General features: G+C 38.6%; 1 protein-coding gene across 1 annotated transcript; it reads left to right on the forward strand.

The window, feature by feature from the left end:
* Nucleotides 1-19,485: 19,485 nt before the first annotated feature.
* DCHS2 (dachsous cadherin-related 2) lies at nt 19,486-242,765 on the forward strand. Its single transcript, XM_055336271.1, has 20 exons — nt 19,486-21,417; nt 130,033-130,224; nt 146,750-146,981; nt 159,757-159,993; nt 161,111-162,127; nt 164,874-165,061; nt 166,385-166,484; nt 170,087-170,244; nt 171,348-172,191; nt 174,327-174,566; nt 184,865-184,999; nt 185,206-185,415; nt 191,069-191,926; nt 211,877-211,990; nt 221,888-222,099; nt 225,403-225,554; nt 234,213-234,343; nt 236,176-236,462; nt 237,334-237,466; nt 239,819-242,765. Exons 1-20 carry the CDS (start codon nt 19,486-19,488, stop codon nt 242,437-242,439), a joined length of 9,993 nt encoding a protein of 3,330 aa, XP_055192246.1. The 3' UTR covers nt 242,440-242,765.
* The last annotated feature ends 45,593 nt before the right edge of the window (nt 242,766-288,358 follow it).

Consider the following 288,358-nt stretch of genomic DNA (forward strand, 5'->3'; position numbering starts at 1 on the left):
AATGTGAATTGGTGCATCCATTATGGAAAACAGCATGGGGGTTTCGCAAAATATTAAAAATAGAGCTACATGATGATCCAGCAATCCCACTTCTGGATATATTTCCAAAGGAAATATAATCAGCATCTTCAAGATGCACTTCTATGTTCAGCGCAGCATTATTCAGTCATAAAGATTTTGAAACAACCTGAATGTTTGTCAATGGATGAATGGATAAAGAAATATATATATGTTATATCCATTATTCTAAGTGAAATAAGACATAGGAAGGCGAACAATGAATGATCTTATTTATATATGGAATCTAAAATAGAGTCATAAAAGCAGAGGGTAAAATGGTGGTTGCCAGGGGCTCGGGATAGGGAGGAATGGGGAGGTGTCCATCAAAGGGTACACATTTTTCAATTTTACAATATAAATAAGTTCAGACAATCTAATGTACAATATGATCGCTATAGTTAACAATACTGTGTTGTATACTGAAATTAGTTAAGAGGGAGGATGTTAGGTATTCTCACCACAAACACACAAAAGAAAGAAAATGGTACCTTTGGAAGGTATGGATATGTTAATTGGCTTGATTGTGGTGATTATTTCACAATGTATATCAAAATATCCCGTCGTACACCTTGAATATATACCATTTTTATTTATCAAGTATACCTCAATAAGGGTGGAGACAAAATTTTATGATGAGAATGGCAAACCCGTTAGTGAACATGGGCTTCACTAGCTCTACCTGCTGGTCCTCTTGGCCACGAGGCCCCATATCTGGACAGCACATCACTGAATTCCTGGAGCGAGGACATCTTCATATTTTTGGCTTTATGATCTACTTGTTTCCTGTGATAGTTTCTTTAGGCCCCCAGTTCTACAGGTAACAAATATTTGCGTTTTGTCTAGGGCTCAGCAGTCATGAAGATCTTGGTTTTACTGCACCCAGAATGGAGGTGTTTTAGCAAGAAACAGACCATCCTAGAATCCCTAGCCCAGCCAGAACTTCACTGTGTGTACAGGCAAGTCAAAAACAGCACAGAGAGCTTATCTAAATGGAATGGACACAGGTGGGGCATGGGGATACTGAGAGCAAAGGAGGACTGGATTTCCTCCGGCATTTGCCATTAGCCTGGTCATAGTCCTCACTGTGGCCAAAGCAAGTCCCTTTGTCTTGAAAACTTAATTTAAAAAGAAAAAAATGGTAAAGATCCTTGAAGAAGAGTGAGAAGAAAAGTTGAGTATAGAGACAATGCTTAATTGCCTCAAGCACTTAAACTAGTGGAGTTCTTGAAGGATCAGTGCCATGATTTCATTCTGCAAATATTTGTCTTTCTTTGACTTATTGCCTTGAGTGTGAATTCTGTTGTGTCATAGAACCTGCTTTGTCTGAATAACTCAAAACACAAAAACGTTTTCTACGATCAATGGTTTCTAAATTCACATCTTTGACCAGCCTTGCCTCACCTTTTCCATTTTTTATATTTTGTCATAATAATGGAGGGAGGGGTCGGTGGTTTGCAAAAGAAACATAAAGAAAGCAACTAAGTCAAGTAGTAATCCTGGAGCTTGCTGTCTGGTCAGTCAGCCAATCGTTTCCATGATGAATCCACTTAGACTTACTTTTCAATATTGATTTATTTATAGGGCATGAACTGGTAATTAGTTATTGACTCTGTGAAAAATGAATTATTTATAAAGCATTTATTCTATGATGTCACATGATATAAATGAGCTTTAGAATGACCAATGACTTTTCAGAACAGTTAATTCCTAAGTACAAAAGTCTCCAATGCCTACCATGCTACATATGAGAAATCCAGTTCTAAGTGATTTGAAAACAATAATTCTGAGAACAGCTTTTAAAAAAAATAACCTAGTATATGAGGTGAAATGACTGAGAAATAGACTTAAAGAAGGAAAGGAAAGAGCTCGACAAAGCTATTTTGTTCAAAGACATATCATAATATTTGTGAATTTCTAAGGTCTCCATTTGCCCACTCACACGGACTCCCTCTTTGCAATGCCCCTTGAACAATTGCTCTGAACCTATTATTGGTATATTATTGGACAGGTCACTTTACCTCTCTGCACCTCTATAATTTTTTTCTCAACCTTTTCTTAAAAGTAGCATGCTTCCAGGTGTCCTTGGTTCTTGGGTAATCAAGATGACAGAACATGTCAACATTTCAAGATGGACTTGAAATTTCAAAATGAAACAAGTGCCTTAAAAAATACTAGAAGACATTTGCCTCCACTTTTGAAGTTGTCACCATATCTGTTATCCACTTAGCTATTCATTTATTTTTTTCAATAAGTAGTTCTCCAGGACTTGTACATCCCTTGCTCTGCATTTATATTGGCAAATAGAGTTAATTACATTCCTGTCTTCTGAGAGCTGACAGCTATAGTCTGGAGCTCATATTAGCTTCTCAAAAGACTTTAAAAAGTTCTCTGAACCAATAGGAGATTTAACCTGCGAAAGGCACCTAAATAAATGTGTCTTTCAATATCCTTAAATAATCTGGTTAAGGGAAATCAATAGAACCCTCCAAAGGGAGTCACTTAGAATTATGGAAAGCAAAGTTTTTAATTTAGAGTTCCTAGTGGTAATTGAGTGGCTGTTAATTTTAAGGCTTGGAAAAAGAAATACTAGGAGAATTTCTCCAATCCTTAGCTCCTCTTGTATATACATATATATATGTATATGTTAAATTATATATAAATTATAAAGGGAGGATCACTTTGCTTTCCACCCTCTCCTATGATCACAAGATGGCAGTGTTTCTGAGCTTTGCTGCTATAGTAATTTGACTTAAAATGGAATTGGACACAATTGCTATAGGAAAATCAGAGTACATAATATGAAAGAACCTTGGCATATAAAATAAAACCAACTGGCAAAGAAAAACAAATGGATTGTTCAGGAATTTGCATTGCTGGAGGGATGAGCCTGTGCCTAGGTCTTGAATATATCTGGATATTTACAATTTAGTGACCTTTTCTAGAACTCTCAAAAGACTCCAGCTGGTTGAGGTCTTGAGAGGAAATAAAGGTGATGAAGTTGGGAAATAAGCTACGATTTGATCATGAAAGGCTCTGCATCCCAGACTAAGGAAGTTTGATTCTGATGCTCACTGGGCAGCCACTGAAGGGTTTTTAAACAAGAGGAGGGACACGAATCATCAGGCTGTGCTTTGGAAAGGTAACTCTGTTGGTATTTTAGAGGTTGATATGAAAGGAGGGAGAACAATTACATACTACAGGCAGTCTAGCTAGTCAAGAAGCAGTCTCATGGTTTAAATAAGACTTAATTATCTAGATTAAAACAATGTCAGAGAGATGGAAGAGAGATCTGAATCATATTTACAAGTGTAGTCAGTAGGCCTCAGTGATTATTTTGGGCTTTAAAAGAGAGAGGATTCCCGAATTAGGTACCTCGTCAGACAGTCCTATGATTATAACTAAATGAATTGTATAAGAGAGAAAATGGCACATGGGAGTTGAGGTGCCTTGCCTGTAAAATATCATTTGGAGGAGACTAGTCACCAGGTAAGAAAGGAATTAGGGTTTGAGGAAGAAAGGAGTGTGATTCTTTTTTTCTAAGAGGTGAAGGAGTAAGCCAAGTAGATCTCTGGGGGAGGGCATTCCAAGACCAGGATGGTGCTTCATGTGTTCAAGAAACAGAAAGAAGGCTAGTTCAATCTTCTCACTGTTGATTCATCAAATACTTATTGAGTACCTATAATATGCTAAGCACCAAGCTAGGCGTTGCAGAGGAAAAAGAATATTCCCTGAACCTCAAGGAGCTCCGGAGGAAATACAGCATTAAAAACCATATGTGGCGCTCCTGAGTGACTCAGTTGGTTAAGCGTTGCCTTCAGCTCAGGTCATGATCCTGGGGTCCTGGGATCAGAGCCCTGCATAAGGCTCTCTGCTCAGTGGGGAGTCTGCTTCTCCCTCTCCTTCTGCCCACCTCCCCACCACTCCTGCTTGCTCTCTCTCTTAAATAAATAAACAAAATCTTTACAGAAAATATCATATGGTTTGACTTTGTCACTGTGCCTTCTTGTCCTAGGACATTTTAAATTCCCTCACGCCAGTCTTCCTTTTCCCGACCTCTTTATTTGAGCTCTCCTTTCTGTTGCCATCTCTCTTCTAGGGCATGACATCTCCCCATTTCTTTTTCTCATCTCTCCTATCATCTCCCCTCCCCATTCTAGCCTCCTATCTCTCCTTTCTCTCTCTAGTTCTTTCAGTCTCTCTTTCTCTCAGGAGTTTTTCCTTATCTTGATTTTCTGTAGCCAGAAAATGATAGGCCTAGATGTAGGGTTTTTTGTTTGTTTGTTTGTTTTGGTTTTTTTTTTTGTTTTGTTTTGTTTTGCATTTATCTGGCTGGGTGTCCTCTGAGCTTCCTGTATCTGAGGTTTGGGGTCTGAAATTAATTTGAGGGAAATTCTCAGTCATATTTCTTCTGTTCCTTTCTTTTTTTCTTCTCCTTTTGGCAATTCCATTGTGCATCTGCTACACCTTTAGAAGTTACCCTCAAGTCCTTGGGAGAGTGTGTGATCTTAAAGTTATAGTTTGGGGCACGACAGGGTCTAGGTAGAAAGCTGACACCACAGGAGTGTGCAAGTGCAGGGAATGTCAAGAATGAGGGACAGTTTATCCCCCAAATAATAATCACCATGGTAATAACAGTGTTCTCTACATGACAACTAATATTTTCTGAATCATAAATACCTGTGTCTTACAGCAATTGCCTTTGTGTAAATTGGGCACAAGGGCATCTGGAGCACAATTTCGTATTTGTAGCATTCTGAAAATGTGTAACGCAAGTAAAAAAGATGTGTTTGCCATACAAAGGTAGGTTGTCTAACCTCCTCCCACTCTTCCATCCTGACAGTCACCTTGATGTCCTCCCTAGTTAAGTTTTAAAGCCTTCCCTGGACAAGAAAATGGGATGATGAGAAGAAAGCCAGGGGAAGTGGTTGTCCATCCCACCTGCACACCAGAATTACCTATCTTCTTTAAAAAAGAATTCGCAATGCGGGACGCCTGGGTTCTCAGGGATTAAACATCTGCCTTTGGCTCAGGGCCTGATCCTGGAGTCCTGGGATTGAGTCCCACATCAGCATCCCCGCAGGGAGTCTGCTTCTCCCTCTGCCTGTGTCTCTGCCTCTCTCTGTTTCTCTCATGAATAAATAATGATAACAACCAATAACAGAAAAAAATTCACAGTGTATGGGTCCTGTGCATGGAGATTTGACTCGGCAGGTTTGGGGAAAGAAAACCACGACACAAAGTTTTTGTATAAACTACAGGAGACATTTAAAGGAGGGAGCGGTCAACCCTGTCTAATGCAACAGAAAGGCCTAAATGTGGCTTCTGGAAATGCCTTGAAGCCCTCCTAGATGCATCGCCCCTGGGGTGTGGGAGGACACCACTTCAGCTAATGGAGGGAGGAGGCTGATCCTCTGGACTCAAGGAATGGGATTTGCTGATGAAAAGGTTGATTGAAGAGCTGGGAGGCCTCAGTGGAGGTTGGAACCCATAGATTTGAAATGGTGTCAATCTGTATTAACTCAAACTTTATTCAATACTGTTGTTGTTGGCAGTGGGGGTAGAAAAGTAAACAAAATGCACAAGAATCTTACTACAAGAAAAGCAGATAGTAAACATGTAGCCAAATAAATAAACAAATAAATAAAGCTGTTATTTTCACAAAGTGATAAGAAGTGATGAGATCCAGAGTGAGGGAAGGATTACCTGCCCGGCAGTACCTGCCCGGCAGGCAACGTCTCAAGGAAGACCAAAACAAAGCAAAAAGGCACTTGGATGAATCCAGAATGGAAGGCTGTGGAAGGAGCTGGAGCCTCAGAAGGGTCAAGGGTCAAGGATGTTTAAGTCGTTGCTAGGAGCTGGTTATAGCAATGGGCTCTCTTAGGGAGACTGGATCTGAGTGAAGGTGAAGCTGTCCTCTGAGTTCCACAACTTCCTGTAGCTGTATCCATCTTGTCATGTAATAAATGTTTTACTTGGCTGCTTCCCTGACTACATTGTGGGTTCTTCTAGGTAAGGGATTTTGTCCTACCAGATTCTTCCCTGGATTCCTGATACCTTCTACTTAATAGGTCTCTATGGTTTCTGGAATGGCAGCTGGAAAAATCTGGCTGTATCCACACCTTGCAGGAGCACCGCATGCCCCATATAGTCTGCCTGTGTAGGGTGTAGACGACTGACTCCCCAAGGCAGGCAACTTGTCTATACAGCCAAAGAGTCAAGTTAGATAAATCCTCAACAACACCAAGACAGAATTCAGTGGTTTTTGTTCATCTTTTTATTTTTTTAAGCTATTCATCTTTATGTTGGTTTAAAGATTACTGGAAGAAACCAGAAGGCAATTAGGAATGGATTTAGGATATGTAGAAGCTTTCTGCAAGACCCGAGGAAAACAATTTTTGTCCAAATCTGAAGAGAAAGAGGTTAAGAGAAAGAGGTTAATTTACTCGGCAGTAATTTATTCATTCAATAATATAGAAGATAATTATGTATTTTTCTACCCTGAGACATTATTCTTATTGTTTTACTCCTCTGTCTGCAAGCTCAGTCCACAAGAGGAAGCTTATATTCATTTGGATCCTTTGCCTAGGGAACAGCTTTGTAGTCTGATAGTCAGGCTTTCTGGAATTAATAAAGAGATTTCAGACTTTCTTTTTTTTTTCAATTATTCTTTTAAATGTCTTTCGATTTCAAAAATCAGTCATCATAAATTAAAAAATAAAAAGTTACCTCTAAAGAGAAAGCTATACCGTTTAACAAGAATTTAACTACCTTTTGTATTTATCTTTAACTGCTCTGTTCTATCAGTCAAAGAGTCCAAGGGTTGGGTGTAACACCTCCGTTTTAAAATTGACTAGATAGAGACTTCTAAGATCTTCTGAGTCCAGATCACAGCTCTGGAAGGTTCTGAAACTTCAGTCCAAAATAGAGATGAAAGCCCCCCTCTGACAATGTGTCCTTAATGTTCCAGCTGCTCATAATTTCTTTCAGCTTCATAAATCAACACCCTATTTCCCTTCAGGGCTGCTAAATCTAAATATAGATATTAAAATTTCCCTTCAAAATCCTTATTTAGAATTCTGAATGCATTTCTCTCTATAAACCACATTTCTAATGGAACATTTGAACCAGCTTAAATTCTGGTTCTGGACAGAATGGGCAGGTGAGCTTTTTCTGGGCTCACGACTGGTAGTTTCCTTCGGTATTGTTGGCTTCAAGGAAATAGGTGACATAGGCCAATGTTTTCTTGGTACCTTCCCAGCTGCCTTCTTATGTCCAGCATTTATTTTCCAGCCTCCTTTTTGTCCTTCTACCTTTCTACCACTTTCCGTAAAAGAGACCCCGTCTTTTCCCATAAAACAAAAAACTCTCAAGTTTGATGGGATTTAAAGGCCAAGCTACAAAGTAGTTTTGCTATACCGTATAGTCAAAAGGCTTCCAAAATAGTATGCATTATACATATCAGGATACTATTTTAAGCCTTGAATTATGAGGATCCTTCTTCAATTCTAAATGAAGCCATGTGGATTCTGTTTCTACTTTTTTTTTTATCTTTAATTTTTAAAAATCAAAGTAGCTGGAGTCACTCATTTACATCACAGTTTATTGACTTGCTGTATTTTGGAGCAAGTGCAAAGTCATTTTGATATATGGCGATTTAAAATAATTGCTCTTCTCAAAATAGAGGGAAAATTAGCTGGTCTGGTGCATCAGCCTATTTAGGCAATATGTCTCCATATGTCAGCTCGCTGCTCTCTGCACCACCTGCTTGAATCCCCATCAGGGACACAGACCGATGAGATCACTACAGCAAAGCTATAGATCTTGGGCAAGTTAACTGGTCCGATTTTGCCTGGTAATAAGGAGAGTGTCTCTGGAAAATGGGAAATTGGAATCTGTCACCGCTTAGCAAACTGATGAGTGATTGCTATTGTTTTGCATCTCTGTAGGGTTAGCACAGTTTATTAACTATTCCACGGCCCTGAGAGTTCAGTGTTACTGCCATTCTGCAGGCAAGAATCTGAGAAGTGTGTTACGAAGCATAATTGTTGAAAGCAAAGTGAAGGTGAGCAGTTTTCTGAGTCTTAGGATTCAAGTAATACCTGCCTTGAACACTTTTAACCATGGGGAATGGGGGGTGTGTGTGTGGGGGGCATTTTTGTAGCTAGGATCACAAATCAAAATCCTCTCAGGGAATGACTCATGGCTCTCCAGCCCTTAGCAGTGACTCTGCCTCCCTAATTCCTGAAATCAAAATTCACAAATACCAATGCCCATATGGCCAAAACTGTGACAATATTTTCAACAGTTCTTGATTTCGATTAGGGATTAATCACTGAAGAATAAGAAGTATCAGAACTATTTTAGAAAAAAAAAACCATTTATTTATTAAACAAACTTACTAAAGGGAAGTCTCCAAGCTGTGAATCTTAGCTTCATTTATTGAAAAAGAAACCGTGGATATAATAATGCTCCTTTTGAGGAGAAACTATGAAATCATAAAGTTGGAAGAGACCTTCAAAGTAGTCAGTTTGAAACTAGCGTTTCATTTTAAAGTTACTTGGTGATAATGAGAATACCTCTTAGTACTAATTGGGAAGGAAATGCCTATTTTAGTGCTAAATGTTACATACCTCAGAATATGTGTTTTTAAACTGCAGATCATAACCACTCAGTGGGTGCTGGCCAGCATTTTAAAAAATAACAATGAAAAATGACAATAAAAAATTAGGAAATATCAGAGTCTGTTTCACATTGTAAGGGTAAGTAGGGTGTCATAAAACCATTGTTTTATTGTTGTAGTGAGTGTGTGTGTGTGTGTGTGTGTGTGTGTGTCTGTAGTGGCATATGATACTGAAATATGTTTTAGTAGAGTGGGTCAGAAAAGTTTGAAAACCACTGCATTTACATCTGAGTATGAGGAGATGAAAAGAAATATTCCTTGCCTTTGCATTAGCAGGTTTCCTACCTCTTGGGCCTCTGACCCCCAACTGAGTAGATTTCATGGCCCATTATACAACATTTACATTGTTTCCGCAGCCAGGATTTATTTCTCTCCCCATTTTCTAGCTTTGGGGCCATGCATTTTGCTTTCAAAGTCACCTTTGTGTTCCCATCTCCTTTCCCAGAGACCCTTACTTTCTTCCCATAAGTTGTGGCTACTTCTCAACTGTACCCCAAATGCACATGGAGTTAAGGTCCTAGTCATCGTGACTGTGTTTTATTTGCACAGCGTTCCTTTAAGTTCCAGCAGGAGTCCTTTTCTGTTGCAGATGTATATTTTCAAACATTTTATACAAAGATAAAACTTTGGATAATGCATTTAAATCAAAGAAAAAAAAATTCATCTGGACATCATAAGAAATGTTCCCTGACATGAATCTGCCCAAATTTCTAGCTGGAACTAATCCCTGGAGATGCTGTTGGCTGGAAGCAAAACCAATGTTGTGATAACCTCCCCCTTCTTTGCAACTGAGGATCAGGTGTCTGAGAGACAGCAGAAGCCCTGGAGACATAGGTATTCGCTATGGAGAATGCCAGAAGGAAGACACATTGACCTTGGTACTGTCGAAGGAAGTATTAGTTTCTTATTGCTGCTGCAACAAATTTCCACAAAATTAGGGTCCTACAGTAATACAAATGTGCTATTTTACAGTTCTGGGGGTGAAAAGCCTGACACAGGTCTTACTGGGCTAAAATCAACATCTTGACAGGGCTGCCTTCCTTCTGGGTGCTCTCTGAGAATACATTCCTTGCCTTCTCCACCTTGTAGAAGCTGATTGAATTCTTTCCCCCATGACCTCGTTGCACTGACCTTTGCTTGCCTTGTCCCATCTCTGTCTCTGACTCTGACTCTCCTCCAATTGCTTATAAGGGCCCATTAGACAGCCTCTCCATCTCAAGATCCATAATTTGATCACATCTGCAAAGTCATTTTTGTCATGTAAGGTAACACCTTCACAAGCTCTGGGGATTCGGATGTGGACATCTTTGAGGGGCAGCATTATCTGGCCTCCCACAGGGGCCTGCAAGGATGCCTGTCAAGGAGCAAGGGAAAACGAGGTCACGAATAGTCCTTCAGACATATCTTGATTTGTGAAAATGGCTTCAATGCTGGTGACACGCTTGCAGAAGAAGGGCCTCTATCCTGGAAACATTCACTCTGGCACCTGCAGAGTCCAAGGGTTGGGAGCTGCGGCTATTCTGCAGCCTTGTACAAGCCCACCTTTCCCCTCATGGGCAGCATGACCCACTTGCTTGAAAACAAGCAATTAGGGGGCGCCTGGGTGGCTCAGTCGGTTAAGCATCTGCCTTCACCTTGGGTCATGATCCCTGCTCCATGAGGAGTCTGCTGCTCCCTCTCCCTCTGCTGCTCCCCCTGCTTGTGTTCTCTCTCCCTCTCTCTCTGTCACATAAATACATAAAATCTTAAAAAAAAAAAAAAGAAAGAAGAAAGAAAGAAAGAAAAAAAGAAAGAAAAAAGAAAAGAAAGAAAAGAAAGAAAGAAAGAAAGAAAGAAAGAAAGAAAGAAAGAAAGAAAGAAAGAAAAAGAAAATGAGCAATTGCCTCTCTGTTTGCTGGTGGTTGCTTGCGGGACCAATATTCATCTGTGCCTCATGAAGGTCTTCATCATTTGGGTCCTTAAGGCATCTCCTCTGGTGAATTTTTTATAACTGTTATTTTTAAGCCTCTTGTTCTGCCTGGATTGGAGAGACCAGGGCTTAAAAGAAAGAAGGAACATTGTATAATGCGCACAGGTGAAGCAGGTGAGCTGGGGATAAAAATGCATGAGAAGCTGAGAGCCTTCAAAAGAGATCTTGAATATAAAGCACAGAGCAAAAACTCAAAAGCTGGATTTATAAATAGAGGGTCAGAGACGAAAGGGAAAAAATATATATATACATTTGCAGACACAGGAAGCTGTATTGGAGGAGACGCTCCTGCAAATTCAGTAAAGTTGCTCACGGCAGATACCCTGGAGCTCAGTTTGATGGTGAAAACACTCAGTGTACAGTGGTCAGAAGGCGGATCACTGACCATGGGATTTAGGCCTGCTTTCCTGCAAGACTGTGGTTTATTCATTGACTGCATCTTGCCAGTCGAAGAACCTCCTTCGGGGATCCCATTCCTCTGTTTTTCTCTTTTCTTATAATGGATACAAATAGTTATGGGAAACAAGAAATTGGCAGTCATCGGAGGACATTGGAAGGGCACTTGAATTCATAAAGCAGTTCCTACCGTTGCCTGTCCAGGTATGGCAACCTTGTTTTCCGGGGGAAATCATTGGGTGGAGGAGACTCTCCCAAGACCTCAGGATCTCAGGGCCCTCAGACTCCAAATCTATGACTTTTCAACGCATAGTTTCTCTCTTCAGGATTAGTTCAACTATAATAGAAAAACATCTATAGAAGTATTAAGCACTGTTGGGGCACCTGAGTGGCTCAGTCAGTTAAATATCTGACTCTTGATTTTGGCTCAGGGTTGGTGAGATCGAGCCCCTTGTCTACTCCCAGGGTGGAACCTACTTAAAATTCTCTCTTTTTTTTCTCCTTTTGTTCCTCTGCTTGCTCTCTCTCTCTCTAGAAAAAAAAAAAGGTATTAAGCACCGCTATAATCCTTATAAATTAAAATAGCTGTAGGAAACCTCTGTATGACTTAAAGTAGGTAAGTACAATAATTATTTAATTGTTGTAAATATCTACCTAATTTTTTGGTTAGTTTCAGAGTCAGTAGTAGTATTTTTACCATGAGTTGCTGAAAAGTTATTTCGAAAGTGTAGTGAAAATGTTTCATTGGGTTCAAAGAAGTTTGTATAAAAAAGGGGGGGTATGTAGAAAATGTAAACTGTGTTGATAGAGATACAGGTTTTTGTTTTGTTTTGTTTTGTTTTTTTTCTCAATTTACATGGTTTTGAAAGGCCTGGAACATTCCTATTAGGATTATGCTGCTGCTTCGATACTAAGGAAAACCAAAGGGGCTTTGTTCACTTTTGCATTTCTCTTTATGGATACACACTGCTAAATCTAAAGAACCAGGGCAAGACACTCAGATCCTGTGTTTTCCAGGCAAACTGGATCAAGGAACAGCACCCCCAGACTCACATATGTTCCCTGAGAAAAATAACCGAGATATTGATATGGCCAAAAATCTGTGGCATAAGCTCTTACCAAATGTCTGTATATTGCAGGGGTTTCTTGTAGATAGTATCTGTACCCAGTCCATCCCCATCTGTGTGCGCTAATCGTGAACTGTGCTTGAATCCAGCAGGATCTATTTATTTCCAAAATAACTGTGTCTTGATCAAATAGGATTCATGTGTGCCTGTCGTACTGAGGAGACACACTGGGCCGGATGTGGCTCTTTTCCCTGACTGCCTTGATTCAATGGGATCCAGGCATTTTCCAACTGAACAGCTGTGGCTTGGGGAGAATCCAGGTGTTTTTCTCACTGAATATTTGTGGGATTGGCAGGGTCCTGGGTATTTCCTTTGCTTTCTCTTGCTTGGAATTATCATAACATATATTATGTATATGTATTTCAGTGAACTTTGCTTTGTCCCAGGAAACGGATCAGTTTCCTTTACTTCACACAAAGAGCAATTACACCTAGAAAAATATGAGCAGAATTAACCACTATTTATCTTTTTCTGCACTAACTACAGCCTTCATGCTACTCGATACAAATATATGAATATTCTAAAACTCCCTTTCAGTGAAAGCAAGTAAATTACCTTTCCACACCGAATAATTATCTACTCAGAAGGTGTTGCTTTTTTGAATGGGGGTGTCACACCTGTTCCAACATCCACTTGTTAAGAACCTGTTGGACTTGGCTTTGATTTCTGATTGAAGAAGTAAGTCAGCCTCCCTAAATTTGGCAATACGTAGGCCCTGTTAGAAAATGGTGTGTGGTTTTGGTTTCCACATCTTATACAATATATAGGGAAATTGGAAGGAGTTCAGAGAAAAGAAACAAAATGATTAAAGGGTTGGGGAAATAAGGAGCTGGGATTATTTTATCCAAAGAAAAGCGTTCAGGGAAAGCAAGATGGTGTGTGTATGAATGTGTGTGTGTGTGTGTGTGTGTGTGTGCGCGCGCATGTGCGCGCCAAAGACAGAGTCAAAGAAGCCAAATCTTAAAAGGCTATGTTTGAGCAGGTTTGATTGGCCTTTGTAGGCCATCTGGAGCCTGGTAGGGGGAGTGGGGAGAAGTTGGTCTGCCCTCCCAGTTATTGGGAAGGAGAGTAAGCAATTTAAGGGAGAGAGGAGACTTGGCAAAAATCAAGCAGAAAGTGCTCTAAGCTAGAGGGTCTGTCTTATAAACTTCAAATGTAGGGAGAACTTTGGTGTATGCAGCCCTTGCATTCTAGCTCATACTAGATTTGAAAAATAGGATTTGGTATAGTGGATCTGAATCCCCTTAATGATAAGCCATGTTATACCTCTCTCCAACCATATGATGAAATCTTGAGATAAAATTTTTTTCATCTTCCCAAAGAATCAGACAAAACAACTATATGCTGTTACAAAAAAACAGAGACAAGTGCCCTATAAAATTTGATCATATTCTGTTGGGCTCAGAAAGTAGAATGGCTGTGTATACAACCTGTGATCAAATTTTAAAAAGAGGGAAAAGACTGTCATCTCTTTTGGATACTTAGGTTCTAAGATAGGGAAGTAGACTTAATTACCTATCATATGTAGGTATGTCATATTACCTATCATATGTCACAGGGTGACATCATGTCCAGGATTCTGATTTTAAATCTTTAAGGACATGAAATATGTGCATGTCAAAGACAAACTATGATAATAGACATTAAATCATCTCCTCTTAGAAAGCTCTGCCTCAGTCAGGGTTCTTTAGAGAAGCAGAACCAATATATACTTTGTAATTGGTTCCCATGATTGTGTGGGCTGGTGAGTCTAAAACGTGGAGGGTAGGCTAGTGGGCTGGAAACTCAGGCAGGATTTCTCTATTACGGTCTTGAGGCACACAGTTCCTTCTCTGGGAAACAGTTTCGTCTTGAGGCCTTCAACTGATTGTGTGAGGCCCACCACATTATGAAGCGCAACTTCCCCTTAAAGTTGAGTCATCGTAGATGTTAATCGCATTTCCAAATTATCTTCACAACGACATTTAGACTAGTGCTCGATTACCTACTATGCTTGGCACCATAGTCTAGCCAAGTATGTTATATGTAAACATCACGAGCTCCATTCTTTAGCTCATCCTTTTAGAAAGAAAATAACATGTGAGCCAAAAAGAGCAGGGGTTTCCTGCTGTCAAGGTGTCCCTCCTAGCCTCGGAGGGCCTTCCTTCTGGGGGGAGAGGTGAGAAGAAACCCTTTTTCTTCCACAGGATACTTCTCACTTGGCCTTAAGGCTGCCCACTTCTTTTTTTTTTTTAATTTTTTTTTTTTATGATAGTCACAGAGAGAGAGAGAGAGAGAGAGAGAGGCAGAGACACAGGCAGAGGGAGAAGCAGGCTCCATGCACCGGGAGCCCGACGTGGGATCCGATCCCGGGTCTCCAGGATCGCGCCCTGGGCCAAAGGCAGGCGCTAAACCGCTGCGCCACCCAGGGATCCCTAGGCTGCCCACTGCTAAATAGTGTCTTCCCGTTGCACTCTCAAATAATCACTTCCTCGTGGCTATTCTCCTGTGCCATCCCACCATTCACACAAGCATGCTGTCCAGGGTTCTTCCTGCTGCAGTTGAGGAAAAGAGTTTGCCTTAAGCAGAAAATCATAGAGATGATAAATGATGGGTGAAAAGCTCCAAAGACCATGGGCACTGAAACGAAACTGTCTGGGCTCTGGGTCTGGGTTCAGATCGCAATTCCACCACTTTACACTTAAGTGACTTTGGCCAAGTTACTTGCAATGCCTTGAACCTCAGTTTCTTCATCTATAATACGGGGTAGTAATTATAATTCCTTCCCTAAAGGGTTGATGTGAGATGCTTTGGACATTTTGAGCACCTAGTAAGCATTTAGACTATTTATGTTAATGATTTCAAAGCTAGGGGCTATCTATAGTCTGAGAGAAAATGTTTTTTGATGATGGACTTCCTATACTGCTTAAACCATGTAAGACTGGGTGAAGGTCTGCTCTGGGTGTTTCTGCCCAAGATTGCTGCTGTCTGTGATACTGGGAAGTTTTCATCTCCCTCTCCACACACTCAGGAGGGCTAAGAAGTCAGAGTTTGACATGACCGAGAATCCCAAAACACTTCACCCCTAAAATACTTCATCGCACAAACAACAGGGGCAAGAGAAGTAACACTCGCTGATGTCTTCTACGTGACACACATTGTTTCCATAGGACGTCTCCATACATTGTCTCACTTAAGACTCAAAATGTCCTATAAATTAGATAGTGTAACCCCCAATTTAGGGAACAGGAAACTGAGGCTTAACAAGACTGTGAAATAATTTGCCTACAATTAAGGTGTCTGGGTGGCTCAGTCGGTTAGGCGTCTGCCTTTGGCTCAGGTCATGATCCTAGGATCCTGGCTGGGGTTGAGGCCAGTGTTGGGCTCCCTGCTCAGCAGGGAATCTACTTCTTCCCCAGCTCAGGCTCTCCTCTCTCTCTCTAATAAATAAATACAATTTTTTAAAAAATAATTTGCCTATAATTATAGAGCAGAACCAGAGTTGCCCAGCCTCAGTGCCCAAACTCTTGCCAGTTACACCATGATACCTCTCCCAAGTGGGTCAGACCTTGACTATTTCTTGTAAGCTGTTGGCTTCTGTGCTAGAATCTAAAATTATTTTTTGCATATTTGAGAACTGTTCTTTTTTTTTTTTTTAACCCCACCAAATTGAATTCTCAAACTAAAATGCTGATCAAGGCATTCGGTGAAGGGTATGAAGTAGGCAGGAGACCTTGGATGGAACGTGCTTAAATTATAAAGCCTAAGAACTAATGTGGAAATAGATGTTTGAAGTTTCTGATTTTTCATTTGTTTCTAAACCAAACCACTGTTTACAAAGAACGTCAGTGAAAGATGCAGAATAACTAGCTGCTTTTCCTTTATTTTTAGACTCAAGTAAATATTTGGTAACAATACACTTTGCAAAATAAGCTGAAGTTCAAAAATTAGTTCAAGAAGCCTTGTAGGATGATTAGAATGAATAAATTGTGAAGGTACAGTCCATCACAATAAAGGATTTCATGGTCAATTAATTCTGAATTATGGCTTAAAATCCCTCCTTTAAAAGACTTATCCTTCCATCTACCCATCAGCTAAACCAACCATCCTTCCAGTCATCCAACATATGTTTAGAGAATGGGGATCCATTTATGCGACAGGAACTGATCTGGGTTCTGGGATAAAGCCATGTTTCAAGAGCACGAAGAGGGTTGAGATCACAACATTCTAATAAACAAATGAATTAAGCAAACTGATATCAGGCATCCATAGGTGTTCTCAATGAAATATAATGGGAGGAGAAGGGTTTATGGTGGAGAAGTTTACTTGAGTAGAGTGGTCAAGGGAGGATTCCAAACAGTTGGCATTTGAATTAATGAGAATGGGCCAAATCTTCACAAAGCAGAGGAAATAACTCCCAGGGACAGAAAGGTTTTAACAATTCAAATGCACTGTCTGTGTCTGTTCAGGCTTCTATAACAACGTACCATAGTCTAGGTGGTTTATAAACAACAGAAATTTATTTCTTACAGTTCTTGAGGCTGGAAGTCTGAGATTAGAGCTTTGGCATGGTCAAGGAGATGGTCTGGGGAGAGCCCTCTTCCTGGTTGTGGACTGTTCACCTCTTGTGTCCTCACATGGTAGAGAACAGAGAGCAGCAAGCTCTCTCATGACTCTTATGACACTAATCCCATGACCTCATCTAATCCCAAAACCCCACCTCCTAATACCATCACCTTGGGGAGAGGGGTGTGTAGGACGACAACACGTAGATTTTTTTTTTATTGGAGTTCAATTTGCCAACATATAGCATAACACCCAGTGCTCATCCCATCAAGTGCCCCCCTCAGTGCCCGTCACCCAAGTCACCCCCACCCCCCGCCCACCTCCCTTTCACCACCCCTTGTTCGTTTCCCAGAGTTAGGAGTCTCATGTTCTGTCTCCCTCTCTGATATTTCCCACTCATTTTTTCTCCTTTCCCCTTTATTCCCTTTCACTATTTTTTTTTATATTCCCCAAATGAATGAGACCATATAATGTTTGTCCTTCTCCGATTGACTTACTTCACTCAGCATAATACCCTCCAGTGTGGATTTTGCGGGAGACACAAACATTCAGTCCGTAGCAAATACCAAGATCAGAAAAAAGGCACTATAACTGGATCCAGAGCGGTGGTATGAAATGAGGCTGGAAAGGTGGGTAGGGCCGTGTTAGTTGTACAACTGCAAGGAGTCTCAATTATAACCCGAGTGTAATGGAAATATATTGGCAGGTTCTAAGCAGGGGGAGACATGATTTGAATTAGCTTTAAAAACAATAATCCAGATGCTTGGCTGAGAATTACTTCTAGGGGGGCAGGCCTAGAGACCCGGGACTAGTTCAAGTGAGATTTTAAAGAGGTTAAAGTGAAAGAAGATTCTAAAGACTTACAACTAGTCTCTCCTAAATGGTGAGGAGACTTCACTGGTGAAAGGCAGCTGGCTGTATTTTAACAATATCTCCATTCAGTTGCAACGTATCTGCTATCAAACAAATTGTCTTATTATCATTTTGTCAGAGGTAGAGAGAATGGTGTAGAGGAGCCGTTATATATAAAAACCCCCTTCCCCAAATATTAAAAGGCATTTTATGGTTGCTGCCAGGAACCGTCATGCAGAGCTGTTGGTCCTCCTTAAAGGACGGCAACACTATCTAGGAAATTAATGCTTCCCTTTGGCCTAAATGCAAAATTTGCAGAAACCATTGGCTACATAGGACCAGCCATTCTCAAGAAGGCAGAGTGTCCTTCCTCAGGCATTTTTTTTTTTTTTTATTCGAGGCCACTTATCAGTTTCTACCTATCGTTACAGATAAGGGAAGAGGAAACCTGCGACTGGCAATTCATTGGCATTTTTCTCGGACTCCGACAGAAGCTAGTTTCAGTGTCGTCCGTAGCGGCCCTGGCCGCAAACTCCCTTGCTCAGAGGCGGTGGCGAAGTGCTGCAAGGTGGTCTGGCCTGAGCTGCCCCATTTTTCTGCCCATAAATCAGCATCGTAAAACACCCTGGAAGTGTTGGGATGGCGCTGAATGCATCGCAAAAAAAAAAAAAAAAAAAAAAAAAAGTGTTCACAAGCCAAATCTTTTGTCGTCATCGTCGGTGGCAGGGGGGAGTGACAAGCGGCTCACACGTCGCTGAGTAGTAGCGCGGCATAATAAAACAGGGTCTGCAGCATGTGTGTCACAGACTTCCCCGGGGGTTCGCGAAGGGTTTTTTCCAAGTTCCGCCTCCCCCCCCCCCCCGCCCCTTTGCAGCCATCCCGGCCCCAGCTGCGCGTCGGCCTTTGACTCCATCTGTCCTTCCGCTGGGGACGAGCCTCTCTCGCCAAATGCAGAACACAAGTTTGGCTCCCCGAAGTGATCGTAACCCCCGCCCTGTGCTCGGCCCGAGCCAAGCGTCAGGCCCGCCGAAGGCACCGTCCAGGGGACGGGGAGGCGGCGCCGAGGGGCTGCTGCTGTCGCCCCCCCCCCCCCCGCCCCACCGCCGCTCCGCCCGCGGGTCCCACTGCGCGCCCCGCCTCCTGCGCTCCCCGCCCTGGGTCCCCAGCCCGCGCGCAGGTTGGAGTCGCCCCCGCGTGCGCCGCGTCACCCGCGGGGAGGGGAGGGGAGGGGAGGGGAGGGGAGGGGAGGGAGAGGAGGGCGGGGCTGGGTGGGGGCTGGAGCCCCGCGGTCCTCGGCGCCCCGCCACGCGGCGGGGACAGGCCGCCCCCGGAGCCGCAGACCCCGCCGCCCCCGCCCCCGCCCCCGCCCGGCGCCCGCACTCCCTCCCCGCCCTCACTCCACCCCCTTCCCCGGCCCGACCCCCATCCTCTCCCTGTGTGTGCGCTTTAAATAATTTCATCCTTTTTGGCAAAAGAAATAATGCACCTGACTTTACCAGGGGGAAACAACGAGCCGAGCAGAACAAGGAACAGATGTAAAAGGAATAAAAGGAGAGAGAAAAGGAGATGAGAGTCCTTGAGAGGGCGCCCGGGGCCGGAGGGGTGGCGGCAGCGGCCGACGCAGCCGGAGCCTCCGGGGCTGCGTGAGCGGCGGCCGGAGCCGTGGTCCCGGCTGCGGACCGATCCTCGGCCCCTCGCGGCGGTGCCGGGCGCCGGGCACAGTCTTCTCTTGCGTGGCCCAGACGCCGAGGAGGCTCCCGGATTTCCCGCCCCCCCCCGCCCCCCTCCGCGGGCCGGCAGTTACCCGGGAGCCCGCCCGATTTGCCGGCGGAGAGATGAGCCCGCCTGGGCGGAGGATGGGCGACGGGCAGCCGCGGCCGGGGGGGCCCGCCGGGAAGCGCCCCGGGTTCCGCGGGCCGAGAGGGTCGCCCGGAGGGCTGCCGGGCGGCGGCGGCGCCCCCGGGGCTCAGCGCTTCCTGCTCGGGCTCTGCCTGCAAGCGGGGCTGTGGGCGGCCTCGGGGTCACCTGCCCAGGTGTTCAACCTCAGCCTCTCGGTGGACGAGGGGCTCCCTCCGGACACGCTGGTGGGCGACATCCGCGCGGGGCTGCCGGCCGCGCAGCAGCAGGAGGGGGGCGGCTTCTTTCTCTCGGAGGATTCGGATGACTCCCCGCTGCTGGACGACTTCCACGTGCACGCGGACACCGGCATCATCCGCACGGCGCGGCGGCTGGACCGCGAGCGGCGGGACCGCTACGGCTTCGCGGCCGCCACGCTGCTGGGCGCCGTGGTGCAGGTGGACATCCGCGTCAACGACGTCAACGACCACTCGCCCCGCTTCCCCCGAGACTCGCTGCGGCTCGACGTGTCGGAGCTCAGCCCCCCGGGCACGGCCGTCCGCCTGCCGGGCGCCCACGACCCGGACGCCGGGCTGTTCGGCACGCAGGGCTACACCCTGCTGCAGCCGCCCGCCCCCCCCGGGGACCCCGCGGGGCCGTTCTTCCAGTTGCGCTACGGGACCCCCGGGTCGTCGGCGCCGCAGCCGCTGGACCTGGTGCTGCTGCGGCGCTTGGACCGCGAGGCGGCGGCGGCGCACGAGCTGCACATCGAGGCCTGGGACGGCGGCCGGCCGCCGCGCACGGGCCGCCTGCGCGTGGAGCTGCGCGTGCTGGACGAGAACGACAACCCGCCGGTGTTCGAGCGCGGCGAGTACCGCGCGGCCGTGCGGGAGGACGCCCCGCCGGGCGCCGAGGTCTGCCGCGTGCGCGCCACCGACCGCGACCTGGGGCCCTACGGCCTGGTGCGCTACCGCCTCCGCGCGCGCCAGGCGTCCTTCGCGGTGGAGGAGCTGAGCGGCGTGGTGCGGGTGCGCAGGCCGCTGGACCGCGAGGCGCAGGCCTGGCACCAGCTGCTGGTGGAGGCCCGCGACGGCGGCGCCCCGCCCGAGGTGGCCACCGTGCGCCTGTCGGTCGCCGTGCTCGACGTGAACGACAACCCGCCGGCCATTCACCTGCTCCTGCTCACCGACGGGGGCGCCGCGCGCGTCTCCGAGGGCGCCGCCCCGGGCGCCTACGTGGCCCGCGTCTCGGTGTCGGACGCGGACGGCGACCCCGAGCCGCGCGAGGTGGCCCCGCGGGAGCCGGGCGCGGGCCCCGGAGGCGCGGGCGTCTCGCTGTCCTTGGAGGGCGGGGAGGGAGCCTTCGCGCTGCGCGCCGGGGGCGCCCCCGGGGTCTTCTTCCTCTGCGTCGAGGGGCCCCTGGACAGGGAGGCGCGCGACCTCTACGGCTTGCGGCTGGTGGCCACGGACGCGGGCTCCCCGCCGCTGAGCGCGGAGGAGACGCTGCTGCTCCGGGTCGCCGACCTCAACGACCGGCCGCCTGTCTTCGGCAGGGAGCGCTACGTGGGCTCGGTGTCCGAGGCTGCAGCCCCGGGCACCGCCGTCCTGCGGGTCAGCGCCACCGACGCGGACGAGCCTGGCACAGACCACGCCCGGCTGCGCTACGCGCTGGTGCACCTGCCGGGTCGCTGCACCCCGCGGGAGTGCGCGCCCGCCTTCGCTATAGATCCCGAAAGCGGCGTGATCAGCACCAGCCGGAGTCTGGACCGAGAGGTGCAGGAGGCGGTGGACTTGAGAGTGGTAGCCCAAGACCTCGGAGAACCCCCGCTCTCTGCCACCTGCCTGGTGAGCATCACCGTGGACGACGTGAACGACAACGAGCCCGTCTTCCGGAGGCAGGTGTACAACGCCACCCTTGCGGAACATGCCCCAGTAGGACACTGCTTTTTGCAGGTGAGTGCGTCAGGGCCTCTGGACCGACCAACCTCTGGGTTCCGGGAAGGCCTGGGAAAGGGGGTGGGGGTGGGGGGCAAGATCAGGCCTATCCAGGGAAGGAACGTTGTGATGCGGGTGGTCCTGTACCCTGGCTCCAAAAGCAAGGGGGCACGGGCTCCAGTTACCCCTCCACAGTGGGGTCAATGGGTGCCCTCTGGGCGCCGAGCTGTTCTCCCAGGGCTGGGCTCCTGATTCTGCTTAAGGACTCCCGGTTTCCTTCATGCTGGATATGTGCACCCACATGGGCTTGGAAGGAACCTCTCACTCTCAAGCAGTGTGCAGACGGCAGTGCCTCTTATTTTTGGGCCTCGTTGTGTGGGGAAATAAGGTGGTCCTCAAAAATTATTTTTTTTTCCAGATAATAGTAACATACTTTAAATACTGAAACTGAGTTACCATTTCCAGAGATTTCTTACACATTTTGTACATTCCTTAGAGGCTTACAAATGCTAGTTGAGGATATTAGGTCATTTTTTTCTTTTTTTTTTCTTTTTCTTTTTTTCTATATATATATATATATATATATATATATATATATATATATATATATCAATGGTGGGTTGAGTTCCTCCAATGATGCTTTCAGGACTCTGAGAAGTAGCAGGCTCCATGATAAAATGGAGCTCTTTACCTTGCTTTTTGCAAATTCTGCCTTTAGAATTCTGATCTCTCCTTCACTCTCAGAATGTGATTTGGCCTCTTCTAGCACCAGCCCTCATTGCTCCATCTTTTCTCTTTTCTCTTCCTTTCTTCCTTTCTTTCATCTCAAAGGAAGAGTTGACACACAAGGTCGTATTAGTTTCATGTGTACAATAAGGTGATTTGACAACTCCATACATTATACCACGCTCACAAGTGGAGCTACCATCTGTCACCATACAACACTATTACAAAGTCATTGACTGTATTTCCCTATGTGATACCTTTTATCCCTGGGACTTCTATAGTCAGTAACTGGAAGCCTGTACTTCCACTCCCTTTTACCTATTTTGCCCATCTCTCCACCCACCTCCCCTCTGGGTAGAAATTTAAATTGGTGCAGCCAATGTGGAAAACTGTATAGCGGTTCATTAAAAAACTACAAATAGAAATACCATATGATCCAGTAATTCCACTACTGGTAAAACAAAACAAAACAAAAACAAAAACACTAAATAGAAAAGATATGTGTACCCGTCTGTTAATTGCAGCATTGTTTATAATAGCCAACGTACAGAAGAACCTGAGGATCCATCAATAGCTAAATGGATAAAGAGGATGTGATACACACACACACACACACACACATGCACACATATACACACGTTGGAATATTATTCAGCCATAAAAAGAATGAGAGCTTGACTTTGGTGACAGCATGGATGAACCTAGAGGGTATTACGCTAAGTGAAAAAGTCAGACAGAGAAAGACAGATGCCATATGATTTCACTTATATGTGGAATCTAAAAAAAAAAAATAAATGAACAAAGCAGAAACAGACCCATTTTCAGTTTCTTACCTGAGATAAGCCAGATTTTTAAGATTGATTTATTTACTCCAAGATAATTTGAATAAATACATACAGCCTGAGAGACTAACTCGTAAGTGAACCTCTAACGCTTTATTTGGCTCTTAGGCTGGATTCTTTTAAGACCCCAACTGCTTTTTTACTGGTTCTTGGGGAAGGCCTTAACTTTTGTAGGCTATGTCTTCAAATAATAACCTTTAGATGACTAAGATGCTACTATACTATAAAAAATGAGTTTCATGACTGCTTCTATCCTTTTAATCCGTTGGATCTGTGGGCAATAATAATCTCCATCTCTTTCTCTAGCATGACTGGCAGTTCTTTGAGTTGCTAAGTTATTCAGAGAAGTCTTGGGAATCAGTTAATGCTTGCTGCTGAGACAGACAATTCCACAAATGTCAGTGAGCAGCACAATGGAAGTTTATCTGTCTCTCAAGCAAAGTTTGACATGATGCAGATTGATCGGTCTTCCTCCAGCCAAGGTAGGGCCAGGCCGGGGAGTGACTTAGATCATGCCCACCAACGTCTCATTGGCCAGAGTTCAGCCCTGCGGCCTCAGGTGTACCCCAAAGGAGGCTGACGAATGTAAAGGAGCACATGGGATGCCAGTGTGCACCGATAGTTTCTGCCATGGATTTCTAAAAATGAAGTCATAATAAGTGAGAAGTTAGACTAGATGATTTCTAAGATGTCTTCCATCTGGAAGACCTTGACCATCTTGGTATGAAACAGTGCAGCTTGGCTCCGTCTGAAGGAAAATAAGCAGGGTGGATTAATTGTGATTCCTTTGATTAGAACCTGTCTTTAGAGTTGTTTCTAAAATTATGAGATGATTCTGCTGTGAGGTGTGTTTATCCTGGTTTTATGGCTCAGTATGCAGCGGATCCATTAGGTGAGCTGAACTTGGCTCAAGCGTAGGACTGCATCTCTAACTGCAAAAAAAAAAAAAAACAAAAAAAAAAAAAAAAAACCTTTTCTGTTTGCCAAATATGCTGTACATAGCACTAAATCGTGCTAATTAGAATTTCTGGGAATTGCAGTGATCTAGCCCCTCAAGATTGCAGAGACCCTCTTTATTCACTGGGTTCTCTGGTGACCTTTCCCCAGTGGCTATGTGAACTTTCTGTGTTCTCTAAGTCCCCTAGCTGGCTCTGTTCCCTAACTTCCAGGGAAGCCTCACCAGGCATCTATTTATATATCTTCATTCCCTATCTTTCTTTATACCACTTTGTAAAAAAGGAAGCTTCCCAGGTAGCCTTTGGGTCTCATGGCCTCCCCTTTATTCCAGGGTTTTGTTTAATTACATTATATCAGTCCTTACAACCTTACCTTTTTTTTTTTTCAATTTTTTCCGTTGCTCTCCACCAGTTTTCTCCCTCTAGACTGTGTATGTGCTCAATTCTCCTTTGTCTGAATCAAACAAAATCAAAATGAGAAGCAACAGGAGAAATAAAAAGTTCTTTACTATATTCCCTGTAAGGGAATACCGTGTCACCTAATGAAACAAATCCTCGAACCTTCGAGATGTCTTGGCGGTCATCTCACATCACTGATCCTTGGGGTTCTCCCACTCTTGATACTGCTTCTGCTGCCACCGCAGTGCTGTCCCCTAGTGCTGCCCGAACCCCTTTATAGTCTCATCCCCAGATCAGAACTTTACAAAGACTTTAAATGTGGGGCAGAGTGATGTAGGAGAGCCAGTAGCAGCCTGAGATAGGTAACCGACGGGACCAGCGGGTTTTCACAACCTCAAAGGCACTCACCTGGATTCTTTTTTTTTTTTTCAATTTTTTTTTATTTATTTATTTTTTAATTAATTTTTATTGGTGTTCAATTTACCAACATACAGAATAACACCCAGTGCTCATCCCGTCAAGTCTCACCTGGATTCTTAATCTCTTGCTCCCCACTGTCCCCCATGTGGAGAGCCCCTTCCTCACCACCTACCCCTCAGGAGCTCCTTTCAGTATCTCTTTATGGTTAAGGCAGAGAGGGATTTCCACTCTGTAGAGAGTCGAGGGTTGCCTCTCCCAATTCAGCATCTGGCCTGGAGGATTCTCTTTTTCCTTGGATTACTGTCAAGAAGACTGACTTCAGCGAAGTACAGTGATGTGAACTGTGCTTACAGGCTTTATCTCCAGCGTTTATAGCTGAATCACAGAAGTGCCATAACAAGAATATTATCTCAGGCTTCCTCAAATACCATTACTGTGTTCATTCACTAATTCGCTTATTTAATCAAACAGTGACTCATTGAATAAACACACCATTCCATGAGCAAATATTTACTGAGTACCTCCTTCATGCCAGGAACTGGTCTCAGTGCTGAGCATGCAGCGGTGCGCAGAGGGGCAAGGTCCCTGTGCTAGCAGAGCATGCGGTGGTGGTGGTGGGGGCAGTGGTGGCGGTGGTGGTGGTGGCAGGCTCTCTAACTGGCACTTGCACCATCAGTTCTCCTGGTTCTCAGGCCTTCAGACCTATTCTATTGGCTCTCTCTCTCTTTCCCTCCCAGGCCAGTCCTCAGGAAGGAAGGACACCCGCCCCGCCTCCAAGAGCTCATCACTCCACAGCCCCCTGTCCTCACTTTCCCTCATCATTGTACTAAATCCTATCTCTCAAAAGGCAGCTGTGTTTTAAAATTTCAATCCAATCAGCTTTTCTGAATCATAAAGCACGTTGGACTGTGGCCCACTGCCTCATTCTTGAATGCTGCTCTTCTTTTGTCTACTGCCTTCTCTCTCTGCCTCTGTCTTGCCGGCCCCTCCTTTTCCTCTTGTGCCACCCCACTCAGTGTGCTGGAGGGGGGGGGGCATGGGGGTCTCTCCTCCCCTCGCTTCTCCTTTCCTATACCTTTTTCTATATATTCCTGGAACTGCTTCCCAACCCTTCCCCCATCTACAGGGTCAACCTCTCTTATAAACTCACATTAGCATTTCTCTACCTTGCATGCATCTCTACCTGGATATATTTTTTGGCTCCTTAAAACTGACATTTCTCAAAGCAAAGTCATTTCCCTTCCAGGACTAGCTTCTATCTTCTTATCTTTCAATCATTAGCTCCTTTTTGAAACTTGCCCGTTTTTGTTCATGTGTCCTTTCCATGGGCATTTTTTATGCATGTGGTATGTGTCTGTGTGTGTGGATTTGCTGTTTGTTGGGGTGGTTGTGCTTTGTATTGTGGGAAAGTAAAGTTCGAGGGTAAAGAGCATGATCATGTCTCAAACCAAACAGTTGGGTAAAGAGCATGATCATGTCTCAAACCAAACAGTTGGGTCAAAAGCAGGTCTGGAGATTCCAGCCTGGGGAGGTGGGAGGGGGCACCTGGCTGTGCTTATTTGTTCGCTCTCTCTGTGGTCTGACTTTGAGGAACCTGTCTAGGAAGGTGCCCCGGCCATGGACGTTAAAGGTGGCATCTACCTCTGGGAAGACCCTGAAGAATGGGAGAGCCTGACTGCAACTGGGGTTCCATGGACCAGAAAGGACTAAACCGTATCTTGTTTCTGATTCATTTTATCTTTTAGGGTTATTTCATTTTATTAACTATCTCCTGGCTGTTAGTAAAATGTTGTTAAATGTGCTGGCTTTGTCTCAGCTGTACTATCGAGGTAAAAATGGAGAACCCCAAATGCCCCCTGGAGGTGGTGTGATTTAATGAAGGGTGATTAATTGGCTTTAGTCAAAGTGTCCTGGGCTAGTGGTCACTTTCCCCGAAGGCAGAAATCCACAAGGGATGCTGAGATAAAGTGGTTCTTACTATGGTGTGAGGCCCTTTCTCTCTGGGGCCTCTTCTAGTGCCTTTGGAAGTAATAGACTTTATTAAGAAAGATGTTTCCTGAATTCTTAGTGTCATCTCTGATTCCCCTGCACATTTGACCATAGGAGTTGCCATGGGCTTCAGTGTTTCTTACATCTGTCCCTTCATTTACACCCAGTGCCATCGCCCTAGTTCTGTCCATCATCACTTCAGGTCTCATATTGCCTATTCTTCAAACTGGAGAGACTTGTAGACATATTCTAAATGCCACTTCCTCCCACTAAATGCCTTGTCATTCATTCTGCTGTTCTTTCTTTCTTTCTTTCTTTCTTTCTTTCTTTCTTTCTTCTTTCTTTCTTTCTTTCTTCTCTTTCTTTCTTCTTTCTCTTTCCTCTTTCTTTCTTTCTTTCTTTCTTTCTTTCTTTCTTTCTTTCTTTCTCTTTCCTCTTTCTTTCTTTTTCTTTCTTTCTCTTTTTCAAAGATTTGTTTATTTGAGAGAGAGAGAATGAGAGAGAGAGAGAGAGAGAGAGAGAGAGAGCGCACATGTGTATACAGGGTGGGGAGGGGCAGGGGGGAAGGAGAGAGGGAATGTCAAGCAGACTCCCCACTGAGCGAGGAGCCTGATGTGGAGCTGGATCTCATGACCCTGAGATCACAACCTGAGCTGAAATCAAGTGTCATTTAACTGACTGAGACACCCAGGACCCCCAGCCCGCTCTTTTCTCAATGTTCTTCAAAGTGCTGCAGTTGTTTACTTGTATTAGTATAAGAGTGGATTGTAAGTATCCTCTGAGGCTGCAGTTTAATGGTATTTGAGTCCCCTATAATTCTTGGTGTCCTCTATCTAATGTATTAGAAGATCAATAACCTTGTTGAACTGTATTGAAGAGTTACACAGAGAAAACAAATGCTAAGAGTTACTAGTCAGAGTTACTTTTTAATTTTTCACATTGCATCTGAGTGTGTATTAATTTTATTTTAAAACACATTTCCTCAACATAACTTATCATTGATCCTTTGGAATTTTACAGTCTGAATTGCATCGCTTATCCCTCACCTTACCACTACCATGCCCTTATTGTTGACCTTACACGCCTGCTTACATACTTGCGTAGCATAGACCTGCTTTGATGGTATATACTTTGATCATATCACTGTATTACCCTTATATGCACAATTGTATGATTGTCCTCTTCTGGCTATTTTACTTATTTTCTTTTTTTCTTTTCTGGTTCTTTTAAATGGACCTGTCCTCTCTGCACACATGCATTGAAGCATGTTAGATTTCAACAGCAGTCATTTGCTCCTGACTCCAGGATATGTCTAGATAACCTGCCAACTGTAATCTTCCCTGATTATCCAAGTCTTGCTGGCCTTATACCTTAGCTCCCAGCATGTGCCGTGTATGCCTCTGGCTCTGCTTTGATGACCTGTTTTAAGCACTGGACATCAACTGTAGAATTTTCTCTTGGACTTCATTTTGATATCCCTCCTCTTCCTTTCCCCACACAGCTGCTACCCAAGACCCATCAGCTGGCTTACTTCCTTTCTCCTTTTCCTGCTTGGGAAAGGTGATCAGATATAATATGTTTGGATGTGTTACAGGAAGGATATTGCCTAGAACCTGTGGGATGTGTCTCTAGTTATAGTCAACATTTAACTTGCCATGAATTTATCTAGTTCTTGGTTCTATAATTAAAGATAACTGACGTTACATGGTAGAGCGTTCATAGCTTTGAAGATTAAAATTAGGTTGCATGCAGTGATGAAAAACATAGGCAGACTATGGAGCTAGAGTGCCTGGATTTGAATCTCAGTTCCACTATTTCCTAGCACTGTGCCTCAGTTTCCTCCCCTGGAAAATACGGATAACACTAGTGTCAGCTTGATAGAGTTTTCATGTGGGAAATGAATTAATACATGTTTGCTTAGAATAATGCTTGACTCCTGGTAAGTACTTACTATGTATTATATATTATTAAATGTTAGTAAGACTTCTAGAAATGTTGCCTAATTTAGTTAGCAATCAGTAATTAAAAATGACATTTCAAATAAAGATTCTCTTGCTCTAAAAGTTGGAAGAGGAGCAGAAATAAATTTGAATTGTGTATCAGGTTTTAGCTAGATGGATGTTTCTGGCAAGGAAAGTAAAAATCTGTTGTACTTAATCTGAACACTGGTAATGTCTTATGGGCCTATGAATCCCACCTGTCTTAAGGAAGTTTCAGATGACCTCTTAATAGCAATCCTCCCCATTCCACCTCCCAGAAAGGCTATGAGGGTCTTTATCAGTTACTACTCTCTAGAGTCTTTTATTGGGAAAGCATGGAATGAGAGAGCACTGGATTTAGAGTCAGAATACCTGGGTTCCAACTCTGACTGTACCTCTATCTCTACTAACTCTTCTGGCCAGTTTCTCATCTGTGAAACGTGTATTAGTCAAAAATAAAAGTGTGCTTATACATTATGAGGAGTTGATTGACACACAATTACAGAGACTGAAAAATCCCGCAATCCCACAATCTGCCGTCTGCAAACTGAGGACACAGGAAAACCAGTGGTGTCATTCAGTCCAGGTCTGAAGGCCCGAGAACCAGGAGAACTGATGGTGCAAGTGCCAGTTAGAGGGCAGAGGACTCCGGTCCCAGCTAATCCATTCAGGTCGAGAGACAACTCATCCCTCTTCCTCCTTTTCATTCTCTTCAGGCCTGGTTGATGCCCACACACCCTGGGGGGAGCATTCTGTTTTACTCATTCCCTCAATTCAAATATTGATGTCATCTGGAAGCCCCTCACAGACACACCCAGAAATCATGTTTAGCTTGACACCTGGACATCTCGCGGCCCAGTCAAGTTGACACATTAACCATTACATGCGAATTCATTCTAACAGCACATTTTTGTAAGGATTTAAGATAATATGTACTATGTGGTAGAAAGTTTTTGGTATAGGAAGAGTTAAGGGGTTTTGCAGGTGAAAGGTTCTTTATGCAGTATCTGGATGAAGGTTTCACTAGATATGCACCTTCTAGGGAGTCCTCTGCCCACCTTTATGCCATATGTTTTTATTTGCAGTCCTGTTTTGGAAGCATTCTACTGTAACTCTGCATTTTTTTTTTTTTGCATAAAAAAGTATAATGCATTCCTAGCCATGATCACTTCCAAAAGAGCATCATTTAGGAAGGATTTCTGAAAGTTGTGATCAGTAAAATTTCCTTTCTCTGAGGATTGAAATTGACAATAAATTAATTTTATTAACACCTTGACACCAGACTTACACTAACAAGCCCCTTGCCTTCTAAATTATGAATTAAAAGTGAGCAACTATAGAAGTAATTTATACTTTCATAGCCCGTTAGGGAAATTATGCTAGATCATTTTTAGAAATGCAAGGTTACTTCTTGGAATCTCACTGAATTAAAATGTCTATTTAAAAGGATTTTGTGCTTTATGACACAGGTAGATCAGATGAATATTATGACAACTGTCAATTTTAATTAGAACACTATTTAGGATTGCACAGTCCATGTGAACTGGGATGACCACCGTGTGTCTTGTTCCTGTAGTAAAGACATAGGAAGGGACGGCCCATAAAGGACTTGCAGTGTTTACCTAGAGTTTGGCCTTTGTTATGGAAGCAAACAAGAGAGATGGGAGGTTTTCAAGGAGTGATTGACCTGTGTCAAGTAAGGTTTTAGGAAACTTTGTCTTGGGTTAGTAACAAGAAGAAGACAAGGAAACCAGGGAGGAGAGTCCCAACACAGTCTTGTAATAATCTCTATTCAGCCATGAGGGCCTGACCTGGGGGGGCGGGGGGCAGTGTTGGTGGTGGTGGTAGTGTAACGTAATGGAAAGGGAGGCCTTAGAGGTGTCATAAAAGAAGAATTGGTACAACCTGAATAAGATATGAGGGGAGACGTGGTGGAGGAAATTAAAGATGGTGCCACATTTTCAGTCTGGTTAGTGGGAGAAGTAGGAAAACCTGGAGGTGAGAGTTTTGGGGAAGGATGCTCACCCGGTTGAGTGTTTGGCATGTTGAGTATGGATTAAGGCCAGTAGTCCAGGAAAAGATGTCTTGATGGTTATGCAGATATTCAGAACCAAGGGCAGGAGAGAGCCTGAGTTTGGAGAGAGAAACTTGGAAGTCATTCGAGGGGAGGTGATAATCAAAACTGTGGAAGTGGAAGTGAAGATACTGAGAAGAGTCAATGGCTTAGGACTCTGGCTGGGACAAGGGTCTTGCCACTCATATGTGGTGGGAGGGCAGGTCTCTGTGCTGCTCCTGCTGTTTCGTTTGCTTGGTCTCCTCAGCCTAGTGGACCAGACCCCAGACAGCGCAGCTCACCCTTAACCTGTCTTCTGAGCTGCTCCGCGCTGCCTCTCAAATACTCAGCGTCTCTCACACTGCCAGGCACTAAGTGAGGCACATGCTCTGGCTCTACTGTTCTCTCTACCCCGCTATCTTTCCTTCCCACAGACCTCCCTGTCAGCCTCCCATATGCGTCTTAGCCATTTTTGTCTCCATTGTAACTCTTGCCACTCAGCCGAACTGGTCTTATATTTTCCCATTTGGCCTGATATTGAGGTCTTTTGTTGTTACTTCTACTCCAGGAACCCTCTCCCATAGCCAGACTCTATTAGCCTGGAATCATCTAGAACCACTCCTCTCAGCTGTGTGTATTCCAGTCTCTGATCATAACCTCCTAGCATTTCAGCTCTCTCAGTCTTTGATTTAATTTACATTTATTTTTTGAACCCAGATCTTTTTCTTAGGCCCCTTACTCTTCCTTTCTTTTCTTTAGATATCAGCCCCCTCCTTGCTTTAGTTCTTTCTCTGTCCAACTAGGATTCCTGGATGCGCCCTACTAACCCTTGTTCTTCTATACCTGTGCTCATACTATTGATGGTGGATCAGTAGTATATCCAGTGATAGGCTTTCCCCCACACTTGCCCCATGGAGCGCTGCTGGAGTAATTCTTAATGATGGTTGGTTCCATTGTAAGTGTGTGGTATGAGCTGGGTCCTCAGGACTGCTGGGCAATCTTGTCTTCATCTTGGCATCTCTCCCACAGCTTCACTCTCTGTGAGTATCATATCTTCTCCCTTTTCTCTTACAGGTAATCATACCTCCTACTCAGTAGATTCCAGAGGGTGAAAACTTGCTTGTGTTTTGCCTCCCACAATCAGACTTTCCTGTCACTGTACCATCCAGTCCCCAAGGACTAGGTGGCTCTCCTCTGTCCAAATCAAACCCATTCATGGCTTCTCCATACTTCACCTCTTCCATCTTTTCTGACATTGCTTCTCAATTATACCTTTTTATCCCTGCCTCTCTACTCTTCCCTTCTCTTTAGCATATACTGTGCCTCTCCTCTTATTGGCAGTGTGTACAAACCAAGTCTGTGGACGTGTTGCCCCAGTTTGCTCAACTTCCTACCTCAGCGCCCTATAATGATCAAGTTTGCCACCTGTTGGCACATCTCTTTTTGGACCTAGCCATATGTTAAGAACCTTTTCCACTTGGAGAAATGTTCTGGAAATTTCTGCTGTGTCTTATTTAGTATCTCATGTCCCTTGATGATGGATTGAACACCTCTAGAGCTAAAGTGGTCTTCTTCAGCATCTACTAGGATAATGAAGTTGTGAAGAAAATGTAGTCCCAAGTGTGTGGAGGTGTTCTAGTTCTCATTATTTCCAGGTGTTCTTGAGGTGAACAGAAGAAGAGTGGTCTAGTGGATAAAAATGTGTACTTAGAGCCAGGCAGAACTGTTTTTTTTTTTTAAGATTTTATTTACTTATTCATGAGAGATACACAGGGAGAGAGGGGGGAGAGACACAGGCAGAAGGAGAAGCAGGCTCCACACAGGGAGCCCGATGTGGGACTCGATCCCGGTACCCCAGGATCATGCCCTGGGCTGAAGGCAGGTGCTAAACTGCTGAGCCACCCAGGGGTCCCCCAGAACTGGGTTTAAATTTTGGCTCTGTCCCTTAGTAGCTTGACTTGGAGCAAGTTGCCATACCTTTGGAAGCCTCAGTTTCTCATTCATAAAATAGGGATGATTAGAGGATCTACCTCACAAGGTAATTGTGGGGATTGAAGGAGATGATGAATATCCAATGCATAGAGCAGTGCTTGGCACGTAGTAAACTCCCTAGAAAGTTTATTATTTGTACCTTCACTTGTATTTGATTAGACTGAGAGGCTAAGTGAGAGTGGAAGAAATAAATGTACGTCTTTTGTTTTAAATATCTCAATGACTAGTGTTAAATGGCTAGAGAAATATGATCCTGAACCTCAAATGACATTCTGGGAAAGTGCACTGGCTTATTTATTACATAGCGTTTCAGTCCCAAATTTAGTCTGGTTCTTACCATGGAGAATCAGAAGGGCCATGTGAGCCATGAGGATACCTTCACCTTCTTGATATAAAGTAAAGATTAGCCTGAGTATCTTGTTCCTGACAGTCTTCCATGGTTCACCTCTGGTCATACTTGTCAGTTCTCCTGCTTTTACTCTGGACACTTCTCTGGCCTTCCAAGGTCAGGGGCATTTTTAAAGAAAAAGGCACCACTCGGTTTTGTTTTGCTGCACCTGTCTCCGGAGAGGTAAGTTATCCCAGTGAGGGAGAAAAACATTGACTTCCTGGAACGTGGCTGACTGTTGTCTTCATTTTTTAATTGGTTGAACTTCTCCTTCTCATTCAGAAGTGGGGCAAAGGGAAGAAAGGGATGCCTTGTATTCACTTTCAGTTAAAGAGGAACACTATCATTTTTAATAACTTTTATTTTTTATTTTTTTTAAAGATTCATACCTTTATTGTATTTTTTTTCAAGATTTATTTATTCATGATAGACAGAAAGAGAGAGAGAGAGAGAGAGAGAGGCAGAGACACAGGCAGAGAGAGAAACAGGCTCCATGCTGGGATCCTGATGTGGGACTCGATCCCGGGACTCCAGGATTGCGCCCTGGGCCAAAGGCAGGCGCCAAACCGCCGAGCCACCCAGGAATCCCCTTTTAGTAACCTTTAACTAGCACACTACTTCAGCATGGGCTAAGAGTAAAATAAAGTCACTGGGTGATTTTGAATAATTTTATTTATTGTAGGAAATTTACCAACAGAATAAAAAGACATCGATTAAAATTTATTTGGCTATCTTCTTTAAGAAAGCTGAACAACATAAATCATTCCTTAAAAGTTCTTTTGCACACAAAATAGGAGACTAAGTGTTAAAATATTGTTAGAATATTCAAGTAAATTTTTCAGTTGTATTTTATTTTATTTTTATTTTTTAAAAAGATTTTATTTATTTATTTGAGAGACACAGAGAGAGTGTGCACGAGCAGAGGGAAGGGACAAAGAGAAAGGGAGAAGCAGACTCCCCCATCATGACCTGAGCCAAAGTCAGACGCTTAACTGACTGAGCCCCTGATTGTATTTTAATATGCTGTGTGTACATTTGTAATATCAAGATCAAGGAAGTTAATTTTTATGCTCACTTTTAGAAATTGAAACTTATGTTTTCCATTTTAAATCATGGTAGTAATTTTTAATTGTTGCATTTTTTTCTATGCTATTGTTGGCTTACTTCATACTAAATCCTCAGACCAGAAAATACCATCTACTTGGTATGCTTTTGGAAAATGTATTGTGGCAAAAAACAAGGAGGATCTATAGCATAGCTTTGTGTTCACAAGGATAGCAAAGAGAAGAGAACAAAAGAGAACTTGAGGCAATTTCTGATCAGTTTGGATACTGACGGTTGATCCCAAAATTCTGTTCAAGAGACTGTTCTCCACCTTTAAAAGTTCTTCTGGTCTGATTATCCTTTTGTTCTTCATTTCGATTACCTCTGTAGGCATAGCCATCGTTCTGATTATATTTTAAAGAGATTAAATATCATTTCCAGCCTCACCATAAATGGACTTAAACACTATTTGATTTTTAACGGTTGTCTCCAAAGAAACTTCCTGGGTTGTATACTCCCCTTGATGTCTGCATTTGGAAGCACAGAGGACATTACTGTTTACATAGAGCTTGACTTGTCTAGTTCTTCAGAGTGTCTGCTGTAAAAGAAACAAGTCATGAGGTAAAGAGCAATCTAAGCACATGCCTGTTTACTTTCCTTTGAAGTATAGATTGTTTTAAGTACTGAACTGTTAAAAAAAAATACAAAGGCTGTCCTGTTGCATTGCATATAAACAAGAACACAATATTTCAGTGCTGGCAGCTACTCTGTTTCCTGGACTCATCTCACAAGAATTTTTATATGATGTTCTTCTTGTGTAGAATCTGATTGGCATGCTTATGTCTACTCCATTTTCATTGCCTTTGTCAGTGACCAGCACAAAGAAGAGAGTGACGGGAAGTGCAATTTATAATGTTTGACAGTACTCTAGGTAAATTTGCTTACTTGCATTAAAAATATAGATTCTGTGTCTATGACAGCATACTCCTCATATCACAAGATGCATTTGATAAGCTTATCTTGAGTCTTGAATCTTAGTACATTTTATTTTATTTATTTTTTATTTTTTTAATTTTTATTTATTTATGATAGTCACAGAGAGAGAGAGAGAGAGAGAGAGAGAGAGGCAGAGACATAGGCAGAGGGAGAAGCAGGCTCCATGCACCGGGAGCCCGATGTGGGATTCGATCCCGGGTCTCCAGGATCACGCCCTGGGCCAAAGGCAGGCGCTAAACTGCTGCGCCACCCAGGGATCCCCTCTTAGTACATTTTAAAGGATGGACAATTCTTTTTTGGAACCTGATAATAGTTTTGCTACATACACAGAGGGGCATGATTGTGCTCTTACTCTGATTCATAATATCTTAACAATAATGCTATTATTTCTCTAAATGCATTTTAACCTATGAAGTGCAGTTAGTGTTTTCATCTGTAATTTGTGAAGACAGCTGATCTATTTTTTTTAATGAAAAAGTTAAGCTTATTCCACATATGTAGAAGAATCTTTCTAGAGGTTGCTTTTCCTTTAAGGTGTTTTTTCCCCTCCTACTTCATTCTTTCTATTCTGTGTTCTTGAGATTTCATATACACATATGTTAAACTTTTTGATCTGAGGCCTTGAGGTGCTGTTCATTCTCCTTTTCAATAACTCTCCTTCTGTTCTTCAGACCAGGTGGTTTCTGTTGCTTTATTTCATTCTGTTTTTAAGAATTTTTTTTTAACATTTCAGATGTTTTTTTTTCATTTGTAGAATTTCATTTTATTCTATTTTATAGTTTGTGGTTTTTTTTTATTTTTTTACATTTCGGATTTTTTTTCATTTGTAGAATTTCATTTTATTCTGTTTTATAGTTTGTGTTTCCTCTGCTGATATTTGCTATCTTCTCGTTCATTACAAGAGTGTCTTTCCCTAGAATAGCTGCCTTAGAGCCATTGTCTGTGAGTTCCAACATCTGAATAATCCTGGATTGGTTTGTTTTTTTTTTCCCTTGGAAATAGATCACATTTTCCTAACTATTCATATGCTGAATAATTTCGCAGTATTTTCTGGACATTGTGTATGTTATTGTGAATATTCTGGATTCTGTTATGTTTTTCAGAATAGTGTTGATATTTTTGTTTCAGCAGGCAATTAACTCAGTTGGACTCATACTGCAAATTCCTGGTGCCAGTACAGATCTCATTTCAGTTCTGCTTTTTCTTAACTGGGTTATTTGCAATCTGCCCCACTCATGTGTAGTTTAGGGTCAGTGAGAGATTTGGGCAGAGTATATATACAGAATTTGGGGCTTGCCTGGAAGGCTTTCTCTCATCTGGGATTTCCCTTCCACTTTCTTTATAAATAAATATATATATTATATATATTTATATATATTTTATATATTTATATATATATAATTTATTTATATATATATTTATATATATATTTTATTTATTTATTCATGAGAGATACAGAGAGAGAGGGGCAGAGACACAGGGAGAGGGCTCCATGCAGGGAGCCCGACGTGGACTCGATCCCGGGTCTCCAGGATCATGCCCTGCGCTGAAGGCAGTGCTCAACCACTGAGCCACCTGGGCTGCCCTCCCTTCCACTTTCTTAATGGCTGTGGTTGCCTGAATTCTGTGTTAAAGTTCTTCAGTTCAGAAATGCATGTCTTTGTTGGTGATTTAGTCACCTTGATTGATGCCTTGACTGATACCTATCGTTAGGTAGCAGGCCAAAATAATGATGATGATGATGATGATTATATGTAAAAATGAGAAACTCATTTTAGATCAGTCCATTCTTCCAGTTTTGACCACTTGTGAAAATCTACTTTTTTCAGTCCTTAGAATGTTCAGGTATTTTTTATTCCATTTTACTCAGTTTATAGTTGTTACATACAAAAGAATAGGTTTTTTTGGAGCATACTGGGTCATACCAGAAGCATAACCCATGTTCTTTCCCTAAACTCAAATCTCTATTAATTTCAATGAGATTCAGATGATTAAGACTTAATGGTAAAAGCCTTTTGAAAATAAAGCCTGTAGAATTTTGTTCTCAGATTATGAATGAGTGGCAGCTAATGTGTTCAACTACAAAGGTTTACTGATTCAGCGTTTCACAGATTAATGTTAGTGATAGTAAATGTTAACAGTTTAAAATCACTTAAATGTACTTTAGTTTTACCCAGACTCAACAAATAATTTCATGTATTTATAATTCTATAATTATAATTGAACAAATAATAATCCTTCATGAAAATGTGGTGATGGAAATCAACTCCGTGAGTTATCTGATATTTCCCATCATTGAATTTGGCTAAGATCTGTGTGGAATAGAATTTACAGTGACCCATTTGAGGAAAATCAGTTCTTCACAAGCCCTGTCCAAATGCAAACAACTAGGATCATTAAGACCAGGTTTTTACATTTCATGCCAGAGAATTTTTAAAAATCTATTTTATCTATATCCCCTCCCACTACCCCACTTTGGCAAACACCAATTTATTCTTTGTATCTAATAGTCTGTTTTCTCATTGGTCTCTGTTTTCTTTGTTTTGTTTGAGAAACTTTAGTCTAAGTAGAAATTCATTTCCTATGTTTCTCTTTTTTAAATCAAGGCTTTGAGCCCAAATACCTCACAGTTATCTTTTACCAAGTACTTATCATGTATCTGATAGAAACACATTTCCTTTGATAAGTGATTTCTTTCAAAATCTGTAACACAGATCTGATTATATTACTCATGCTTTAAAGACTTCAATGACTTTGCACTCGTTGTAAGATCAAGTTCAAAATCCTTGCTTAATCCATTCTGCCTGCCTTTCTATCCTTGTTCCAAGGACCTCTCCTCAATTCATTCATATTTCATGAAGGCACCCTGCTCTATCTCACCTCAGGCCTTTTTTCTGTGTTATATACTGAATGCTTGTCTTGTGTTGAAACTCTTATGTTGAAGCCCTAACCCCCACAGTGTGATGGTACTGGAAGGTGGGGCCTTTGGGAATAACTTAATTTAGATGTAGTTGTGAGGGTAGCCCCACCCAGTGGGATTAATGTCCTTGTGAGAAGAAGGAAGAGCAAAAGAAACCAGCAACAAAATGAAAAGGCAGCCTACTGAATGGGAGAAAATATTTGCAAACCATCTATCTGATAAGGGGATAATATTCAAAATATATAAAAAAACTTATGTTGCTCAATAGCAGAGCAACTTGATTAAAAAATATGCAGAAGACCTGAACAGACATTTTTCCAAAGAAGATATGTGGATGGGCAACAGGTACATGAAGAGATGCTCAACATCATTAATTATCAGGGAAATGCCAATCAAAACCACAGTGAGATATCTATCACTTCATACATGTTAGAATGGCTAAAATAAAAAAAGATAAGAAATAACAAGTGTTGGCAGGGATGTGGAGAAAAGGGTATCCTTGTGCTCTGTTAGTAGGAATGAAAATTGGTGCAGCCACTATGGAATACATTATGGAGATTACTAAAAAAATTAAAAATAGAACTACCTTATGATCCAGCAATTCTCTTTCTGGGTATTTATCTGAAGAAAACAAAAGCATTAATTTGAAAAGATATCTTCATCCTGTGTTCATTGCCTGTTATTTACAATAGCCAAGATATGCAAAGAGCCTAAGTGTCCATCAACATGTGAATGGTTAAAGAAATTGTAGTGTATATATACCCAATGGAATATTATTCAGCCATTAAAAAAGAATGAAATATTGTCACTTGCAGCAGTAAGGATGGGCCTCAAAGACATTATGCTAAGTGAAATAAATTGAAAAAAATAAACAAATACCACATGGTCTCTCTTATATGTGGAATCTAAAAAGCGTACAAAAAAAAAAAAAAAAAAAAAAAACAAAAAGCAGACAAAACCAAACCGAGCTCTTACAGAGAACAGATTGATGCCACAGGCAAGGGGGAGGATAGGAGAAATGAGTGAACTTTTTGTTGTTGTTGTTGTTTAAATAAATTGAATAATTTATAATTAAAAAAGAAAAACGAAAGACCAGAGCTTGTTCTCAGCATCATGGGAGGAAAGAGTGGGAAGAGGGCTCTCACTGGGACTGGACTATGCTGGCACTCTGATCTCAGGCTCCCACCCCCAGAATTGGAAGAAATGAATTTCTCTTTTTAAAGTCAGCCAGTCCATGGCATTTTATTATAGCGGCCTGAACTAAGACCCTAGTTTCTTCTCTTTGCTTGAAATGTCCTGTCTTAGTCCCCTCTGCTATGGGTCTCCCTTCTCCCACTACTCTTTTCGGCTCCTTGAAAATATCATGTCCTCAGGAAGTCTTCCTTGACCATCTAAGTCCCACCACTGTTAATTAAGTCCTGTCTTGTAAACACCCATAGATTATATGCATTATGCAATAAACCTCTTTCCTAGCACGCCTCATATAGGTAACCCATGTGGTAGCTCTCTTGCTCATTATAAGCTTCGTGAGATCACCGTAGAAGCTTAGCTTATCTATCTTGCTTACTGCTAAGTGTTTACTAAAATGCTCAGCACATAATAACAGTAAGATTTGTCCCATGATAAAATGAAACAACCTGCATGGTACCCACGTAGATGAGTGTTGACTGCTTCAGGAATTGAGCATATCCTATAGCATTCTTATGACTTTCTGAAAACCATGTCATTGAAACATCTACCACAAACATTGTAATACAGTTAGACAGTTAATATCCTGTTTATGTTGTAATTTAGTACCAGACAATTCTCATTTCATGTAAAAAACATGATCTTTGTCAGTGCCTCTTTTCACTCTTAGAATATGAAGCTATGAATTTTGCATATTTGCAGAAATACTACTAGAGTCTTTTTGATTCCTAAATGTCTCCAAGTTAACAATCTACAGGTTAGTCCTTTAATCTGTCTTTAAAGATACTCATGTATACACACACACACACACACACACACACAGTTATCCAAAGAAATAAGGAATTAATTTAGGAATGTAGCAATATTTTAATTTTTTAGTTTATTCTATTATCTAACTTGAAAAACAAACTAGTTTGAAATTTAAAAAAAAAAGAGCGATTACAGAAGATATATTTCCTCTTCTTTTTTTGGAGGAATGCCAATACTGTAAAGCACTTTTCCAAATCCTTTCAAGCAGAATATGAGCTGGTTTATTAATAGTTATATGCTCAGTGGGAGACAGCAAGAGGAAAGAATACAGATAGATTTGGGTCCGTCTGGCTCTGCATATTATAAGGTGTTTTTTTGAACTGCATTGTATTCATCTGGTAAATGGGATAATAATATGTACTTTTAAGGGTTATTATTTCAAACACTATCACACACTAAGCACTTAAGAAGTCAAAACTACTTCTTACAAGTGGAAGCATGTGAACTCAATCACCCATTATTCTTAGGACTGTTCTTCACTGACTGGGTGATTTCTGCACAAAGCAATGCAGAAAATATTTACTATATAACAACAAATGGAATACAAGTCCCCCCTCTGCAGGAATAGTTTTTCTTATAACTGTTCATTTTGTGCTAACAAATGGTAGACTGGACATGGCCACAAATGATACATCCTAATCCTGAGAAAAATGAATTCAAGTCATAGCTGCATTATAAGCAGGAAAGTTTGGCCAATTTACTCCTTTATGATTTCAGCTTATTAACCAAATGAACCTACCCTTAATTTTATATTGCTGTCCAAGGGCGACTTTATGGCTTTGATGGGCCGAGTTCTACAGTATGGATATGTAAGATCCAGAGCTACTCTGATAGCAAGGGTTGAGTTTATTATTTTTTAAATCTATTTTCATTCCAGTTTGGTTAAAGTACAGTGTTCTGTTAGTTTCAGGTGTACAATAGAGTGATTCAACAATTCTTTACATTACGCGGTGCTCATCATGGTAAGTGTAGTCTTAATCACCATCACCGATTTTATCTATCCCCTCACCCACCTCCCTTGTGGTAACCACCAGTTTGTTGCCTATCACTGAAGGCTCTGGTTAAAATTGTACATTTTTTTCTCCTTTTTTATTTTGTTGGGTTTGATATACTAAGTGTAGAATAAATATGTGAGTTGATAGAAGGAGTTAAGTACATTCACTCCTTTGATATTTACAAGGAAAGAACCAACTTCATCCCCATGTTGAAAAATAATTATACCTGGAAATTTGATAATGTAATAGTGATTTTTTAAATTATTAGCATATTAATTTCATTATAATTGGAATATCAGAATGTAACATAAACTATGACTTTTTGCTTTTGGTTTCATTGTTCAACTGATTTACAACTTGAGGAAAACTGAAAAAAAAACGCTAATCTAAAAACCGATTCATTTTTTAATATTTTCCCTACAGAAAAAAACAGGCCCATAAAAAAAGCTCATAATAAACATATATTGAATGCTTACTCCGTGCCAGGTAGCGCCTTAAGCAATGTGCGTGGGTAACTTGTTCATCCTCACAACACCCCACGTGGGAGGCACTATTATCATCTCTATCCTGCGGATAAGAAAACTCAAGAGCTGAGAACTTAGTATTTTGTCTAAGGTTCTGGAGCTAGTGAGGGGCAGAGTGTCTCAGGTCAAGCTCTCTGGAAACAGATGCTAAGGAGACTTGCATGGAGGGGGTCCCCGGGAACAACACCCCAAGGCAGGAGGGAGCAGAGGGGGGAGGTGGAGCATGAGGTAGAGACAGCAGACCTCAGCCTGTCCTCTAGGGAGCCTTGGGCTGGAGGAGCCCTTCAGCTCTGTCCTGAGTTGGGCCTTGGGAAGGAGCAGAGCCATGAATGAGGCAGCTCTCTCTGGCTGAGGGCAGGTCCTGGGTAGACACTGTGTCACCAGCTCTCCAGCAGCTGGGGGAATGAGTGTCTGGGGCCTGCACGGGACTCTTAGGGGTCCATCCCACCACCCACTCAGCCCTCCTGTGTGTCCATCCCACACCAATACCTTGTTTGGAAACAGGGACTTTGCAGACAGAAGAGAAGGCCTCCAGATGAGATCATACTGGATGGGTGGCTCCTAGATCCAATACCCGGTGTCATAAGAGAAAAGAGAAGGAGGTTTGACAAACCGGGGGGGGGGGGGGCAAGGCGGTGGGAAGGAGGCAGAGACCGAGTCATGCTGCCGCACACTGAGAAACGCTGGAGCTGCCAGGACCCAGAAAAGGCAAGGAGGGATGGCTCTTCAGAGGGAGCATGGCCCTGCTGATACCTTGATGTCAGACTCCTGGCACCCTTCCAGAACTGTGGGAGAGTGAGGTCCTGTTTGAAGCTCCTCAGTTGGAGGGACTTGATTATGGCAGTTCCAGGAAATATAGAAACCTTTGTGCTCTTGGGCCCATTGGCTTCCTGTAATAAGTTCATCCCATCCGGGAAGGGCTCCTCCAGGCTTCTGGTTGGTTCCTTTCACTGAGGAGACTTAACATAGGAAGACCAGTGGGAGAAGCCCTAACCCTGCTTGTGCTGCCGTTGGTGTTCTTACTGTAACTGATCCCCAGCACCTGGCCTCTTCTACCGCCTATTCTAGAATCACCTCACACTCGCCTGTTGCCTCCCTTGGTCCAGGTGCTGTGACCCAGCTCTCCAACCCTGAAGGGTCTCGCGTCTCTGATTGCCATAACCCTTCTCAGGCTGCATCTGCTGCTTCTGTCCAGCTGGTAGCAGAGTTGGGCAAGGCGGTACCAAAAATTATTTCAGTTTATGTCCCGAGTGGCAAGGGTTTTCTCTCCTATCCTCACTGGGTACTATCAGCTCTGGCCCAGAATGATCCGTGTCAGTTCCTGCTGTCAGGGTAGCAGCTTCTTTCCTTGCTGCTGCTCCCTTGGCACCGGGAGGCTGAAGTGACCCAACATCAACCTAAACTTAGTGCCATGGGGTTATCACCGTATCCTGTGAGGAAGTGCTCCTTCGCCTAGGGGAGCCTGGGTCTCTACACATATGGAGCCCAGGGTCAGGGGCATGGTTGGTGGTGTGTTTCTTTTACTTGGAGGTGGACTGGTCAGTAGAACCAGCAGCACTGAAGGACTGCTTTGAAGTAACTACAGACTTAGAATTTCTGGAGCAGTGGCTGAAGAAGTGATGGAGTCCATCTCGTCAACCTTCCTCATGTTGAAGCTTATTTATTTACTTATTTGAGAGAGAGAGAGAAAGGAGAGAGAGAGAGAGAGAGAGAGAGAATGCATGTGTGCACAAGCAGGAGGGGCAGAGGGAGAAGCAGACTCCCCACTGAGCAGGGAGCCCCACTTTGGCCTTGATCCCAGGACCCTGAGGTCATGACCTGAGCAGAAGGCAGACGCTTGCCTACTGAGTCCCCCAGGTGTGCCCTCTAGGCTTGGGGAGGTGCCACAGCTTATCCAGGATAACCCAGCAGAGAGGGAACTGAACTGGGACTAGATAACACCGGTTCTAGTCAGGCATCATGCTGCTTCCCATTACTCTATATGGATTAGCTTTACTTAATTATCCAGATAAGTTAGCTGGTATTTAAAATATTGAAAGATTTTCACATTTGGTTTCTAACTGAAATGTCATTAGTATAAAGCAGCTTCTATTAGTAGTGAGAGATTCCCATTGTGTGTGTGTGAGAGACGTGGATGTGTGAGATGTGTGTGTGTGTGTGCTTGTGTGTGTGTGTGTCTTTCTAACAGAATTGGCTCATCTCTGAAACGTGTATTGAATATCGCTGTTGAGAGCCAAGGCAGGTGCACAGCGTCTTCACGTTTCCATCGATGTTAGCTGCCCATTTAAAAAATTACACTAGAAAATGCATTACACTTTATTTTTAAGAAGAGTAAACTCTTTCCTTTGCAGCCAGTCAATAAAAAACTTCTAAGTGCTACTATGCCAAACTTTAGGGGGAAAAATGGGAACTTTCTCATATGTTGATAAAGAAGGTAATGTTCACAAATATACCAAGAGCATGAGAATATATGTGTACGCTCCCTGTTGTCCTGTGTAACTTTAGTGTTACCTGCTTGGTTAAGACCACAGTGGGTCCACATCGAATAGTCTGATTCGTCTTTCAGAACACGACAGAGCTCACTTCTGGGATGATTTTATTTTGTGAGGTTTAGAAGAAAGTAATTGGAACCAAGGTTACTTTTCAGACTGTCCTGTGATCGCAAATGTTAGACTTGGAAGAGATCTCAGTACAGAGTGTTAGTGTCAAGGGGATAAAGCAGAGAAGAGAAGAGGAAAGGGCCTTTTAAAGCTGTGGATTATTCACATATGTGTGACACCGTTGACAAGCGGCCAGAGAGCTGCTTTGTGGTTTCACATCCCGAAGGTTTGCTGTCATGTTAATTAATAACTTCGTGCAATCCAAACCACCTTCTTTGCCCAGAGCTGTGCTTTAAATAGCAAGTTGTTTTTGCTAGAGGCTCACGGAACATTAGGATATACAGTATTTTCCGTGGCATCCTTAATGGCATCACTGTTAAAGTAAGACCGTGAAGACGGTTTTCAGTCTGAAATCTCCAGCAGTGTTCACATCACCTACTGAAATGTGCATCAGCTTCAAGACCTGGACTGTGAGCTAATCTGTTTTCTGCTTCGGCTAGTATTTTCTCCCCTACACCTTTTGTGAAGATCTAAGCATCGATTTGCAATAATAAGGATTACTCTTCCAGGGAAAAGTTCAGTCTCAGACTCTAAAGCATTCTCTAATGTTTAGAGAATGGAAAAGACGGAACTGATGCTGTGCATGTGACCACGATGAGGCTTCAGTTCTGGCGATGGCAGAGATGTCTGCTCCCGAGGACCGTTGTCCTCTTAGGTTTGTGCATATGTATCTCAGAAAGGTCAGTGCATCTCAGGATTTATTAATTGAAAAGTGAAAATCATCGATGATGGGGACAGCCAGCAAGGTACTAAGATAAATCATTTCTAACTCAATAAGAAACATAGCTCTTTTTACAGCTGACCTTGAAAACAAAGGAAAGCATAGTTTGATCAAAAGTGAGAAGGCTTTCACACCAGTTACCCTCATGCTGTGATATGAAAAGAGCATTATCAGGAACACATTTTTTTTTTAACCATAATTTATTTCAGACCTGTGCTGGAATAAATAAAGCACATGAGCCTTAACAGATGCAAATAATAAGGAGTAATCTTTGTATGAGTAATTTAACACATTGTGTAGATGGTGGAATCATTCTGATACAAAACTGGGCTGTCAGAGGTACTGTGAGTTGAGACATTTTTAGTGTGTAACCTTAAGTAAGTCAGTGTGTCCTGAAGCCACATGGTAATGGTTATAAAATCCAGCCTAAATAAATAAATAAATAAATAAATAAATAAATAAATGTTAAATTCTGGCCAATAAATAGAAACCATTTGTAGGCTTCTTCTGTTCAACCACTGTGAATGGCTGGACTACAGTTAAGGTTCTTTTTTTTTTTTTAAGATTTTATTTATTTGACAGAGAGAGAGCACAAGCAGGGGAAGGGGCAGAGAAAGAAGGAGAAGCAGACCTTTGCTGAGCAGAGAGACTGATGTGGGGCTCCATCCCAGAACCCTGGGATCATGACCTGAGTCAAAGGCAGATGCTTAACCAACTGAGACACCCAGCAGCTTGGAAAGTTAAGTTTTGATGGTAGATTCTTCTGTAGCCCAGCTGCAGAAACCCACCAGTCTAGAAGATGCTTTTCCAAGTTACTTCTCTTGATTTCTAGGTGCGGTGGCCCAAATCTACATGTGGATGAAACTCCCATTTATCCCAGAGTGATCTTTAGTTAACTTTGACTATTATCAAATTTACAATGGAAAAGTTTCATAAAAATCTCATTTTTGAATCTTTAGTCTTTATTAATTTGGGGGGGGAGAGAACGCTTTGAAAAACAAATTCATTATGAATCAAACTGAAATTCAGGTGGTAATGACACTTTTAGGATGTTACTAGTATGGGTTTTCTTAAGATATATAGCTTGTGAGGTGAGTGGCTATATACAATGGCATCAAAATTTTGGGCCCTAACTACTATACAGAGCTGAACACATGGAGTTTAGACACACCAGCCCCGTGCGTGTGGAAATCTGTGTAAACTTTTGACTCCATGAAAACTTAACTAATAGCCTACTGTTGAGTGGCTATTAGTAGTTAGTTATCAGAGCCTTATTGATGGCATTAATAGTCAATTTGCACAGATTTTGTATGTGTACTGTATACTGCATTCTTACACTAAAGGGATCTAGGGAAAAGAAAATGTTATTAAAATCATAAGGATGAGAAAATGCACTTACAGTGCTGTATTAATTGTAAAATATCTGTGTCTAAGTGGGCTTGTGAAGTTCAAAACCGTGTTGCTCAAGGGTCAACTGTATAATACTGTAGGTCAACTGTACTCTAATTAGAAAAATTACAAAACTAGAAATGAAAAAAAAAAAGAGTGACTTAGAGAAACAAAACCCCCCTAAAAACCCACTGCTGCCACCAACAAAAAACTCTGAGCCCATCCTTGCAATGGTTGAAAATTGTGGATAAGCCACTGATGCCTAAAAATATCACATGAGGTAATGTCAGAGTTAGCTGACAGATATTACTTAATATTAGCTGAAGAAGTTTGGTTGGTTATGAGTTTTAAAAAATCCCTTCCTTCCTCTTTCTTCCCTCCCTCCATTCTTTCTCTTACTTGCTCATTCTTTGTCATCTACTCATTCAACTTGGCTAATATTTATTGGCTATCTGCCATGTGCCAAGCCCTGGTCTTGGCACTGGAGATACAAAATACAGAATGAACAACTTTCAGGGGTGTTTTCTTGTGGGAGAAGTAAAAAAATGAAAATAAAAAAATAAACTGTATTAAACATTACAGAGACTATAAAACATAGTGAGGGGCTATAGAGTGGTTGGGTACAAGATGGTGTTCCTTTAGCATTTCTCTAGGAGGGTGGGATTCCATCTAAGGCCTGAATGATGAGTAGGTGGTACCCGTGCTGCTACCTGAATGAATAGTTCTGACGGCAGAAAAGAGCAGGAAGTGCAAAGGCACTGAGACAGGTAGGTACTTGTTAGGGTAGGGGTTCAGAAGGTAGACCAGTGTGATTGGAGCTCATGACGCAAAGGAACATGGGAGGAGAGATAGGTAGGGTCATATTATGTAGGGTGTCAGAGATCATGGGGAGAGGTGTGGATTCGTTCTGATTCAATAGAAGGGCATTGAAGAGCCTTAAGTAGGGGCAAGATTGGATACCTCATGACTGTGTGTTTAAAAATGTTACTGAGATTGTCATTCACTCAATCACTCAATGTCCAATCAGTGAGTATATGGCAGAGAAACTCCTGTCAAATCTCAAATTGGGGAAACAGTTTAACTTTTTTTCAACCTTGTCTCTGATTCTTGAAACAGTTTCTCCATTTGGTTTGACTTGTAGGAAATTCAGAGCTAATTTGCGGTTTTCCTGGAGCAAATTAAATGCTATTGTATAGTATATGTTCTTTTTTTCAAAATTTTATTAGAATAAGTAATATATTTATGATATCCAAGAGTAAAAACAATATAGAAATTTATATACTGAGGTTTTCTCCCACTCCTATCGCTGCCCAACTCACCAATCACCCACCCAATAGACAACCTCCTACGTTAGTTTCTTATGAGTCTCTAGTGTTTCTCTATGCAGATACAAGCAAGTATAAACATATATTCTTATTTCCCTTCCTTTCTTTCTTCACCAAGGGGTGTGTGTGTGTGTGTGTGTGTGTGTGTGTGTGTGTGTATTGTTGGTATACATCTTGCTTTCTTTACCCAAAGTTGAGTCTGGAGATTTTTCATTTCGGCACACACGGATTTTTCTATTTGGGAGTAGGAAGGTTTTCCATTGAGTAGAAGTGCTATATGCTATTTAATCAGACTTCATTGATAGACCTGGGTTATTTTTTGTCTTTTGGTATTAAAAACAGTGCTGCCGCAAATAACTTTTTCATATATCACGCTGTATTTATAAGATAAAATTCTCAGAATTGGGATTGCTAGATAACAGTGTATGTTTCATAATATATAATTTTGGTAGATGTGTTTATTTTGCTAAATATTGCCAAATTTTCATCGGTAGAAGTTGTGCTTCCTTATACCTGCATTGGCAATGTATGGTAAGTTATCATGCTCTTATGGGTGGCTTTACTGTTTCCTTATCATTTACCCACATTTTTTTCTTAGTTCTAGCTCCCTAATTTATGTGTTTCTATTTTTCTAGGTTGTATATATTTTTATAGACCATTTTTAGGCTGATTTCAATTATTGGTTGAAGGAGAAATTGAATAAATACATAAATTTGACATGTTTTAGTTTTTGCACTTAACATTTTGTGCTGTTCATTTGCATTTCCACCCCTTTGCCTCCTAGACTCCACGTGGCTTCATAATAACATGGTTCATATTTTATTAGTTTTAGGAGACCAATGCCTGGCAGATTACTATCTGCAATAAATATTTGTTATATAAATGAATGGTTTAAAGTATAGTAGTATTACTCCTAAGCCTACTAGAGCTAGGTAATACCTGGTATTCAGAAAGGGATCAGTGAATAATTCAATAAATGAGTTAATGAATATAGGATTTTTCTCTTAAGAGACTATTGTATCAAAAGCAATGAGGAAATATTGTTATGGAATAGACTGATCTTGTTTTATTAACTGGATGCCATTATAACATAGATTAAAATGATATTGCATCAATACATGACTTTAGAGCAAATGTAATCCTATACTTTATGGCAGATGAGAACATTAATGAACACATTCATATGGAAAATTGTCCACTGAATAAACTGGAAACTCAACTTAGAGAATGGGCCAGGCAAAATAATGATTCTGAGGGAGAAAATTCTACATTAGGGAGCTTAAATGACATAGTGCTCTATGAAAGTTCTGGAAAACTTTTAAAATAAAATGCTTGAACTTTTCTAAGTGTAATAGTGTATGATTATAATTTACACATTCGGCAATCTTGCTGCATATTATAATCTTGGTTGTTTTATGATTTGTATCTAGATGAGCTGAAGAAACATTTTAAAATTTGATATTACTGCTCATGAAACATGTATGTGCAATAAAAATCTCTTGTCATTGGGTAAGAATGTCCGGCTGGAGTACTGTTCACATTTAATAATCCTTTATATATGAAACAACTAATCATGGAAGACTGTGGACACCAAATAAGATCGCAGGCAGATGAGGTTTTACTTTTAAGATAATGATGGTCAGGCATTAAAAAGCTCTACCTCGTCAAACTAATTTAAATGTGTACCTGCCAGATATTACACATCACAATGACTAAATGTGCATATATCTTCAAAATATTTTCATGCTTATTCCATAATCTTGGCATGAACACATGACAGAATGATTTCATCAGACTTCAGGGATTATGATATTGAATATCATTCTGTAAGTATTCATAAAACATGTATAAAGACATGACCTTTCTTTAAACAAGTCCAATTTATAAAAGTTCACATATTTTACAAAAAAGATTATTTTCTTTATAAATAATTTCTTAAAAATTACCTTTAAGTATCATTTTCATTAACATTTGAATTATTATTAAATATCTATTTTCATTAAACATTTTTCCAGAAACCTGTACATATTTTAGGTATTATTCTTGGAAATAGTTATACCTCTTAGCTTATGATAACTTACAAATATTTTTTAAACTTTCAACATTTCTCCTTCTGAAAAGTTGACTAATACTTCTCTTGAATATTTTTATTATTTTAGCAATTTTAAAAGATGGGGCTTCCCTGTTCAAATGACTATAATAGCTACCGAGTATATATATATTTAGAATGAAAACCACTTACAATATAATTTTAATAAAAATAAAGTATTGAGATATGCCTTACTTTGTTAGTAAGTATTATCACATAGTATCCTTTTATGCCTGGCAATACTTCCTTACTTGTATAAGACTCAAGTTAAATATAGAACCTAAGAGTATGAACTCTTTCTGGAGTATCAAACAACTCAACATCCAGCACACTTACGGTGTATTAAATCTATAAGTTACTTTTTATTCTGTATTAATGTACTTCAAAACATGAATACATTTTATACTCATGAACAACTTTCAATCTTATCTTTTAAAAAAATGTATACCAGATTAGCTAGAATGACCTCTGGATGAAATTAGAACTTTCTCTTGTGTGAATTTTCTTTAAATTTTTTAAAATCGGCAATATTGAGTAACCTTCATAGATGTTACAGGAACTGCTTGGAAAACAACTTTTCCTTTCGGTATCAGACACTGACAAAGTGTCGGTGTACATTTAATATCTGTGAATATGGGAAAGAAAGGTAGTTAAACTCTCAACAAAGTGAAGAATTTTGTTATTACTTGTATGCTAGCAAAGGAAGCTATAGTAAAAAAAAGGAATTATGGAAATAGCTAAGTTTTAAATTCCCTTTTGCATAAAAATATGTATCTACTACCTATATTTCTTGAGCTAAAACAGTAAAATGTTGAATCAATTGCATAAGCTCTAGTAGTAAACTCTTATTTGATTAAGAAACATTTTGAATATAAACAGTCTGGCTTCCTAAGTTGGCAAAGAATAATAGTTCAGTTTTTAGAGCTATAATTCTGACCCAGTTGACATGCTTCACTTTGATGAAAGGTACTTAGATGTAGACTAGGTCAGTTTCCCATAGGTCCTACACGTCTTGCTGGGTAAGCCAAAAATGCAGGGTCCTTACTCTTTACGTAGGTTATTTATCAGGCTATGTTTGCAGCAAGCAGCCTTGAAGGATGAGGTAATGTCTCCACTCAGAACAAAGAGCAGGCTTGCTTACTGCTTGCTCTAAAACAATGGGTTCTTCAAGCTCAGTGTCCGTCTCCTGTAAAGAAGCCCACTGCCTCCTGTGCAGGCATCATCTGTCCTTCTGCTCCACCCTTAATCATTGGGCATGGGAAACCGACATGAACTTGTTGACATCATGCTGCTTTTGCTGTGAGTAAAAGAGTCATTTCTGTCTGAGAGGCTTGGATTTTCTGTCTTCTTTCAACCTCTACACTGGGTGATTGTAAAAATCACATTGCTTCTCTCTGCTTCAGAGTCACAATTTGAGAAGAGTTCCTTCCTGTATTTTGTCCAGTTTTTTAGTTGCTCATGACAAATTGGTTAAGTCCAGTCCTGGTTGCATCAGGGAAGTACATCATGCCTGGAAGTAGAAATCTAGGGCTTTATTTTTTGATTTAGAGTTATATGTGAAAATTCATCATCTTTTTTGTTTTGTTTTCCATAAACAAAATAGAGAGCTTTTGAATCCTTTGAAAACTCACTTCAATATCTGAGACATTGTGGATCTGTTGTTGTCTATTGTTTTTTTTTTTAAATTTCGATCCTGTATTTCTTGGTATCTGTGTTTGCATGTGGCTATTGAATTTGCAGAACCCTTCGTAAAAATAATTTGAGTCTTAGGGTGTGATGAGGCATCCAGGCTCAAGATGGTCCCTCCCTGTGACCCTATCTTTGTGTAGTCTCCTTTGTTGAGTGTGGATTGGGCTTAGTAAATTAATTCTGACTAATAGAAAATACCAGAAATAATGGTATGTCACTTTTAAGATTAAGTTACAGACTCATTTTATGCTTTGTGATTTCAAACTGTACTACAGAATTATAGCAATCAAAACAATATGGTATTGGCATGAAAACAGACACATAGATCAATGAAATAAAACCGAGAACACAGAAATTACCTCACGCATATACAGCCAATTAATCTATGACAAAGGAGTCTAGAATATACCATGGGGAATAGATAGTCTTTTCAGTAAATGATGTTGGGAAAACTGGATAGATACACACAGAAGAATAATATTAGACACTGCTTTGTACCATATAAAAAACTAAATTCAAATGGATCAAAGATTTGAACATGAGACTTGAAACCTAGAATAAAACTCCTAGAAGAAAACATAGACGGTAAGCTCTTTGACATTTGTCTTAGCAACATTTTTTTCTTTTTTGGATCAATGTCCTTAGACAAGTGCAACAAAAGGTAAAATATGCAAACAGGACTATATCAAGCTAACAAACTTGCTCAGTGAAGGAAATCATCAACAAAATGCAAAGGCAACCTCATGAAAATATTTGTTAATCATACATTTGATAGCCAGTTAATAGCCAAAATATATAAAGAACTTACACAATGTAATTAAAAAAGAAAACCAAACAACTTGATTTAAAGATGGTCAGAGGACTTGAACAGATATTTTTCCAAAAAAGGTATGCAGGTGGCCAACAGGCACATGAAAAGATGCCCAGTATCATTAATCACCAGGGAAGTATGGTTCAAAACCTCAATGAGGTACTGCCTCACACCAGTCAGACTGGCTATTATCAAAAAGACAAAAACATAACAAGTATTGGTGAGGATGTGGACAAAGAGAGCACTTGTAAACTGTTGGTGGGAATGTAAATTGGTACAGCCACTATGGAAAACAAAATGGAGGTTTTTCAGAAAGTTAAAAATAGAACTACAATATGATCCAGCAATTCCACTTCTGGGTATTTATCTAAAGAAAATGAAAATACCAATCAGAAGGGATGTATGCATTCCCATTGCAACTTTATTTACAGTAGCCAAGGTATGGAATATCTAACACGAATAGATTAATAGATGACTGGGTAAATAGGTAAAGAAATTGTGATATATATATATATATATATATATTCACACATACTAATGTACATATATGTATACTCAAATATACTGATTATATATATATATATATATATTATTAGCCATAAAGAAGAATGAACTTTTGCCACTTGTGACAGCATAGATGGATTTTGAGGGTATTATGCTAAGTGAAATAAAATCAGAGAAAGACAAATGCCGTATGATTTTTCTTATATGTAAGTGTCTAAAAAGCAAAACAAATGAACAAACAAAACAATATGGAAACAGACTCATAGCTACAGGAAAGGCTGTTGGTTCCCAGAGGGAGCAGGGATTTAAGGGGGTTGAACAAAATAGGTGAACGAGGTTAAGAGGTACAAACTTCCAGTTACGGTATTAATAAATCATGGGGATATGTGTATAGCATAGACAATATCGTCAATAATATTGTAATGAATTTGTATAGTGACAGGTGGTAACCAGACTTATCTTGGGGATCATTTTGTAATGTGCAAAAATATTGAAACACTGTGATGTACATCTGAAACTGATAGGATATTTTTAAAAGATTTTATTTATTCATGAGAGATCAACAAAGAGAGGCGGAGACATAGGCAGAGGAAGAAGCAGACTCCCTGCAGGGAGCTCGATGTGGGACTCGATCCTAGGACCCCAGGATCACGTCCTGAGCCAAAGGCAGATGCTCAACCACTGAGCCACCCAGGTGCCCCACTAATAGGATATTATATGTCAGTTATACCTCAATTTAAAAGAATGGAGTCAGGACAACAAAAAGACTGGCTCCCATGTTCCTAGAGAGGGTATCCTCTCTTGCTCTTGGATGCCTTGCTTCAGTAGAAGCCATCCTGTAAGCTGCTCTTTGGAGAGCTCTCATGGTGAGGAACCGAAGCCTTCTGCCAACAACCATGTTGTGAACTTGGAAGTGGCTCCTCCACTCCTAGCCAAAGCTTAGCCGACTGCGACTCCATCTGACCCTTTGAATTAAGCCTGTTGGAAAGCCTGAGCCAGAATCACTAAACTAAGATGCTCCTAGATCTCTGATGCCCCATAGAAACTATGAGATGGTACATATTTACTGTCTTAAGCCATTAAGTGTGGAATAATTTTTCATGCAGCAATTGATAACTAATACAGACGATGATCTATTTAAACAGTTATGATTTCTGTTTGTTCTGCTGATTACCTGGGGGTGCTAGAACTCTAGGACACCTAGGGAGCCTGGTGAGCCCAGAATCACCTGTTAGCAGTCTCAGAAACTGAGATGATTCAAAGCTGAATTGCAGCCTCCTCGAGGGCCTACCTGTAGTTCACCCTGGCTCCTAAGAGATAGTCCGGAGGGGTCCCAGCCCATGGTAAGGGAGTTTGGCAGGGCTTCCCCACCCTTTATAGGCCTGGATAGCAGTCTCCATGAGCTAAGCTCTAGGAAGCTGTTGCAAATCCTGCTTGGCATCTCAGGCTTCCAGCTCTCTCTCCTGGAGTTGGTAGGGTTTCCAGGGGAAGAAGTTGCTCCAAACTTGAGGTGTATTAAGCTGTATTCCTTTCCCAGCAAATGTTTACTACATTGAGCTCTTTGATGCCATTGCTTGGCTATTTCTTTACATATTTTGTCCAGTTTTTCTAGTTGTCCAATGAGGAGACTGAATGGAACTACCTAGTCCAACATTATTGGAAGACGTCAAACTCCACCCTCATTCCTCTGTCAGAGGAGTTACAAAGCAATGAAGGAAAAGTTTCTTCTTCCTTATACTTCTTAAGACACAAAACAAATCCAGTGATAAGTTTCAGTATGGTGGTTTAACGAATTCCCTAAAAATTCTGCGTGTATCCTCCATCTGACACTCTGAAGGGTATTCTTCTGGTAACCAGTCTGATTTGCTCGGCTCACAAATTTCACATGGTGACTTGGTTACTTTTCCAGTCCATGTGAATGGGATACTCTGACATTAATTCATTTTCCGAGTTTTACTCTGCTACGCAAGTGGTATATTTTGACTTCACTTGGATAATGGGAAGCTAAATAGCATATTTTATAATATATTCTACCTCTTTGAATATTTGTTATTCTTTGCATGATCTTTTTATGCATAGTTAATCTTGATGGGTTTTATTTTTATATGGGATTTCTAGGAAAGAAGTAAATAAGCTTGTGTGGCTTAATTACCAACTCCAAACCACATGGAATATAAATGACTCTGAAAAATAGCATGATAGAGGAATTAGTAGTTGGGAATTGTAAGACCTTATGTGGGGAATAAGCCTGTGTAATTTTTGTTAGATCTATATATGTTAATTTAGAAAAAAGTCAAAATACATTCTTTTTTTTTTTTTTTTGTCAAAATACATTCTTACTGAAGAAAAAAAGGTAGCTGTATATCCAAAGCTCAGGATATGTGTGTGTGTGTGTGTGTGTGTGTGTGTGTGTGTACTTGTAAATGTCTACAAAATGTTTAAAAAGCTGAAGACACTGGGGAAGGGATTAAGGATTTGGTAAGGGAAGAAGTCTTACTTTTTCCTTTTACATCTTTGAATTATTTGACTTTATGGCATTTCACATGTCATTTTCCCAATTATCTAGTGGCTTTAAACATTACGTGGATACATATTAATAGTATTATCTTACATTACTTAAAAAGAATGATATGCAATTATTTCCTTGTATCATCCTCTTTTATAATCTTTCTCTCTCATGGTCTCTACTAGATATCGGATTTACACACTTATTTGTTTTAGGTTCTGGACAGTATGCATACTAAACCTCTTAGATGATCTTTTTCTTCATCCAAATGTTTAATGCCTTTTGGTTGTATGTATTAGAGTTGCTAAATCTCCCAAAGTCACATTTCAGACTTGAATAGTTGTCATTTGTATGTACAGAATCCAGAGTGAGAAATTCTGGAAGGAATTTAAATTCTATCACTTAGTAGTTGTAAAACCTTGTAACAGAAGTTTAAACAACTATTTCCCTCTTGTGTATCCCTCCATCCATCCAAGAACATAGAGTCAATATTAAAAACTATTTTCCAGACACTTAGTTTTCTGAGAACATGAATAATAAGATTTTTTTCTCACTTGCCTTATAGGTTTGTGAAGAGGAGCAAGAAAGATATAGTATGCATGAGAGCCTTTGTAAGCTGTACAACCTGCAAACATAAAGTATGATTAGGTGCAGTCCTTTCCTCCATTGTAAAGTGTTAAGTAGAGAGCAGTGAGTTGAGATGTTCAATTTTCCATATTTTGAAGTAAGAAAAGATGTTGAAGGAATCAGTATTTATGAAGCCAAAAGTCTAAGGAAAAATGTCAGGTATATTATTTGTAACTTGGGGGAGAGGGGAAGCAGCAAAAGATACTGTATGTCAAGGGGATAAATATTCCTCATGATAAAATGCGATTGTTAGACTAAAGAGAAGTAGTGGAAACATCTCATTTTTTGAGAGTGGGGTTGGGAGGGGTGAAGACAGGGTGGGGTAGGAGTGTTCCTGCCAGATGGCTTCTGTCCTTTTCCTTCCTCTGAATTTTAAAAGTGTGACCTTACCTCTTGTGCTCTTGATTAGTTTAGCATCAAGTGCAGGACTTTGAATATCAGTTCCTGACCTCAGGGAAAACTTTCTGGGAAACTGGAAGTTGAGCAAGTATGGTTAGGTCTTCCTTTGGAAAACTTCGCTTCCTTACCATCCCTTGGACACTTCTAAGTTCTTGGTCTGTGTTTCTGTAAATGATATAATACAGTTACTGAAGGATCCATCTGATGCAACCATATGGTAATAATCTTAGGAGCACAAAGAAAAAAGGCAACATTTTTAGACCTCCTTTCTATATATAGATTTAAAGGTGAATATTTATATTTATATCATTTATAATGATAATTTCTTTTTTTGGAACACTTATTTATTTGAGAGAGAGCGTGTGCATGCAAGTGGGAGGAGGTGCAGCAGGAGAGACTCTTCAAGCAGACTCCCCACTGAGCTGGGGCTACCCCCACACCACAGAGCCTGATCCTGAGACCCATGAGATCATGACCTGAGCCAAAACCAAGAGTCAGATGCTTAACCAGCTGAGCCACTCAGGCGCCCCTATAATGATAATTTGTATTTAATTATCTATATATGTTATTCTGAGGTATAATGTACCATTACACCATGTCACAATCTATTTAGTCATATATATATTTATATATTTTCTCTCTCTACTGAAAAATGTTTCTAGTAGCATAGAAAAATAAATGTTAACTTTTAAAAGATGGGTAAATATAAATTTCCTGCTGAGATACACTAAATACTGATATATCCTGAGATAGAAGATAGAATTATTTGTTTTCCTGATTCTAGAGTGATATTGTTTTCTTAAAACTATATCCATCAGCTTTACTTAGCTAAGCCCTGGGCAGCTATATGTTGGACATATAACAAAAGGATGCTGAAAGAGAACAGAAAAGGATATTTCATAGAAGAAAAGGATCAATATGTTTTTAATGAAAAACTCTAGATTCTTAGATAAGACCTAAAATTCTACTTGAATTTTGATTTTGCTCGGACTGCCATAACAGGTACCCTACACTGTGTGGCTTAAGCAACAGAAATTTAGTTCTCACAGTGTTGCAGGTTGGAAGTTCAACTCCAGGATGCCAGCATGGCTGAGTTCTGGTTAGAGCTCTCTTCTTGGTCTACAAACAGCTGCCTTCTTGCTATGTGCTCACATGGTGGAGAAAGAGAAAGACGTTGTGTCCCCTTTTCTTTTTTTTTTTTTTTTTTAAATTTTTTTCATTTTTATTTATTTATGATAGTCACAGAGAGAGAGAGAGAGGCAGAGACACAGGCAGAGGGAGAAGCAGGCTCCATGCACTGGGAACCCGATGTGGGATTCGATCCCGGATCTCCAGGATCGCGCCCTGGGCCAAAGGCAGGCGCCAAACCGCTGCGCCACCCAGGGATCCCCCCCTTTTCTTTTTATAAGAGCACTAATCCCATCATGAGGTCCCTATTCACATGATCTAATCTAACCTAATACTTTCCAAGTTCCCCACCTTCACCTCCCATCACGTTGGGTCTTAGGGCTTCAAACAAATGGGTTTGGGTGGGACATAGTTAGACCACAGGAAATTTTAGCGATGCTATTCCTTAGCCGGGGACTGGTATAGGAAAAGCACCCACTTGTATCCCCCTCAGGGCTTAATAGGGCCAGTGGAAATAGTTTTCTGGGGAATCTGATGTTTTTCAGAACCTCATGCTTCGTATCTTAATCCTTTGCTCACTGACTTACTTGTCCTTTTCCCCTTTTAACTAATTTTAGTTTTTCTTGGTCTAACATCAATTAGGTAACCAGGGACACAGTAATTCAATTATACCTTTTAGTTGAAATCCAAGGGTAAAAACAGGGATTGTACATGTTATATGGATATTTTAGGCTGATGGTTTATTATTGTTGTTATTTTAATCAAATACTGTGTAGGTCAGTGGCTTTTCCTCATTGTATTCCTTCCCTGTTACTGGCATAAAGTGGTAACTGGCAATAAATAGCTAACATTTATAGCATCCTTACCATGTGCTAGGCAGTGCCATACACTTTATATGAAATAATCTGATTTAATCTTAACAACTCCATGAGGTAGGTTCTGTTATTTAGCCATTTTATAAACATGGAAACTGAGTCTTATAGCAGTAAAATAATATGTATCAAACAGATCATAAATGGCGTTGTTAGTAGGATGCCTTTCTTGGGGATATTACGGAGGTTTACAACTCTCTGGTGACAAAGGGAGGTCCACTGCCCACGCATGGAAAATTTTTATATCGGCATTGAGTAAATCACTCAATAAAATATGCGCTTAAGAAGGAAAGTTGCAGGTCATCAGAATAACACTCAGCATTTACATAGCAGCACTTTTGTTTTTGTTTTTGTTTTTATTTCCTGCAAGCATCTCTTTAACCATTGGAAACTATTCAGTATAATTAATTCAGATAAGCTGGGGAAACTGAAGATCAGATTTTGAGATAAGACTTGACTTTTTCTGTGACAGTGGAATGGTCCCAGAGAACTTACTTTTACATCTGGATTGGCTTTTGTAACTTGGAAACAGTGAGAGAGAGAGAAAGAGAGAGAGAGAGAGAGAGAGAATGGGAGCTTAGACCACAGCAAAGATGCAGCCATTGCTAGAGACGCCATTGGAGGCAGTGAAACATTTTGGGGTTTCCAGCCTTGGGCTCTCCAGTCTCCTGTCACATCCCATTATGGGAATCTCTTGAAGCCTGTAGGCAAGGGAGCCTGTGAAAGGCAGCTTGCAGGGTCATTTTGTGAGACCTAGCAGAGCCAGGGAAGAGGAAGCGATGGGTGGCGGTACAGGTACAGCATTTGTGGGAAGAGTGGTAGGTGCTCTCTGCCTTTGTTCTCCCTTTGGTGACAAGAAAAGAGAACGCACTTCTGCCTTTGGAATTTTTCATGGTCTTTTGAATGTCATTTGTCTCCTTTTTAATGAAACATGAATTCCTCTTAGGAATGGTGACACCTACGGAGGCAAGAGTCTTATCATTTGGCTGTCTGCTTCAGTCTAACCTTCCTTTTCAGGATTTTTAAAAGAGGATTTCCCAAATGGACCCTTTGCTAGTGAGAATTCTATTTTGGATGACAAAATGCCACAGGAAGCATAACCTCCCCTGACACAACCAGTTGTGAAATATATCATTGATAGGAGCTACTACTCCTGATCCAGCTTCTCTTTACATGTGATGAACGGGAATTCTCCATAATTCTTCAGGGTTCTAGCCTCCACTGGTAACTGCAGAGATATTTTCTTAGAAATATATATATATATAATACTATATTTGTCCTATATACTATATATTTATATATAGTGGGGGGTTGCACTTTTGGAAGTGGTTTATCACTATAGTATTTTCTGTTGTAACTCAAGGTAATGTAATAATGTTTATTAAAACATTTTATAGGATTGGATTTGCTTTGCACACACATGCAGAGTGTCTGTGCATCTGGAAACTATACCGAGGGCAGTATTTGGAATCAATACAATCAGTCCAATGAACTTTAAAATCAGTGAGCATTGTAATTTAGGTTTTTTATTTTCCTGAGACTTTCAAGCATATATATATATATATATATATATATATATATATATATATATATATATATACATACATATTTCATGTATTATGTGCATGAATTGCATGCAGATATTTTGATCGTAACACAGATGATCATTTAATAACTATCTAAATTCAAATTCTAGATGTAGTATGGTGTGTGCAAGAGATGACATATATCTTAGTTGAGCTCACCAACTTCTAGAACTTGATGAGCCCTGACCTGAACAGTTAATCATCACCTTTTGAGCTTCAAAACAAACAAAAACAAAACAAAAACCAAAGTGAATTTCATAATGAAAAACACCATGCAGTGCTTATAATTTGAATAATAAAAATTAGCTTTTCTTGGAGCTCAGTTGGTTAAGTGTCTCCCTTTGGCTCTGGTCATGATAGTAGGGTCCTGGGGTAGAGCCCTGTGTTGGACTCCCTGCTCAGGGGGGACCCTGCTTCTCCCTAATCTCTGTCTCTACAACCCCTACCTCTTCATACTCTCTCAAATACTCTCAAATAAGTAAATAAACAAATCTTTAAAAAAAAAATTAGCTCTTCTCCGGGAAGGACTTAGAGGAAGGAAGAGATGTATGAAGCACTGGTTTCTAGTTTGGCCTTTGGAAGCATGAAGCTCTTACGTACTAAGTTTATGAACCAAGTAACTTGATTCTATGATGAAAATTCCATTCTTCTGGAAATAGGGTCTGATTTTCTACTTAAATAGGAATTTTTACTTAAAATTTTAGCAAATTACTGTTTAGTTTGACCAAAAGAAACCTGTTCTAATTTGAAATATATAATTTTTGAAAATAATTTGTCTTGCCTTAATTCTCTATGGTTACCCACTCCCTTTTGAGTTGTGTAATTTTTCTTCTTTTAACTCATTTTTATTAGCAAGAAGATGAACGAAACTGTAGTTTTCATAAAATAATTCATCTGGACATTAATTTCTGTATTTGAGGATTGACATGGGGCAAACATGTTTACTGAAGACAGATAAACACGAAAGCACAGATCATACTGGTGTAACTGCCATAAATGGAATGTTGCTGGTGTGATATTTTTGCATCTGGCATCAATAGACTGAGTTTCCAGATCTCTGGTTGTCAGAGTGTGGTCCCCGGACCAGCAGCATCAGCATCAACGAACTGTTTGGAAATATAGATTCTCGGGTCCCATCTCAGACGTCCTGAAACAGAAACCCTCAGTAGGAGGTAGGGGTGAGCAATATGTGTTTTAACACACTCTTCCAGGGCTTCTGGGGACCTGGAGTAGTTCCTGTAATGTGGTATCACTTTTTAAATCAGACCTCTCTGTTACAAACCAGGTGCAGCAGATGGCATAGATATTCGAAAGAACAAAATCACTAGGACTAATGATGTCGGTTATTTAATTTGTAAAAGTCCTTTCTTGTGGAGAAGACTTTGCATGACTGTTTTTGGTTTAAGGCAGCGTTCCTAACCCCAGGCAGGGGCGTATACCCTCTTTGTAAGTTTGCCATCACAGCAGTTAGGCCCCAGTGATGGCGGTGGGGGAGTGCTTCCGGATTAAAAGTGGGGCTTGCTTTCATTCGTCTTGGGCTAGTGAGATGAAAGAGGATATGAAAGTGATATCCTCTTTGTTGTAGAGTGCTGTATAAATGAGACGTGTGCATTTGTTCAATCAACAAACCGAACAAATTGAAGTGCTCTAGGTTCTGAGGAATCAGCAGTGAAGAAAACCCAAGCCCATACCTTCAGAGAACTCAATTGCAGTTGTATTTAAGTAAGTGGATGTTATCGATGAAGCCACAGATGGTAAGCTGAGGTCAGGTAGTAGAAAAAAAATTACAATTCACAATAGGTCCATGCAGCAGAGACAGTTTACCTACTCAGAGCTCAGTCATATGACAGTTTCAAACAGATTTTACCAGGGAGTAGGAAAATAGGCCTCTGCAAACCCAAAATACATGCCAGCAGGTCCATTTACTAATCCCTGTGCTTTTTACTTGTAGCTCTGACACAGAGTTTATTTTACAGTGTCTTAGCTGCCTCAGAATTTTTATATTGTCTACATTTTCTGAGCCCATCAGATCTTTTCATTACTTCGTGCTTTTACTCCTGTTCTTTTTCTTTGGTACCCATAATGCCCTTACTTTCTCTTTGGGGATTAACAAAATTGCATGTATTCTTCAGCTCAAAACTCTCTCCGGGGACCCATTCCCAGTCTCCTAGTCTGAGCCAGTTGCCTGTTCTGCATTCAAGTGTGGAATCCTGTTACTGAATTTCTCCCCCTCTCCACTCCTCTCCTCGGTGAGGCTGCGGAGTCCTGGAGGCCAAGGGTCACATCTCATGCAACTGTGTCATCGACACCTGCCAGCTGTAGGTGACAAATACAAGGAGTTACAGAAATATTTGTTGCATTAATGAATTCAACTGGGTAGACTGATTTCTAATCCTATAGCCTGTTAGACATAATAGTAAATCACAAGAGAGTTTCCTGGTGGAGACATAGGCTAACAGTGAGGAAGGACCCTTGACAATTTTATAGCAAAGGACAAAACAGAAAATCTGTTTTTAAAAAAAGATCATAGAAGCACAACAATCTGGAGAACAAAGGTTAATCACCTGATAACATAGGGAATTCTTGCCCATCTTTATTTTTATTTTATTTTTTTAAAATTTTTATTTATTTATGATAGTCACATAGAATGAGAGAGAGAGAGGCAGAGACACAGGCAGAGGGAGAAGCAGGCTCCATGCACCAGGAGCCTGACGTGGGATTCGATCCCGGGTCTCCAGGATCGTGCCCTGGGCCAAAGGCAGGCGCCAAACCGCTGAGCCACCCAGGGAGATCCCTCGTGCCCATCTTTAAAGAACTAAAATATATTCAAGTATTTGAGCTTTACAGAACTGATCACCTAAAGATATAAACCATCAACTCTCCAGAACATTTGGCTCTCTGGAGTTTCCAGATATTCAGAGCTTTAGTGTTTTTTTTTTGTTGTTGTTCATTTTCTAATTAGAACACTGTTTGACTCACTATAGATTTGAAATATATTCTAAGTAATAACATTTATTATAGTGGCCCATCTAGTATTATCATTTTCATTAGTTTTAGTTTGATTCTCTTTCAAAAGAAAATATTGCACTTTATAGTTTAGCTAGAGAAAATGCTTTCTTAAGTTTTTGAGAGACACGGGTATTTTTTTTCTCATTTATGTTACATTTAACCTTTTAAATCATGTAATGTGGTCATCTTTCATGGCAAAGAAATGCTTTTTTGAACAGCCTTTAAACTGTGGCTTGGATAATGAAGAGCTGTGTCATAGAGTTCATATGGGGGGTCTAGTCCCCAGTCTGCCATATAGTAAATTGGGGTCTCATCAAATCACTAAAATTCCAACAACAACCTTTTCCTTATCTGCAAAGCAGAGCCACTGCAAACCAATAGCACAGGATTGCTCTGTCAATTAAATAGAATAGCGTGTGTGAAAAATATTCAAAAAACAAGGATCGCTTGCAGAAATGGTGGGAACTTATATCGCAAAATATCTTATATGTTAAAAGACAGGATCCTAGTCATTGCCAAGAGTATTTACATTTTCCATTCCCAATCTCTTCCTTCCTATGATATTTCCCATGACAATTTATAAAGTCAGATGATTCTTTGTTTATTTAAAATGGCCCACGTCCAGTTGTTCTCATGAGCTGGCCTGGAGCTTTCTCAAGTAGGTTTGTTCTTGAGCTTAAATGGTTGGTAAATTAATTATAAATTCTAAGAAGGAAACCAGACTTTATTAGATGAGGATCAACAGCAAAATGTAGGTGTAGACCTGGGAAATTGAACAGTGGCTGGGATTTTTAAGAATCGTGGAAGACTGTTTACTGAACTGGGCTTCTAACATACAGACAAAATGAATGTTTATCTGTATATCTCGCTTACTTGAAATTTTTGTCTTTACCCAATTCTCTAGCATCTGCCTGAAATTAACATCTTTGGAGACAAAACCCACAGTAACACATTTTGACAATGAATTGTTAGAAAGCTGTGGTGCAGCCTAAAAGTGGAAGTCAACTGTGTCTCACCAAATCAATGAGGCTTTGCCTTTAATCCCTTGGGATTCAGGTCCCAGGGGCATCTTGGGAGGATAGTTTTCTGAGTGGCCCAGATTGTTATCTTCCTGAAAAGCAACTGTATTATGAGCTCATATCCCTCGTCAATACCTTAGAAGACACAAGTTATCCTTGAGTTTATCAAGAAAAAAAATATCAAGAAGAAAATAAGACACCTGGATTTGGAAGCTGCTGGAAGGTAAAATCCTGAAGCCTGAAAGTGCTTTTTGGGCTGGTAAAGCCTGAAGGGAGCACTGGTGTACCTGAAGGGGGAGAGGGGCCTGGTTACAGCCCCAAAGGAACAGTGAGATGAAGAGAGAAACTTGGGAAGAATCCTGAAGGAATAAAAATGAGTGGGATTGTGTCATAGGCCACTTTACCTGCTTTGCAGCTTTGCCTTGTTGTAGTGTCCTGGGTGCAAGCTGAAGAAATAAATTGTCTGATGATAGTTCACATAATTCAGATTAGTGATGTAGTGATTACTCAGTTCCTATGTAGAACGCATACTTTCAAGCCTAGATTTGTGATTAGTAGGTCATCGCTGACTTATTTCTCTGATTACAATCATTTCCTTTGGAAGACCTGCACATGTGCCAACTGCATTGAGATCCCGGAAGCTAGGTGTAAGTATGTGTACCAGGGCCATTCAGACTATGAAGATGGATACAATCCCTGCACTATGCAAAAACAATTGTAGTTTCCACTTAGCATTTTGTTCTTATCAATTACATTTGTCAAATCACTTAGGAGTCTTAGTGTATGACAGCTAAGAACTATATTAGTATTTGTCAAATGAATACTTTTAAAAATAAGCAATTGCTTAGCATTCATGAAGTTTATTTATTTATTTATTTATTTATTTATTTATTTTTAAAGATTTTATTTATTTATTCATGAGACACACACAGAGAGAGGCAGAGACATAGGCAGAGGGAGAAGCAGGCTCTCGATGTGGGACTTGATCCCATGGCCCTGGGATCACAACCTGAGCCAAAGGCAGACGCTCAACCACTGAGCCACCCAGATGCCCCACATTCATGAAATTTAATGTGCTGTGTACCTACACTAACAGTAGTCTCTCCTTCCAAAACCATATAAAAAACCAATACAAAATAGCACTGAGGATTAGTACGTCAATGAAGGTGCTCTGAGAAGCAGGTTCCATGACAGAATGAGGCCTGCAGAAGATTCACTGGGAGACAAACCTGTAAAGAACAAAGGGCAGGGGAGCAGGATTAAGTGGGAAGGGACTCAGGTTGTGGTTGAGGTAAGACCCCTGTGAAAGGAGAGGGGGAAAGCAGGGAGGATTGGATGGGAAGATGCTCAAACTGAATACAGCCCTGAAAAACTCTTGGCTCGGCCAGTAAGGTGCCTGGGTGAAGACTGCCCATTAGAAGGGCCCCTCATTGGGCTCAGTCATTGGCTGACAGCAGGTGGGAATGGCTTGGCCTTGGCCCAGGTGCCCTGGCAGCTCCTGAGGGGCGGCAGCTGGAGGCTACCTCGTTCCTCCCAGCAGCTTCTCCCTGGAAGGGAGGGCCGAGCCATCCAGGACCCTGGCTGCCACAACCACGCGGGATGGTAGGCTATTCAACCTATCAGCAAGCTTCAGCGTTGACATTTGAAATATTCCTGCATGTAAACATTATCACTGGTAATTAGGGATTGTTACAAACACACTGGAGTTATGCAAAACATAGAATAGCCAACATGAGATTGTATTTTCTCTGCTAACATAGAGGCTAATCTTATTTTATTTGAAGATTTATAACCATTATTACATTGTAGTATTTATTTCCACGGACATCTAGGATCTAGAAATCAATTCTTGTTTTCTTTAAGAGTAGTATTAATTGCTTTCTCTGATTTTAAATATGGTACCTATTTATTTTAGACATACTGGAACTTTTTTAAAAAAAATTTTAAAAAGGTGGGGCACCTGGCTGGCTCGGTCAGTTGGGCATCTCCAGGGCTTGATCCCTGGACTTCAGGATCATGACCTCAGCTAAACGGAGATGCCTTTAACAATTGTGATCCCGGGGCCATGGGATCAAGTCCCACATTGGGCTCCCGGCAGAGAGCCTGCTTCTCCTTCTGCTTATGTCTCTGCCTCTCTGTGTGTTCCTCATGAATAAATAAATAAAATATTTAAAAATAAATAAATAAATTCCATAAATGTTGAAGAATTGCTTATTTTTAAAAGTATTCATTGGTATTATATTAATATAGTTCTTAGCTGTCATACACTAAAACTCCGAAGTGATTTGACAAATATAAATGATTAAGAACAAAACGCTAAGTGGAAACTACAGTTGTTTCTGGCTCTGCTCAGCAGGGAGCCTACTTCTCCCTCTTCCTGTGCCCCTCCCCACTCATGTGCTTGTTCTCTCCTTATCTTTCTCAAATAAATAAAATCTTAAAAAAATTTTTTTAAAAGCATTAAAAAATCACCCTTATTTCCACCACTAGAAAATGAGTACACAGTTAACTCTTCATAATGGCTCTTTTGTAATCTTTTAAAATATGTGCATCTAACAGGGATTGTTAGTAGTGTCTGTAAATACCCATTGAATTAGGGGATGTGCGGTTTCCTGTGAGAAAACCCCAGCCCCACCCCAGGTGCATCTCCGCTATGAGCTGGTGGCAGTGGCCTGACAAGCCTGCCAGTGCCTGGCTAAGAGGGAGCTCATGCTAAGAGAAGAGAGACCCAACCAAGGTGTATTTATCCAATTAAAAAAGCCCCAGATTCCCCCAGGAGGGTGGGACTCTGTTGGTGACTGCCAATTATAGGTGTTTTTCAGTCTTCCGGGAGCTATGGAACTCATGTCTGGTGACCATCAAGAGCTTTGGCTCAGAGTATGGCTTTGGAATCATATCAAGTGTACCTCAAGAGAGAGAATGGCCAACCTTTGTTGTGTCAGCATAGATCACCTTGAAGATGGCACTTGTGCTGAGCATGTCGGTGGAGCAGGTGCATGTATTTGTTAATGAGACACGATGGTACTTGGAGGGTGTTCAACGGATGCCCAGAAAATCATTGAAAGTGTTTGGCTGGAGCAGGAGTATTAGGAAACACATAGGCAAGCTGATGATGCCCAGAAGTCATGCGAGGTTAGCACTTCTGCATGGGTAGCTGGGCTGGCCATTGAAGATGGGCTGTTACTAGTCTAACCCCATCTGGAACCTGAGAGGTCTACATAGGAAGAAATATACTCTGTGTGTGTGTGTGTGTGTGTGTGTGTGTGTGTGTGTGTGTGAGAGAGAGAGAGAGAGATTGTGTAGTTAATGGAGATCATTTACAATTTCTCATTGTCCACTTTTTAGCTAACATTACAGTGAATTGGTATTTGCCCAAATCATTAAATTTTCCTTGAAAACATGGTTTTTAAATGGATGCAGGTTGCTTTCATGATTTATGTGTGCTAGCATGTATTTAATTATGATATCAGCATGCTTAGGTGTTTTTTTAATTTTAAAGAATGATGAATATATTTTCACTTACATCTTTTATCATATCATTGATTATTTAAGAGGAATCACTACAATGAGATTGCTGAGTCAAAGTTTATTCTCATTGTAAGATATTTAACACATATCACTTAATTGCTTTTAAGATATTTGTTGTTTTTTCTCTGATTAGCTATATGAGATTATCTATTTCAATAAATCCACCTCATCATTGTATGTATTTTTTAAAAATGCCTTTCCAATTTGTTATGTAAAAAAGTTAGCTTATTTATACTTTTTAAAAGCAGTTAGATTGGACATTTTTCCCCTGTGTTTTTCTATTTAGTTTTCTGTGAGTTTCTGTTCTTGTCCTCCACTTACTTTTCTTGTAGGACGTGAACAATTGATTGGAAAGAGTTGTTTTTAAGAATATCAACCTTTTTGTATTTGTTCTTTTTTTTTTCCTCTTAATATGCCTTTGCCTTTTCATTTTATTTGCGATTTTTTTTAATGTATACAAGTTTCAAGCTTTTTTTTGCAGTCAGATCGTTCCCTCTTTTCCTTTGTGACTTTTGGATTCCCCATCCCTGAATGAAAAAATCATTTAAGTACTTGGAATAAAATCAAGTTGGAGTCTCAAATTAAACCACATGCCAAAATTAATTCCAGCTGGAATAAGAAATTAAATATAAAAGGAGCCATAAAATTCTGTTTGCCATAGCAGGGATTTGTCAGTCCCCCTCACTGTCTGGATTGCTGCTGTTAAAGTAATCCTTACAGCTCAGAGGGAGGACTAGTTGAAGCATGCACGTCCTTCTCTGACTAGCCTTGAACTCCGGCCCTGAGGCATGCCAGCCTTTAGAAGAGCATCTACAGCTTCTGTTATGTGATCCTGAGCTAGTGCTGGAGGAAATGGTTTCTGGAAACTTTGAAGCAGTCTCTAACTTTTCTTTTGCTAGACAAGGTGAACAAATCTTTATGATTTCTCAAATATCATCCTCACGAGGTCACCTTTGACCCAACCCCACCACCACCTTTTGCACATCTAGGGTGCAGCACGGCCTCTGTATCTGTTGCCTTACTGGGCAGGGCCCTAAAGCCTCTAGTCTCAGTCCCCTAGCAAATACACAAGACAGTTCTTCCAAGAGTTCTTTTTTTTTTCGTTTTTTTTTTATAATTTATTTTTTATTGGTGTTCAATTTACCAACATACAGAATAACACCCAGTGCTCATCCCGTCAAGTGCCCCCCTCAGTGCACGTCACCCATTCACCCCCACTCCCCGCCCTCCTCCCCTTCCACCACCCCTAGTTCATTTCCCAGAGTTAGGAGTCTTTATGTTCTGTGTCCCTTTCTGATATTTCCCACACATTTCTTCTCCCTTCCCTTATATTCCCTTTCACTATTATTCATATTCCCCAAATGAATGAGAACATACACTGTTTGTCCTTCTCTGATTGACTAACTTCACTCAGCATCATACTCTCCAGTTCCATCCACGTTGAAGCAAACGGTGGGTATTTGTCGTTTCTAATGGCTGAGGAATATTCCATTGTATACATAAACCGCATCTTCTTTATCCATTCATCTTTCGATGGACACCACAAGAGTTCTTGAATGCAGTCCTGACCCCGACCTTTGTCTGAGGTTTGGTCAGGAGCAGTCTCAGGTTTGGCTGCCTTCAAAGAGCAGTCTCCTGTCTCCTTGCTTTTACTGCCCTCTAGCACCAGGCCTGGACTTCAGCTTACAGCTCGCTGTGAGACCTGCAGTGAATTAGGGCTTGTTGTTCTCAGCCCAGTTTCTGTTTGAACTATTGCCCAAGGCAGTTTTAGAATACCTAGTCTTCCATACTGCTTGAAGTGGAAGTGCTTACCCATGATCCTTCAGATGTTTATAAAGCTAGTATCCTCAAGATGATGCTTTTATAATCAGCAAATAAAAGAACCTCCAGTTGCCTGGATCCATTACATTATTTATTTGTAATAAGTAACATATACTGCTTTTTTCCTCAAGAATTTTTTTCCTGAGACTCATGGAGATATTGTTTAGTTTCAGTTGTTTAGATCAATTGAGATTTTTCACTTTTGAAAAAAGGGTCACTTTTGAAATATGTGAAATGAAACCCAACTTCTGATTCTTGAAGCTTCTTTAGTAGAGATCATTTAAGTTCTTGAGAAGCTAATATCTTTAAAGATGTGGTTCTGCCTTTATTAAATATGTAAACAAATGTTAGTATTCTTTTCCTCCTAGGTAGTTATTATGCTAAGTTATAGTATCAAGTTATATGATAAGCAGTATGTATCACCATGGACACAGAACCTATGATGACAATTGACACTGGATTTTGAGTGGTATGTCGCAAGAACCAGATTAAGGCAGTAGTATTATGGCCACTTCATTCATGAGCTCTTTGGTGATGACAGGTATATCTTAGAAAGGCACTGGTTGGTATCAACATAACAGGTCATTATTCTATCTACTTGATTAAAATTCTCCTCTGCTGAAATAACCCTTTGCTGAACATTCACATGGACAAAATATCTTTTAGGTTTGTTTTCTCATTTGGAGAGGTCTGTCTACATACCTCTTCCCTCCAGATCTCCCCTTTGTCAGTTTTTTGATCATATTCCAAGTTCCTGACCATCCAATCAAACCACTGGCCACAGCCCATGAAGCAGTATAGACTACATACCATGCAGAACCACCTGTAAACCAGGCCTGAGCCCTCTCTTCCTCAGTCATATGATTAAATAGAACCCCCCATGAGATCACAGGTATGAATGAGCTGGAAGAAAAGGGGGACCGTGAACATTTGGCACACTTCTTCATATAACTTGTGCCCTCAGGACATTTTGGTCCTGTATAACACTTCCACTTGATAATGGAGTGCTACTGTGCAAACTCAAACTTTAAAGCTTGGAAGGTCCAATAAAACCCAGTTCATGATGGGCAGCTTGGGTCACATGATAACTTGGTGGCCCACGGTTAATTTTCTAATCTCTATTAAGGCCCAGTGGCAATCTAAAAGCCATTTCTCAAAAGGAGGGTATTTATCGGCAGAGCTTTGCTCCAAAAAATCCTAAGGGTCTCTGCCATGAGTCACCTTTGGAGACCCATTTTTAGACCTAAAGACCAAAACACAGTTTGAAATTCAGCATGGAAAATCCAGATCTGTTCAAAAGTAGTTTTTCAAAATACCAAAACCCCCTTAATGTACGTAGTTTTAATAATTTGTAGCTGAGGGACGCCTGAATGGCTCAGCAGTTAAGCTCTGCTTTTGGCTCAGGGCATGATACTGGAGTTCAGGAATCAAGTCCCACCCACATCGGGCTCCCTGAGGGGAGCCTGCTTCTCCCTCTGCCTGTGTCTCTGCCTATCTCTCTCTCTCTCTCTCTCTCTCTCTCTCTCTCTGTGTGTGTCTCATGAATAACTAAATTAAAAAATCTTAAAAAACTAATTTGTAGCTGAAATTTTTACTGGGATGTACCTAGATGGGTACTGTACTGGGTACTGTAGATGTACCTAGAATTGTGAGGAGTAGTACACAGAGATCTTGCATACCATTTACTTAGGTTCCCCCAGCGGTAACATTTTGCAAAACTGTAATAACAAAATGAAGATATTGACATTAAATATAACCCATTTATTTAGGTATTCCTCATTTTACTTGTATATGTATATTAAATTTAATATGATTTTTGTCACATGGGTAGGCTTGTATAACCACCAGCACAGTCAACATTTTTTGCCAAGAAAAAAAAGTTAACCATCTAATTTGGAATAGTTCATAACAAATTATATGTGAAGTGGTCAAAGAGGAAATATAACCAATTTTTTTTGCCTTCTTTGTACTAGTCAGTGATTTCCTTTTACTTTTGAAATCTGGTCATTTCAGAATGTGTTTGAGAGGCAGCCCTTTGCCTTTTTGTCTGTGTGGTCTCGGGCAGGTTACTTCACCTCTCTCTGACTCAGTTTTCTTATCTGTAAAATGGAGACGGTAACAGGGCCTACCTCTCAGTATTGTTCTGAAAATAAGGTAGTACATTGTATAAGCAAGAACTATGCTCCTTATTACTTTAGAGTTAATTCCTTCAAGACTATAATCTATATGTCAGTGAAAATTCCAGAAACAAGTTCTGAGACTAAGCTGCTTCACTCTGTGGAAACCATGACATTGTCTTGATGGAAGATCTGTGATAACTTTAGGGTATGTTTATGTTTTTGGTATGAATATAAATGTGTTGCTGTACATTTGCCTCCCAGAGATATATCGACTATGATAAAGTATTTCAATTTCAGAACTATGATGAAACTTTTAAAGATAACCCCTTTAACTTTCACATTTTTAGTGTAAGCTGTTACGGATTACACTTTTAAATCTTTTCTACTTCCTGAGAAATCTTATTGATTTATTAAGAGCTGATACCACATAGGAGACTACTAATATAGGAGAGTGAGGCTGGTTACTGGAAGCAAAGACAAAATGTTCTGACAGGAAAATGGTGATGAAATTAGCAATTCTTTAAGGAATTTTCTCAGCCTCTGTAAATTCAGTTTTGAATCTCTTTTCTGTATTGTACCCAGAGAGATTTTGGAGTCATTGTTCAGGGATAGATGAAAACATTCATACATTTAGGATTCTATAATCAGTTTTTGTTCTACTCAGGGGACATGGACAGGTTCAAACAGGAGGGCAGGTGACCTATGCTTTCATAGTAGGAGGAAGTGTACTTATAAGACAACCAGTTATTTGAGGTTATTCTAGGGTGTCCAGGGAGGAAGACGAACATATATATACCTGTTTTCCTTCAGTTACTTGCAAAAGTGAGACGGAAAATTGCCTCCTATCCCAAATACCCTGGAGAAATGGAGTTCCTGTTCACATGAAGTAGTGCACAAAGACAAGAAAGTTTCACACATTTATTCATTCAGAAAATATTTATTTATTGAAGAATTATTAGGTTCCAGATTCTGTTCTAGGCCCTGGAGACATAAGTGAGCCAAATCCCCTCATTCAGGGAGCCATTCTAGGAGGGGGGAAAGATAATAAAGTAATAAATAATGAATAACATGTAGTGGCAAATGCTGCAGATAGAATTTAAGCAGAAGGAGAAGCGAGAGTGACAGGTAATACTCTCTGAGGAGGGGACATTGATCAGAGACCAGAATGAGTGGGAGCCAGCTACCAAACCCATCTGTGTGGGACCAGTCATCTAGGCAGAAGAGACATCAAGTGCAAGCACTCTGAGAAACGATACTGCTTGTTGCCTGTGGGACCACAGAGAGACCACTGAGACTGGAGCTGAATGAGGATTGAATGGTAAACGTGGGAGAGATGAGTTTGGAGAGATGGTCAAAGACCAGCTGGTGAAAGGCTTCTTATTTTATTCTGTGTGTGATTGGAAGTGAGCAGAGGCTTTCAAGACCAGCAAAGTACTATGATCTGACTTATCTTATCAGATATATATACTTATGTATTTTGCACTTTGTGTGCTTTAAAAATGGACTTCACATGTATTAAGTAAACTGGGAAAAACACCGACCATTTATTTAGTTAATTCATGAACTATTGTAATCTCTTTGCTTCCAAGACTGCTAATCCAGTATCTTATCTTTCTGGCTCTCAGGGCATCAATAGATTGCTACACTCAATGTGGAAATCGTTTGAACATACTATATTATCATATTGAAGAAATTTTGGCCAAAGTTTAAAATGTGATCACACCAATTTCCATGTAGCTTTTAAGTCAATGAGGTTTTCCATTCTATTTTAGTACATGATTCCAACAAAGAGTTAGCATCCTTTCTTTTAAAAGTACGCTAATATCAAAGGACTGTCAAAGTTGCAGTGCCTCTTTATTTTTGCCCTTGCCAGCAAAAGTCTGAGTCATTTTTCTAAAATGCTGGCAAAGTTCAAAGAGACTTCATAGTAACTCTCAACTTACTGGTGATATATATGTGTGTGTGTGTGTGCCGTTTGCACATTATAACTCCAGGCATCCCATGCTTTTTTTCTAATGATATATGGTATAATAAACATGTGAAAAAAATTATTTGGTGAAACAGAGAAAGCCTGAATTATGTGGCAAGAATGGGGTTCAATTGTGATTTTTAAAACTTTCTTTCTTCATAACCTCTTTATATTGTATTTGGTTTTACACATTCATAGCCTGTAGGGATAAAGAGGGTAAGACCTAATTGTTTCTAGAATGATCTGGATTTATATGTCTTAGAATACAAATACATCCAGTAATTCATAGAATTTGATCTAGCCTATGAATCTTTAATGGAGGCAATAATCGGTTTTGCCCAAGAAGGCAAAATTGTTTGTTTGCTTTTTTGGAGGTGGGGGTGGGGGAGGAGTAAAAAAACCAAAATCTGACACCAAAGTTTTTTTGGCCCTCCAAAAAGTCACTGTACATAAGTATGTATGTAGTATATCTCTAAATTTCATGGGAAGGGAGGAAGGAAAAATGCCTAAAATGGCTCCTTAGAAGGACAGTAATTTAAAAAAAGGCTGAGAAACACAGATTTAGTCTTTGAAGATAGAAGGCCCAGCTCTATAATATAGCGAGGACCACCGGCATACTGATAGAGATAGATTTAGAAAATAAGTTCCAGTTGCATATTCCTTAAGTACATTTTAATTTGCTTGCTAACCATCAGTCTTACACTGAGTCTTCAGTGCATCAGCCTATTTATAGCTGGCTCCTTACATGCCAGGGTTCTGAGGCAGAGTACTGGCTGGCTCAGCTTTGCTTCACCCTGTCCTCTCCTCTAGGAGCTGACTGTCTTTTGGGATAAACGAGATAAGGAAAGTAAAGCACTTGGCATGAAACACTCTGTAAGTGCAAGTGTAGACAGCTGTGGGATCACAAAGGAAGAAATAGTTAACTTTGTTAGAAGGTGATTGGAAAAGATTCAATAGAAAGATGACTTTAGACCAAGGAGTTTACAAACTTGGATGGGAAAACAATTACATCTTTGTTTTCAATTAAATCCATCTGAAATTTACTGTTTCCTTCAATTATGACGTGGCAAACTACAGAATTATAGCAGTATCTGGACTTTGTCACAAATGGAAATCATAAATATTTCATAGCACATGATAGTAGTTGCCGATATCTTAAAATATAGTTTATAGTGATCAGTACTTTGAAACTGCAGTACACTGTTACTAGACCTACCTCTAGATCTTGTTTAATGTGTTAATAAAGCACATTTCTTATAAATCTCACATTTGCCTATATAAATGGCTAAATGTCACATTTGTTGGATAAGAGGCACCACAAAGTTGAAAGGAAAATGACACGTTATGCATATATAAGAGATATATATTTATAATAAAAATAAAGATCCTATGGCAAATTTATCAAATTAAGGAGAAAATTCATGGCCAATCAAAGAAGGGTTATGACAAGGCAGGTTATAGGGGAAGATACTGATATGGCCAATGTGAGTATGAAAATGCCTTTTAGGTCCTCAGGGAATTACGAATTTTAAAAAATTACTTAACATTTTAGCAAATTACCAAAAACTAAGAGTGAAATGTAAAATATAAAGGGTATGGGAAAATGAATGCTTTTATAATGTTGGTACAAAGTGGTAAATCCTTTTCTAGGGTCATTGGACAGTAGCTTTCAGTTTTTGTAAATGCTTATTACCAGAATCCCAGAATCCTATCTTCAGAAATGTCTCCTACAAAAATGTGCCCATAGATGTCATGTACAAGAATGTTTGGCAAAGTAATTTTTTCATTGTGAAGAGTCAGAAGTGATTTAAATTTCCATTAGTGGAGAAATTTATTAAATACATTATTAAATTCTGATAATGGTATAATATGCAGCTATAGGTATAGCTATAGCTACGGACACGGGAAGTCTTCTAAGACGTACTGCTGTATGAAAAATCATAGGGAAAATATGCAGCATGATCTTGTTTATGTAAAACATAGCAAAGCCAAAAGCTCAACAATATCCAGAGAGCGTGGAAAATTGTCCTTATGGATACAAGCCCAACTTTTCATAGATGTTCCTGCTGGTGAGAGGGCTGGGGGTTGGCAGGATGAGTGACGAGAGATTTTGTTTTTACTTTTCTGTAATGTTTGGACTTTTTATTCATGTATTACTGCATGATTAAGTAAAAGGAAAAGAATTCTAGAAAATGATTGCATTTACAATGAAAACAAAAGTATAAACTACTTGGAAATAAACCCACCAAGAAATGTGCAGGACTTGTAGAAAGAGAACTATTAAATTTTATTGAGATATATAAAAGAAAGCCCCAATAAATGGAGAAATGCACTGTGTTCTTGAATTGAATGATTCAATATAACTTTATAGATTTTAGTGCAAATCTAGTCAAAGCCCATGGGAAATTAAACTTGATAAAATGATCTTAAAGTTCTTTTGCAAGATAAAAAAAAACCACATAGGCAGGGTTAGCTAAGAAAATCTTGAAAAAGAATAATGAGAGTGTGCCTGCACAGCCAGATATTCAAGAGTATTCTAAAATTAAAATAATGGAAATAGTGAGCACTTGGCCCATGATTAGGCAAGAAGATCCATTTAACGGAATGGAAAGTCAGAAATTAGTTGGCTATCCGCTACAACCTCTTTGGCATTGATTGGCATTTGTCTATTGGAAACTTGCAGTTAACCCTCCTAGCTCTTTATTATCACTCAAAACAAGCCAAAATCATCCTTGACTCCTTTGTTGCCTTCACAACACCTTGTGCCAACTCAGTGTTTGGTACTCTATTAGGCACGTATGACAGGCAGAGGGCGACCATTTGATGAGGTTTACCTGGCAAAGTGATTTTAGGGACAAAGTCTTGTAACTGTAGTGCCCTTGGAGAGAGGGATGTAGGGGTCTGCCTGAGGTAGTGAGCATTTACAGAGGGAGGGTCAATTTGAAATAAAATTTTACCGTAGAAGAAAAAAGGAGTTTTGAAACAATGTGTTTCTAAGTAGGAGACCGAGAGGCACTTTTTGGAAGTTTTCTCATATATGGTGATAAATATTTTAGTGAAGAGTCACTAAAGGTCTATAAATTATCAAGGAAAAACAAAATAAGCCAGGTTCAAAAACTGCTACTGAAAATCAAGGTTTATTAACAGGAACAGTAATAAAGGTAGAGGCTGTAGCACAAACTGGTTATGTAGATTCTGAAATTTTACTCCTCAAATGAAACCTGTAAATAGTAGGAGAAAAACTCCAATGGTATTTGCATGGCCTGATTATAAACGTAAGGCTGTGCCTTAGTCTGTTCAGGCTGCCCTAACAGAATACCACACACTGGGTGTCTTATAAACAACAAATTTAGTTCTCATGGTTCTAGAGGAGGCTGGAAGCCTGAGATGGTCAAGTTCTGGTGAGAATCTTCTTTTGGGGGATCCCTGGGTGGTGCAGCAGTTTAGCGCCTGCCTTTAGCCCAGGGCGTGATCCTGGAGTCCTGGGATCAAGTCCCACGTCGGGCTCCCTGCATGGAGCTTGCTTCTCCCTCTGCCTGTGTCTCTGCCTCTGTGTGTGTGTGTGTCTCTCATGAATAAATAAATACAATCTTTAAAAAAGAAAAAAAAGAGAGAATCTTCTTTTGTGTTGCAGACTGTCAACTTTTCTTTGTATTCTTGCATGGTTGAAAGAGCAGAGAGAGTATTTTAGGAGTTTCTTTTATAAGGACATTAACCCCATTCATAACCACATCCATCTTCATGACCTAATAGCCTCTCAGAGGTCTCACTTCCAAATACCATCATATTGTCGGTTAGGTTTCAATATAAGAATGTTGGAGGGAGACAACTATTCAGTCCATAATGGACTAATAGGCAATATCTTTGTTTTTGTGAATTGATTCTGTACCATTGCTTTAGGGAGTTCCCAACGATCCACTTGGGTGGAAGTGCCTCCATCTCTACCCAAGGAAAGCCTGGATTAAGCTTGTTTTGTTTTAGGTTTTCAATAGATTGCTATCCCCCTCCCATGTCACTGAATTTATTTTTCCTAGACTTTTTTCCTCATGAGGGTGATCACTGGCAAGATCTACATGGCAAAGTTTTGAATATTAATCTAAAGCAGTCATTCTTACTTTATTGTATGTATAGGCATCTCCTAGAGAAGTCTCTTAAAATGCAGATCCTGATTTAGTAGCTCAGGAAATGGCCCTAAAACTTACATGTTTAAAAGTTCCTACTAAACTCTCAGATTGGTCTAGGGGCCACACTTTGAGTAGCAGGGACCTCAAGCGATAAAACAGCCGAGGAGGGTTAATTTGGCCTTAGAATCTAGATCAGCATTATCCAGTAGAAATGTAGTGTGAGCCACATATATAATTTAAAAATTTCTAGTAGTCACATCAAAAGAAAGAAAAGGGAACAGGTGAAATTTTAACAATTTATTTAAATCAGTAAATCCAGAACTTTATGATTTTAACATATAGTCAATATAAGAAGTTATTGAGATATTTTACATGCTTTGTTTTGGGATTAAATATTTGAAATCTCCTGTATATTTTACACTTAAACCACAGCTTGATTTCTGCTGTAATATAGATATATTTCAAGAATCAATAGCTACTGGCTACCATATTGGACTATAACAGGATAAAAAGGGCCTTTCTGGCTTATACAAATTTTAGCCTAGATGAAGATTTGGACTTACTAGTTTCTACTTTATGTATAAGAACTGAATGCATGTTTAAAGTGTATATTTAAATATATGTATGTTACCTCACATATTCCAAAATAAATTCCTAATGGACTAAAGACTTTAAATGAGACCATATGATATGTGTATAAAATACAGTTGACAATATTTCCTGATCTTGAGAGTGCCACAGGCTTTTATTAACATGAAAATATATGGGAGAAGTCATGAAAGAAAAAAATAGCTTGATTTGGCTACATGCAAAGCTAAATTTTAACTAATCAGAAACACTGCATCCTGAATTAGAAATCAAGCAACAAAGTTGGGAAAAATATTTATAACATATATTGTAGCATAGATTATTTCTTTAACCTTTTATCAAGGGCTACTTCTTATTTGTTAGAAAAATGAGAAGGGTAATGGTACATAAAGACAAAGAACCAATAAATTATTTTTTTAAGATTCTATTTATTTATTCATGAGAGACACACAGAGAGAGGCAGAGACACAGGTAGAGGGAGAAGCAGGCTCCAAGCAGGAAGCCTGATGTGGGACTCGATCCCGGGACTCCAGGATCACGTCCTGGGCCAAAGGCAGGCGCCAAACCACTGAGCCACCCAGGGATCCCAGAACCAATAAATTAAAAAAGAAATACAACTTCACTATTAGCAAAAAAATTAAAACTATCAGTGAGGTTCAAATTCTTCCCATCAGTTGGGCATGGGAGGGTTTGATAATACAGCGGTAGAGGGAAGATTGTCTCAGTCTTTGAGGAACCCTCTGGAAGAATGCTCTATCAAACACCATGAAGATGGCTACCCCTTGACCCAACATTTGTTCCAGTTTTGGGAATTTAGCTGAATGAAGCAGAGAGGTTCACAAAGTTTGGATAAAATGACGTTTATCACAATGTTATGTATGAAATTGGAAGTTACCTAAATGTCTAGTAATAAGGAATTAATAAAATGTATTGTGGTTCATTATTAGTTAGGTCAATATTTATTGATATAGAAGGATATTAAACTGTCAGGCAAAGTATAAAAGCTAGCTTATAAAACTGTAGGGATAATATGAGATAATTTTTTGCTTATATATAAACATATAAAAATAAAAGATGCATTGAAATGTTAATACTCTGAGTATTTATGGAATTTTTGATGATTTATATTTTTCTCTGCTTAACTGTATATATAGCCTTTTCGACAATGAATATGTATTATGAAATAAAATAAATCTTGGAAAATATTGAAGGCCACAGGAAACGATCATCATATAGTAAATGGAAAATAACATGTTATAAATGCAGTGGCATGATCCTAGTTTGTATTTATAAAGGTATATAATAATAAGAGTCTAAGAGATATGAATCAGTTTATCAGTGGTGCACATGTTGATTTTTTTTGTATTTTTTCATTATTACTAAATGTTCTATAATGGAACTGATTATACCTATAAGCAGGCAAAATGGTATTTCATCATTTTCAGGAGAAGTACTCTCTAGAGAACATGTGCTTGTGATTCTGACAAAATAGTTCACATATAAAGAACTTTAGTTATTAATAATTGGTTTATATTTTCTAAAACTAATATTATAATAGACTCTTTGTATGAAGCTTTTACATAATCATGAAATTTAGATTGACAGGATTTAGCCAATAGTAGTTTGAAGGATAGTTTTGCCAGACGTAGAATTCTTGGTTGACTTTTTTTTCTTTCAGCATTTGAGGTATGTAATGTCACCTCACTGTCTTCTGGAGTCCTTGGTTTCTAGTGAGAAGTCTTCTGTTAATCTAATTGAAGATCCCTTATATGTGGCAAGTTGCTTTTCTCTTGCTGCTTTCAAGATTCTCTTGTTAGGTTTTGAAAATTTGATTATAGCTTGTTTCAGTATGGATTTCTTTGAATTTATCCTACTTGGATTTTATTGGTCTTCTTGAATATGTATATCCATGTATTCCACCAAACTTGGGAGTTGTGCCATTATTTTTTCAAATATTTTTTCTGCCCCTTTAGCTTTCTTTTCTCCTTCATGGATTTCCATAATGTGTATATTGGTCCATTTAATGGTATCCCATAGATCCTTTAAGTTCTATTCACTTTTCTTCTCTTTTCTTCTACTTCTTAGAGTGGATAATTTCAGTTTGTCTTATCTCTAATTTTGCTGATTCTTTCTTCTACCTTCACAAATCTGCTGTTCAATCCATCTGATAATTTTTTGATTTCAGCTTTTCAGCTCCAAAATTCCTTTTTGATTCCTTTTTATAATTTCAAACTCTGTCGATATTGTTACGTTGTTCATACATCATTTTCCTGGTTTCCTTTAGCTTTTTGAGCATATTTAAGTCATTGGAAAGTCTAATGTCTGGGCTTCCTCAGGAACTATTTTGTTGTTTTTTTTTTTTCCTTTGGACTGTATTTTCATGTTTCTTTGTATGCTTTGTAATTTTTTTGTTGAAACTTTGGCATTTTAAATATTATAGTATGGTGACTATAGAAATCAGATTTCACCTTTCCCTCAGAGTTTACTGGTGTTGATTTTTTAAAGCTTCAGGTGGCCATTTGTTCCATGACATTTCAAAAAAACTATTTTTGTTTTTCCTCGACTGTGTTCCTTCTTCTGTGTAGTCACTGAAGTCTCTGATCCTTGAATTTCTGTTCAGCTGTTGTTTTGACCAAGAGTTTCTTAAATTCCAAAAGCCTAATGATGTTTGGGGCGGGGTGGGGGGGAAGAGTAGAGACAAAGATAGAGATGGAGGTAAAGATAGAGACAGATAAATAGATAGAGAAAATTCTTTTCTCAGAGTGTACATATTGGGGTTTTAGAGGTTTTTTATGTCTAGAAGCAAACACTAATGTCACTAACAATAAGAACAATTTTGGCAGCTCACATTTAACATTTGTGTAACAAGCCCAAAATAAAATCTTTGATATTCTAACCTCATTTATCAGTTTTAATTTTTGGTAGTTAGTGTTTATGATTTGGATTATTTTGCGAGGAGGATAACAGGGAGGATGTAAATTCTGTGCTATTTGTCTTTTGTTTGTCTTTTATTGGTTTTACTTCTAAAGTAGTATTGTTTTTATGATTCCTGTAATTTTTAAGTGTTACCTGGGATGGTACCTGTGATGACCAAGAATTTGCTTTAGAACCTTAGTTTTGTTTTTGCTTTTAATAACTTCCAAATCACTTTTTAAGTTTAGGATAGTTTTAGATTCACAGAAAAGCTGCAAGGATAGTGTATATTTCCCTTATTCAATTTTTCCTATTGTTAGCATCTTGTATTACCATGGTACATCTGTTAAAACCAAGAAACCAACATTGGTACATTATTATTAACTGAACTCCATATTTAATTCCCTGATGTCTTTTTTCCAATCCAAGATCCCATTCAGGATACTTCATTACCTTTAGTTGTCATGTTTCCTTAGATTTCTCTGGTCTGTGGCAGTCTCTCAGGCGTTCCTTGTTTTTGTCGACTTTGATGGTTTTAATGAGTACTGGACAGGTATTTTATAGACAGTTCCTTAAATTGAGTTTCTCATAGGCTATTCTCATGATTAAACTGGAGTTATACGTTTTCTGGGAAAAACGTCATTTTCATCATATTATATCAGGGGTACATGCTATTAACATGACTGACCACCAAGAATGTTATAATTAACTTTGTAATATTATGATTTTTGTTGTGACATACATCACCATCCTTAGCCAGAGTTTATAAAATATACATGTACAGTTAAATGAATGCTAATAAAGAGAACACTTAGTATACCTTACCCAGCTTAAGAAACAACTTGGAAATTTTCTGTTGTCTTCGTTTCTATAACTACAATCCTGGATTTTGTCTAATCACTCTTATAAATCTTACAACTTAAATGTGTATTTCTAAACAATATATTTTATTTTTGTGCCAGTTTTTTGGATTTTATATAAATATGTAATTTTACATGTATTCTTCTATGATTTGATTTTTTCACCCAACTTTATGATATTTATCTACCTGATGACTGATATTTGGGTTTACTATCTTAGTCTATCATCTTGTTGTGTACCTTCTCTTTATCAAGCTTTTTTTTTTCTATTTCTTTTTCCCCTTCTTCTCTTCCTTTCTGTCTTAGTCAAGGTCCTGGCATGAAACTGGTGAACTCTAAAATTGGGTAATTTGAAGAGAGTTGTTAAAGCTCTTATTTACAAAAGCAAAGTAGGTTTACAGGGTGTAGGAAAACCACAAAAATAGTGTGAGGACCTGGAGCTAGTAAGAGCAGCAAAGCCATTGCATGAATCTAGAGGAACAAGGGGACTGTATTTATTTCCTAGGGTTATTGTAACAAATTACTGGCTTAAAGCAACAGATGGTAATTGTCTTACAGTTTTAGAGACAAGTCCAAAATCAAGGTATTGGAAAGCTATTCTCTTTTTGATTTAGAATAGATTCTTTCTCTGCTTCTAGCACAAGGACACTCTTTGGTATTCCTTGGCTTGCAGCTGGCTCACTCAAAATGCTGCCTGCACCTTTATATGGTCTTTCCTGTGTCTCGTTTGTATCTCTGCACCCAAAACTCCTTCTCTTTTCTCTTACAAAGATGCCAGCCATTGGAGTTAGGGCCCACCTAATTCAGTCTGACCTTATCTTAACTTGGTTACACCTGCAAAGACCCTACTTCTTATAAGCTCTTATTCACAGGTACTAGAGGTTAGGAATTGAACATACCCTTTTGAAGGACATAATTCAAACAACTATGGGGAGGGAGAAGTTACAGGAATCGTGATGGGGGAAGGGAGAGAGACAGGAGAATGAATTTGTAGAGATCCTCCTTCAGAAGCTGTAGCTCCTGTGAGGATAGTGCTGGGGAATAGATACTCTGTTACACTCTTTCTCCCCACTCCCTGCCCCCAATCATCTACTCTGCCTTTTATTGGCCAAGCTCTCTGGGAACCAAGAGAGTAAGAGAGCTTCAGGGTGTGGTCCAAACAAGTCAGCTTTGAAGGGCACAGACCATGCTAGACAGGGCAGAGACAGGATTGGGGGTTGGGGGTACGGCTGTTGGATTGATTGAGGCTTTTTTCTCTATCTCTTTTTTTCTCATTTTATCATTCCCTCTATTATCCTGAAAACTTTATTCTCCACATCTATTATTCTAGTTGTCACGCTGCCTATTTTAACATGCATATTTGACTTCAAGTCTAAAATCAGTAGCTTTACTCTTCTACTGAGCAATGTAAGAACTTTACCTCCCATCATTCTTTTCCAGCTTATACACAATTATGGTTTCTTTGAAATAGTTGTTATTATAATGCAACTTGATGAGGAAAATGAGGCTCTGGAGGTTATGTGGCCTGCCTTAAGTCAAGCAGTACTCCACTAAAGAGTCTTTAGCATTATTATGTGCTTGACTTTGAGAATTGGAAGGTAAAATATGTTCCATGCTGTAACATCTAGTAGAAAATGTGAGAAGATTATACTCACTATTAAGATTGTCTTTTAGACAAAGTAGCTAAAAGTATCTTGCTTTTTATTTTTTAATTTTTAAAAAGGTTTTATTTATTCATGAGAGAGAGAGAGAGAGGTATAGACATAGGCAGAGAGAGAGAAGCAGGCTCCATGCAGGGAGCCCGATGCGGAACCAGATCCTGGGACTCCAGGATCATGCCCTGGGCTGAAGATAGACGCTCAACTGCTGAGCCACCCAAGTGTCCCTGAGAGTATCTTGCTCTTTAAATATTTGCCAATGATCTCTTAGAATTTCACATTTACTTTTTAGTTTTTATACACTGTGCTTTATCCAAAAAATTTTCCATAGTTAAGACATTATGAAGACGATTGTATTATATTCTGAGAAAGTGTCATGGGTAGTTTATATCTTAATAAATTTCTTTCTTTACAAACATGAATAATGGCAGAAGAAATATTAAAATAGGAAACTAAAATACATATCCAAGCTCTAAAAGAGCACCTTCCTCTCTGTGGAACAGAAATGAAGCAAAAATGAAAAATGGTGAGTGGAGCCAAAGCCTTCAGCTTATTGGGCATTGGTCCCAGGATGGTCTGGCAGCAGGAAGTATGGCTAAGAGTTCAGTTTTTGCAGGTGAAGAGGATTGAGAGTCCATGCAGCCTCGGGACTCGGAGCCAGGTGACCTAGGCTTCCTGTGGACTTTGAGGCCAGAAATCTGACATCCCAGTGTCCTCATGGAATGGGAGCCCTGAAATGCCATCACAAGTTCTAAAAGAGATTCAGCCAACCAGTGTTATTGTCTACATAGAAAAATCCAAGAAAGTGTATCAACTAATTATGGAATGACTTCTTCGAGGTGTGTAAGATTTAACACAAAAACTCAGAAACGTTTCCGTGTAGTAGTAATGCACAATGAGAAAAATAGAAGAGAAGGTAACTAACTTTTTAATAAAATACATCTAAGAAAAGATGTGCAAGACACTTTCTGAGAAAAGCACAAACTGGTATGGAGTGATACCCGTTGAGCAAGCACTGCTTACAATATAATCAAAATGCAACTTGAGTTTTGTCTCTTATCTTCCCTTTAAAATGTATCCAGCAGAGGAATCTTCCCAGCCCCAGGATTGCAACTTGAGCAGCCCCTCTTTTCTGGTTACTGGTAATAAGTCTTAGGTTCTCTTTAAAGAGTTACACACATGGTCTTATTTCAGTAAATCGAATCCTCAGTACCCAGTCATAGCCAAAAGTCAGAATTTAACTTAGTGTTAAATCTCTCCCAGCTGAGGTCTGTTTGCTCTTTCTCTCTTTCAATATTGTAAAGATGTTAATCTTCCCCTAGATTGACCTGTAGATTCAATGTAATCTCAATACAAATCCCGATGGGTTGAAGGTTTTTGCGTGTGTTTTTTTGTTTTGATGGAATTTGATGAGCTGATTCTAAAGTGTGTATAAACTGGGAGAGGGCCAAGAATAACGGAGGCACTTTTGAAGAAGAATGAGGTCAGGGGACCTGAGCTACCAGGAAAGAAGACTTAGAATTAAAGCATAGTAATTAAGATAGTGCATCACTGGCATAGGAATGGGGAGATCAATCAGTGGAAAAGAAGAGAACACAGAAACAGGCTCGTGCATGTGGACACTTGATTTATTTTAGAAGTGACACTGCAGGGCAAGATGTTTTTTTTTTCAATAAATGGGGCTGGAACAACTGGAAACTTATAAGGAAAAAATGAAACTGGATTTCTAAAGGCAGGTATACTAGATGTTGTTAAAATTGAATCCTGAAAAGTAGTTGTCTTAGGTGATGCAGAGATGTATAAAATTTCAAGACTATTGATAGATGCTACACCACACAACTCATGCTTAGATTTAAAAAGATGTGTGATTCAGGGACGCTTGGGTGGCTCAGCAGTTTAGCACCTGCCTTCAGCCCAGGGCGTGATCCTGGGGTCCTGGGATCGAGTCCCACATCGGGCTCCCTGCAGGGAGCCTACTTCTCCCTCTGCCTACGTCTCTGCCTCTCTCTGTGTCTCTCATGAATAAATAAATAAAATCTTAAAAAAAAAAAAAGATGCGCGATTCAGACTTTGGCAATGAGAACAGGTCCAAGAATTCTACAGCATCTTCTGCTTTGCAGAAGAGACTTTATTTGGATTATGGTTAACTCCTCATCAGGGGGATTTAGTCTCACATTCCCTCAGGAAGGATCTTATGAGGTCATGTCTTAATTTTATTCTGCCTACGATCCCCATGTGTCTGGCCAGAATCCTTAGGGAACACTGAAATAGACTTTCCTGAAGTACTTTGGAATTTTTGACACCACTCAGGCTTGAAACGAATGTCCTATGCTCATTCTTCTTTAATCTTTAGCCTGTCATCAATTCTTAGGTGAACCGTGGAAACTTTTCATGGCCTTAAGGCATGGCCTAATTTTTCAGTGGCATAAATGTGGCTAGTTTAAAAATGAACATCCATAAGTTGACATGCTAACAGGGTGTAGACTCATATTTGTGTCCTATGTATTCATGCTATACCATCCTTTCCTACTTCCAGAATATTGAATAGGGACACCTCTTGCCTCTTCAATTGGATTCCAATGTGCTAAAGACAGCGATCTTATTTGAGGGACACCTACACTATTATTGTCATAGTGTTATCAATAATCACAGATGACATTTATGTTCACTGTGTGCCAAGCCCTCCCATGGGCACTTTATATTATCAAATTTATTCCCAAGTCATCACCATGAGGCGTGTCACTGCTGGGACCCCTATTTTGCCAGATGTAGAAACCGAGGCATAGGGTGTGAAGTGATTCGTGAGGATCACACAGCTAGTAAGGAACAGAGCTGGGGACAGACACAGGGGAGTCATATACTAAGGTCCTGGCTACCCACTACTGTATAATACTTTTTTATTATGCAGACAAGAAGTTGATTACTGAAGAGAAGTTTTCAAGTTTTCAAGTTCTGTGGCCATAGTAACTGACCCTGGCTAACTTAAGTAGAAAAAACAAATCTTGTAAGGATATTGGATAGTTTTAAAAATTGATCCAAAGTCCAGGAAAGTAGGACTAGAATATGGACAGAAACCCAGAGAGGGTGGGGCATGTTGAGAAGTGGCTGATAAGTCTACTGCTGCTAGGTGCCACTGGTAACTCTGAGCTCCAAACTGTCTCCTGGGCCTTGCTTCACTTGCTCAAAAATTTAAGTTTTCTTTTTTTTTTTTTTAAGATTTTATTTATTTATTCATGAGACACACACGCACACACACACACACACAGAGGCAGAGACATAGGCAGAGGGAGAAGCAGGATGCAGGACTTGATCTCAGGCCCCAGGGATAACACCCTAAGCCAAAGGCAGACACTCAACTGCTGAGCCACCCAGGTGCCCCCAAAATTTCAGTTTTCTTATAGGAACTTCTGTTTGGCCAAGCCTCGGACACCTGTGCATGCTCCATCTGCCAAGGGTGAGGAGAGGGAGTATGTGGCCTTCTCCCTTGGCTTTTGCGGTAAGAAGTAGGACTTGGCTTCCCATCAAAACCCACACATTGAAGGCTTCCCCACAGGAGGAAAGGGGGTTAGACATTGAGCAGCCAAAAAAATGATAGTCATGACAGCGCTCCTATTTGCTGTCTTGTGTCCATCCCATCAGCCAGTTCTGCTCACCAAACGCGGCACTTGCATCCAAGCCAACAAATGGGAGCGTCGTCTGCAAGAGCCAGACTTAGGATATGCAACAATAGCCCTGTGCTCCCACACAGGAAATAAATAATATTTATACCGCTGCCAGATGACGCTCTAATTTTTGAAGGTTTTCCCAAGTGTTTAGAACTGTTATAATCAAATGCTCTGCTAGAACCTCAAACATAATTAGGTTCATTTTTTATCTTTTTAAGCTTACTCCTTCTTTTGGGTTCTCTAAATCTATCAGCACTGCCTTTTTACCCAACTCCCTTTCTTCTGTTCCCTTTGACTTCGACATCCATATAGTTACCAAACCTGAACGGTTATTTTTTTTTTTAATGTCTAGAATTGACTCTTTCTTCTTATTTTCACCCCCTTCTCTCTCTCTCTCTCTCTCTTTGCATGAATTCCTTTATATCTAATTGGATTGTATATCTCCAGTCTACCCTCTTCCAATCTGCCCTCCCATGTGGCTACCAAATTAAGTTACTCTGAAGCACAGCTATGTCTGCATGACGCTCTTACTTTATACTGTTCTATGGCTGTAGCTTCCCTGAGTTTGAGCTCAGAGTGCAGCATGATGTGGCCCCGGCCTGCACCCCCAACCTACTTCTTCCCTCACCACCTTCAAATATTCTTCCCTCCAGCCGAGCTATGAGTGAATATTTGTGTGTTGACTACATATAATGTGTAGGGCAACTGACTGTCTTTGGATATATATGTCTTTGGATATATACATAATATCACAAAAGTCATATGCGAAGTTATTTTATTCTTTCTATTTTACAGTTGAAGAGGAAGAGAGTTGACATTTGGGGCTTTTTCCCTAGGCCACTGTGGTAGGAAATGGTAGGGCTGAACTTCAAAGCCCGCCTTTGTAGTTCAGAGGTCTTTGTTCCTTCTAGTACATTCTGTCATCTCTTTGCATTTACTTTTTTGTTCTCACTGAAATCCTCTTCCCTTTTTTTCTACATGACCCAAATCTCCCCATCTTTCAAGACAACTCAGATCCCACCTTCTCAGTGAAGTATTCTTGAATCATTTTAGCTCTGAGAAATTTCCACCACCTCTGATTCCCCATGGTATTTCATCTCTTTCATAGAGCAACACTTTGTGTTATGGCCTTTCACATACAGGTCTTATGAGGGGCCATATGGGACTTCCTGCTTATTCTCTTACATTAGGTACTATCACTAAGAGATGGAATACATCCTGATATAAAGAATGCAAAATGGGAAAACAGTGATTTTGAAGGCTGTGATCATCACTGTTACTAAGCAAGGGCAGCTTTTCTCTGTTAGCCTGTCACTTCTTTCACTGTCCGCTACTATGAAATAAAGTCCAGTGAGATATACCATGATACTAAGATGAGATGAAATAAAATGGATTTTTCTCTTGCCTGTTTGTCACATGACAACTTGGATGACAGCAGGACAACCAAGGGGAGCTGGAGTTGGGCAACAGGGCTGAGGCCCCTGGAAGAGTCTGGCATGTAATTCAGGTCTAGGAGGGGGATACTTTCATCGTGAGGAAAAAGAGAGGCCAAGAGGTCGGCCAACCAAGGGAACTGAGAGTGCAGGGGCAGAGGATCAAGGAAAAATGTGGCAGTTCCGTGCAGGCTGGGCCCCAGGGTGTCTCGGTCCTAGGGAGAAGGCTGGGGAATAGCTACAGAACATTTTAGTAATGAACGGAGTGCGACACTGGACCCGTCCTTATTTTTTTGCCCAGGGACAGAATGGCTCCCAGAGTGCGGGTGGGCCCAGCAGAGAAGCAATTAGACACACTTGGCTGGGGTGAGGGTCTGTGGTGTGTGGATTGAGAAGCTGATGACAGTATTACTTTTTTAAAAAGCCCTGTTTAAAAATTGGTCATGGTTCATTTAAGCACTGCGGCTTTGAGAGTTACCTCACAGCTATGTGTTTTGCCTTCGTTAAGTGGAGCCTGATGAACCAGAAATGCACTTTCTAATATATAATGCAGAGATCTGATGGAATGGAAATTCAGTTCCTGCTAAGTGTTAAAGTGCTAAATTCTCCAAATTAACTAACCACCACGTCAGTTTGAGAGCTCAGTCTTAATGATGAAGGGGACCTGCTAATTGGTGTTTGGCTTCTAAATAGAGCAGCGATCTTGTATTCTTACTAGATGTTTTTTGGGCAACATTTGGACATAAAAGTGATCTCGGTCAATTAAATTATTCTATCTGGGAGAAATGTAGCTTTTACTTAGTTTAGGATTGAACAGAGAAGAATCTTCTAAACTCCACTTGAGGGACCAGGGATAACTGGGGTTGCTGTTTCCAAGCATTTGCATGACACAGTCCACAAAGCTGCTTTTTCCTCTGAAGGTGCTAGAGCTTTTGAAAAGTAGTTCGTCCTTTCATTCGGCTGCGACTTTGGGATGACTTTGATGGTAAATCTCTTCACTAAGGGGATAGACCCCACCAGGCCTTGTTGCACAGCCCTGGTGAATAATTTCTGTCACGTTACTTGGCTGTGATCCCTCAGCCTGCAGATCCTGTTTATCTGCAGCTGTCAAGGTGTGCTTATCAGGAATCTGCTTTCTGCAGCGCGGACTTCTCACTTGTTTGGAAAAGATGTTAATTAAAAAAGAAATAGAGCTGCCAAAAGTGAATTATTGAGTTTCGTGGTTATCTTTATCTTTGGACTCTGTATCTGTTGTCAATGTCATTATCATGGGGAGAGGAGGAAGTCCTAGAGCTGAGCCCTCCAGCTCCCATTCATTACCTGGTGGAAGAGGAGACAGTATTTGCAGATAATGCAATCCTGAATCTTAAATAAAAATAAGACAGACTCAAACGAAGATTACCTTCCAGTTTAGTGTCCGGCGTCTGATTTGTGGTAAAGGCTTAGTGAGGTACCTAAGCCTAATGCATTTCCTGAGAGCCTATGAGCTTTCTGTCAAGTTGTAGTTTTTAAAATTCCTGGTATCGGTGTTCATACACTTCTTCACAGTGTGCTTTTGTGCTGTTTATCCTGAAATCCAAGAGATTGTAGTTTGACTTAGTAATTCAGTTTCATGTCTGCATGATTCATTTTCTCAAAAGAAAATTCATTTTTGTTGTTTAGATCTGTAGCTGGCTTTCATCTTCATTTTCTTGTTCTTGCATGTTTTTTTTTCTTCTATCCACTATAAATTTTCATTTTTCCAAGGCTGTAGTTTCTCATTTGCCTAAGCTCCTTATAATCATTGTATAAAGACAACTGAAGCTTTTTATTTTCTTTTTTAGAGAGTGTAAACATTTGGTTGGTATGTTCACAAGTTCTTTCCTGGCTTCATTTTTATTATCATTTATACTCAGCTCAATGACTCACCTCTCCTTATACCCTGAATTATAGTTGTTTAGGATCTGATTTACTTCTTTTTTGGATTCCTTGATTCTTGAGGCTTCTTATTTTTATCTGCTATTTCAGAAACAACCCCAACTACTATCACTTGTAAGGGAGCCTTTTTATATTTGAATGTTGTTTACTCATTTGCTAAGTAGTATTTCAACAAATATTTGATAAGTTCCTACTGTATGAATCTCAAGTACAATAATATATCAAAAACTATTTGAACACATTTTTAAGTGCCAGCAAGCTTGAAGAGCATAAAGTATGATGGCCTAAGGCCCTACTTCTCAAAGTGTGGTTCCTGGAACACCAGCATTGGCATCACCTGGGTGCTTGTTAGAAATGCCAGTTCTCAGGCCCCACCCAAGATTTACTGAATCAGATTCTGCGTTAAAGCATGCAGAGGTATGTAAAATGTTAAAGACACATTTGTAGATTTTTTATCATTTGCAAACTATTGCTAAAATGTACAAAAATAGATTGCAGAGTGACTTTTATTCCAGTGATAAAAAGAAGCTTAATTGTATTCTCCACCTTCAAATTTGGAGTGATATGTTGCAGGGGCTTTGGGGAATCTAGAGACAAAAAGTACTTTAGTGTTAGTTTAGGGCTGGGGCAGAGATGCTGGGGATAGGGCAGTGATAGTAAAGGGTATAGGTTTCTTTTGGAGGTGATTAAAATGTTCTAAAATTGTAGCGGTGGTTGCACATATCTATGAATATACTAAAAATCATTGAACAATATATTTTGGGTGAATTTTATGGTGTGTAAATTGTATCTCAATAAGGCTCTTAAAAATTATTTTGGACAGGATTATGGAGAAGGAGCATTGGATGCTGTGAGCAGATATAGTGGGGACTTCAGGCCCAGGCACAAGAGGCTTCTTTGATTGAGTGTCCCTTCAGCTGAGCTTTGAAGAATGAGTGGGAATCACCTGGACAAGGTTCAGTGTTGGACATAGTGAGTTTGTGGGATCTGTGGTCACCCATATGGAGATGCTAAAGAGTTAGATTTGAAGGACTAGAACTCAAATGAGCATTACAGGCAGGTAATAAAATTGAAAGGCTCTCAGCATATGGGTGGCAATTGAGGTCACAGAAATTATGTGCAGTTTAATTATAAATCACTTTATTTTTACTTTTTCTTTATATTATAGCTAGGAAATGATACTGATTTTATAAAGGATAGAGAAAGTTAGATAATACGGACACTTGACGGGATGAGCACTGGGTGTTATTCTGTATGTTGGTAAATTGAACACCAATAAAAATTAATTTATAAAAAAAAATACGGACATTTAGCACACAAAGGGGTATGGATTTGAAAGGGGAGAACAACTGGTATTTAGTGTCAACTTTTTATAGCAAACACATAGCTTGTATTTTGTTACATTGATTTTTAAAAAATAAGTAGGTTTTTAAAAGTTTTAAGTAACTGCCAGTTTGTTAACATAGGGTGTAATATTAGTTTCAGTTGTACACTTAGTGATTCAGTATTTATGTATAACAGCTGGTGATCATATTTTTAATAAATGCTTATTAAGCCACTTGGATACATTTTCTTGTTTTCTCTGCAGGGGTATGACATTCTCCCTTTTGTAAATGGGGAAAGAGGGAAAGAGAAGCTCAGTGACTAGATTAAAGGCACTCATCGGCCAGGGAAGACCTGGCTGGGGGCTTCGGCCGATGGAAAAGTGGCGTCCTCTCTTTCATCAGGCATTGGTCTGGGCCCTGAGACACCAAGTTTAGTTATTGACACCTCAGGGCCATCTACCTAACTCTAAGCACGTTCTTAGAGTTTTCTGAGCCTCATTTTCTGCTTATGTGAAATAAAAGGAATAGATTTGATTAATTTGATGTTTTTCACATTTGTTCCAATAACTGTCCCTGCAAAAACACAATGAGAGACAGATGTATTTAAAGCCATCCTATTAACTGGGAAGAACTTTACTATCAGAAAATTTGACCATACAATATAAATGGAACAAAATAAGAATACTTGTCCATGAAAAAGGCAAACTTCCAAACCAAGGATGGTTAAGTGCTTTTTCCTATTGACAGCTGTTCCCTTTTTCTGACATAGCTGATATTAGCTGGCAGGTAAGCAGCGCTAAAATGGTTAGGGAAGCTATTGCTAAAGAAAAGATTAAAATTGAGAAAATTCTTTCTATTGTTTTGCTTTCTGAATGTTGGGAGAACAGCATGAGGTTCTGTTTTGGTGGTGGGACATAGGAAGAAAATTGGAAGTCTAGTTGATTATTAAGATAGTTTTTACTATTAAGAGGTATTTTGTATTTTTTATTATTAAGAGGTATTTTGCCCCAAGTCCTGGACATTTTTTTTTCCCCAGGGCGTGGTAGAGTTGTTAGATTTAACAAATAAGAATACAGGACACCCAGTTAAGTTTGAATTTTAGGTAAACAACCGATAGTTATTTTAGTAAACTATGTTCCAAATGTTGTGTGAAACAAGCTGACTTCTAGGACAGTTAATGTTATCAGTCCACTAGTGCCTGAGGGCTTGAAGTCCAAAAATATCACAAGATTTTTGCCTTGAAGCAGCTTATAGGGGTCACAGGTGCTTTAAGGGAGTTAATTCAAACAACTATTGAGTAAGAACAAAGTGCTTTGGCTTGAATATAAGTAGCTATTGAATTTGGTCAAGCAATTCTGGTAAGGGTTACCAATCCTGAACATTAAACTGTCAAAAATCTGCTCGCAGTGACACCTGGAAGTCCACAGGATAGACTGGAAAGAGTGACTGAGGCCTCCAGCCCCCCTGACTAGCCTCCCACTCAGGACTGCCCTAAGGTGGTGAGAGTGATCTCCGTGTGGTTTTCACCCTGCGAACCCCATTTGTACGGCCTCTCACAGAGGATGACCCCATGGCAAGGGTGTTCATGTAAATATTGCAATAAAAAGGTGCTTCTCTGCCTCCGGGATCCTGGCAGCTGGGGTGCCAGTAATGGGGTGGGGAGAAGTGACGGGGACAGATGGTGTCGGCATTTGACAGGGAAGGAGCAGTTGGAGTTTAGCTTTGGTCGTGGAGCATAAAAACATCTGGGAAATAAAATGAGTGAAGCTGACTTGGAAATGTGAACCTTTGCCAAGCCTGTGTAAAAAAGGTGTGTGAGGAACTAGAGCAGACACTACTTCCCTCTTCTCGGCCCCCAGCCTTGAGAATTAGAAAAGGAAAAAAAGAAAAACAACTACCATGGAGAAATCATATTGTTACACATGGGAAGACCGGCCATCTTTAGAAACATTAATTTTGGCTTTCCCCAGCTCCCCTTCTGTGGTAATAAGTGGGGTGCTTAGGAGAGGCGGTGGAGTTACCGTGGGACCTGGGAGGATGTGAACCAGCAGAGCCTTAACCCCTTCTCGAATCTTCAGCTGTCTGAGCGGCCCTCTCCCAAGGCAGGAACAAGAGGAATTTCAAGGACCAGATGGCAGAAACAGGGAAACAATAGTGAGAAGAGTCAGAGAGTGTGAAGACTTAGAAACAGAGGAAGACTCATTCCTCAGTGGATGGAGACTAGCCCCGGAGGCCTGGAGGCAAGGAAAGGATGTTGGGTGAACATAGCGTCCCTGGCGCAGTCAGCTAATGACCAGCTGCTGGGGAGACTGTGAGGTCAGCCATGTCCGTCTGGCTCCTCATAGGCCTCTTCTCCTGGCAGGAAATAGAGACCGGCAGTGTGTGCTTCGTCTTCCTAGTGGCCACAGTCCTCCTGTGCCTTTGATCTGGACCCTCCTTCCAGGCAGTTCTCTGAGTTCATGCTGCTCTTTTTCTCTGGTATCTCATCATTCTGTGCCCTGTGGGTGCTCCCCAAACTCTTAGCTCGCTCTTCCAACTCGCTCTTCTATGTCCATCTCATTTCTACTAGTCTTCGAAAATTCTTGAATTTCCTGTTCATATACCTATTAATAACAATTTTTGAGGAGTCATTTCCAAAAATGTTTATTTCCTTATAGACCATATAAAGGAATTATGTATGGATGTGTATAAATGGAAGTATATACAATGTATGGAGTTTTATAAATAAATATATACAATAGTAAAATATGCATTGAAGTATATCTATAAGATAGAAATATTAAAATACAGAAATAAGAAAATGGAAGAGGTCAGGAAATGATTAAAATAAATTTGTGTTCTTCCCACCTCTCTGTCTGTGCCCTTGACCAAACCTTGGAGTGCTCCTCTTCCTTTTGGAGACCCCTGCTGGGCAGGAGCTTCACCTTGGTCTGAATCCTGTCTCCTAAGACATCGCCCTCGCCAGCGTCCCTCACCTCCTGACTGGCTCCACCTAACTTACATGCAGGGCCTGGAAAGACCACAGTTCTAGCTCCCGCTACTTAAGATCAGACCTATTTGAGAATCTTTAGCTGAGAGTATTGACTTTCTAGCTTTCCCTCAGTATCGGGAGTCAGTGATAAATATCTAACTGATCTCATCGTGTCTCTCTGGTTGCTTCTCTGAGCAAGGAGAAATTCTGTCAAATGGCAGCTCATTCAAGAGTAGATCTGGGGGTCGGTATGCTTCTAAGTGATAATGTGGTAACATCCCCAGAGGCGGCAAATTTCTGGGAACTGGGAGAGGCTGTATCTCTGAGAAACCTGAGAATACTGAAAATGAGGTGAAAGTTTTAGGAAATCCTATTGCAAATGAGTCATGGGCTCCAATCAAATGTATACACAAATTTATGTAAAAGTCAAAACAAATCATGAAACATTTCATCAGTATTTGAGAAAGAATATTGGAAATTAATCCTACTAGTAAGTAATGGAAAATACCACTCAAATTTCTATCAAATCCCCGAAAATCCTGTTTACTATATTACATTATTATTTTTATATGGTATTTTATATAGTAAATATTATTTGCTATATTACTGTTCAGTATATTTTATATACTATATGCTGAGTTTCCTCATCTGTTGATTTGTAGATAATATCAGCTTCCTTAGGTGCATTGTGGTTCTGACTAGGATAATTCAGTGATAATAGCCAAAGAAAATAGCCATTTGTTAGTAGTTGAACAGCTGTTAGAGCTTCTTGGAGGACATATTATAGGGGACAAGATTTTTGCTACACCCACATGAGCTCATTTTGGAACTGTAGATCCAACTTCATTTTTTAACAGCTGTCAAGAAAGGAAAGTACTTCTACCACTGAAGTGCTGCATTCCCCAGTGGCATGACTGCCATAGAAGATTCAGGTATTCTAAACAAATTTCTTTTGTGCATCTCACTCTTGGTTTTCCTCACAGTTCACAATATCTCATTCAAGAAAGAGGTTGGTAGGGTCTCACTTCCCATCTTTCCTTCACTTCTCTGTCTTGAACACCTAAAGTAATTTTTAGATATTCATGTAAGAAAAAGAGGGGCACCTGGGTGGCTAAGTGGTTGAGTGTCTGCCTTCAGCTAAGGTTGTGATCCCCAGGTCCTGGGATCAAGTCCCATATTGGGCTCCCCAAAGGGAGCCTGCTTCTTCCACTGCCTCTGTCTCTGTGTCTCTCATAAATAAATAAATAAAATCTTAAAAAAAAAAAAAACCCTCTAAAACACATGTGAGAAAAAGACCTATGCCTTATCTTGGTAGATATTAATGTACTTTAGAAGCATAATTTTAGGCAGGAAATAAGGAGATTATAGTTGAGGGCAACTCAACAACAGTGATAAATTTTTGTTTTGAGTTGGGAAACGATTTACAGTGATATCTGAGATGCTTCTTGAATTACAGCCTAATTTCTTGGCAAGTATCAATTTCCCTTGGGGGAAAAGAAAGGTTGTTTGGAGGTTGTCTTCCTTCTACATTATACCCCAGGATTTTTCTGCTTTGTTTCCCTTTGTTAGAAGTTCAACTTTAGGAAAATAATGTGGAGAGCTAAGCATTTTGTGTTTTGACTGGGCTTAAAGAAATGCTACATTCAGACTCTAAATTAGTGTGTTGTTGTAAACCTTGAAAATATGAGTCAATAACTGACTTAGTGCTTTGGAATCATCTTTTAAATCTATAGACTTTAGTGATATTACTTTGAATTAGAATATACATGTACTTATTGAACAAATTTTTATTTGTTCAATAGACTGCCTCTTCTCTGTCTGGCACTATTCTAGAAGCTGAGGGTAATAGTGGTGAACAAGACAAGATGCCTGCCAAATGGACCTAGAGTTCCTTTATTAAGGGATGAGGAAGGAAAGAGTATAAAACAGTAAATACATAAATTAATAGGATCGTTTCAGATATTAAGTGCAAACAGGAAAATGGAGCAGATGTATTTATCAGGGTCCCAGCAAGAAAGAGAGAGTGTACTTAAATTATGATAATTTGACAAAAGTTTGATAAAAGCTCTATTTGCAAGGATATGAACAGGGGCAAGGTAAGGAAACCTCAGAAATTAATGTAGTATTTTGAGGCTAGTAATAAGCAAACCCTGAAGAGGAAGACCCACCCAGTTGGATGAGTGGAGATGGGGGTCTCCATCTCCAAAGAATGGAGAGAGCCAGGTGGAGAGAGCTGCCATAAAGGGCTCTGACCTTCAGTGGGGCCTCAGCCAGTCTTTGGATCTCTGCAGGGAGGGAACTGGGGAAGTTTGTTGCCAGTGTTAGAAGTTCCCCATTGGCCTAGCTCACTGTAAGTCACAGAGTGAGGGATGTGGATGATGCAGTCTATGCAGGGCAATATTCTAGGGCCCAGAGCAAGAGGGAAAAACATGAACAGTGTAGACTGAGAGGGCCTGGTAGACTATTCAGCACCAGAGAGAAATGGAACATCATTTGAAACATACAGTGGGTGGTGATCTAAAACATCATAGAATTTCTACCACAGAAGCACGCAGAGTTTATTTGAAGTGATAAAAATAAGTTGATGAAAAGATAACTAACAATATAAAATTGGTTATAGGTAATAGAAGTGTTATACGCTATAACTTATGTTTGAGAACAGTAGAGGTCGCTTCTACTTTGGAAGGTGAGGACACATCTCATGGAGCTGGTGTAATTGAAATTGAGCTTAAGAAATGGATAGACTATTAATAGTTGAGAAGGAAGGAAATATTCCAGGACTATAAAATGTCATGTGTCAAAGTGCACAGATGGGACACATTTTAGGAACAATTTGACTAAAGTGGTTGAATGATTCTAGTCCTTTTGGAATCAGAGACCTCTAATTAAAATAAACCTACTCTCTTCTAAACTCCCACTCAGTGTAGAAATCACATCTGTAGGCACTAGCGAGCCTTCTTTCTTCCTCCCTCTCTTCTTTTCTGTTTCTCTTTCCCCTCCCTTCTGACCTCTGTGCCTTCCGGCAAGCCTTTATTGAATATCCATAATTTGCATAGTTGCAGTAAGTAAGCAGTAAGACAGTGTATTGAACAAGACCATGTTCCAACTCAACTGGGGAGTTTAGTTTCAATTCCACCATTCCAGAGTGTCTCTCAGTAATTCAACAAGAGCATGATATAATGGCTAACACTTACTGAGCACTTTTTATATATCAGACACTCTTCTTATTCAAGAAGACTTGGTTTTCTTGTGAAGAATGCATTAAAGACTAAGGAGAAGGGATTACTGAAATGATTACACATTTTGGCCCTACAAAGGTGGGTTTGTTGTTGTTTTTTTTCAAGAGATAAAGTTTATTTTAACTTCTTCTTCTTCTTCTTCTTCTTCTTCTTCTTATTATTATTATTATTATTTCACCATAAGTGCACTCCTTAATCTCCATCCCCTATTTAACCCATCGCCCCCCCACCTACCTCCCTCTGGTACCCATCAGTTTGTTTTCTATGGTTAAGGATCGTTTCTTGGTTTGCCTCTCTTATTTTTTCCCCTTTGCACATTTGTTTTGTTTCTCAATTTCCACATGAGTGAGATCATATAGTCTTGTCTTTCTCTGACTTATTTCTCTTAGTATTATACTCTTTAGCTCCATCTAGTTGGTTGCAAATGGCAAGATTTCATTCCTTTTTATGGCTGAATAACATTCCATTGCATATATATTTCACATCTTTATCCATTCATCTATCAATGGACATTTGGGCTGTTTCCATAGTTTAGCTATTGTAAATAATGCTGCAATAACCATAGTAGTGCATATATCAGTTTGAATTAGTGTTTTTGAATTTGGGAGATAAGTACCCAGTAGTGCAATTACTGGATTGTAGGATAGTTCTATTTTTAATTTTTTTCAGGAACCTCCATACTGTTTTCTGCAGTGGCTGCAATACTTTACATTCCCTGAAAGTGGGTGAATTCTCAATTCCAAACCATTTTCAGAGAAGCACTCCTTTGCTCAAATATTAAATTGACTGGATAACCTACTGCACATCAAGTGTCCATAAGACTTTACTTTTGCATAAGCCATAGAAGAGGAAGACTTTCTCAGTGAGAGACCCATAGTAATTGAATTTGGGTCCAAAGTGATTTCTTTCCACTCCATGGGAGCATTTCCTTCTCTTCCTTCTTTTGAGTATTCTAGGCCTCAATTCAGCAATAAGCTAGGCAGGTTAAAAGCTCACACAGGAATGGCAGGGAATTGAGAGAGAGTCAGCCAGACTGAGGAGGGGAGAACCAGGGAGCTCACCTCCAGGAGAGGCTGAAGTCTGTGATGGTGGAGCATTGGTAAATCTCCAGAAGAGGTAAGAAATCTGACTTGGCATTGCCCATTCACAGAGATCTTTCTTTAGGGACTTGATGTGGTTTTTCTTTATTTCTGATGTTGACAAGACAAGATTCATTTAGAAAAAAGAGCTTCATGATTCACAAGTAGATAGTGTGTGTGTGTGTGTGTGTGTGTGTGTGTGTGTGTTTTAATTTTTAGGAACTGAATTTGCCTTATAACTCAAACCTTTTCTTTTTAACTTTTGGCTAGTTTTAAAAAATAAATTATGTACAAAAATAATGATCTATTTTAGGAAAGACCAATATATTTAATTCTCCCCATTCAACATATATGAATTATAGATTGATCTCCTATGGAAGTTCCTCTAGAACTGTTAACCTTCTTGGATAGACTTTCAGTGCTAGTCTTGTTAAATTTGTTCATTAATCGTAACTCAGGTGCGATCATAATTTGTCAATTGGAGTAATCACTGGATATCAAATGAGATATTATTAATGTGATTTTAAAATGACACAGCTGAATATATTTCACACATGAAAGAAATGTTTTAAATTTGCATTTTTACCGCTAAATCCTGGAACCTAGGTATTTGAGAAATTACTCGTAAGATTATACTTGTGTTAACCTTCTCATTTTCTAACTTGCTTTTGAAGATGAATTCCATATCAGACACACTTGGAGATGAAAGGTACTGTTGAGAGAACCAACCAGAAGGACCACCAATGAAACGAGTGGTCTGAGGGTGAAAGGCAGACTGTGCTTGGGCTGGGTCAGAGCAGAAGCAGGCAGGTCCAGCTTCAGAAATTCTAGGTTTTAGAAGGAAATCAGAGAAGAAGATGGTCAGGAAAGAGGGGAAAATGTGGGATGTCATTTTGGGAATGCATGGAGATAGGCTTTTGCCCTATCCCACCAACAGAAAGTGGTTCTCCTGGCACTGCCGTGGTGCTTGCAGTTAAGCAGGCTGTATAAGCATTGGCACAGCTGGCCTTCTTCCAGACCCTCGAGGTAAGAAGCACTGGACAAAAGACCAGGGAATAAGAGACTCAAGGTTGTGTGGAGGAGGATCTCACTGACCCAGCCAGGGATTGTACATGCGTATGCTCACCGTGTTTGAGGGAAAGTGAACAGGACCTCTTTGCCTTGGTAGACTATGTGAATGCTCTAATGCATGTGGGAGGGAAGAGCGTTCTGGGACAGTTGAAGTCCTAAGTGATTGTTAATAAGCAGGAGAGAAAAGTTTTCTGTGTATATTCAGTTTGAATGTCTGCTTGGCCAGGGTCTATGCTAGAGTCATTGGTAGTTCAGTTACCACATAATCTCGGCTGCACCACACACTTGGGAAGGCTCTGAAATTTGCTCTTGGGGAAACAGATTGAGGTTGACATAAAAAAGAGGAAAATAAGTAGCTTTCTTACAGGAAGCCAGGTATGAGATATTTTTTGAACAAAAATTAAGGTAGATATGAATCCTCCTCCTACAGTGAGATCTGTAATAAGTGAGAAAGTTCTCATGATGCGCAAGGAGGTAAAGAGCTCTCAATTCCAAGCAAAAGGCCCTTAAGCCAAGAATTTAGACATTTTAGTGTGTATCCTGTCCTCCCCAACATTGTCATAAAGGAAATTTCTGCAACCACTTATTTTCTAGCTCATTGCACACCTCCAAGATATGTGGAACAGTCTCAGGACTGCATAGAACTTTGGGAGTGTGGACATCTCCATATTTCTGGCAGTATTTGGTTTCTGGCTACAGCCAGGAGGGAAAGGACTAGGCGACTTAGCATTTTTCTTCTTCTCTGGTGAGAGGTGTAGACTCCAGAGGAGGAGAGGATTGGAGCCTGATGCTGACTGCTCTTTTTCCAAGACAGACACATATCCTAGTTTCAAAATTTGTTAGAAGAAATTTTGGCGTATATGGTCATATGCAGTAGGGAAATTGGTAATGTTGCCCAACAATATAGCAGCAGAAGGAAGAAAAGTGTGATCTATGCTGCAAGTCAAGAGATTCAGTAGCCAAGAGTCAATATTTTTTTAAGATTTTATTTATTTATTTATTTATTTATTTATTTATTTATTTATTTATGAGAGCGAGCATGAGTGGGGGAAGGAGCAGAGGGGGAGGGAGAAGCAGACTCCCCACTGAACAGGGAGCCCGTCATTGCAAAGCCATTCCCAGGACCCTGGGTTCATGACCTGAACCAAAGGCAGACATTTAACAGACTGAGCTACCCAGAAGCCCTCCCTCAAGTGAACGTAACACACCATCCCTCTAAGAGAAAAGTATGTAATCGATTTGTCAGGATTCCAAAAGGTTTTATTGGTGTAAGGTGTAATGAAGTGAAGGAATCTACTCATCAACATTCTTGGAGGGGGTGGGGTGGTTCTCACAAAGAAACACAGTAAGAGCTATCACTTGCGCTCCTGGCCACAACAGAGTAATCCTCCCACCATAAACAGCTATGAAAACAGGATATTCAAGACCACTGTTCTCAGGTGTTCAAGAATAGGCAGAGCAGGACTTTTCTAAAAGTGGAGAAGTAAACAGGAGCCCAAGAGAGGTAGTGGTCTGCTGACTTGAGAGGCAGTGACTGGGAATTGGGGCTGCTCACTCTTGTGGGTAGAGCACTAGAGAAGAGGAAGTTGCCCACGGGGGACCCACAAACCTGATGGATGTTTATCCCAGGTCTGTGGTCTAGGACTGAGCCAAGACTGTTTGAAATACAGCAGAGAGCAGTTGCTGTGAGAAAGAGAGGCAACATAGAGAAACCTCAGCTCACCCAGTGCTATGAGATATTGGGGTTCCATCACAGAGTGGGGAGACCTCACTGAACGACTTGGGCATTCTCTTGAGAACACAGAAAGGCCATGCCCTGAAGTAATGCCATACCCTAAGAACAAAATGCCAAGTCTTTAAAGGAAGACAAATGCTTTAGCTTCTTTACTGTGTGTCACACACAATACCCAGTGAACAATTAAAAAAACCCAAGCATATGAAGAACTAGGAAAATGTGACCTAGAGAAATAGACCTGAGATTTAACCAGAGGTTAAATTTAGCTGACAAGGACTTTAATTTTTTTTTTTTTTATGATAGTCACAGAGAGAGAGAGAAAGAGAGAGGCAGAGACACAGGCAGAGGGAGAAGCAGGCTCCATGCACCGGGAGCCCGATGTGGGATTTGATCCCAGCTCTCCAGGATCGCACCCCGGGCCAAAGGCAGGCGCCAAACTGCTGCACCACCCAGGGATCCCTGACAAGGACTCTAAAGCAGCTTCTATAAATATGGTTAAGGACTTAAAAGAGAAGACAGTCCTAGTGAGGGAATCAATGAGGATATCAGAAAAAAAAAGCTATAAAAATAATCTAAATGGGAACTCTAGAAATGAAAAAGTGAATATCTGAAATAAATGGTCCAATCTGAAGAATAGAAAAAAAAGATTTTTTTAAAAATGAAGAGAGCCTTAGTGATACTTGGGACAATATAATCTGTTATACACATAATTAGAGTCCCTGAGGGAAAATAGAGTAATTTGGAGCAATATAAAAAATACATATATGACCAAATTCCCCAGATTCGGAGAAAAACACAAATGCACATATCTAAGAACACCACAAATTAGCAAAGCAGGGTAAGTAAAAAGAGAAATGTACATAGACATATCATCATTAAAAACTGCCAAAGACTAAAGATAAAGAGACAATTGTGAAAGTGGTTAGGATTAGAGTTGGGGGCACATATTATATACTAAGGGACAACAGGTTAAAAGATAAGCCAAATGGACAACAAGCATAAGAGAGCTGATGTGGCTTTGTCTTTTCAGATGAGGTAGGCAAAAACTATTACCACAGGTAAAGGAGGACATTTCTTTTTTTTATATATATAAGGATGTAATCATCTTAATGTGTAAGCATCTAATAATGGAGTTTCACAATACCTGAGGCAAAAATCTGATAGAACTAAAAGGAGAAACAATAAAATACGTAGGTTGGAATTTTTCATAGCCCTACTCAGTAATTGATGCATCAAGTAGACAAAACAAAACAAAAACAAAAAAAAACATATAAATAACTCTTTCCTCCATTTGACATAGTATTTATAGAATCCTCTATCTGACAATTGGAGAACACACATTGTTTCAAATACACATGGAAGGTTCTATATCATAGATCATATTATGGACCATAAAAACCTCTCAATACATTTAAGAGACTGAAATCACAGAGACTATGTCTTCTGACCACAATGAAATTTAGGTATCAATAACTATAGGATTTCTAGGACAAAAAAAGCCCCACATATTTAAAAATGAAGAAATAATCTTCTAAATAATCCATGGGTCAATAAAGAAATTGAAAAGGAAATTAGAAAATATTTTGAACTGAATGATGAATATCCAACAATAAAATTTGTGGGATGCGGTTAAAGCAGTTAGTAGAGGGAAGCATATTGTTTTACATACTTATAAAAGAAGAAAGATATAAGATAGAGTGAAGTAGTAAATAGGAGGGAATTATAAAGAGAAAGGAGAATTCTATAAACTAGAACATGAATATTAAAGATAGTGACCATATGGAAACTTATTGAAAAGATTAATAAAACTGATTAGTTCTTAGAATCATAAGAAAAAAAGAAAAAGAATGAATTATCAATAGCAGGAATGAAAGTAAAGATATTATTACAGATCCTACATATGTTAAAAAGATATCATGTAGAGCTCCATGTCAATACATTTGATAACTTATATGAAATAGACAAATAACTGGCATTACAAAACGGACACAAAAAGAAAAAAATCTCAGTAGCTCAATATCTACTTAAGAAATAAGAATTTATAGGGGTGCCTGGGTGGCTCAGTGGGCAAGCATCTGACTCTTGGTCAGCTCAGGTCATGATCTCAGAGTCGTGAGATTGAGCCCCATGTTGGCCTCTGCACGCAGCCCAAGTCTACTTGAGATTCCCTCTCCCTTTGCTCTTCCCCTCGCACATGCTTGCACATGCTCTCTCTCCCTCTCTCTCAAATAAATAAATAAAATATTTTAAAAAAAGAAATAGAATTTATAATAACTACCCACTACCTTCCCTCAAAATAATATATCTTCAGGCTCAAATGGTATTATGGGTGAATTGTGTCAGACATTCAAAAGGATTAATACTAATCTCACATAAACCCAGAAAATAGAAAGTGAGAGACTGTTTTCCAAACTGTAGTGTGAGTCCAGGATAATCCTGACATCAGAACCAAGACATTGGACCAAAATCAAGATATAAGTAAACAAAATTATAACCAGAATCTTTTAGAACATAGATACAACACTCTTCAACAGAATACTAGAAAATCAAATCCAATGATGTATGAATAGGATAATAAAACCAAGTGGGGCTTATCCTAAGAATGCAAGTTGTTCAGCATTTGAAAACCAGTGTAAATTAACCACATTAGTAGAAAAAAAAAGTGAGATATTTGTATGGCTATCTCAATAAGTGCGGAAAACATATTGACAAAATTCAACACTTATTGAAAATTTTAGAAAATTGCTATCAACAAACTGCAAATAGGATCTAATAAAGGACATCTACAAAAAACTTACAGCTAACTTTATACTTAGTAGTGAAAAACTGAATGCTTTCCTGCTAAGTTCAGCAAAAAGGCAAGAATGTTTATTTTTAGCACTCTACAATATTGTAGTATGAAAGTGCTTACTAGAAATAATGAGAAAGAAATTAAAGGACAAAAATGTAGGAAGAAATGAAGTGGAAAAGTCTTTATTCAGAGGTGATATGATTTTTTTATGTAGAAAACTCTAATAAATCTTCAACTTACTAATAAGTGAATTTAGTAAGATCCCAAGATATAAGATGGATATACAAAACTACCTGGTTTTCTATATACTTGCAGTAAAAAATAGCAAATGAAATTTTAAAAATTCAATTATTAAGTAGCATTGAAAATTGTATAAAAGGTATGTGGGATTTGAACACTGAAAACTGCAAATCTTTGCTGAAAGAAAATGAAGATGTCACTAAATAGAGAAACATATACTCTTCATGATTAGTACACTTAATACATTTAGGATGTCACTTCTTTCCAAATTGAATAGCTTTCTCACAGTCCCAAGGAACATTCTAAAAAGCTTATTTGATAAAAGTTCATGGTGAGTCTAACTCTGTATAGTAATACAGGGGCCCAGGGTGGCTCAGTCAGTTAAGCAACCGACTCTTGATTTCAGCTCAGGTCCTGAACTTAGGGTTGTGGGATCAGCCCTGAGTTGAGCGCTGCCTTGGACTCAGTTCAGCAGGGAGTCTGCTTGATATCTTCTCCCTCTACCCCTCCTCCCGCACATGCTCGCTCTCGCGCTCTCTCTCTCTCTCTCTCTAAAATAAATAAATAAAATAAATCTTATAAAAAAAACCTATGGACAATCGTAGAAAGGATCTAAAATAGCCAAACACTTTTGAAAAAAATTTTGAGAGACATCAAAATAATAAATAGATAGATAGATAGATGATAAATAAAAAGTTGAGAGACTTGTCCTGCTTTAAGACTTTGAATAAAGCTACAGTAATCAAGAGAGTGCAGTATTGGCATAAAGACAGACAAATAAATTGGTGGAACAGAATTAGAGTCCAGAAAGAGATCCTCACAATTGATTTTTGACAAAGGTATAAAGGCAGTTCAGTAGTGAAAGAAGTCTTCTCAATAAAGTATTGTGGAATGATGGGATGTCTCTAACCGGGGAAATGCTTGATCCCAATCTCACACTGTACACAAAAATTAACTTGAAATTTCTCATAGACATAAATTTAAAAGACAAAACTTTCAAAATTCTACAATAGAACATTCTGCACTCTTGAGACAGGAAAAGATTTCTTGGAGGGACACCATATCTCAAACCATAAAAGAAAAAATAACCCTGATAAAACTAAAAATTGGATAGTTCTACTCATCAACAGGCATCTTTAAGAAAACAAAAAAGTAAGCTACATTTTGGGAGAGCATATTTGCTATATTGCTATAATCAATAATAAAATCTCAAGTCTACAAAAATGGGTAAAATACTTGAAATGACACTTCACTGAAAAAAAACATATCTAGGAATGGCCCGTAAACCCATGAAAAAAGTGTTCATCATCATCAATCATCAGGAAAACGGGAACTAAAATCATAATATACTACTTACGTCCATTAGAAAGGATAAAATGACAAGTATGAGAACATCGACGTACTGGAACTCACATCTTGCTTGGGGAGAAGTGTTTGGTAGTTTCTCATGAAGTTAAAGCTCACACCTATCTCATGACCCTTCAGTTCCACGTCTAGATTTTTACCCAGGAAAAATGACAATATATGTCTATGGAAAGACACGTACAAGAATGTTCATAGCGGCTTCATTCATAATAGTCCCAAACTAGGAACAACACAAATGCTCATGGTGAATGGAAAAATCAGTTGGGTTATGTAGATTCAATATAATACTACTCAGCAATAGAAAAGATTGATGATGCATTAACACATAAAACACTATGGATGAATCTCAAAGTCCTAACGTAGAATGAAAGAAGCCAGCCACAAAAAAATAATCACACATGTGATTTCATTTATGTGAAATTAATGAACTAGCAAAATTAATCTATGTCAACAGAAATTACACAGTTGCGTATTGGAGTGGAGAGTGCTTGGGAGAAGGATAAAGGAAACTCCCAGGGTGATTGAAATGCTCTATATTTTGATTTCTATGTTGGTTACACAGATATATTTATATATTATACATTAGGTTTTATATGTTATGAATATATATACATCCAGACTCATCTTGCTCTACCTTAAGCTCAATGCATATCACTGAATATAAATTCCACGGTAATAAAAAAGTGAGGGGAAGCACTTAAGAGAGTGGACTTTTTCGTTTCATTTTCTGGATCTGCATGCGTGGATGGAGGTGGACAGAGAGCAACATGGAGACAGGGTAAAGGGAGAGGTGACTGTGAGTGTAAGGTAGCCTGGGAGAGAGGGAGGGATTTCCTTGCTCTCATGAGGACAAAGTGTGGGGAGCAGGGAAGGCTATTTAGGGAGCTTTGTTTATTTGCAAGCAGTGTGAAGTCTCATCATCTCTTCAAGAAAACCTAAATGAACTAGGGGTGGTGGAAGGGGAGGTGGGCGGGGGGTGGGGATGACTGGGTGACGGGCACTGAGGGGGCACTTGAAAGGATGAGCACTGGGTGTTATTCTATATGTTGGCAAATTGAACACCAATAAAAAATACATTTATTAAAAACAAGAAATTAAAAAAAAAAAAAAGAAAACCTAAAGAGTTCCATTAGTCTTGGCTCTCAGGGCAGATTTGTGTTGTTCCGTAATGTCACCACACTGAGACGAGGCATGTGTGTGGCTTTCCGTGAGCAGGCCCACACATTTCCAAGTCACTCCTCATAGGGCAATAGGAGGTGGGTACTGGGGAGCGCAGTGTCCAGTGTCTGGTTTCCTACATGAGAAGGGCCATTCAAGGTAGTTCTTCAGGGGTCCTTATGTCATCACACAATAAGGGCCACACCTGACAGTCTAGTTAGTTTAAAGGAAAATGTTACTTGTGTTTTTATGAATGAAAAATCCTGGTGATTTCTTCATGGGTTGCTGGTACAGACTGAAACATCCTACGGATTTATGCTCTCTTGCAACCTGTTCACGGCAGTTTGGAATTCCCTCTCTATTCCTTTGTTCCCAGGGGAACCCCTAGGTTTCCCTAACTGTTGTGCAACAGCTTGGAGCTACGGAACCTCAGCAGAACATTCTGGGCACAGCTGGAATTTACTTTGTTTTCTGCTCAGCCTCTAAAGGCCTGCATTAGCTATGGACAGACTTTGGTGTATGAATCCCTTTGCCACCAACTCCCTCTGCTGGCCTGGAGTTTGCATCTTACTACTCAACCCTCTTCCCCATCTAGTATGATTGTTGTCTCTTTGCCATATAAAGATACCAGCCCCAAACTAAAACAACATGTTTATGAGGAAGCTTAATAAAATTTAGTTACTAGTATCCCCAACTCCCATTTTCCTGCCCACCTTCCTTCTGTTTTCTACTTTGTGACTCAGTTGTCCTTGACCACCTTACCCCACCCCCACCCCCACTCGATATATCATTGTAGAATTTAGCAATAAAGCATGTCTTAAAACCTGTGAGGTTTTTTTTTTCTAAATGCAGAGTACTTAAAAATGTATTTCTGTAATATATTTCTAACTATTAACAGATTTGTGCTCACTAGTTTTTCATATTTCTTGGCAGATTTTAATAGTAAAATCTTGCATGCCATCTGATTTGAGGGAAGGATTAAGAGCAAAGGGGGAAGGGTGGGTAGGTAAAAGTTGAATTATTCTTAACAGTTCTGGGAATGATACCATATTTTAAAATCAATCCAGAATGGAAAATGGAAGTTGCTTTCAGGCATGGCAGTCTAACATTTTACAACTCAGTTTCTGTTTCCAGTTCTCCCAGAAGACAGATCTAATGAAATCTTCCATGAAACTCCAAATCTCCTCTTAAGATGATGTTTTGGAGGCATGGAAAAAACCCACAAACACTGAGAGCTTATGCCGATAAAGGGGATAAGTAAGTCTGTTTCCTATTCCCCTTGGATCTAGTGGGAAGGAGGAGAGAGTAGAGAAGGGAGTCCTGATTAAGAATTTGATGATGTTAAAGGAAAAAATGTCCTTCTAAAACCATTGCCAATGTTTTGCTTCAAGCAGTACAGATCTGTGATGAATTGCCTCTATTAAATATAGATCTTCCTCGATTTAAGATGGGGTTCTATCCCAATAAACTCATTGCAAGTTGAAAATGCATTTAATACACCTAACCTCTGAATGTCCTAGCTTAGCCTCACCTGCCTTAAACATGTACAGGACAATTTCATTAGCATACAGTATACAGTTGGGAAAACCATCCAGCACAAATCCTATTTTATACACAACATGAAAAATCTCATGTAATTGATTGAATACTATACTGAAAGTGACAAACGGAATGATGATTTGGGCACAGAATAGTTGCAAGTGTATTGGCTGTTTACCCTTGTGATGACATGTCTGACGGGGAGCTGCCACTGCCCAGCATCACATGAAAGTGTGCTACCATGTACCACTAGGCCAGGATAAGATTGAAATTCCAAACTCAAAGTATTGTTTCTACTGAGTATGTATCACCTTTGCACCACCACAAAGTTGAAAAATCCTAAATTGAACCATCTGAAGTTGGGGAGCTTAATGAGTTTGGGTATATATAACTAGACTCAGGCCTTAGTTTTGAGTAGGAATGGAGAAATAAATGTCTTCATAAAATAAATTTATATGGCTTTAGTGACCAGGGCTGGCAGTCAGCCTCGGGGTGTCCTATGTGGGAGGTTATAGAATGAGAATAACTGGAAGTAGCATCATCATGGGGATATCCCTGTGAGGTTCAGCATCAAGGATGCCAAGCTCACTTTCCAAATTATTCAAAAATTTTGGAAGTTATTCTATATCAAAAACACAGTATTTGAGACGTGCCTTAATGCTGAGCCTTATACCTTAGAGCACGGGGTTGAGAACTGCTGAGTCAAACCGTGTGATAACAGAAGGGCTGGAGGTGGGGTTGGGTAAAGAAAGACATGAGGGTGAGCAGGAGAATGAGAGCTGGGAATAATAGTAACCAAGCTTTATTCAGGGCTTATTACATGTCAGGCATTCGGCACTTTCTGTACATTATTTCATTGAATCTTCACCTTTACCCCTGGAAAGTGCTTGTTACTCCCATTTGACACACTTAGTAAATGGTGGACCAGGATTCAGGCTTTTATGTAGTGCCCCAGTTCTTTAGGGCACAGGGAAAATTTATCATATGTAATCCTTTATTTGAATGACATTAAAATCAAATCAACAGATATTCACTGATCATAGTATATGGCCTTGTGGGGAAGTAGATTTTGGACTATTCAGCCTTAAAACAGAAGGAGACCCTGCATTTACAGCAACATGGATAAACCTGGAGGAAATTATTCTGAGTGAAAAAAAAACAGTCACAGAAAGAAAAATACGACATGATATCACTTCTATGTGGAACCTAAAGAGGGTTACTGCATAGAAATGGAGAGTAGAACCATGGGTTACCAAGGGGCAGGGAGTAGGGGAAATGGGGAAGTATTGGTCAAAGGGGACAAAGTTTCATTTATGTGGGATAAATACATTCTGAAGATCCAATGTACAGCATGGTGACATTAGTTTTTAATACGGTATTGTATACTGGAAATTGTGTACCGTAAGAGTAGCTATCAGGTGCTCTCATCACACACACACACAACATATAGTTGTGAGATGGGTATGTTAATTAATTGACTGTAGTAATCACTTCACAATGTGTATGTATTTCAAAACATCTTGCTGCACACCTTAAATATATACAATTTTATTTTTAAAATTAAGTTAAATTAAAAAAAAGGGGGGAATCCCTGGGTGGCTCAGCAGTTTGGCACCTGCCTTTGGCCCAGGAGTCCTGGGATGGAGTCCTGTGTTGGGCTCCCGGGATGGAGCCTGCTTCTCCCTCTGCCTGTGTCTCTGCCTCTCTTTCTCTCTCTCTCTATCATAAATAAATAAATAAATCTTTAAAATAAATAAATAAATAAATAAATAAATAAATAAATAAATAAGATAGAAGGTAAACATGTATCAGGTGGGACTTCTCCCCCTCCCAGAAAAAAAACAAAAATCAAAGCATACCTACTTCCATTCCTTTCCCTTTCTCCTTTTCCAGTCTGTTCTTAGACCATTCAGTAACCCCTTCTTTTATATTTTCAGATGCTCCTCTTACTAGCTGCATCCCTCCTGCAAGGTTTTACTCTATCCAGCCCAGAGATGAGCAGATATACTGAGATGATGGGCCAGATTTTCATTATTCATTATTTTGCAAATGAAAGAGAGGGGGAAATGACTTCTCAGCCTTTTCCTCATATCTTCATTTTGAGAAGCTGTTGCTGTGAAAGCAGCATTCAGAATTCATTGGCAAAGGTGAGATCTGGGGCTCAGGAAATTTTTTTTCACACTTCTCGGGTTGCTTTAATGTCTGTTTAGAAGAGACCTTTTGTAGACAGTAAATGCTTTGTCTGTCCTTGAGCGAGTTAACCGTGAGATGGGCACACTGACTGTTAAGCACAGTCAGGCTTAAGGAGAAGGTGAAAGAATGCCCATTAGGAGGGCAGTTGTCTACAAAACCAAAAGGCGCAGTATCTGATTAAAGGATTGCCACAGTTTTGTGAAAAAACAAGTTGTATTTGGGAAGAAGCTGAGGAAGTAAAAGCGAATTGCTTTTATTTTATATCATATAAAATAATAATGTCCTGGGGCAGCCCGGGTGGCTCAGCGTTTTAGGGCTGCCTTCAGCCCAGGGTGTGATCCTAGAGACCCGGGATCAAGTCCCATGTCGGCTCCTTGTATGGAGCCTGCTTCTCCCTCTGCCTGTGTCTCGGCCTGTGTTCTCTCTCTCTGTCTCTCATGAATGAATAAATAAAATCTTTAAAAACAATAAATAAATAAATAAATAAATAAATAAATAAATAAATAAAGCCCATGTCCTAAATTGAGCCACATTCAGGAATACAAATTGGCTCTCTTCTTGAATGTAGAACAGGTGTTCTAGACCTAAACAACCTTAATTTTAAACTGTTGGCTTAATTTATGAAAGAAGCTGAGAACAGGCATAGAGCAAATAACCAGCCATTAAATCCTAGCCCACTATATATGTGGTGGAATATGATTAGACAAATGTGTTGCTTATTTTTTTGCCCTAATAAATGTTCATTCAGATAACTGTTTATGTCCCTTCCCTATCTCAACTCTCCCGGATTGTTGATGGACTTCCCAGGATTGTTAAAGTACACATTTGACTGCATGCTCTACTTCCTAGGACAATACCCTTGTCTACCCTTGGCTTATACTACCTGCCTCCATGCCTCCTCCACTCACAGCCATGGGATAGATAGCATGATTCTTAACATTTTTGCTCAGGCCGTTTATTTCACTAAGGATATCTTCCTCTTCTCTTGGGCTATTCATTTCTTTGAGATCTTGTTTAATAAGTGATGGAAGAAGGTTTAAGACATACAAATAAATAGGGAATGGTCAGTATTATAAGAATGAAACAGCTAAGTGGTTATGAGAATTCAGTGGAAGGGAAGACTACTTCAGTGGAGCACATCAAGGAAGGTTTCTTGGAAGAGGTAGCAATTGCATTGGGCCCTCACATTCAGATAAATGAATGACTTATGAATAGGATTTGATCATATTAAAGTGGACGGGGAAGGAATTCCATGCAGAAGGTACACCATGAGGCAAAGCCTGGAGCAAAGAGTATGTGAAGTGGTACATTGTGCATCTTGATGGAATATAGACATTACAAGTGAAATAAAAGAAAAGAGGTTATAAAGGTGGGTTGGGGGCAGCCCCGGTGGCTTAGCAGTTTAGTGCCACCTTCAGCCCAGGGCATGATCCTGGAGACCCGGGATCGAGTCCCATGTTGGGCTCTCTGCATGGAGCCTGCTTCTCCCTCCACCTGTCTCTCTCTCTCTCTCTCTCTAATAAATAAATAAAATATTTTTAAAAATAAATAAAGATGGGTTGGGGACATCATTGAAACTGAATGTAAAGTGTTGGCATTGGGGCCCAATAAACTCTTTTCTCTTTTTGAATTCAGAGGCAATTAAGTGATCACAGTAGTCGACAAAATGTGACTACAGTGTCATCATTGTTACTTTTAAGGCTGATTAGAAATGGACTTCTACACCGGTGGCTCACTGATACCTCACCACTGAATTCACCAGAATCACCTAATTGGCATGGAAAACTTTGGGCAGTTGAAGACCTATCTTGCATAGTCAGGCCCCTTACCACAGGAGAGATTGTTCCCTCCCTCCCTCCCTTACTCCCTTCCTTCCAAAATAACTGAGCATCTGTTATCTGTACCTGTTATGCCAGGTAACCTTCTACATGCGAAGGATGAAGATTTAACAGACCGACATAGAACCTATATTTGAGAGTGAATTCTAGTATTCCTAAGACCAAATCTGAAACGCAAGTCCCAGAGGCCTCAGCTGATTGCGTTCAATTTTTTCTCGTCAACTCAGGATGCTGTGTAACCACAAAAATGACAAATGTTTACCTCACTCAATTTTCTAAACTATAAAATGGTAATAAGAATTCTTCCCTTGAATAACTCCTCGATTTTTTAAGTCAAATGAAAGCACATTGAAATGTTAGCATACTCTTCACACATAAAGAAACGATTAGTTAATAAACCTTAGTGTTTTCAGCTTATGTGTTCTTCTTTTTTTCATAGCAGCTCTTATTACTATAACTCCTCTTTGTCCTCTGATTCATCCTGTAACTTCCCTTCTTAACTTTTCTGCTTTTCTCCACTAAAGATACTTGAATACTTTCCAAGACAACCCCCTCCCAACTGCTTTCTGTAATAGTCCTATTAACTACTCTTCACTGGAAAGAAAGTTTGCTTGTGCTTTGGAAATGCTTTAACTCATCATTTAAATTTGACAAACTTCTGAGTGTACCAATAAAACTTGGTCAATGATAAAATGTTTTTATTAGAACAGGGCCTTCAATGAAGGGGTCTGTGCTGGACCAAACAGCACACTGGGCAGTGGGGAATAACAGTGAACAACATAGAAACAAACGGTCCCTCTCCTTGCAGAGTGTTTGATGTGTGGGCGAAGAGAGACCACAACCCAGGAGGCTATGAGGATAGATGGGAAGCATCAGCCAGCTGATGCTTAAGGATTCTCTCGCCGTCTCCCTCTCCCTCTGCCCCCCCCCCCGACTTGTGCACGCTCTATCTCTCTCTTAAATAAATACTCTTTGTTTTTTTTTTAATTTTTATTTATTTATGATAGTCACAGAGAGAGAGAAAGAGAGAGAGAGAGAGAGAGAGAGAGAGAGAGAGAGGCAGAGACACAGGCAGAGGGAGAAGCAGGCTCCATGCACCGGGAGCCCGACGTGGGATTCGATCCCGGGTCTCCAGGATCGCGCCCTGGGCCAAAGGCAGGCGCCAGACCGCTGCGCCACCCAGGGATCCCAATAAATACTCTTTAAAAAAACTTTGTATTTAAATAAACAGATTATGAACACTGTGTAGAAAGAGTATGTGGTACTCATGCTTATTGATGTTATTAAAAATATTCTTAATAATACAAACAGCTCTTTTTTTTTTTTTCCTTACCATTGTGGTTGCTAAGTATTGTGCTAGGAGCTTTACACACATGATCTCAATTACACAATGGTCCCATGAAATAGCACAGCAGAGCCCAGTTGTTGGCTACCCAACAGTTGTCTTAGTACCTTTACCCTTGGTACGCAGTCCTTGTTTCCTTTATCCTTCTCCCAAAGGGCATTTCCTTGTTGGCCCTTCCCCAGTCCTTCCCCTAGAAGCAAATTGCAATTGGTCTAAACAAATAATAATGGTCTAAGTTGCCTTGCTAAATAATTGCTTAAGTCTGTGCAGGTCATGCAGTTCTGAGACTTAAGGGAAAGGCTGGTAGGAACTTTTGAAAAGAGGTGTCTTGCTCTAAAACACAGAGGCAAGGCAAACATGCTCTCCTTTCTATCTCTGCATGTTACCATTGGCAAATGATGTATGGCACCAAATAGCAAACCTGGTCCACAGTGAGGGTCAAGCCCAAGAAAACAAGCTGCACCAGGCAGGGGGTGGAGGAAATGAGGTATAAGGACTGAAAATCTTGATGGGATTGCTTAGCTGCTGAACTAACCTGTCCTGGAATTCCTCTACCCTCAGACTTCTTGACAAGGGGAATGACAAGTGCTCTTATTGTTTAAGATGTTTTGGTTGAGTTTTCTGTTACTTGCAACTGAGCACATGCCTACAGATGGGTTATTTCCTTTTCATAAAATGGAGACATAGAGAAGTTACTGCTCAAGATAAGGTGCTAAGAGGGGAAACCAGATTTCAAAGCTACTCTGGCTCTTGAGAGAAGCCCTGGGCTTAATCACCAGCTGTAACACCACTCTACTTGTCCTGATCTTTCACTTCTTTACAAGTGAAATAGTGCCGACTTAAGTAAAGAATGAAATTTGTTGTAATATATTAGTCTGGCCTGGAGTAAAATGTTGGTGGCCCTAAGGCCGGCCTGGACTCTAGCCGCCTTCATTAATAACAGTTATAGAGCGGGGGAGAGAGCTTTCTGTTCTTCACCTTTACCTGTGCTTTCTGAGAGAATTAATATATGACTATATCATGGATATAAAAGCTATGTGACCAATCTTACTTACATAGATTTTTAAATTCTTGAGTATGGATGTACCTGGGACCAAGGAATTATTCCCTATGCACATCAAGGTTATGTATGTATGTGTTGAGTGATTTGTGCCATCCTGGGAATACAAATAAGGCCGTGTGAGGAGACATCATTAACCTCTGATGTAATTAATTCTGAGCGTCCCTGGACGTGCTTGGAGGAGTAGTGAGGAGTTGCTCCTTAGACTTCAGGGTCACAAAAGGAGCATGTCTAATTCAGGACTGAAATGGTGGAGAAGACTGATAGGACATTTTTGGAAAACTGGAAAATTTAGATTGGTATATGTCATAATGAAAAAGTCTGTAGCATACGTTGGCAAGAAAGTACTGCTTTTTGGCTTAAAAGTTTCCTTTAGACATAGTCGTCAGCACTGATATGGCACTTGTGGCATTTGGGATACAGAAAACCTCATGATTATGTTGACATGAGATAAAAGAGCTGATTATTATATGAAGATACACAGCTTGTTTTTTTTTTTTTTAAATAACCATTTACTTTCCTCGTCCTGTCTTTGTCTCACTCCCAGCCCAAAGGTTTCAGGCCCAAGTGTTTATTGAAACATCGTGGGATGAGTTGGACAACCATGTGAGTGGGCCTTCAGTCAACTTATAGAGGCTCTAATTTGCAAGGAAGAGGCTATGCACTTAATTCATTTTAGCTACGTATTTAGAGTGGTCTTGACCTTTTTCTGGCCTCTCTTTTTTTTTTTTTAAGATTTTATTTATTTATTCATGAGAGACACAGGCAGAAAGAGAAAGAGGCAGAGACACAGGCAGAGGGAGAAGCAGGCTCCACACAGGGAGCCCAATGTGGGACTCGATCCTGGGTCTCCAGAATCATGCCCTGGGCCGAAGGCAGGTGCTAAACTGCTGAGCCACCTGGGCTGCCCCTGGTCTCTGTCTCTTAAGTTTGCATTCCTCGTTCAGTTATCAGTCATGTAACTGTTATGCTTATAGTATCTATTTCTATAAGATAGTCTTCATTAAGTTAATGTACTTTGTACTCCACCTAATTAAAAAAAATAAGAGGAAGCTACTAACAAAATTACATGAGATTCAGAAAGATAGAATTAAGGAAATCAAGGTGAGAGGAGCACAAAGTTACATAATAAGACAAAACCAGGAAGAATTTAGTACATGGAAGTAGAGTGGACAAGATCATGCATATGCATTAAAGCTGATGCAATTCCCCATAAGAACAAGGATTCATGTAGTCTCCCAGTTAGAAACATTTCTGCTGCTCCAGAGAAGTGGCATTGACTTTCCTGGAATGAAAGCCTGGGGGAATTTTTTCCCTGTAGGTCTTCATAAAGGGAACACTGATATGTGGTAGGAAATTCCCTGAACAGTATATATACATATATACTTATGGTAATTTGCAGCTCTACAGCAGTTGGCTGCATCAGGGCAGGGAGGTAGAGCCACGCAGCCCAGGCTTTTCTCTTCCATCTACCTACACTGCCTTCTCTTTTCCTCCCAGAAAGCAAAGCTGCTAAATGGAACTGAAGTTTCCAAACCTTAATACTTGTCAACTGTGATTATGGTGCTTTTGCAGGTGTAAAAACAGCCCTTAACTCTGTTGGAGCAACTCAGAGGTCATTCTGGAACTCCTCACAGTCTTAAGTTTAGACTGTGGACTTCCTACCTTTGCCTTCCCACCATTTGTCTTTTCCCGAGGAGTTTCCAACCCATGGGAGTCCTGGAGTTTAGAGTGTATCTGTTCATGTTTGTGTCTGAGAGTGCTCCCTTCTACTGGGAAGACCCTGTGTGTTCATAAATTTAGCAGACCTCTTTGTTTTCACAAAACACGTGCAGGGAAGGTTACAATTAAAAGATAAAAGTCACATGATTCTAATTTAGGCTATTCATCCTCAAAAGAGAATGAGACACTTTTTTTTTTCTTTTTAAGAAGTTAAGAATTTTGGAAATCATGTTTCTTAGAAGCACGTATGTATTGCACCCACTTGTCTTTAACTACTTCCAGAGTGCTATCATCATGAAACAAGTTCAATCAATTTTTTTTAAAAAAATGAAGAGTCTTTAGAAGATTCGTTCTTGAATGTAAATAAAAAATAAAGTGCAGAAAAATAGTAACAAAAAAGCATGGCTGCAAAAAATTAAGACACAGGCATATACCCAGAATGTATTCTGAAATGCAGAGATACGGAGGCCCTTCTCTCTTCTACATGTGCACTCTCTCCTTCCCCACCCTCATTTAACGAAGCAGCGACTGGCTGAAAGAACATTTAATGTTTCACAGAAATCCTTTAAAAATATATATATATAGCAACCAGCTCCCCTTTCCAGACTTCGCAGGCCCTGAAGGGTGTCCTTTGTGGGCGGAGTGAGGAGAGGGTGGCCCTTAAAAGTCATACAGCATAGAAGCTTTGTGTATCAACCCAAGCATGCTCAATAGAGAATGCTGCTTACAAAAACACATCTTTTAAAAAGTGAACATTTGCCATGGATTGCATCCCAAGAGAGAACACCTGTTAGTAGTTTGGGGCATGCTCTTCAGATTTTTATTGTCTCTGGAAATAGTAACATTTATGCAACTCTGCACAGTGGTGTTCTATCTTGAGTTAGGAAGCTGGTCAAGAGGAAGTAAGCCGTACTTTTCAGCAGGTCACGTGGTACCATGTGGCCTATCGCTTTCACCTGCTCTTCATGTTGAAAGAGTCCAGGTGATGGTGGGGAGAACTGTATCTGCTCTTCTTCCTCCGCTGGTGACCACACCCATGGAACCCCAAAGCATGTAAAGTCCCCTTCGTACTTTAAGTCTTGCAGTGCAGTTGCAACCCTCATGGTAGCGAGAGGGTGTTGAGAAGCCAAGCATGATGCCCCTTGCCCAGCTGCTCCTTCGCCCTGTCCCCTGGCCTGGCCTGTGTTCCCTTGGACATGTGGACACACTCCTGGAGAAGCATTAGTTTGCCTCCATTTGTCAGTCTTTCTCATTTTAGTCTACTCCTTCTGCACCTAATTCTCCCAAACCTGGCTCTCCTCATTCTCTGATCCATCCTTTTTTGCCTCTGGAGTGGAGGACGGATCATTCTAGTTTTGGGTGGAGGGGAGGAAGAAAGCCTTCATCCACCTTGGAAAGCTGTGAAATATCCAAGTGTTCATACGATGGGGGGGGTGTAATGCCCCCCAGCCCACCTACCACAGTATGCTAAAAGAGCTCTGTCTCCTGAGGGTCATTATAAAAGCCCTTCTCTTCCCTTGACCTGTGAGATCCTAGAGTCAAAAGCAATAGGATTATTGTACCACATATAGCATGTTTGAAAATTCAAAAGTGGGACCTTACTGCAAATTTTTAAACTTTAATTCTTAAAAATATATTCCAGTTATTTTTCTACGTGTGCACGCATGGATCTATCTGCTTTATTCTTTTTAACAAATTCTTACTAGTCTGCTGTATTGCTCTAAAGTTAACCATCTCCATTTCAATGGGCTTTTGTATTCCCATTTTTTTACTGAAAGTGAGAATATCTTCAACATTCACTGGACATGATCAACACCTTTCATCTTTTCCAACCTGAAAGGCAAAAATAATATAAAATGATACCCAAAAAGATCGGATCGGATTTACTTAATTACTTAATAATTTTTGCAGTATTTTTATAATGTGTTACATGGCCTGTATTTATCTGTCTTCGTATGTCAGCATTGTATCAGTGAATACATAACAGTGAAAAGTAACAGTGAAAAGCATATGAAATTCAAATGTTGGTATTTACAAATACAATTTTATTAGAAAAAAAGCCATTCATTTACATATTGTCTATGGTTCTTTTGTGCTAAAATAGCAGAGTCGAATAATTGGAACAGACGCCTGATGACCTGCAAAGCCTAAAATACTTATTATCTACCCTTTTACAGAACAGTTTGTGGGAATCTGCTTCTGAAGTCCATGATAGTGTAGGCCTTATGCCTCTTCTGTATCTGCACCTGGTGGGTTTGCAAGAATGAGGTACCGGACGCTGTCCTCACAAATGGCTGAATAAATGGATGGCAACTGCTTATCAGATACAATTTTTTTTTTAGCTTTGTAGTTTTGATGCTCTGTTTTTTTTTTCCATAATATTGTTACCATGAAACTAAATTTATGAGAATGTGCACAAAAAACTGAATGGAGTGAAAATAAAAATCACTTATTCCCCATGTTATATTACTTAATGTTTGGCTTGTTTTCATTTATTTATTATATGACGTCAGCTTTACTGAGGTATAATTGACATATAAAATTGTAAGATATCTAAAGTGTATATACCATGGTGATTTGGTGTATGTGTACATCATGAAAAGATTCCCCCCATCTGGCTCATTAACTCACCCACCACCTCACATATTTATTCCCTTCCTCTTTTTTGATGAGAACTTTTAGTTTTAGTCACTTAGCAAATTTCAACTATACAATATAGTGTTATCAACTACAGTTACTATGTTTTACATCAAATTCCCAAACCTTATTCAGTTGATAGCTGAATACCTTTTTACCAGCCACTCCCTATTTCCCTACCCTGCCCCAGCCCCTGGCAAGCAATTTACTGCTGTTTCTATGAGTTTGACTCTTTTTCTAAAGATTCTACGTATATGTGATACCATGCGGTACTTGTTTTTATCTGACTTATCTCACTTAGCATAATGCCTTCAAGGGCCATCCATGTTGTGGCACATGGTGGGATTTCCTTCTTTCTCATGACTGAATAATAATCTGCTGAATATACGTACCATATATTTTTTTTATCCATCCATCTGTTGATAGACTTAGGTTGTTTCCGTGTTTTGGCTATTGTGAAGAATGCCGCAATGACCATGAGAGTGCAGGTATCGCTTCAAGGTACTGATTACATTCTCTTTGGGTATATGCTCCAAAAGTGGGATTTCTGGATCATACGGTAGTTCCATTTTTAATTTTTGGAGGAAATCTCCATACTGTTTTCCACAGTGGCTGCACCAGTCTGCATTCCCACCAACAATGCATGAGGATTCCCTTTTCTTCATATTCTTGCCATCACTTGTTATTTCTTTTTCCTTTCCTTTCCTTTCCTTTCCTTTCCTTTCCTTTCCTTTCCTTTCCTTTCCTTTCCTTTCCTTTCCTTTCCTTTCCTTTCCTTTCCTTTCCTTTCCTTTCCTTTCCTTTCCTTTCCTTTCCTTTCCTTTCCTTTCCTTTCCTTTCCTTTTTTTTTTTTTGGGGGGGGGAGCAATTCTAACATATTTCCTGGTGGTGATTTTTGATATCCATTTCTCTGATGATTGGTGATATTAAACACCTTCAAAAAATGGCTGTTGGCCATCTCTAAGTCTTTTTTTGGGGGGAAAATATTTATTCAGATCCCCCCTTTTTTGTTATTGAGTCATATGAGGTTGTTGTCTTTTAAAAATATACTTTGGATATTAACCCCTTATCAGATAAATTATTTGCATATATTTTCTCCCATTCTGTGGTTGTCTTTTCATTTTGTTGATGGTTTCCTTTTGTTTTGTTTCCTTTTGTTTCCTTTCCTGTTGGTTAATTTTAGAGCGATACAAGTTTCCTTTCCAAAATTAGTTTTATGTAGTCCCACTTGTTTAATTTTGCTTTTGTTGCCTTTGCTTTTTGGTTTCAGATCCAAAAAATCTTAGCAAGCAAGACCAATGCAAAGGAGCTTACCCATTATGCTTCTTTCTAGGAGTTTTATGGTTTCAAGTCTTATGTTCAAGTATTTAATTCACTTTGACTTGATTTTTGTGTGTGATGTAAGAGAGTAATCCAGTTTCAGTCTTTTGCATAAATGGCTGTCCAGTTCTTCCAGCACCATTTATTGAAGAAACTTTCCCCATTGTTTATTCTTGGCCCCTTTGACAAATTGATCATATAGGTGTAGGTTTATTTCTGGGCTCTCTGTCCTTTTTTTTTTTTTTTAGATATTATTTATTTATTTATTTGAGAGAGAGAGAGAGAGCAAGAGAACACAAGCAGGGGAAGTGGCAGAGGGAGAGGGAGAAGCAGGCTCCCCACTGATCAGGGAACTGGACATGGGACTTGATCCCTGGACCCTGGGATCAAGACCTGAGCCGAAGGCAGGCACTTGACCAACTGAGCCACCCAGACACCCCTCTCTATCCCTTTTCACTTATCTTTCTGTGTGTTTTTAATGCCAGTACCATACTGTTTTGATTACTACAGCTTTATAATATAGTTTGAAATCAGGAAATGTGATGCCCCTAACTTTGTTTTTTCCTTTCTTAAGATGGCTTTGGCTATTCAGCACCTATTGTGGTCACACAGAAATTTTGATGGCTTGTTCTATTTCTATGACAAATGCCATTGGGATTGCTTTGTATATGTAGCTTGCTTTGGGTAGTATGGATATTTTAGCAATATTAATTCCTGCAATGGATGAGCGTGGAATATCTTTCCATTTGTTTATGTCTTCTTCAGTTTATTGCATCAATGCTTTTATAGTTTTCAGTATACAGATATTTTACCTCCTTGGGTAAATGTTCCTAGGTATTTTATTCTTGTAGATGCCCTTATAAATCAGATTTTTTTCTTAATTTCTATTTCTGTTATTCATTATTACTGTATAGAAGCACAACAGAGTTTTGTATATGGATTTTTTTTTATCCTGCAGCTTCACTGAATTCATTTATTAGTTCTAACAATTTTTTCTTTTGGTAAACTCTAGATTTTTTTTTCTGTATAATATCTTGTCATCTGCAAATAGAGAGTGTTAATTTTTCCTTTTTGATTTGGTGCTTTTTTTGCCTAGTCTCCCTAAGACTGCCAGTACTCTGTATGTTGGATACTTTTTGCAGAAATGAGATATCATATATGACTTTTTAGTTGACTTACTTCTTTTTTACTAAACATGTGTTTTTAAATGTACAATTTTCATTATACATTTATATTCTACCGATGGAAGAATTATAGTTTAACAACTCTTATTGTTGGACATTTGGGTTCTAGAATAAATAATGCTACATTATATGTCTTTCATACAAATAGCTGTCTGCATATATTTTTAGAAATATACTGAGTCGAAAGAGATGACTATTTTTAAGTTTGGGAGAATATTTACCATATGCATATAGTAAGAACAAAATTACTTCCCAGATAGGCTTAAAAATGACTGCATATTTATTTCATCCTTGTTGTACTTAAAACATTATTTTAATGGTTGCCAATATTTTAAAAATATTATTTTAATTTTCATTTATTTGTGACTAGTAGAGTTGTATCTCTTAAATACATGTTATTTTTCTGTGACTTTGCTTTTGTCCTTTACCCATTTTTTTTTTATAATGAGAAGTCAGTGTTGTTTTTAAATGCCTATTTCCATGTTAAGGACATTGGCTTTTGTGTATATGCATGCTCATATTTGTATCTATATTTATATCATGGGTATCGCACCTAATTCACCTTTAAATGTTTTTGTGTATGGTATTTTTGACATAATAGAATTTTAAATGGTTATGTAGTCATTGTATTGATTTTCTCCTTTGTGATTTTTATCCATCTGTTTTAGTTTTGTAATCCTTTTTTGCTTCTAAATTTCTTTCCAATACAAGCATCAGCCAAATATCCCCCTATATTTTTTTGGTGCTTTAAACATTTTCATTATTTACATTTAACATATCTGTGTAGAATTTACTTTCGTGTAAGGTTAATATCAAACTTGATTTTCCCCCCTGTACTTTGCCAATTTTTCTAGCAACTTATGTGGATAAACCTAGATTCCTCAGTGGTTTATGATGTTTCCTTTGTAATATAAAAATAATTTAGGTTTACTAGATTCTTATTCAGGTCTTGCTTTTATGTTCTACTGATCTGCCTGCCAATTCTTTTTTTAGATCACACTGTTTAATTGTTTATTTGTAATACCTCATAGGACAAGTTACCCCTCCCTCCACCCATAGATCTCCTTTTACAAAATTTCCTTTGGTTGCTTTTTTAGGGGTGGGTGGGGCAAAGAGTAGTAGAATTAGTGGTTTCTTAATCCTATTCTTCAATTAAGGCAATAGAAACATGTTATTAGAACAATAAGGTTTTTTTCTGTAACTTGAAAATAGATATACAGTTTATTCCTCTAACAGCTCTATCAACTTTTATGGAAATACATTTTAAAAGGTGAAAATAAAATATAGTTCTGTTTCCAACCTCTGAATAGTTCCACATGTCTTAAAATAGTCTTTTTTTTTTCCTTTGTCAATTCTAGCATTTTGGATTTTATTCTATGATGATATAGGTTGGTTAATAGATTGTGTCTGAGGTGTTAAAAATTATTCCTTAATGAATATTTGATGGAAGTTCTGAAATATCTTGTTCTTTTGTTGTTGCTATTGTTTGGTTTTTATTCCATAATCATAAACTTAACTCTGCAATCCAGCAAGACTTGGAGTCAGATAAAGAAAATATGGAACCCAAAGAACTGAAGTGTGAATACAAAGATTATAGACGTTAGAAGCAAACAGGGATGAGGGGTGTTCCCCTGAGCAACAGAAGGAATGGCCTGGTAGTTAAAATAAAATGCAAGTCACATTTATCGGTTTTCCACACCGACAATGGAGATCTTCTTTCTGGTCTTGCCATTCCTAGACCTGACTGTTCCATGGCTTCCACAGTATTCATGCACTTTTTTTTCACTTTGCCAAAGGTCACAGGCTTACCATCTAACCACACAGTCTTGGCATTCTTGGGAACCATTTATGTTTGGCATAGCATTTGATACGGACAAGGTTCTGGGATGTGTATAATTCAGGATGATATTCTCATTGTCAATTTTTTCCATTAGATGGATTTGTTGCCAGTGCTATTACAGCATTTGAAGTCATCGTCCTGCCACTTAAACCCCACAATAATTTCTTTAAAAACAGGAACATTTATAACCAAATCCCTTCTCCCCAATGCTTAGAAAGTTTTCTGCTATCTTTGAGAGTCTTTCTGAAAACAGCTTTCAGCTTTTATGTGGCTGAAGGCCTCATTGGCGATGGTGATGTCAAAGAATATGGTGGAGAGGGGCATGGCTATGCGGTGTGGTACAGCCCCAGGAGGTGGTGATGGTGTCTGCACAGCTATCTTATTCTTTTTCTTTCTTTCTTTCTTTCTTTCTTTCTTTCTTTCTTTCTTTCTTTCTTTCTTTCTTTCTTTCTTTCTTTCTTTTTCTTTCTTTCTTTCTTTCTTTCTTTCTTTCTTTCTTTCTTTCTTTTTAAATTTAATTCCAGTATACTTAATATACAGTGCTATATTGGTTTCAGGTGTACAATACAGTGACTCAACACTTCTATACATTATCAGTGCTTATCCATGGTGCATGTACCCTTCATCCTCTTTGCCTATGTCACCCATCGCCCGTCCTCCACCCCTCTAGTAACATCAGTTTATTCTCTATAATTAAGAGACTGTTTCTTGGCTTGCCTCTTTTTTTCCATTGTTTGCTTTGTTTCTTAAATCTACATATGAGTGAATTCATATGGTATTTGTCTTTCTCTGACTGACTTATTTCACTTAGCGTTACACTCTGTAGGTCCAGCTATGTTGTTGAAAATGGCAAGATTTCATTCTTTGTTATGGCTGAGTGATATTTCATCTTCTCTATCCATTTATACAATGATGGACATGTGGGCTGCTTGCATAATTTGGCTGTTGTAAATACTGTTGCAATAAACTAAGAGTGCTAAAAGTGAACATACTTTTTTTGAATTGGTGTGTTTGTATTCTTTGGGTAAATACCCAGTAGTGGAATTACTAGATTATATGGTAATTCTATTTTTAATTTTTTTGAGGAACCTCCCTACTGTCTTCCACAGTGGCTGCACCAGTTTGCATTCCCACCAACAGCACACAAGGATTCCTTTTTCTCCACATCCTTGCCAACACTGGTTGTTTTTATTTGATTTTAGTCATTTTGATAGGTGTGAAGTGATATCTCATTGTGGTTTTGTTTTATATTTCTCTGTGATGAATGATGTTGAGAATCTTTCATTCTTGTTTTTCCAAGGTCAAAATAGGGAGAATAATAACGAAAGCTATTTCTAGAACATGCTTGCATTTTATGACAACATGAGATTGATTGATTCGTGCAAAAAATATTTACAGCATCCTCACTATGAGCCAGGCATTAGCATTATGGGTGCTGGAGATACACCAAGGAGCAAGATAAGTGTAATACTTCCTCTGAAGATTAAATTCCATGAGGAGAAATAAACAAATAAATAAAAATATATAATGCAGTATAAAATAGAGATAAGTACTCTGAAGATAAGCAAAGCAAGGTAAAGAGCAAGAGTATGGCAGAAATGAGGGTGACACTCTTGGGTAGCATGATTCAGAAAGGTCTCTGTGATTAGATGGTCTTTGCAGATACTTGAAAGAGATGAGGAAGCAAGTTACACAAACTGATAGGTTCTGGAACCTTTGAGGAGCCCAGCATATCCAGAAAGGAGTGAGTCAGAGAGTAGTGGGAGATAAGGTCAGAAAAGTGGTCAGGATCAAATTAAAGGGTCTGATTTTACTGAAGTGATTAGGAGAAGCTGTTGGAAGATTCTGAATAGAAGAATGACATGATTTGATGTCATTTGAGTTGTATCTTTCTGGCTGCCTTTACAAAAAGTGGATGGCATCACCATCACCAAGGACACCGGGAGAGTAGCATATTTGCATGGTAGGTAGGTATCAAGAGTTCTGTTTAAACATACCTCATTTGAAGTGCCTGTTAGCCACATGAGAGGTGATGTCTAATTGGTAGCAGGATGATGCATGAATCTGGAGCACCAGACAAAGATAGCAGTATTGGGACACCATATGTTGGTTTAGTACTGTGGGCCTGGGTCGGATCACTCAGGAGTATATTCATTTCCTACGGCTTGTGTAACAAATAACCATAAATCTGCTGGCTTAAAACAACAGAAATTGTTGTTACTCATACTTCTGGAGGCTAGAAATCCAAAGTCCTGCAGGGCCTTTCTCCCTCCCTCTCTTTGTCTCTTCTAAGCTCTAATGCTTGTTGGTGTTCTCTGGTATGTAGCCTCTCACTCTGATCTCTGCCTCTGTCTTCTCTGGGCTCTTGTTTTGGATGAAAGGCTCATCTGGATAATCCATGACATGCTGCTCTTGAAATCCTTAACCTAACCATGTTTTGCAATATAAGGCAATAATCACTCTTTGATCGTGTAAGGCAATATCTACAGACTCCTGGGATTACAACACGGACCTGTCTTTGGGGTCCACTGTTCACCCACCATAAGCAAGGTAGTGTGGATTGAAAAGAGAAGTGGTGTCAAGACTAAGCTGTGGGGGAATATTACTCAGCCATTAGAAACGACAAATACCCACCATTTGCTTCAACGTGGATGGAACTGGAGGGTATTATGCTGAGTGAAGTAAGTCAATTGGAGAAGGACAAACAGTGTATGTTCTCACTCATTTGGGGAATATGAATAATAGTGAAGGGGAATATAAGGGAAGGGAGAAGAAATGTGTGGGAGATATCAGAAAGGGACACAGAACATAAAGACTTCTAACTCTGGGAAATGAACTAGGGGTGGTGGAAGGGGAGGAGGGCGGGGGGTGGGGGTGAATGGGTGACGGGCACGGAGGGGGACACTTGACGGGATGAGCACTGGGTGTTATTCTGTATGTTGGTAAATTGAACACCAATAAAAATTAATTTATAAAAAAAAAAAAGACTAAGCTGTGGGGCACTAGAGCACTCAGAGGCCAGGAAGAGAACTCAGAGTCAGTGGAGGAAACTGAAAGGAGGTCAGAGAAGTGTAGGAGGAGCAGGAGAGCCAGAGCATGGTGTCTGGGAAAGAAATACTGCAATAAGAAAACAATTAACTGTACGGAAGGCTGCTGAGTTGTGTAGAAATAAGGACCGAGCCTTGATTATTAGAATTTATGAAACACAAGTCATTGATGAACTTGCCAAAATTGTGTTCAGAGAGTAGCATGCTTGCATCTCTTGTGGTCCTCAGTGCTGAATCCAGCTTCCACTGGAATATTATAATCCTGTTTTCACTGTGGGATCAGTGGTTGGCCAAGCACATAGAATTTAAAAAGTTATTTTGTAATTTCTTTTTTTTCTTTCTATTTGAAGTCATGTTTGTAATGTGTGTTGTGTCAATAGCTTGGTTTCTTCAAACAAACTGTTATATGCTGTTGGTAGAAATTTTGGAAATTACCAAAAGAAAAAAATTAAAATGGGTTATTTCATTTCAAATTTCAACTAAACAAGTCATTTTTTGCAACCATTTTTTCCTATGACTTTCCTGTTTGCTCATTTTTTTTTATTGAGCTTTGAGGCTTTTCTAGAAATGTCACTGAATTCAATGATGTGATTTCCCAGGAATACTTAGAGGACAGTGTTGTTCACAGTGTGTCACCCTATGACTTTGGGTTGACTTTTGGGCTTAGGGGTACCGATGTGAATGGCTGGGCAGGTGACTTCCAGCAAAGCTGCCCAGTTGTTAAAAAGGAGACCCTACAAAATAGTGAGGTCTGTGCTGGTGAATGAAGTGTAAATAGATCCATTCCACTTATAGAACATCCAAAAAAACATGTATTCAAGAGTCAGTGTTCTCAGTTTATCTCCCCAGTTGTTAATATAGGGAAGCAGTAAAAAAAAATTTTTATTTCAGAAAGCTAATAAGGCAACCAGGGTAATCTTAATATTATATCAATATTTTGCTTTTTATAATGTCTGCATTAAATTTGTGAGAGATCAGACTAAGGGAGAACAACTCTGACTCAAGGTCAGTTTAGAGTGAAAATCTCTAGATTCATCTCAGTCTAAAACAGGTAGATTGAACATGGCTCTTTGAGTAGATTCAGGAATCAATCCTCCTGAGATCTCTTCTCGATCCAAAATTAGCGCCATGAGATGGTGATAATAGACTCTGACCAGATGTTTCTCTCCTTTATATGAGCAGCTATCTCTGAAGCAAAGGCCCAGTGAGCTTTTACTAATCAAATTTCCTCTTGAAGATCTGGCAAAGCTTTCCCCATTTTTCTATAATTTAAATTGCCTAAATTTTATGTGTAAGTCAACAGATACTGGAAAATATAGACCTCATGAAGGTGCCAAATTCATTATTGGTATTCAAGACCAAATAGTAGCAGGAAAAATATGTTGTTCTAAAATACTAGGTCAGTATTTTTAAGGAGTTGAGTAAAACCAGGGAGGAATAAATACATTTTTATTTTATGATTTTGAAGCTCAGAATCTGAGCGTCTGACATAAATTGAGATCAGTACTCTTATCCCACTTCTGACTTTTTCTGTTTTGCCTGCCAAAAGTCCAGATGAGAGAAAGGTCTCAAAAGTGGAAATAAGGAAACTCATTTTATGTAAGCCAGATTATTTGTTAATATGTGCTACGAAAGGCTGAGAATGAGTTTTAGAATTTAAAGTTCATTATACTTATCTTCCAATCAAGCCAAAATTATTGAGAATCCCATATGCTCTTAGAAAATATATTTGGTGTCTTTGAGAACTTGAGGCTACTAAATCATGAACAGCTGCCAGAATGGAATAGACCAAATGTACTTGGAATTTAGCTCTTTGTAGTTGGGAAGTTTGTGGATTTCCTGGTTCAGCCCATCTGATGAGAAGAATAACTCACAAACATGTTAGCTGGTTGCACAGAATAAATAATATTGCCAGAGAATATGAGATAGATGGGAGTGAAGAGAAATTTACACGACTGTGTCATCAGTTGAAAATAAATAAAGGCAGTTAAAGAGGGAAGTAACAGTGCCCATTGTTGAGTTTCATCAGATGCAGCGGTTCTCAGCCTAGGCACTGTTGACATTTTGGGCCAGATCATTATGTGTTGTGGGGTTTGTCCTGTGTATGGTAGGATGATGAGCAGTAACTCTGGCTTCCACCCCCAGATGCCACAGCACGCTCTCCCCAGTTGTGACATTGCCAAATGTCCTGTTGGGGGCAGACTTGACCCTGATTGAGAACCACTGTGCCAGACTGCATGAAGAACCCCCAAAGTCACATCCCAGTTATACGCTCCAGATAGAATGGAATGAAGAGGAAGGCATATTATTGATATGAAGTTCTATTTGGGAAGCATAATAATGAGGGTTGAACTCCTGCATATGTATTGTGCTGATAAAAAAAATAGATCATTTTTGAGATGGCTGGGTGGCTCAGTGGTTGAGCATCTGTGTTTATTTCGAGTCATGATCCCGGGGTCCTGGGATCAAGTCCCACATGAGGCTCATCACAGGGAGCCTGCTTCTCCCTCTGCCTATGTCTCCGCCCCTCTCTCTCTGCATCTCTCATGAACAAATAGGAAAAAAAAAAAGAAAAAGAAGAGAAGAAAAGAAAGAAAGTATAGGAACAGGCTAAGGAGACTAAGAAAGAGAACTGTCACAGAAGGTAAAAGGAGAGAGTTGAAACCAAAGCCTATTGCTTCATGAATGAATGGCTGTGCAAATCGTGATAGTAATTAATGACCAACTGAAAAGTAATGTTAACATTTTCATTTCCTTACTGATTAAAACCTCTTGTCTTGTAGGTTAAGGCGTCCGATGCAGATGCAGGACTCTATGGCTTTGTGGAATACTCTCTTTATGATGGATTCCAAAGCTATGATGCGTCTCCAGCGTTCCAGATCGACCCACATGATGGGCGAATCTGTGTTTCTCAAGATATTGATAGGGAAAGGGATCCAGCAACCTATGACCTCTTGGTGAAAGCTAGGGATGGGGTAAGTGTTCATGCATGAAACTTCAAACATACTCAACAGTGAACCACTATGTACATATCAGAGAGTACCATTGATTACCAATTAGCCAATCTCGTTTCATAAATCACTACCTCTTTCCTTTGCAAATACCAGACATTATTAATTTATTAATTATTAATTTATTTCATCCATAAATAGTTCAGTCATATCTATAACAGATAATTACTTTTTAAAAGCAAGACTGCGGTATATTAATAATTCTTTAATAATATCTAATATCCACTCCATTTAACATTTTCTGGATTATCTAAAAATGTCTTTTAAAAGGTGACTTATTTGAATTAAGATCCAAATGAGTTCAAAAATTGTGCAATATCCCTTAAGTTTCAATCTGTAACAGTCAGCTGCCCCCTTCTTACCTTTTTCTGATGGTATTTGGTTTTGGAAGAAATCAAATTATTTGACCTATAAATTTTCCACATTCAGAATGTGGCTGATTACATCTTGGGATTCATTTAATGTCCTCTTTTATCATATTTCCTATGAACTGGCATTCCAAGTCAGAAACCTAATTAGTTTTGGATTCATTTAGGTGGTACTGAGTGCTTCTTATTGTATCAGCCGACACAGGCCATTGTTCCATTAGGGAGTGCAATGAAGTGACTTTTGAATTCCGTTATTCCTCTTGAATTTATTATCTAGAAGTCTTCAACTAAGAATGTTCTCTCATCAACAATTCGATTATCCTGAAATACGATTCATAGAGAAGAAACAGGGTAATGCTTGTTTCTCATTATTTTATCAGTTTTTAGAACAATGAGTTGGTACATTTACTATCTCTGAAGGGTATGGATGATTTCTTTCCTAGTGTGCTATAGAGTCCTGGATTTTTACATATTTGATGTATTTCATACATTGCTGACATTATTCTAATGTTCATATTGACTCATCTTAGGTCAGTAGAGTCACCTTTAATTTGATTTTTATGTCTTTTTTTGGGTAAACTTTTAAATTGACATAAAATGCATGCATAAAGGTGCACAAATTATAGTACAGTTTAGTGGGTTTTTGTAAAATAAACACGTGTATGGAAGCAGATGAAGAAACATTACTAGAACCCTGGAAGCCCGTCTCTAGGCCTTTTGCTTATCCCTTGCCTCCCAATCATCCCCACCCTCCCAACCACTGCCTTTCAGGTTAATCACTAATGACCTTTTTTTTAAAAAAAAAAAAAAAGATTTTACTTATTTATTTGAGAGAGAGCACAAGCGAAAGAGCATGTGAGCCAATGGAGGGGTGTAGGGAGAGGGAAAAGCCAGTAGCCTGAAACGGGGCTTGATCCCAGGACCCTGAAATCATGACCTGAGCTAAAGGCAGAGGCTTAATGGACTGAGCCACCCAGGCGTTCCCATCACTATTGGCTTCTAACAACAAATATCATTTGCCTGTTTTTAAACTTTCAGCAAATAGATTTGTACACTACATGTTCTTATTGTTTCTTTTGCCAAACATTATTTCTGAGAATCATACATGCTGTTGTGTATAGCAGTAGTTCATTCATTCTCATTGGTTTATAGTATTCTTTAATGGGAATTTTTTATCATTTTTTATCTATTCTATGATTGATAGCATACATTTTAGTCTATTACAGATAGTGCTTCTATTAACATTGTTATACCTGTAATTTGGTGAAGAAATGCAAGAATTTTTTTTTAAAGATTTTATTTAGTTAGTTTTTTAGAGAATACAAGCAGGGGAGGCGCAGAGGAGGAGAGAGAGAGAATCTCAAGCAGACTCCCCACTGAGCAATGACCCCCCAATGCAAGGCTTGATTCCATGACTCTGAGATCATAACCTGAGCAGAAATCAAAAGTCGGACTGAGCCATCCAGGCACCCCAAGCATTTCTATTGAGTATATATCTAGGAGTGAATTGCTAGATCATAAGAAAGCCAAACAATTTTTCAAATGACTGTACCAATTTATACTCCTACCAATAGGGTATGAGAATTTCATTTGCTCCACATCCTCCCAATAATTGGTATTTAATGTCTTTTTAATTATAACAGTTCTGGTACTCATGCAGTGGTGTATCACATTGGGGTTTTACTTTGCATTTCCTTGATTACTAATGAATTGAGCACTGTTTCATAAATTTATTGACTGTTTGTAGAACTGATTTTGTGACATGTCTTTTCAGTTCTTTACCTATTTTCTATTGTATTATTGGATTCCTTTCTTGTTCTGTATATGAATTCTTTATATTTTGGGGATTCAAGCCCTTTGTTGTATATGTTTATTGTGTATATCTTCTTCCATTCTCTGGCTTGCCTTTTTACTCCCTTAGCAGTGCCTTTTGAGGAACAGAAGTTGTTAATTCTAATAAAGCTTAATTTATCAATTTCCTTATCTTTAAGCTGATGCTTTGTCCTTTTTAGAAGTAAATGCCTACCTTAGAGACATGAGGCATTACCTTACATTTTCTTCTGAAAACTTTGTTTAACCTTTCATACTCATTTTTTCAATCTAGTAGGAGGAAGGCTTGTTATTTCTTTTCTAATATGGATACTAAGATGACCATTCTCCATCATTGCACTGGAGTGTCTCTTTGTCCTGAATCATGTGCTTATGTACGTATATGTCTATTTCTGGGCACCCTCCTATTTTTTTTTATCTATTTATCTACCTCTGTACTGGCATCAAACTCTCTTCATTGCTTAAGCTTTGTAATAGGTCATGATATTGTATATCCTTTTAGCTTTGTCCTTCATTTTCAAGATTGCCTTGGCTTTTCTGGCTATTCTATTTGCATTTCTTTTTTTAAGATTTTATTAATTTATTCATGAAAGACACAGAGAGAAAGAGAGGCAGAGACACAGGCAGAGGGGGAAGCAGGCTCCATGCAGGGAGCCTGGTGGGGGACTCGATCCTGGGACTCCAGGACTACGCTCTGAGCCAAAGGCAGGCGCAAAACCACTGAGCCACCCAGGGATCCCCTCCATTTGCATTTCCAAGTCCATTTCAGAAACAGCTTTTTCAATTTTCATTATGTTACAGCAAAGATAACCTATGCATACTATTCTGTGTTTTTATTTTTTCAGTTATTCTGCTTGGGAGACTTTCCTTGTTTCTTTTTTATCTGCTTACTACTCCTTTGTTGGGTACTACTAACACCAATCTGGTCTAAACTTTCTGTTTTGAAAGTAATAGTCAGATTCACCTACTTAAGACATAATTTGTTAGGGAAAAAATGAGTTTAAATATATTTACTACATGGGGTGCCTCGGTGGCTCAGTGGTTGAGTTAGCTCAGGTCATGATCTCGGTGTCCCGGAATCAAGTCCCTCATTGGGCTCCCTACTCAGTGGGAAGTCTGCTTCTCCCTCTCCCTCTGCCCCTTTTCTGCTCTGTCTCTCTCTCAAATAAACTTAAAAAATATATTTACGACAAGTAAACATGTAGAAACTACCATGAAAATGAAGTCATTTATATTTGGTAAAACTAGGATGATTTGACTAGATTTTATCAACCCTTAACGATGTGGTTTTAGGAATTCTTGCTTCTTTGTAAGAAAAGATGTAGGAAACAAAAATAGGGATAAACAGAGGAATTTAGATTAATTCAAATCTATGTGACTATTTAAAGCTCAATAGATGCACACACAAATATTAATGCAAGACTTCAGAAATATATTCTTTTTTTGTTGTTGTTTTTTTAGAGAAAGAGATATGTGCATGTGCAAGCCAGAGGAAGTGGGAGAGGAGGAGACAGACAATCTGAAGCAGGCCCCATACTCCACCTGGAGGCCAACCTAGGGCTCAATTGCATGACCCTGAGCACATGACCCGACCCAAAATCAAGAGTTGGACACTTAACCAACTGAGCTATGCAGGTGCCCCCAAGAAATATATTCTTAATAGGTTTTGAGACAATTGTAAAAGCCCATCCTAGAAGTGAGTAACCAGTTTAAATCCAATTCTGCAGTAGTTGAACATCTGTTTCTAATTAGTTGGTTTTCAGATGATCTTATAAAAGTGTATAAAGAAATTATCTTAAGAGAAGTAAGATCGGTTAATGCCGGAAATTTTTTATCCCCCCAAAGCAGTGCAATTAATTACGATTATTGGCAGTGGAATAAAAAAAATCAACCCAGATATTTAATTTAAACCTCCTTGCTTTCGTCTGTTTTCCTATTGAGCCGAGTCTACACACATTATGAAGAATGCTTCCCTTTCCTCTCAGCTTACCAGACTCTCTTGCAATGTTCACGTGCATCTTTAGCCACAGCATCTCTCCACAGAGCTTTCCCAGACTGAACAAATGGGATGCACTCTTTATTTCCTAGCCAAAAGGTATTTTATTTTTAAAATAACCAATAAAATGTTTACAAGCTCTGCACAGCTTTTTGATAATTTTTAGAAATCAGAGAAGAGACCATCTCCAGGCTGATGATTGCTATGGTCTGAATATTTGTACACACTTCCTTCCCCATTCATATATTGAAAACCTAATGCCCAAAGTAATGATATTAGGAGGTGGGGCCTTTGGAAGGTGATTAGGTCATGAGGGTGGAACCCTCATGAATGGGATTAGTGCTCTTATAAAAAAGAGACCCCAGAGAGCCTCTTAGCCTTTTCTACCAATTGAGGACACCAGGAAAAGTTGGCAGTCTCCCGGCCTTCCCCCAAACTTGGCTGTGCTGCCACCTGAACTTGGACTTCTAGTCTCCAGAACTGTGAGAAATCAGTCTCTGTTGTTTGTCAGCCCCCCAGTCTATGGTACTTTGTGAGAGCAGCTGGAATGGACTAAGACAATGATGTGTGTGAGGCATAACATTCTTCTATTTGAAAACTCCTTGCTTTGTAGAAGGAAAGCGCTCCAACGAAGCACAACATATTTTAGTTTTGTTTGAACAGAAACAACCTCCCTATGGGTACTTCGTATTCAAATTCTCACCCTACTCTTTAGGTGATTTCATACTAAACCAGGCCCTGGCACAGATTGGAGCTGCTGTGTCCCCTGAGTGGCTTACTATTGGTTTCATTATTATTAGGAATGGGCAAGGAGATGGCTGCCATCGAAAAAAAAACAGTTTGTTGTACTCATAAATTCCAAGATGGGACAGGGGGTGGAGGAGGTGTCATACACCACCCCATGGGGTGGGCTGGGTATGTGCACAATGGAAAGCACTGAGGTAGGTGAGGGGACGGGAGAGGGGGGGATCTGTGGGCAAGGGAAGGAATGAGAAAAGCAGAATAGGGTGGTTTAGGATTGGCTAGTTTGAGTACTTTCAACGAACCTTGGGGCCTAGAGGCCATCTCTAGCTCCCTTGGAGTAATTAGGGCAGGTGAGTAGTGGCCTGGAGTGGTGAAAGCCCAATAAAGGATCTGGTTGGGGTTGGGGCTCTAGATTGATGGGTTTGCATTGGAAAAGCATGCTCACCTGATCCTGGGCAATCTTCCAGGATCGGCAAGGCCCAGTGTCAAAGCATCGGAACACCGAGGACAGGGCTCAGACACCACCCTGGTGCAGAGTCCCCTCCTAAAGGAAGGCGTAGGGCTCACCAGAGCTGTTGGTATACTTAAGGCTCTGGAAAAGACAACCTTTGCAGCTCCCTTGTTTTACTCAGTGTATTGGAAATAGCACCCAGTGATACTGAGAGAATTCACTATCCAATTTCACTTTTGTTCCAGCGTAACATCTTAAGTAATCAAAGACAGTTTTTGTCATGGCCTGGGCTCCTTTCAGCATTTTGTTGTCAGTTGTGTCAGGCTCCATGTGGTGCCTTGCAAGCCTCACCCACTACTACTAGGTCCTGGGCAGGTGGCCCACATACTTTTCATCAGATGCCACACGTGAGTGCTCTTCCGTTTCATCTTCCTCCCCACTTTCCTCTCTGATGTCATCCTCCTCCTCATCTTCATCTGCATTTTTTACCTCATCTCTGCCCTCTTCCAAATTTATCTCCTTTGGCTGCTCTTGAGTTTGTGAATCCATCTGTATTAATGTCTTCCATTTTTCCATCCTGTGGGGTTCAAAGTAGTACAAATCATTCAGGATAAACTGGCAGTCACCTGTTTCAGACATGCCCCCATAAACAATAGAGCAGCTCATGCTTCTTGGTCAGCATGGCGTTGGTGTAAGGACTCAGCTCTGTCAAAGGGCTACTGGCTTCATCAGAATCATCTTCCTTCTTCCTGCCACCTGGGGCGGAGAGCATTTGTTCAATGCGAATCATTGCCCCATCCTCTGTGATGACCTTTCTGACCACCTAGGGACTCCTGGGTGCGGCTTCCCCACATTCCTGCTCATTATCACTTTCACTGCTCTACTTTTTCACTTTTTTTTTTTTTTTGCCTTGTTTAGGTTTTTTTCTTCTCTGACCCAGTCCCTTTAGCTGTTCTTGCAAACCAGAGGCTCTTTGTGGTGTTATAGAAGTATGACTCATCAAAGAAGTATGCTTCCAGACTCTTCTTTCTTACTATGGACATCCCCCAAAAGCAGTGTTTGAGGCATTCAGACCACAGCTATCAAAATGCTAGATTTAGGAGTAAACTATATTCCCCAGGGGATAATCTGAATCCATACCCATTTTCCTTTTTTCCTTCCTCAGACTTTAGTGGAGCGTATCTGAATGCAGGGTGTGTTTGTCCACCTTTGTTGACTGTTTCCAATAGCCTCCATTCATGGTTATGCTCCCCCATGGAGTGACAGAAATTTGGCAGCCCAATTTGGGTGTGGACCCTGTTCCTCATGGGACAGCTTGCTCCACGTTAATGCATCCAGATTAAAGTCATGCATGTCATAGTACGATAGATGTAATCCCATATACCCTCCTTGAAAACACCAAAAAAAGAATTAACAATGTCTTCCAGGTTACCATCTGATATCCGCTTTGACTTAAAGGACCCCTCGTTGGTTTGACTTGGTCTCAGACCTTAGTTGCCAAATGAAAGACCCAAAGATCTATGTAGGGAATATGGCCAATTTATCTTTCTCAGGATGATCAGAGAAAAACACTTTCAATGTTGGTGAAGGTGGGGAATGTGCATTTCTACAATTTGAGTGTGTTTAGTATCTCATGTCTGGAGGTGGCCTATCAGAGCTTCAAGGTCTCCTCCTTCCCCAGCTCTCGGACATTTTCTTCCCCTTATAGTGGCCTTTTCTCCTTTTTGACCATAATGTGGGTCTGAAGCCGCACAGGGAGACCCAAGGAGGGAGCTGCATGTGCAGCCCACCAAGAAGTGGATCCTCACTGGGGCAGGCCTGGTGATGCATTTTTAAAGACAAACTACAAAATTTGTCCCACCTCCATCTCAATCATAAGCATTTAACAGCTTACTGTGCAGTTTTTTTGTACTTAATATTGTCTCCAACTTTCCTCTGTTTGCCTCAGAAAATACAAGGGCAAGCAACATAGTGCTTATGTGAGCATGTGTGTACATCTGTGTATATATGTATTATCCAGTGTGCAGTATTTATACTGTTGCCTGCATAATCTTTATAAATTTATTCTGTGATGAACTGTGCATTTCTACAGGGTGAAGCCTGCATCCATCATAATTATTCTGTGCAATATCTACTAGTAGCATATGTCCCTAATAAAAAAGACTGGTAACAATGATGATAACAATCTAGCTTGGATTTGAAGAATAAATGAACTCAGACAAGATATTTTAGGTTCAGGATATTGGATTCTAGGTCAGACTGAATTTATTCAAAACAATGAACTGCATCTTAACAGAAGACCTTTAACTTTATTTACATAATTACCCTCATAATCTATGGTCTTTCCTCTGATACTTTTTCCTTTCTACTATATATCCTGAAAGCTCTTTGGAAGAAAACTGCTAGGAACACATTTGCTGGTGGTCACTAGGAGATTGTTATCTATCGATAGAAAATTTTTTTCTTATGAAATACCTAGATGTTCTGGGCTTCTTTGCTGCTGTTATATTTATCCTTGTGATGACTGTCAATATTTTTTAACTTAATCACTTCTCCTATTCTACTGGTATTACTTCTGAAATAATCTATTTTTTTGCTGCTACTGCTGCTGCTGTTTATCTCATAGATGGAAGCCATGAGAATACTATAAAATTGCATAATGGAAACAATTGGATTACATTGGAAAGCAAGTGGTTTTCCACAATAAAGTGCTTAGGTTTAATTATTCCGTGCTTATCTCTAATTCCTTGTTTCCTTTTCCCATTCATTTTTACCAAATGAATCTCTCTTTTTGGTATGTATTTATTAACATTCTATCTCTATTTTTTGTGACATCTGAATTCAGGAGTTGAAATATGTGTCTGAGATAAGCTATTTCAATTCTATCTTGCCTTTGCAGGCTTAGGGGAGGGTAGCATCAGACTAGCAATATAGAAAGTAAATTGAGTTAGCCCTTCACCATTATATATACATGATAAAACTTGGCTATGGAAGTTGTACTGCACAGTTACGTCTAATGCAGATAGATCTCTAGAAGCAAACTTGCAGAGTGAAAGCACACACTCATCTTTCCATTGGCTTTATTGAAGTATAGTTGATAAATAAAAATCATATACATCCAGGTGTACAATATCATGTTTTCTTAAAAAAAAAAAAAAGATTTAGAGGATCCCTGGGTGGCTCAGCAGTTTAGCGCCTGCCTTCAGCCCAGGGCGTGATCCTGGAGACCTGGAATCGAGTCCCACGTCAGGCTTCCTGCATGGAGCCTGCTTCTCCCTCTGCCTGTGTCTCTGCCTCTCTCTCTCTCTCTCTATTATAAATAAATAAAATCTTTAAAAAAATAAAATAAAGTAGAGGAAGCTTTCTGGTTTGAAATTCAAAGCCATATTGATTCTAAAAAAAAATTAAAAAAAAAGATTTATTATTTACTTGAGAGAGAGTGCACACAGTCATGCAAGCTGGGGGGGGGGACGGGGAAGGGGCAGAGAGAAAAGAGAGATAAACTTAAGTAGACTCCCCACTGAGTATGGAGCCCAATGCAGGACTTGATCTCATGACCCTGAGATTATGGCCTGAGCTGAAATGAAGAGTCCGAGGCTCAACCTACTGGGCTGACCAGGTGCCCCAAAGCCATAATTTGATATATGCATACACTATGAAAGGATTACCATAGTCAAGATAATTAGCATGTCCATCACCTCACATGTGGTGAGTGCACCTAAGTGCACCTAAGTGGTGAGAACACCTAAGATCTATCTAATCTCAGCAAATTTCATGTATACATACAGTAATATTAGTTATAATCACCATGCTGTACATGAGACCTCCAGAGCTTACTCATCCTGCATAACTGAAACTTAGGGTGCATCCATTTTAATTTTACTAGATTATGTTATCTCACTTTCCAATATTCAGCTGCTTTTGTTCTATCTTATGTTTCACTGACTACCCCCCACCCCAATTTCAGGAATAAGCTGCCACACAGTTGCTCCTGTTTTCTAGCTAGATTGTCTGAACTATATCTCAAACTGATTGCCTACCGGTTTTAAAAATATACTACCATGGGGGAACCTGGGTGGCTCAGTCTAACAACCCTGAGATCCTGACCTGAGCAGAAACCAAGAGTCAGATGCTTAATTGATTGAGCTACCCAGATGCCCTGAGGCAAGATACTTTTGAAGAAGAACAAGATTAGAGATTTAGGGATGCCTGGGGGGCTCAGTGGTTGAGCTTCAGCCTTTGGCTCTGGTCATGATCCTGGGTCCTGGATCAAGTCCAGCATCAGGCTCCCTTCAGAGAGCCTGCTTCTCCCTCTGCCTAAGTCTCTACCTCTCTGTGTCTCTCATGAATAAATATAAATAAAATAAAATAAAATAAAATAAAATAAAATAAAATACTACCATGTAATTGCTTGAGGGACAAATCCTGACCTTCCTGCCTAGTATCAGCTCACATTCCTTGCTTTCTTTCCTATTACCTTGTTAAAGATGTCTGTTTTCATCAAAAACAAATCTCTCTAATGTTTGGTGTCCCACCCAGTATAGCCTTCCTAAGGGCATCACTTTTGTAAATATTTTCTCTTTTTCCTGCATCACCAATAACTGAAAATTTTTTTAAAGATTTTATTTATTTATTCATGAGACACACACAGAGAGAGAGAGAGAGAGAGAGAGAGAGAGAGAGAGAGAGAGGCGGAGACACAGGCAGAGGGAGAAGCAGGCTCCATGCAAGGGAGCCTGATGTGGGACTTGATCCCAGGACTCTAGGATCATGCCTTGGGCCGAAGGCAGACACTGCCCACTAAGCCACCCAGGGATCCCAATACCTGAAAATCTATTGAATGTCTCTCAGAAGCATTCAAAGCATAATAATGGTTTTCATCTTTAAAAAGGATCTCTTTTTAAATTTCATGTACCTTTTTAGAAAACCATTTTTTTCCTCTTTTTTGACAGCAAATCAACTTAAAATAGTTGTCTCTCCTTTCCTCACTTTGCTGTCTTTCTTTGATCCATTCTTTCCAACCAACCTCTCTAGTAAAACTGCTCTCTAATAAAACATGATTTCTTGTGTGCCACATCCTGAAATTCTTTATTTTCGTTTATTCGAATTCTCAGTGAACTTGAAATGATTCTTTGAATGCTGCTTCTCTTGACTTTGGTGACCCCACAGCTTACTGTTTTGTTCTGTTTGTTTTCCTTAACCTATTGGACTTTCATTTCCCTTCACTTCTGCTCACTGAATTATGAACTCTTACAAAATGTATTGACAAAGAGAACTGCAGCCCACAAGAACTATGAGATATTAATATTCTACTGTTAAGAGCCTGAGGCGGCCTAGAATGCAAGAACAGAGACAATGAATGGCAGACAATGGCTAAAGTAGAAATAAATATAATGGCAGAAACTTTTTCATATCTGCTGATTGCCCTAGACAACCAGCTTCCAATATGTTTTCAAGCTTGGTGCTTTCCCAAACTACTCCCAACTTTCAGGGCATGCCTTGAGGGGATTGGAATTCAGGTAGATTAAGAGTCTCTTACTATATATTTTTCAAAAGTTTCTATTTAAATTTCAATTAGTTAACCTTGTAATATTAGTTTCAGGTGTATGATATAGTGATTCAACACTTCCATACAACATCCAGTGCTCATCACAACAAGTGCACTCCCCAATTCCCATCACCTATTTCACCCATCCCCCCCACCTCCCATCTGAGGTAATTCCCATTCCCATTTTAATTTTAATCACCTAATCTTTAAAGATTTATTTATTTATTTTAGAGAGCACAAGTGAAAGGGGCAGAGGGAGAAGAGAGAATTTCAAGCAGACTCCCCACTGAGCACAGAGCCCCACACGGGTCTCCATCCCAGGACCTGTGAGATAAGGACCTGAGTCAAAACCAAGAGTCAGATGCTTAACCAACTAAACCACCTCGACATCCTTAATCACCTAATCTTTAAAACTATAGTGACAGACTCTTCTTTCTTACTATAATTTAAAAAATTAAGTGATTAAAATTATGTCAAAACAAACCACGACTTGTTGATAGAATGAGAAAGAATAAGACAAAGTTAAGAAATACTCAGGGATAGACTTTATGGGGTGTATTACCTGTTCCAAACGTAGCAGCTTAAAATAACAAACATTTACTATCACACAGTTTCTAAGGGCCAGGTCTGTAAGTAGCTTACCTGGTTAGTTCTGACTCAGCATGTCTTAGAGGCTGCATTATCAGGGTAGTCTTGACCAGATGGACAGAAGATTAATTACAGAGACTTGGGAGGTGAACACTATGAGAGAAATGAAGAAAAATCAGTTCAGATTAGCCTTCTGCACACTGTGTTGTGTGAGATACTTGTCTCCAGATGTGCTCCTTCCATAGAAGGTTCAGTGGTCAAATAAGAATGGGAAACACCTTAAAACTTACCCCTCTAGAAATGGGCATAAGGAAGCCTCTGGGAGAAATCCTGAGGCACAGGACCTATTTGACTTGGTTAATTCAGTATTTCCTCAACTTTTGGGCTAAGGAACCCCTTTATTCATTTTTAAGGCACATTTTTTAAAGGATTTGTTTATTTATGTTGAGAGAGAGAGAGAGGGAGAGAGAGAGAACATGGTCGGGAGGGGCAAAGGGAGAGAGAGAGAATCCCAAGCAAACTCCCTGCTGAGCCCAGAACCTACACAGGGCTTGATACCACAACCCTGAGTTCACAACCTAAGCTGAAATCAGGAGTCAGATGCTCAACTGACTGTGTCACCCAGGCGCCCCAAGACACAACTTTTGATTACTACCTCAGATATCTCTGACACTTAGATTTGATCGTGCCCCTTCATTAAGGACAACAATAGTGTCCTTAATTTAAGGATTTGGGAAGAAAACAGAACTTTGAATTTTATCGTTTGAAACTCCATTTTGTGTGATGTTTTAATATGGATAATACATTAATATAGTAAAAGTAAAATAAATTAATATGGAGGTGTACCTGCCACATTTTTTTACTGATTGAATCCACTGATGTACAGAGCAAAGTTAGTCAGGTTCCATGAATCTGATTCTCCAGGCTTTTCTGTAGACCCTGCCGGACCTCTCCCTGGACTCACCCATCCCCCTCTCCATCCACACTAGTGTGCTGACTCTTCTTACAACATCTCAGAGGATTTGTTTAAATGCTATTACATTTTCCAGGGTATTATTTTCACCTGTTTCTGTTTGTCAATTTCTTTAAAGAGTTTAAAATTTCTTTAAAGAGTTTCAAAAATCAATTTGAATCTGGTAGCACCTAATTCGAAGTGGTTAGCAGCACTTCACCCTCAGAAGCTGGGGGAAGATTTTTATAGAGAAGAAGCAGAAGTAAAGCAAGAAAAGGATTTGACTGGCTATGGCTTCAGTGACCAGATTCTGTTTCTGTTCATTTCTCTTTAAGATTTTGTTATCTATCTCTAAAGTGGACTGGATCCTGAACTCCTCTAGTTTGCTAAAAAATCTGTCTATAACTCTTTGAACTAACTTTTCCAGTATTTTCCCAGCTTTCTGAATTGGAATCACTAACAACAAAGACTTCCCTTGAACCTTATTGGAAGGGACCATACCAGGCCCTCCTTGATACCCAGATGGCAGCCAAACTTTAGCACCTCGAATGTTGGGTCCATATCTCCCAATTTCAAAAGGCTCCTTAGACTCTTGGAATTGCACACCAGCTGGAGATCCAAAGTCCTGATTGTTTCTTGAGGACCCATCTCAAGGATCCCTTCAGCACTGAGGTTTCTCTCCACTTAGTGTTCCTACTCTGTGCCTACGTCTGAATCATGAAGATCCACAATTCCCTATCTGTAGTTCTGAAGCCCCCAAAGCTCTCAGATGGCAAGTTTGTTTTATTTTATTGAGCTACTTATTTCCATCTATACAAGTATTATATTAGCAATCAAAAGTAATGACTTAAACGTTTTGGTATAAATTAAAGATGGCAGAGAGATTGATGATAGCCCTGCATGAAGAGAGAATTATACAACACAATTTTATAAGATTCCAATTGCAAAAGAAATAATAAGAAGGGGCAGATAGTACCATCATAGTTGATTAGAACAGAAACTTGGAACGGGCATTAGAATTGACCTAATTCAACATCCTCTCAAGATGGAAAGTTTTAAAGCCTCATTTGGAGAGAAAGCTGATTTGGACTGACAAAAAGCTATCCATGTTTTTTGAAATCCCTCTAAATGTGTCTATTCATACATTTTGCCGCAGGATATCAAGTGTTTGGTTATGCAGTACTGCCCCAGACCTGACTAAGTAGACACACTATCTTGCCTTTCTAAAACTTGAAACATTCCAAGACAAACCTATCTGGCCCCAAGTGTTTAGAAAAATGAGTCTATGAAATCTTATTATTGATAGTGATTAACCATTATGAGTACTTTCATACATATTATATCCCTCCTTCCAGTAACAGGCCTGCAAGGTGAACAGGTCTCCTGCTTTGCAGAAGAGGTGGCCCAGACTATCTGATTTTCTCCAGTCTATCATCCCAGATGCAGGCAGGGCAGGCATTAGACCTAGATCATTCGGCTCCAGATTGTTCTGCTGTGCTGTAAACCCAGTTGTACAGTGTTTGTCGCATAGATTTTAAGTCCATGGACTCTGCCTTCCTTTTTTCCTTGAAGACTGAGTCTGTGGTTGACATCGCCCTTACCATTGTGTTTAAACAAGCCTTTCATGAAAGGTAGAATTTATCTCATCGCAATACTTTAAAAAGTCTAATTTAAAAGAAGTCACAAGGAATTTTAGGGACGGAGAACTCTCTGGTCCATTTCCAGATCTGCAATGAACAGTCTCATTTACCTTGGGCAAGTCACTTAGTTTCTCTGTGCTTTGGTTTTCTTATCTGTAAAAATGATAGAAACCATAAAAGTCTTTAAAAGGGGGGGATTAGAACAATAGAAGGAGAAGATACACAGAATACACTTAATACACATTCACAAATGGTTGTTATGAGAGAAAAGCACCACCACTGGTGAATTCAACAGATGACAATTATGAAAATTGAATTCCTACAACAGGAAACCTGAGATCTATGATAATTTTCCTGCAGAAAGATTCACTGTTTCATGAGGATATATTTTTCATGTTGTCCATCTAACATTTTACGTGTTTTTGGCAGCGTTGCCTGATTGAGGATTTTCATGGACAGCCTAGAAATTAACATCTTTGTTCTTAAAGATCCTAAGTGGAGCGATACCCATTTCTTCACGTCTTCCCCACTTTCTCATCACTTCTCCCACCTGCTTTCTCACCCCCTCCTCAAACTGAGCTGGCTTCTGGAACCCGAGGAGAAGTATTAAAGCAAGGGGAAAGGAAAGGCCAGAGGAAAACAAGGGAGAAGGAAGGCAGGTTGGAGAACCAGCGGGGCCTCTGTCAGATGCCATGTGGGACTCCATCTGTTGACCATCAGCCTGCAGCCCCTCTTGCTGCCCTCCACTGTGGACCTGCAGGTCATGCAGGGCTGCGGCAGACACAGCCCCAGGTTGTTTTATAAGCACAAGGCAGGGAGGGGAGAAGGGGAGAGTAGTGGGGCACTTGCCTTATTTTCATCACAGTCGTAGCCAACCTCCATTTCTCCTGTTCTATTTACTAATTGACATGGCCCTGGCAAGTTATTCAACTCAGAACATGGAAAACCACTCTATTTTTGAAGGTGTATTTCCCAATGGTTTTTTAGTTCCCAGTACCTAGGGTACTTGGGACCTCAGAGCCTGAGAGCCATCTGCAGGTTTGTTGTTAGCCTCATCCCAGAGGATACTCTCTTTCTGCCCTCCCTCCCTGTGAGCATGAGCTTCCCCCTTGATCTCCTGCCAAAGCTTTCTTCTGCAGAATCCTTCTTCCTCTTTGCTCAGTGCATCCCTGAACAGTAATGGAGAGTGGGAGGGAGGGAAGGGGGGAGGGAGAGAGAAAGAGAGGGAGAGAGAGGTAAGTGAGTGAGTAAGCCCAGGCTGTTGTGACTTACCAAGGATTTTTGTCAAAGATGAAAGTATCCAAATGCACCAGACAGAAATGGAAAATGGTGCTGTAAACTAGGAACACATGTTTTACTTTAGAAAAGTAAAAATTGCAGAGGATTATTTTCCTCTATTGTATTCTCTCCCCTTCCTCTGATTTTTAGTTGGAGGCAACACAAAATAAACAGTATGGGATCTACTTCTCACCACTACTAAAGCTACTACTGCTACCACCACCACTACTCCTTTATGCCCTCTATTATCTTTCTAAAACTTAAAAAATTCAGAATTCCAAAACAAATCTGATACCGGATATTTAGGATAAGTACCTTCATTGCCACCATCCGCTCCAGACTTGATGATTCTAATAAGGTCCTAACTGGTTGCCCTCCTTCCACCCTTTGCTGCCCATCAGTTTATTCTGAATGGTGCAGCTAGAGTAACAGTTAAAATCTAAGTCAATTCAAGCCACTCCTTTGCTCAAAACCCTCCAATAAGTCCTTTTTTGAGAGACCCATAGAGCCCTCCATGAGCTGCCCTTGCCATCCTAACATCACCTAATTGGCTTCCTTGCTGTTTCCCAAAGAGGCCTGGGACGTACAATGTGCTCTTGTCTCAGGGCCTTTGCACTTGCTCTTTCCTCTATCTGTTATGCTTTTCCTCCAGACTACTGAAGTCTAGCTCCCTCCTATAGGTCAATCTTTACTATTCCTTCTAAGTGAGACTTTCACTGACAACCTTTTCTGAATTACATCTTGCTCCAAAATTTCCTTACCTTTCTTCTTTAGCAGTTAAAAATTATCTCAGGGATAAAAGTGTTGGGTTTTCTTTTTTCTCTTTGGACAAAATAAAAACTTGCCTTGAATATCTTTGGCCTGTAGTCTGAAATTATTGCCTCATAGGAGTTTTAAGTGATAACCTCATTCATATTTAAGAATCAGTGCTGAAGCACAGACGGATACACGTGAACGCATATCTCAAGGTTAAAAGTAAAATGAATATGTATCTTTGTTGTTCTTTTAAAATTCTATTCTAGGATCTTTGAATTATTCTACATCTTAGTGTTCAGGAGAAATCCATTTGTAATCATTTCTCATTTATCCAACAGGGTGGACTAAGTGCCCAAGCTTTTGTTCGTGTGGAAATGGAGGATGTGAATGATAATGAACCTGTCTTTAATCCATCAACGTACGTGACGAGCATTAGTGGCCAGACCCAGCCAGGCACCGAGATCATCAATGTTCTTGCCACTGACAGGGATTCTGGGATATATGGAACAGTGGCTTATGAGCTCATTCCTGGACACCTGTCATCCCTTTTTACCATCGACTCTACTACAGGTGTGTGCTCTTGGAACAGTTTTCCTCTGAAATCAACAGATTCTGTGTAACAGCCAGAAAACTGGCAAAAATTGTTTTGTTGTTCTGTTTTATTTTGGTTTTAGCAGGGATGTTGCAGGACTCACTTCACCTTCCAGAAGGCAGCAAGGTGTATTGTAAAGAACCAAGGCTTTGTAGTTACATGAGACATGGATCTGAGTTCAAGCCTTGTTTCCTCCTGGTCTTATAATCTTTATTGGCTTCAGTCTCTTCACCTTAAAAGCAGTGCTATCAATCCCTATGTTGCAAGATTTTGTGAGGGTTAAAGGCAGTAAATTATGAGAAGCAGCTGGCCAGTAATATTTATTTTGCAAATGTCTATTCACTCCGTTCATATGATCTTGCCATCGGAGGATGATGGCCATGATTTCAGTGTATGAATAAATAAGATATCTAAAGCTCCTTTTACTTCTCTAATATGGTAATTGCATATCTGCCAAAGAAGTCCAGTGGATAAACTGAGTCTTTTGGAAATAATAAAAATTTAGGAGGTTATCACCCCCTTCTTATTGGTTAACAGAGTGATGTTTGAAATACTTGATCACAAGAAAATCTAAAATCTCAAGTATATAATCTAAAATCTCAAGTATATAATATTACATTGTAGTACTTCTGAGATATTGAAGATATCTGGTCCCAAAATGATGCTTAAAAAACCAAAACAAAACAAATTTTTTTCTTTTGCATTTCTCCTTTTACAAATTTTTAATTTAATTTTACTTTATTGTAGTAAGAACACGTAACAAATGTTTAAGCATACAATGGATTATTGTTGTTACAGGTACAACGTACAATCTCTAGAGCTTACTCTTCTTGCTTAACTGAAACTTCATGCCCATTGGTTAGCAATTTCCCATCTCTCTCTCCCTCCTTGCCAGCCTGTTGCAACCACCATTCAACTCTCTGATTTTATGATTTTGACTATTTCAGAGACCTCATGTAAGTGGAATAATGTAGTATTTGTGCTTCTGTTACTGGCTTCTTTCACTCAACATAATATCTTCCAGATTCATCCATACTGTTGCATTTTGCAGGATTTCCTTCAGTTTTAAGGCCAAATACTATTCTGATGTAGGTATGTACCATATTTTCTTTATCTGTTCATCTGTTGTTGGACATTTAAGTTGTTTCCACAACTTGGCTGCTGTGAACATGGGAGTGCAGATATCTCTTTGACATTTTATTTCTTCTTAAAGCACCTGACCTGAGCATGGGTAAAATGCACTTCTACGGTGATGAAGATAATGTCAGGTGCTACAATAGACATTTTCTGTACATTGTCTTTATTGGATCTTCACAATACCCTTTGCAACAACCATATTCACTAGCAACAAACAATAATTTACATAGCAAATCTAATCTGCCAACTTAGTTTGGCTTCCCATCCATCCCTGGTAGATGGAGAGTCTTTGCTTCTTGTTTGGAAAATACACTTACATGTGGTGTGTGTGACTGGCTGGGGGATTAGTTGTTTACAATGGCAGTCTTAATAAGGCAGACCTTCCCTTGCTCAAAATAATCCACTGACATGGCTCCTTTAGCATTTCAAAGATCAGAAGAAAATACTTTTTTTTAGGAAATTAGTCTGCTTATCTTGGCTTTTTCAAAATCCATCTAAACTGCTTGTCAAATTGTCGGGCCCTCTAGGACGCTAGCATTGCCAAAAATATATAGGTCAGCCAGTGATCAGGGCACAGGATCTAAAAACATTTAGTAGATTGTTTTTAAAAGACATCAACATGCTCATCGTCTAGTTTTTCCTGGAAGGTCTTGAAGAATGAGCAGTACTGTGTTCTGTTTTTAGAAGAGATCTCTTGCTGCTGCACTGGCTTCAATAAAGCCACAGGCTTCCATTCCTGGCACAGGCTATAAGACAAATGCCATTGTTAATCAAGGAGAACGCTTTACGTGGGTCATTATCTAGGGAAGTATCACAGTATTTTTTTTTTTTAAAGCAAAGACCAAATTCGTAATGGAAGTAGCCTTGGGGTATTATTGTTGGCAGTTTTGATGCCGGTTCATTTAGGTTGAAGACATTTTTCTAACAGTGCTTAGAATTTGGTTGCGCTTAATCACAACTCATGAGAAATTCATGAGGCCTGGTAATGCTTTACTTTAACCTTTAGAAGAGAATTAAACAGCATCACGACTAGCTGTGGGAAAAAGTTGCCTAGTGAACAGGCAGTCTTCAACTTGAAAAGTTGAATTCAAGCTTATCTGTTGGCTGACCACAACTCCGAATGCATTTTTTTATATTGTACATAATAGGCTTCTAGGCCATGCCATAAAAGCTAATTTAACTGTTGATGTCTTGAAGAGTAGAACAAGGAATATGGGATTGGAATACAGTTTTCCTCTTCTGAATCTGTGTGTGTTGCTGTTGTTATTGCTGTAACCTATATTAAGCTGGACTTTCATGCTTTTGCCATAAGGTCTGTTTTCACTGAGGCTGCCAGTATAAATGCAGTATCTAGAAATTGCTTCTATCAATATATATTTGTAGAATGAATGAATAAATGACATCTAGAAATAATTAAAAAGTGATTTAAATCCTTACTACATATTCTTAAGAAACTGTAAGGGAGTATCATTGATAACACAGAGCAAAATTTCATTTAAAATCTTCTTTCTCCATCACAGTGTGGTAGGTAATGCTATGGCCTACCCCCGCTTGTTGTCAAAATTCTCCCAAGACTCTTCCCACCTGGCTAGCACTTTTCTAGATATATATGCTAAGTATACTAAATACACTTGTACTTATATATAGGTGTATATCTGTGTAGTTTTATATTATATGAGAAGACTTGAGAATTCATGAGCTAATTTGTACATTGTCACTTCTTCCTGAATTACTCTAAAAATCTCTCTTAGAGACATTTACTCATTTCCTCACTGGTTCATCCATCCTTTCATTCTGTTGCTTCCTATATCAGACATGCTCTTTTATAAGCTAACACACTTTGTGTTTAGCCTCATGTTTTACTGAAGGCAAAAGATTGCCCATTGATCTCTTTGTGTCACAACCAAGACTAAAACTTTAAAAATAGAGCTCTTTGACTTTCTGTGTTCATCTGGTAAGAAAAATGTTTTGGAGAAAACTGGAAGGGGGTGTGGTGATGTCATGGTTGTTTTCTCTTGTGGGTTTATCTTCCTGTTCTGTTTCTGGTTTTCTAAGTTTGTTGTTGGTTCAAAGAACATTTTTGTAAAATGTGCTTGGGCACCAGGAGAGAGATATTGAACTGAGCCTTCATCTCTCCTATTCTCAGTTAGTTGGGTTCCTTTGATGTGGGCACGAGGCAGACCACACTGTTTTGAGTTTTAAAAGAAGGAAACACAAAAGTCATACTTATTAATAGCTCTTTTTATGTCTTTAATCCTATTTTATGAATTGTATGTAGATTTTTTGCTTCTATTGTTTGAAGTGTTCTCTTCAGTAGCATGAAAAGTGTAGTCCTTTAGCTTTTGTGTTTGTCCTATTTGCTTAGTAATTTTACACTGAAGCAAATGTTACTGCTAAGCCAGATTACTTTAGGGTGTCAGATTTCAAACATTTGTGTTGGTCATTTACAGTAGCCCAACTACTTCTTTTGCTAAAACTGCCTTTGGTTAAGTTCTTCTGGTTTACCTCTTTTTACAGAAGCAAGTTAATGATATAAAGAGAAGTCCATTAAAGTTTCGAAGAGTGTAGTTTATCTATCAAAAGAAGAAAATGGAAGCAAACTCATCTTTTCAAGACATATTTATTTGGTACCTATTATGTACCAGGCACTGTTTTAAGTATTTGGGATACATCAGCCAGTAAGACAGCTAAAAATTCCCATTCTCATACAACTTACACCAAAAGCTTATGTTGCCTTGCTTATTGTCTGATCTATGTTTAGTTGTGGTGTACACAAAATCCAACTTTAGCATTACAGAAGAACAAGTAATTAAAAGGGTAACTGAGTGAGTTAAAGGCAGCTATGCCTCTGTGTTTGGTTGTAATCTTTTGTTTGTACAGGGTGCGTGGATTTTAACATAGGCTGTGAGTAATGTAGCACAGACTTTGTTTTTCTTCATTTCAAGGGCAGATCTTTTTCTAATGTTAGTTTTAAGCTCACATTTCATATCATGTAATGATTCTCATAATTCTCCATGATTGCCACTTTCCTACATTTAGAACATTCAGATATGTAGCTAATAAATTAAAACCACATCTCATTTCATAAGGGATGTGAGCCTACTCATGCCAAAAAAATAATGACTTCCTTTTATTTGTACGACAGAGACTAAAATTAATCATGAACACCTAATCAGTATGCACTGATTTGTAGGAAACAAAAGCATTTTAGAGAGTTTTCTTACAGATTTTTTCAGTATAAGATCACAGATTCTCGGGGACCTTATAATTCAGCTCCCTGATATAGTGGAGGAAGGAATCAAGGCTGAAAGGGATTTACTGACTTGCCTGAGGATACACGGTGAGTAAACGGCAGAATTGAACTTAAACCATCTCCTAGACCGTCATCTGTCCCTGTATTGCTCTGTTTCAGATGACAACACCTTTCAATATCTTTTCCAGTAAGGTCTTTTCCCTATGTGGGCCTTACATCAATTTATGGCATAAATGAAGCAGATGCTTTTGTGCCCATCTCCAAATTAAGAGAATAAAGGCCCTAAGAGTCTTAGTGACTTGCCGAGTCACAGTAACAAACCTGACAATTGAATTGACTTCTTAGAGTTCTATTTCAAGGCTCTTTCCATTATTATGCCTTTTTTCCTTTTAAACTAAACACAAAGCTAAGATAAATATAGGTTTCATTGTCTGAATTGAGTAAGATAGAAAAGTGATCTCTCATTGTGACTTCCTGTGTAAGCCTTTTTGAAATACCAAATTATCTCCTGGTTTATATGCTCTTTTCAACTGACTACATAGAATTTGGTGGAATCTTCCAAAATGAGTATGTTTTTCTTATGAATCCTTTTCATTACCAATATGAGACAAAATTTTCAGTCCATTCCATTCCTTTCAGCCACTCCAATTTAACACCCCAGATTTGTGTGTGATATAAATAGCATAATGTCACCTCTTTACTGAATAAGTTCCTATATTCTCACAAACTGAATATAAGAAAGACATCATAAATGCCAATAACCAATAAGAAATTGGTATAGATATCCCATAGTTTTTTTTTTTTTAATCCATCTCTATTTTTGAGAAAGCCACACTTATAGACTTCATGTTTGGTGATGGTCAAGATTTTATGGTTGGTTGTTTGTTCGAAGTAGGCTCCATACCCTGCACAGAGCCCAGTGTAGAGCTTGGACTCAGGACCCTGAGATCAAGACCTGAGCTGAGATCAAGAGCTGGATGCTTAACCAACTGAGCCATCCAGGCACCCCTTGTGCTTGTGCTTGTTCTTAACTATATCATAGCTTATAAGTCTAGTAATGACCCACAGGCTGCTTTCTGACTATGAATAATCACCTTGGCTAAGAGCATCTCAGCTTTTTCAGGAGATTGGATTCTGAAAGTCAGTATTGTTTAATTAGTACAATCACATGTATATTAGCTTTTAATTAAGAGAGGACCTTTGTCTTTAAGTTCTTTTATTAGTCTGTCAATTAAAAATATTTCATTCCAATACTTTCCTCCAGTTAAATGAGAAGTGACAAGATTAAGAACTTAGGCAAAACATTATTGCACATTATAATTGGATGTACAAATCCAAACACTCAGTAATCAAGCATAAAATAACCAGAGCTCACGAATAGCCAATAAGTGAATCAATGTCTATTTTTCTAAAGTTAAAGTTTGTCCCTGCACTGATGGTTAATGATAATTTGCAAATATCATGAAAAATGAGAGCCAAATAATCACTGTACTTTAAAATATGAAAATATAATGCCATAAATCCTAAGCTGATAAATACATAGGCAAACAGAGCTATTCATTTTATTGACCATCTTATTATTATATATAAGTATGCATATGTATAAGCAATATATATTATAGAGCTATATATAATATTTTCTGGTTCCTCCACCTTTTTTTAATATTTATTTATTTGAAAGAGTAAGAAAGAGCATCCAAGTGGTGGGGAAGGTCAGAAGGAGAGAGAGAGAGAGTTTCAAGCAGACTCTGAGCAAAGCCTGGCATGAGACTTGATCCACAACTCTGAGACACAACCTGAGCCAAAACCAAGAGTCAGATGTTTAACCAACTGCACCACCCAGGCACCCCTAATCCCTCAACTTTTAATAGATGCCTCAGTTTATTTAAAAATGTTAGATTGAGGGCTGCCCTGGTGGCTCAGTGGTTTAGCGCCGCCTTCAGCCCAGGGTGTGATCCTGAAGACCCAGGATCACGTCCTGTGTCCAGCTCCCTGCATGGAGACTGCCTCTCCTTCTGCCTGTGTCTCTGCCTCTCTCTGTGTGTCTCTCATGAATAAATAAATAAATACATTTTTTTAAGTCAAAAAAGTAGTCACTGCTCAAAAGAGGCCTAAAGAATTCATATATAGAGACATAAAATGGACCTTGTTCAAATATAAAGACAGATTTGGTCATTTCACTCTCCTATCTAAAATGTTTCAGTGACTTCCCACAGCTCTTTGGCTGAAGACCAAATCTTTGTTAAGGGCCACCAGACTTTTTCATGACCTGCCCTGCTTCCCACCATGGCTGCAGACCCAAGAATTCTTCTTTTTCATGTGTTCACTTGTTCCTTATACCAGCTACCACTTCTCTCCCTCCTCTTCTTTTTTTTTTTTAAAGATTTTATTTATTTATTCATGAGAAACATGAGAGAGAGAGAGGCAGAGACACAGGCAGAGGGAGAAGCAGGCTCCATGCAGGGAGCCTGACGTGGGACTCGATCCCAGGTCTCCAGGATCATGCCCTGGGCTGAAGGCGGCGCTAAACCGCTGAGCCACCTGGGCTGCCCCCTCCTCTTCTTTTTATACTCTTTCTTCTTCCTCCCCCTTCTCCTTGTTTTTCTTCCTCCTCTCCTCTTCCTCCTATCATCACACTTACATTAAGCAAACTCATTTTACTGATGTAGCAAACTGAATGCCACTTATCAGGTTATAATGGAAACCATAATTACCACAAGACTTGAATACTTGAGGCTTTATGTCCAGCCTACCTTTCCAGTCTAGGCACACTATAGAGAAAGCAAAATCATATCTGGAAGAGTTTATAAATGAGCATTGTTTTTTAAAGAAGGAAATGAGGTCATTTTAATGTTTAGTGGTATCAAATTAAAATTGCCTGATGGACCTTTCCCATCATAAGGATGTTCTTGTCAGTGGAACAAAGATATGAAAGCCTATTGACTTATAGCACTCTGCATTACTCTAATTTTCATTGAGAGTGAAATAAACAGTCTGAAAAAATAATAATAGGAAAGTCTGTTTGCTAACAATCTCTCTTTTTTTCTGAGGACTGGACCTGAATCTGTGCACCTAACATTTGCCTCTCTTTTTTTTCTACTTTTCCTAGACTCATCACCTACCCTTTGGGTTATCTTATTTTTAAGAGACCACTTTCACATTTCAAGTACAATCAAGGTTATAGGTCACAGAGTCACACTGTCCTATTAAGATAATTTTGTTTTAGCCTTCCATGAAATCAAAATGTTAAGGGCAAACTCCATCTATTGATCACAGTAATGACTATAGAGAGTGTAGGCTTTCAGAAGAGAGATCTGGAAAATACTCTAGAGTATTCAAGGAAGGAATTAAGGACCATAGAACTTGAGCTGAACCTCACAGGGTAGTTCACATTTGAATGAGCAGGAGTTCTGGCAGTTATTTTTCAAGACACACATTTTCATGTCCAGTCTAAATCTTCAGTATAGTATCCATTTCCTATACAAGAAGGTAGTAGATATATTTTTATGACAAATGTATCTTCTTTTCCTGAATATTTTAATATTTTAACATATGTAATTCTTTTTTTTTAAGGTTTTGTCTATTTATTCATGAGAAACACAGAGAGAGAAAGAGGCAGAGACACAGGCAGAGGGAGAAGCAGGCTCCCCTCAGGGAGCCTGATGTGGGACTTGATTCCGGGTCTCCAGGACCACGCCCTGGGCTGCCCATATATGCATTTCTAATTTCAAAGTTAACATATTAGTCCATTCAGGCTGCTCTCATAAAACATGACAAAGTGGCTTAAATAACAGAAATTTATTTCTCACAGTTCTGAAAGCTGCAAGTGTGTTGATCAAAGTGCTGATCAATTTGATTCCTGGTGAGAGATCTTCCCGGCCTGTGGACAGTTGCCTCCTCTCTACTTTCACATGGTGGAAAGAGAGTGAGCTCTCTAATGTCTCCTTGTATGAGGATACTGATCCTATAAGATCAGGGCTCTGCACTTATGTCCTCATTTAACCTTAATTACTTACTTCCAAATGCAGCCCTACTGGGGGTTAGAACTTCAACATGTGAATATTTAAGGGACACAATTCAGTCCATAGCATGTATGTTCATTAAAACTATAGGAATATGAGGTAGAAAATGAACTGTCCCATAATCTCAACCCATTGACCTCTTTTTATCATTGTTCAGATCCTTCCGTGTTTTCCTCCTGTATATTTTTCTGCTTGTGTGTGTGTGTTGGGAGGGATACAAATAAAGTATGTGTTAGTGTCTATGATTATACTTTGCATATTGTTCTGTATTTTTCCCATGTAAAATGTAGCATGTAAAATTTTTTAAAGTGAAAACGTGCGTATTCATTCTTTTTAGATGCCACATTAATAATCTATTGTATTAATATACCACAATGGATTGAACCATTCAATTTTTTCTTGTACTGTCTCTTTAAGGGTGGGGACTCAGTTTCCTCTCACCCTCCCACCTCTCCCAGACCCAATCTTGCTGATTTTTTAAAATTCCAGGTTTTAGGTCCCACTGGTTATAAGAAGTCATGAAATTCAGCTCCTCTGGTTTTCAAAGCCAAATATCATGGGGGTTCATCCTCCTCATGCAGGCTCCTGGATTTGGGGGTCTATTTCTCTGCCCTCCTCTTCCAGGCACTGTCCCTCCCTCTTGCAGACAGCCCATGAGTCTGTTTAGTTCGACCTCAACCCTTCCTGCCACGTCTCTTATTATTAGGATACCAAATTGTTGTTTATATTTATATTTATATAGTTATACTATATAATATAGTTATATTTTCAAAATGTTGTCTTTTGATTTTAATTATAAATCATCAATTAAATTAAAGAACACGTAAATGAATAAGAAAGATCAAAACTGTTCATTAAAATACGTGTTAAATTTATGATAAGCATGTGTATGTAAGCCACTGTGGGATCGTAGAAGGTGGATCTAAAACAAAGTGGGGGTGGCCCCGGTGGCGCAGCGGTTTAGCGCTGCCTGCAGCCCAGGGTGTGATCCTGGAGACCTGGGATTGAGTCCCACATCAGGCTCCTTGCATGGAGCCTGCTTCTCCCTCTGCCTGTGTCTCTGCCTCTCTCTCTCTGTGTCTCTCATGAATAAATAAATGAAATTAAAAAATAATAAATTTTTAAAAAATAAAATAAAATAAAACAAAGTGGAGGGTCTGTGAATCCCACCTGTACCAGAAAAAAAATGTAAGCTGTGCTTCAAAATGTGACTAGAGGTCAGAGAAGATCAAGAAGTTGTTCTAGGAAGAGGATGAAGCAATCCAAATGAAAAAGAGCAAAGTCTATCCTGGAAATTATAAATAGTTTATATTTATAAACTATTTGTGCCTGAGACAAAAAGGACTGCCCAGAGATGGGTTACAGAGGTGGAAAGGGCTCATTTACCAACAACTTGGTCAATAGAGATAAGACATTTGAACTTCATCCTGAAAACCTGGGGAGGCACCAACATATCTAGATGTGGATTTAGGAAGCCTATTCTAATACACGCATGAAAAAAATGGTTCAGAAGGAGTCTTCTGGATTCAGGAAGACCAAGCTGTGGTCCAGTTGAGGCAGACATTAATCTCTTCATTGTCATAATCATCAAGGGTGCAAAATGAAACTCTTACAAAATTTCTCTGTAATTGGAACTGAGTTAACTCTGGAAGACTATATGCCCAGGAAGTAGGGATGATTGGGGGTGGAGGGACTTTTCATTTTCTTTTGTAGTCAGACACTTTTGTATTATTTGGGTTCTTATTTTTTTTTTAACCAAGCATAGACTTTAACAATAAAGAATTTTTAAAGCTCATCGGTAACAGATAGGAAAAATCTGACTTAGAAATTTATGTGATAATTATGGAGTGCTTTGGTGGATCACCAAATCAGTATAAACCCAAATTTTAATATGGCTGCTATAGCTGGTGTAATGATCCTTGGTTACATTAATATTTAAAAAATATTCCAATGAAGAGTGTTTATACTCTTTTTTGTAATAGATTGTAGCTGGAACCATGTGTTCACCAGTCAACTTGGCGCATGCTCAGGAGAAATGAGCCATGAGTGAAAGGACCTAAAATCATGTTAGATAAGGAACTGCTACAGAAAATGGGTTATGTAGACCATAGACCATGTAGACCAGAGCAGGTCAGACAAGATATTTGACTTCAGTTATTGATGATGTGTTATCAATAGAGAAACATTAATAATTATGATTTAATTATGTTTCATTAAATTTCTAATAGAAATAGAAAACCAGGAGTTGGAGTTGTGAGAGGACAGATTTGACTTAAAAGAAAGAAAAAAAAAACCTGAATGGATATCATCTTTTTTTATGTCTAGAAAGCTGACAATTCAGATGTTTTGGCCAGGTTCTCATAGAATGGCAAAAACTGTACTATTCCTTCATTTGACTATCCTGGCCAATTATATTGTGATAGGCTCCACAAAGTTCAACTACATTTATTTGTATGTAAATTCATGTGATAAGTTTGTGTTTTTTTTCTTTCTCTTTAAAAAAAACTAACATGTTCATTTCTGAAATATCTGTTGTATCTGTTTTCAAACTGGCATATGAAAGGGTGGTGTTAATAATATTAAATAACTGGTTTCCTCGGCATTACTGGATCCCTCCCCAACTTAACCATTCACACCTTCTCTTCTCACCCACACTATGTACCCCAGCCTAACTTGCCATTCTTGTTCCCATGGTTTTAGCACTTATTTTAAAAATATTTTTATTTATTAGAAAGAGAGAGCATGATGAGTAGGAGGAGGGTCAGAGGGAGAAAGAGAAGCAGACTCCCCGCTGAGCAGGGAGCTCAGTGAGGCTCAACCCCAGGACCCCAAGATCATGACCTGAACTGAAGTCAGATGCTTAACCAACTAAACCAACCAGGCACCCCCCACAAATCCCCCCCCCTACCATCACAGTTTTAACACTTATTCAAGTTTTCTTACCCCAAACTGTTGACATTATACCTTCTCACCAACAAAGATAGAGCCAGTTGAAAAAGAGAGCTGCCCTAAACCATCTAGTTCAGGTCAGGTGTCAAATCCTCAGAAGATGACATTGTAGTTTCATTCCATAGGTTTAGGATCCTGATGCCTGGGCAGATCATGACCACCCTACAGTCCTCCATTAGCGGAGGAGTCAGGTTTATCCAATTTGAGGGCATTCAAATCAATTACTGCTTGGAACTTTGAAGAGAGAAACATTCAGGGACAAGTGTAAAAGCACCAGAACTGTTCATGCCTGTGCCAGATTGTTAAGTTAAAAAATTTAGAAGCTAGTGTCTAGAATGAGATGTTTAGAATTCAGGAAGGGGTATGTTTTAACTTTATCATATAATAGCAAGAATTGGTCTACTGTGATGTTTGGGGGACAGGAGAAGGAAGAGAGCAGTCTTTCACTTATGTACTTGTATATGAAGACAGTTTATATAACACAATACAGAACTTTTAAACAACAACAACAAAAATTACATTGGATTTTGGGGTCGTGCTCTGCTATTCCATCATCCTGGGCTGGTGATATGATTGTAAGGCCTAACAAAGGCAACACAATTTGTCTTTACTGCTGAACTGATATACTTCCAAGATGGCTAATGTTTAAGCTCTAGGAAAATATCGATTACCTAACAGAATTTGGACCATAATTTTGCAGATAGGCTCAAGTTCTTGGATTGGAAAGTAGATGTATTAGGGTTCTCCAGGAAACTGGAACTGATAAAAGAGAGAGATAATAAATAGGCAGATAGATGATAGATGATAGATAATAGATAGATTATAGTTAGAGATAGATAGATAGATGATATATGTAGATATAAAGAGATTTATTGTAAGGAATTAGCTCATGTGATTATGGAGGCAAACAGATCCCAGATCTGCAAGTGAGGTGGTCACCTGGAGACCCAGGAGAACCAGTGGTGTAGTTTCAGTCTGATGCTGGCAGTCTCAAGTCTTAGGAAGAGCTGATGTTTCAGTATAATACTGAAAGCAGGAAAAAAAACTAATGGCTCATTTCAAAGGCAGTCAGGCGTGAGGAATTGCCATTACTCAGGGAAGGGTCAGTCTTTGCGTTGTATTTAGACCTTCAGTTGATTTAGTGAGGCCCAGCCACATGAAGGAGGACAATCTGCTTGAATTAGTCTACCCACTTAAATGTTAATCTCATCCAAAACATCATCACAGAAACATACAACATAACATTTGACCAGATGTCTGGACACCCCATGCCCCAGTCAAGTTGACATAAAATTAATCATCACAATAGAATTCGCAGATCCAGCGTTACTGTTGCTTATCAGTGTGTACTGCATGCTCTGTGCTTTTTAATTCTCTCTCTCTCCTAACCAGGAATTCTTTACTTAACGTCAACTCTTAGTCATTTGGAATCTACTACACTTTTGTTGATGGTCTGTGCTCGAGATGGCGGTGGGCTCACGTCTCTCATTAATGCTGACATCACTATACACATTCTTCAGACAACACTGGCACCTGCTGAATTTGAAAGTCCTAAGTATACTTTCTCAGTTTATGAAGATGTACCTGAAGACAGTCCTGTGGGAACAGTGAAAGCAAAAGAGTCCTTGAGTAAGTACTTCTTATGCCCTCTTAAAATCCATTATTGGAACATTTCCTGTGTTTTCTTAGGCTGTGTAATCTTGAATAAATCTTTTCCTTTCTCCATGCAAGAAGAATGAAGACCACAGGATCTGTGGCTTGCTTTGTTGTTTCAACATTATTCCTATCCTACATTTTTTCCTAATCAAAAAAGTAATAGATACTTTTAAAAGTCTAAAACAATACAGAATGATTATAATGTAGAAAATATGCATCTATAACCCATTCCTCCAAACATACACACGTGCACGCACACACACACACACACACTTTTCAATTTTTTAATGAAAATACATCCTACTGTATTTGTGGTTTGACAACTACCCTCCCCCCACACTTTTATATATTAAGGACAGTTTTTCAAGTAACTGGATATCATTCTGTCTCATTAAAAAAAGACTGCATAGTATTTTGACTTAGATATAAACATGTTTTCTTTAAACATTTTCCTTTTTCTATTAATTGGAATGATTTATAGTCAGTTTTTGCTAGTTCAAATAAGACTCAAGCAAATATCCACATACAACTTATAAAGGTTTCTGTGCAGGGTAAATTCCTAGAAGTGAATTATTTGTCCAAAGATCTTGTTAGGCTCACAGGCTACTTCCCTGTCCTCTTTCGCTTCCCTTAATCTTGGTGGGGATATTTGCCATTCACAGGTAGTAATCATAGGAAGCATCAAGCATAAGCTTAACTTGGCTTCCCCAAATATGTAAAACAGGGATCCATATTATTTTCTGAATATCTTTCCCTTTTACTTAATGCAAAATGATTGAAAGGAAGGTAGTGAAATCTGTGGCTTGCTCCTTGTCCATTGGATATTACCTTTGTCTGCTAATACATCTTAACTACCTGTCCACTTTTCAGTATATTTTGAAGGAAGATTTAAGATATCACATAGTGTTTTCCATGGATATAGTATATATATATATATATATATATATATATATATATATATATATATATGTATATGTTGATGCTTTAAGTTTTCAGTGTTTCCAGTAAGTGCATATGGGGATTGCTTTTTTTTTTTCTCTCTCTCTTTTTATTCTTTTTATCTCCCCCACCCCCAACCTTTCTTTTCCAGATTCTTCAGAGCCAATTTTCTATAGAATCTCCTCTGGTGATGTGGACAGAAAGTTCTCTATTCACCCATGGCTGGGCATCATTCGAACCCAGAAGCCTCTGGATCATGAAACACAGCCCGTGGCTGTGCTTACAGTACAGGCCCAGCTTGGCAGCTCCCCAGCCTACGGCAGTACAGAGGTCAACATAACTGTAATCGATGTCAATGACAACCATCCAGTATTTCCCAAAGCCTCTGATGAGGTTAAAATATCCAAGACCACACTGCCTGGCACAGCCTTGTACCTTGCCCGAGCACAAGACGAAGATAGTGGGCAGAATGGATTCATCAGATATACTATTGCAAGCCAGATCCCAAGCATCTTTGCCATTGACTCGGGCCGTGGTGTCGTGTACCTCAATCAGAGTCTGGGGAGTGACGTGCCCCAGAAGTGCACACTAACACTCATGGCCCAGGATCTGGGCATTCCTCCTCGGGCATCCCTGCTAGTGCTGACAGTAGGAATTGAAGAACGAGAGCAAAGCCCATCTTTGACTTTTGAAAACTTGGTCTATCAAGTGGAAGTTAGTGAGTCTCTCTCACTGATGACCCAAATCCTGCAAATCCGGGCCTACCCACTTGGCCCACAGCACACAACCTCGCAGCTCCTGTACTCACTGGAACCCAACACAGACTCTGCTGTGTTTGGCATCCATCCTTACACAGGTTGGATTTATTTGCGACGACAGCTTGACTATGAATCCACACAGACATATAATTTTAGAGTGTTTGCCTGGATCCCGGAGGACAGATTGTCGCAAAATGTGAGCACTTCAGTAATTGTTCATGTCCTGGATGAGAATGACAATTCCCCTACCTTCTTGCATGATGTGTTGTTTTTGAAAGTCGAGGAGAGCCCTGTTCCCCAAGGGGTAATAGGCAAAATTACAGCAATTGACAGAGACTCGGGAAAGAATGGACAGCTGTCATATTTCCTTTTGTCTGATGGAAAATTCTTCAAGATGAATCCTAATACAGGTAGCATTTTGTAGCTTCCACTTACTCCTTTAAAATCAAAATTAACAAAACTCAAGTCTTTTAGTTATAACATTAGTACAAACATGTAGTTGAAATTAGTTTTTAGTAGTTACCTTATTCAGTTAGAGAATTGTGATTTTAAAATGAAGTCAAAATTGAATGGAATTTTACCTGTATTGATCCATATTTCTCTTGCCTCACACCCACATATTGCCAATATATGGCTCTTATTCTGAATTAGAGGTACACTCAGGATTGGACCAAATAAGTCCCTATGCAAAGTTTAATTATCTCCCCAACCACTCTGTTTCACTTGTAGATTTTTTTAAAATAAATAAATAATAATAATATTTTTTATAAATAAATAATATTTCATAAACTATAAATGTCATTGAACTAAAGCTAGAAAAAAATCCAATTAGGTAAGATTGCAAAATCACTCTATTGATGCATTTCCCTATTCTCATTCTGATAAGGGAATCATGATGAAAGAGGCAAATATTTCCACTGAGTATTTTTTTCAAGTCTTCATTATGAAGCTAAATATTAAAACTCTATTATATTTTAAATTTTATATTGCAGAAATTTACAAATATTTTATTTCGCTCTGCAACCACCTACAAATAAAATACGTTCATATGGCAACCATACAGCCTGTAGAAACTGAGACGCAGCTCAAAAAACATGCCCTAGATTATGAAGCTAGAAGGAAGTAAGAGGAGCCCACCACTTGTACAACTCCAGGAGGCACCATTTATGTTGTAATTGGTACCTTCTCCCCCGTGGTGGGACAGGATTTGAATTCAGTTCTGATGAACTTCAAGCCTTTACTCCCTTAAAGTGCCTGTTGTGTGAATTAGGAACAGGTGCTCCTTCGTCCAGCAGATGGAGCTTTACACCAGGGCACATGACTTGCCCAGAAGGCTGCTAAGTGGATTTCAGTTCCCATTCACGCCCAAGCTGGGACGCCCTCTGCAGGGCACAAACTGCACAGCAGTACAGGATGATCTGCTGGCTCTTGACTTCCGCATGCTAGGTAGTTTTCCAAGGTCTTCTATTTCACTTGATTTTTTTTTTTTTAAATAAAGTATACAGTTGGTTTCCCCATGGTTTTCTCTATCCTACAATTAGCCCAGTGTCCAGATTCAGAAGACCAGGTGTCCTTTCCTAGAATTGCTGTATGGCTTTAAGCAAGTAGCTTAACCTCAGAGCTCAGTTTCCTTACCATGAATAGAGGAGATAATTCCTGCTCTGAGAAGGAAAGAGTTAAAGCCTATGAAGGGGATTACAAGACTACCTTCTTGCAAATGATTCCAGTTCACCAGGGCTGGGTACAGTGTGCCAATACAGGGGTCAGGGGCCGCCTTCTGAGTATGGCAGGTGTGCCGGTCTTCCATATCTCCACATCCTGGTGCTCTGAGCCTAGCTCAGAGGGTGCTCTGGGACTAGCTCCCATGGAGGCCTGTGTTGGCGTCCCCATGCCCAGTTCCAGACAGAGCTTCAAAGTCTTTTACACCACTGACCTCCAAACTGCTACTTGTCAATCAGAGTTGGCTCATTGGATAAAAAGCTGCTTGCCATTCAGGATTTAGTGTTTTCAGAGGAGAATTAGTTTGGCCTTTTAAAATGCAATTGTTGGGTAGATGACTTTTGTTAAAAATCACACTTCTTGCAAACACTATATAAATGTAACTTATATACTAGATGTATATATAGTAAACACTGCATTTAAGCTCAGCAATTCAGCAACTTACCCAATGTGAATATTCCTTTCTGCTCTTGATTTCATTCTTTGTTTTTACTGTCCTTTCATTTGGATGAAGGGGGTAAAACCAATCTTAGAAATGGTAATGTTAGCTAGAAGTTCCTTCATATTGACTTTCTCACTAATAGATATTTCCATAAATGGTGAGGGTAGCCATGACCAGTGGAACTCTACAGCTGAGCTGTCGGGGGAGACTATGTGCCTTCCAATGGTTCTTTGCAACAGGTAGAGGCAGCTATGATTTTATACCTGAGTCTCTTCCATGAGGAAGGTTGCTAGAAAGCAGTTCTGAGAAAAAACATGGACAATAAGGCTTGCAAAGCATTGAGTCATTTGGGAAGTCACTATCCATTGCTTCACATATGTTTTGTGACATAATAATGAAAAACAACTATTTACAAAGACAAACCATTGCCTACAGAATGTATTTGATTTTCAGGAAGGTATTTTGGCATTGGATTTTAAAGTAATGATAACAACTGTCACGTTTGTAATCATTTACAGCTTACAAAATATTTTTGAATTTAAGATTGTATTTGTTTCTGGTAGCCCTCGAGGTAGGTTAGGGAGAGATCCTTCCATGTCTGAGGTGGAGAAACTGGGATCCAAACCCAGAACTTGTAATGTCAGAGCTGGGATGCTTTTCATTATTCTGTGTAGGAGTATGAAGAAGGATATATCATAATTTTAAATCTCCTAAATTACTACTAAATTCCCACAGAATATTTTATCATTTATTTTTATGACTTCATTTTTTTTAGTTCAAATAGTGGATGGTAGACAGTTTGACAAATTTAAAGTGGCATTTTCAGGAGAAACTTCAGAAAATTAACAGTCGAGCCAAACTACTAGTGTACATCATCTTAGAACTGTGCATTTACTCTGAGTTTTATATCTGGTTTTCCTTCCTGTGAATTAGCTTGGATGTGGTAATTTTAGTACATAGTGATGGCCTCTTTTGTTCTACTCTGTATTCCTTAGGTGAATTTATCAGTTGGGTGGCATTGGATCACGAGCATCAGGTACACCATCAGGTGACTGTCCTAGTGACTGATCATGGCTCCCCATCACGAAATGCCACCATGGTGGTTTATGTCTCAGTTACTGACATCAATGATAACAGGCCGTATTTCCCACAGTGTCTCCCTGGGAAGGAATTACACATCAAGGTTTGTGGAGTGAAGTAGCCTTGCAATGATTTTGTAATATTCGTAGTCGTTTGTTTTGAGCACCATCTTGTGGTAAAAAGTGTGAATTTAGCAAATCAGTGTTGGTGTGGCAATGCATACATTTCCAGAAGATCTGGAAATTGTGCACGAGTCAAAAACAAAAACAAAAACGCACAAAGCTCCACAAATTAAGAAAAAATAAAATGGTCATATGTGTTATTTGGGATCAGACATCTAGTTTTATGATAATGTAGTTTTGCCTGTTGTTTGCAAACATAATGGTGCCTCATTACCAGTAATGCTCAGATAATGGATTGTTTTTCCAGTAATTTGCATGCATATCTTTATGAAGATCTCCTTATGGGCAACTGGTACACATCGCTAAGCTGGTTAGTTAAATATAGGGGAGCAATCTTTACCTCTAAAGTAGAAAGACATACAACCAGAGATTATAAAATTCAATCTTTGGTAGCACATGTGGAAATTTCTAATTACATTTATATTATTTCATCTTTTTCATTTCCATATTTTCTATGTCTTATCATATACATAATAAATTAGAGTGTTTGTTCATGTACATAATTAATAAATAGATCTTGGAGGTATTTATACTTCTTTAATTAATAGGTTATTTGAATAAAAGGTTTGGAAGCTGTTGCTCCAAAACAACTGAATTGGACATTCAAATTCTATTCAGATATGTATATTGAACAACTCAAAAAAGGCTCTGAGACAGCTAATAACTTTAAAGTCATCTTCCAAAGCTGTATTTAAAGAAAATCCTATCAAAGCAAATCATTTTGATTCGAGTATCATTTTGATTTTAATTATATCATTAAAATAGCACATGGTAGCAGGACTCTACACTTGGATTTCAGTTCCATATGTAAATTTCAGTATTCCATGAAAGTTCCTGTTAACTAATGAGTTATGTTACCTGAAGGGATGGGTCTCCTGAAATAAAAGGTTTACATTTGTCTTTAGCATATTTTGGACCTTTTAAAAAATGAGAAGATGCTAGAATCCTTAAAATATATACAAAATCTAAGATTACTTAGTCAATTTGATTTTTTTTTCTCAAAATTAATTCAAATGCTGCAGATAACTTGCCCAAACTGAATTTGAACAAATTTATTCAAATTTGTAGTGTTGTTTCTTTTCATGGATTTGCACATATAAAGCTTTTATATGGTAGATATTTGAGTTGTGGGTGGATTTTAACATAGTTTTTAAGAAGCTTAGTAACAACATGTTCTTTCACTTAAAGGTTCATATTTCTTTCTAAAATTTCACTAATTTTTAAACCATTTGTTTTAATGATAGGTTCTGGAAGGCCAACCAGTAAATATGTTGGTTACAACTGTGTTTGCAAAGGATTTTGACGAAGGAAACAATGCAGAAGTTGTATATTCAATATCTTCAGGTAAAAGTCACCCCTCATAAAGGATTAGGAGCTTTTAGAATTTCCTCTTTGTCTTCCAACTATCTACCCTCTTCTGGGAAAATAGTTAATGTTGCAAACAATACCAGGTACCAAAAAAAAAATGCATTTGTGATTATTCAGAATCACCTTTTCATTGAAAAAAATGCATTTGTGATTATTCAGAATCACCTTTTCATTGAAAAAAAATGCATTTGTGATTATTCAGAATCACCTTCACTTTTAAATAACTTAAAAGTTTAATATAAAATTATAGTAGTTTTTCTGTCTTAAATAGAAACCAACCAAACATCCATCTTAAATGGATCATTTTCAATAATCTGAAATACAAATATACTTTTATTAGAATTAAAGTAGTATTGAATTAAAATTGATATTAAGTATAAAGAAATATGATTGTGAATGCTAAATATCCATGAATCTCTATGAAGACTAAATATCCTTAAGGTCAAAGTAAATCATACTTAGAAAATGTCACAGTACCTTTATATGAGTGTATGTTGGAGCTTCATTGAAAAAGTCTCATGTTTATGTTTTTCTTTTAGAATGCACAGATATCAGATTTATTCTGATGATTACCTTTAGTTGGCATTGAATTTTAAAATATTTTTAAAGATTTTTGTTGCTTTGTCATGTTTGTCACAAAATGTGACATAATGCTGTCTCTTGCTCCCAACGTTATCTCTTTATCTCAATAAATAAATAAATAAAATCTTTTTAAAAAATCACTATCATTTTATTTATATTTTCAAAGTTTGTTTTTTTTTTACTTTTTTCTTAAAGATTTTATTATTTATTCATGAGAGACACAGAGAGAGAGAGAGAGAGAGAGAGAGAGAGATACATATGCAGGGGGAGAAGCAGCCTCCCTGTGAGGAGCCTTATGCAGAACTTGATCCCAGGACACGGGGATCATGAGCCAAAGACAGATGCTTAACCACTAAGCCACCCAGGTGCCCCCAAAGATTTATGTATTTTAGAGAGAAAGAGAGAAGAGGGGGAGGGGCAGGGAGAGAGATTCCCAAGCAGATACTCTGCCGAGTGCCAAACCCAACAGAGGGCTCAATTTCATGACCCTGAGATCATGAACTGAGCTGAAACCAAGAGTCCATTACTCAACCAAGCCACCCAGGCACTCCCCAAAAAAAATTGCTAGCATTTTACAAACTAAGCATATTTTCAAAGATCTTGCTCACCATAACAGGGTATTGGGGCAGATTTACTATGAAGTAATAAAGTTTAAATTTCATGTCCCTTTATTTGAAGAGCTACTCTGGATGACAGTAAGGGTGAGTGGACAATTTATATTTATTTGTAATATTGTCCCATTTTTCTTAAAGGGAGCCCCTCACATTATATGTTTTAAAGCCCTCCAAAACAGGAACATCCTAAAAGGAGCATATGGAGGAAAATTTCAATAATAGACATTCAAGACCTCTATGTAGAAAATTATAAAATATTAACAAAGGATTTTAAACAAAAAAGATGAAAAGCATATTACATTCATGCTTTGGAAAGTTCAAGATCCTAAAGGCAACCTATTCAATGGTAATAAACCTGTTGCACACACACACACACACACACACAGAAATTAGTATATTAAAATATAATCCTGCTATAATACCATTATTTAGAAAGAGACAAAACCAGGTTATATGTTATTCATGAATATATGGACTAGAAAAATAAAACACCACTTTAGAAAAGAGGCTAGATACAGGGAAGAAGGAGGGGAATGAGACTTGGGGGTATACCCAGATCATCTGAGGTAGTGATACTATGTTATTTATTTAAATTTTTTGAAGAATTTGGGGAATTCACTAATTTGGAAATGTTTTCATGGTTCATCATATATTTTCAAATGTTTGAAATTTTTTTAAATTAGCTTTTAAATGATACTTGGGGTGTAGCAATATAAAAAATATGATGGTATATATTATGTTATTTATACCATTGCTTTTACTTCATCCAGTTGCTAAATAGAGACACCTATAAAGTGTAAGAAAAAAATAATGAGTTAAAAATAAATATAATACAGAGTGGCTGGTGGCTTAGTCAGTTAAGTGTCCAACTCTTGATTTTGGCTCAGGTCATGATCCCAGGGTGGGGAGCTCAAGCCCTATGTGAGACACCACGCTTAGCATGGAGTCTGTTTTGGATTCTCTATATCCTCTCTCTGACCCTCCCCCCAGCTCGTGTGCTCTCTTTCTCTAAAAAGAAAAAAAAAGAAAGAAAAGAAATTAAATAAAATAATGTAAACAAATACAGATATAACATTTATCAAAATTTCATTCAGTATTGATGTCAAAATGAATAAATGGATCAAAGCATATAAATCACAACTAAGGGATGTTACATAATTTCCTGCTCTACCCTCTTTCTTAAGGGCAAGAGTTCTTTCTTATTTGTCTTTATATTTCTTATAACTGGTAAATTATCTATTCTGTGATAATGATTCATCAAACTGGAACAAAGTGATGAGAGAGAGACACTAGCTGAGGCTTTGTCTTGAGTTTTTTGGGGGTTGTTTGAAGTGTTTAGATTTTATTAAAGAATATAAGCCTGTTATTTAACAACAACAGCAGAAAACCCTGTATAATCAATTTGATTAGAAGTACCAGTATGAATTTATGATATATTCTAGTGTGTGCATGTGTGTATTCTCTGTCCACTGAAAAAGGCCTAGAAACTATGACTGGCCCAGAAGCAATAAGCACCCCCTCATGTTCAGAGTATGGCCTCCTAACAATGTGTTCCATCAAAAGGAACCAGGAGTCCTTGAAGAAAATGGCTGACTTCAGGTCTTGGACAAGAAATTTGCAAGATGCGTCTGTACCATTTTGTCACACCAGATATAAGGAGGCTACTAAAGACTACTAGGATCATATAGGAAAAGTTTGGGAATTAACTTCAAGAGAATTCCAATGTTCAAAGATGGAACAATTTGAGCATTGATAAGAATAATAATGGCAATAGATTGAAACTCTGCTAATGTGTTTATTTTATTTTTTAATTTAAATTCAATTAGCCAACATATAGTACATAGTCTCAGGTTTAGTGTTCAACACTGCTAATGTGTTTAAATTCATGCTTATGATTCTTAAAACAGAAACTAAACAAACTTTTAATGATCATAGTGCAGGAGGATGTTAGTGAACCAATCCACTATTTTGAACACTATTAAATAAAAGCTTAACATCAAGTATTTATCCTGATTTTCCATAATGAACCATTCCAATGATAGGATATCTGGGATTTGCTTCAAAGAGAATGGTAAAGAGGAATGAGTAGGGAAGAAGGATTGGTCATGAGTTGATAATTATTGAAGTGACGTGACAGGCACGTAAGAGTTCACTATGTCATTCCATCTACTTTTATATATGTTGGAGTTTTTCCATAATAAAACATTTAAAATTTGTCAAATAAAACAAATTTGTCTCTATGTTTAATATTATTTTATGTTCATACACTCACAGAGCTTAAAAGAAGCAAATCTTCCAAATTATCACAGGTATATGTAGATTCTCTGTTTTCTGCATTGTCGGTTAACATCAATTTCTTAATTTGTGTGTGTATGTGTATAGAAGACAGTTCTGATCACTTCAAGATTGATGCCAACAGTGGTGAAATAAGAACTACCACAATCCTTTCATATGATTATAGACCTTCCTACCGGATGACTGTAATTGCCAGTGACCAGGGAGTGCCTCCTCTTCAAGGCCAGGCAGTCATTAATATCCAGGTAATGTTCCATCGTCACCATAAAGTGTGGAAAAAATGTCCAGAAGCTTTTTGTTTTATTTTTATACAAATGTGTACTGTGAAGGTACCTTAAACATCTTAATGCTATTCGTAGAGAGCATTGCAGATTTTGTGTCTTTTTATCATCACTTGAAAAATGATTAGACCCCAATAACTTTTCATTTTAACTGTACAGTTCCTGACAAGATACTCACCTTTATCACTACCTAGGCATTTATGTTGCTTTGCTTATAAAGAACAAAAAGGTGTCTTGTCTTTTACTTGTTCCTAATCGCAAGGACCTGGTAAGTTTGCAGGAGAAACTTGTATATAAATAAGTCGTCCATAATAAATCACATAGTTGTTTGTAATTATTTTTAAATTTAGAAAAGTCACTTGAGAACCATATTTTAAGGCTTTGCTTTAATCATAATGAGCAAACAACTTGTGGGAAGTCTTCACTGTAGGAAAAATTCACACTAACCAGTGAAAAATGAGATGACTGTGCATAGCTAGATTTCTTTACTCATGCACATAATGACCAGTAATATTAATGAAGATATGTATAATAATCAAGAATATATATATATATCTCTAAGAGTTTTGTTTCCAAATTACATTCTTTATTGATTGAGGATATGTGGGTTAGGAGAAAATTCTGTATCGTAATATTTCCAAGGCTCTGGTTTCAGATAAACAAAGACACATGATACATAAATGTGCACAGATGTTGTCATTATGGATATATTGGTCTCTAGGATTTAGAGTAATTTGGAGAACCATTTATCCCACATTCTCATTGGAGAATCACAAAGCTACAATTCAACTTAACTATAGTATGGTCTCACCAAACCTTATTTCACACATTAGAACAGACAGGGAAGTGGAAAATTTTGTACTTTCTTATCTCCTAGATGTTATGCAGTTTTCAATCTTCAGAGACATAATGTGATTCTATCATTGGAAAAGACATTTTCTCACCAATTAACATACACGTATTATACAAATGGAAGGAACTAGCTTCCAAAATAGTATCATTGCATCTATTGATTCAACTGTTTAAAAGGACCCCAAATTAACAGCTCCTTTCCATTCTTATTTCAGGTGATACCATTATCTAAAGGGAGACCTATCATTTCTCAGAATATTAGGCACTTAGTGTTACCCGAAAACTTGAAGCCTGCAAAAATAATGAGTTTGATAAAGTCACCTGATCACCTTCAACAACATCAGAACAGAAAGTTACATTTTAGTATTGCTGCAGATGACAAGGATGGCCACTTCGAAATTGACAGCTCAACAGGGGACTTGTTCCTTTCTAAGGAACTCGATTATGAAATGACATCTCATTACCTTTTCAGGGTGGTTACCAAAGACCATAGCAAAACCCCTCCCCTGAATAGCACAGTCTTCCTTAGTATTGATGTGGAGGATCAGAATGACCATTCCCCATCTTTCCAAGAAGAGCTCATTGTGATAAGCGTAGAAGAGAATGTCCCTATAGGGACCCTGGTGCATGTCTTCAATGCCAAAGATGGGGATGGCAGTTTTTTGAACAGTAGAATTCAGTACTTCATTGAATCCCACCACCCTGGAGTGAGTCCATTTCTCATTCACCCCTCATTTGGCACATTAGTCACTGCATCCCCCCTTGACAGGGAGAGAGTTCCAACTGTCATCCTGACAATAACTGCATCGGATCAGGCTGTGAATGTGACAGACCGGCGATTGAGGTCACTGATGGCAAAGGTCATGATTTTGGATGTCAATGACCACAGCCCCACATTTCTCTCTTTCCCCATTGCCCACATCAAAGAGAATGCCACGGTAGGCTCTTTGGTGCACCACATCACGGCTCAAGATCCAGATGAAGGAAGGAATGGAAGAATAACGTACGGTATCCTCTCAGGAAATGAAAACATGGCTTTTATGCTAGATGAGTCATCAGGTACTGTCTGCCATTATCAGTTAAAGTTCTGATCACTTGCTCACATTTGTCCTCTTCATTTTCCTCTGTTAAAATGGCAGTTCTCAAGATGTGTAAGCTTTAAAGAAACTTGACTTGATTTACTGGTTAACTTATGTATAGGAAAGGCACAGAGGTTGTACTCAAACAGCCACCTGTAATCGGCCTGCTTGCTAATATTGATGATGCTTTGTGGCTAGCTCATATTTCATGGGGTGAGTAAACTTGTTTGCTACTTGTTTGTTGCTTGTAGTAAACTTGTTTGCTACTTTGCACTGTGGTCCTCTCAGGGTAGAAGATGGGACCAAAATGAGTCAAGGCAGAATGTGACTAACCATCAGCATTATTCAAAGACTGTAAAATGGAAACTTATCTTTAAGATCGTACGAATATACATTTGTAAATAGTTGGAAATACTGTATCTCTAAATGGTTGGGTTGATTTGGGCGTTAAGACCTTTACTTCTCACATCAGCCGTAACATTTTATTTTTTGCAGAGGCATTTATTCACTGTCAACACTATAGAAATGTCACTTCGCTTGTCTTGCTGTCACCATGTTGCCAGATAACATCTACTAAAAGTTCTGATGCAGTTTGATGGAAAGCTACATGTATAAAGTATCATTCTTGTGAAATTGGAAATGAACATCCCTCAACCTGATTTTTAAGATATATGGAAGAGATGGACTACCATCTCATTCTCTCAAAACTAGAGAGTCTTAGAAAAAAACATCTCAGATGCATACCATTTGGCCCAACTGTTAGTTAAGAACGTTATTTGGAATGGGACTGAATGTGTAGGATTTGGAAGTCATGATGATAGGTTAGTTATATACTGTTGGAAAATTTCATCAAAATATTTATTAAATCCTGTACATATGGTTCCATTCTGAGGCATGCATGACCACCAGCTAAAAATCTAACTGACAGAGAGATAGTCCAGACCCGGTTGCTGAGTTCTGTTAGAGCTGGGGTCTCCATGGACCTGTTTCAATGATACTTAAACTGTTTTCCAACATGGCTAAGGAAAGTCTATTTCAGATTGTTAAAGAGGATGGATAAAATTAAAGTCGTGCCTCAGTAATATAGGTATTATGACTCGTGAGCAATTGTACTAGCTCTTTCAGTTTGAGGTATTTTTCAAAGACATAAATGATCATTGCTGAATGCATTCAGAGGAGACGGGCTATTTTTCTTTGCAAAGCTCACATTTCTTATGAAGAAGATACAGTGAGTTTTGCAATGGCTTTGGCTCTGAAATAAGAAATTATTGAAAACCTATTATTATAAAATCTGAATTGGTAAGCTTCTTTAATTATTTGAAGGCAATCTTATGAATGCTCATAGGATGAGCATGTGTTAAAGAAGCAAACAGCAATCCTCAAAGAAAAAAAATGGGATTATTGGAATCATGGGACAGCTGTGTGTGTGCCAGACTTTATAACACTTTGCTTAGATGAGTTATTTGCTTAAATGGCAGTAGGATGGAGACACGTTTTATCTGTGAAGTCTATTTCCTGAGTTAAAGAGTCTTTGTATTTTTTTGTTAGTAAAACAAGATAGTTAACTGAGATAGTATAAAGAGACTATACCTCTTTATCCTAAGGAATGTAGACATACTCACCTTTTTGTAGCTTAGTCACTTTTAAACATGAAGTGTCATTTGACATGGAGGAGTTTACTGTTTCAACCTAGATTTTTTTGTTTGTTTTTTAAGCAGGCTTCATGCCCAGTGTGGGGCTTGAGCTCACTACCCTGAGATCAAGAGTCACATGCTCTACTGACTGAGCCAGACAGACACCCTTCATCTAGATTTTTTTTTTAAATGAAAGTAGAAAAATAATTTTGATGTAATCATCTCCGTAGATAATGATACATGATAGATTATTTCTGAATTCTCATTCATCTTTATAATTTAAACCAGAATGACTCTTTTGACTAAAAAGTTATCTTTTTATTCTTGATAATATAGAAACTTAACATTGGTTTAATAAGATTTATTCTTTAACGAAGAAAGTTTCTGAATCTTTAGCAAATTAGGTGTATTAGACAAAGGTAGAGTAAGCACAACTTCTCTAGAAAATGTTTTATATTGCTTTTCTCTTCTTTCAAATCAGGCTTACTAACAACCACTTGCCCTTTGGACTATGAAGTAAAAGCTCAGCACGTTCTGACCCTCCTGGCCCTGGATGATGGCATACCGGCACTATCTTCATCTCAAACTCTGACAATTACTGTTCTTGATATAAATGATGAGGCACCAGTGTTTCAGCAGAACCTGTATGAAGCTTCAGTTAAAGAGAACCAAAACCCAGGGCAGTTTGTCACAAGGGTTGAAGCTACGGACAAAGATTCAGGTAATTTAAAAACATAGAAACTTGGTGATTAATACTAAAAACAAAAATTCACATACTTTAAACTAGTTATGGCCTGGGAAAATGAAGACAATTGCTAGGTATCTCAAACTTCTAATACCTCTTTGATTACCATACACATAAAGACCATATACATGTAAAGATAATGTGTGCTTTAAAAAAAAAGATTATTTATTTTAAAGACAGAGTAGCAATGAGGGGGCAGAGGCAGACAGAGAGGGAGAAAGAATCTCAGGCAGACTCCCCCATGGAGCATGAGCCCAATGCCTCAGCCAACTGACTGAGCCACCCAGGCACCCTTCAGTTATGTGTGCTTTTTATATGACATTTGTATCTATTTATTTACATTATTATTTATGGTAGAGTGATATATAACTATCATATACTTTTTTGATCTTGATAATAAACCGCATCTATAATAATCTAAGGGGTAATAGATAAAGTATCACATATTATTCAGAGTATAGTGGTTAGATACATAGCGTACAAAAAGGTAAATGGATCTGTATTTCCTCTCTGTATATATATAGCACAATGGAAGAGAGAGGATGCCAGCATCAGATTGCCTGGATTTGAATCCTAGAACTACCCTTTACTTCAGCTCTATAACTTTGAATAAGTAGCTAATTCTCTCTGTTGCTCTGTTAGCTTTTCTGGAAAATGGGGATAATGATAGGGCCTAAATTCTAGTTTTGTTATGAGTAGAAATGAGTTATTACCTGCAAAGAGCTAAGACCAGTGACTGGCACAATAAATAGTCAATAAAGGTCAACTTCTGTCATTACTATTATTATTCTTATTAATATCAGCCACTATGTCCAGACAAATAACTTTGAAGTGAATAGCTACTATAGCTAGGAATTTGTAAATGTCTTAGAGTTGCTTTTCAATATCACTGTGACTTTTTTGGTATTTAAGGTTCAATAACTTTACTAATATTGTTTATATCTTAATTAAAAAAATTTGTAAAGACCTTTTTTTATTTATTTGAGAGATACAGGAAGAGTGTGAGAGAGAGAAAGAGAGAGAGAGAGCATGAGCAGGGGTGAGGGACAGAGGGAGAAGCAGACTCCCTGTTCCATTGAAGGAATTTAATGCAGGACTCGATCCTGGAACTCTGTGATCATAACCTGAGCCAAAGGTGTCCTATATTTTAAACAAAATAGTTCTGAAGATTATGGTGAAATATTTGTCATTGAAAGCATATGTGATTTTTCCCCATCTGATTTAATAGAAATAGTTTAATAAGCCAGCCTTTGTACCTCATGTATATATATATTCTTTTTGTTGTATGAGCTTCAGGTGTACATTTGTCCATATATGTGTGGGTTTATTTCTGGGCATTCAATTCTGTTCCATTGATCTGTGTGTCTGTTCTTATCCTAGTACCATACTGTTTTGATTATTATAACTTTAGTATAGTTTGAAATAAGGGGGCATGACACCTCCAGCTTTGTTCTTTCTCAAGATTGCTGTAGCTATTTGGGAGCTTTTGTGATTTCATACAAATTTTAGAATTATTTGTTCTAGTTCTATGAAATATGCCACTGGAGTTTTGTTAGGGGTTGCACTGAATCTGTGGATTGCTTTGGATAGTACAAACATATCAACAATATTAATTCCTCTAATCCATGAATAAGCCAATCTTTTTAAATTCATATTCATATATAGCAAGTGGCATTATGTAATCTGTATGATTTTTATTACAAGAATTGTAATAGAGGTGTCCATGGAAAGAATAGCATTAACAGTAGCATTTTCTTCCTAAATTGTTCATCTAAAGGGTAATAGATAGATATCCTTGAGCTTTTAAATTATATATCATTTTAGATGCTTTGCCCTTGTGGAAAACATCATCTTTTCATGAAATGCATTTTTCATAAGTTTGTATATGATGCTACAAAAATTTTCTTTTCAAAGACTAACCTAATTTTCTCTTTTGACCAGAATGGGGCAGTATGATCATAAAATTTTTCTTACTATGCTCAAAGACACATGACTGGAGAGTGGTAACAATTGCCCCTCCCAGCTTGTACTTACAGAATTCATTCAGCACATTTCTGGCAGTATGGTTTTTAGGGTGATAGAAACAATGGAAAATATACATCAGCTTTGTGTTTCACAGTAGTTCAATAAAGTTCTCTTAGAGTACTCTGGTGTAAATTGAGCACTATAGGGCTCTGGGCAGCACAGAAACTATTTCACAAGGTTCACAGACCTATGCTGAACCTGCCACTGATGTGGATCAGTGCAATAGTTACTCATCAGCAATTATTAAAATATGTAAAATGCTTCTCGTCTTTGATGTTACTTTATCTTATTAATTTTATTTTTGGTAATGGACACTACCAGGGAATCCCTCCTTTTAATGTCTGAAGAGAGAGAAAAGCATTTCTCTCACATTTTTGCATCTATCAACTAAAAATGATTACTGTAAATATGCATTCTGACTTTTACTGTCAAGGTGAAATGTGAAGTGTTACTGTTCATTGAAGAGTTCATTATTCTAGAGATTATGGTTTGCATGATGGAGGGTTTAGATGCAAAATTATTGTTTTGCTGGCTTTGCCTTTATGGATGTTTGAAATACACATCAGCATCTTCAAGAGTCTCATGCACCTCCACATGTTGTGGAGACAATTTAGGTTTACTGTTAATCTCAGTGTTTTTAATGAGGTCAGATCTGTTAAGTGCTTTTGAATACGTTTTCCCTTAGTCTTTTGTTATTGTTTTTTGTTTTTTATGTCTGCTTGTTGGGTTAAAACTGAAAGCCTGAATGTCTGTCCTGGTCCAGCCATTCCCCCAAAATGAAAACAAATTATGCAGAAGAATTAAATATCATCGTCAAGATTTTAACATAACTGGCATCACATTGGAATTTATGAATGGTTTACTTTATAGTATATATTTTTAAAAATACGATAGTATTACTTAATACTAGAAAGCTGAACATGTGTTTTCTAGCACTCTGCAATGCAGTTTTTAACATCGTAAGCCTAGAGTGTTGTTTGGCATTCAAACCCCACGGGACTTCGAGCGCTGCATGTTTATGATGTATGACTCACACTAGTTCTAACATGAGTTTTTTCATGTATTAAAAGGGAAAAACAACTACCAGGTTTTAACTAAGATATTAAAACTGCTACAGCTTTTGGTACCACCAACAAGAGTTCTATTGTTAGTGAGAAAACATTTATCCCCAGGGCGCCCCTCCCCCAGTCCCCAGAGAAAGGGAGCCTTACCAGGGAAGATGACTCACCCCCTGCTGATGTATTTACTCAATAGTGGTGAATACAAAATAATTTAACAGCACACTGCCATGCAAAAATGCCAAATTCCATAATGAGATCTTATTCTCCATTCCATAAAAGAATGTATAGTTGACCCTTGAACAATTTGGGGTTTAAGGGTGCTGACTGCCCCTCCCATAAGTCAAAAATCCACGTTTAACTTTTGAATCCCCCCAAATTTAACCACTGATAGCTACAATTGGCCAGAAGCCTTATGGATAACATCAACGGTCAATGAACACATATTTTGTAAATTATATGTATTTTATATGGTATTTTTTCTTTTTGGATACGGGGTGGGAGAGGGAGAGGACAAAGGAGAGAGAGAGAAAAAAACTCAAGGAGACTCCCCATGAGCGATGAGCTCCAGAGCCTGACACAGGGCTCGATCTCACCACCCCAAGATCATGACCTGAGCTGAAATCAAGAGTCAAACACTTAACCAACTGAGCCACCGAGGTGCCCATCTATACTGTATTCTTACACTAAAGTGAGCTAGAGAAAAGAAAAATGGTTTTAAGAAAATCAGAAGAAAAAGACATTTACAGTACTGTACCGTATTTATTGAAAAAAATCTGCATGTAAGTGGACTTGTGCAGTTCAAATCCTATTGTTCAAGGGCCAACTGTATTCTCTGTCTGGGTTTATTTTGAATTCACTCCAGAACTAATGTTCTAGAAAATGTCCTGTGCTGGATTACAACTGTGCACAACAGCCTGCATTTGAATGAAAGGGAGAAACGCTGCCATGACACTATTTCATGTTTTACCGACTCTAAAACATCATTAATTATAAAATTCATCTACCTTCAGAAATGTTAAAATGTGGGGGGAAATGCGTCTTAGGGTTAATGAAATAGTAAGCGTGAAAAAGAAAAAAAGAAGAATCACTTATAACTTCACTCACACAGAGATAGTCACTATTAAAACTTTGATTGAGTCTTACTTCATTTAATACAGGGTATTGTAATTGCTTCCTTGTTCACTCATCTGCCTGCCCTTTACGCTGTGAAATTCTCATGGATTCAGGACACGTTTGATTCACTGTTGTCCCAGGTCCCTAAGACAGTGCAAGCTAAGACATAAGAGCTCAGTACATATTTTTGATTCTGTCATCTGAGAAACTGGAGCTGCTTCAAGTTGCCTTCACTCTTCAGAATTCATTCATTTATTTATTCCTTCATTCAATCAGTCAGGCATGATCCTGTTTTTGCCTTAGAACTTTGAGTTGGGTGAGCATTGTACAGTTGAGGGATTCACGACAAATGATCTTCCTCAAAAGTAATCTGAAAATAACACTTCCATGGTCAGCATTTTTTATTAATTCCTCATGGTTTTGAGGATGAAGTTTTATTTTCTTTTGCTTAACAGCCAGGCACTTTATGAAGTGACTCTAGCTTTCCTCTCTATCCTCAACTGCTATCACTCTCTCACCCTTGACTCCAGGACCCAGCCCTGCAAATATTTCTCTGTAAAGGGCAAGATAGTAAATATTTTAGGCTTTGCAGTCTACAAAATTTCTGTTACTCAACTCTGACTTTGTACCAAGAAAGCATCAGTAGATAATACATAATGAAATGAGTATGGGTGTGTTTCAGTAAAACTTTACCCAAGTGGGGATGTGCTGGATTTGGCCAGTGGGCTGTAATTTGCCAACAGCTGGGCTATTGGTATATCTAATTAAGACATCTAAGTTACTTGCTACTTTCTGCACATTAGATCCAATTATAATGTCATCAACATAGTAGATCAATATGATGTTCTGTTGGATGCCAAGATGAGCAATATCTCTGCCAAATAGATGATGGCCAATAGCAGAAGAGTTTATGTAAAGATGTCCTCTATCATTTCTGCTGAGCAAAAACAAATCATTTTTGATTATTTTTTCAAGTTGGTTTAGAGTGTTTGATCTCAAAAGATGGTCTTAAGACCGGTGGTACCATCATTCACAGCCTCCAGAGGCCAGCCAGCAGAGAGCTTTTACAGAATGTTGGGATCCCTCCAACCAATGTCTTCCTCAGGATCTTTATAAAGGAGAGTCCTCTGAACTTTTGGGAAGTGTTATAGGGGTAAGGTGGTAGGCATGTCATACATGGTAAACGTGCCCTAACATGGTTAGGCTGGTTCTTCAAGATTTTGGATTCTTACTATACAGTATGCAAGAGATCTGGCATCTCCACCTTCGTGAGGATAGGCCATTATTGAATCAGTCCATCAAAGAAATTCTTGATGGGACACCTGGGTGGCTCAGCAGTTGAGCAACTGCCTCCAGCCCAGGGCGTGATCCTGGAGACCTGGGATCAAGTCCCACATTGAGCTTCCCACAGGGAGCCTGCTTCTCCCTCTGCCTGTGTCTCTGCCTCTCTCTGTTTCTCATGAATAAGTAAATGAAATCTTTTTTGAAAAAAAAGAAAAAAAAACTTTCGAGATAAAGAACTATATGAACTAACACATTCAATTCAGAATCTCTGCTAAGCACATGACACCAATAATTGCAGCCTAAACCAAAGTTCTATTTTATTTTCCTGAGTCTCACAACCTTAGAAATGACTTGCACACAGATTCCCTAGGTTTATTCCAATAAAATTAGAAAACTCCTGCCATTCTTTAGAAGAGAGTCAGATTTGCAAATGACTGCCTGCAAAAGTTGGGATGACTCTAGTCATGGGTCTTTATGTGAATAAACATCTCCTTGCTGGAAGTTACCTGTTGTATTTGCCACTTGGTTTGGGTCTGATCTTCAGGAGATTTAGGGCTCATATAGAAGCATTCTGGTTTTGGAAGTACCTGGGTGGCTCAGTTGGTTAAGCAACTGCCTTCAGGTCAGATCATGATCCTGGAGTCCTGGGATCAAGCCCCACTCTGGGCTCCCTGTCAGTGGGGAGTCTGCTTCTCCTCTTCCTCTGCAGCTCCTCATGTTTGTCCTCTCTCTGTCTCTCTCTGTGTCAAATAAATAAAATCTTAAAAAAAAAAAAAAGAAGCATTCTGGTTTTTAACTATGACTGAGCTGCAAGTTGAAAGCTTGAGTTTGTTTTCTTTGTGCAAGTTGCTAGTACATGCAGAGATTAGCTATCTCCCATCACACTCCCTTGTACTCCCCTGCAGCCAGAGTCATTTGGTCCCCGGGGGAACTGGGGTCCTTCGATTGTGATTTCTTCACCAATGACAAAGGTGATAATTTCATTGATTATGATATCACCACAACACTGCTATTCCATTTACTCTGGTCAAAGAACTCAGCACTGCATGCAAAGCCAAGGCATAACCAAACCCAGAATCCCTCATACCTGAGACCCACTCCTGCTTCCAAGTAGTCCAGCAGTCAGGTGCTGTCAGGACCACCAGAGATTCTAATACAGGTGTTGAAGGCTGGGTAAAGCAAAAAGGGAATCCGGAAGTAACCCAGGAGAAATCACCATAGGAACATCTAACACCCCTAACACTTGGGGAACAGAAGAGGTCAAGGTTATCCAACTGTAAAAAAAAAAAAAAAAAAAGAGAGAGAGAGAGAGAACCTAAAGAGAAAATGGGAGGCCAGGTCTTGCAGAGCCTGGTTCTGGGACTTCTCAAAGACTCAGAGCCATGAGCGTGCTGCCGCAGGTGCAGCGACAGTGCCAGCAAGGATAGTGAGCAAACAGGAGTCCCACCTCCTTTCCTGCTGACTCTCACTCTCCCCTCGGAGTCCCCTGGCAGCAGACCCAGGGAGAGGGGAGATTGGCAAGAGAAAAATGTGGCTTGCGGGTCCCTGGACCCAGCATCACAGGGCAGAGCAGGGCAATATACATACACACCTGACACACAATGGCTTCATGACTAGTATGCCATGGAAAGAACTGAGGGAGAAGCAGGCAGAGGAAACAGCCATGACTCAGACTCAGACAGAAAGAAATGTAGCACATTCAGAGAGGAAAAAGGAAGCCAGCGGACCGAGACCATAGCGAGCAAGCATGTGAGAAGAGGTGGGGAAATAAGCGGAGCCCATATCATATGGGACTTCCTAGACTGTGCTAAGGTGTTTGGATTTTACTTTGAATATATTCAAAAATTCTTTCTTCTTTCTTACTTGTTAAATCCTATTTATCTTTAGAGGCTCAGCTTATGTAGAAGGCAACCATCCTTTCCTAGTGATGTCTATTTTTTTTTTTTAAAGATTGTATTTGAGAGAGGAAGAGTGAACACGAGCAGTGGGGAGAAGGGGCAGAGAGAGAGGGAGAAGCAGATGCCCCACTGAGCAAGGAGCCCAACGTGGGACTCAATCCCAGGATCCCGAGATCATGATCTGAGCCGAAGGCAGACACTTAACTGATTGAGCCACCCAGGTGCCCCTCCGAGGGATGTCTTATATGAAATCATAATGGCCTGCTTACTTATCCGTGTGCTTACTTATCCTGCCAGCACTGTTAGCGTAGAGAATTTGTCTTCCTGCTGGCAGTTGTAGTCTTAGAACCTGGCATAGTACCTTGGCACCTGCTATCACTCTCTATACATGTTTATTTAATGAAGTAATCAATGAACAAACTGTCTACCTGGGGCGAGTCTTCCCTGGTCCACTTCCTTAGTGATTTCAAGTATCCTACCACACTGTCCGTAATTCATTGATTTAATTGTCCCCCCTCTAAAGGGGAACTTTGAGGACCAAAATAATTACTTATTACTCAAGGGTATCTTTCCAGTTCCTGGCACTCAGTAGATATGCATTACATGAATGAACAAACGAATGAATGAATGAATGAATGAATGAGCAAGCAAAACAACCACATAACTGGAGCTCAGTGTAGATACATGGGTGTTATCTGCAAATGGATAGAATCCAAAGACAGTGAATTGGGCAGGAGGTAGAATGAATTCCACTCCCCTCTCCTTCTCTCTTCTCTTTTCTCTCTCCCTCCCACCTCTCTCCCTTTGCTCCTTCCTTTCACATCAGACAGTGGGCACCTGGGTGGCTCAGTGGTTGAGCATCTGTCGTTGGATCAGGTTGTGATCCTGGGGTCCTGGGATCGAGTCCCACATCGGGCTCCCTGTGGGGAGCCTGCTTCTCCCTCTGCCTATGTCTCTACCTCTCTCTCTGTGTCTTTCATGAATAAATAAATAAAATCTTAAAAAATATACTTAAAAGAAAAAAGTAACGTATTGGGTAGGATGGTAAAACACATTACAGAATGATGAGAACAATGAGAGGGAGGGAAGACATAAAGATTTGAGTTTATGTTAAACATTCTCTGGGTTTGTTCACTCTCCCTCTCTCAAATACAATCTTTAAAAAAAAAATAGACATCACTAGGAAAGGATGGTTGCCTTCTACATAAGCTGAGCCTCTAAAGATGAATAGGATTTAACAAGTAAGAAAGAAGAAAGAATTTTTGTTGAAGTATGAAATCATACTTCATACTGAGTACTATGTCTATTCATGTCTATTTGTATTGGGAATTAAAATATCAAATATTTTAAATAAGTCTTAAAATAACATGTAATGTATAAAATATAACATAATGCATAATGTATGATAAAATCATATAACAAATGAGTGAATTGATTTCAAAAATAAAGGGTCCCAAATTAAAAGGTGCTGTTCTCCATGTAAGTACCCTGAAGGCAGAGGCCATATCTGTTTGATTCACTGCCATCTTTTGGGCAAATAGCACTGTGCTTGACATCTATTTTTGTTCACCAAATATTTGAGGAACAGGAAAGTAGGTGTAAGATGGTATTGTTTCCATTTTCCTAGTGTACAAAGAGACAGACAGGAATAACAAATTTTACTTGGGATTTTTAGAATTTTTGTCTTGGCTGTAGAAGAGATTATGTGACCATTATGTGACCAAAATAATCACCATGTTTATTAAATAATCATTAATGGAATAATGAGCCTAATGTCTACTGACTGGTATTTTTTGGTGACCTCTGACCATACCAAATCGAATATATTGATTATATTTTATTAGGCTTTTTTTTTCCTCTTAAGGTCATTAATATGCCTGAAGACTATGTCAAATATCCTTTCTTTCAAGTGACAGAGTAAGAAGACACGCATATTCGTTCTTACATAAAACTAGACTTATATTCTGCTCCCTCTGGCACTCAGTCCTGTATTATATCTAGTAAATAGTGGAATGAAAATTTTTAAGGCTGGAAAGATGGGATTTGTAGTTGAAATTTGTTCTTGTTTTTTGTTAATGCCAAAAAAAATGTATTTTATCTTCTATTGAAGTATGAAATCCTATGTTTTGAGTACTATGTCTATTCATGTCTATTTGTAGATTATTTTAAGTTAAGAAAAAAAGATAGGAAAATAATTAAAAGAAACTTGTATAAGATGCAAATAAGCTACAATAGTGTGGGATGAACTCATTAAATTAATGGCATGAATGATTTTCATAATCAATGATGGAAATGACATTATATTTTTCTCCAAGAAGACATGAGACCACAAAAAAATAGGAAGCGTTGTTTTCAAAATGCATGCTAATGTGGCACCACACCTCTCACTCCAGATAGGAGACTAAAGACTAAGTAGAAAATAAAACAAAAATATGCATATAAGCAAGCCTATGTGCTTGCCTCTTGTGCTGGAGAATAAATAGAACATAACCAGTACAAGCTTTTAAGTAGAGGTCGATCTACAGAAATTGTCATTTGCCCCCTAAGCTTACAATTATGTCATTAAATCACAATCGGGTGTTAGAAGGAGTAATTAGGAATATATTGTAGGGTTGCGCACTCATAAGAAATTTTTTATGGGAGGGAAAAAATCTTAAGCATTCACTGTTGGGAAGTCTCCTAAGACTTTTGAAAATCAAGCATTTCAGCCCATGAGGCTTTTATTTAGCAAGAACAGCAAAGGGGTGTGTGTGTGTGTGTGTGTGTGTGTGTGTGTGTGTGTGTGTGTTTTACCTTTATTTGAAGGTTGTTTAGTATCTTGCCTTTTTCATCTATGGCCTAACATGGTTTCCAGAGAGCTAATTAGTAAGTTTTTCTTTATATTTTTCTCAAGGAATCAATTCCAAGTTTCAGTTTGAAATCATGCCAGGTGCTTCATCTGGGTTGTTCAAGATAAATCCTGACACCGGAGAGGTAGTAACGACAGCCACACTTGACAGAGAGGTTCAGGAAGTTTTCATGCTTCGAGGTAAGGGATCCCCGACTATGCTAATAAACAAAAGTAGGCAGCAGGAGGTTAGTGGTGAAATTTTACATTTCTGTAGAGTGTCTTTAAGCACAATGTCATTGACCCAGTGCTACCAGTTAGTTTGGTCTGATGCGGTCTCGTTGGGGCAATATATTCTAGGCATGAATTAATGGCCACAATCTGTGCCACCTTCTATTTCATATCAGTACTCGTACGAGATGGAGGGGTGCCTTCTTTATCCAGCACCACAACAATTCTCTGTACTGTGGAAGATGAAAACGACCACGCACCGGATATTACTGTCCCTGGTCACAACGTCGAGGTTCTGGAAAACCAAGAGCCAGGGGTTCTCTATACTGTTTTGGCTTCTGATATGGATGCTGGCAATAATGGAGCTGTCAGATATCACATAATTGGTAAGTATTTGCTCCGCAAAAATTCCCCTCAGAACATACTCCGAGGAGCACCCCGGTGGTTATTCTCTACGTGGTGTGTGTTGCAGTGTCTAAAGAATACACACTCAGTAAGGACTGTTTGGTGCCACGTGTGTCCTTTCCACAGACACCCTGAGCCACTGGCTTTCAAATTCCTAAATCTCCCCTCAACAACTCTGGTGAATTTTTCTAGGGTAACATTACTGGATGTGCAGATGGAACACATAACTTTTTTTTTCTATTTTTGTGTCTTTCATATGATCACTAATATTTTTATTATTTTGAGCCATCAAGACTTCTGTTAGTTCTTTCTTAAATGGAACCTAGAGGACACAGAAATAGACAGTTCCTAGATCTGAATACCAGCATAACACTTAAGATCTACAGCCACATCCCACCCTTGATCAGAGTCTGTAGGAAATTCTACCCAGAAGATCATTTTGTGATATTGCTCCCTTTGAATCAGAGGCACAAAACTTTCTGGCAAAATCATGTTAGCATTTGTATGGAGAGAGCCACATCTTCTTATTCATCTAAAAGAAAAAGTGATCGAAGAATCTGATTTTTGGCGTATGTTGGCATGCACGTAGAATGATAAAAGTTGAGGAGAAAGTAATGCTTCAGAGACTGCATCTGATGGGGAGAAGCTGCTCTCAGCTCTTGTAAAAACAGTTGTGGGACTAGCTTCTGAAAGCTATCACTTTCTATTTGCTAAAAATCCATAACCAGTGGCTTTTTCTATATACCATCCATTTTACTCCAAAATGAGAATGGCTTTATTGCCCTTTTGACTAATTATAAAGATGATACATAATTGCTATAGCATAGAATATATATACAGATTTATGGAAAACAAAAATTTGTATCTTGCAGAGGTAACTCATTTATTTTGAAACACACTTATCCATGAACCTTAGTGAATGGAGACATCAATTTTACATATATTGGACAATTTATATATGCTATCTTGTTACCACATTTTTTAAGTCCTTTTTAAATATACTATGTGATCTTTTCATATCAGTAAATATACATATATGTTAGCATTTCTAATGATGTCTCTTATTGCTGCATGTGTAAAATATCACTTATTTCATCCATTCCCTTTTATGGTCTTTTAGATATTGACCATAATAGCTGTCGTATTATTATAAAAATGCTGCAGTTGAACACTTACCCAATTATTTCCTTACGATAAATGTAAGTGGAGTTATTACATCCAAGGGCATATGTATTTAAAATGTCTATGTGTATTGTCATCTAGAAGAACAATGCCCTTTCAAGCTAATTTGTATAAGCAAGCCCAATTTTGCTTCTTTTGCATTGGGTACTTTCTTTCCTTTGTAAACTCTGCTTGTTTTCTAGAACTTCCCAATCTGTGGTTAAGGACTAGGGTTTGGATCTATTTTTTTTTAAATTTTCGATCTGTTGTGCGCTGAAACTTTTGTAAAATGCGATAAATATGAATTACTCTGAGGAGAAAAAACACAAGGCATACAAAGTGCAAGCCCCAGAGTTATAAATCAGTGATGGTATTATGCAGACATAAAATAACTCCATCAAGTCTCTGTAAGATTTTCTAAGTGCTTACTCTGAAATTCTGTGTCTATCTTGTCAGGCACTGATTACAAACAATCCCCAGAGTGCCACCCATCACTGCATCAGTATTTGTTCATTTTCTTCTTTTCCCCATACTGTCAGTTTCTCCTTCTATTGGTTTTACCCATCAATATTTATCAATCCTTCCCATCTTGAAATAAGTCTTCCCTCAGGTGTATCCCTTCACTGTCTCTTTTCCTTCACAATCTAGCTTCTTAAAAATTGTTGTGTACACTCTGGTTTCTGTATCTTTACCTTACTTTCATTTCTTAGCCTGCTATAATGTATATTCCAATGAAACTACCCCTGCAAAAAGACACTTGGGATCTTGCTATTGCTAAATCCAGTGGATCCTTGTCACTTCTTTTTTTTTTTTTTTAAGAAAAAAAATATTTTATTTATTTGAGATAGAGACAGAGACAGAGAGAGTGTGCATGTGAGCCCGGGGAAGGGCACAGGAAGCAGCAGACTCCCCGCTGAGCAGGGAGCCTGACTCAGGGCTGGATTTCAGGACCCTGAGATCATGATCTGAGCCTAAGGCAGATGTTTAACAGACTGAGCCACCCAGATGTCCCTCCTTGTCACTTCTTAATTTAATCGTACTGCTTTAGGCCTTTATGCACCATGATCTGGACCCTTGATTCCACCTTGATTTCAGAAAGTCACTTTCTCCTGCTCCTTCATCTGCCTTCCTAGACAAGCCTTCCCAATGTACTTGTTCTGTGGATGGTTCTCTGACTTATTGGAGTTTCCTGGGTGTTTTGTGCTTATTCTTTTACTTTTCTCATAGACACACTCTTACTGCATCATTTCATCCCATCCTCATCTTCAGCCACCACTGGCACCCCTGTATCTCCTTATCTTTATCTGCATCTGAAATCTAAGCCCCATTAAAGGACATTTTTATAGTATATGTTGGCAAATTGAATTTAAATAAAATATTAAAATAAAAAGGGACATTTTTAAAAAAGTAAAATAATGACTTTCATACAAAAATGAAATAACAGTTGCCAAAGATTTATTTAAGCCATTGATTAATGAGCAAACAAAAAGATGTTAAAATTGGTCCAAGAGAATCCCAAGATAGACACACACACACACACACACACACACACACACACAACTCGCACACCCAGAAAATAAGGAGTTCTGAAATATAGAGGAGGTCTACCTGCAGGACAATAACCAAAGACTTTCCACTAGACATAATTAATTTGCATTTGTGGACAAGAATCTTTACATTATTATCAGGTTTCAACAGTTTAGAGAGTGATAAAATAGATAGAGCAGAGTGAAGGGAGAAGCCAACTCAAATGGCAAAGCCAGACCAGACATTCACCAATCTTTTTTTTCACCCTAGCACACCCACTTCTTTCCCTCTCATTTCAAATTGTTTCATCTCAAGAACCCAGTTGTTATACCCAACAACATCGCATTGCCGGTGTGTCCCCAACTGTACTCTGCTCTCAGGATCTCCTTCTAGAGTCTCTGCCAGACACCTTGCTCAACTTATCCTTAGTGGAATCTTGAAAAACCATGTATTCCCAGCACATGTTTTTTTTCAAGTAATTGACTAAAAATTTTTATTAGAAGTTTAACTAGTATTGCTCAGAATATTATAAATATTGGCATGTTAAAACAAACAGCTATGTCTCCTTTTAAAAGCATCAAATAGAATAAAAAATACTTTTAAAAAACATACATGAACTTCTAAAAAAAACATACATATACTTCCCAGGCAGGGGAAGGCTTCTGTTCAAGACCAGGCCATGCCCCTTACCTTCTCTCATTCCCACCAGCCCTGCCCAAGCCAAAGGCACCTGTGGGGTCAGGCCTACAACTGAGAGTCCTGCACCCTGAGACACTGAGAGACTTAGAAATCTTTCCAGAAGCACCCCGCACCAGCAAAGTCACCTGCCAAGGCACCATGCTCAAGAGATAGACTAGAGAAGATATGCTAGAGGTAACAACATTACAGAATGTGGAAAGGACAGACTCACGTGATTTTAGGTGATTTCTCAGGCAGAACAATTTTCGGAGTAAGAATATGTAAACTAGGCTTCTGGGAATTACCTTAAAACTACTAGTTTCCAGATACTTCTTAGAAAACTTCATATGACCCCCAAGGGTACTCTGACCTCATTTTAAACACAACTTCACTCTTTCACCCAAGCCCCATCATGAATCCTTCATCCCTTACTCCTTACTTTTGTCCCTAATATCTTTGGGATGTGTCCAATTCCTCTATGCTCGTATTCATTTAGAACCTCCCGGCTGCTCAAGCAGAGTACTGCAATAGCCCCCTAACTTTCCTATGTTCTAACCCAGCTTTGTCATTGCTGTCCAGCTCCTTTCCAAAAGCAGAAATGTGACTCATGACCTTTTCCCTTCTCAAATCCTTCAGGAGCTCCCTATGGATGTCGAGGTAGACTCTTCAGCAGTGTACACAGCGTGCTTCATGACTTAGCCCCCTGCTTATCTCCTAAATCTGAGTCTTCCCACCTGTTAACCGTCTCCCTACCCTCTGCACACAAATCCCCAGGAAACCCTGTGTTCTAGCTACATGAAAACATTTGCAGCCTTTAGTTCCCATAGTCCTAAGACTTCCCTCAGGCTCTCCCCTCTGCATAGAACACACTATCCAAAACTCTTAGCCAGGCTTCCTCTGCTTTAGAAACCAGTTCTGATGTCGCTTTTTGTAATAAACATTCCTGCCCATCCTCACACAGGACTGTGCACCCTTCCTCTGTGCTCCTGGGTGCCCTGTGCATATGATTTTCACTTTAATGTCCCAGTACTGACTCAGTACTGACCCACGTTCTTTCTGGACTGTAAATTCTTGCACACTGGGATCATGCCTTACTGTCCTCGCAGTCCCAGCACCCAGCACATACTTGGTATGTGGCAGGTTCTCCTTAAATGTTTGCTGAGTGAATGCATCATTTTATCAACTACAAATGCCACAGAAATGTAGATTTATCTGAGCACCCCTATATTTGGCACAAATTAGTTGTGTTTTATGAACAAAATACAAATGCAAGTGCTTCTCCTCAGCCTCCAACCTTACTTCTGGCTGTTGTTTTCTTGAATGCTGTTCTGCTTCTTTCCCCTTATGCCCCTGGTAGACGCACCATTCCCACTCTGTTTGGAATGGTGCATCTCATCCAAGAATATGCCCCTCATACAAGATGTTGCCAGCAAGTCACTGAACTGTATTTCTCCTGATTTTTAGGATGACTTTAAAATGTCTTTGAAGGTTTTTTTTTTTTTTTTTTTGTCTCTGTGTTCAGGCTTAAATTTAATTCTGCTTGGTACCATGGGCAATAGGAAAGGGAAGATTCTTTTGGAGAATACTGAAAAGAATAAACATATCATCCTTCCTTATGTTGGAGAAGAAATAGACAAAAATTCTCCTATCTCTTACAGAAGTGTCATGATTCATGCACAAGGTGCATGGGAATGTAGAAGAGAATCAGTGTGTCCACATTACTACTATGAATCTGTTCATTTGTTATTGATATCTAAAAACGGACGTGATATCCTGTTTCTTATCCCATCTGGTATTGTTTTATTTCAAATAAAACAAACATTTTAATCATCTCAAGAGGAAAATATGTGAAAATAAAAAGTTGTGAATACATACACAAAAATCCATACTGCCGCAAATCAGTCCAAGCAAGTGTTCTAATTATTTGAATTAAGATAGATATTGAATTACATTATTTTGTTTATCCCTTGATAATAGAAGCTTCATGAGGGCAGGGCCTTTATCATGTCCACTGTTATATCCTCAATAGTTATAAAAATGCTGGATGTAATAATCATGAAACAGATATTTGTTGATGAATGAATCCTATTTATATATATAGGATGATATATATATGCTTGTATATATATGTTTCATCACATGTATGACTGATATATATCATATATACGTATATATATGAATCATATGTATAAGTATATATACTTAGAAGAGGGTTACTACTTCTTCAATTCAAATGAAATTTGAGTTTGAATTTATTTTCTTTAACAGATGGAAATACTGATGAATACTTTGCTATTAATGAAACATCAGGAGAACTCTCAACCACTCGAGCTTTGGACCGGGAGCAAGTCTGCAATTTTACCCTAGTCATCTTGTGTTCTGACCTGGGGGATCCACCAAGGAGCTCTCTAGTGCAGTTGCAGGTTAGAGTTTTGGATGACAATGACCATGGCCCTTCCTTCCCCACTCTGCTTTACCAGGCCTCCGTGAGAGAAGATGCCCAGGTGGGAACAGTGGTTCTTATGCTGTCTGCTGTGGACAGGGATGAAGGTCTGAATGGACAAACTGAGTATTTTCTAGTGGATGAGGCTTCTGGTGCATTCACCATTGATCCTGTGACAGGTGCATTGAGAACCCGCCACACCCTGGACAGAGAAGCCAGATCTCAGCACACATTTAGGGCTGTGGCCAGAGACTGTAGTGTCCAGGGCTCTAGAAGCACCACAGTAATTATAAAAGTACATGTCACAGATGTTAATGACAATGATCCAGTTTGGGAGCAGAACCCCTTTGAAATTTTTCTTGCCCCCCAGGCACCTACTAACCAGACAACTGCTGTCCTGACAGCCAGTGACCCAGACTTGGGACCCAATGGAACTGTTGTTTTTAGTTTTGCAGAGACCCAGTCAATGTTTTCTATTGATAAGTATACAGGAGAAGTTCAACTTCAGCACCACACATCTTCAGAATATTTTCCAATCTGGCTGCAGTTAAAAGTTAGGGACCAGGGGGTCCCAGCTAGGACGGCCACTGGCCTCTTGGTCGTTCACATGGAAGGAGAAGATGTCAAGATTTCCTTCAGTCACCCTCTGTATACAGGGACTGTGACCGAAAATTGTGATGCAGGTGAGTGTCCCCTCAAGTTTTTGTATGTTGTACCTGATTTGGCAAAATGCTTAAAACTAACAATTATACAACAGGAGTGCTGTTGGAGATTAAGTTGCCAATTTCTGAGTTTAGCCAATTTTTGATATGCTGATGTTCATCCATAGTACAGTATTAGCACGGTACCTTCAAATACAGTGAAACACACACACACACACACACACACCTTTATAGACAACAAAGAGTAAAAATACTGAAAAAGAAATCATTTAGGGCTTTTGAAGTTTCAGTTAATTTAGGCTTACAATTAAAAAAAATTCTTTTTATTTAAATGTATCTGAATTCCTTAACAAGTGTATATTTCCTAAAGTACTTTCTTAGCAATACAATAAAAGAGGAGGTAGGTTGTGGTTAAATGCTTGGGCTCTGCCAGAGTTTATTTATTATCTTTTTTATTTTTTATTTTTTTAAAGAGATTTTATTTATTTATTCATGAGAGACACAGAAAGAGTGAGGCAGAGACACAGGCAGAGGGAGAAGCAGGCTCCATGCAGGGAGCCTGATGGGGGACTTGATCCCGGGACTCCAAGATCACGCCCTGGGCCAGAGGCAGGCGCCAAACCGCTGAGCCACCCAGGGATCCCCTCTGCCTGAGTTTAAATCCAAATTCAGCCACTGTTCCTCCTTGGGCAGCTGCATCCTCTGAGCCTCAGTTTCCTAATCCAAAAATTAGGAATAAGAATCATGCTTACCTCACTAGGTTCTGGAGGCTGAATAAGCTGGTTCATGCAAAGCACTTAAAACAGTATCTGACACATAGTGAACATGTAGTAAATAGAAACTACTAGTACTATTATCATTCATTTTGATACAGTCAGCAGTGGCTTTCAAACAGTGCAGTAATATCTGATCCCCAAAGAATTCAGCACAGCTCAGACCAGACTTCTGTGAACAGTAACTGTTTTTCCTACTAACACTAAATTATTTTCCGATTATTTCCTTACATTTATGCCATAATGGAAAACGTAAATAAAAACTAATTTTAATTATCTTTCTAACGCAATGTGAAAAAAAAAAAAACCCTCCCGTGTAGATACTTGTAAATTGAAAGACATTTGACCAGGGTAATTATATCTACCTAGAGAGTGGAGACAGGAATCTACCGATTCTTTCCACCAACTAGGCAAAGCACAAAGAGGAGGAGTTTGGTTGCTAAAGGTGTGCTGTGTGCTGTGCACCTGCTAGTGGCATTTTTTTGTTTGCGTTTTGTCATTCTGTCATGACTCAATCTCACTTTATCCATACCTACATAAGTTGTTACTTAAAAGACAACCCGCATTTTCTGAAACCGACTTACTAATTTCATAGTGAAAATACCTGTTACACATTTCATACTGCCTTCTCTATGAAAAAAGAATATTCAGTTTAATACTGAATATTAAATTAGGGTTGTTTTCAGTTACATTTTTTTAAAGATTTTATTTATTCATGAGGGACAGAGAGAGAGAGAGAGAGAGAGGCGGAGACACACAGGCAGAGGGAGAAGCAGGCTCCCTGCAGGGAGCCCGGCGCAGGACTCGATCCTGCGACTCCAGGGTCACACCCAGAGTCAAAGGCAGATGCTCAACCACTGAGCCACCCAGGCGTCCCTCAGTTACACATTATTAACTTGACTTTGACCCTTTTCAGAATTATGGTTATTCCATAGGTCGCTTCCTCAGAAGGCCTCTTATTGATTCTAAACATAATTAAGAGTAAATTGCAGTTATCTGCATCAAATGAAATAATAGTGACTTCCAACTTCTATTCTTAGGTGTAACGAGACTTCCACATAAGCAGAAAATGTTTAATAATAAAATATACTCCTCGGGCTGTATTTCTATTACTCTTAAGATGCACACATTCCAACACCAGAGCAGAACCTGATGGAAAGTAAACAGTTTCTAAATAATAGAACACAAAATACAATATATTAATCAATCTTGAAATTGACCTGATAAAATTACAGAACCTTTGAGCCCAGCTTTTCTCTGCAGTACAAATATGAACATTTCTCTAAACATCCTTGACATGTGGTCTTATCGTCTCTACTTGAATATTTTGGTGACTGAGCACTTAGAAGGGTGGTTCTTGAAATTGGGTGTGAAACTAATGATCTGTAACCCACCTGGGAAGTTTCTGCCTGCCTCATTAGGTCTGGGAGCCAGGAACTGTTTTTAACAAGCTCCACTGAGGATTTGACTGCAGGGCAAAGTTGGAAAATCTTACTTGGAAAGTCATTCATATGTTGGAGGCCCAGCTCTGCCTCCTTTCTGTCTATCCATGAATCTAGTTCTGCCTTCTGGAGCACTCCACTGCTCTACACAGTTGCTTTTCAGATATTTTATTTGCTCCTTGCACATATATATATTTTTTTAATTAGTATTAAGTGCCAGGTACTGTCTCCTAGGCTATATTCACAAATTTGTCCTTGTGAAGCTTACATTCTTTTTTTTTTTCCCCTCAAAGATTTTATTTATGTATTTGACAGAGAGAGAGAGAGAGAGAGAGAAGGCACAAACAGGGGGAGCAGGAGAGGGAGAGGAAGAAGCAGCTCCCCACTGAGCAGGGCACGGACCTGGGTTTGATCCCAGGACCCCAAGATCATGACCTGAGCCGAAGGCAGACGCTTAAGATGCTTAAGCCACCAAGCCAGCCAGGCACCCGTGAGGCTTACAGTCTAGCAGGAATAGAGGGACAGTGTCAATGAACATAATAAATAACTATATTTAGATGGTGGTAAGAGCTATCAAATAAAAAAAATGCAGAGCAAAGTTAAGAGGGACTTGGGAGCTCTGGAGTAGGGGACAGATTGCAGTTTTTAAATAGTAGGTAAGGGTGGGCATCATGGAGCAGGCACATCTGGGCAAAGACCTAGAGAGAGGAGACAGTATTTTGGGGGGTAGAGGATTTCAGAAAAAAAAGGAAAAAGTGGTGGGAGCCTGCCTGGTTTGTTCAAACAACAGCAAAGAGGATGTGTGGCTGGGACAGAGTAAGCGAAGACAAGAATAATAGGAAAGGAAGTAAAAGGACTCACAGACCATGTGGAGCCTCGCTGGGGCACTTTAGGTTTTACTCAAGTAGTTTTCTCTTTAATTCATTTGGTTGTCCTTCACATAATAGGGTTTCTGACTACTACTAGTACACATTCACATCCAATATAAATTCTGCAGAGTAATAGGCATTACATATATTATTCCTCAAAAGAATCAGCATGGGAAGTCATCACTGTTATCACACTTTTTGACATTAGTGAATGAAATTGCTAAATATTAAGTAATGTGCCTGGGCTTTCCCTAATTGTTAGAATATTCTTTCTCAACTCACCCAGGGTCAGTTTGTTTGCAGAATTAAACCTAAATATAAGTCAATATCTAAGGCACCCCACAGAAAACATTTCAATATGAAATCAAGTTATGGATTAGTAAAAAAAAAAAAGTTATGGATTAGTAAGTCTATTTGTGGTTGAATTCAGGACTGAATTAAAATAACACTAATAACAACTGCCATGGGAGTACAAGATTTGCACCTGTTTTTGTTTTTGCTACGTGCCATTCATTTGTAGGTCACAGGTTCACCTCCTGATAGGAGGCAGCCATTTGGCAGAGGACTACCTTGACTCTAGCCTGTTGCCCACCACTCGGGCAGCATCACCTCAAATCTGTACACCTTCAGTCCACTCGCAGCATCACAATCGGGATTAGTCAGTAAGGTTAAGAGTAACAAGTCGGAGATAAAAGTTAGGGCCGGAGACGGTGAGGACCAAATTACTTTCTTACCTCTGATGACGGGCCTCCTATTTGAAATTAAATCAGAAAAGCTAATGAATAAATGGATGGGAAGCCTTCATCCAGCTGTCCACACCATTGTGTTTTCTTTGACCTCTGATCAGAATTGTTCTTCTTAGTCCTCTTGTATTTAGAATTATTGAATTAAATTTGACTGTTATCTTAATAGACCTTAACACTCCAAAAAATCAATTTATTAAATTTTAATCATAAAGACGACTAAAAATACTTCTGGCAGTACCACAAGCATATGGAATCCATAAACATTCAGGTAGGTATACATATCAAGACGACTGAAACAACGGTTGTGACCTACACTGTGACATGTGTAAAGGGCATAAAGTCTAAATTGAGAAAGGAGCTAAACATTACGCATAGAATAGGAAGGAGAAAGAGAAAAGGAAAAGATGACAGTTAAGAAACCATTGAATTGGGGATCCCTGGGTGGCTCAGCAGTTTGGTGCCTGCCTTTGGCCCAGGGCGCGATCCTAGAGTCCCGGGATCGAGTCCTACATTGGGCTCCCGGCATGGAGCCTGCTTCTCCCTCTGCCTGTGTCTCTTCCTCTCTCTCTCTCTCTCTCTCTCTCTCTCTCTCTCTCTCTCTCTCTGTCATAAATAAATAAATAAATAAATAAATAAATAAATAAATAAATAGATAAATAGATAAATAAATAAATAAATCTATCTTTAAAAAAAAAAGAAACAATTGAATTTGATTAGATACAAGTAACCTACACTTGGATTTCCTAAGCTCCTGTGAATAACAGTGACAAGGTGCACAACATATTGATTGACATTTCAAGCTGACCAGAGCTTTGCCTGGACCTAAATTCAGTTCAGACTGTTGGATCATATCTTTTTGCTTTTGAATTCCAGTGGTTTTAAAAGACTGTAAATCCGTTAATTAGTGCTAGTGTGGCCTTGATATAAATTAATAAATAGCTTTTTATAGCTTCCAGCATTATTTCCTCCCAAATATGTCTTCAATTTTTTATTTTCAAATTTAAAAATATGTGCCTATTGGAAGTTTAAATTTTCTGTGGGTTATTCAGATTATCCTATCAGTGGGTATCACTTGACATCCTGAATGAATTATTTTTTATATCACAAATTTCATCATCCCAAACTAATTTTTACATTTAAATATTCTTTTACGAAAATAAAAAGCTAAGGGACACCTGGGTGGCTCAGTCAGTTAAGCATCTGCCTTTGGCTCAGGTCCTGAGATTGAGCCCCATGTAGGGCTCTCTGCTTCTCCTTCTCCCTGTCTCTATCTCTCTCTCAAACAAATAAATAAAATCTTAAAAAAAATAAAATAAAATCTTTCAAAAAGTTGAAACAAATGACTCCAATGTATTTATATTTGTTTAACGTTTCTTTCTTGGAAAGCCCACAGGTTTGAGTTTTGCTTAACATTGCCTTCATCTACTAACAACATTAAGTTTAACATCAACTGCTTAAAATGATATATAGTTCAGTACATAGTTTCCATTTGAAAAGCAGATCTTTCATAGGTAAAGTTTCTTTAAGAGTTGGTCATGATATGTGCACTTACAGAAAGAGTCACTCTCCAGGATACCATTTGCCTGTAAGAGAGAGGCTGCCCGTATAGCAACATGAAAGAAAGAGTTGAAATCCAAGTTATTCCCCTCTTTTTACTCTTGCCATTGTTCCTCTTCAACCCAGATGAGGAGAAATCTAACTGTCCTGAATTTTTTGAAGTGAAAAATCAACCACTTGCTTGTCTGCGGTGTTTCAATCCATTAAGTAATTGAAATGAACTTTCCAGAAGCCAACATTTATTTCTTGTTTCACTCCCAGTGCTTTGGGTATCCTGAGGTCACGATTCCCAGTGTGGACAATTCACAACTTCGTGCATTTCTTGTAGTGACTAAGAGGGGAAGAAAATGAAATTATGAATTGTATTGATACTGTGATTAAAAGTAAATACTCAGACCTTAAAGAGCTTGAGATAAAATTAAAACATGATGATCCATAGGGGCATTCTAAGTAGTCAATTATGTATATTTAATTTTGTATCATAAACAAACCTGATTCTGATGGGTCAGAGGACAGCCCCTTCTTCTAGCCTTTTGGCAATTGATCCATTAAATTTTGGCTCTTACTCTTGGTAAGCTGGGCACATACATGTAGAGTATGGTGTGATGGAAGTTAGTGTAGCTACATGGGTCACACTCACAGTATAGGAGCTCTCTTTCTTCTCCTATAAAGTGGAGGGGATAAGGATTTCCTCGCAGGGCTTCTGTAAGGATTAAATGAAGTCATAGAGTGTGCTAGTCATTGTTTTTATTCTTCTTATTGCTATCCTCCTTCTGCCTCAAATCCTTTATAGAATTCTCTAAAGTTCACCGAGTGTAAATTCTTACCAGAGCAACCAGTTATTACACCACAATTCTGTAACAATGGTAAAATACTTAGAATTTTTTAAAGCCCTACCATTCCATTCTGCTCCATTCTGTCTCCAAACAAGATAACAATTAGACTTTCCAAGGTGACAAAATTCCCATAATTTTAAAAGAGTTCCCATAATCTATGTTATCAATGACTTTGGGACAGGCCCCAACATATAGATTTTTATGATCATGAAAAAAAAAAAAGAGAGAGAGAAGCAATTATTCCCTGTCATCCCTTTTTCATTATTTTATTTAAGGCCAGTCTTTTTTTTTTTAATTTTTATTTATTTATGATAGTCACAGAGAGAGAAAGAGAGAGAGGCAGAGACATAGGCAGAGGGAGAAGCAGGCTCCACGCACTGGGAGCCCGATGTGGGATTCGATCCCGGGTCTCCAGGATCGCGCCCTGGGCCAAAAGCAGGCGCCAAACCGCTGCGCCACCCAGGGATCCCCTAAGGCCAGTCTTATATGTGGAATGAAACTCATTGGAATGAATGCTGTCTAACTGTTTCCAAACAGTATGGAATTTCATCACCTTACCTAAGACTAAGATAGCTTTGGAGGAGATAGAGAAGACTGCCTTAGGCAGGGTCAGCCAGCTCAGAAGAAGATAAACATCTCAGAGCACTTGGGTGTCCCATTGGTTAAGCCTCAGCTCTTGTTTTTGGCTCAGATCATAATCTCAGGGTCATGAGATTGAGCCGCCAAGTCAGGCCCAGTCTTGAGGTCCATGCTCAGGGGGGAGTCTGCTTGAGATTCTCTCCCCCCCCCACTTCCCTCTGTCTCTCTCAAATAAATAAAAATAAATCTTTTTTAAAAAGAAGGGGTGCTGATGGCTCAGTTAAGTGTCTGCCTCTGGCTCACGTTGTGATCTCAGGGTCCTGAGATCAAGGCCCATGTTGGGCTCCCTGCTTGGTTGGGGAGGGGGGCGCTGCTTTCCCCTTTCCCTCTGCTGCTCCCCCTGCTTGTACTTGCTCTCTCTCTTTCCCTATCAAATAAATAAATAAATATCTTTAAATTTTTTTTAATTAAAAAAAAGATAAACACCTCATAAGCCAGCTTTCATCTTTGCATATTAACCCCAGTCTCATATCTGGGCCTCGGCCATTATAGGCTCAAGACCTTATCTTATTAACAAACTGAGGAGTTCTTCTCCCAGGATTTGGACTTACTAACCAATATAAAGGAGACTGATGTGTAGATCAGAATGTCAGTTTTTGATTGCCATGTGGATGACGATGATCATGCCAGGATAACTTGGTCTCTCTTTCTAGGAGAAAGGACACAGGAAGCCAAGCTCATAATCAGAAAATTGTTTTTTAATCCTAAACAGTTGAAGAGGCTCTCATGAGCTTTTTAGTGCGATGTTAATGGCCTCTAAATTATCAAAAAAGTGATAAAACAGCTGACTTTGGATGTCTTGTGGAAGCTGGGGAGAGATCTGAGTTAGGAGGGTACTATGGTAATCCACATGTAGAGATACCTGGGGAGCTTTTAAAAATTATTGCTACCCAGACATCCCTAGCCCCCAAGCAATTAAATGAGATTCTTGAAGATACACCAGACATTGTGAATTGGTAAAAACTCCCATGTAATTATGCATGCAAGCCAAGGGTAGGTGTGGAGAGAGCGCCTGGAAAAAATCCAAAGTAATGGTAATATCTTACAGAGGTTGAAGTAATGTATCTGCCAAGGAGACTAAGGTGGATGGACTGGCATGTGCACCAGTGACAATTCCTTGGAGGGTTGTGGTAGGGGAGCAGGAAAGTGACACATTTAAGAAGCAGGAAGTGGCCAACAACTTCTGATTTGCAGCAGAGATTAGGTAAGATAAGGTCTAAAAGGTGACAACTAGCTCAGTTGGAGGTCTGTCCCCAAAGCAGAAGTGCATGAGGTGGTGGGCTGTCACCCAGCGCTCAAAGAACCTCTCATCCATGGAACTGAGGAGTATTGCCTGAGATGATCTGAGGATGCCACCTTGGTATAAGGAGGTGAGAACACAGTAAAAAGGAAGGCCTGTCTGAAAAGATAAGTCCATGCATCAAATATAAAGGACAAGACAATAAGAGAAAATGACACAATTGGCAACATAAGAAGGTGGGAGAGTCCAGAAAGGAAGCTCTGAAAAATAAGTTTGCTTTGGTGAAACAGTTCAGGATTTGGCCAAGAAGAGAGACCAAGAGCTGAGACCACCTAAATGCACTCCAGAGTCATCTGTGGCTGCTTACAGAAACTGTGTGCAGCCAAATAGAATTTAGCAACTTTGGAGAGGATGGTAAACAGTAGGGAGAATGAAGTGTCTAGAACTTTATTTTAGAAGCCAAAATACAGTGAAATGTAGAGCAAAGTGGGGGTGGCGAGTTCAGTCTGTTTTCACAAGGCTTGGCCATGAAGGGTGACAAAGGAACGTGCCAATAGCTTGAGGAGCCCTGAAGATCAGAGGGGCATTTTGTTTTGTTTTTGAAAGCTGGAAGAGATTTGGATATTTGTGATTATAGCACTGTGAGGTTTACCAAGATACGTCATTTATATTTGAGTACAAACCAGAATAAAACACTTAGAAATATCAAAATTTCCTTTCTTTCCTTTTTGTTTTCAATTAGTATTTATCATTTCTGGATGTTGAACCCTGGTTTCGGATTCATGTATTTTAAGGTCAGCAATACATCTCCCTAAAGCTATGACAATCAAATGGAATCATTAAAATAGTTTATTAGAGTAATCATTATGTGGCAGCTAAAAATATCGTAAAAGGCATTTCTTTAATCTGAGTAAAGCATATTTTTAAGATTTTTTTTTTGAGGCATTTGCGTTGTTTCTTGAAGTAATTGGAAATATGCTGGGTATCTAACAACCAAAGTCGAGAATCATTCGTTTGGAAAAATTGTGCAACCTTTCTTTCTGGACATGTGCAGGCTCTGGATTCAGGCTGGCTTGGGATCTGCAAAGGAGAAAAGTGATAGCCCTTGAAAATGATGGGAATTTGAAGTCTGGTCATCAACTTAGGGATGCAGACTAGACAGGGAATCACTGACAAATGAGGGGAGATTAGCAGCATCGGGTCCGCACACAATATTTGGAGTCGATCCAATATTGAAGCAACACTGAAAACTCTCAAGCTCATGCTTTAAATAAATAAAAATCTTCTGTAAAGCACAGAATTAGAGGGGTTGTGGGAACGTCAAGGGATCACTTCAGCACCCACCTCTCTCTCAGTTGCTATGAGTGAATTTCAAACGATTGATTGAATCCATTTATAGATAATCCTTCTTTTAAAAAATTTGGCCACTAAAATCTGTAATCCCATTAAAAATACATTTCAGACTTAATTTTGTTTACTTCTCATTTCATGTATTAATTCTCTGCTGGCTTTCTTCCACATCTCTCTTTTCCTAAAGCTCACGAAAGGTCAATAAGCACTTTGTATAGCTTCCTCTATTATTTCCTCAGGTGTTCGCAAAAGCAAATGTGTTCAAGATTGCATACCATTTATGTTTTAAAACATGGTTTTCATCTGTTCACAGATTATAGAAAATTATTTATTTTGAGATTTTCCATGCTTTGTCTCATCTCAGGGGTGAATTTCTTGGAAAGCTTTAGTAACATATGTTCCGTCATTTTTGATGATGGGAAGGTGGGACGGAAAAAAATCAACTTTTCTTCCTTTTATTTATTGTGGTAAGAAATACATGACAAAATTTACCATCATAAAGAGCCATTTTTGAGTGCACTGTACAGAAATGATAACTTCATCGTTGTGCAATGGATTTCTAGAGCATTTTCATCTTTCAAAACTAAAACTCTATACTCACTGAACGACAGATCTTTCCCCTTCTTCCAGCCCCCAGCAATCGCCATTCTACTTTCTGCTTCTAAGTGTAGGGCTACTTTTGATACCTCATATAAGTGGAGTCATGAAGTATTGTCTTTTTGTGACTGAGTTATTCATGAAATCAAGGTTCATCAGTGCCTATAACAGGATTTCCTTATTTTAAAAAAAGATTTATTTATTTGAGAAAAAGAGGGTGCATGACCTGGATTGGAGGAGGTGGGGGGAGGGATAGAGGGAGGGAGGGAGAGAGAGAGAGAGAGAGAGAGAGAGAGAATCTCAAGCAGACTCCTGGCTGAGGGCAAAGCCCAAGACTCTGAGATCATGACCTGAGCCAAGATCAAAAGTAGGTTGCTTAACCAACTGAGCCACTCAGGCACCCCAGGATATCCTTCTTTTTAAAGACTGAATAATACTTTACTATATGTGTATACTACATTTCTTTATCCACTCATCCATCCATCAAAGGACATTTAGGTTATTGCTATCTCTTGGCTATTGTAAGAAATACTGCAGTGAACATGGATGTGCAGACATCTCTTTGAGAGCCTATTTTCAGTTCTCTGGATATATACCCAGTGGGATTTCTGGATCATATGACAGCTCTAATTTTAATTTTTAGAGTAACTTTTATACTGTGTTCCATACTGGGTACATCATTTTGTAACACCTACCAACAGTGTCCAAAGATTCCAATTTCTTCATATCTTTACCAATACTTGTTATTTTCTTGTTTTTATTTTTCTTTTATAGTGGCCATCCTAACTGATGTGAAGTGATACCTCATTGTGGTTTTGATTTGCATTTCCCTGATGATGAGTGATATTAAGCATCTTTTTAAAAACCTCTTGGTCATTTTTGTTTCCTTTGGGGGAATGTCTATTCAAGTCCTTTGTTCATTAAAAAATTTTTTTTTGCTCTTGAGTTGTAGGAGTACCTTATGTATTTTGTAGATTAACTCATTATCACATGCACAGTTTGCAAATATTTTCCCCCTTTTCATAGGTTGACTTTTCACTCTGTTGATGGTTTGTTTTATTGTGTAGAAACTTTTCATTTTGATGTAGTCCCATTCATCTGTTTTTTTTGCTTTTGCTACCTGTATTTTTACTGTGATAGCCAATAAATTATTGCCAAATCCAAGGTCATGAAGCTTTCCCCCTGAAACTTTTCTTCTAGGATATTTACAGTTTCATGTCTTACATTTAGGTCTTTAATCCATTTTGACTTAATTTTTGAATATGTGGTAAAGTAAAAGTCCAAATACATTCTTTTGAATGTGGATATACAATACAATTTGTTAAAGAGACTAACCTATCCCCACTGTGTAGCATTGGCACCTTTGCCAAGATCATTTGAAAATATGCATGATGTTTTTTTTCTGGCATCTCTATTCTGTTCATTGGTCTCTAAATATCTTTATGCCAAGATTGTTTTGATTACTGTAAGTCTGTACTGTTGAAGTTAGTAAGTGTGAAGCCTCCAGCTTTCTTTTCCTTAGGATTGTTTTGGCTGTTAGAGTCATTTAAGATTTGAGTTAAAAGTTTATATATGAGTTTTAAAAGGTTTTTTTCTATTTCTGTAAAAAATGCCTTGGGATTTTGATATGGATTGCACTGATTCTATAGATTGTTTTGGGTGGTGTGAACATTTCAATAATAGTGAGTCTTCTACTCCATGAACACAATATTTTTCCATTTCACCTCCTTGATTAAGTTTATCTTAATTTTTTTCATGCTACTGTAAATGGGATTGTTTTCCTAATTTCTTTTCTAGATCATGCACTGTTAGTGCATAGAAACACAACTGATTTTTTTTTCACAACTGAGTTTTGTGTGGTGATTTTGTATTCTACAACTTTGCTGAATTCATTTATCAGTTTTAGCAGTGTGTGTGTGTGTGTGTGTGTCTGTGTGTCTGTGTGTGTGTGTGTGTGTGTGTGTAATCTATAGCGTTTTCTATGTATATAAGATCATGTCACTAAATACAAGAATCATTTTATCCTTTTCTTTTTTTTTCCAATTTTGGTGCTTTTAATTTCAAAGCCTGATTTCTCTGGCTAGGACTTTCAGTACTATGCTGCATAGAAGTGGTGAAAGTGGGCATTCTTGCCTTATTCCTGGATGAAAAGCCTTTTTGCTCTCACTGTTGAGTAGGTTGTTAGAGCTATGGGCTCTTCTTCTATGGCCTTTATTTATGATGTATGCTAATTGCCTTATGTTCCTAGTTTACTGAGTGTGTTTATCATGAGTGTGTTGAATTTTGCCAAATGCTTTTTCTGCATGTATTGAGATGTATTGAGGTGATTTTTATACTTTATTCTGTTAAGGTGGTATATTACATTGATTGAATTTCATACATTAAACACTGAACCATCATTGCATCCCAGGAATAAATCCTATACTGTTATGACATACAATCCTTTTAATGTACAGTTGAATTCAGTTTACTAGTATTAAATTGAGGATCTTTGCATCTAGATTATAGGTTCCTTGTGGTGTCTCTCGTTTTGGTATTAGAGTAATGCTGGCCTTATAAAATAAATTTGCAAGTGTTGTCTTCAATTTTTGGAAGAGTTTGAGAAAGATTGGTGTTAATCTTTAATGAAAGATTGGTTTACACCAGTGAAACCATCTGGTTCTCTTTATGGGAAGGTTTTTGATTATTGATCCAATCTCCTTACCACTTATATATCTGTTCAGATTTTTCTCTTTCTTCAGATTCAATAGAATGTGTGTGTCCAAAAATGTATTCTTTTCTCCTAGGTTGTCTTATTTGTTGGTGTATCATTGTTTGTAGTAGTCTCATGATATTTTTTATTTCTGTGGCATCATTTGTAATATCTCCATTTTCATTTCTGATATTTGTAATTTGAGGCTTCTTACCTTTTTTTATCGAGGCTAAGAATTTGTTAATTTTGCTGATTTAAAAAAAATTCTTAGTTTTACCGATTTTTTTCCTCTCTATTCCACTTATCTCTGTTCTAATATTTATTATTTCTTTCTTTCTGCTAACTTTGGTTTTAGTTTGTTCCTTTTTTTAGTTTCTTGAGGTGTAAAGTTAAGTTATTGATTTGCAGTCTTTCTTTTTTCTTCCTTTTCTTTTCAAATATCTATTTAACAGAGAGAGAGAGAGAAGGAGGGAAGAAGAGAGGGAGGGAGATCTAGAGGGAGAGGGAGAGAGAATCCTCAAGTAGACTCCCCGTTGAACACAGAGCCAGATGTGGGGCTCGATCCCAGGACCTTGAGATCATGACCTGAGCTAAAAATCAAGAGTTGGTTGCTTAACCAACTGAGACACCCAAGTGCCTCTCTTTCTTCTTTTTTTAATGTAGACATTTATGGCTGTAAAATTCCCTCTTAGTATTGCTTTTGCTATAGCCCACGTTTGGTATGTTGTGCTTTTGTTTCATTTGTCTCAAGATAATATCTAATTACCTTATAGATTTCTTCCTTGGCCTACTAATTGTTCAAGAGTGTGTTATTTAATTTCCATGTGTTATGAGTATTCCAGTTTTCCATTGCTATTGATCTCTACTTTCATTCCATCGTAGGAAAGATACTTGGTATGATTTTAATATTCTTAAATTTGTTAACAGTAGTGTGGTGCCCTAACATGTAATCTATCCTGGAGAGTGTTCCATGTGCACTTGAGGATATATATGGGAATGTGTAATATACTTGGGAATGTGTGTTCTACTTTTGTTGGGTGGAGGGTTCTGCGTAGGTTCTGTTAGGTCCAATTAATCTATAATATTATTCAAGTTCTCTGTTATCTTATTGATCTTTTGTCTGGTTGACCTATCCATTATTGAAAGTGAGGTATTGAAATCTTCTACTATTACTGTGTTACTATCTATTTCTCCCTTCAATTCTGTCAGCGCTTTCTCTATATATTTTGATGCTCTGCTGTTAGGTGCACATATATTTATAATTACTTGATCTTCCTGGTGAAAAAAAACCTTTTATATAGCTCTGTCTTTGTCTCATGACAGTTTTTGACTTAAACTCTATTTTGTCTGATGTAAGTATAACCACCTTTGTTGTCTCTTGGATACTATTTGCATGGAATATCTCTTTCCATCTTTCCTCCTGCAGCCTATGTCTGTCTGTATATCTAAAGTGAGTTTCTTGATGGCAGTATGTACTTGGATCTTGGTTTTTTTAATCCATTCAGCCATTCCATGATTCTTTTTTTTTGAATATTTTATTTATTCATGAGAGACAGAGAGAGAGAGAGAGAGAGAGAGAGAGAGAGAGAGATTGCCAGAGACACAGGCAGAGGGAGAAGCAGGCTCCATGCAGGGAGCCTGATGTGGGACTCAATCCTGGGTCTCCAGGATCAGGCCCTGGGCTGAAGGCAGCGCTAAATAGCTAAGCCATCCAAGCTGCCCCATTCCATGATTCTTGATTCGAGAATTTCATTGATTTACATGTTTAAAAATTACTGACAAGGAAGGACTTATTACTGCCATTTTTAAATTGTTTTCTGTATGTTTCTGATTTTATTCTTCTTTTCTTCTTTTGCTGCCTTCCCTTGTGTTTCATTGGTTTTTCATAGTGACATGTTTTGAGACACTTCTTATTTCCTTTTGCATTTCTTCCATGGTATTATCTTTGTGGTTACCATGGGGATTACATAACACATCTTATAGTTTTAACAATCTATTTTAAACTAGTAACAACTTAGCTTCAATTACATTTAAAAAATCTGTTCCTTTCCCACTTCATGTTACTGATTTCATAAATTACGTCTTTTTATATTTTTATCTATTCACATAGTTTTATAGTTATATTATGCTTTTATCTCTTAAATTTTATACCAGAATTAAAAGTGATTTATACACCATCATTACAGTGTTGTGAGATTTGTTTGCTATTTGTCTATATATTTACCTTTACCAGAGAGCTTCATATTTCCATATGCTTTCACATTGTTAATAGTGTCCTTTCTCAACTGGAAACATTTAGCATTTCTTGTCAGGCAGGTTTAGTGGTGATGAACTCTCTCAGCTTTTTTTTTTTTTTTTTTTTTTTTTTTATCTGAGATCTTTATTTCTTTCCCATCTCTGAAGGGCAGTTTTTCTGGATATAGTATTCTTGGTGGCAGGTTTTTTTTCTTTCAGCCCTTTGAATATATCATACCACACTCCCTTCTAGCCTGGAGTTTTCATAAAGGCTTTTTGAGCCATATACTATCGTTTTTCATTCAATGTCTATAGAGGACGAGGTCTCGGACTTTATTCAGCCATCTTGCTGTGTCACTCCCAACTTTCTTTCTTAAATGACTGAAATATGTTCAGCATTTCAGTGGCAGGATGATTCAAAACCATCCGAATGCTTAAAAAAAATATGAAGTCAATAATCAATAAGAAAATACTTTTGTTGCTTAGAAATGACAGAAGTAAAACTCTAGAAGCACTTACTCATGAACAGCTCTGAATAGAATGTTTTTATTATTATTTTACCTAAATACTTCCATGAATATTGATTTTTATAACATTAATTTTTGCATAATTCTGCTATTAAATAGTTCACTGCTGCTGTAGATATTATTAGTTTTTTAACTGTATTTTTGTAAAGAAGAAAAAAACAAGAACATTGAATGTATTATACTTTTTCATGTAATGTTAGGCTTAAATTCATAAAAGCTGAAAACGTACATTTTTTTTATGTTTCACTTGCTTCAAGGGAATTAGAGGTACAGTGTTGGTTTTCATTTTATCATTTCTACCTTGGTATGAAATGAGAAGTAATTGCAAATCTTCTCTGGATGCCCAGAGATAGACTTTTATTTAAAATGTGCACATGGCACCTGGGTGACTCAGTCAGTTGGGTATCTAACTCTTGATTTCAACTTATGTCATGATCTCAGGGTTGTGAGATCAAGGTCCTCATCAGGCTCCATGCTCAGTGGGAGTCTACTTGAGATTCTCTCTCTCCTTCTCCCTCTTCCCCTCCCCTAGCTTGTGTGCTTTCTCTGTCTCTCAGATACATACAGACAGACAGACATAAAATGTGCACAATAAGCTGTGGTGTCTGGCTGGCTCAGTTTGTGGAGTGTGCAACTCTTGATCTCGGGGTTGTGCTTTTTAGCCCCATGTTGGATGTAGATATTACTTAAAATAAAATCTTTAATAAATAAAGTAAAATGTGCATGATAAGCCAAGACCTAGAAGGATTCAAGGCCCTTCAGTTATTTCCTCTTTCGGGGGACAGTCTCAAATTTAAACTTCATCTGAGGAAGAACATATATAAACATTTGCAGTTCTTTGCTGACTTTAGCATCTAGTATGAAGTATTTTGAATGAAATTCTGTGTGTGCTACAATTTTACTTGATATTATGAACATTTTATTTGCAATAAAGATAAGATTGTTCCTTTTATGAGGGAGTCCATATGTGATTCTTCTTTACAATTCTGTGCTCATCTTTGTCTTTTACTTGCAAGCAATCTCCATGTTTTCTTTTGTAATCAGGCATATAATTAAAGCATCCTAAGTGTGGAGAAAAGACCATCAGCAAGATTGTACATCTTGCCTGCATAGCTATTTCTCTTTTCTTACTGCCATTCTTAAGAATATATGACAAGCTAGTTGAAATAAAATTTCCTGTGTTTAAAAACTAAATTGTATCAGGAAGCACAGAATTGTGATTGAGCACTAAAGATAAAACACACTGCACTACTGTGAAGGCATATTCCTAGGAACATGTAAGGCATTTTTGTATTAACAATATGTCTCCTAAAATGTAACAAAATAAACGTTGGATTATAATGCAACTTGAAAGATCCTCAACATGTGCAGCAACTTGATTCCACCATGATTAATTAAAATTCTTTACATTGTCACTAAATGACTTCATATCTGGCTTGAAAAGAACCACCATTTGGAAGCCTCAATAAATGATTTTAAAACTGTCACAGTTTATGTTAAACATAACGTTTTTAAAGAGAGTAATATATCCAGCTTTGGTTTTCCCGTTCTTTTTACATATTGAATTCTTTTTTATGCCTTTTCTCAGTAAATTTTCAGTTTTGTGAGCAGTACCACATACGTGTTTCCTTTAATGCATATGGTGATCATGGCATTTGTCTTTGAATGTTGCAAAGGCTCCTGGGGAAAATATTATGTGTGCTAGGGCCTTTTCTTTCTTCTCTTCTTTTTAGTGAAACCCTTTTAAGAATCCAGAAAAAAAAAAGTATCTATTGATTTGGTCTAGTTTAGGGATTGTTTTTACTGTAACCTATAGCTGGATGGCTTTTGAGTTTGTTCCCTGGGGCTTGCACAGTAGGAATCAGTGTGGATGCCCTGCAGAGGTCTTGAATAGATGTTATATATTTTTTTAACAACTGCAAATCCCACTATCAGGTAGTATATTATAGCAGGGAGCGATTTTTAAAATTAATTTAATTTATTTTTTAAAGATCTATTTATTTATTTCAGTGAGAGATCACAGTGTGAAGGGGCAGAGGAGAGGAAGAGAGATATTTAAGCAGACTCCATGCTGAGCACAGAACCCAACATGGGGCTTGATCTCACACCCTGAGATCAGACCTAAGCCAAAACTAAGAGTCAGACCGACTACACGACTCAAGTGCCTCTGATTTTTAAAAAAATAATTGCTGCTGCTTTATAAGGGCCCTGTAGGCAGAGTGGCATTCTCAACCCTCTCAGGATAGGACAATTAAGTGAGCATCTCCACCCCTTACTTCCTCTGTCTCCTCTATTACCTCCTTTCTTCTCACCCTTATTGAGCACCTATTATATACAAAGGAACAAACTTTTGATACACAGAACTATGATTGATTCTCAAAAAAGTATGCTAAGCATAAGAAGGCAGGCACTCTGTGAGTTTCAAGTATATGAAATTTTAGAAGCAAAACTAATCTAAAGTTGCAGAAATATACAGAACACAAATATATAGAGAATCTCCTGTGCTTTCATGGAATTTAGTCCAACTTAGTAGGAAGATAAGATGGGTCTTCAAGTACAAGTCCATGGATGATAAATATGTACCACAGTCTAAGTGCTGGAGGCTGATAACAAAAGAGAGATTTGTCTTCTCTATCAGAGATGGTAAATGAGCAGACTCAGGTCAGGCCACAGCTGTGTTTTGTTCAACCCATATGATGGCTAATGTTCATCCTCTAAATGAAATTATTTTCTGACACTTATGAACTGGGAGATTTCACATGAAAATAAATATGAATTTTTTAGCATCCCTTAAAAAGACCTGAATTTCAAGCATCTTAAAGCCGGTTTCCTTCCCTACTGGCAGTGATGAGTTGAAGCTGAGTGTCTCAGGCACATCAGACAGTCTCTGGCTCCTTCATTTGTCTGTACTTCTTACTTTTACCCAAAGGCATCTGAATTAGTGATCCTTGCTCTGTACTCATCTCTGACACCATGTCAACACTTGTGTTCCTATCTAATGTTTCCTTTTACTTTTCCTCTTGTGCCTTTCTGACACCATCCTAAATCAGGCTCCCACTGCTGCACACTCAGCAGCCAGAGAGCCTCCTACAGAGCCTACCTCTTTCCCATCTCCCACTTAGGACAACGTGCATACCTTTGCCAATAGGTGGCATTTCACCAGGCAGCATGACAGTAGGAGGAGAGGCAGGGGCCACTATCTGAATGGGCGTCCAAAGTAGATGCTGTAAATTACAGGCCAAAGATAAAAGGATTAGGACTAGTAAAGAACTATGAGAAAGTTTCTCAGAAGTGGTAGGTAAATAGTGAACGAAAGCCAAGAACAAAGACCTGAAAAAAGAGTGAAAATGACCAATTAGCACATGAAAAGATTCACATCATTAGACATCAGTGAAATTAAAATTAAAACCACACATCCACTGGAATGACTAAAATTTAAAAGCCTGACAATACCAGTGGATGTGGAGCAACTAGAATCCTCATATATTGCTAACAGGATGTAAAACAGTATAGCACCATTTTGGAAAACATTTTGACAGCTTTTTGTAAAGTCAAACATGAGTAAACATTCACTGTAGGTGCTAACCCATGAAGAATGAAAAGATGTGTCCACACAAACGTTGATACATGGATGTTCGTAGCAGCTTTGTTCATAATAGCCCCAAACTGAAAACAATCCAAATGTCCATATGTGGAAAAATGGATCAACACATGATGGTATGTCCATTCAGTAGAATACACTCTACAATAGAAATGGAATGAGCTCTTGATACACAGAATAACATGCTTGATTCCTAAAAAAAATAATGCTTTTCAAAAGAGGAACTATATAATTTTTATATGTATAAAATTTTAGAGGCAAAACAAAGTAATAGAAAGTAAATCAGTGATTGCTCAGGAGGTGAATAGCAAAAGGCATGAGATATTACACACGAAGACAACAAAGTGCTAACCTAGAGCCCGAATGGATTCTTGAGAACCTTCCAGTGAAATCTCAGTTCTCATCGCACCGATTGTCTCGTTGCTTCTATTAGTGCTTGCTAATTCTTCTTTCATGCTGGTCATCAGTCTGTTCTCTGTACCTTGAAATGTTATATGTCTTTCTCCTACACATTTCAAAAAAAAAAAAAAAAGTGTTTCCTATCACGTGACCTTGTTTTTTTTCTTCCCGGGTACTTGGCACATCTGAAATCTACTCTGATTACGTATTTGTCTAATGGTTTCTTGTCTGTCTCCTTCTTTTAGTTAATAATCACCATCAGGTAGAGATCTTTCCCAACTTGTTTGTCACACTCTCTCTCTAGCACCTAGCATGGGATCTGGCTTACTGAAGACACTCAATGACTACTCACTGAATGAACAAATGAAAACGTAGTAAGCAAATAATAAATACCCAATGTTTGCTCTTGTTTTTGCCTGTAATTTTCTTTTCCTAAAATTCTTTCTCTTTTTACCTAATTTTTTACAGGTACTTCTGTTGTGACTGTAAAAGCTGTTGCTCCTGACCCAATACAAGACAACATTAAATATTCCATTTTTAGTGGAAATGAAGATGGGGTTTTTTCCCTGTGCTCCAACTCAGGTGATCCTTCTCTCTCCTGTAATAGCTTCATTTTCTGCTACATTTAATGTTACTAGTAAGAAATACTTCTGCAAAAGAAACTCAAAATTTGAAAGGTAGAAAACTGAGAAGTACATCATTTGAAAGGCAAATAAGAAACAATTTTTTATGGTAGCTGATGAGAAATCATGGGAAATCAAGACTACTTTTTGTTTGCAGGTACTAAGAATCCTGTTCTTCACATTTCCAAATTAGGCAGTACCTAGCCTACCCTTTGAATTTTTGAAGATAAATTGGTTTCCACTTATAATTTATTCATCTATTTGGGAAAATGGGAGATATAGTAGGAAGACCATCAATATTGAGTTTGAATTGAAAATAACCACACACGTCTAGCTGGAGGGCATTTTCATCATGAGATTCTTCTAATTCGCCACTGAATGTCAACAATGCAACAAAAAAAGGACAGCTGGAAAGGTTTCTGTGTGGTGGTAAAGAAATTACTTCCAAATACAGCATGTATTAAATTTAACTTTAATAAGACCATTATTGTGTTTTAAATGAATACCAATTGATTATTTGAAACATACTTTTTTGACTAACAACTATGTAGTAGATACATATCTACTGCTCCATTGTCAAACCTCAAGAAGAATGTTTTTAATAATCTCTATATTACCATACAACTGCCTTATTTAATCTGTACTACAGGCACATGGGAAGAATTGAGAGGGGATAGTTTCTCAAGCAAATGCCTTCTCATCCTGGTAGTGTTATGACTTTTTGGTCTGCACCGTCTTTGGTCAGCAACATTTCTGAGGTAGCCAGGTAGCTCTTCATCTTTTCACCCCATCATTTGGCTATGGCGGGACAAGCGGGACATTTGTGAACACCCTCAAGCCTTAGGCCCCTAGAAGTCCAGGTGTCTGAAGGTCCTGGGAAAGGAGCTGAGATTAGAACATTTAGGAAGAAGGAGAGTAGCAGAGTTTGTGCAATTTCCCAGACTAACCCACACCCCTCTGCCACCTCACCCTTGAACACAGCCCAGACATGGCCTTATTTCTTCTGGAATCTCTCATTAAAATTCAGGTAAAATAGAGTTAGTCCAAAGGGATCTTCCACAGAAAACTCTTTACTTTTCAATTGAGTATTTATTTATGTTGAAATTTATTTCACAAGTTTATTGTGAAATGGCTACAAGATGATATGCTAACACAGAGAAAACTGTTTCGAGGACATGTACTTGCCATCCATCTCCAGAGATGAGACATTACTAGAACCTCAGGAAGTCCTGCGTGTGTCCCTCCCCTGTCACATCTCTCTTCTTTTACCCAAGGCAATCCATAACCAGTAATCTGAGTTTGGTATTGATCATTGCCTTGTGTTCATGATAGTTTTCAGACTGTGTTTGAATCTCTAAAGGATGAGTTATTTTGTTTTTGCTTGATATAAACATTATGATAGAATCATGCTAATGTCCTCTTGTCTGTGACTCAATTCTTTTGCTCAACATTTTGACTGTAGTTTGTAGTGCATAAGCACACTTTAAAGTACACACTTTTAAAGAGGAGTAGCAAAGAATGGTATGTACCTGGTGCCTAGGACACAACCATTATCATCAGTGCTCCCTTTGAGTCCTTTTCCAATTGCTTCCTTTCTGTCCACTGCTCCAGGCTGACTCAGGTCCCCTTTTCAGGGATAATCATTCCCTTGTGACTTAAATGCATTTCAGTATAATAAAAGTGTTTAATTTTGTTTGTTTTTGAATTTCATTTAAATGGATTCATGATCTGTGTATTTGATTGGGATTCAATTCTTTGCATTCAAAATGAGAATTCTTCATGTTAATGTGTGCAGATGGGTCTCCTGCGTTTTCATTTCTTTATGGCCTTCTGTTTTAAGTCTATGTCACAACTGATTTATCCATTCCACTGTTGATGGACAGTGAGGATTTCCTGTCTGGGATATAATAGCAAGGGCTGTTAGGAACAACCTCATACGTGTCTTCTGGTGCATATGTGAGGAGTTCTGTAGGCCCCAGAGTCTAGGCTGGGCATATACATCAGAGGATGCATATGTTCAGCATTATAGATAGTGCCAAATTGTTTTTTGAAGTGGTTTGTCCCACTTTACATTCCATCAGCACTGAATGAGAGCTATCACGGTTGTTTGCGTCCTACTTTCTATTGCCAATCTGGTGGGTGTGAAATGGTATCTCACTGCGGTTGAAATTCATAGTTCTTTATTACTAATGAATGTGAGCATTTTTTTCATAGTGTTTTGGCCATTCTTGTTTTCTCCCATATGAAATGCATGCTGATACACTTTGTCTATTTTTCTACTGGGTTGTTTGTGTTTCTCTTTCTGAGGTGTATGGATGTTTCATATATGTTATTAGAACTTATCCTTTCTGTTTTTTCATTGCAAATATTTTTTATAGTTTGTGATTTGTCTTTCACTCTCTCACTGGTACATTTTTATTTTGATGAATTAGAATTAATCAGTCTTTTACTTTATAATTTTCCCATTTTGTAAGTGAAGAAGCTCTTCACTACCCTGAGATCATGGAAATATTGTTACATTGTCTTTTAAAATTTTTAATAGTTTTCCTGTTTCACGTGTACATCTGTAGTGCACCTAGAATTTATTTCCTGTTTTGCATGAGGTAGGAATGACTTTCCTTTGCTTTTTTTTTCTCTTTCTCCTCCTCCTCCTCCTCCTCCTCCTCCTCCTCCTCCTCTTCCTCCTTCTTCTTCTTATCCAAGAGGATTATCAGTGATTCCGGTGGCAATAACCTTCCCCTGTGACATGAAATACCTTCATTATATATTGTTTCCATCCTGTCTACGGGATCTTTAATTCCTTTGCACTCATCTGTCTATCCACACACCAACACCTTACTCCCTTAATCACATAGACTTTAGAAACAGTCTTTATACCAAGAAAGCAGCCCCCTTCTCATGATCTTCATGAGTATATTCTGTTATTGACCCTTTGTTCTAATATGAGTCATTGTATCCACTTGCCAAGTTTTCACAGGCACATGTGCACACACATACATACCTACATGCATGCGCGTGCGCGCACACACACACACACACACACACACAATCTTATTGGGATTTTTTTTCTCCCCAAGGAAAGGAGATTTATTCATAAGTCTGGGGTGATGTAAGAGCTATCTGCACCTTTCATGCATGAAACCTAGGTACTCATGGCATGCACATTCGATTTCAGATAAACCTCAAACTAACAAAGAAAATGTCGCAAACAATTGCATTGCCTCAATCTAGAATTAAGTAAGTTATCAAGTCCAAGTATCCTCCTCCCAAAGCCTGTATAGCTGTGCATTGCAACTAATAATCATCTACCAAAACTTTTCTTTTTAACTGTGGTAAGAACATTTAACATGAGATCTCCTCTCTTAGCAAAATTTTAAGTGTGTACAATACAGTATTGCTAACTCTAGACACAGTGTTGTCCAGCACAGTTCTAGAACTTATGCATCTTGCATAACTGAAATTTCACACCCACTGAACAGCACCTCCCATTACCCCTCCGCCATGGTCCTGGCAACCACCATTCTACTCCCTGTCTCTAGGAGTTTGACTATTTTAGATACATCATATAAGCTGAATCATGCATTATTTATCTTTCTGTGACTGCCTTATTCCACTCAACATAATATTGCCAGGGTTCATCCATATTATCATGTATGGTGGGATTCTCTTTGTTGAGACTAATATGCTGTTTTATGTATACACTACACTTTCTTATTTTTTTTAATTTTTATTTATTTATGATAGTGAGAGAGAGAGAGAGAGAGAGAGAGAGAGAGGGAGGCAGAGACACAGGCAGAGGGAGAAGCAGGCTCCATGCACCGGGAGCCCTACGTGGGATTCGATCCCGGGTCTCCAGGATCGCGCCCTGGGCCAAAGGCAGGCGCCAAACCACTGCGCCACCCAGGGATCCCCTACACTACACTTTCTTTGTCCATTTATCCATCAACAGACATTTAGGTTGCTAGAAGTCTTTGTTGGAATTATGTTAATTCTAAATATCAGTTTGGAGAAAACCTATATCTTTGTAGTATTGTTTTCTAACTCAGGATGATATGGAAAATCATCCATTTTTTTCCTTAAATATATTTTAATGAAGTTTTAATTTTTATAGTAGGCTTGCATGATTTTCATTAAATTTAGTCTATGTCCTTTATAGTTTTTCATGCTAAAGTAAATGAAAAAAATGCTTTTTCTGACAGTGCTATTAGGTATACTTGAAATTGGCTTTCATATTTTGTTTCTGTATCTAGCAAAGCTATAAACTCCTATTGATTCTAATATTTTCCTGAGCGTTTAACATAAACAATCATTACCTGAAAATGACCATTTTCTCCTCTGTTTGTTGGAATCACATAGCTATTTATCTTCCTTTAATGGTAAGCCTAACTACTTTAACATACATAATTAAAGACTAACCTTAATCAATATCTTGCTCCTGAGGGACGCCTGGGTGGCCCAACGGTTAACCACCTGCCTTCCACCCAGGGCATGATCCTGCAGTCCCGGGATCAAGTCCCACATCGGGCTCCCTGCGTGGAGCCTGCTTCTCCTTCTGCCTGTGTCTCTGCCTCTCTCTCTCTCTTTCTCTCTCTCTCTCTCTCTGTCTTTCATGAATAAATAAATAAAATCTTTAAAAAATATATATCCTGCTCCTGAATAATACAAGAGATTTAGAATCTTTATCTCCACATATCCCTTTTTCAACATACAAGCTTTTGTGGGCCACAATTATAGTTCTTTCAAATGAGACATTATTAATATTTTTAAATAGATTTCTGTGCTTCTTTGCTAACTGTTCTTTCTTACATCAAAGAATTCTTCTGGTGTCATTTTATTTCTGGCTAAAGTAAATCCTGTAGTTTGGGTCTATCATAGTAAATTTTTTCAGGTTTTGATTGTCTATAAATGTCTTTATTTAGTTATTTTTAAAAGGTATATTTGCTGGTCTTAGAATTCTAAGTTAACAATTTTTTTTCTCTCATCGCATTTAAGATATTATCCCACTGCTTTCTGGTTTCCAATTATTGCATTAAGAAGTCAGCTGTTGATCTAAATACCATTTGTTTGTATCTTTTTTTTGTAACTCTAGTTAGATAAGTATTGAGCCACTCTCTCCTATATCTCTTTTGCATACTTTTCTTTTCCTTGTCCCTTTCTCTTCAGTCTAAGGAGCTATATTTTTTATTTCCAGAGATTTTCTTGGGTTCTTGATCAACAATTCCTGGTCTTATTAAAAAAAATCATCTTTTTCTTTTAAATTGAAGCATAGTTGACATACAATGTTATATTAATTTCAGGTACAACATAGTAATTTGACAACTCTATACCTTATACTATGCTCATCACAAGTGTAGCTACCATCTATCGCCGTACAACACAATTATTGTATCATTAACTATAATCCCTATGCTGTACCTTTTATCTCCATGGTTTATTCATTCCATAACAAGAAGTCTGTAAAAAAAGTAATCTCTTATTCCTTGCTCATGTTTCTGAGCTTCTTTTATATATAAACATATGCAATAATCACACATCCTGTGTCCAATAATCCAGCATTTTAAGTCTTTGAAGATTTATTCAGCTTTCTCTAGATTTGCTAGCTCTCATTCATGGTGCCTTGTTTCTCTCTGATTTTCGAGCTTGTTAACTATGGGCTGCTCATTGTCCTTAAAACTTTCTCTCTGAGGGTTCTTTGATGACTGGAGTGAATTCATGCCCTTTAGAGAGGAGTTGCTTTCCTTCAGCAAATCAAATCTCCTGGGTAGATCATCAAGCAAAGCCTAGCTTAAATGTAAGTTTTGATGGTTTTAAAGACATATAACTGTGATAGTGTGGCTTCCATAAATTCAGGCTTAAGTTAATGAATTCACAGCGGAGACTTTTTCTCCCTTACAACCAACAGCAAGACCAAAAAAAGGAAGGTTCTGTGCATCCATTTTGAATTTGTTTTTTTTTTTTTTCTAAAATATTGATCACTCACTTGGAGCCTTTGGGTTTATACTTTATTCTGGTTTTCCGATTGGACTCTTCACCTTTTGTCGGTTCAAGCTGCTTCTCTTGTTTCTTATACTCTGTGCAGCTGTCAGAGATGAATTTCAAGGAAGATGGTTGTGTTAGGGGCCCTTGGAACAAAAATGGTCTCTTAGTGTTTGCTTACCATCCTGGATTATTGTTTTCATTGTTTTTTTAGTAACTGGAATCCGAAGATTCCTTACTTGTATACCAACTCAATAACCCATTTCATCATACACACACTCACACACAATTTATCAAGCATTTTGGTTGTATTTGTTATGAGGTGTTCCATTCTGCTGTCAAGAAACTTTAATTATGGTATTAATTTTTCATGTCACCTTTGTCACAGAATCTTCAAACTTATGTGTAAAGATACCTAACATAGGTTTTATGAATATATGTATTTTTTAGCCATCTACCAGTTAAAATAGAAAACTGGTGTGTATAATAAACCAGTAAATATCTCTAAGGTTATGGTTACTCTTCTTAAGGGCAAAAATGTGAGAAAACCATTTTATTAGTTACTGATTTAATAGGTTATGATAAGGATCTCTAATGAGTTCCGTGTTGTCTGTCCATTTGTGCCAGCATTTGCCCCATCCCATACTCACAAACCACATGTTCACTTTTGTATTCACACTCCTTGTCACATTAACTTAAAAACATCTACTATTCACTGTCTAAACCAGCAAGAATTTGGGGGTTTTACTAACATCGTACATATAAATAACAAATAGTAGTATTCATTCCATGATTTGCTAGGTTGACAACAAAAATGATCAAACTTTGCAATGTTTCAAGGATGTAGTTTTAGCAGGAGATAGTTTAAAAGCTTTTGGATAACATACATATTTATCACATTCTGCTTTGGATATATTCGTATGCATGTGCACAGTTCGTAATGGATTGACGTAACCTGATTATGCTACCAAACGTTTATCATTTGAAGGATCTTAATCACATTTTGATGTATATGTCAGAAAGAAAATATTACTGCAATTTCGTTCTCAAGTTATTATAGAGCTGGCATATGAACACATACAAATGAACATGCAGTTGGTATCTATGAGACTTCTACTGGAAGGAAAACGTGGACTTCTGCCCACACTGAGAGCCCAGTAGTTCTTGCATATCACTAGTGACAGTAAATCTTTGCTATCTCTGAGAAAAATATGCATAGAGCATCCAAGGCAAATGTGGGTCTAGTAGGTGTGCCAGCCTTGAGTCATCTCACAGACGGGTTATTGTCTTTCCTACTTACACAACTTTCTCAGCATATGCCAATTATTATGCCAAAAATAAAAACCAAGCAAGGAAAGCATTAGAACTGCAGATCCATTCCAAGCACAAAATTCCAATTATCAAAGCCGAAACACAAGCCTTTTATTAAAAAATCTACTTTGATCTGTGCTATAATTGGCACACTTTCTACTAAGTGACACTGGCAATTTAGTGTTGCGTTTCTATTTTATTTTTCTTTTGCTAATAGTAACAGAACATGATAGCCAAGCTGAATGCTCTGTTCAGTGGAGATGGAATGCTGGATGAGAGCTTTGGAACTACCCTAAACTGGGATTCCTCTATCATTTGGGGGTGCTGGCTTATCCCTGTTTCCCAGAGGTTTCAGAAGGCCAGCTTGTTTCATTACCAGCTCATCAAAATGCACCTTAGTGATTTTTCCAGCTGCCAATAGTCATATCTACACTAACTTTTTTTGCCAGGGATGTTGGTAACATCAGACGGTGGCTCATATGAGTAATTTGGTTTTCTGAATTGATAAATGATGACAATAAGTGAAAGTGAGTTTATGGAATTTTAAATTTTGTTGTATAGTGAGTTTCTTACTATACAATATACTTAGTTTTTCTTAACAACAGAATAGAAGCAAAAAAAAAATCCCCGGAAAACACTCAAATACTGAAGTTAGAACACTAGGGCAGGGCATGATTCCCATTAACATCCTGGTAAGTATGTAAGAGCCTGACATTTTCTTGGATTAGGTTGGTTGTCTAAGGAAACTGGTTCAGATAGAACAGTAAGAACTGGGGGCACCTGGGTGGCTCAGTGGTTGGGCGTCTGCCTTCAACTCAGGCAGTGATTCTGGGGTCCTGGGATTGAGTCCTGCATCAGGCTCCTCACAGGGAGCCTGCTTCTCCCTCTGCCTGTGTCTGACTTTGTGTGTCTCTCATGAATAAACAAATAAAATCTTAAAAAGAACAATAGAAACCGTGACTTCCAGGCCATATTTTCAGAAACAGTACAGGTTCTTTCACCTGAATATTAAACTTTGATTAGTCCATGGCTATTAAATGTTATCTTTCTAAATTCAGAGTTTTTACAGATATTAAAGCTATCCCTGATGATGGACAGGATGAGAAACATGAACAGGACACTGGAATTTCTATCATGTGCCTGCACCAGAACATGATATAGCACATACTAAATATGTACTATATTACTTCTCCCACAACTCTACAAAGTCGTTATTAATATCCCATTTTTACAGGAGAGGATGCTCAGCTCCATAGAACTTGAATAACTTATCCCGAGTCACAAACATAATGGTGGGGAAGCCAGGTAATTAACCTATGCTAAGCAGCTAGGGCCAGGATTTATACTTGGTTTCAGGTATCTCAAATTCCCAATCAATGTTCATTCAATGAATTTCTATTCAATGGAATTTCTAACAGTGAGAGCTAAATAAATTATGGTAACAAAATAATAGTAATAAATTCAGTAAGAAATTTGACAGTAAAAGGGAGGAAAAAAAACAGAACAGGAAGTACAGAAGAAAATTATTATCAGTGGAGGATTTTTCTTAATTTGGAGGAGAAACTTGTACAAGGCATAAACCCCAAGAATCCGTTTCCCTAACCCATTTATACCTTGTATATGAGGTTATAACATGTATTAATGGATGCCTTCTATAGGCCAGACCCTGAGCTAGGCACTGGGAATATGACAGTTGGTGTAAGAGATAGGCACCCATCCTCACCTTGTAAGCTTCTAAACCAAGAGGAAAAACCAATCTGAAATAGGTGAGCACAGTACATGCGAGTGGTCCGTGAGAGTCTGTTATGGAATGACCATAGTGACAGGATGGGGCTGGCTGGTCTGGAAAGATCCCTGAGGAACCACAGCAGTAGGGACCATGGAAGGCAGATGAAAAAGCATGCATGGTGACTCTGAAATGAGCATTTGAAGAACAGAAGAACATCTATGAGTGTTCTAAGCATTCTGCACAACAGAGAGAGCAAAGTGGGGAATGGCAGGAGAGGCTCAGGCATGTCCATCCTATGGAGGTTAAAAATGCTGAACTTTGTCATCATCACCAGGGAAAGCCATGGAATGGGTTTATGTGGGACAATGACACTTCTGTTTTTATTATTCAGTTCAGAATGGTAACTGAATTAGTAGGGGGACCCAATGAGTGATGCCATGGGACCCTTCATGCGGGGAAGAAGGTGGGAAATGCCAGTGGCTCGGAGGAGGGCAACAGCAGTGGTAGTGGAGGATGGATTCATGAGATGCTTGAAGGCTAGGCTTAGCAGACATGGCAATGGATTAGCTATGGAGAGAGAAGGGAGATTTAAGAGACAGCTCCCACTTTTTAGCTATTTCATAGTTTCTTACCCTCCTATGTGTTTGAACCTTGCAAAAAAACCACATTCTCAACTTTTTTCATAATGACCCCAGTTGGGAGGGAAGGGCAGCCATCCAGTGGGAGACTTTTAGGAACAGGTGAGCATGTGAGCATGTGAGTCAGAGGTGATTTGGAACTTTTTAAATAATGAGTACAACATCATTTTCTTTTATTTTTTCTCCCTCGAAATAAAAATAGGAGAACTCACTGTGAAAGAACCCAAGTTTCTTGATTTTGAAGTCAGAAATGAAGTACAACTCATCGTTTTAGCAGAAAGTAGGGGGCAGAAAGCCTACAGCAAAGTAGCAGTCGTGATACAAGATGTGAATGATAACTTACCATGCTTTGAGCAAAGCATTTACCAAGTGTCAGTGTCTGAAGGCCAGGTCTACAATGCTCACATCATACAGGTAACAGAAATGTGTTTTTTTTTTTTTTTTGTATGTGTGTGTGTGTGTGCGTGTGTGTGAATTATCATGAGTGTACATCAAAATATCCAAAGCCTTTTTCTAGGACATAAATTAAATGCTTCCAAGGGCACGTGAAATGTTAGATGGACTGGACAAAACCTTAGGGTTCAGGAAGTTTGCAATTTCTGAGTTCAGTCTTCCTCTCTCCATCCCATGGCCAGTGCTCACCCACTTTCTCTTGGGACTTTGTCCGACACTTTGTCCAGCATGGAATCTACAGGGGCATAAAAATTGGCTCTTCATACCATGTGTAGACTTTAGTGGGGGAAGTCAACAAAGCAAACAGATAATTTAAATGCATATTATTTTTTTAAGATTTTATTTATTTGTGAGAGACACACAGAGAGAGGCAGAGACATAGAGGGAGAAGCAGGCTCCCCACAGGCAGCCCGATGCAGGACTCAGTCCCAGGACCCTGGGATCATGCCCTGAGCCGAAGGCAGACACTCAACCACTGAGCCACTCAGGTGCCCCTAAATGCATATTATTAATGTTAAATAGAAGTGTCTAATGTCATGAGAGAAAATAGGAGATACAGACTCTTCCTGGAGGAAAAGCATATGACTTCACAGAAGAATGATATTTGCACTTGGCCTTCAAGGGTGAGCTGGCATTTGCCAGGTGGAGCTGCAGCCAGACGAGCATGGACGGAGGCGCGAACACATGGGAGAGCTCCCTGGGTTCGAAATTTGCAGACATTTCATGTGAAAGACACAAATCTGCTGTTTCCAGGCCTAACCCCATCTCAGAAAAAAGGCTTAAGCTATGAAAAAGAGAGCCTGTCCCTAAGGCTGTCTTGTGCAGGCTCTAAGACCCACTGACCCTTCATGGCCTCTCTCCCAGCTTCTGGACTAGTACCCAGTTCAACCTTTCCCTTCACAGTGGAATTGCCGTTTTGTGTTCAAGAACCTGGGCCTCAAGAAATGCACAACCTCTTGGGATCCACACAGGAAATCAGTATAAGACCCCTTCCTGGCAAAGTCGGCACCACACCCGGACATTCCCTCTGGCCTCTCTTACCCCCCTGCTGTGATCCAAAACCTAGTGATGATTACTCCCCTCTCTCTCTGGGTAGATGGGGTCCAGTAGCTAGATGACATGTTAGGACACTTTCTGGACAAGATCTACCCCAATGCTTTACTGTGTGGCTACCTCTATTTGCATATGGCAAACTTGCGTTTGCCTTCCAGTCCAGTTCCAGATGCGCAAGTTCCCCCTCTGTTGGGGCTGAAAAGACCAGCGGAGTCTCGGTAGTGTCGGAGTCTTGGCTGTGTCGGAGTCTTGGCTCTGTGCCCCCCGACAGTCCCGGATACCCAGGATGTCCTCCACTATTTTTGCAGACTTATTTTGTATGACAGCACCCTAATCGCTTCAGTCACCAGCATGTTCCAGAAGCCCCTGAGATCTGGCAACAGCATGAAGGACAGATTGAGAGTGGAGGGAGTTTCAGGCCACGATGGGAACATGAGGTCAGGCCAAGGCTGAGGGACACAGAGGATAAAAAGAAATAGAAAAGAATTGTAATTAGTCCATCAGCTTATTCCAAAACAAGGTCTTGAAATCACTAATAGAATTAGTTTTTTTTTTTTAGAATTAGTTTTTGATTAAAATGTAATGCAGACTAAATAACAGAACTCCATGGAGAATGATGCAAAACTTTTATCTCATCCTCAACACTACTTTGATAATATACTGATCAGGATCTAAATCTGTTAGCATGAAATCTAGGTTGTTTCATTAACTAAAAATCCTTCTAAAATGAGACTTTCAATAAGATATTAAAAAAAAATCCACATGTGGCCCGTTTTACAGGCAAAACTTGAAGCAGGAAAAGCAACAAATTAAAGACCACCATTCACTATGCAGAGATTTCTTTCCTTTTCTGGTACTGGAATGGATCTAAATGTAGTTGGAAATCTCCTATTCAAGCAAATCAGATTTTTTTTTTCAAGTACACTACCTCACTTTATTGCTCTTCACAGATATCACATTTTTTGTTTTGTTTTGTTTTGTTTTCTTTTTACAAACTGAAGGTCTGTGGCAACCCAGCATCAAGGAAGTCAATAGGCACCATTTTTTTCCAACAGCATTTGCCCCCTTGTGTCTGTGTCACAGTTTGGTAATTCTGCAGTATTCACGCTTTTTTTTTACATTATTATTATATTTGTTGTGGTGATGGTGATCAGTGGTTTCTTGAGATGGAATCTATACCTGGTGAAACTTGTTGAAATAACAGCAAAGGATTTAAAAATTCCATAAACTTAGTTGATAAAGCAGCAACAGCAGGGTGTGAGAGGACTGGCTCCAATTTTGCAAGAAGTTCTACTGTGGGTAAAATGATTCCAAACAGCATCACATGCTACAGAGAAATCATTCATGAAAGGAACAGTTAATCAATGTGGCAAACTTCATTGTTGTCTTACCTTAAAAAATTGCCACAGCCACCCCAACCTTCAGCAGCCACCACCCTGGTCAGTCAGCAGCCATCAACGTCAAGGCAAGATCCTCCACCAGCAAAAAGATTACTACTCGCTGAAAGCTCAGATGATGGTTAGCATTTTTTAGTAATCAAGTATTTTTAAATTAAGGTATGTACATTGCTTTTTTAGATAGAATGTTAGGCCAGGGCAGCCCAGGTGGCTCAGCGGTTTAGCGCCTGCCTTCCTCCCGGGGCATCATCCTGGAGTCCTGGGATCGAGTCCCACGTCGGGCTCCATGCATGGAGCCTACTTCTCCCTTTGTCTGTGTCTCTGTCTCTCTCTCTCTCTGTCTCTCAAGAATAAATAAATAAAATATTTAAAAAAAGAATGTTAGGCCGTTGCACACTTAATAGACTACAGTATAGTGTAAACACAACTTTTATATGCACTGGGAAACAAAAAAATTCATTTGACTTGCTTTATTACAATATTTTTGGATTTGGGTGGTCTGGGACTGAACCCGCAATATCTCTGAGGTATCCCTGTGTTTTTGCGTCTTGCTTAAATCTGTAGTTCAAAACATGTGCTACTCCTACTGAAAGTTGTTTGAAAGTCCTTTGAATGAGCCTGCAGAGTACTTTTCCCACCCGTTACCTACTATGTTATAAACGTAAGCTTCAGCCATTTGTTGCCATTCCTCTGATCATTGTTTTTGAAGTGTTTGACAATTTGTGATTCTTTCATCATGCATTTGTCTGAAAAGCAGTCTTAACTCATCTTGTAGATTGAACCCTTATCTAATAGAAGAGCTGCTTCCTCACAGGTTTTTGCTGTGGACCTGGACAGTGGGATGAATGGCCTCACCGAATATTCCATTCTCTCTGGCAACCAAGGGGAAGCATTCCACATTGACGCACTGAGCGGTGTGATCACAGCAAATGTGATTCTAGATTATGAGCTCACCAGCTCCTACAGGTGGGTCCCAGATTCCGATCCGTTTGCTTGTTTATTCGGCTTGTTTCTGACAAATGTGTTGCTTCAGCCATGCCTTCCTCTCATGTAAGCTTAGTTATAAAATGTGTTTTCCTTTGATCCAACCTAGATCACCCTTTCAATATACTGAAGGAATCTTACAAAGTATTTGCTCTTTCGGAAAGGTGATTAGATGAGAAGTACCTTAGGGGTCCCTTGTAGTTCTTAGCTTTTATGAATTTTTTTATGCTACTAAGTACTAAATGAGAGACATTAGAAAAGACAGTATTTGTGAAATGCCTACTAAATGATAGAGCGCTCTGCTACTTTTTGTTGTTATTGTTTTAAAAAAATAGTGAAGACAAAAAAAAATAGTGAAGACTCAGTGACATTTCTTTTTTTAATTCTTTACTTAATTAATTCTTCTTAATTAATTCTTTTTTTAATTCTTTTGTCCACAACTGTGTGTGGACAAAAGTACAACCCTGTCGTCGGGTCCTTGTTGCAGTACTGTGCTCTGATGGAAATGATCTGATTAAGCACACATTCAACATTAAATATATTTTTTGTCTACAGTTCAAGGTGTACAAAATTATGCAAATTCTATAAAAGAGAGAATAATGGTCTCATAGTTCATCTAGTTATTTTAAAAAGTCAGTGCTACAAAAATCTAGCAATATATACAGATATATTTATGGCATCACAGTCTATAAAAGGAAAAGGAGGACTCTAAGGAACCAAAAATGTTCAGGAACGGGGATTGCCGCAAACACGGCAGCCCAGCCTCCCGTGGAATACCACCATTTGACAAGAGAAGGTGGTTTCTCTGTAAGTGCCACTGAGGAGAGAGCTCTAGGATATATGGGGAAGTGGGAGAAATAACCAGCTGCACTCCAGAACTTACTCTGCAGGCCGATTTGAGTCAAGGCGCACCCATAGACTTGGATGACTTCAGGAAGAAAATATAAGAAACTTAACGTTGTCTGTCTCTGGAGAAGTGGTCACAGGGGAAACATGTCAAAGGCTTGGCTTTCTCAGTGTGCATTTTAATATATTCATATCATATTTTTGTATGGTCTTCCAAAAGGCCTTGCACATAGTGTTTCCTTTCATTCTTACAGTCGCCCCCAAAGAAGCCAAGTTAGTCATTTTTTCATTCACTGATAAGACAGCTGATATGTGGTGGCTTGCTCAGGGCCACAGAACCATCTAGTGATCAAACAGAGGCTCGAGTCCAAGTGTTCTGATTTTGACTCCCACTGTTTCCACTGTACAAGCTACGGAGCAGACCTTCTACACAGAGGAAAAACAGGCATGTGAAAGCCCGGAGTGCCAGTGTTCTCCTAGGCCAGACTGCTTTCATGTTTAATGAAGAAAGTGCAGTAGATGCATGTGGCTGAGCTGATTACAGTGGGATCTGTTACAGGACGGGTTGAATTCATTAACCTCTGAAAACCTTCCCGGCTCTAAAAATTTGATTGTTTAGTTCTTTTTGTTTAATATATTTCAAAATATGACTTCAAAAGCATTTGCAAAGTTTAAGGCCTTACCCTGTATTAACTAGTAGGATTCTTTTCGGTAATATTTTAATGTAATCAATTGTTATGATGCTTATTGTATAAATATATTAAAACCGGCTGTATAACTATGTTACGCCCGTCTCTGCTACCTTGTCTCTACAGTCATTTTACGCATAAAGCTGATTTTCTTGCTCTGTCGATGACTGTAGGTTAAGTCTCAGCCCCATGCCACCTGAGTAATGACAAATTCAGAGCTTATTGAAGATCTGCTGTGTTCCAGAAACTAAGCACTTCCGGATTGTAATGACCTTCTGTCCTTATGTTCTTCTTACTCAATGGAGCCTAATTAGCAATTAAATCAGACTCCTTTAAGCTTTTTCCTATTTGCGTCATTGTTTCAATGTTCCCAACGTCTAAATTGGTCCCAATATTTAAAAGTGCCCCTCTCCAGTTCACCATGAAGAATTTAACTCAAGGCCTGGAGAACTGAGAGAATTTGAACTATACACACAGGGCCACAGAGAGGTACAGGGACAACCACACACAGACACACAGACACACACACATACACAGTCTCAACTATCACCAAAGCAAGGAAGTATTTTAAACCTCCTGCCTGTTCATGCTTTCCCCAGTATTCACCCCCATGTGGCTTCTCTTCCTCCTTAGTGCTTTCCCTGATATTTAAAGTAACAGGAAATATAGGATCACTTTTCCCTTGTCAACAGGCGTAGTTAGTGGATGCTTTGGAAATGGTAACATTCAGCTTTTAACTTTTCTTTTGAAGTACTGCTATTTGTCCAATTGAAGAAAATATTCCCAATTCTAAAATGAAGGAGAAAAAGATATTTTCAGTTCTGATTATACTCAATATACTGAGGCATTAAAGAAAAATTAAATAATTTTTAGGCCTCTTATTAAGCCATATATAAGAAAGCTCAGTGGAGAGGTCATGACAGACTGTAAAATAGACCTTAAGTTCTATCTGACTGATATTTCTGAATTTTTAAAAACTATTTATGAAGCATGCCACAGTTCTTGTTTTTAGGGAACTAAAAAAATCAAGCACCATTATAACCCATGGCAAGAGGCATATTAATAATCACAATAGTTGCCATTTATGGAGCTGCTTTAAATGTCGAATTCTCATAACCGATTAAGATTTACAGAAAGAGGAAATTAAAGTTCAGAGAATAAAGTTGTTTGCCAAGAATACACAGCTAGTAAATGGTAGAATTGAGGGGATTCTTGCCCGTGTGAGTGGTCTTAGTAGGGCTTCCTGTTGTAGCATGTGAATGAATCTGCAGAGAACATACCTGTGTATTTATGAAACACAAAATGAGAAAAAAAAAAACTTTAGGCAAATAAGAGTTAATTTAAAAGTTTAAATATTCAGTTTCTGTAGCAAAAATATTCAAGTTCAAAGAGCTTGAACTTTTTATTGGCAGGAGCAACGCCAAACTCATACTCTCCACTGAGGGCTTGTTATGACCGTGAGAAAAATACTGAAAATCAATTATGTGTACAAGGTAGGAAGTCAGCTGAGATGTTCATTATCTTTTCCAAAATACATGACTCATAAACAGCAGAGTTGGGACTGCAGCCCCATCCTGCTGACTCCCTGTGGAAAAAAAAAAAAAAAGAATAAAAGACATTTCAGGCAAAAAGCAGGAAATTCATGCATATGCAAAAGTGTTTATACAGTATGTTTGGAAGTAACAAGTGGTACAGTGTACCTGAGAAGCAACTGAGTGTGGGGTAATGAAAAAAAGGCTGGGAATGTGGAGGAATAGGAGGAAGGTGGCCAAAGGTACAGAGTTTCAGTCACAAGATAAAGAACTACTGGGGACATGATATACAACATGATGACATCGTTTACACCACTGTGTGGTATAGCTGAGAGTTGTTGAGAGTAGGTTTAAGAGCTCTCAATACAAGGAAAAATAATTTCTCTCTTTTTTTGTATCTGTGTGAAATGATGTCAACTAAATTATTGTGACAATAATTTCACCATATATGTAAGTCAAATTTTTATGTTATACGCTTACACAGTGGTGTATGCCAATTATACCCTGGTAAAATTGTTAACTTACACAGTGGTGTATGCCAATTATACCCTGGTAAAATTGTAAACAAATTTATGATGGTCTGAAAAACAAAACAAAACCAACAACAAAAAAGAGACTGGTAGGTGGCAGGCAAGTTTTAAGGGTCTCTATATCCCATGTAATGGAAATACTTGATTCGATAGGCCATATAGAAGTATAAGCAATTGGGTGCATGCTCAGATCTTCATTTTTAAAAGACATCTGGTAACAGATGAATAGCAAGATAGGGAACCAGCATCAGACAGATTAGTTAAACTAGACAATGACTGTGAAGAGTCTACTAATGAGGATGAAGCAATGGGCATGGTAGAAGAGAACATACTAATTAACTCAGGTACGGAAGTCATAGGAACATGGCCAATAGTTGGATTTATTCAACAAGGAAAGAGATAGAAAATGATTTTGAAGTTTCCTCATAGGAAAGGCAGGAATTAGAATTGGGGTTGGAATGGGGATTGGGATTGGGATTTTTCTGGGCATTTTGAATTTGAAGGGCTAGTGCAAAACAAAAGTTAAGACATTCCTTAGGCAATTAAAATACTGATCTGGAACCTGGGAAAGAGGTTTCCATCTAAGATTTAGATTTAAGATTCATTTAGGAAAAATATGTAAAATGGAATTACCTAGGGAAAGTCTGCAAAATGAGAATTTGGAAGATTATCACTACTTGAGGATCAAGCATACAAACAGAAGTCAGCAGAATAGATTCAGGGAATAAAAGGAACAGAACCTGGAAAAAATGGTCATGGAAACCACAGGGAGAGGTTAGAATACATTAAAAAAAAAGTTTCAAAATGTGTTTGGGTTAGAATCAGCTAAAAAAAAATATTCCTCATTTTAAGGAGTTTAAGGAGATGTTATATATTTATAGGTATATATTTATTTCCACAAGCTTTCTTGATCTTTCTGCTTTTCCATAGCATCTTGTTCTTGTTTCATGCCTGTATTATCTTCTGATAGCTCTCCAAGAACATTAATTAGAATTTTTTTTATATTTTCTTTTGTTCTTTCAAGATCTCTGGTTCTTTGGGGTTTATTTCTTTTCCTTGTCTGTTCTACACTCTTTTTTTCATGTTGGAGAATTTCTGTAACTAATGATCCGTGGTTCTGAGTGAGGCAACAGCAAAGTCATTAGAGTCTCTGAGTAGGCTGGCACAGCTTATGACCAGCACACTTCACTTTCAGATGAACCAGAGAGGAAGTTGACTACTTTGCAGAATGACATACAAATAGAGAGACTTCCTTTTTTACTTTGGGAAGGACTTTTATTGCTCCAAGGATAGTCCTTTTATGTTCAAATTAAATAATACTGAGTATAAAAATTAGGCATTCTTTTGCCTGGGAGTAAAGAGCAATGGGCAAAGGATTAATTGTTCTGTATTTTGAGTTTAAAGTAATCTTCAAGTTATTTTTTAACTCAATATCTCACCCTACCCCTTGTCATGTCTTGTGTCTCTCATTGGTAATGTGGGGCCAAATCTTCCCCACTCATCCTTATGTCCCTTCAAATATATTTCAATCTGTGGTTTCCTCTTACCCACTTGTCTATAACCACTCCCAAATCTGCTTGCATTTTCCAGAAATTTGTTGAGACTTTTTACCACCTCTACCCACCAATATCTTCTTCCATTTTGTTTTAGCCTTATGGACAGATACCTTATTTTCAATTCTTCTGCTACCATTACCATAGAATCTTAGGAGGAAGAAAAGATAAAACCTGTGTAGATATAACTGAAGTCACAGCTCTTCTTTTCATATATGTTTCTGATGTTGGCTGATATTTTTGTTTTTCTGAGAATTTCAGAAGAAACCTGCAATTCTTGGTAGACATTTAAGATACTGTTGAGACAATATTTTGAAAAATCACCTACCACCTTCAGTATTTGTTAAGGCAATAGGGAAGGATACTTCTTGCTCAAGGTCCCATCTAAAGTTTAACAGGATAAAAGAAGCTTCCTGTGGTTGGTTGAATAGGAGAAATATGCTCTGAATTAGAATGGGCTGGTTCTAAATCTGCTCAGTTTCATTTTTAATCTCTGCTGATGTACTAATCAGGGCAGCATTCTGAAAGCCAGAGCCAGTTGGACTGGTTACAACCAATAATTTTACAAAGACTGCCAAGGAGCCATCAGAGAAAACTTGAGGTCTCCCAGAAGTTACGTGTAGAATCTTGGTGGGTCTGCCTTCATAGTTTTTCATCTGTTCTCCAAGCTACTGAGGAACTGTTTACTCATCTTTATATTTTGAAACTGAATTGTATATTTTCCTCCATATCAAAGATTCTAGTTTTTTTTTTAAGTTGACATAGGCATTATATAAAACCCCTGATATTGTAACATTGTAAAAATAAGGGTGGACGCAACTCTAGTAGAACTGACAGAGCCATAACTTTGATATCTTGGCTGAGCTTTTATTTTTTTATTTTTATTTTTTTTTTAATATTTTTTAATTTTTTTTATTTATTTATGATAGGCACACAGTGAGAGAGAGAGGCAGAGACACAGGCAGAGGGAGAAGCAGGCTCCATGCACCGGGAGCCCGACGTGGGATTCGATCCCGGGTCTCCAGGATCGCGCCCTGGGCCAAAGGCAGGCGCCAAACCGCTGCGCCACCCAGGGATCCCTTGGCTGAGCTTTTAGTATGACACTGAGGATGGGCAGGCAGCAAAGGCAGAGAACATTATGATTTGTTTATTTTTAGTAAAAATTTTCCATATGTACCTGACTTAGGTTCATGCTAACAAAACAAACTTTCCAGATGGAATGATTCCTAAGCTCCAGAAGTGTGAAATTCAAGTAGTTGTTTTACTAATGTCGCAGCTCTGGTAGTGTAGAAGGCAGCCTGTGTGCGTCATGAACAGTAGATAGACAGTGATTATTTGCTATTAAGTGGAATTTATTTTTTTAATATTTATTTATTTGAGAAAGAGAGAGAGAGCAAGAGAGGACAAGCAGGAAGCAGGGGGAGGGGCAGAAGGAGAGGGAAAAGTAGGCTCCCCACTGAGCAGGGAGCCTGGTTGTGGGCCTTGATCCCAGGACCTTGGGATCATGACCTGAGCCAAAGGCAGATGCTTAACTGACTGAGCCACTCAGACACCCCTATGTGGGATTTAAACCAAGAAAGAGTTAATGCTTATTTTACATGTAAGATTGGAAAGATAGAACACTTACTCAGGTAAGCTAAGGGAAAAGGAAGTAGAATGTGTCAACTTCCAAGACTCAGTTTCTCTTTTTTTTTTCAAGACTCAGTTTCTCTTTTTTTTTTTCAAGACTCAGTTTCTTAAAAGCTAGTATCAATCACGGACTAAGACTCGCATCACTTCTGAGATAAAGACTGTCTTCTGATTGATAACTCACATCACTACTCAGCTGCCCTCCTGGAATTCATAGTGTTTAGAGGGGAGTGAAAAACTAATGATTATACATTAGGGCATAATATATGCACAGTAAGAGAGGCATGTTGAAAATGTATAGTGGACCTCAGTTAGTAGAGCACAGGCTTTCCAGTCAACCAAGACTTGGGCCTGAATCCTGGTTCTGTCATATAATACACTCATAATCTTAGACAAGTCTTGAGAAAACAGCCCTCAACATATGTTTTTAAAAAATCAAGTAGAATAGCTCACATGCCCTCAAGAAACTTAGAGGAGAGGCAGATAATCAATGCAGAGGATGATGCAAAGGATGATGACTGCTGTGTTAGAAGAAAGTACAGGGTGCTGTGGGATAGAGAAAGAGGCATCCAAATCAGAGCAGTGGTCAGGGAAAGCTTCCCAGAGATGTGAGCTTTGGAAGATCAAGAGGATGGGTAGTACAGGGATAGGAATTCCAGGCAGAAGCCAAGTCAGAAGAGGTCATGTGTATGTATGTGCTCAAGGCCCGGACTACCTCTGGCAGACATGCAGAGCCAAGGAAAAGTTTTCAATAGAGAAGTCAGGTTTTTAGTTTAGGATGTTAGATGGAACTGTTGAATTGCAGTGTGTGGGATTGACAGGGGCAGTAGGAAGATTGGTGAACAAACATGTACTACAGGTGGGAAAGGATATAATGAATACAGAACATTCCAGGTAAAGATGATGCAGGGATGAGGCTACAGAGACCAACTTGCCTTGGTTTGCTCAGGGCTGTCCTGGTTTTATTTATTAAAAAAAAAAAACAAAACTAAAAAACCAAACCTGAAAGTCCCATGTCCCAGGAAACCTTCAGTCCTGGGCAAAGCATGATGGTTGATCAGCCTGCCTGAGGCTCTGAAGGCAGGACTGAAGTGGTTGCGAAAACTGATCCAAGTGATATTCAGGAGGTAAAATCTGTAAGGCTCATAATTAGTTGGATATTGGAAGGTTGGTGACAGAAATGGAAAAGTTGAAGACACTAAGAAGGTTTCTAATTTAGTTACTGAAGATAGGTGTACCATCTTCCAAGAGAGAGGAAATCATTGCATGTAAATTATTTCAGATCATGGACTTTCCCTCCTACTCTATAGTTATAGCCAATCATGCATTTTTGTGTGTATATTAATCATGCAGCATCCTCTCTTAATTCTATAATTGCTATCAATTTTGAATTTGGATCTAAAATAATATCAACACAAAGCAATCTTCTAATGGCTCTATCTTGTGTTGTTACAGTAAAATGTAAATATGTAGCAATATCCAGGCCATGCATGGTAAGGTGGAGGTAATCTTCTTATCCAAAGACCAGATATTGGTGTTTGCATTTTTTAGGTTGTTCTTGGTAGGAACGGATTAAATTCTACAGTCTGTCTTCAGAAATGGCTCATTGGTTTTAAATGCCACATGACTTCTGGTGGCTTGCTGGATTTGATGCTCTAAATGCATCAAAAATAAATAAATTTCAGGCTCCCGTTCTGATGAAATAAATTTTCAAATGATGCCATTTAGAAAAAGCCAGGGGGAGAAATAAAAGTAGCTAGTTAGCTCACTTTTAAGTTTTCAACTAGATATTCAGTATTTATGTTGTTTTTGTAATTCTCTGGAAAATGGATTACATGCCTTGATTCTTTTTCCAAACCAGCTTGATTGTGCAAGCCACAGATAAAGGGATACCCAGGCTTTCTGGTACAAGTGTGATCAAGATACGGGTGACTGATATAAATGACAATGCCCCGGCTTTTCTCCCCTCCGAAGCAGTGGAAATTGCAGAAAGTAAGTGTGCCAATATGGAATCATGGGTGTAACTTGTGTAATATCATCTACCAGCCAGGCGTTATAAGAAACACAAGTACTAATCTTCAAGAACCTCGCAACATGGACAGCTTCTGTCTTCATTTTACAGAATGGAGAATTGATGGCCAAAAGTTAAATATCAAATGTCAAAGACATTAAATGTTGAAGCTGGGATTTGCCTTTAAGTCATCAGGAGGCCAGTTCCCCAGGCTCGAACTGCCATTGCACACATTGTTCTTTGTGTGCAGATAGTTCTCAAAAAACAAATCTACTCCATGAAGAAGCATACTTTGTTAGCTCTGATGATCATTCCAAAGCTCCTCTGAGAAGAAGCAATGTCCATAGACTGGTAATTTTGTCAGTCTTGGCAGTATACGAATCACAGGTCATAAATGAAGGGCTGCTCATTGCACAAAGTCATCACTTTCCTCTAGTGTAAACTAAAGTTCAGCATTTACAGAAAAATTTTACCACATTAATGGTAGAAGTAGAAAATACAAAATTTTACATGATATGCTAATTAATCTTAACAGTTTGGGTCCCTGGCTTCTACGACTCCATAGTCTGCAATCCCACAGTTATCCATGGTCAGTGGCCATACTGGTAAATCCAAGCCAACTCTTTATCACTGAAATTGCAAAAAGTGCTGGCCTCCCTCCTTTCACTATTAATATCCAACTTATTCCTAAGATGTCTCTAACATTTTAGGATGTTTAGCTTCCAAACAAATAATCACTCACAGAGGGATATATTTGTAGATGCATAGGGATACCCACAAATACTCTGAAATATTCTACAAAGAAAAGATTCTCCAGTTCTTGCTTCTCACCCATTTGATATACTTCCATTTGCTTTGCTTTTTACCAAAGGTATTATTCTTAAGGATGTGTATTAGCATCAAAATGCAGCAATGTGCCCATTATCAGCACATCACAAGAACAAATGGCAAAAAATCAAAACATATACTGAATAGGGTAAGGAGTGGTGGATGCACATCCAGAATGTTCAAACCCAAAATATGAAAATTACCTATGTCTCATATAGAGGGGAACTATTCGGAGTACCTTTCTACCTGCACCATACTTGTCAGCTTAAAAACCAGGTCCCTTTTATGACAGTTTGGACTAAAGAACACATGTAGCATGTTTGATAGACATTTAGCATGCCATCTATTTTGTGGATTTTTTTTTTTTTTGGTAATATGAGAGATTTGTTCTTATCACTGCCACAATACATACTTTGTCTTTCCATAGTCTGGATAATTTTGAGAGTCAGGTTTTTAAGAGAAGGAAGCATTATATATGCCACTCCATAAGCAATAATTTTACAAAAATAAGTACAAGGAACCAAGTATTTCTAAGTTGGTATACCAATATTGTCATTTAAATCTTGTTTGCGTTTCACAACTGTATGCTTTGTATTATTGTTTTGAGTAATAACCTTCTTCCCACCCATATTCCCCATGAATATGTGATTTTAATACAGAAACTATGTAGGATAAATAAGTGGCTGAGAATGTTCCTTCGTCCTGGAATGGTGTTGCACGCATATGATAAAAAAAAATGCAATATAAAAATCGAATATACTTTACCTCCTCAATTCCCTACTCACTGGTAGATTTTCACTTTATTGGGCTCATAAATTCTTCAGAGTTTTTGTTCAGCTCGTAATGAGCTTTGTATGAGAAATCATGCCAAGAAACAGAAAATCATGTTGGACTTAAAGTTAAAATGTTTGGATTGAACTATTAAAGAAAAGTATTTCAAAGGATGGATTTTAATGGAGGCTGACATTGGTCATGACTATTGCAGATTCTTTGCCTGGTGTAGTTGTGACTCAGATATCAGTTCATGATGTGGATTTGAATCCAACTTTCATCTTCAATTTCGCCAAAGAGAGTAATCTTGGGACCAAGTTTGCTATCGATCGGAACACTGGAGCGGTGGTGCTAGTGGAAACATTGGATTTTGAAGAAGCTACCGAATATGAGCTGTTCATCCAAATTTCTGATACTGTGCATGACACAGAGGGAACGCTCATTGTCCGTGTGGTGGACGTCAATGATAACCCACCAGTATTTTCTCAAGATTCTTACCAGGTAAAGAGCTTAATAAGGAGATACTGAAACCATAGCCAAAGTCGAAAAGAATAGGGAATAATGTAAGCCTACCACTGTTGACAGACTGATTCAGACAGGCAGTATTCACAGGTTTCAATGACTTAGTTGAGGCTGAAGGTTGTATATTCAATATCGTGGAAGCTCTGGTAAGTACCTGTGGAGCTAAATAGCTCATTCAAGTCAATTTCTTAGCTACATATAGCATCTTTTTTTTTAATTTGTAGGGATTGGAATCCAGTTATTCATAACAATCAGAACTGGCCTAATATTTGCAAAGGTACCAGATAATACAGTGGTTTGGGTTATCACCAATTAATTTGGGAAAACTCTTTCTTTCCTAGCCATATCTTTGGAATATACTGATGAACCTTTTGCAGAAACCAATCATGAACAAAACTGTGAAGTGGAAATTTTATTTTTTTACACCTTAGTATATGTTTATAGAAGTAAAGACAATAATAGCATTCAACTAAGTACTTGGAAATGGGCTTCAGGACTTCTGCATGTAGCAAATGCATGGTTTAAGCAGAAACACAGTAGGGAAACTAACCTAAATAACGATCTTCTGTCTGTAAAAACTGCGCTAGTGGATTTATTAACTATCCTCTACCATGCAGAAATAATTTAGATGGATTTTTTATAATAAAAATCAAAACTAAATGAAATGTTTTTAATCTTGTTTTTCTGAATTCTGAGACTTCGAAACAATGTTCTTAATATATCAGCTCTATAAATTAACATGTGTATTTTCCATAAGCAAAATGAATATAATGATTTTGCTTTCTGGCCCTGTTCATGAAAATAGCTCTAGCCTGTAAGCACAAGACTCATTTCTTTCTGTTTCCTTCAGGTCACTGTTCCCGAATGGGCACCTGTGGGGTACTCAGTGCTGACCGTGGCAGCCACAGACATAGAAAGCAATGAGAACATTTCTTACAGAATCCTTTCCTCTTCTAAAGAATTTTCAATTGATCCAATGAATGGTGAGTTATTTATTGTGGTTGTAGTGTTCATAGGTTTGAGTTACAGGGTAGAAGCTTGAAATAATCTTTTCCAAATGCTCCTCAAATGTTTCCACCTCACTCCCTGATATTATAGATGCCACCCTTCTAATTTCTCTTCACATCAAATGCCGTGGTAACAAATCCTGGTGTTCCTTCTCTACTACTACATCTCAGTGGCTGGAAAGCAAAAGGAATTGATTATATTCTGGCAAATGCACAGAACTTCAGAGACCCCAGTGTAGTAAACACCCAGTTCATCAGTCCAACCCAGGACAGTTTAGGTATTTGTCTCAGCCCTCAACAAGCATCAAAATAAAGTTGAAGGGATTCATTTACTACTGAGGATTTCAGGCTACAAGAGTGTGGGAACTTTTCTTCCAAGCCGAGTACATTGAGTTCAATAATAGCATAATACATTCAATAAGGACAAAAAAATGAAAAAGGAAAATTATTTGAGCATCTGCACCCAGAAAAATTGTAGTATTCCGGTTTATTTGATGCCTTCCAAGGCTCTTTATATTTTTATCAGAAAGCAAGTCATTTGTGGTCATGAAATGCATTCAAGCAAGTGATTTCAGATTAGAACAGTTAAGAATTGTATAGAGAAAGCATGGGTAAATGGGAAAACAATGGGTAAATAGGAAAAATTAAATTTGATACGATATCATGATTAGCAAAACATTGTCCCTAACAGAGCACACTCTAGAAAAGAACAGGGCCTGGGACATGTTACTCTGTGTGTTCCCCATCTCCACACACCCATTATTTCATAAGTGAGAAGTAATTTAAAAATTGACCTCAGGATGATGGATGATAAGTAGACTTACTGTGGGGACCACTTTGTACTATATACAGATATTGAATCATTAGGTTGTACACCTGAAACTAGCAGAATGTTACATGTTAGTTATATCTCATTAAAAAACATTAACCTCAGGATTGCCCCCAAGAAGAATTTAATCACAAAATACCAGTGTGAGGCCCATGGAGTGTTTCACCAGGGAGAAGTAGGTCATGCTGCCACACAACCTGCGGGTGGATGCTACTGTATGGATATAAACATGTTAGAAATTTGGCTTTTCTTTTCTCCTCTCTTTTTTAGGGGGTGGGTGGTAGGGGATGCACAGTGCTGAAATGACATCAACTGCTATCCTGGCCACAGCACATCACAGTGTAAGGTCGTCCCTCTGAGCACTTAATCCTAGCAACACTTTTGCTTGACATGTGTTATCAACAAGCTTTGCAATGAGATATTGATTAGAATGTATTAAAACATTAAGTGGGGGGCGCTTTGGTGGCTCAGTCACTACAGAGTCAAACTCTTAATTTCAGCTCAGGTCATGTTCTCAGGGTCGTGAGATTGAGCCCAACATTGGGCTCCATGCTCAGTGTGGAGTCTGCTTGAGATTCTCAGCCTCCTTCCCTGCCCCCACTTGCTCTGTCTCTCCCCCACCTCAAAATAAATAAATCTTTAAAAAAAACATTTAAATGCTATCAGATCAATTTAGTTCACGGTGAGACTCTACTTACATATTTCTATCTTAAAAATAATAAAATGTGTGAAGTGTATCTCATCAATAAGAAAGAAATCTACTTGCTGAATTAGCGAAGAGCTTTAGGAAAGACACCTCCATAATTAAGCAATAGTTGCAACTCAGCATTATCAGATATACTACCCTCCTTTGACTAGAATGAATGTCAGTCTGTGTTTCCAGAATCAATATCTTTATACTAGAATGTCTTTGTACAAACCTGTGTCTATGGGTAGCAGAATGAAATATACATTTTTAAAATAACAATGCATTTTTAAAAATTTTTTAAATTAATTAATTAATTTATGATAGTCACAGAGAGAGAGAGAGAGAGAGAGAGAGAGGCAGAGACACAGGCAGAGGGAGAAGCAGGCTCCATGCACCGGGAGCCCGATGTGGGATTCGATCCCGGGTCTCCAGGATCATGCCCTGGGCCAAAGGCAGGCGCTAAACGGCTGCGCCACCCAGGGATCCCAACAATGCATTTAAAAAAAATGGTAATGGGACAGCTTATTATACAAAAAAAAAAATTAAGAGACATGTGTGGCAAAGTCATCTTCAAGTGGCACATGTATTTAATAGAGCGAATGCCGGGAATATTACTTCTGGATCTTAAGTGTTACCGAAGTATAATTATGGTAATTTAAAATTTCTAATTGGAGTTACTCTTGGTTGTAACTTAAATAACAAATCTACCAAATAACTAAATACATTAGTACATATTTGATGAATATTTGCTGACAACTGGGTCCTGAAATTTTAATTTCACAGGGTTGAAATGCTATGTCTTGTTTTTCAGGCACAATATTTACTATCAATCCTATATTACTTCTGGATAAAAAGTCAACAGTTCAGTTTCTTGTTGAAGCCAGTGATGGTGGAATTCCTGACCTGAGGGCTCTTGCCTTAGTAGAGATAGAAATACAGGATGTGAACAACTATGCCCCTGAGTTTACGGTAGAATATTATAATCTCAGCTTAAGGGAAGATGCTCAAGTTGGAGGCACGCTTGTCACATTTTCAACCATTGACCATGACTGGACCCGTGAAAACACACATGTTGATTATTCCATCATCAGTGGTAATCTGCAGAACAATTTCCATGTGGAAACTAGTTTTCTTCCTTCAGAATATCCTTCTAAGCAAATTGGTTACCTGGTGTTGCTCCACAGTCTGGATAGAGAAGCAGCTTCCTGTCATAAGCTCGTCATTCTGGCATCTGACCACGGCTTCCCTCCATTGAGCTCCACAGCCACTGTGGCAATAGAAGTACTTGATGTCAATGACAACCCTCCGAAATTCAGCAGTCTGAAATACCATGCCCACGTCAAGGAAAGTACCCCTCTAGGGAGTCACATCACTGCGGTCTCTGCAGATGACCGTGATGTGGGTTCACACGCAGAAATCATCTACCACATAATCTCTGGAAATGAGAAGGGGCATTTTCACTTGGAAGAAAACACTGGAGTTCTTTATCTGATTGCACCTCTGGATTATGAAGAAACGACAAAATTCACTTTAACGGTTCAAGCCTCAGATGAAGAAAAGAAGCATTTTTCCTTTGCAGTTGTGTTTATCAATGTCCTGGATGATAATGACCATGCACCTCACTTTATGTTCTCAAGCTTAAATTGTGTTGTTCCTGAAAATGTGCCTGTTTTCTCCACCGCATGTTCCGTGAATGCTTTGGATTTTGATGCAGGTCCTTATGGAGAGCTGACCTATTCTGTGTTATCACCCTGTTCCATCACTCAGGGGATACCTCGTGATCATGATCCCTTCCTCATTGACCCCTTAACAGGGGAGATTCACACTCAGCAAATCCTTGACTATGAAAGTGACAATAAATACTGCCTGACAATTCAGGCAAAAGACAAGGGTGACTCAACAGCCTCTCTAACGGTTTGGCTGGATATTGAAGGAGTAGATGAGTTTGAACCCATCTTTACTCAAGATCAGTATTTTTTCAACCTTCCAGAGAAGAATAAAGTGAGACAGCTGATTGGCAGGGTGGAAGCATCAGATGCAGATGCTGGTCTGGATGGAGTTGTTCTGTACTCTTTGGAAACCCCGTCTCCTTTCTTTTTAGTAAACAGAACTAATGGACATATCTATTTGACTAGGGCACCTCCCCTAGTTAGAAGTCAGTTCCGTGAACAAGACATCATTGAAATGAAGATAATCGCTCATAGCCCCAAACCGGACTCCAGGTTTACCTTGTGTACTGTGTTTGTGAACGTGTCCTCTTTCTCGGAAGGACGAGCCTCAGTGGTATCAGGCCACAGCTTTTCAATCAGCCTCACGGTCTCCTTTGTAGTGTTTCTGATGCTCATCTTCATTCTAATTGTGTTGATTGTAAGACACAAACAAAAGGACACAACAAATAATTACGAAGAAAAGAAAACATCGTCATCCTTAGATATCAGTTTGAGACTGACCACAGATGGCAGCATGCTCAAGCCCTTCCAGAAGACTAATGAGGGCGGTAATGAGGCAGTGCCCACAGACTCCCTGCCAGAGTGGCTGAGCCTAATGAGTATCATGGAGAAAGACATGGTGAATCTGTACAGGCACTCAAACTCTAGTGGCCACTGTTCTGTGGAAGGAGAAACTGCAGAAGATAAGGAAATCCAGAGGATAAATGAGCATCCTTACAGAAAGGAGGCTGGCTCAGCCCTGAGCGACCGGGAGTCCAGGGTCCCAGACTCTGGAATCTCTAGGGACTCAGACCAGCTCTCCTGCTTGTCTGGAGAAACCGATTTGATGGTCACTACTGAAATAGTAGGAACCAGCCATGCATTTGAGGAAGAAGAAAGAGAAAACTGTGACACAACCTATGTCCAAAATAATGTGTTACCCCAGACTCTAAAGAAGAGAGAAAGAAAAGAGAGCATCCAGGCCGATGTCAGGAGAGAGTCCGTCTTTATTTCAGATGATCAGGAGGCCAGATGCACGGCTCTTTCCACCCAGAGAACCTCTAATCACAATTCAAGAGGCAACTACCACTGGAATTATCTCCTCAGCTGGGAACCCAAGTTCCAACCTCTCGCCTCGGTATTTAACGACATTGCAAAACTAAAGGACGAACATTTACATACACCTGGCATTCCTAAAGAGAAGTCTTTGGTTTTCCCACCACCTTTGATTACAGCAGTAGCCCAGCCTGGGATTAAAGCAGTTCCACCAAGAATGCCAGCCAGAACCCCGGGCCAAGTGCATCACAAATACCCACATTCCCCACTTCCCTACCATCTCAGTTCTCTGCCCGAAGCCATGGCTCCCAGCTTCTCTCCACCACTCTTCCTGTTGACCCCACAGACCCCTGCCTTGACCCCACTGTCGTCACGTGGGGAATCCCCAGGAGCCCGTCTGAGTGGTACGTGCCATGGACTTAAAGCAGAAGATGAAGTTCAAATCTAATATGATTGTGATGCCAAGCACCCCCTCACCATTGGTCGTGAATGGTTGAGCAAGACCTCCTTAAGCTCGCTCCTCAAGATCGGTTAAGGAGCAGTGGGGGTTTTCGCAATCTGCTCATTTAAGCCTCTCAAATTTCTTCCAGCCTTAATGAGAAGTTACCCCCTCTTTTAGCCTTTATGTTTTGCTCTTAGGACTCAGATTTGTATATAGAAGTAGTGTATATTCTCTTATATCTGCTTTTCTGTAGAACTCAACCTCCAAAGGAAAACAATGAGCTAGACCGGCTGCCAAAATGCTTATGTGGAAATAAATGAAAAATAAGTATTGTGCAGTCCGGCCATAGTACTGCTGATTACGCCACCATATCTAAAATAAGTGAGTAAAGACTGAATAAGGAATGAGTGTAGGACAGAAAATAATGGAGAGGGAAAGTGGGAAAGGATAAACGTAAATGTTAAAATGAAGTGATTTTCTGTAGATCTGGTATGTTTAGAGATATATTTCTCTCCTTTCCCCATATGCCACAGTTAGGGAGTTTTGCCATAATTTGAATTTTAATATGATGTCTTTCAGAAATCTAATGAGAAATTAAGAATGAAATTTGTCATAACTGTGCCAAATAAGAAAATTATTCCTGATTAAATGAACCAGAGATGCATGTCCTTGATAGAGGGCCAGGACTGCTAGAAGCAATAAGTATATGGTTGACTGCCACCCAAGACATATTTGCGTGGCCTTCTTTACAAACAGAATGATGATTTTTTTTTTCCAATGCTCTGTCTTATAACATGATTCAGGTACAGACATTAAATTTTAAAGATTAATTTGTAAATAGTTTCTCATTTTATTTTCTTCTAGATACAGTAACTTTGGGTGTGAAATAATTTATCCTTTCAATGTCACTTTCAAAAGTTAGCCTCGATAAAATTATGTTATTAGCTAATAAAAGATTCATAGAGTAATTTACCAATATATTTTTAAATGAAGATTTTTTTATATAAATATTTGTACTATAAAAGTTAAGAATGGATGTTGGAAGTCTCTTCCATTTGTTCATACTCACCTTTAGCTTTAACTGTCATGAGATGGAGCAACCTGGCAACGTGGCTAAAATAATTGTTCTGTACAGCTACAGTTTCAGATGTATAGTGGTATTGTATGGTGCTTGCATATAATGTTATGTAGCCTTCGCTCTGGTGAGCCTGAGAATCCAACAAAGATTCTTATCCCTTCCAGGAAAGCAGAGCACATGCTGCTGCTGATGGCCCGGAAGTCATCAATGGTAGGCAACATGGCCAGGCTTTGGGATAAGAATTTAGGATTCTAATGTGTCAAGTCTAGAAGGCATCTGATATGGTTTTCTTAATACTTAGTGTGAGCTTCTGCTGTAGAACTATTTCCTTTGGGTTGTTTGTTTGCTTGTTTGTTTCCAATAGGCTTCATCTGTAAACTTATGTGAGATACCTAATTTCTCTTAACTAGAAAACATGGAGGATGCCATGTTTGACATCTGGTTTTGTAGATAAATAATCCTAAGGCTTCCTATACTGATTTTATTAATTATATATCTGCTGGTTCTTAGATTGGAAACAAGTATATAAAACCACATCAGAAATTATATGAAATATAAAGGCTTTTGGACGAGCCTAGAATCCTAGGGAAAGTCATTTAGTTACGGAACACTTAAATATTAAAGGATGGATGCATGTCTCTCTTTTTCTTCATGGCATGCAGAGAAGAAGATTTCATGGTTTTCCTTAAAAAGTGAATCATTTCAGTGTTCCAATATTTATTCTCTCTTTGACTTCCTTCAAAAAGTTACTTTGAGCATACAAAAAAAAAAACCTATACTGTTTTTTTTCCTAATTATATATGGAAATTCTGTTTTGCAACAGATTTATTTCTAGGAACCAAAAACATTTTGTTGTTTTTAATTAAACAGGTTCTTCACTGACTTATGTTTTAAAGAGAGTCATCCATCTAATTCCTCCCTGAGTTATTGGCCTGAGATTTATTACCCGTTCTGGACATATTTCTACCTTTTTCTAGACATGTAATAAAAACAGAAGACATGAAGTATTTAGAGCTATCCCTTACCAATACCTGGTGGATTTTTAATTGACGACTTTATTATACTGTATCCAGTGCCACACCACCACCAAATAAGTGCTGCTAGTTTAACAAACTGAAACTATGAGCACACTGGCTAAATGTTTGCAATAAATCATATGTCGGCCCTTTCAACTAGAGTGCTTTTTTCCTAAGTAAACAATATAATTTGTATAGTTTTCCTTCAAGTTTAATATTAACTTGCCTCATATGTTCTGTGTTACTTTGCTGATCGACACACCGGCTTTAGCACTCTGGAGGGGGTACAGGACTTGTTAGTGGAAAATCATATTAAGCCCCAAATTCATAAGCTATAAAATAAAAGACAGTTGTCTCTTGCGGAATTTTGGCTGCCTGAAATTCTGGACTTTCTTGTTGGCAGCCTTAAAAATACTGGTGTAAATCAGTACCAAATGGATATCAAAATTCCATGTCCTAGTAGTAATCATTGAATTGGCTTCCAAAACAGATTCCTGGGCAAAGAAAGGGAAAAAAATGCTGTATCTTTAGGGATTTGGTCCTTTAACTATTCTTTATGAATACTAAAATGTCCTATAAACTACTGCCTGCCTGCATATACAAATACCTTGTCTGTGATAGCTGTCCACTTGAGACAGGAGCTGTGCTTCTCAGCACCTCCATCCTCAGGTTCAGAGCCCTCCTTGCTGGGTTTTCCAGAAGTTATAGGGATGAAAATTTATCATTAATTTTCAAACTATTTCTATCAAACATATGTTTTGTTATTCTTTTTCCATTTTACACATACCTTAACTTAAAAAAAAACCCACAAAACATAATTAAAAGGATATAAGACAATGATCCACTTCAAAGCAACAAGGTACATGGAGTGGTTACAGTTAGTGGATTTTCACATGGTATTACAGATAAACGCTTTGGGTTCGTCTTCAACAGCATGTTTCAGTTGAACTCCAAAGACTATAATACCATCTGTGTGGTCCTAGCTGAAGAGAGTTAGGAAGGAAAATCATTCTTTCCAAGAGTATACCAAGATCTGTGAAACTGTAGAAGCTTTGCTTATGACCAAAATGGGCATCTAGCATGAGTCACTGAGGTAGGTGAAACCCTTTATAAAGATGGAGGGAAGGCTGGAAGAGGAAATAGAAGAGTAAATCTGAAAAGGAATAATTTAGGGCACAGGTAGAGAAATGTAAGAAGGCCAAAGGTTAGGACTTGTAAAAACTATTTTGAAGTGTAAAGATTTTGCTGAGTCATTTGTCTTTCATAGGTTCATCTTGTGAAGGAATCTTTTTTTAAAATGTCTTTTCTCCTTCTTTCTGTTCCTTTCACGGATCTCCCTTCATTGTCTGAAAATTTAGGCTTTTTGAATTTTTGAATTGTGAACCTAAAGCTATGTGACAATGACCTAGAATACATTCTACCATGAAACAGTGAATTTGTTGTGGTTTTTGTTTTTGAGTTTTAGGATGTGTGTGTGTGTGTGTGTGTGTGTGTGTGTTTGTGAATTACAGACTAAAAAATTCAGAATGATTACTGCTCACTCCACATAACTTTGGCATTGAGAGTGACACATTTTTAGTAGGTGATTTTACACATATACCAAGTAATGTATCATTTAAAAAACAGTTGGGACAGAATATAGAATTTTAGTACCTAGTCTTTTTTTTCTGGTAGCTCATCCCTTTTAAAAATGAGTGCTTGCCTAAAAAACAATGAGTTGTGATTTATATTAAAATATCACATTTCATATAACTTTTAAGCCACAGTATAACACAGAGGCATGGTTGATAGTTTTCCAATATTGTGAATTTTACTTGAATTCTGGTGGTATAAATTATTTTGATTCCACATAAATCAAAGAAATGTGTCTATTAGAAACAAAATTACAGCATTCTTAGAATGATCTAATCCAGAGTGACTGGAGTATCAGACTCTACCTTTCACTTATAAACTCAGAACTTGGCTATTTGATGACAATTTAGCACTTCCTACTGTTTTGATCTACTTAATTTTCCTCATTTCACCCAATATATTTGCTAAACCCAAACTGTGAAGTGAGTAATAGAGAGGGAGAAAGCATACCAAATAAATAACAGATGCACAAGTGCATCTCTTGAATGAGAAAGCATTATTTTGGTTAGAAAGCTAAATACATGGATTTCGTTGTTAGATAGTAAACCTTCAGGGCAAAGGCCTGGTCTCCACTTTCATTATGAAATACAGATGTTTTTTAGAATGAATGAGTACATATGTGTAAGGGCACAGAGGGTGCTGTAAGGTGTGGGTGTGAGACATAGGTCTTGAACCCATTAGGTGTGAATTCTAACAGTTCTGTGATTTAGCCAATCAAAAAGCAGAAAGAAAGTGTAAGATCTTGTCAAAATATTATACAGTATTTTAGATAAAAATAAAGTGACTAGACATTTTTTTCTGTAATATGGTATGTTTTCTCTTTCTCACAATAGTCACCATTTCTTGTGAGTTTTTGACTTAATAGAAACAAGTTATTGATGGCATTAAAATATTATTTGAGTGTCTCTCATGAGTAAATAAATAAATAAATAACCTTAAAAAATTGAGACAGCAACGTTACATGGATTCATTTAATTTAATTTCAGATCCTGTAATAACCATGGCAGCCCTATGGCTGGCAGATTAAAGTTCTATCAGTATGAAAAGAGAATGCAGATCTGTAAATATGCCTAGAATATTTAAATCAAAATTTATTAATATTTTTAATTTATTAATATTTAAAGCAAAAACGATATGAGGAATTTATGAAGGGTGTTCTAAATATGCATATACTTAGTATGTGCTAAAAGTGATATTTTTTTTAATTTTTTTTTTTATTTATTTACAATAGTCATACAGAGAGAGAGAGAGGCAGAGACACAGGCAGAGGGAGAAGCAGGCCCCACGCACCGGGAGCCCGACGCGGGACTCGATCCCGGGTCTCCAGGATCGCGCCCCGGGCCAAAGGCAGGCGCCAAACCGCTGCGCCACCCAGGGATCCCTAAAAGTGATATTTTAAATAAGTACCGAGTATTTAATAAATGTATACTAGGCAGGAGATAAATATGAAGTTATTTATCCTCATACCATAAGCAAACATTAATTTTAGTTAGATTAATGAGTAAAAACTAAAATGAAATCACAAAAACTGGAAGAAAAGTATAGAATAAAAGCGAGAAAGATCTTTTTTAAATATGAAAACAAAAGCAGGGTACTAAGTTTGAACTTACAACAATAGAAAGCACTATAAGAAGTTATAAGAAATAAGAACTGAGAAATGCTTCATAAATTTAATCAACATATATTTACTTAGCACCTCTTGTGGGCAAGGTATGGATCTGGGCTCTGAGAATACAGGAATCAACAAAACAGGAAAAACCAGTGTATTTGCTTACATTTTACTGAGGGAGATAACAATAAAAATATGGTTTCAGGTAATGTTGAGTGTTATGATATGAAAAAAAACTAAAGGATATAAGGAAAAACAAAGAAGAGATTGACAAGGTGGTATGGGAATACAGCAGTATTGTTTTGATTGAATGTTCTGGGGAGATGTCTCTGATACGATGCTATTTGAGTTGAATGAACTAAATGAGCAACGTAATGATCTGAGGGGAAAGCAGTGAAGGTACATGTATCAGCAAGTATGGAAGCCCTGAGGTCAGAGTCATATGGAATGTTTGAGAATAAAGCCAAGGTGCCTAGAACTAGTGAAAGAAAGAGTAGTAGGAAGTAAGATCATGGAGGAATCTAGAGTTCAGACCCTATAGGACCCTTTAGACTGTGATAAAAGGGTTCAGATTTTTTTCCAAGTGTTAAGGGAAGTCACTGGTAATATTATATGATTTATATTTTTAAAGAGTAAGTAGCTACTTTGTGGAAGATAAACCAAGGTAGGGGTAGGAGAAGCATGGTGTAATAATAGTACCCCAGCTAATTGGTTATTGCAGTAATCTCAGCTAGTGAGGATTGTGGCTCAGCATGGGTGTTGTAATGGAGGTGAACAGAGTCAAAAAATATATTGAAAGTAGTGTTGCTAGCTCTTGATAATGAATTGAATGTGAGGTTTGGAGAAAGTTAGACATCAGTCTAATGTAAAAGAATTTAGGCCTACAGAAAAAAATTTTGGAGTCATCAGATTATGGATTATAAAATCATGGGATTTGATGAGATCACTGAGGAATAAGTGTAAATAGAGAAAAGAGAAAAGATCTGAGGACTGATTCCCAAAGCACTAAACAAAAATTAAAAAAAAAAAAAAGGGAAAGAAGAGGAGCACCTGGATGGTACAGTCAGTTTTGTTTTGGTTGTGATCTCAGGGTAATGGTTTCCAGTCCCTAAGGAGGCTCCGTGTCTCAGGGAGAAGTCTACTTGAATTCTCTGTCCCTCTCTCTCTCTGCTCCTCCCCACTCTCTAATTTAAAAATGGCAGTAATAAATCCTTCCTTGTCAGTAATTTTTAAACATGTAAATCAATGAAATTCTCCAATCAAGAATCATGGAATGGGGCGGCTTGGATGGCTCAGCGATTTAGCGCCACCTTCAGCCCAGGGCATCATCCTGGAGACCCAGGATCGAGTCCCACGGCAGTCCCCCTGCATGGAGCCTGTTTCTCCCTTCGCCTGTGTCTATGTTTCTCTTTCTCTCTGTTGCTCACTCTCTCTCTCTGTCACTCATGAATAAATAAAGTAAAAAAAAATGTATTTAAAGAAGCTGAACTTGACGGGATGAGCACTGGGTGTTATTCTGTATGTTGGCAAATTGAACACCAATAAAAATAAATTTATTATTAAAAAAATAAAATAAAAACTGAGGAAGGGATATAGAGCTCCCACTTAACTACAGATGAGTGTAGAAAGATTAAAGTGTAAATTATATTATGCTGGTATGTCCACATTCCCAGGGTTTCCAGAAATACACAATCAAAACTTCTAGAAGAACAGAATTTCACACTAATAAAGTCTACTGAAAGTATAATTTAAATTTATATGATTAGTAAAGGGGAAGAAGTCCTAGATACAAAGCAGGAAAGGGAACCAGAGAAAGTAGAAGGCATATTGAGGTCCTATTTATAAATATTTTCCATAAACAAGAGAAGAGGAAGCTCTGGAACCATGAATCTAGAAAAGCTGTCTTTTCTGCCACTACCCCATATGGGAATTTCCTAAAATAGGAAGTCCCATCTCAGTAAAACATGAGCAGCAGAAAATAACTGCAATATAAAATATATTGTAAGCAAAGACACTAATTCTCTGAATGAGTTGCCAATGTAAGGTGAAGATACATAAGAAAAAATGGCCCAAAAAAAGCCAAAGAAAATTGTGACTAAATATTTCAAAACTAGCCAAAGGAAGTTAAGAAAACAGTAAAAACTATAAAGGTTGTATAATCAATCAGAAACGTTCAGAGACAAAAAAGACTAGTTAAGAGGAGGACATTAAACAAAAAACAGCTCAATGAATAAAAAGAAAAGAAAAAAACTCAGAAGACTAAACTGGAAAGAACAAAAAGTTAATAGACACTAATGAAACCATAGTAAAGTAAAATGAAAAATGGAAAAGAAAATGAAAAAAAATCAAATGGAATTGAAAATATGGTAAGAGTTTTAGACTTGATAGATTTAGCACAAAGGAAAATATGATTTAACACATGTCTAAATATAATTCCTAAAAGAGGAAACTAAAGAAATGAAACAGAACAAGTATAAAAGCTGCCATTCAATAAAGTTTTCCAGACAAAATCCAAAATTTGAATCTACATATTAAAAAGTATACCATATAAAAATCAACAGAAAGCAGTTAATACTAAAATATATTTTTAGAATCTATTGATCTTCAAAGAGAAAGAATATATCCTTTGGACTTCCAGATTTAAAAAAAAAAAAGTTACAGGGAAAGAATGTAAGATTGACTCGCTTTTCAGTAGCAGTATTGTAAGCCAGAAAACTGTGGGGTACCATTTTTAAGATACTTGAAGATAATGTAAGCCAAAAACATACCGACCTAAACTTACCTTTGGGTATATATGTCATAAATGAGGCTATCAATATGCAAAACCTCAAGGAATATTCATGAAGAATTAACTAGAGAATGAATTCAGACAACTGAAAAATACTGGGGAAGGTTCACCATAAGGACATTAAATATATTTAACTGTAGAGTTGATGGTAGATGTAAAGATGATCTAATAGTATATATTTAATACATGCCCTCATAATAGAAATAAATTACAACTACAAAAAAATGAAGGCAGAAAAAAAAGAATATATGGAAATAGAATACTTGCTAATTGCCTTATAGGTACAAAATGGTGGTAAAAGTCATTAAAATTAAAAAGATGAACTTTAAATGAAGAAAAAATTAAAAACAAATTAGTGAGTTAGAAAAACAAACAAAAAGAAATCCACAGATCTTATGAATAAAAATTGATTCTTTAAAAATCAATTAAAGTAAATCAGTTACATCAATGTGAGAAAATACAAAACAATAAAATAATATATGAAATAAAATAATATACAAAATAAGAAATAGCAAGGGGAGAATAATGATAGCTGTCAAAAGAAAGGAAGTTAAATCAAAAGACTTTTATCCACAACTCCATACAAATTCTTTTGAAACCCTAAAAGAAATAGCTAATTTTCTAGGAAAATATAATCTACCAAAATTGACTCCAGGAAGCATTGAGAATCTAAGCAGAACAAATCTAAAAGATGAAATAAAGATGTAAAGAATCTTCCTACAGATAATTTTATAGTGAAATTTTACCAAACCTTTAAAGATTAGATCATACAAATGCTACTTAAACTATTCCAAAGCATGGAAAATTAAGGAAATAACGAATATAAAATGGATATCAAAACCTTAAAATATTGTACAAAACAGAAAACTATAGCCTACCCCCGTTTATAAACAAGTATGCAAAATTCTTAAATAAAACATTAGCCAAACGTTAACAAAATATTAAAAAATAATGCATCAAAATTTTGAGAATTTATTTCAGAAAGACAAAGATAATTAAATTTTAAGAAATTTTCATGTTCTAATTACTTTCTTGTTTAATTGTACAGACTAATTTCTCCAATATTGGATTGTGGTGGAGATATGAGGCATATTCTTTTTCTTAGCTTTTTCAGCAAAGAATAAATATAATTCTTCAAATTAATAGAGCTATGAAGAAAAAATAATACAAAAATATTCTTTAAAGGCAAAAAAGGCACTTAACAAAATTTATACAAAGAGTACTCAGTAGTCATTAATGGATACATCCTTATAATAGATAGTTCCTTAAAATGATATAATGATATGCAACCCAACAGCCAGTCTCTTCTTCAATGGAGATACACTAGACACTTCGCAGCAAAAACCAGGAACAAGACAATATGCCTAGTATCTCCACCAAAATTTAATACTGCAGGAATTAGGAATTAGTCTGCACAACTAAACAAGAAAACAGAAACATAAAAATTTGAAACAACAAGGTTAATACTATTTTATTTGTATATATACATTAGCTTATTTCTGAAAAACTGTAAATAATTGATGGAAAAAATATATATACAAGGAAAGAATTCAGTAAAGCTGGAATTTATAACATTCATATGCAAAAATCAAAACAATATTCTTCACATATATGAACAGTAATGAATTAGGAGATGAATGGAAAAGAAGATTTTACTTACATCAGAAAAAAAAATCTAAATAAAACCTTAACAATACCTAATATCCATGTGAAGCAAGTTGTAATATCTCCTAAAGGACACAGGGGAGACTTAAATAGATGTTTTTGAATAGACTCAATGCTAAAAAGCTGTTCCTACATAAATTTACAAATTTAGCCTGATCCTAACACAAATACCAAATTTTTCTGAAATTAAGTAACTTGATTATATAGTTTATTTTGAAGAATAAACAAGAAAGCAAACAAAAATAGCTAGGAAACACTGAAATGAATATAAGCTTTGTGTGTGTGTGTGTGTGTGTGTGTGTGTGTGTGTCCATCTGTGTCTGGGCATCCAAGTGTGCATTCATGCACTAACCCTATCAGATATAAAATTACATCACGAGTTTATAATTAAAATGGGTTGGTATTAGTGCATGACTAGATGAATAGAATAGAAAATCCAAAATGAATCCACGTGCATGCAAAACCTTCTTGTAACAAAGGATTAGCTTGTTATATAGCAACTGTCCTGCTGCATAAGTAAAAACCTGAGTAATAATAAGGAAAAGAAAAAGAAACAGTTTCATGTTTCATGTGTGTAGAAGCATCAGACAACTGCCAAAGTAGTGAAGACCTGAGAAACCATGACTCTGGAGAGAACAGAAACAACAGAGAGGTATACCTGATATACTGTATCTCAGATCCCTTGAGCCTGAGTGGAAAATGTCAACTGCATGGTTGAAAGACTAACAAGAGCTCCTGACAACTTTATGGAGACAGAAATTAGAGTTAAAGTCCTATCATGGAGGACGGGCTCTCATAAATACACCAGCCTAATACAAATTGGAACTCCCAGAAGCCTACCCCAGAAGTAAGAGTAAACCAGAAAAGGAAGCCCTCATGAAGCCGGTAGGCAAGCTTTGGATAAAATCCATTACATATTTGCATATGGTGATCTGTCCCCACTCTAACTACTTCTCAAAAGAAGTATTTATTCCTCTATAGGGAATAAAATTATTATGAACCTTTGTCATTATTCATAACAGTATCCATCATTGAATCCAAAATGGCTAGGTGTACTGAGGAAAAGAAGACATGATTAAAGCTAAAACAAAAAAAATATAATAGAACTAGATGCACAGGAGATTCACATATTGGCATTATCCTATGTGGACTTTAAAATAAGTGTTCAAAAAATTTGATGCCATATGGAGAATTTCAGGAGAGAACTGAAGTATAAAAAACTATAAAGCAGAAAAAAACTACAAAAAAAACTATTTTAAACTATAAAAAAGAGGAAAAAGACATTCTAAAGTATGAAATACTATTGCCTTTTCATGCCCTCTAGGATGACTATAAAAAGGGTGACTTACACAGATAATAATAAGTGTTGGTGAGTATGTGGACAAATTGGAATTCTTATATCATACTACTAATAGGGGTATAAAATAGGGCAGTCTCTATGAAAAACAATCCAGAAGGTCCTTAAAAGTTAAATATACATAGAGTTACCATAATGACCTAGCAATCTCACTCCTAGGTATATACCTAAAAGAAATGAAAGTTATGCTCATAGAGACTTGTCTGTGAATGTTCATAGCAATATTATTCACAATAACCAAAATGTAGAACTAACCCATGTCAATTAACTGATACATAGATAAACCAAATATATAGCCTCACAATGGAATATTCTTTAGCAATTAAAAGGGACGAAGTACACTATAGCACAGATGAATTTGAAAACATTATGCAAAGTGAAAGGAATCAGTCACAGAAGACCACAATATTTTGTGATTCTCTTCATAGGAAATGTCCAGAATAGGCAAATACGTACAGACAGGATGCAAAATAGCAGAGTCTAGGACTAAGACCATTTGGAGAAAATGGGGAGAAACTGCAATGGGTAGGGGGTTTCTTTTTGGATTCAAAGATGTCCTAAACTTGATTGTGGTAATAGTTGTACAACTCTGTGAATGTACTAAAAACCATTGTATTGTACATTTTAAATAGATGAATTATACAGTATATCAATTATATCAATAAAGATTGATACAATAATTATTAAATTGAAAAATTTATTGTTAATTGTTAAAAATCACTAAAAATACAATAATCAAAGTAAAGGACTCAGCAAATATGTTTAACAGATTAGACACAAATGAAGAGAGGATTAGTAAATTAGAAGATAAATCAAAAGAAAATATGCAGACTAAAACCTAGAGAAATGTTTGGAAAATATTGAAAAGAGATTAAAATATGTGTGAAACATGGTTTAAAAAAGGTCTAACGTGTGTAATTGGAATAGCAAAGGGAGAATGGAGAGAAGAGGCAATATTTAAAAAGATGGTGGCTGAGAATCTTCCAAAACTGATACTAAATCACAATCCAGAATGTGCTACACACCCCAAATATGATAAGAAAGAGAAAAAAAAACTATGATGAGACACATCACAGTAAAATTTCTATAAAACAAAAGGAAAAATATTAAAAAGATTTAAAGAGAAATGACACATCATCTCGAAAGAACTAAGTGCATATGGAAATATAACATGATCAAGGCTGCACATCAAATTAATGAAGAAAGGTAAGAATTTCTTGATAAGTGAGGTGGGGATAACTGGACAACTGTGTGAAAAAAAAAAGATCAAATTGATCTATTCTTCGTACTACACACCAGGATAAGCCATACAAATAAATACAAGTAAATACAAGAAGGAAACCTGAATGTATACTTTTAAAAACTAAAAATGGAAATATCTCTAGCAAGAGTCAAAATCTAGAAGCAATAAGGGAAATGAGTAATGAATTTCACTAAACAACTTGAATGGCAGAAAAATCTCTAAACTAATCACAATGTTCAGGAGGATGGATTCTCTGTCTCCATATTCAATGTTGTGGTAAGAGAGGTGGGGCCATGTGATTGGTAAGCACTTGATGAAGAAAGGCCAGTTCCTGAAATGAACAAATGTCAAACACCATAACACCATGAATTAGATGCGGCTTTTCACATTGATGTTCACTTTGCAAATATACTTTTTTGGCTAAACTATGAATTGGCCAGTTTTAAGTGGCATTTCACAGGGTAGAGTTTGCTTGTACTAAGGGAAAGGTAAAAAAAAAAAACTTATAATGTTAGTAACTGAATATTTGGTCCTAAACTGATTTTATCTCATTTTAATTACCTTATTTCCTTTTCCATCATTTCTAATCTGTCATTTATTTTTTCTCTTCAGATAATGTAACAGATATATTTTTCCTATTGTTAGAATATTAAAGTAGTTTTCAACAATGAAACAGACTCATTGGAGTTTATTTTATAAAGTCTTACTTTTCTAATTTAATTTATTTAAAAATAGAGATTCTACTTCCTATCTAAAAACTCTGAGAAATTCCTGTACTACACTCTAATTACCAAAAGCATGTGTGGTTAATTTTATGAAATGGACAAATTGAAAGTAATGCAATTAAAAGGCTTCAGATTATTGTCATACTATATGTCATATAAAAGGGAAATATATTAACCGCTGTGAACTTAAATAATAGTGAAATTTTATTGAGTGTTCATTATGTGCCAAACATTTTGCTAAATGTTTTATGTACACCCTATTTTGTTTAATCTTCAAAATAACCCTTTAGGGTAGATACTAATATGGTCCCTTTTTACCAATAAGGAAACAATGGCTTAAAGAGTTAGTAATTGGTGAAGTTTGGAATCCAACTCACTGGTGTTACTAGAAGCTCTTCTCTTAGCCCCTTCACTACAAGACCTCATACTCTAAAGTTCCTTAAGAATGTCTAAATTTGTTTTAATTTTTAATTTGAATTCAATTTAGGCAACATATACTGTATTATTACTTTCAGAGGTAGAATTTAGTGATTGTATTTTTTTAATCATATACTTCTATTGGCTCCATTTTAAAAATCCTTTAATATGTGCAGATCATGTTCAACAAACAACAAATCAGCCATATGGCAACTGGACAGGTAGTTTTCCTGAATTATGCAATTCATAATTTGGAAATTATTTTACTAAACACATTATAAGTATAATTTTTCTGATTCTTACCTTTTGTTACATACAAAGAAAATAATTTTTAAAATAGATCCAATAATATTTCTGAACAAATGGCTGTGAAAGTTTGCACATTGTTTCATTCTCCACTGCAAGCAAATAGCAACAAGAGATAAAATGTTTTAAGCAAAAGTAAAAGGAAAAATGACATAAAGACAAGATAGCCATCTCCATGGTAATGTCTAGTAAAGTTGGGTATATTTCATTCTATAAATTGGTTAATTCCTTTTCTAGGTATATATGCTAGAGAAAAATCTCCCAGGACACTGAGTAATACTGAAACCTAAACTCAACAGAATGGGCATGACTGAAGTGTGGGCTTGCTCTACTCCAGGAAGTAGGCATTGCTAGACATGGACATTCAGCAAAGTGCTGAAAAGGGTCTATGTGAGTTGAGAATCATTACTAGACTAAGCACTTACTGCTAGGGGCTGAGTCAGGCTACTGAGCTCCTTTACCCCATAAAAAGATGGACAAAGATAGGTTGCTGATCACCTGGTATTTTGGCTCTTAGTGTAAGCTGGGGAACTTGAGAACCTGAAGGTAAGAACCCAGTCTCATGAATAAGAATGAAGCCAATCTGTGCACAGTTCAGAGATAATTCTACAAAATCCCAGTATTACTGACAGTAATCCTACTTTGAGAGCCATATAAGACATGGTTCTGGAATTAGCATTCCCATTAATGTCAAGAATAATAGAAATATCTCATATGACTATTTTAAAGTGTGCCTGTAGTTGTATATAATGCGATAGGTCTACAAAAAGAAATAAGAGGTACACATTTGGAAAGAAAGAGACAAAGGAACCTTTAGCTACAGAAAATACTACTCTCCAAACAGGGGTTCTATATGTAAATTATTAGAACTACCAGAGAATTCAGCAGATTTGTGAATACAAGACCAGCATCAAATACCACTGACATCCTTATATGCCATCAATAATTGACTGAAATATGTAATAGAAGAAAATCTCATTCATAATAGCAATGAGAATGATAGGGTACCCAAGAATAAATCTCACAACCTCTTGAAGATATTTTGAAAAGTTTTAACAATATTGTTACAGGAAATAAAAGACTTAATTAAATGAAGGCATGAAAGGAAGGGGAGACTCAATAATTTGAAGATTCAATAATATGAATTCATCTACAAACTCAATGCAATTCAATCCAAAGGCCAATATGCATCTCTGTGGAATTAGACAATGCAATTTAAAAATTCAGACAGAAAAGACTCAAGAATAATGGAAGTAACACTGAAGAAAAAGAGATGAGAAGGAAGGAGTCACATTTCTTACCAGATATAAATAGATGGAATAGAATAGAGAGGCCTAGAAATAAAAATATGTATAGAAATCTCACATGAAGATGCCTTACTAAATTAGGAAAGGTTGGATAACTTAATAAATGGTGCTAAGTTAATAAGTTATTTGTATAAAAATGAAATTGGATCTTTTCTTCTTACACACAAAATTAAAGTAAAAATCAAAACTTTTAAATTTCGAAAAGAAAATATAGGAGAATATGAATAGAGTAGGGAAGACTTCATTAAACAAGAAATAAAACAAACACAGAAGAAAAGGCTGATAAATATAATTACTTCAATATTAGGAATGAGGGACGCCTGGGTGGTTCAGTGGTTGAGCGTCTGCCTTTGGCTCAGGGCGTGATCCCCGGGATCGAGCCCCGCATCGGGCTCCCTGCATGGAGCCTGCTTCTCCTCCCTCTGCCTGTGTCTCTGCCTCTTTTTCTGTATCTCTCATGAATAAATAAATAAAATATTTTCAAAAATAAAAAAAATTAAAGCAAACATTGGAAACAACATAATTGTCCTTCAAAAAGAATATTGACAAGTATCTGTGGTGCATTCATAATGCTATTCACTAGTTAAACTGAGGGAGCTGGAATTATTTGTTTCAATACGAATAAGTCTCTAAGACGTCATATTGCAGAGTAACAAATACCAGATGATATATCTACATAAAGTTTAAAACATGAAAAAACAAGGCTGTACAACTTCTCTATCGATGTATACATATGTAGTATATGTGTAGCATTAGTATAAATACATGCTTAGGAAAATAAACAAATTCATGATGCTTACCACTGGAAGAGAGGGGCATTGGGTCTTCAAATGTGTTTGTAATATTTTACCACTTTGAAAAGTCTGAAGCGGATCTAGCAAAATATTAAAACCTCCATAGAGCTGGGTTCTTAGTAAGATTTTTAAATTAAAAACATATAGCCCTGATCCCAGATATCAACATCGCATCAAAGGATTTTCCTCTAAAAGCCTGGCTTTATCGAAGTTCACACTTCTACTTCAAACTTGGAAAAAACGGATTTGTCTTCTAAAGGACAGTGCTTTCTCCATGCGAACGGCAACAATGAATCCAAGCATTCAAAAGCGCTGTGGAAAATTTTTTAGGCAGTGTGCTTTAATCAGCATCTTCTGCCAATGATTTTTCTTTTCTTTCACATTACAAAGGATGCCAGTAGAGTGAGCGCAATCATGTAGCTGCACAACATTACCAGGGGTGAACCACAGAACCTGAGGCCTGCCGGGGGGGGGGGGGGTTAAATCCACATTTTAATTTTGAGCAAAAGAGTCCCTTGTTTCTGTGATGAATGTGATGTGGCATTTTCTGATTGGCAAGTGACCCATAGAAAGCACCCAGGGAATAATCATGTCACAGTCCAATTTCGTAATTAAGTGTAGTTTTGTTTGTGGCCTTAATTGCATTTGTTGGAAGCTCAGCCCTTGATTTCCCAATCATGGCTGTGTTTTTTACTTGCCCGATGTAAAAAATGAATAAGAGGAGGTACGTCTCCAAAGCAATACAAATCTGGGAGATTTGTTTGGTATGGATAGCGGTAGAATGTTTATCTCATGCTGGAGCTGCCGTAGTCCCCCAAGGAAAAGACTGAGGCTTCATATCATGTGGGCATCTTAGCTATCACCGGGAATGTGTCCTGTCAGCTAAATGCTGCTCACCTGATACTTCTCTGTAACCTGTGTCACCTCGATTAATAAGTGGGCCTAAGGGTCCGGCTCCTTGGTCCAGCTTTCTATGGAGGGATGTTTCACCCTGGCATGACCATCACTTTCACCTTCCCTCCAGAATGGCAGAAGGAAGTTTAAAAATAGGAGAATGCACATCAAAGTGCTTTGTGTGCTGAAAACTGTTTTTACAAGTGTAATAGAACCACACTGGATGTAGGGGAGCATCACATTTATGGAACTCCATGTCCATTTCCTTTAAAGGAAAAAGGATGCCTGGTGGCTACTGGCTCTTTGGAGCATGAGGTTTCCTTCAAGGAGAGGTGGGTGGAAAGAAAGGGTATGGTATTCACTACGACCAAGCAAGCCTCAGTTTTCTCACGAGGATGAACTGTCTCAAGCCCACAATCAGTATCTGGCAAGCAGCAGGTTCCCAGTGTACCCGAGCTGATTCCAAAAGCATTACACCCCACTAACGAATGCGTTGGGACGGGGAGAGGAAGAGCCCATTCGCAGTTGAGCACGCACAGCAGACTGTGTGCAGAGACAACTTGGCTCCACCTGCAGACCGCTTTGGGTCCACTTGCACAAGCAGTGCTGCTGATTGATGTCCTCCCCACCCCTGAACCTCACCATTTCCACATCAGCCTTTTCGAATCTCTTTTCTAAGAATGAAGCAGACTGTTTTGAGAAGGAAAAGGACAACAAATGATGAACAGCAGACCCTTCTGCAATACCAGGAAGAGAGTGCATCTGGAGGAAGATAGGTAATACTGGTTAGACATTAAGTTGCCTGGGGCAGAGGAAGAATGGGGTGTGAGTTCACCTCTGTACCTGGTGAAGTGTGTTGTGTTGTGATGCCATTTGACAAGCCAGTTCAATCATGTAAGTTCATTTACTTAATTAACTCCTCAAGAGTACTCATTCTCTAAAATGATGTCATTTTTCCTTAATTGAGACATAAATTAATGCATCAGGATTCAGAGAAGGTAGCCCTTCTGAAATGCTGGTACCCAAGAGAACACAGGAAAGGCTCCCTCTAAGTAAAGGCGAAGACCACAGAATGTCCCCGGAGTGACGACGGGTTATTGTCAGTGCATTCATTCTGAATTTCTTCCAGAACAATACCTTTGGACAATGGTAGGTAGTAGTAAATATTCATTTCAATTTCTTCAAGAATTACGTGGTCAAGCAGAGCCATAAAATGTCTTATCTCCCTGCCCTTCCTTGGCCAATCCTCTTTCTAGGGCAGCACTCACATCGCCTCCCACCAGCCTCTAGTCTTTCCTCCACCAGGACCACCCTTCCTCACACATTCAGTTTTCAATATGAAAATTGGAGCCTGGGGGAGGGGGCGGTAGAGGCAGCGCCCAAATAGTCAAACCTCAGCAATGATGTTGACAATTTATGTTCACTGGAAATAAAAGATCATCCTAAAAGTCCATAATGATCATAATGGTTGTCATTGCTATCATTGTTCATTGCAAAGAGACAATTAGAGGTAATAATTTGATCTGAGATCATTTAAGGGTTCCCATTCTCTTCATTTAGTAAAATATTAATAATATAAAATTGTTATCTCTTAGGAACAATGATAGTAATGTATGGAATTTTTCTGATAAAAGGAAGTATTATATAAAAGCAAACGCTGGACCCAGACTTCCTTATGAGCTGCGTCACTCGAGCAAGTCCTTAACTTGCTGTGCCTTAATTCCCTCAGTAGTATGATCAGGACAATAATACCTCCTTCCTCATAAGGTTGCTAATCCATATAAAACACTTAAGATGATGTCTTGCACGTAATTGCTCCATCAACATTAGTGCTATCCTCTTTAAAGGAGCATTAACTTCAAGTTTATTTACTTTTAAAGATTTTATTTATTCAGGGCATCTGGGTAGCTCAGTGGTTGAGCATCTGTCTTCAGCTCAGGCTGAGATCCTGGGGTCCTGGGATCAAGTCCCCCATCAGGCTCCCTGCAGGGAGCCTGCTTCTCCCTCTGCCTATGTCTCTGCCTCTGTCTCTGTGTCTCTCATGAATAAATAAATAAGATCTAAAAAAAAAATTCATTTATTCCAGAAAGAGAGTGCACATGGGGGAGAGGAGCAGAGGGAGAAGGATAAGCAGGCTCCCCACTGAGCCCTAGCTTTAAGTTTAGAAGTAAAAGTAGCTCAAAATCAATAGGGACACTGGCACCATATATCTTTCCCTCTTGGTAGTCAAGTCACTTTAGAAGCTAACGATTTCTGTGGGGTCTGAAGTTCAACATTTAATAATGTCAAGTGGCCTCCTATCAAGACTCTCCATGGTAATTGTCAATTAGTTATTCACAGGCCTGTCACTAGAAGTTGCTCACATCTGGTAACACATGAGCACTCCACTAGCAAATATATTTACAGAGGAAGCACGATACATTGAATCTTTTCTTTCATCTAGGAAGACCACTTCCCTAGATTTAATTAGTTTTAACTAGAAACTATAGATATCCTGTAGAGATATAAGGAAAAATTTTATGGAGCTGCAAATTCCTCCAGGAACAGAAATGGGCATTATTTGAAATATAATCAAAAGCTAATTTTGCTACAATTTTAACCCCATCAATATATTTTAATACTGCCTAAAAGGGTTTTAAATATTCATCCCAGGTTTGACTCTATAGAAAAAGTCATGAAATAAAGAAAGAAACACAATCTTTAAAACAATTTTTTTCACATTTTTCTGTTTCTGATCTATCCAGCTTTTTCCATTCCTCAAAAATATTACTATCAAGAACTTTCCTTTTCTTTAGAAAAAGGAACTCCATACTCTCCTATGGGAGAGTTCCTATGGGAACTCCATCCTCTCCTATGGGAGTAAATAAATAAATAAAGTTGTCATGAGAAACAGCTAGAAATTCTAGAAAAGAAACCTGATTCATGATGCCAATTTTTATTGGGTGTAAAATATATATATTTTTTCCTACAGTTTCCCCATAGTACAAGATTACTTCTTCTATTTGGTGGACCTTCTGAAAAAACAATCTATGCATCTCTCCTGCCGTCCCCTTATCTATCTCCTTTCCCCGGCCAGGGAGACTGCTGGAAGGAGCACGGTTTGGGAGGACAGCTAGGAACTTAGGTCCCAGTCCCATCCTCTAACTTCATGGCCTTAAGGAATCACTCAACCTGTAAACCTGGTTCCTTGACTTAAAATTAGGGGTTGGAGAGTAAGATCTTCAGGGGACCCTTCCGAATGCTAACACTCTATAAACATAGATTTCAGAAGTCTTAATTAGCTGCTTTATGTCTGTTAACATAGGAATATTTGCCTTTGAAAGGTGTTTTTGTTCTTGTAACTCAATCTGTAGGAGATGGAGGCCAGCCTACTAAATGATGAGGCCCGCCTTGTGGGCCTTCCTTTTCAACTACCCCCTAGCTTCTTAGAATAAGGGGGCCTAATACGACAGCAGCAATGTTTGAGGGCAGATACCACATGGAAGAGCAAAGAAGGATAAACAACATTTTGATATCAACAATTTGTTGTTTTTACAGTTATTTTTATTTACAGAGTTTAATTTTTCCAGCACAAAATGCCCAGCATAAGATAGAAGCACTTGAAACTAAAAAGCTTGGGGGATCGCTGGGTGGCTCAGCGGTTTAGCCCCTGCCTTAGGCCCAGGGCGTGATCCTGGAGACCCGGGATCGAGTCTCGGGTCGGGCTCCTGGCATAGAGCCTGCTTATCCCTCTGCCTGTGCCTCTGCCTCTCTCTCTCTCTCTCTCTCTCTCTCTTTGTCTATCATAAATAAATAAAAAAAGAAAGAAACTAAAAAGCTGTCTGATATTTACGAACCTCTAAAAAGTGTGCCTAAGAATGCTTTGGAAAGTCACAAGCTGCCTGGACAACCTCACTGAGTGACCCACTCAAGTCCCAGGCACAATGAAGGAGAGAGCCTTCTGCAGTGACTCCTCTGTCCCCACTCCTTGCATTCCTTTAGTGGGGGGGGTTGGGAACACCAAGGTTCTGTGATTTGTACTCATTTTCTGTAACTGGACTCTCATTGGCTTCCCCTTGGTCATACTTGTCTTATACTCCAGCTTTAATGACATCATACAGATCTTGCCCTCAGGTGTTCCTCCTGAATTCTAGCTGGCTGTTAGGTGTGACCCTGTCCACCACATTTTCATAGCTTCCTGAAAAAAAGTGGTGTCAACTCTCAGAAGTTTGGGTAACCGTGCTTTTGCCTTGGCTGTCAAACCATTCAGCTATTATTGTAATCCTCTCTACGAGGCTTTGGTCCAAACCTGTCTGGTTCTTGATGTCTATGCTACTCTGTTAAAAGAGCATGAATCATAATCAGTGTAACCCCCAAAATTGTAGTGTGTCTGTGAGATGCCTGGCTCCATGTGAAGAGTAGGGGTACAGTAACAAGTAAGAAACTGTTCTTATCTGAAGTTGCTAACAGCCTAGAGGCAGTGTTCTCTGTGGCCTCAAGGTCAGCAGAGTCTCCTGAAAAGCCACACGTACTCCTTGGCCTTTTCAACCATCACTTCTGGGATTTGAGGGGGTTTGTTTGTTTATTTTTGTTTGTTGCCTGTGTCTGTTCAGCATCTTTTGTGAGAACATAGCACACATTGTCTGCTTACCAAACATAATTCAATGATAAATTGAGATTGGAGTTTTGTCTGACTTCTTTGGAGAAGATTCCACTGTTAAATGAAGGCATGGTCATTTTCATTTCTTTTTAATCTGTCACCCTTTAAAGAAAATACCCTTAACAATAAACTTGCCTTACGTGATTAAAATGTTCTAAGTCGTTTGATACATTGTGCCCAGATGAGAGATGCAAAATAGGATGTTTGCCTGAAACTCCTCTTCCAAAACTTAGCCGACGAGTTGGGTAGGAAAGAGCAAGAGTCTTCCAATTCTCTGGATGTATTTATTTAATTCATCTGTTTGGAAAATATTTCTGTATCTCATTTTTAAAAATATTATCCCAGGAAGAGAGTGACAAAGAGCGTTACAAAGTTACCGCTTTATACATGAAGAAACTAAGGTTAGATGAGTCAGAGGGTCTTCTGGGAGCAAATGGGTTTGTCAGAAGTGGTGTAGAGCCCAGGGATGGGATCTCAGGCATGGGTAAGAGCAATGTGACAGGTGTCTTTCCAGTTCTGCTTCTTGATCCTGCCCATTTTCTCCTCGTCCTTTCCCATGGGCTTAGTGATCTGAGTGGCCCTTGGGTCCATCATCTAGAGGTCCAAGCAGTAAGGCTCTTGTTCCTTTTTTCATCACATTTGCCAACCTCTATGTGCAGCCCCAAGGGTACCTTGATCATTAGGCCCTCCCCATTCCCTGAGAAGGTGGTCAGACCCAGGGGAGAGCTCCTGGAGATACTCTGAAACTCTATTCCTAACATTATTCTCAGGGATTCTGAGGGATGGAGGAGTCCTTCAGAATTTGGAGTTTCTGTGCCTCTATGTGCAGACAAACTCAGTAAAGCTCATCTACCTCAAAGCCAGACAAAATTCTTACCTTTGGGAGAGCCCAGCAAGGCTCTGGGGCAGGGCAGTCCTAAACGGGCTCAGTTATGTCCCTCTCCCTTGGGCCTACCTTTGATGCCAGCCATGAGCTTACCAGCTACTGCCCTCTTGAATGCCCAGCCCCTACCTATTGCCCCTTCATCCCTGGATTCCACAGAGGAGGAGTAGGTGGAGAAGATAAGCATAGCAACAGGTCTGGTACTGACCACAGGACACAGCTTCCAGAAAGAAAAAAGAATTTGGATTATGTGTAGGAAATAGCAAAGCAAAAGAAGGATTAATTAATCTATTATCTAAAATATCAGAGAATCTCACAAAAAAATTTTTGTTCATTTCTCACTTGGGTTCAGGGACCCAAGAATAAATGATAAATATATCACAGTCTGACATGGTCCAACCCACCATCTGATGAAAGTGAGTGTCTTTGCTCACAATGGCTGTACCGCTTAACATAGAAATGAATGTATTTTGCTGTTAACATAAATCATTTTCTTCATCTTACTTTGCCTTTTGTCATTGTGGGGGTGGAAAGTAGAAGTGGGCAAAGGATTTAGGACAATTAAAGGGAACAGAGGACAGGGAAACCATGCAGAGTCTAGGCTGGCATCCTTCAGTTTCTAGATCCATTCCTAACAGAGGTCACCCTGTATTTCCTTTGCCTGCTTCCCAGGGCCAGGATAGGGACAGAATCCCATGTGGAAGCCAGCTAGGGGGTCCCTGCCACCCTGTGCAAGAAAATAAACCACAAATCAACAGCAGGAGATTTGCATTCAAGAAAGGAGATTCTTAGAATAGTTCCCAGTCCCATTATGGAACCGAGTATGTCAAAACCAGATGATTTCGTTTGTGCTGATCTCTGGAGGAGGGAGGAGAGGAGGAGAGAACATGTGATTTACCACATTCTGAGGGATTTGCCAAAGCTTCTTTATCAACTAAGCACATATACATAACTCTTTTTCAAAAAGTCTGCAAACCCTTTAAACAGTATGACAAGATTAACATCAACACCGACCAGTAACTTCATTCTTTTAACCCACTGGACACTATACAATGCAACTTCCAAACATTTCTACCAAAGGAATTGCTTAAACAATGGGCAAAGCTCCCAAAGAGCAAGAGTTGCTAGTTTTAGTAAGGCACAAGTGTCCAGGATCTGGCTAGCTGTGTGAGCTCGGGTCCATATATTTCTTCTCTCCATTCCAACTATCTATCACTCCTGGGCACACAGCCCACTGCATCTGGGAAGTACTTCAAGGGATCATGTTCTGTGATCATCCTCACCCTCACACCAATCTTTCCAAGGAGTGGTAGCCAAGGACATTTTAAAAGCACCTCAGTGGAGAGGCCACATAAACTCAACTCTCAAGGCAGATGGCCACCAGAGTGAGAATTAGCTTTGCAATGGCAGAAAATGCAAGACAGTCGCATGGTACCACAATACCATAGACTGGCTCCTACAAAGCCTTTAGGCCATGCCAGAATTACACAGAGGAAGGGCTAGGTTTCTCTGCAGTTCTCCCTGGGAGTGCACTATCAAAAGGGAGCAGAGTCTTCCTGGGTTTAAATGAATACTTAATTGAAAGACTGCATGGTAAGAAAGCCTCAAAGTGGAAAGGAAGCTACCACTTGGTGATGATGCTACTAAGGTCAAGGTATCTCGAAAGTGTGGTGGTGTGACAGGATTATGTTTCTTAACTGATTGCTGTGGGTTGTGTGTAGGCCTCACATTTATTTTCCTGTAGTCGTAGCTTAGTAAGAGTGGAGAGGAAATGAATGGCAAAATGTCCTATATTTGTAGTGGGTCCCAGAGGGCTCTCTGATCTAAACTATCCTTAAAAAAGATAAAACACAGTGGTGATGTTTGGACAACTGTGAGTGCTGAATGTCACTGAATTGTACACTTAAAAATGGCTAAAATGGTAAATGCTAAGTTACATACATCTTACCACAATAAAATTTTTAAGAATGCAAGTATGTAGGAATGAGACCATCTCAGGATAAGCATGAGATGTTTTAGAGACCAAATGAGAGAACCAGAAGGTTCCATTCAGTTTGACTTTGGGAGCTGGACCAGAAGCACAAAAGAACTCATCCTGAAGTCACAACAATTGAAAAAGATGAATACATTTTTTTTTACTGCTATAAATCATTCCCATTGACTTTTGTTATGATAGAGATGGAAGGTAGAGGTAGGGCCTAGGATTCAGAGCCATCACTGGGGGCAGATAGGGCTGACAAGAAGGTGTTTTCAAAAGAGTTCCCCTGCTCTTTACTAAATTATAAAACAAAGGTAAATCCAAAGCTATTTCCTCTGCTTAGCGGGAATTCTTTGGGTAGCCTTTATACTTGATTTTCTACTATTTGAATTATTCTATTATTCAAGGATGCCTGCTATCTGGTAGACTGGGCTGGCTCAGGAGCCAAGAAGCTTGATTCTGGCAGTAGGAGTACCAGGAGCCTGGACCCAGGCACAGCAAGTGAGGCTAGATAGACACATCACATGGGAGTCATCGGGCCAGAAAGCATTGTGATCTCTATCTTGATAATAGTTTTCTAGTTGAAGATGTCTGCTTTGCTACATATTACCATAGCCACTACAGTTTTCTATAATTAGGTTTGCATTTTATAGCTTTTCTCCACCTCTTTACTTTTAAACTATGTAAGCCTTTATATTTTAAGTGGATTTCTTACAGACAACATATGATTGGGTCATGATTTTTTAAAAATCAAAACTGACAATCCGTGCCTTTTAATTAGAGTGTTGGGGACATTGACATTTAATGTAACTATGAATATAGTTGGTTTTAAATCTACCATCTTGCTATCCTTTTCTGCTACTGCCACCATCTTTCTTATTTCCGGTTTGTTTCTAATTTGTCAGGTTTTCTCCTGCTTATGGGTCATATTTTCCTTTTGTCAACCTTGCTAATTTTTTTTCTGAGCGTATTAGTATTCTTCTTTTCCTTTTTATTTTTAAATTTAAATTCAATTTGCCAATATATAGCATAACACTAAGTGGTCATCCCATCAAGTGCCCGCCTTAGTGTATCTTTGCTAATTTTTGATTGGCTTCAGGACACTGAATCTGAAGGATTTTACATCGTAGGAAGCTATACTTTGTCATATTCCTTTAAATAGTATTAAACTTTGTTCTGGTGTGCAGATAAGTTACTTGTGATAAGTCTGATCATTTTGAGACTTCCTTTTAGATTGTCTTAGAGTAGGGAGAGAACAGCCTTTACTTTGGGCCTAATTTATCTTCACTGTTTTGGTAACATCTTCCTGAGGACTCTACACAATGTCTTGTGCATTATGATGTCTTTTCACTCTGGCTGTTGGGAATATTCTTGGCCCTCTCTGAGCTGCAGAATTGTTTAGTTTACTGCTTCAAATGTTCTTTCCCGCATTTGAGTAATTTCCTCTCACTCATGTGCAGATCAGAGTTTTGCCAAAGATTCAAAAAGATTCCTGTGCAGTTTGTTCTCTGTGTTGGAGGAGGTTGGAGGCTGGGTGGGTAATATGTGTCTGGCAACTTCCACTATGATACTCCTCCTCCCAAAATTCTAGCTGACTTGTCCTCCCTGAAATTCAATCTCCAATCTCTCTCTCTTGAACTCAGTGAAACTAAGAGGTTCTTTTTGGTTACCCTGCCTGCCATGGTCCTGGCCTACAAAACCCCCTCTAGCCATGAACTGGGGCAGTTATAGGGCCCACCTTTTTGTGTTTCCCTTCTTTCAGAGATCACAATTCTGCACTGCCCGATTTACAAACGTTTGAAAACTGTTATTTCATGTATTTAGACCAGTTTTCTAGTTGTTTAAAGCAAGAAGGTAAATCCAGGGACTGTTACTGTATTATGACTGAATGTGGAAATCTGGCACCTTGATTTTTACAGTTTATATTTCATTAAATATACAGTTCTGGTGGGTTTTGGGTTTTTTTTTTCTAATTTTAAAGATGCCTTTTTTACTGTCTCTAGATTCTGTTGTTACAGATGAGAAGGGTGCACATTTCCATCATTTTTCCCTTGTACATAGTATGAAAATTTTCTTGGGCTGCTTTCAAAATGTCTACCACCTTTGATTTCAGGCAGTTTGACTATGATATTTGCAGCAAACTTTTCTTTGCATTTATCTTGTTTATGGTTTGCTGAGCATCTTGAGTTATAAATTTATGTTGTTCCCTAAATTGGCAGAGGCTTTAGTTATTATTTCTTCTAATATTTTTATTGCCTCAATCTTTCTCCTTTACTTCTGGGATTCTAATTTGAAGTATGTAGGCCTTTTGATATTGTCCAATAGGTCACTGAGGCTTTGCACATTTTTCTGCATTTTTTTTTCCTTTATGATCCTTTCTTTTCCTTTCCTTTCCATGGTCTACTTTATATGAAACTTTCTTCAAGTTCACTAGCACTTTTTTCTATCATCTCCAATCTCTTGTTAAGCCTATCCAGTAGATATTTCATTTCAGATATTAATGCTTCTGTTCTATGATTTTAATGTTACTTTTAACATTTTTTATTTATCCTCTGACATTCTCTATTTATTTACTTACTTGAATATATTTTCCTTTACAGGATTAAGCACACTTAGAAAGCTTCTTTAAAGTCTTTATTAATTTCAACATCTAGGTCACCTTTGGGTTTGTCTTCATTGGTTCCCTTTATTTGAGCACTAGTCACATGTTCTTATTTTTTCACATATCTACTAATTTTGGCTTATATCCCAGCCATTTCAAATGAATATTGTAGAGGTTTCAGGCTCTCATAGGCTTTTTTTTAGAATTCTGAATTTTGCTTTATCAGGCAATTTTCTTGACTGCACTCAAACTATATATTCTGTATTTCCTGTTGTGTGAAGCAGCACAAATCTAGTTTACATCTTTTAGCCTTTGTTGGGCTGCTTGGAACCTGTCCTATGCTTGTGTAGCTCAGGGATTAGTCAGGGATTTGAGCAAAACCTTGATATACAAAATAAAAGGTTCCTCCTCCAGGTTTCCCCTTTCTGGGATCCTCTTCAATTCCTAGCTGCTATATTGCCCTCTGAAATTTGTCCTCTGTTTCTTGATGCCAGTAGGACTACGGATTTTCTGGCCAAATTTTAGCCCACCCCACGTAGGTTGGATTTGGGTCTGTTTTTAGAGAAAAAGTAAATAAAAAATGAGAACTAATCCTATGATAGTTCTTTCTTCTGCTATCAAGTTTATGCCTGTTTTTATTTGCTCTCCAGTGCTTTCAGGTAGTTGTTATATTGTCTCTACAGTTCATAGTTTTTTGAAGGATACTTGGTCCAATAGGAGTTATTCTTTCATTACCAGAAACTAGAATCCCATTGCTCTGGCTTGGATTCTTTTTTAATTCTTTTGATATACAAATACAACTCCTTTTTTATTTTTAAAGATTTTATTTATTTATTTATTTATTTATTTATTTATTTATTTATTTATTCATGAGAGACACACAGAGAGAGGCAGAGACATACAGGCAGCGGGAGTAGCAGGCTTCGTGCAGGGAGCCCGATGCAAGGGCTCGATCCCAGAAACCTGGGATCATGGCCTGAGCCAAAGACAGACACTCAACCACTGAGCCACCCAGGCACCCCTAAATACACTTTCTTATACTTGTCCATCATACACAATTTTTCTGTTCATTCTCACAGGTAAACCCAATCTTTCATAAATCCATCTATTCTTACCTCAACTACCCAAAGTGATGTTATCATCCTGAAATATTTGTATTTGGCTCTTTAAGGATGTCAGTAAATTAACAATTTTTTAAAAATGTTCCTTTGGAGAGCTCATGTTGCCTTGTAGATTATTTTATTTTAAGAGTTTGATAGTCCAATCCTTTATTAATTGTAATCTAACATCAGTTTATCTGGATTGGAAATAATTTAAAGCCCTTGGATTCTTACTGAAATTTTTTTTAATGAAGATTAGATTTGCAATCTTCTAGTCTTCTGACATGGTGGTCATAACATGTCAAACTTAACATTTTGGCCACACATCCTTGCTGTGATACTCTAAAAGTATGATCTGATTTTGGTAATGTAAATTAAATTTATTTTGCTAATAATAACAACTAATATTTATTATACATGTACTATATGCCAGACAATGTTCTAAGGATATGATCTTTCTCCTCCAACAACCCTATAAATTGACTATATTCCCATTTAGAGATATAAATCTATTTTAGCACATTTAGAGATATAAATCTATTTTAGCACATCTTAGGTATTGACCATCATTTGGTCTAATGCTTCCAATTTTTTCATTTGGAGGAAATTTTGGAACTGCACATCTTCTTTTCCAGTATACTTTCAAAACACAAGCTTTCATGATGCATTGTTTAAACTTGCTCTAAAAGAATAATATAAGCTTCCCCTAGGCAGGGAGTACTTAAATAGTAGGAGAAATGGCAAACATAAGAGGTTGTCAATAAAAAAAGTACAAGTCCTGAAGCTGCCAATAGAGATACACTAGCATCCTGCAAGATAATAAATCACATTTTATTACTTTTGGAGCTCTGTTCTTTCATTAATGGTTGAATAAAGCAGCCATGTTTTGTAATGTGTGTTTTTGTGTGTATTTCTTACTCAATTAACCTGCCTAAAAATGTTGTCTCTTTCTTTACTCATTTGGGGGTATAGTTTTTCTTTTTCTGTCATTTAGTGTGAGGCACCCCTTTGGGCTCCTTCTCATTCTTGAGATGTCTTCTCATTTTTCTAAACCTCGCTTTTTGTTGGAAGAGTCTTTTCCTCTTTCATTGTCTCTTTAAAAAAATGTTTTCTTTTTCCATTCTTCACTTTTCATCTGCTCAGCCAACTGAGACTCATTTTTATTCTTTGTGTTCTTAATTGCAAGCTTCCGCCCACAGTGCTCTTTCTCTGTTCCCCTCATAATTTTCCTTTATCTTTCCACAATTCATTTTTAATTTCCACAATTAGCTGGCTTGTTTAATTGCCCCATAGCAGCATCCTTTTCCTTTCGTCTTTCCTAAAACTTTTCTTCCAGCACTCAATCTGGTAATGTGCTGAGTTGAAACAGGAATTCATTGCTTTCCACTGCTTCAGTCATTGTCCTGCTTTTCAAAAGCAGGTCCTTCAAATTAGCTACTCTATCTTCAGATTACAATCCTCCCTTCAGCGTAGGTAAAAATGTGACAGGCATAGCTAGAAGACATAGTTGGAAGTCGCCTGCGTTCATCACATAGAATATTATGTGTTAGGACACAGCAGAACGTGGTTCACTTAATCAAGGATATGAAAAATGAGGGGACTTATCTTTGTTTCTGGTGTCCTGAAGTTGTAATCCAACGAAAACCAAAGCAATATTGAAAAACATTGCTTTAAAAAGTGGTTTTCTTGAGAAAAAAATTGTTTTTTTAGAGTCTTCCTGCCTTCCTTTGGAAGTGGCATTTTACACTACCTTGTATCTGTACAAATAAATTTATTTCCAACATGTTTTCAATACCATCTCCATTAATTCTGGTAATTACTCTGCGAGAAAAGGGAGTAATTCAGGGAAAGGTATGGAATTTCACTTGTCTGACATGTAACTAATAACAAACAAAGATTGAAATGTATGTCTGCTGAGTTGTATACTTTCTCAATTTTCATTTCCCTGCCACTGTCCCCACCTACCTCAGTACTTCCTGGTTCTATTATACTCCTGTTTTTCCTCTCCTTTCATAACTCCTAAGATATTTCACATATGTTGCTAGGAGAGCTAGGACAACTTGTAACAGAGGAAGAAGAAAGTGGTCATCATCTTCCTCCATTCAAATGAAGCTGACCATATATACTCTACATATTTAAATCTCATCTCGTAATTATTCAAGTTCAAAGTTAATTCCTATCCCTGAGGGGTTCCTTAAAAAAAAATCAGCAGAGAGAAAGGACTGAAGAATCAAGGATGGAAATGATAGGGAAGTTGTTTTCTGAAGGGAGGAAGGTTAAGAACCCCTACATGAGTAGGAGGCAAGGGGAAGAAAACATTTTTGTCATCTTTCTTGTTTCTACCTCCATGGCCTCTGTGGGAACAACAACTGAATGTTCCCCGAAAGACTTCTTTTCTTTATCACAAGCATTTGAAAATTCTTTCCAGGGGCTTTCAAGCTATCCTGGTTTTTGTCAGCTGCCTTATTTCCTTTCCATGAAGCCTCAAGGGACTGAGCCCCTGTGTTTTCATGAAAATATTCACTGTCCAGGTTTCCCTACCATTCTCAAGTTTGTGCTCCAGGTCACCCATTTCACTGCTCCTGTTTAGCTTCCACTGGCCCTGATGTAGTGCTGAGGAGGTATGAGGAAACTCTGGGCTTGCCTCCAGGTAAAGTGGGCAAAATTCTGTTGCACAGCATGCCTTTGCTTAGCTTCCTCTGGGTCTTTTGTCATCTGCTAGGCTTCCTCACCAACAACCTCAAAGGTAGGCATCTGCTTGATCAGCCTCTGTTGGGGAGTGGGGGAGGCAGTGTGGGAAGTGGCTAGGAATAGAGGCACAGCTGAGCATATACACTCTCTGTCTACCTCATCCTGCAAAACATTTGATGGCCTCCTTGCACTAATTAATAGGAGATGCCAGCTGGATAGCCGAGTGTCTGTGGTCTGTGGTCACAATTCTTGGTCCAATCTAAGTCGATGAAAACTCCTCTTAAAAATATTTCATTCTAAAACTAACTTGAATAACAAATCTGGTGTGAAATAAATCTTATCCTGTTTCCCTGCCATCAGTCACTTTTCAGATTTCATCCTGGAATACAAATGTGTTGGATACGTTTAGTCTGAGGAGAAGCACTATATGTTTTCAATGGCCAGTAGCACTTTATCAGGAGCAGTCTGTTTTCCACTTCTGTAGCCCAGTAAATGGCTTCGCCTTTTCCATAGCCAACAAGTCTTGCTGATGCTTTTCCAAAGAACCACATACAAGAAAAGTATACTGTGAATGTTACTGAAAAATAAACTGGTTTTTGAGATAATGAAAACATTTTATTTATTTAGATTAAAGCAGTTTGGCAGTAGCCTGCTTTTCAATCATGTCTCTGAAATTGAAACAATGCATTCATCTTGATTTCTCATGTTCATTGTCCCTGTTTTAAGATGGTCGGCTTCAACTGTCTGTTATGGACTTGTTTAACTTTGAGTCTGTTTGGGCCCAAAATTAACCAAGTGCATTGAAATGCCATCACTTACACATAACCAGCAGCCTCCTTTGGCCAAGCTGCTTGACCTTGCAGAGTCTTCAAGAGCTCTCAAGATGGGATTCTCTTGGATAATGAAGCCATAGAGTGCTCTGGGATTTGGGAAGGGGAAGAGAGTATGTGCTAGGATCGGAAAAGCTAAAATTGGGAAACTTCTCATGAAACAGTTAGAAGTCAGCCTGTGTGGTCCCTTTGAGTCCAGCATGTCTGTATGTCTCATAATCTCCAGAATCAGTCTGACAACGAACAAGGAAGAAAGGATGAATTGGCACAGGTTCCAATCAGTATCAGGTGGCTTCGTAACCTGATACTGATCATTTCCAAGATCATTCTTTGCCCCAACAAGTATAAGATACAGTGTGAAAAGGCATACAGAAATATCTTCAAGATAAACACTAAGCACTAGTTTTTTACCCTAAACTGGTGAGGGGCACCTGGGTGGTGTAGTTGGTTAAACATCCGACTCGTGGTTTCAGCTCAGGTCATGATTTTGCAGGGTCCTGGGATTGAGCCCAGAATTGGCCTCTGCACTCAGAACCAAGTCTGCTTAAGGCCCTTTCTCCCTCTCCCTTGGCACCCACCTACCCTCCTTGCTCTCTCTCTCTCTCTAAAAGAAATACATAAGTCTTTATAAACTCGTGAAATTAAATGGACAGCTTACGTTAAAATGTCAGCTTTTGCAACTGGCACAAAATTTAAAAGTGTTCTAAATGTCTATCTCGATATCCAAATATTTGGAGTGTTTTAAACATACTCCAAAGTAAGCGACTATGTAAGAAACATTGCACCTCAGAAATGAAGATGGAAACATTTTTTTGGGCCTCATAATCAGCGATGTGCAGATACATTCTCTAAATGTCCCTTGGGTTGTACATAACAGCACCATTATTCATTTATAATTATTTCTAATTAAGTAACTATAAGTAGCACACCCATTTTTCTTTTGTTTTCAAAAAAGATTATCAAATTACATAATTAGATGATGAATAATTTAATTTACATACTATTTCTTTTTTTTTAAGATTTTATTCATAAGAGACACACAGAGAGAGGCAGAGACAAAGGCAGAGGGAAAAGCAAGCTCCATGCTGGGAGCCTGATGAGGGATCCCAGGTCTCTGGGATAACCCCCTAAGCCAAAGGTAGACGCTCAACCACTGAGCCACCCAGGTGTCCCTACATAGTATTTCTTAAAAAAATCTGATCTTTTTCTTTTACAAAGTGCAATTAAATCATATTGAATATTGATAAGTGGAATGAGGTAGAGAAATTTTGGTTCTTAACAGGCGTACACGAAAAAAACAGAAGACCTTTATAAGAAAGGAATTGTTAGATCTGGAAATGAAAGGAAAAGAAAAGAATCTGTAATCTTTCAGTTCTTATTTTGAAAGACTAAAAAACTGCTTTGAAAATCAAATATTTATTCTTAAGGGCCCAAAATATTTTCAATAAGGAAATAATTTTCAATTTTCTATTAAATAAGAGTCGTAAGAGTGGTGTTTAAATTATGTAAAATGCTGGATTAGTAGAGTACAAATTAAAGAGGAATTATAGTAAAATAGAAACAGATTGTACAAGTTTAGTTTTAGAGGTACTTCAAAAATTCAGCCACAAAGTAGGATTTTGGAACACGCTGTGATTATTGACTGTGGGTAGCGGCTGTCTCCTGAGTTTGGAAGGGGCTAAACGTCTGAGTTGCCAGGGCTTCATTTCTCATAGTATGCCATATTGAAATGGCTTAGCAATCTTTCCCCAGAATTTAGTCTGAGAGGAAGATAAATTGGAACTTCAGAGCAAAAGTGAGCAGCTGAGCTTTCGTCATGGGAGAAAGGGAAGATTTATAACTGGACACAGATGATAGTCATTTACTTTGTTATTAATGCTTTTGAACCTAAGTGCATCTAGCATTACAGATATCACACAAGGAAGAGGCCATTCTTTGGTTGAAATGAGCTCAGAGAAAGAATCCAGGGATTTCTCTGGTGGACCTGAATACTCTGGGCAAGTTTTTCCTATCACTCCTTATTTATTGCCACTCTGGCCTCCTTTATTATTCCATTACAGGCTACATTTATTCACTGATTCACATAAGCTCATATTGTGGATTTAGAAGGAAAATGACACCTCAGATCCTAGTCTGAGTTCTGACTTAACTGAAAAATAGAGTAGGACTCCTGAGGTTAGAGATCAAAAGATCTGATTTAGTAATAATAAAGTTATTTGTTCAATAGAGTTTAAATGTAGCCAAAAATGAGCTTAATTACACTTTCTGAATAAAACATTCACCCCAGAATATAAACATTCTGTAGGCAGGCATCTCCTCAAAAAGAAAGTAGAAGCTCAATTTTGCCTCTTAAACTCATCCATCTGTAAACTTAACCATTTATGATAAAGGAGACCTTAGGAGTATTACTTTACTGTGATAGTTATCAAATATGTTCCAAGGCCTGGGGATTCCACATACTTTTTCAGGAATCTACAAGGCTCCTTTTACTTATTAAAATACATTATGGCTTTCCATGAATCACTAGTTTGTTGTTTTGTTTTTGTTTTTTAATAGTTCGTTGTTTTTAATGAAGCATTTTTCATTGTACGGAGGTACCATAGTTTCTTTACCTACTCACTCATTGAGAGATATCTGGATTGATTCCAGGTTTGGGCAATTATGAAGAAATTTCCTATGCACATTCACATATGGGTTTTCGTGTAAGCCTAGTTTATCATTTTTCTTCCTCATTGGACTGTGCTTTGGTAATGTATTTAAAACTCTCAGTCAAGCCCAACTGTCACACAGATTCTTTTCCTATGTTTTCTTCTAAAGGTTCTAGAATTTTGAATTTTACTATCATCTAGTTTGAGTTCCTTTTTACATAAGGTTTCAATTAGAAGTCCTTCTGGCCCATTTTCATGATAAGAATGGGAATATGTTCCTTGCAGTTGATTATATCCTAGTGCGAAAACAGAAGTCTACTAAATTGAGGGTCTTTTGTCCAGAAAAATACAGTTTTTTCCCTTTTTTGCCACTTAGTTGAGTTTTTCTAAAAAATTTTATTGAGATAACCTAGGCATATTAAATTATATATATATTTAAGGTGTACAAGCTGTTTTGATACATCTATACATTGTGAAAAGATCACCACAATTAAGCTAAATAACTTATCCATCATCTCTAGTTATCATTATGTGTGTGTGTTTAGAAGATTTATCTTAAGAGTCATAAGTTTATAGTATTCATATTAGTAAGCAACTAGGTATAATATTGTTTTAGCTAAATAAATAAACATTTTTAAAATCATTCATTTTTAATTTCTAATGTGGAATGACTTCATTTCCTTCCAGGTTGAAGTAATAGGGATATATACATGTACATATATATACCTTTCTACATTAAACAATTTAAAAAGAAAGACAAAAGGGATCCCTGGGTGGCGCAGCGGTTTGGCACCTGCCTTTGGCCCAGGGCGCGATCCTGGAGACCCGGGATCGAATCCCACATCGGGCTCTCGGTGCATGGAGCCTGCTTCTCCCTCTGCCTATGTCTCTGCCTCTCTTTCTCTCTCTCACTGTGTGCCTATCATAAATAAATAAAATTAAAAAAAAAAAGAAAGACAAAAAACATGAAACAATGGTGTTACTGGACAGCAGGTAACACATGACTGTGACCTGAAGAGAGGGGAAACAAAGAATCCAATAGTTGCCCCAACTCACTTTTTTGAGCATTTCCAGGCTTCCAGGAAGAGAAGGAGAAATCTACACAAAGTATAGCCATCTTTTGGAGTTGAGGAAATGCAACCAGGCATGTAGGAAGGCTGGGCAACTAGAGCTCACAGGGAGGGGTAATGGAGAGAGAGCTGCACAGAGACAGAGCATCGGAAATGCGCAGAGAACCCCGTCGTGTCTTCAGCTGGGTGCTGATGAGTGCATGATTAAAAGGAAAGAACTACCTGAAAGGAACACTCAGAACAATCACCTCACACGTGGCTAGGACAGTTTGGATCCCCATGTGTCAGAGTGAGAAAAAAGTCCTGTAATATGTAAGGCCCTGGGTGGAGTACTCAGAAGTGCCCGGTCTCAGCAGTGAGGTGGTAAAATTATATGTAGACTAGAAGCTATTTTAGTCTCACTAAACAAAGCTGAAAAGTATACCTTAAAAGGGTCAAACTATTTATAATCAACTTTAGTAGGTCTCAAAATAAGGCTCAAAACCATTTTAAGATGTATTAGAATATCCAGCACCCAAAAAGGTAAAATTCATAATTTTTGCATCTAATAATAAGTGACTGGGCATGCAATGAATCAGGATAATCTGACCCATTGAGGGATGATGGTGTATTTCTCATCAGAAATAATGCAACTTAGGGTTCTATACTGAGAGAAAATATCTTTTAAAAATAAGGGCAGAATAAAGACTTTCTCAGACATACAAAACCTGAAAATATTCATCATCAGCACACCTGCCCTGGAGGAATCAATTAAGTCCTTCAGGCAGAGGGAAAATAATACCAGAGGGAAATCTAGATCTACATGGAAGAGTGATTAGCACTGAAGTAGCAAATACATGAATATATATATATATATATATATATATATATATATATATATATAATACAGTTTCAAAATCATGTTTAAGTAAAAATAATGAGAGTGCATGGTGGTATTTGCCACAAATGGAAAATTAAAATGCATGAGGTAGGGGGATGGGTGATACAGATAAAGGGGCTCAAGAGTCCACTTATCCTGATGAGCACTGAGTAATGTACAGAGTTGTTGAGTGATTCTACTGCACACCTGAAACTAATATAACACTGTATGTTAATTATAATTCAATAAAAAAATCTTTTTAACTTCTTAAGCTAACCTATCATCAAGGGTAACTTGTTCATGAAAAAATGAACTAAATGAACTTGAGATATTCAAGTAAGGGCTACATGAAAAATGTATGAAATGGTTACTTAGCACATGGAGTATGTAGCATGTAGTGCTAATAGAAGTGAGTCTGGGATTAGATGAAAATTGGATTGGATATAGTATGTATTTGTCACTTCAAATTATGTGTAATGGTCTGAATATTTCATTCTTAAAGTCACCAAAATATTTTAGGTATGTGTCAGAGGATTTAACGTTGACCTCACTACCACTTAAAGTTATTAAAAGCTTTCCGAGGAAAGAAAAAGCATGACGACACTAGGACACAGACAGGGGCAGGGAAATGGAAGTGTACAGGTTAAGGGTCTTATAATATACAAGAATTTATATAATATTACTTAAAAGTAGATGATAATGAGGTAAAAACATATATTATCAACCCTAAAGCAACCATTGGAAAAACAGAGAAGGTATAGCTAGTGTATTCATTTCCTATTGCAGCTATTACAAGTTACCACAAACTTAGTGGCTTAACAAAACAAATGTGTTCTCTGACAGTTCTGAAGGTCAGAATTATAAAATGGGTCTGCAGGGTTGAGTTTCCTCTGGAGGCTTAATGGGAGAATCTCTTCCCTTCCATTTTCTGGCTTCTAGAATCGGCCTACATTCCCCAACCCACGTCCCCTCCTCCATTTTCAAAACCAGCAGCATAGGGTTACCTTGTCTCTGACCTGCCTCCCTCTTAATAAGAAGTCTTGTAATTACCTCAGGCTCACCCAATAATCCAGGATAAACTCTTCATCTCAAAATCCTCAACTCAATCCCATCTGCAAAGTCTCTTTTGCTACATAGAGTAACCTATCCACAGGTTTTGAGGATTAAGACATGGATTTCTTCATTATCCAGGGTCACTATTAGCCTACCACAGCTAATAAGCCAACAAATAGATCAAATAGAAGAATAAAAAAAAAATTCTACTAATCCAAAAAAGCAGGGAAAAGGGAAGAAAAGTGAACAAAGGCCAGTTGGGGGGAATAAAAACTATTAAAATTGTAGACTTAAACCCAAACGAAACAATGGGATTAAATGTCAACACTCCAGTTGAAAGGCAGAGATTTTCAGATTAGATAGAAAAGCAAGATACAACTATTTTCTGCTTGTAAGAATCCCACTTAGGGTTAAGACACAAGTACACTCAATGAAACAAAACCGCAAAAGGTCTGTTGTGTTAGTGCAAATCATAAGAAAGCATTATCATTTCATAGTGAGAAAGAGATCACTTCCTCAAAAGGATACAGTAATTCTAAATGTTTATATATCTCATAGAGTTTCAAAACCTATGAAGGAAAAAAACTGATAGGAAGGAAAAAAAGTAGACTAATCTACAATTATAGATAGAAATATCAATATCCCTCTCTCAGTATTCAATAAAATAAGGGGAAGAAAATCAGAAAGGATAGAAAAGCCTTGAAAAAACACTATGAACTAACTTAACCTAAACATTTACGGAATACTATACTGAAGAGCAGCCAAATGCACATTCTTGATGGTCCACAAAAACATAACTAAGACACAATGTGTTCTGGGGCATAAAATAAGTCTCAATAAATATTAAAAGATTAAAATCATACAAAATATATTCTTTGACAACAATGGAATTAAATTAGGAAACAACAATAGAGAAAGATCTGGTAAAAATACAAATAATGAGAAACAAAGCAACACATTTAAAAATAATTTACGGGTCAAAAAAGACAAAATATTAAAAACCCACTTTAAATTGAATGAAATTAAAAACACATCATATCAAAATATGTTTGATGCAGTGATAAAAAAGAGCGCTAAAATGCTTACATTAGGAAAACCAATGAATGATTTAAGCTTCCAACTTCACAAATTAAAAAGCTAATGGTAAATAAAAGTTGAATGAAGTAAAGGTATAGAAATAACAAATGTAAGGAAGCACAAATCAGTGAAATTGAAAACAGGAAAAACATACAGTAAATCAATAAAAACAAAAGCTGGTTCTCTGATAGGGTAAATAAAGTGGATAAATCTCTAACCAGACTGATGATGATATAAAGAAGAGAGATCTAAGTTTCCAATATCAGGAATCAAAAAAAAAAAAAAAAAGAATATCACCAGAGATTCTATAGACATTCAAAGTAAAAGAAGCTAGGATGAATAATGTTAACCCAATATATTCAACAATGTAGATGAAATGGACAGATGCCCTGAAGGACACCGTATGAGTTTACCAGGCTGCTGTAACAAGTACCACCAACAGGGTGGCTGAAACAACAGAAATATATTCTATCATAAGTGTGGAGCCTGGATGTCTGAGATCCAGGTACGGCGACTGGTCCCTTCTGAGACCATGAGAGTCTGTTTCATGTCTTGCATCTGGTGGTTTTCTGGCAATCTTTTGTAGTCCTTGGCATGTAGAAGAACCACCCTGATCTCTGCCTTCATCTTCACATGGGTTTTCTCCCTCTCCGCATACAGTCCTCCATCCCTCTCTCCTCGGCCTTCTTATGTAAATCGCATGATACATGAAATTGCAATTAACTCAACCTGCAGAAGCAGACATGAGAACCGAGCTGTCTTCTATTAAGCCAAACATCGAAGAGATGTAAAAAATGTAAAACAATGTTACTCCTCTCACTAAATTTATTTTTGCTGGGGAAAATAGAGTTAATTTGCATAAACACATATATGCTAATGTGAAATAAGCTTGTTGCTGTTATTTTTTAAGTGAATTAATAAATACTTTAAAGAAAGATGTGCTCATTTTAATTCTCCATACGGTAATTATCGATAAGCAGAAGCTGTGTCAACAAAGGCTCTTCCACAATAGCCAAACTGTGGAAGGAGCCTCGGTGTCCATCGAAAGATGAATGGATAAACAAGATGTGGTCTATGTATACAATGGAATATTCCTCAGCCATTAGAAACGACAAATACCCACCATTTGCTTCAACGTGGATGGAACTGGAGGGTATTATGCTGAGTGAAGTAAGTCAATCGGAGAAGGACAAACATTATATGTTCTCATTCATTTGGGGAATATAAATAATAGTGAAAGGGAATAGAAGGGAAGGGAGAAGAAATGTGTGGGAAATATCAGAAAGGGAGACAGAACAGAAAGACTCCTGACTCTGGGAAATGAACTAGGGGTGGTGGAGGGGGAGGAGGGCGAGGGGGAGGAGGGCGGGGGAGAATGGGTGACGGGCACTGAGGGGGGCACTTGACGGGATGAGCACTGGGTGTTATTCTGTATGTTGGCAAATTGAATACCAATAAAAAATAAATTTATTATTTTAAAATAAATAAAGCTCTTCGGGGTCCTCAAAGTCTTTAAGGGTGTCGAAGGTCCTTAAATCGGAAAGTCTGTGATCTGGTCTAACAGAACCGTTTTAAAGATGACTAAGCTGAGGCCCACAGAATGGAAAACAAATTATTTGCCCAAAGCAGGTACTATTTGGCAGAGCTTAGACGCAAAGCCAGGATTTCCCACTCCAAATGCTTCTATCACACCACTCTGATCCTCTCTTGCCCTGAGTCTAGATGAGGCTTTTCTCTATTTCTCTATGTTGTCTGCCCAACTGCAGCCACTGCCCTCAGAGGCACAAATATAACAGATTTGAGTTAAAAACAGTGGCCACGACATGTCACTAGCCATACTGACCTGCCCCCTCTCAACCCAGGTGACTTCTTCATCCTCACCTGGTCTGGAATTACTTTAAACAACTCATTCCCTTCCCAGAGGTCAATTACAGTAAACAGATTTTGAATCTCTACAGCATCCCAGGGTGGTCCTCATGGAGATTTTTTTCCCTGAAGCTCTATTTCTAAATTCCGTTTCTCTTCTTTAATTCATTGGCACAATAAGGCATTTGCATGAATTTAGGATTTCTATAAATGAATTCTGGAAAGCTTAGCCTGTGTCAGGGTTATTTAGAGAGCCGAAGGAATGTGTCTTATAACATGAGGAGTGGCAGGAAGGATGCCATCTCCCTGTCTGCTCACTCACCAGCGAAGAATGTGTGTGCTTTGGAAATGAAAGATGTCATTTCTACAGATGCTAGTGGACAGACTCTAGATTCATTGGGGGAATTTCTTCTGTCTTCAGTTGGTGGTGCCCAGGAAAAGAAATGTAACAGAACTAAAAAACAATTCCTCGGGCATAGTTTTTTCAGCTACCAACAAGATCACCTTCCTCTATGAGAAATACCAGTTCATGTTAAGACTACTTACTTAACCTGCAAACATCAAAGGAAAACTAATTATTCTGTTCACAATATCACTGTTGAATTAGGACAGAAAGGTAGTCCTTTTAATTAACAGAGGTCTTTTTTTGCATTCCACTGCCACCCTGTACGATGCAGTGTACCTTCCCAACTGAAGTCACTGCACACCTGAGCAATCTGGCATTTCCGGCCTCGAGTGTCATCACACAGTTCACTGGGGTGGAACCTCGGTGTTTTGAGCTGTCATAGCTATTGCCCAAATGGAACTGTCCCGTGGGTTCTCTCCAGTGGGTCCTACTCCTCACTCAGGTCATGCGTTTGTCTCACAAATAATGCATCAAATATCAAGAGATAACACTTTGTTGTAACAGTCTGCATTTTTTACTTCCTTAAACTTTTTTTATTCGGTACATCTAATATGGACATTTGATGGAAGGGAAATCTCTTGACGGGTTTGTGGGAGATAATGCCAAATAGAACAGAAATACGTACATTGAAATGTGGATAATTGGAATCTGATCCCTTGCTCATTCAGAGTCTCAGCATAGCTCAGTGACTGATTTCAGTAACTAAATACCAACCTAGGAAAACTTCCTATCTGCTCTTAATTATTTGTTTTCCCCAATGCTTAGATTATTCCTGGAGAATAAAGCCCTAGCCAAGTGGTGACGAAGGGCTCATTCTTCCCCTCGGGACATTAAAGATTCAGCGCACGTTTGATGAGCCTCCAAACTGCAGCACAGGCATGCTTAGGGCAACTTTTTCCCCCCGAGGCCACTTGTGCAGAGCACTGACTAGTTGTACAGTAAAGGGGAAGACAGAGGGACTTGAGCTCCCACCCCAACCCCTTGGCAAGAAGGGTCGATTTGCCCCTTCATACTTCTCGTTTTCCACCAAACTTTCCAAAGATGTTTCACCTAACAGAAAGCATTCATTACAGAGAAACTTGAACCAATGAAATAAAAAAGGGAAGTCAGTATTTAGAAATTGTTTTAACCATTTCCATACTTGAAAGTCAACAATGCAGCAAAAAATACTTTAGCAGATGTACTGAGCAGCACTCAAGTTGTTAACATAAGATGTTTCTGGATAAATAATAAAGTGTTGAGTATGTCATATCCCAATGAGTGCAAAATGGGGGCTAGAGGAGCCTTGTATGGGAACTGAATTACAAACGCAGAGCTGTCTGCAGAAAAGGGCCCAATAGAAACAACTGGTACTTACTTTCCAAATCCATTTCGTTTATCCGTCCTTGTAACACAACTGTTGCACTGTCCTGAAACCCAAAGTGATGCAAGACCCGGTTCTGAAGCAGAAGGCACTGATTTGACACATAAAGGTAACTTGTGTCTTTATTTTCAACATTTAATAAGTAACTGCCTCTGAGAATCACAGTTTCCCAGGCGGTCTGTGAGGAGCGCATGAGCCATACTACAGGCAAGTCCCAAGGCAGCCGGCACAATTGCTTGAGGATTTTGCCAAATAGCTAAATGCTTATGGTGGAAAATGTGACCCTCAGCACATTGGCATGTGGCTTCTGTGACTGCCATTGGAGAAGAGAAAGTAGGGAGGATGGAGCTAGTTGGGTTTGGGCGGCCCTGCCAGCCCCAAACCACTGGGGTTGACAATGGAGATCCCCCAAAAAAACATTAACAGCTTATCCCACCCCCAAAAAAGGTTCACATAAGTTGAATGAATTCACTTCAATTTCTCTTCATCTTACACTGGGGGAGAAAAGGTAAAGACAAAAAACTTTGATAATAATCCTGACAATGGAAGAAAAGTTTATGGTTTTTTTTTCCTCCCTTCAAACAAATCTCTTTTTCTTTGTGCATTTTCCTTCAAAATAATCCTATGCTTTATTCACAAAGAATTATACATAACTTGAGATTCCAATGTATTATTTGGGGTGGGAAAGCTGGCAACTGAAGCGTAAAACCCCACGTTGTTGCAATTATCTTTCCTTTGCATCCCCCCCCTCGTGTGTTCCCCAGCAAAGGAGCAGAGCTGAAACGTGGGGTAGAGCGTCCAAGGAGAGAACTTAGCAACTCTCACGGTGAAAATGTGCTGACTTTAAAAGGTAGTAAAGAGCATCAGTGAAAAAGTTCTGTAGACTCATTTCTTATTTCTCACAAAAATACAGCTGTTTACTGTTGATTTTTATGCCACTTAAGCCTATAAAAATATTTTATTTAGATGACAAATAGTTTTGTCCCAATTAGCTTTGAGGCTAAATCATATTATATTTGTGCCCTCATGAGGCAATTTGGAAATAAAGGTGAAGATGTTATCTCCTGAAAGACTGTATGTATAGTATGAGTGGCCTTTCTCTCTCTCCCTTTGCATTTCAACAGATGGAAAAACAGGAGGTTTCAAAAATACAAAATGTATCCTCTATTTTTGCAAAGCTTGAATAGAATTGGTTAAGAATTAAAGAATTTATCAACAAATGGAAAAAGCACAGAACACGTGTTTTTTCCCTAATTAAAATCTCTTAAAAATTAATAAACACCAAATGTAGAGGCCTAGATGGATTCATGCACCAGTATGCACACGGTATTATATGTAGAGGCACAGAAGTATTTCCTTGCTGTTGTTTGTTTGTTGACTCATCACTACTGCCTCGGAAATGGGAGGAAGCTGAATGACATGGTAGTGCTGTGTGCAGTTGCCTACATTCAAAATACAAGTCAGATCCTTAGGTTGTTAAAACATGGAAAGGAAATATAATTGCCTTGTATCCAAATGGGCATTGACTTTTTCCATGGTGTTTTTTGGGGTAGGGATGAGCTTCACAGAAGTAGCTAGTGAGTCTCAGCCTTGTACAAGAGGTTGAATGGGGCGAGGTGTTTCCAGAAATGACTGAGAGCAAGAGACAAATAGGAACCATGGACAAGAAGGAAGGCCAGGAACTAGCCTCTGGGGTGAGAGTGAGGAATCAAGTTTGAAAAATTGACCCAAATTACAGATAGAAAGTGAGGTGAAGGATCAGGAGCCAAGGAGGTAATGTGCAGTAAAAACTGAAGCATAATGTGTATTTTAAAAACAGAATATGACAAAAAAAGATTTCAGGATATAGACTATAAATGAGACAAGGAAGCAATGGAAAGGAAACAGCAATGGAAAAGCTGTGTTCTTGGATGAGCATTAGTCTAGGAATGCTTCATGTTAAGTGAAGATTTAGGGGCGCCTGGGTGGCTCAGTTGGTTAAACATCAGACTTTTGGTTTTGGCTCAGGTCATGATCTCCCAAGTCGTGAGATGGAGCCCTGAGCCGGCTTCATACTCAGTGGGGAGTCTGCTTGAAGATTCTCTCTTTGCCCCTGGCTCCACTCATACATTCTCTCTCTCTCAAATAAATAAATATTAGGGGGAATAAAAGAAGTAAAGATTTAGCTGCTGCTAAAAGAATTGCAAGATGCTGTTTTCTCAGGGATCCAGCCTGGGGAGGAAACTCCTGACACCGAGACAAGGCCCCCATTTTAACAAACTCTCACAATTCATGGATTTTTGTTTATTTGGGTTTTGATGGTGGTTTATTTAGCTTCTGTAATTTTTTTAAACCCCAAAGAGAAAAGTGGTGATAAAATATTTACCCCAAAAAAAAAAATATTTACCCAAGTAGGTGCAATCATCTTAAAATTTCCTACTTTCTTCATGTCAGACTCAATACACCAACATATTCTAAAAAAAAACAAGTATGCAAACAAAGCCAATTGACTCTAAATCCATTTAAAAACGATGTAGATCTTTCCTGAAGGGGACTTAGAGAAAAGAGAAACCAATTTCACTGTATACCTTTGAAAAGCTAAATCTCCTAACAATCTTCCTTGAATATTTCTTTTCCTCTGGGAATTCCACTCCTAAAGCAATTTCTGCCCCCTTACCTCCTTCTTTATATACTTTTCCTCTCTTCTCACTCTCCTTGCTCTCTTCTATTTTGCCTCTCATGTCTTGGCTTCTGCTGGAGGCATCTGCTGTGATATATAGGAGATATATCACAATTTCTGCACCCAATCAAAAATGACTAGATATACAGTGAAGCATGATTGGCCTTCTCAGCTGTTCCCATTCTCTCCACTTATCACCTCTCTCTTTAGCAGAACAAACTTCAGGTACCTAATATGAGAAAGTGTTCTTTTTCTTCAGAAGGCAGGAGAAGGTAAGTGTTTTAAATACTTAAAATTTATGTTTCCCTTTCGCATAAGGAATTCAAATCATTGCTTTGAGTTCCTTGCTCAGCATGATACAAATTTGAGTCAAGCATCTCAATTTAGATGCTGGCATGGAATAGAAAGAGGACTAGGTCCAGTTGGGACTGTTGGGCTCGAATCCCAGCTCAGCCACTAAACTGATTGATGTGTACCTGGCAAGACTAGACAATTATGAGCTTTGTGCAACATGAAGATGTTGGCCTGGAAGAGAGGAGCTCTAGCGATGGCCAGCACTTGAGTAATTTATCACAGATTACAAAGCACTGGTCACAGTTATTAATTCATTAAATTTTCACATGGTCTCTGAGGCATCAGGGTCTCCATTTGACAGATGATGATCACCACAGGGATTAAGTAATTTGTCCAAGGTCACACAGTTAGAAAATGGTCAGAACCGTATCAAAACTATGGATTTTTTTGGTACAAAAGCATGAAATTTTAGTGCTTGGGATTTGATGATGCAAATCCCCTCCAAGGATGTTTTATTTATCTATCGAGAAAGGTACAAATACATGTGATGTCAATGAGATCCCATAGCTTTAGGGACACCTAGGTATTTCCATTATATTTTAACTTTTTATAAAAATTTATTTCTACCTCTTAATTATATTACTTAGCATAAGAATCAATGTTTCTTCAAATTCAACTCTCTAATCTTTTGAATAAACTGACATTATACAGATGGCACTGCTATCAGAGAGTCAATGTGTTGGTTCAGTAATTTCCAAAATGTTCAAATCGCTGGAGAGAGTGTTAGAATTCAAATGACCAAGCCCTCAAGTGGTCTGGAGCTTGGTTCCTGGTGACTTGGGCAAATGGCCCGGGGGACACATATTAAGAAACAATGCTCTTATTTACAGCCTCTGTATATCCATAGCTACTGAGTTTTCTTGAAACAGTCAGAACAGGCTATTTCTTTCATGAAGTGCTTTGAGTTTGAGTAGAAATACAAAATCCACCCCATAACCTCTCTGATATTGGCCTGCCATAGTGCTGAGAATCAGGTCTTCCACTTAAAACATTTTTTTTTCTCCAAGGAGGCCAAT

This window comes from Nyctereutes procyonoides, unplaced genomic scaffold (assembly GCF_905146905.1).
Source record: "Nyctereutes procyonoides isolate TBG_1078 unplaced genomic scaffold, NYPRO_anot_genome, whole genome shotgun sequence".
NCBI lineage: Eukaryota > Metazoa > Chordata > Mammalia > Carnivora > Canidae > Nyctereutes > Nyctereutes procyonoides.

Coding starts and splice junctions, on each gene's coding strand:
- DCHS2 (XM_055336271.1), top strand. CDS start 19,486: ATGGGCGACGGGCAGCCGCGGCCGGGGGGGCCCGCCGGGAAGCGCCCC. Junction 159,994..161,110: donor GAAAGCAAAAGAGTCCTTGA/GTAAGTACTTCT, acceptor TTTCTTTTCCAG/ATTCTTCAGAGCCAATTTTC. Junction 236,463..237,333: donor TTTCTCAAGATTCTTACCAG/GTAAAGAGCTTA, acceptor TGTTTCCTTCAG/GTCACTGTTCCCGAATGGGC.